Source organism: Melanaphis sacchari, unplaced genomic scaffold (genome assembly GCF_002803265.2).
Source record: "Melanaphis sacchari strain LSU unplaced genomic scaffold, SCAv2.0 Contig0_pilon_pilon, whole genome shotgun sequence".
NCBI lineage: Eukaryota > Metazoa > Arthropoda > Insecta > Hemiptera > Aphididae > Melanaphis > Melanaphis sacchari.
The window spans coordinates 1815870-2019015 of record NW_020270366.1 but is presented as its reverse complement, the minus strand read 5'-3'; the positions used below and the strand labels follow the sequence as shown (position 1 = coordinate 2019015).

The 203146-nt window shown below is 26.6% G+C and overlaps 6 protein-coding genes across 7 annotated transcripts in view; 4 read left to right on the top strand and 2 right to left on the bottom strand.

Annotated features, from left to right (window-relative positions):
• LOC112595319 (biogenesis of lysosome-related organelles complex 1 subunit 4) overlaps positions 1-214 on the bottom strand; it is a 954-nt gene extending 740 nt beyond the window's left edge. The window contains exon 1 of the mRNA XM_025340469.1: positions 1-214. This exon is cut by the window's left edge and continues 21 nt beyond it. Coding sequence (XP_025196254.1) covers positions 1-39 — 39 coding nt within the window. The 5' untranslated portion in view covers positions 40-214.
• An 11565-nt stretch (positions 215-11779) lies between these two features.
• LOC112602814 (heterogeneous nuclear ribonucleoprotein C-like 3) lies at positions 11780-137671 on the bottom strand. 2 transcript variants are annotated; one of them, XM_025351252.1, is made up of 9 exons: positions 83676-83820; positions 61939-62046; positions 41744-41822; positions 33720-33737; positions 25314-25543; positions 24278-24424; positions 22092-22279; positions 15225-15566; positions 11780-12398 (listed from the first exon to the last, which is right to left on the bottom strand). In XM_025351252.1, the coding sequence occupies exons 1-8, from the start codon at positions 83818-83820 to the stop codon at positions 15315-15317; spliced, it is 1167 nt and encodes a 388-aa protein (XP_025207037.1). In that variant the 3' UTR covers positions 11780-12398; positions 15225-15314. The 2 variants fall into 2 exon arrangements, with proteins under 2 accessions (XP_025207037.1, XP_025206957.1); XM_025351172.1 differs by lacking the exon at positions 11780-12398 and adding an exon at positions 137575-137671 and having other exon boundaries at positions 15315-15566; positions 83676-83822.
• Positions 72655-78269, top strand: LOC112602758 (glutaryl-CoA dehydrogenase, mitochondrial). The gene is made up of 4 exons (XM_025351065.1): positions 72655-72837; positions 76213-76556; positions 76962-77401; positions 77543-78269. Exons 1-4 carry the CDS (start codon positions 72829-72831, stop codon positions 77995-77997), a joined length of 1248 nt encoding a protein of 415 aa, XP_025206850.1. The 5' UTR covers positions 72655-72828; the 3' UTR covers positions 77998-78269.
• A 20982-nt stretch (positions 137672-158653) lies between the features above and the next one.
• On the top strand, positions 158654-166080 carry LOC112601407 (cytochrome P450 4C1-like). Its single transcript, XM_025349049.1, has 11 exons — positions 158654-159107; positions 160370-160476; positions 161956-162046; positions 163167-163358; positions 163558-163627; positions 163711-163837; positions 163947-164007; positions 164068-164249; positions 164617-164785; positions 164939-165118; positions 165833-166080. Exons 1-11 carry the CDS (start codon positions 158897-158899, stop codon positions 166018-166020), a joined length of 1578 nt encoding a protein of 525 aa, XP_025204834.1. The 5' UTR covers positions 158654-158896; the 3' UTR covers positions 166021-166080.
• A 15229-nt stretch (positions 166081-181309) lies between these two features.
• LOC112601433 (cytochrome P450 4V2-like) lies at positions 181310-192981 on the top strand. The gene is made up of 11 exons (XM_025349072.1): positions 181310-181662; positions 188030-188136; positions 188993-189083; positions 189169-189357; positions 190370-190439; positions 190510-190636; positions 191625-191688; positions 191798-191979; positions 192058-192226; positions 192415-192594; positions 192754-192981. Exons 1-11 carry the CDS (start codon positions 181467-181469, stop codon positions 192909-192911), a joined length of 1533 nt encoding a protein of 510 aa, XP_025204857.1. The 5' UTR covers positions 181310-181466; the 3' UTR covers positions 192912-192981.
• A 6993-nt stretch (positions 192982-199974) lies between these two features.
• LOC112601416 (cytochrome P450 4C1-like) overlaps positions 199975-203146 on the top strand; it is a 33043-nt gene continuing 29871 nt past the window's right edge. Inside the window, exon 1 of the mRNA XM_025349062.1 lies at positions 199975-200313. Within this exon, the coding sequence (XP_025204847.1) occupies positions 200127-200313 (187 nt within the window). The 5' untranslated portion in view covers positions 199975-200126. The remainder of the gene's footprint in view (positions 200314-203146) is intronic.

The following is a 203146-nucleotide window of genomic DNA, read 5'->3' as shown; positions in this document are numbered from 1 at the left end:
TAAGTACTCGGAATAATCAATGGCCAGTTCGTCTAACATAATTGATTGAGTTATATGAATACGATGCTTATTCTAGCAAGAAGTTGTTTTACTTCTTGAATTATTTTAACTTTAAGCTACAACGTATACGCTACAATAAAAGAAATAAAAAAAGTCACTCCGTAATCTGTATAATGAATAAACAACCTGTCGACAACTAAGATCTTAATATCTTATTATTATTATTTACGTATGTAAATTAAACACTGATAAGCATTATCGTTTTTATCAAATTGTGATAACGAACTAGTAGTAGGTTGGTTACAATATCGTGGTCACGACTCGAGTTGATAAAGAACCTTAAAAACGTGTGATGTGATCTGTACTGTAATTGAGTTATTATAATATACATAGTAATAATTGAGATAATTAGGTACTCGAAATTATCATTTGATAAATTGATATACATAAAATATTAGTTATTACTCAAATAGTAATTGATATTACTTAATAAATTTTCAATATCAAAATAATTACGTATAATTTTCAATTAATATCACTCGGGATAGTTAAATCGTTACTCATAAGTCATAATAGTCAAAATAATCAATTGAAATAAAATTGTCCATAAATCATATTTTCATTTTAATTTTAATTTAATTTTTTTATTCTAACTTCAACCAATTATTATTCACAATAAGAAATATTAAAATTATAACGTACAATTTATTTCACGTTTATATTATAATGCATAAAGTATATTATGCAAACATATTTTCATATTTAAGAGTTAAGACTGTGTTGGGGATTTTGTTTTGTTTAGAAAATCTTAATCTAAACTCTCTAAACACAATAAAGAAAAACATAAACTGTACACAATAATAACAATAATAAAATGTACCGTAACTAAAGTATTATAATTAACAAATAATAACTAATATTATTCATTCAATTGTTTACGTTGTTCGAAGTTTTGGACTTGGTTTTCTAAAAAAGTTTCGAATAAGGTATATCGAGTAGTCGAGTGACAACTAACGAGTAATCAAATTACTATAATTTGAGTAAAAATACATTTGACTGTATGTCCATCATCACTAGACAGCGTACTTACGTAGGTACTAGGTAAAGTCGCCAATCGGCATACTTTGCGTCTGCTTTTCTGCCCCGGGTGTTCTGACTCTCAGCCTGTCTAGTGACTTAAGAGTCGCGATTCACGTTTAAAGCGATCACGAATTCATTAATAAAATTTCAAATTGTCTACGATTGTAAGATTTTATCGATATAAATTAGGAGCCGGTGTAACTCGATCGTGGTAGTTGCAAGGCACTTTGTAGTGGACAAAGTGAAAATTGCTTCACCAGAAATTCGGTCGGGACTCAGGAGTGATTTAAGGATGTTTTATGTTTAGAAATATTGGTAACTTGCAGGAAAAAATCCTTTGTAAAGTTCTTGTATTATAAAATATAAAACTTTAATTGGAAATAAATAATTCTTAAAATATGTGTGAAATGAAACCTTTAATCGCATACTTATTATTATTTAGTGTGTTTCTAATGTATTTGCCTACGATAGCTATTTATATTGGTCATAATATATTAAATATGTTGCATACATTTAACACAATACTCACAGACTTACCAAATTTACATAAAGAAATAAATACAAACGTTCTTACTCGATCATTAAAATTTCATATTATAAACAAAAAACTTAAGGGCATCACCATTGTATTTATATAATATGTAACATGTTTTAATTATAAATACATATATTGTATTTAATTAGGTAGGTACCTATATATTAAATATTATATAAACATAATTAATTAAATTAAATTAATAATTTATATCCTGTATAATTATAATCAGATATTTGATATAATTTATAAATATTCGAGGCTATAAGGTTTGGTCAAGTCATGTTAATGGTAGTTTAAAATTTGCAATTTAGGCTTCTAAATCTAGGCACTTTTTCGATTTTTTTTTTTTTTTTACATATACCAATTTATTATTTAAAAACAATGGTGCAATTAGAATTTGTTAGTCGAATTTAGTTTCGAAGTTATGGTGATATAACTTCATATAACCACTTATTTTTATGCCTAGATTGTTACTTACTCGAATAGGTTACGCATGATACAATCTAAGTTAATATAGTTATAGCCACGAGAGATGAACTTTACTAGAATGCAGCACTAAACGTAACAAGTAATGACATTTTAATTGTGTACATTAATCTAGTTTCCCTAGTATAAATTGTCAACGATAAGTAAGAAACGTGTCGTATTCAGTAGTGTCAAAACTCCAACCGAAATGATTACTTCACAAATAATAAGTTAGGTCACCCGTTAAGTTAACCCCATTTTGATAGCTTAAGTTTGAACTCATACAATTGCTCCCTCCCTAAACTCTGGAGGAGTCTTACCCCTACCATAAAACTTCCAAAGTGGAATATTTCTACCTTCAGAGGGTATGGAGACCGAGCTACCAAATCAGAGGTCTGTAAGACCTCGAGTTTTTACTCCAAAGCCGGTAGTCGAAAAAAGTGATTTCTTCTCATAAGTACTTTAAAAAAACTTTGTTACAATACTTTGTGCATAAAAAAAAGAAGAAAATCACGAACTTAAAAACAGTAAAACAGTAAAATTTCAAAAATAAGTCTAATCGACAAATTTTGATTGGATCATAAATTTTTTCTTAAATAGTTAATATACAAAAACTTAAAAAAAAAAATAAAATTGAAAAATTTGCGTGTAGATAGAAAGCAAATTAATTTTGCAATTTATTGTATGCTTGGTTAAAAAAAATTAAATATTAATTTTTACAGTCATACAAATTTATTGAAGGTAGTAAATAATTATACATATTATAGTTGTTAATTAGGTAACTATTAAACAATAAAAGTGTAATTAATTTATATTATATAAATCTTACCATAGGAAATATGCATAATTTAAATCATTATAGTATGTTTGTCTGCAATAATTATGTATAATATTATTAATTTATATTAATTATTTACTTAAAAACTTACACTGTTTAAATTACCAAATTTATTCATAAATAATCTTAATAATATCATTACTCGTACTTGCAAGTTTTGAATATAAACAAAAGAGATTATACCAATATTACATTGTTTGTAATTTTTGGTGTGAAAACCTTATTATAATATTACCATATATATTTGTATATGTTTAATGTTTATATATATTATACTTATTGAAATAATACCACAATTGTTTAAATGTATAATTTATCAATGATTAAGACGAATAAGTACAGGCATTTATTAAACGATTCAAGAACAATATAATTAAATGATAAAAATAAAATTACATAACACACTATATAATATACATTTTACAAAGCAATGTACAGTAAAGTTGAACATTGATATTTGGTATTAAATATTAAACATAGATTATTTAATATATAGGTACCTACCTGTGTATTCACTCACTAGTATTCACCTATAGGCTATAATGAGTATAACCTATTATATATGCATACGCATGAATATCTAATATTTACCTACCTATTATAATCTACTCTCATGCCAGACATGCCATAGAGCACAACCCGTGGTTGAAGATGTGTCTAAAAGTTAAACTACAGAGAATAAACATTTAAATACAACAATTAATTTATTTAATTAAAAACAGTAGTGCACATGTCACATGAGTAAACGAAATAAATGAATACTGCGCGTCGAAACAGACGTCATCACTTTACGAAGAGTCGAAGACTTAAAAAACGTTCTCAGTACTTTATTTAAGTATAGACAATGAAATATATAAATATATAATGTACAAAGACGTCGATGATCTGAAACAATGCGACAACATACACGATTTTTATTCTACACGAATACGTCTAACACTCGTTAATCGATTTAATTTACGCGCCAGACAACCAGATTTAAGTAAAGTACCTATATAAAATTCATATCTTACACGTTGGTCGGAGTCTCCAATTATAACCTACTTGGGGAGTTTTTTTTTTTTTAGGAGAAAATAGTTTTTAATGGAGAAGGTCTTTGATCCACTTTCGTTTGAGTCTTCATGGAGGATTGTCGGGGATGAGGAGTTAAGTAAGGTATCTTATGTTGGGGTTAGTATGTGTGTTAAATTTTTTTGTATAATTTGAGGTAGGCAGTTATAACTTGGTTTACATATTAAATACTAAATTACAACTAAAACAATAATTTTAAACATCAGTTAGATACAATTAATATTAGCGTTTAATTGTGCTGATTAGTGATGACGGAGATTAACTTACTACGATAATCATTCACATGTACCTATAGTCTATAAATAATCTATATCAGTCGCAACATGAAGGTTGCGAAATTTTATTGGCGACTTGCTAATAATAATCATAATAAAATAAATATTTTGGATTTCCACCAAATCTGAAAATTCAGAATTATCAAAAAAAGTCATATCAATTTTACTTTATTTTGAATCAACATATTTATGCGGAACAGCATTTACAACACTAGCGATAATTAAAAACAAATATTGGTCCAAATTAAATGTTAAAGCAGATTTAAGAGTAGCAGTGTCAAATATCAACCAAACAGAATCATTTATGCCTAAAATGCAAGCTCAAATTTCTCATTAAAATAATTAAACAGTAATTTTATAATTTTAGAAATATTAAAATGTTGTTATCATTATAATAATTTCAGTAATTTTTGGGGGATACTCCGAGTGGGTTCCGTTTTTAGTTTTTACCTCTTTCATAGCCCAAATGCGTCCACAGTCTTATTGAAGAATGTATTGAATAACCCAAGTGCGTCAGCAATCATCGATAAATTATATTGATAGCCCCAGTGCATCCTCGGTCCACAGCTATAGGTCTTAATTAAAATAAAATTATCAAATAAACCTTTCAGGATACAGTTGGTTTGAGTGATTTGACAATAATCGAATATGTTGATTCAAATATACAATTATAACACCTACTACATTTTTAAATCTATGGTTGTGGAATACAGGAAATGATGGGAAAATTGAATTTCAGCTTCTAAAATTATTTATGAGAATAAATAAATAAAATTTGTCTTGAATTAAAAAAAATTTTTTTTTTAATAATTAGTATTTACACTTGCCCTAATTCAAGAATGTAAACTAAAATTAAATATATAATTTTAAATTAGAATCAAAAAATATTTTTGTGGTGTAAGCCAGTTCACCTCTTTGTGGGACGCCTCGGGAAACTCCCAATTTTTTAATTTAGTCACGCCTAGTTTGCCGATAGACAAAATAGCCCAATACGCACTTGTCACTATTTATAAATCATTGGTCAGTGTAAAAGCAAAGAACTTATACACCCGATAAACACATTGATATTGAAAACAAGAAAATATTTAATTTAACTTTAAATTCATTAAACGTTGATTGTAAATGTTTCCTGTTGTATTATTGTAAAGACTAAAGATTAATGGAAAAATAGTATGTGATAATTGACTAGAATGAAAAATAGTTATAAAATCTCACCTTAGTGATTTAGATATCATTACCTAAAAAACAATATAATATTATAAAATATATATTATAATATAATCTGAGGTCATATTGCTTAGCGACATCTATGAGAGACGTATATATGCTTAGTATAGTACTTTGCCGGTAGAAAGCGCTAAAGTAATTAAAAAAATAAACGTTTTCTCATATTATTATGTCTTAAATATTATTGCACTATACGTTAACTAAAGGAATACCGTTTGATGAAAATAAATACATATGAGATAACTGAATAAAGTCTTCTAGCTCGTACCCGCATTTTACTATTGTTTAACAATATTTTTACGTTTACTCGTATAAAAATTAGTAATAATACGTAAGGCTTTTGAAATATTATTTATGTGGTATCTTTAATAATTGTGGTTGTTTTTGACATAAAAGGGTAACAGTTTTTATACGCATTTCTTACGTTTAATTTAATTTTTTTTTTTTTTTTGGGAAACACATCCGTCAGTTTCAAGCTAAATGTCCTATTTTTTGTATAATTATTATTAGCTCTTTTTTGAACTAACTTTAAAATGAAAATTTTCTCCATTATGAATATTGAATTATGATTTCTATATTTACAGAACTATAGAAGTTACATAAACATAAAGTTTGTATTAAAGAAATTTTAATATAAGAATAAATTGCATGGAAATGTATGCTGACACCGATCCGTGTCTGAGTAAATTATGGGAAATTGAGGTAATATAAATGCATTTAAAATGAACTGTTGAAATTTTTTGTAGATTAACCTATTACGATTTAAATTTATATAGGGTATTAACTTAAATTATGTCAATAACCCTTTGACATTACTTGCTAATTTCTCCAAGAGCATGTTTAATATCTAATATATGTTGTTCAGTGACGTGCGGCTAGGCAAACTATAGGTAAGCGGTACATGTCTGGCTAAAAGGAAGAAATAAAAAGTTTGAAATTTGTTATGTTAATGATAATGTGACTAAAACATTAAAATGATTATAATTTATTAATTCTTAAATGAGTATTCAATTTAAAACTATTTATCAGGTTTATTTGAAAAAATTGAATTTATTTTTTTGTATAGGTAATTTTTTTTACAAAATCGCTTGTATTTTAAGATTTTTAGATTGTCTGGTCCGTATCATTATTATATAAATGGCCGATTGTGGTCGAAGGGAATATCCACGTTTTTATATGGCGGTTAAAAGCGTTGTGCTGAGTGCTTATCGGTATTTAAAAAAAAATGAGATTCCAATATTTTACCATTGCATATTGAATAATTATCAGTAGGTAATTACTGAAAATACACTTTAATTTTATAAATAAACTTTAAATTGTAGTTTTCATAAGTAATATATCATATATTTTTTTAAGATTTAACTAAAAGTTTTATTTTAGTTTTTTTATTGAGCATCCAATATTTAATATTTTTTCACATAACTTAATGTTATTAAAAAAACTCATTAAAAAAAATGTATTTATTATTTTAGACTTTTTTTTTAAATTAATTGACTTTTTCCTTGTGTGGAATTTTTTATTCCACGATCTGTGAGTAAGTATCTAATAATCATTGTATTGTTACTTGATCTATTGGAGTATTATTAGAAATTATATATTTCATTACATAAGTAAATGCAAACTACAGTTAATTTTGAATTCAATATTTTATTAATTAATAATAGGTTTACTAACAATAAGATCATACATATTATTATATAAACGAAGAAAATAATTATATAAAACCATTGTAATGATATGCTCACACATCATAATTTATTGTATATTTTATCATTTCGTTAAATAAAGTAATCCCTATTGATTACTGACGAGAGAGACGATCTACATTGTTTGGCTACGTGGGAACCCAAACGCTATTGCGACCATATGGCACAAAGCGTTTGACCTATTTTCGTGTGCCGCCAAAGACAAGGGATGGTCCAATGAGGCTCTCTGTCATCGGGGACCCTGGCTGTCTTGACCACGTCGTCTTCTCTAGTCAATGCTTGAGCACTAGCCAAACCATCGAGTGCATGAGCACCAGCCAAACTATCGAGTGCATGAGCACCGACAAAAACACAGTGCAGGCGCACCAGACAAACGAGCAGGAGCTCTTCCCAAGACCCATCACACACCCCACAACTCAAGACTGCGAGCGACAGCTGGACTTCTTTCTTTTTCTAAGATAAAATCAGTGTTGTTTTTCTTATTTAAATTTAAGTTTTCCTTAAATCAAATCGCAACTTGTATTATCTTACATCTTTCTCTGAGGATCGTACTACAGGTATTCACCGCGGCGAACCAGGTAAGGTGCATGCCCTACATACTTATTGTCAGTACGAAATATTTTACTATTTGATTTACATACGGTGTATTTGATCATATTCTCGAATCACGATCTCGAGAACCCTCCGAAGAACAGGAGGAAGGTAATAACGCAAGAACAAGTACATTCAATATTTATTAGTACCGGACTTACATACAAGGCTTGTGTCCCTTGTGTCAGTCCGGCCACATCATACTCATAACATATACCCATTTTAATTTTAATTTTTTCTTATTTTTGAGTTATTACACCATATTGATTCATAATTTGATTTTTTTTTATTTTCTTCAACATTTGAAGCTGGCCTGTGAAAATAATTGTGATTTTAAACACGTGAATTCTACAGATAATATATATAGCATACATATAGTTAATCCATTTTTGAAATATCATTTAATATACGACTGATAATATGATTGGTCACCGCAACAAATCTTGCGATGTAAAGCAGTTGTTTGCCGCGACTCGCGGGGATTTTGAATTAGGTTACCAAAATTAATAACAACATAATATATTATAATAATACAGAAATCGCATGCGGGCGCTAGACTGTACCCTGGGTATATGTATATAATATGTATAATAATAACAATACAAATAATAATAATCACAATAGTTTTCAAAGAAAGGCCGCAACACCACGGAATGACAATATATATATATATATATATATATATATTTATAATAATTAGTGAATAGTGGCTACTGCACACACAGAAGTATAGAAATAATAATTATGACCTGGTGGCAACAGCAGGATCCACAGGAACAACACGTTCAATGTTTCACACCTCGTGAACCACACGAGGTTTGAATAAAAATGTAATGTGATGAAATTGGTGAGCGAACGCCACGATGCGTTCGACTCGACCGTTGGGAAAAGACAGAAAAAAATTGAATTACTAGGCGGCTGATCGCTTGACCACCGGTCGGCGAGTTGTCGTCGGATGGCGGAGGGGGAGCTTGCCGGGAGCTTGTATATTGGTCGCGTTTGTGGGGTCCCGCGCAAGCTCAATGGCGGCAAAAAGTGTTCCGCGTTCAAACATAATATTATATTACTATTTGCGAGTACGGTATACGCGTATATTAATATTATAGGGATTCAGATTTGTAGGACTTGACTTAATAAATGTAACTTAACAAATATTTACTAAAAAATACTCACACTTTATTAATATGGCGTCTTTAACAAATATTTAACAAAAACTATCATTACATAAATATATTTTTATAATTATTCAACATTATAAGATAATATATATTATGTATATTATTAGATATTCTATTTAATATTTACACTACGTATATAATCTATTTATAGTTTTATAAGTAATTTATCTGTAATTTAGAAATGTATTTTTTTTTCTAAATTTAAAATAAATTAATAAAATATTTATATTATTTGTAAAATAACATTTAAAAAATATTTTGTCTATTTTATAGGCATGAGAAATTTTCAATTATTTTTAGTTTTTTATTTTTTTAAATGTCAATTAAAAATTTCTCGTTCAAAAACAATTGTAGATACTTGAAATTTGCATCAAGTTTTTATATTATTATATGATAAAATTTTTAAATTCTATTTAAGCTATTTTATAAAAACGTGTTGTTGAAAGCAAAAATAAAAATATGGATCCTAATCGCAAAACCGATTGTCATAGATCATAATATTCCATCCCTTCAGTTAGACTAGTGCTCTCAAAATACCTACCTTTATAGGTATATATACTGAATGGATAGCTTTCCATGACATTTTTAGGTGTTAGTACATAGTAATCCAACACTCATCACAATTTTTTTGACTTGACCGATGACTATTTGAGCATACGTTCAGACTATTTGAAGGACATCAGATACTTTTTTATACAGATGTATATAATATTTTACATAGTACCTACTCATATTTTGATTTGTTGAAATATAGAAAAAAAAACATTTAAAGTAGTAAAGAACAATTCAATATTCTTACCTTTAAAAATTTATAATATTCTGGTCTATTCATTCTATTATTTTAATTAATTTATTCAAAATTTGAATAGTTTAACGTAAATTTCTATATATTATTACGTTGTTTAAACGTTTGTAAGACGGAAACAATAAATTCGGGTGTGTCCTATTAACGGGGAATTGTTTTAAAAAAAAAAGATACGAATAAGATTAACAATAAATTAATTTTACAAACCACGTAGGTTTCTTATACAATTTATAGGGCTTACATTTAATTCACGGTAAAGCTGTTTAACATTTAAGTGCTGAATTATACGTACAGCCAGTAATTTATGTAAAAAAACACCATTTCTTTTTCCCGCTTACTAGTTCTTCCGCGTCTTAACAGCCAAGTATTTTGCAGCCGAGTACAGAAAAAAACAATGAAGCAGCTAAACATCAATATAAAATACAATACCTCAGAAAAAATATAACTATAATTAAAAAATATAATTAAACAAGTGTATAGTATATTTATTTCTGATATTATATTTGTACAGGGTGATTCAACTGCAAGCATGTTTATCTCTTATTCTGTATTTTTCTTTAGTGCATTTATTTAAATTCTTATTTTTAAAATTTTTAAATATACTTATAAAAACTATTATTTATTTAAATAATTTGGTTTTTTATATCATTTAAGGAGTATAATTTGATGAACCTCATTTGAAAAAAAACGTGAATCTAACTTATTTCACTGTCATTTGTTGATTTATGATTTTTTTGAAAATTTTGTAGTGTATTAATTTCTTCATAGTATATATAAAAATATATCTTTAAAAAAATTAATACCACTATGTATACACACAACTGTGTATTGTGGTAATATGTATAACCATAGTCGAGGTTAGTGCTGCAACAAGTTACAACATATTTAAGACACAGATCTGATTAAATATTGCCAAACAATTTATTAAACTTATAAGACTAGAGTACAATTATATTAAACCGCACAATTGTTGTGGGCTAAGTGGGTATAATACGATTGTAGTATACCATGAATATAATATTTATGACAAAAATGTAATAATATATAAATTTTGATACATAATGGTCTAACCGTTATGCGTTTAAACGTAATGATATGTATTACTTAACATTATATAAAAAAAAAAATTGTATCTAAAGTATACGCTAGTCGAGCGAACAACAGAAATGTTTTTTATGCACATAATTTATTATAATTTTCATAAGAATATATCATCAATGTTGGGTAAAAAATATATTTCATAGTTAATTAAAATATAGCTAAACAATATTAATCATGGATGATAAATTGAATTTTTATTTTTTAATCATATAGTATAATTAATTTCACTAACTATTTATAAATTCAATATATTTATTAAATTTTAAATATTATAATTGTTAACTCAAAATATCTGTTAATTATTGAGTTTTATTCCGAATACTGATAAGAAGGTATATTATATAAGAGTAGGTATGAAATAATAATTTATTAAATAGTTTTTTGTTAGTTTCAATGTGAAATATAATAAGATTAAATTTCATGCATGGCGTTTCTTTTAATAATCGAGTACTTAGTTTTTTTAAAACTTTTTGAAAATATTTTATTCATAATTTAACCATTTTCGTTATATTATTAGATATTATAAATTTTTATTTATTTATTTTTATAACTATTGTTATACAACTTTTTATTTTTTTGAATGATAACACATAAATTTAAACTTAATATTTCACAGCAAAATAATACGTTAATACACATTGTTATTTAAAAGTAGTAAAAATATAATTTTTCAACAATTTTTATAGAAACGGATTTAAATTATCTATAAAAAAAGTATTTTTAAAATTGCTTAAAACTTTTTGAGAAAATTCCCCAGAAAGCATTTGATTATACTCCCCAAATATTTTACTATATTATTATATACTAACTTAATCTAACCAATCTGTTTTACTTTTTATTATTATACGATTATAATATTTTCAAATAATGTCTGAGAAGTGTTTATCTTTCCAATGAATAACTGTCATGTATACAATACATATAACTATATGAAAAATATGAAAAATTATTCTGATTCAAACCATAATAATATGTATTATTTGTATTCGTAGAATTTCCGACATTGTTATTGTGCATTAATTTATAATTAAAATAAAATAAAAACGACATATTTATTATAGAAATAAATATTATTATAGGCGTCTTGAACGATGAGCGTAACGTAACACTGTAAACAGTTATAAGGCGATCTTAAATAATTAACACACAAATATTATGTAGCGATGACCAGTAAAATTATATAAAAAAAAAAGAAAGTTTTTAACTAATAAGTAAAATAATGATAATTGCTATTTAATAATAATAATATCCGACTGAACTCTTAAATACTTTCGCAAGGAATCGCCAAGGGATTCAAATAATTGTTCTTAAACATATTTAATATAGTACAAACATATTATGTCACGGTTTTTCAATGGACCTCTTTTGGTTACATTACAATATTATATTACAATAATAACAATAACAATAATTACACAATTACAATAATAATGATGATGACAATAATATTGCGCTGTATTGGCCGTATAATAGTGCGGAAGTTATCTAGTGTTCTGGCGGTGATGTTAGTTCAAAAAGCAAATCTGAAATGAAAATTATACAAAACGTCTTAAAAAAAAAAAACAATTAATGATATATATCAGTAGATGAGGTATGTATTTTTTTAATTTAAATTGATATCTTTTTAAATATATACTGATATACTGTGAGAAAATTATACTAACTTACGTATTTTCTAATTTATCGAAAATAATAAAATAAAACTCAATATAGGCTAGCCTAAACATAATATTTCCCTTGTAACAACATTATTGTTTATATGTAGTTAAAAAAAAGTTATTAGAAGATTCTGAGATGACTTAGGCCCTGGCAAATGTTTAAAATCCACTTTAAATTTAACTGCTTTATATTAACATGCTAACTTAAAATTATAAAAAATAAGAAAAAAAGAAATTCGTTTGAACCGATTATATTAGAAAAGTGATTTTTGGGTATTTAATTATTATTTTTAAAATGGATTTATATGCGCCACGCCACTACGCGACAGTCTCGCTCAAATCAAATGTAATTCAAATTTATATTGTAAATAAAACATTGTACTATAAATTTTTGCTTAATGTAGCAGACAAAGTTCGAGGTGAGTTTTTCAGAAGATTTAAATGACATTTAAAACAATTCGAATTTTAAATATGAAAAAGTTTACACTCTTTGTTAATTATGTTGCTTATTGTCGTTCAACATAGTGTGGTTGTTAGCTATTATTGTTATTTAAATATTCATGTCCTGATAAAGAAAAAAATCCTAATGAAAATATGGCACTACATATTTTGAAAAAAATTAGTCCATCGAGAGCTTGCTAATCGATATTTTTTATATTATATGTTAAGATATTTTCAAAGGAACAACAGTTTCGTTCTTTACATCGAGATTTTAGTTGTACTAAACTTTGTTGTATTGTGAGTTGGCTGTATATTATTATATTATAACTCTATTTACCCAAATATGAAATTAATCAAAATGACGTAATATTTAGAAACAACTAGTGCTCAAAAGTATAATTTAAACGATTTTTATTGTTATAATTTATCAACTATACTTTTAAGTATTTTATAATACTTTTAACAAAATATACAATTACTGTTTTTAAAAAGTGTTCATAATTTTCTTGTATTTTCGAATAAAAATTATTATTATTGAATACAAATAAGTTGAATGAAAGCGTGGTTTTGAGAGCCTCATACTAGCTGTATCTATAAAAAAATCTAATTCCAATTTGCTTTATCTATTATACTTACGAGTATATAATATTGTTTTTGCTGATACATTTCTTTTTTAATTTTATTTGTGTTTTATTATTTTTTATAATAAAGAATGAAAAAAAAAACTATGTGTTGAGAAAAATTGATGGATATATTTTGTTATCATAAATGTTTAAAAAATTATATTAATCGATATTTCTGTACTAAAAAAAATTGTAAATCACATATTCAATTAAATATAAATAATGTAATTATTAAACAAGTAATATAAAATGTAACTATGAAAAATTATTTAGTGATGGAACATTAAACATATTGGAAGTAATCAAGTTAAACGAAAAGCTATTGATGATATAATTGAGAAGTAAGTGAAGTTATTCATATCCACCTTTTACAAGTGAAAATATTTTGAAATCATACACATTAAAAAAATCTAGACCGTAATTCATTTGTACCCCCCAAAAAAACTGAGAAAGTTTTTACCGCGAGACGTAACTAGTGTTCATTCATTTTAAGTACCGCGATATGGTCGACCCCCTCCCCTTCTCACGGGAACTTGGACTATTCCTTTATATATTGAAATACTAAAAAGTAATAATTTATGGCTATTAATAACAGCAAATGTCTTAGAATGTTTAAAATATAATAACAATACAACGTTAGTACGCTTTGATAAAAGAAGAAAACCATTTATTTTACATATTTTTGTTTTTGTGCTATGACATTAAATTTGCTACTTCTCCCTTTTAAGTTCTATAAAACCACTATTTTAGAATGATTATATTGATTAAACTAATATTGTTTATGATTATATATTATATTGTACATAAAATATAGATGATCTAATAATTTTAAGTTTTTCTTAAAATGTTTAGAGTCTTTTGATATCTGGTTTTTAAATAGAATATGTACAAAAGTCAAAGCTTAAAAATATAATCAAGAAATATCTCATTTTTTATACATCTTGTGTCATTATTATAGGTTCCTAGGTATTATATTAATAAATAATAATAATATACAGGTTTGTTATATTGTAAAATTATTGTGCATTACTACATAAAACAATGAACAACTTTTTTTTCAAAACATAGAACGAACAATGTGTGTTAAAAGATTTATGCTTTTAAAATTAAAACATTCCTAAAATTTAATCTAAAAGTGCTCGAAGATCAAAGTTGGAATCACGTGTAATAGAATACTTATAATTTGTGAATTAAAAAAATAAAAAATAAATTATTAATTCTCCCTTTTGGGAAAAACATAAGCTTATTATATATTGTATGGTGGATTATAAAAATATTCTGATCTTATGTCTCGACTTTGAGATTTAATTATTTATATCAACAAGTTATAATTAAAGTAATAGTTTATGACAGAAAAAGTTCTAAATATAATTTTATGTTTCTACATCTTCAAATATGTATTTAGGAACACATCACTCCATTAGTTATCACCCGTGAAATAATGCGTTGTTAGGGAAACAAAAAAATGTTGGATTTTTTGGCCTTCAAACTTTCAAACACGAGAAATATTAATGTTAAAAACAGAAAAAAAATTAAAACCACTACTATTAAGTGTAATCGTGGTTAGCGTTGGTCATAGATCGTTAATTATCGCTTACTTATTGATTAAAATTACCTATTTAATTACCTATGTATGATAAATATATTATGACGACAAAATTATGATATATATATATATATATGAATATGGTATATAATATTGTTATTTTTTTGCAGTTCAATGGACGCCCATGAGTGCTTGGATGTTAGGCTGTTGTATAAGACAAGTTTGACAGGAAGATGTCATCGGCGGTGCATCGGTCAGTTCCTTTTCCGTTTCACCAATGAAGCTCATTGCTGCCGATGAGGTGTCATCACGGACGCGAACGCTGTCTATCGGTTCGTAAAGCTCGTTACGGCCTCCGCATAGAGATTCGTCCGCCGATCCGTTAGCGTCTTCGTCGATGTTTACTTGAGCACCCACGGAACACTGAAATTGTAATGAACCAAAAATTAAATTATTATTATTATTATCATTATTGTTTTTTACAATTTTTTTCGTGTATTACTCAACATACTGTATAATATATTTGTAGCATTTCTATCATTGATTTTACCATTTTCGCATGTTTCATCCCCCGATTAGTTTTCTTAGTTAATTTTAAACACAAGATTTCTAATCGTACAGACATTTAGGATACAAATAAAATTAAACTTTAATTTTTTGTAAAATAGAAATTTATTTTTATAATTAATAGTATTGACAATCGACAATATGTCTTACATTTTTCATGATATATATTAGGTATAACCGTATAAGTACAAATCATAATTCCGTGATATACGACTGAGTTTTATCTAAACGAGCATTCAACGCAAATGTTTTTTTTTGTTCCTAAGAATTTATTATCCTTTAGAATATGTTTCAACAACACGATATTATAATCATAATACAGCGTTTTAAATAGGTCATTTAGTTACAGTACCAACTCATAGGTGCATATTCTCATTATCTCACTTTATTGACATCACATTTTTGACTGACTACAATAATAGTGGCCCTTGAAGATGAGCCAGTTATATAATATTATTATATTATAACCAAAACAACTATTAACATTTAATACATATCTTCGTAAACTTATTGTCATTTATCAACGAATTTATACTATTTGAATATTTAAAAAAAAAACTGTAGTGTTGATTAAGATTTAAAAAAATGATTAAATCTTCATTCAAAAAGACTCTGAAGTATCTAAAAAAACTTGTATTTATTTACAAATATTATTATGTATAATATTATAGATCGATTTTCAAAAATATAGAAAATATTAGGGTAACCAGGATCCGAGAAGTGGTGAATGAAAAGATGCTTTAATGCCTCGGAAATTAATCTATAGTACCTACGCAATAATAAAAACACGCTTATAACAAAAGGTTGTTTTATCAAAGCAACTGGTGGTGAAAAAACATCAAATGGCGAAAACAATTTTGGTGGAGTGCAAACGATAGGTCTTGTCAGCAAAATGGGCAAAGGAAAGTGAATTGTGTTGAAAAAATTCCTTGACTAGGTATTAAAAAAAAAAGACAACAGCTAAAGACCACAAGTCACAATCAACAAATACTCCAAAAATATTCTCTGCTAATTGAAAATGTCCAAGTGAAAAAAAAAAATATAGAAATAAAAAGATTCTATCTTCGTAATATTACCAAGTAATTTCTACGAATTTAAAAACGAAAAATAACAACATATCAATACCACGATGAATTTTTCAAATTTTAAATTTTGCAAGTCAATTTTTTTCTAAATATCGTGGATATTGATCGTATAAGCATAATTGTATGATATTTTTAATATAATATATAGTTGATTCTATCACAGTACAATATGATCATAATTATAATGTTTTAACTATAGAGACCAATGATATAACTTTAAGACGCTTATATAATAGCTAAACGTGTACGCCAAAAATATCAGGATAGAAAAACTTTTTAACTAAAACTATTTTTATTTTCAGCAGAAGCTTTCGTTTTACGAGACTGGTGTATTTTTTTTATATTGTTTATTTTATTATTATTATTATTTGTTAGAAGAAGTACTTCAAAAGTTACATCAAACACTCTATATAATATAATGGATTAAAAATTGGACAGCAGACACAGATGGGGGCAAAAAATTGTTGTCGTAAACAACGTGTATTCTTATTTTTAATACTTATCATGAGATAAAATATATTAGCTGTATATCATTAAATCTGAATTCTTCATTATCCAATAGGAAAATATTTTTATTTGTTATTTGTTATCATAATGGTTATATTTATGTATATAATTAATTTTAAGGAAGTAGGTACACATTTTGAAAGTGTATTCATTTTTTGAGTTCATTTTTAAATAACAGCTTAATATTTGGAAAACTCAGATTTTTGTTACTGTGAATGACGGTTGTTGTTTTTATTTATATATATATTTATATCATTTTGATTAATGATAATACATTAAGATAATATATAAATTCAATAGAATGAATGTTAGCCCATAAATAATGACAATGTATACAACATGTATAACATCATATATATTATAGATATATCACGTCCGTATTTCGTTTCGACTTTCATCATATTGAAGCATCGTTATGGGCGACACGATGGCGCCTATTCCCCTAGCTATTTGTATTCACCGTGAAGTATCCATGTCGCGAGTGAATTAAGGAGAGGCGGTGACGTGTCCATGGACTTTAGTTGTCACACAGGGTGAGCCGCTGTTTTTACCCGTCATTCCAGTAATATTAATATACAACATCAATACAACAATAATACAATATGGCTCACATTACATACATCATCACATCTCAATAATAACATAATATTATACACGAATCATATATAAATTAGTTGAATTAAATAAAGGTACCGTAGATAAAATAGTATTTATTTTACTACTACACTTTTTATCTTCACTTTGATTATCATAACATTAATATTGTTTATATCGTTTAATAAATTTTATTATTATGTTTGACTGCGACTTTTATAAAATTTTTGTTTTAACTGTTCGTCAACAATATGTCTATCCACACCATTATTCGAATTTATTGGTATTGACACAATCACAATCACATACACATATGCATAAAAACGCGTATATATTATATACTATAAACGCAGGAAATCGCCGTGTATGGGTTTCGGTTGCTATAGCCTATAAGTCGTGTTTGCAGCACGCTTCATGGGTTATCGCATTGTTGTTTTTTATTTACTTCACAATATAGTAACAGCGGCGGTAGAAGCTTTAATAACTTAATGTCAGACAAAGTCCTAGACACGAAGCCCAGTCGTCACGCACCACGCCCACGATTGATCACTTCCGGTGGTTATCATTCCGTCAGTTTTTAGGGTGTGGCCGCTCCCTCGTTACGCCGGGTGGTGCTACGTTTGCGAGCTTAACCGTATCTACATATTATACGTTTCTTCGACTTGTCTGTGTGTATATTATTGTGTGTACTCGCGCGTTTAACGTGTATATTTTGATTCTGTTCCGTGTTTTAATTACGACCTCAAGCCGGCAAGCCGGCCACTACCTACTCGCCATATGTTTGCGTCAGAGGGTATTTTGTCGTAATGGACAAGTGTAGTGGCAGTATGATAATTCGTCCATCGCGTTTATGTACATAGGTATACTAACGTTGTAAAAAATACACGCGAAGTCAATCGACCTGAAACGTTTGTGTATATGTATAATATTCGTCATTGCCACCGCCATCCGCGTCACGATAGATATACTGAAGTTCTATGCGTATAGCTCGGCCTCCCACCCGTCATGGATACACACAAAACGCGGGATTTGTGTCCTTGTCGAATTTATGACTAAAAATTTAAAAAAAAAAAAATCGAAAATATAGCGTTCTGACACGCAACTTAGAACCAAACGTCGCACACACTACACAACGCACAAGCGAGTAAAGTTTCAACTTCAATATAGAGCGAAAAGCTTATTTATTATATAATAGTATCCTTATTATCTAAATTTTTCTGTCTTAAAATTAATCCATTTATTTTTTGTTTTTTTTTTTTTTTTTGGTTACGCATTTTGTTTCAGTTAAAATATATAGTACAAATACAATTATAGTGATCAATTCTAAGATAATTTTTTTATCTTTAAATTTTTTGTATACTTTATTTCTATTACAAATAATAGTTTGATAATACGTTAACAATGATTACCATTAAAATTGATGATATAATATTAGATTATTCAATTTTTGTAAGCCAAAATAAATTCATCAGGTAAAATACTCAATAACGACCTATAAGGTTTAGAAAAATAAGCTGTAAACATTTTCCAAGTCTCAAGGAATCTATATTGAAAACGGTCCAGTAGTTTTTTTTTATCTATTTAGGAACAATTTTTTTATATCGTTTGTTTCTGATTTTCAAATCGCAATATTGTCTTTAACGTACGCAATGCAAATTGATCTACAGTAAATTATTTTTGTTACAATAGTTTATTTTTGCTCTTGTGACTCAAATTTTATTTTTAAAACAATAGTAAATATTTGCATGAAATAATTTAATTTTAAGTATGTTTTAACTTATAATATTGCACTATATCACAAAATAATAAACATATATAAAGTCAGGAGGGATGAATAGTTGACGTGTCTTTGAAAGATCATTTTGCGGTTGGACAATCAGTGAAATGTGTTTTTGTTGTATTTTCACTATTCCTTTGAGGTTTTATAGCTAGTTGGTGTAATGGTGTTAGACAATCTACGTTATGGTTGCTGGTTGCAAGCTAAAATATAAAATATAATAAAGTAAGTATGATATGTGGCCAATACTTTTCAAAAGTATCTCGAGGGGCTAAAACGAAAATAGTAATATACGAAAAATAGACTAAATTCTATAAGGTCAAATTATGTGTCAGAATAAATATAGATAGGCATGGATTGTAGTTTATCAAATAAACCTTGTCAGTCTACATAGCATATTATCTATATTTAGTTGACATTAATTTAGACAACACATTAATATTTAGATGATCAATTTCTTTGTTAAGGTGTTTTTATTATTTTTAAATAAGGACTTTTTGGAATATTAACAATGTATTCTCAATGATACAACTGTTTACAATTCAATTAATTTCAATATTGTTCTCGTAAAGATTGATTATTAAAACGATGTGAAAAAAAAGTTATTTAATCACATAGTATAATAAAATGGATTAAAATGCTTGGAAACGTGCCTTGAGATAATGATATTGCTGTTTGGTCTGACCTTTTAGAAATACACTCGTTTGTGTAAAAAAACAAAAAAACGAAAACACATATCTATACCGACAATACGTCGGGCAGAATTTGTTCGTGTATATCGCGTTGGCAAAATCTCAAAAAGAATAAAATAAAAGATCAACTTGCCGGACATGCCCCCGGGGATCGCGGTTTAATTGACGCAGCGTACCTCCACCCACCCGGCTTATGCGTAAACCTGCCTACGTTTCACTCGCATCAGAAATGCATTTGTTAAATTAGCCGACCCTCGTACACAGTCAGTCCGACATAATATCATGGTGTTCCGACTCCTTGGGTACGTTTTGTTGTATAAATGTATAAAATTAGATGAAGCGGATGAACGAAAAATGACAGTGGAATTAAATCATATTATTGTAGTTCACGATAATCGATTTATGGTAAACTAGGATTTATTCATATTTGCGTACGAATCAAATTAGAGCGTGTGAAATGTATATAAGTTTATTTTGACTGTTTGACAAGTTCATGATTTGTACGGCAACGATGGTAAACTAAAATGTATTATGTTTAAATTTTAATAGCATACCTAATTTAAAATAATCATCATTCGTATTGTGTGCAGACTGCAGAGTTGAAAAAGTTTTAAAAACGTTTAAATTTTTAAAATAAGGAAATTATATAGACACTATACTGCATCTTAGCTAACACAAACAGTTACTTTTTTGTTTGAATTAACTACATAAAATCGTTCATGTGTTAGACTGAAATCAATTGCAGATTTATAAGCGTATTCGTATAATATAATAATACAGCATGAAAATACGAAATTAGAATATTGGAGAAAATTATTAAAAATACGAAAATAAAATAACTTTAAACAATTTATAAGTTTGGTTCTTTTATTTAGTTAATATAAAATTAAATATAAGTATGATTATATTTTTTTCTTTAAAATGTATAATTATAAATACATTTAGTTTAAAATGTTTAAATAATAAAATTTTGATTTTGTTCATTACATGCAAATGATAAGATTTCAATTGTATATTTATAAAAATAAGCTAAATCGATTAATAAATAAATTATAATTAGGGGTAACGGAGTATAATAATAAAAAAAGATTTAAGTACGCTTTTAATTTTCGTGTTCCGGTAAACAGGTAAACATAGGTGGATTCGATTTGCCATGAATAAACATTAATCTAATAGTTTTTCATTGTACAATGATTGAGAAATAAATAATTCGTTTGTGTAATAAATTAAAGAGCGTTTTACCAATTTTACTATCGTGTAGTGGTAAAAATAATAATTTTCAATAAACCGTATGTCTAAAAATAACTGATTTAAGATTAACAAATAATATTTTGAAAGTTAATATGAACTTAACTATTGATCAATTATTGAAATCTTAAACCCTCCAAAAATTGACTATATTTAAACTATTAAATCGTTATTATTAACAAATTATTAGTTTAATAACATCTTGTTATCTACCAGGTAATATATTTTTGCAAGACATTGTATAACTTTATAACACAAATATCTGCATTATACATTCTAATATTTTAGTAGATGATTCAAGTTAGATAAGCACCTTAAGTGAAGTTAACGTATCAAACTCGTATTTCAAAAACAAAATCGGTATTCACAATAGCGGAAGACCAGAAAATTATGTTAATGATAAAGGAGGGCGATTGATGCAAGTATGAAATGTTGTAAGTATAACAACGTATTTCGTATTAACGCGAATCCGACTTACCGTCGATCCGTTTTCTGATTCTGTACCCAAAGGCGATGCTGTAACCTGGTCCCGGGTAGTCAACTGATAGACGTTCATCATATGTGCCGATTGCGCGTGTACCATGAGATCCCAAGCACTATCGAATGATTCTTTGCACTGGACACACATCAAAGATATGCAGCCTTCGTTCAAGTTTCCGGGCCATTCTGCAGAACAGGAGAAACAAATTGGTTCAAAAAAAATATATAATATGATAAAAAAATTAATAAAATACTATAATACAAATCATTTAATATATTATTATGTATTATTATTAAAGTGTGGTGAATGTAAATTCTAACACAATCATAAAAAAAATAATCGATAACTGATAGGTATAGTTTAGAGTAAGAGTTTAAAATCCAGGTTTTAATTATCACTCAATTACTTAAATATATTTAATTGAAATTATCATTGTTTTGAGAAAATTGGTGACTAGAAATAAAATGAGTGATTATTGTCATATTATGTATATTAACGCGTCATCTTGTTGAATATATTTTACAAATTGATGCACAGACAAGATAAATAATTAGGGAAATTTAATAAAGCAAAAAATTAATTAATTAATTTAATATTTCGGTTATTAAACATATTTACAAAGATTAGAGAGGACATTAAAAAGTTAAAAAGTTGATTAATTTAAACTTTTTAATTTAACAGTTAACTATAGTTAGTTAGGTAAAGAATCCAATATAACAACTTAGCTTTTAAAATATATTTTAAATAGTAATCAAGTTATGATCACGTTTATACATGATAACTATATAAGCTATTGAAAATTAGTCGTATGTTTTGTATTAATCTACATATAAAATCATTTTGAACATAAATAAATTTTAATTTTATTATTTAATAAAATATTTTATTGTAGGATATATATTTTAAATAAAAATATCTCGAAAATAATAAGTTAAATGGTAAATAAAGATTTTCTTTAATTTCATTTTTTCTAAAGGACTATGCATATTTTTGACCTATAAGGCTATTTATATTTATTTTTCTACCATGTATCGAAGATATTATGACATAATATGTTAAACCTATACCTATTATTAGTGAACGCTATAATTTTGGTCACGCTGAGCACCAACAATATTTTAAGACCATACCACGTATTCAAAATTAATAGGCATGGGAGAATTCTATAAATTATATTTTATATTTCATTGATCTAAATGTATATAGATGTAACAAAATCTTGTATTAATTAAATTTTTTCTTAATTGAGGCTGTAAAGGAATGATTCATTAAATGCTATTATTATCGACTATCGTTACTATAACCTATTTGTACGCACACACCATTAGTTAATTAATAGTTAAGTGTGTTATAGGCTAAGGTACTATAGAGTATAAGATTACGGTCGATCGGTTTACCGATCGAATGGAAAGAAATAAAATCGGTTAGGTACCTATACTATATTATGTACAGCGCGAGGTGTACTGTCAGTTGCATTGTTCAGACGATTTAATTGGTTTTCTCTTAAGTTAAAATTATTATAGGTACTCGTATAATGTTTACTACCATTTTGACCATAAGAACACGACCAATTTTTTCAAATAGCGCTTTAAAATAATTGAAAGCACCGATTTTTTTTTTTTTGAATGAATAAATGAATGAATGCTGTTATATAATAATATTTAAAGATAATGCGTTAATCTGTTAGATTTCGATAAATTATTTTTAATTACTTTTGTATAACGATCACTCGGCTCGGCAAACGTTGTAATAACGATGACAATGGAAAATTTGATATTCTTTTTTTAACGACAAGACGTTAGTAGTTAATTTTAATTCGATAAATTTCCATATAAATAGTAATTTGGTTTATAGTTATATATTTTCTAGTTCTTGTAGGTTATAATTAATTTAGGTCAGATCTGGGAATGGCTGAACTTTTTTAGGATGGGTTCCGTGTGGTTCATTGTGGAGTCATGACCCTGTAGCCTGTAGCCTACTTACTGCTATAGTATACCAGAACAAGCAAATTTAAGCATGTATATCGCGTATAAACTGAAATCAATATACATTTAATATAATATTATTGATTCTATGAAGTGATTAAAATTAAGTGTTGGTGTCATGAGAGTGTTATAGCTGGTAACCACTGTTTAAGTTACTTATTTTTCAATAGTACTGTATAAATAATATAAAAAAATTACTGTTATTATTGTTGAAATTGGGCTTGACTGAGTTGTTACATTTGCACGTAAACCTGAGCTTGCAGTATTCCTTCTTGTGATCCAACAGACCTTGCAGTTCAGTGAACATCTCGCGGCAGTTACCACATATCAATATGTCTGGATTGCCTGAGAAATATCAGTAGGTTAGTAGAATTCTGTATAGATATTAATTATCTCGTACGTTTAATTAGTTCAACTAGGTAACGTGATTTAATCGTTTAATTATTTTAAACTAACAATGTCTATAGTTATTAATTTGTATCGATCGCATATTAAAACATATTTATAATTGAGAAAAAAATATTTCAAACACAATAATGCGGGTGATTGGAATGAAACGTGTATTTAAAATATTATTATTTTTATTTAATTTCAAACTTAACTCGTTTTTGTATTTTTAGATAATTTTTTTTTTTTTTTTTTGAGTGAAGTATTTTATATTATTTTAAAATGCTTAATTCTTGTTTAACACAATTTTAATTTATTAAAGAATAGATATAATAAAGTATCAAGATTATAATATGTAATAGGCATTTAGATTTTCGATAAATATTTCTATAAATTCATAGCATGTATTAATATATTTTAAACTAAGTATAAAGTATAAGTACGTAGATAATATACAAAAATAAATTCAAACAAGGAATTATTTTTTCTAGTCTGATTCATCGTCACCAAATGTCTAATTAAGATAATATAATATTATGTATAATGTTTAAACTATATTATGTATATATAAATGTATGAAGCCAATTTTTTATTTATTTCCATAATAATTTTTAACTATACATTTGATTCTTCTTTTAAAATTTATAAGAATTTTATTGCTATTAATGTAAAAATTAGTTTTATTCTAATTATTTTTCTCATATTATTGCCCGATAAATAAATAAATAAATAAATAAATAAATAACTTGATGATTAGAAGGAGGAATAAAAAATTTGTGCGTCATGGAGGAATTCGTGACCTGCAAAACGTAACAAGTATGTATACATATTATAAAAATTAACTCACTGTAAAGCTTGAGTTGGTCCGGCACGATGGCATGATATGACTGCTGCTGTAGCCCTTGTCCGGTTGTTGGTTGGCCACCACCGCAGCCTCCGTTCTGATTACGGCCACCCTTTGCCGAAAACTGATGGCTAACCTTTTGACGTTTCGAAGCCTTTGAGCCACCGTTGTTGCAGTTGTTACCTGTTACAGCAGTCGGTGGTGATATCGTCGACGATGAGGCGGCATAATAGCTATAACACGTGTAGTAACGTGTGAAAAACCGCCAACATACTCATTATTAGCAAGTGTGTTATGTCTACTTATTTTTAATATATTTTATTGGTAGGTAAAGTTCACAAGATGAATACCTAAATTATATAGATATTTTTAATACCCAATTAATTATGCAGACACGATGTATTTTTTCTCATTTATATTTTAGTAGGTTACTTCCATTTCCTCTAAATCGATTACCCCTCCACTGTCGGGCCAATTATTGTGGGGGTTGCGAACGCACAATGGGTTGTAATTCATCGGGTTTTCGATATTGTACTCGGATATCACGTCTGCCCTGTTTTTCCGGATCATAACTCTTTGGCCCATTAAAAACAATCCTCCTCCGCATCACGCTAACGCTTAAAATGCGTTTTAACAGCATATTGATTTAATTTCTCGTTTTATATTTTATACGTTTATCGATCGAGTGAGTCTACGGATATTATACATAAGGGATCCGTAGTTTTCTTGTTGGTTTTTGAATTTTAATTTCTTCACAAAATTGGATACACCTTTCTAGTCATGACGCGTTAAATGCGACAGCATTAAACATACGCGATCGACCGATGACACATACCCTTTTTGAAAGGAAGGCGGGTGGACAAACACTAATCTTGTCTCGTCGAGGTGACATTTAAATTTGCATTTGATGAAATATATATATATATATCATTCTATATCCATACAACTACAGCCCGACATCATAATATAATAGCAAATCCTAACTCGGGGACTGCCATTGCTAGCGTTTTGATGCGACACATTAAGGGTGCATCGTTGAAGGATTTTCGAAAGATTTTTATTGGCATAAAGCATAATGCAAATATATAATAATATATAAACGCGTATTAACATTATACAGTCAATTTCGCGACCGCGTCATAAACACTGTTTTGCTATTAAGCCGTGGCCGCCATAGTATGCGTATTTAATTGCGGCTTCTATTGGAAAGCTGGTGTCCACGACCAGCCACGAAAAATACTTAAGTTATATGTAATTTTTTCTTTTTTAAATTGAGATATAAATAATCTGTTAATTATCTATTTATTATTATTTTTTTTTTTTACAATAAGCGTATGTGCAGATAGTGTGAGTTAGCATAAATTACTTATAAAAAGAAGCTAAAATTTACAACTATGCAACTGTGACATTTTTTTATTGATGATAATAATTATAAAATATGAATAACAATAAATAATATAGTGAAATAATCAATTAATACGAATAATTATAATAATAAATTAGTATAAAATATAAATAATAGTTAATAATAGAATATATTTTAATACTCGTAACCTTTATCGATAAGTACCCTATAACTGGTAGTCGTTATTAATTTTTTCCCTAAATTGTAAAATAAAAATAGTTTAATAAATATAAATTTAATTCATAATAACTGCTTACACCACTTCAACAACGTTAAAACGCCCACCCAGAGGGGCGCGCCCCCTAGGTTGGGATACACTAATATCGATTGTAGATGGATACAGTTTTGGATATGATGTCTAAATGTAAATTGGAGTGCAAAGTGTGATTAGAAAATAAATGCAGTAAAGTGCACATCTGTCATCAGGCGGGATGTAATTGATTGGAATATTTGAATTTTTCGAAAGTTTATGGTTTATCTGCTTTCCACATCTAAATATTGTAAAACTAAAAGGCATTTAACATTTCTTGTATAGAACTTATTTAGTTTTAAGATCAATATCTGATTTTTTTATTTAATAGAAATTATGGCTATTTTTATACCAATGTTTAATTTATATAATATGTTTTCAAAGGGTTTCACAAAGAAAAAAAAACAATTTTATTGTTGTCGTCATAATAAATCGTATATTAAAACCTACCTAAATTTCAATACGAATTTCGAAATTTTTACGACAGACTGATCTCATGAAACGTTTCGTACAAATGTTCACATACAAAATAAAATAATAAGCACAACAATAATATTATATAGGTGAATGTGTGTGCATGTTGTCATTAATGCACAGCTCGTGTCTTTACGAGGGTGTAACGTCATGATTTCAAATGTAAACGCGATAAATTACGTAGATGTACACAGTTTGACGACCCCGTAATAATCGCATAAGTATGTTCGCATAATATTTCAAAAATTTCATACTTGTTCAGTCGTTCGCTATACATTCGACTATTACTTGTCGTTCGGCTTAAACGTATAAAATGTATGTAGTGTACATATAATAATATGGCACGCCCATTACGGTGGATCCCTTTCGGGATTGTACACATACATATATAACCATCTGAAATTTTCAATAAATTCTTATACGGTTCATTTTGACTACAACGAAATTCTTACAGAAATTCCATTCCTATCTCGCGTATCGTTCACATGTGAGTAATAAAATATTATATATATATAATAACTCATGTATGTTAATATAATATTATATTGTCTAAAAATTAAAGTAGAGCAATCGAGCTGTTAAAATATGTTTTATTATGCATATTTTTTTTCTCTCACTAAAATATTTTATAAATATATACGTCATGTATGATGTACGTTTTGTGTGTACGAATGATGCGTACTTATAAATACTTCAATAGATGAACGCATGCCTATTTATTTTAGATACGATCTTGTAAATTGTACATATATAGGTACATGTAGTATAAAGTGATTATTTTAGTAGGAAAATCTCATTTTCTTAAAAATTTATTAAATTACTGTATATTTTTCAAAAATATCCATTTTTTCTTAAGCAAAATTTTTGAAAATAAATTGATATTTTTTAAGTTATCGTTTAATAAAATTTTTATTTTTATAAATGATGGTATTTATTATTAATTTATATTCAAAAGCAACATTTTTTCAAGAATTTTAATATATAAAAATCTTTATCGACTATGCACTAATGTGATTATGTACATAAATGTTTTAATTTTTAATTTATAATAATTAATAAATAAAAGTTAATTTTTGTGATAAAAAAATTATACATTTATTTTAATTTATTTATTTGTATCTCAGCAATTTTATACGTTATTTAATTTTTGACAATGGTAACTGTTATTTTAAACTATATATACTTATAGGGTTTACAACTTTAAGAAGTCTCAATATAAAGATGTATTTTCATAATGTACCCATACATTTTTAGTTAATAGTTTAGAATCAGTGTTTCTCAACCTTTTTAATGTGATAACCGCCTTTTTGAATTTCATTTTTTTAGCAACCCCTTAAATATACATTTTTATATACATGCATTGATTATTATTAATAATTAATATTAAAAGTACTGTACATAAAATACATAAAATATTATAGTTATTTTTAATTAAACAAAAAGTTGATTTGTTGTTATACCATAATAAATATAACCAAATATGATTTAAATCATAGATTAGTGACTCCACTGACTCTAAATAATAAGTTAGCTACCCTCAGGTTAAGAAACACTTGTTTAAATTAAGTGAAAGATGATGGTACATAAATATTTATCATCTATGATATGTTATTTGTCCATAATATACATTTTAAAATATTTGTGAATTATAGGTATTGGTTTTTTTTTTCAAAAAGAAATGCATTTTTATTTTACAGGATAGTATTGCTAAACTACAAGAAATCAAAAAATTCGCAAACTTACCACTTTACGTACACAAGAACAACTATTTAAGTATTATGTACGATGTACCAATGTGTATATTATTATATTTTGTATTATGATCGTTTGTTTTTAAATTTATTTTTTCATTTCATCTATCGATGCATATTAATACATGCCCGCTACTCGGCCCATACAAGCTTTTGAACAAATATATATTATCGTCTTGTACACGCACTGGTGCAGCGTGTAGTCGTTAATAATTACGAAAGTTACACAAGTTTTAGAGAGTAAATTTACTGACGAATTTGAAATGGTCCGCGGCTTCTGCAGTATCAGGGGTGATGGTGCCGGCGGAAGAAGACAAACGCACACACACATGCCTGTACAGTACAAATACCTATATCTATAGTAACATATATTCATGTGTACATACCCCACATAGTGTGTCTGTGGGTGTGAAGCTGCAAGGGGCGCGGTAGGTACGCTAACGAACGTCGTTTATCTGGCTCGACAGTCCGTAACTAATGTAACATAATAGCTAGCCGTGGCGGTGGTTCGGTAAGGGATGTGGAGGGAGTGAAATTTTGCCATAATGTAGTCGCGACCGCTATACCATTGTCGTCGAATCCACCATAACCCCCCCCCCCCCATCTGCTTTCGCATGTTTCTGAGTTAAACTTTTATCGCACAAGTTTTGCTGTCGACGCCGTCGTCGTTGCCGCCGCTGATCGAGCGCAAACTACATTCACAACACACATACAGTACACACGCAGAGCCTATGTGAAAAGTGATTTGTAAATATATTATACATGGTAATTATTATTATGATTCAAATATTGTAAAAAAAAACTTCAGTTGTTAATGAAAATGTGATTAATATGAAAAGATAGGTATTTATTTATTAAATATTAATTGTGTACATTAGTACCTACATCAAATGTTAAAACTAACAAAATTAAAACTTATTTCATAATATTCGGGTATTAAAAGTAACCAGTTAATTAACTATTTTTTTTTTATCATTTTATTTCATAAAATATTTTAATATATCTAAAGAGGTACTTTTAAACTTAATAAAAACTAAAAAAATATTATAAAAATTGTTGTTGTAAATTAATTGTATACTCTATCGGTTTTATATTATATTATTATGTAACATTTGGTTAGGATATCATACAGTAAAGCTTTATATTGCAAATTTGAGAAACACATTTAGTAGCTTAGTGATTTTACATTTAATGAATTAAATATTTTAAGACGGTGAACGAAACTACCAATTAGTTATGGTGGCATCTATTGCAAAAATTTATTCACACCGAGTAAGACACGAAACTTCGTTTAAAGAAACGTCTAGACTAATTAATGGTTTGTAGGATGACTGTTATATATTTAGCACAGAAAAACATGTTTTGGGCTTTAAAACTCACTAACCGATTTTGTTTTAATTTAAATGTCAATAAAAAATCCTTTAATTTTCAAACACTTCAAAATCCCTGTTTGCAAATCTGTATACACTATATTTCCATAATTTTATTATAAAAGACTAATTATTATTTTTCAACATACATTTTATGTGTAAATAACTGTTACTATATTATAGAATGTATTTTAATTTAGCCATTTTTATGTACCTAATTATATAATATTGCACTTAAACTATAAAATTATTTAAGTGTTTACTTAATCGATTATTTAAATATTGCTTATTTTTATATCAAACAAAATATTATATGTTTTTAAATTATTTTAAATTGGTTTTGGTACACTATATTAATTTGATTATTTATTTTGTTAAACTTAAGTTTAATAAACTAAAATTTTTTTTTATTATTATTATTTATTTGTTTAAATAAATTTTAAGAATAAATATTGTTCGATGTAATATTTATATTTTTTAAATATATTTTAAATTAAAAACTTATATTCTCAAACATACTAAAAATTAAATCAGACTATTGTTGAAAATTATAACCGAATACGCTACTGTCCCCTTTTAAATTGTCGATATCAATACTATTTCAATTTTTTAATAATATATTTATCAGTTTTATCTCCTAAATAAGTGCGAAGAATGTTACCAATAATATATAAGTACCTTGAATTCTGTAAATTTAAGAAATAACAACCTCCAAAATCGTTTTTAATAACATATTATTATAATTTATATTGTCGTTAAAAATCTATAAATACACCATATAGGTAGTTAATCTTAACTATTATATTTTTCAATATATTTTATGATACTGTAAAATCTATTGCACATGTATTGTTTTTTTTTTTTTTTAATTTAGTTAATTTATGTGTATTTGTGTTGTTGTAAGCTATTAAATAAAAATTTTAAATTACTCAAAACAAAAAGCTGTTACTTTTAATTAGTGCAAATATATATATGATTTTATTTTATTTTAAATTAGTGAATTTATAACATTAAGTATAAATATTTTATATAATTTGAAATCTTCAGATATAATATACAATGCGCATAACTGATAAGTGTGAATATAATATATTTTCTATATATTCACATTTGGAAAAGCAAATCAATTTTTATAGACGTATATCACTTAACGTTTGACGGATTCACTATGGCATTAAAGTTGTGTGCGTACGGACCAGTATAAAAAATAAAAAATAAAAAAAAAATTAAAATAAAATGAAAAACGACACCTTTTTCCAAAACCACCCTCGTTGATCGAAGCGTATCGGCTTCGATCCATTAGGGTAGTAGTGGTACAAAGGCGAACGTCTTGAATTAAATTAGGTTTAAATAATGTCTCGTCAGCACTCCAAACGGAAAGAGCGTTTTCGGATTGTCTGTTTTGAATAATAGATTTTTATTATTTATTTAGTTATTTTTTATTTCTTCTGTTGCGCCTCGAAATAGCTGTGTTCTCGTGCACCGTATAATTCACTCTTTGCGTTCTCACCAACGCCACCATAACAGTTTTGCACGCGAGAAATGCTGATGAAAATTCAACATATACAATTTCGTTCACCTTTTTGCATATTTACATACTCCTACGTTCATTTCACACTCTTAACGACCACATTGTTCTTAGATAGCTTTCTCTTTCTCTCTGCAGCTTCTCTTTCAAAGGTTGCGCTGTATATTTCTATGGTATACCATTTTCTCACCATCCGTTCATCACTGAAACTGAAAAGTTTCTAATTCTAACGATATTACATCTAAAATGAATTAAAAACATCACATAGCGTACCGGACTGTTGTCTCTTTGTTAACGTCAAAGATACCGCAAAATCGAATTCCTAGTCTAATTGCAGACGAATATCTATTAAAACGACTTCATATCGCTCACCGACCGCGACTTTTGCCGTAACCGTATCATATAATAATACCTCGTGGTTAGAATAATGTCATGGATATGTACCCTCGTTGTCATCCATCATCGAACGAAAGAGATAAATTCATAAATATTCAAAAGTTTTTCTTGGTCGACTTTTATACTGACAGCCGTACCGACCCCATCTTGGCACACAAACATATATACATATACATGTATAATTTATACACGTACATAATATACATTATTAAACATCACGGTACGAGTTGTGGTGATATGTACACACTGCACTTGTCTGACAGCAATCAAACGACTTATTGCCAATTTTTCATCTCAACATTACCTAAAGTACTAAAGTACTTGTTATTATTATTATTATTATTTTTATTTTTTTCCCCTTCTACGTTTCGTCGATAAACAAACTTGCAGAAGCATGCTTTATCATCACAATTGACATTTATATCATTACACCGGTATCACAACGGTATTATTGTAGTAATACAAATATTGCGTTAAGCATGTTGCGGTAAACTAGTAAATAATGAAGAGATAAAAAATGTAATCGAGAACGGTATTGCGACTCTGAAAGGTGTACGCTATTTATTCGATTTTTATGAGATATAATATACATTGAACAGACATCATATTAATTTAAAAATATTTTTGCTTATACTAAAAGCGTAACACGTCACTGAAAAAATCTAAAACAAGGCAAATTGTTTTTTATCCATAAATATTAGAGTTAAAATTCTCGCAAAATATTTTTTATTATTATTCTCAGTGTCCATTTTCAACGTTATTATAATGAAATTATTTTTATTAAATACAATTTTAGATTTCAATTTACGATCTTCATTATGAAACGAAAATCTTTTCATTCTCTTGAATGGCAAACGAGTCTCGTCAAAAATTGATTTTCTTTAGGCGACAAAACGCAATATGAGAAGAAAAAGTTAGTTGTGCAAGAAAAGTACGTAGAGCTATTATTTTCGTCGTGATAAAAAGTTGCCTCCGGAGTATTTTAAACGGGTTTCTGAAAAAACGACCCCTAACAGAGTTATTATTTAAATTCACTGAAACTTATATTCGGTCTCTCGTTTTATTATTTTTATTTTTACTTAAATTTCAATTTTATATCATCTTCTGAACCGTAGTTTTTTGATGCGGGAAAGCCGACACAACGGGGTAATCGATTTCTTTTAAACAGCAATGCACATTGAAGTTATAATTTAGTTTTTTTTTTTTTAAATATAATATAAAAATATATATCCTACCTGTTGTAATAATATTCCCTGAAACAAAAAAAAAAAAACAACATAAAAACAAAATAAATACAATCAGTTTATGAACAATTTATTATATTAGGTTTATGCGCCTATTATATTGTTGTAAATTATAATAATAATATACAATAAATAATGTTCATTACATAAAAAAATTTGAATCAAATTATATAATATAAGAGCTAAACATTATTAAACATGATGGGGGATGATACATTTTAAACAATAGCTCTACACCCGAGAGAATAATCGTAATCGCAGTAAATTAAGCAGTGTGAAAAGATCCATCGGGGATTAGTATCTACTCGGAGTACTTACCATAACTATAACAATACGCACTTAAATTTGATACAATATCTATATAATTTGTTAAATATTGAAAATTTTAATATTGACGTACTAGACATGTATTCATATTAATAAGAAAGAAAAGTATTGTATGTTCGGTCATCGCTGCATTGTACGAAAAACAACACTGTTACTACAATGAAAATAAATAATATTTTTTTATTTTTTTCTGTAATTGAAATTGAAACCTGTTTAGAAAAATGGCAGAATAGATTACCTAATTAGCATCGATTTTAATGGATATTCAATACTTCACTATATAATAATATAAATACAATGTGGTTTGAAAAAATATAATTATAGGAATAATTATTATACGCACATTTAAGTTTTATAGATTTTTAATATATTTATGTAATCACGGATTTGATACACTGATACATATTTTCACGTCACACATACTGGGGATTTTGGGTTTACATTATATAATAAACATATATACTATGTACATTGTACGTATAAATTACACGTATTACTTATTGGATTATATTATAATCAAATAATTTTGCTCTTAAAATTTCTCAACGTCAATTATTGAACGCTTTATGAGACGAAATATTTTGTTTTATCATTAGTTAGATTCACTATTCTTTGTGACAAAATTACCAGTTTTAGAAAGTTAGTCTTAGTTTTGAGATTTTTTATATAAGGATTGAATGGGATGACAGTATTAGAGCGTAAGCTTTGGGGTTTTCCACTAAAAAAATATATTTATTGTCTAGTGAATTTCCGGTTTTTTTACAAGCTACCCGGCACGTCTTACCACAACGTATTGTGCGAAACGTGTACGTGACCGGCTCCCAAAAGTATGGAGACCATGGCCATGAAAAAATTGCATGTTGTACCGACATGTTTTGAGTCTGAAATTGAAAAGTGGGTGCAATGTGATACATTTGTCAAACTATATTTAAGACACTTCTTCCTCCTAAAACTTCTATTATTTCGGTTTTGTGCTAACGTTCGAGACTCTGTTTGCTGTATCACAGTACAAAAAATAAAATCGAATATGTTAAATGGTGTAGAGGGTGACAACTCGGGTCGTCTTATTATTATTATTGTTGTTATAAGCGCTACGCGGTATTTGACGAAACTCTTTGCGTAAGCATGTTTGTATTAATTATCTGAAAGGCGGCAATGGTTGAGTGGTACGACAATAATGCATTATGTTTTGTAAGTATTTAAGGCCAGATGCTGCGGGCACAAAAACATCGTTTCTGGAGACGACTAAGACACGAGTCGAGTGTCGAAGTCGTGAGTATGGGCGCTAGTGATGTTTAAACGGGTAAAACCACCTGTGCGTGACTCCTAAAACCCTTGCCCCTATATTCTTTCCATGCAGTCTTACACCTCTCCCAACCATCGATCTCGTGTACTTTCAAGTTATTATAATATAGGGTCTCGACGGTGTATTTTCTGTATTTACTGTACGTATATAGGTACGCAGTCGTAGCTGTGCAAGGTGCGAGTCGGTTTCGGTGTTGTCGTCATAGCGGCAGTTTTGTCAACAAGAAAGGATAGACCTGCTTAGGGCAGATAAGGCGTCAAAATATTTCTCAACGTTTTAATGAACACAACCCTTCATCTTGAATGGTTGGAGGGCGGTGACTGTGTATGTACACATCTGGTATCTCCGTCACCGCGGAGTCGTGGAGAGAGGAATGTAATAGAAATTAACGAGTGTCGTTTATCGTTTCAAAGGTGTGTATATATTGTATATATATAATATTATCTACCTACGGTATAAGCGGTAATTTTTTTTTTTATAACTGTTATAAATTTCTTTGTTGTATTTTATAAAAATAACTCGAGAGTCGAGACATTTTTTTCATCGATATCCCATTTTTCTCCTTTGGCACGAAAAATTATGTCGTCGGAAACCTTATGCGAAAAACAAAAAAATAATCTATATAGGGACATAATTTTAATAAAGGGAATCTGGCGTTTTAACGCTTATACCTGTACCGCTATATGAAACACATAGTCGCAATAAAAGTAAACGCGTAATTCAAACGATATAATTGATGAAAGCAATCGATTCGACGGTGTACATGGCAAGAATAAATTATGAGCAAAGGGAAATGGTTTTTTAAAATTGTATATGAGTTTGAAATGAAACTAGGATATTATAAAGGCTATATAATAGATGATATAAGAGTATTAAGGAAATATGTGAGTGTGGAATAATATACATAAAGTATTCAAATGCGGAAAAAATATATATTTATGTGAATTGTTGGATAATGAAATTTCTTTGTTACGAAAAAAACAAAAAACAATAGAATATTAAAATAGTCTGAGAATGAGAGAATGTTAGAGGAAACGAGTATTGTCTTAACTATGGTGAAATGATGACTAACAGAATCAGCATAATTGATGATTATATATAATGTCAATAGAAATAGAATACGGTAAGGGTCTAACTCTCTGAACGATATAAGCGTTTGCAAGATTTGTGTTTGATGAATGCATAAACATTTTGCTAAAAACTTTAAAGATGTTACTATCACGCTCAGGCTTATAAGTTATAACATACAATAATTATTGTTCTTATTCCAAAATGTTATAAATTATAATAAGGAGGAATAAATATCCTACATCGTTCGTTATTATAGACCAATGATAATATAATATCGGCTAGAGTGTTACGAATAGTGGTTATATTCTGTACGGATATTAAAATAATAATCTGAGCTCGGCGAATGTGTAACGCTAATAAAGAACTTATACAAAAGTTAAAGCAAAAATTATTTATATTAAATATAGGTATGTGTATTTTCTATGGGACGAAATTACGATAGAAGTAACGGTTCGTTAGTGACCAGCGTTTGTTCTAATATCTGTATTTTAGTGGTATTATGAAAACACAAAATATATAATATAATATCAATCATAGAAAAGTATTATACCTACGCAAAAGACCATCACGCAATCGTCACAATATTTTTACGATTTTATTAATTATTTTATTAATTTTAGTAAATACGTATACTAAGTGATAAGTAATAACTGTACAATTTCTGGTTTTAATAAACGAATAAAATTAAAATATTTATAAAAACATTTAGGTATCTACTTAAAAATTATCGATTAAAATAGTTTTTATGATAAGTGAAAATTTTTAATATTTCAATAGTTTATATAAATAATGTCAAACAAATGATTAAATTAATTATTTATAATATTTAATGATTTTAATAAACGACACAAATATTCAAATATTTACATAATTCGATAAATTATACTATAAAGAGTAAATATTATATATAAATTGTAAATAAATAATTTATCATAATAAATATGATGAGTATATGTTACTTTATAGTACTTAATCGATGATATTGTAATATGTGATCTTAATAAGTAAATATTACAAAATTTATTTTGTCAATATAACACAATTAAAAAAAAAAAAAAATGTTGTAAGCGAGTATTTAATTATAAGTTTAGCAAATCATCAAATGACGGTTAATAATTATAAATACATTAAATATATGAATCTGACGTTAAGTCGAGATTATACTTGCATTACGGGTTTAAAAATTATCATACACTTTAGTATTTATTCAAAAACAATTGATGGACTTTTCGGTTCATTTATTCGCAGTATTTAAAAAATGCGTTTCTTATGTTGTCTGTGTAGATAGTTTACTAATGTGTTTGGCTTACCATTGCACAAATGACCTTTTAACGACAACTATTAATTTTGACCAGCAAGTTTTGAATGAACTTAAAATAGTTCCTAAAATAGATTTTAAAATTATAATAATAAAAAACAACATTTTACACGGTTGCTGCATGCTTTCGACAGTTATCTGTATTGTTTATTAATTTATTATAAATAGTTAGTACGAATTAGTTAATAATATTCACCGACCTTATTCTAGTTATCGTATAATTTAAATTTAAGTCTAACATCGCTGCATACTGGCAATAAAATATAATATACCAGAAAATTTTCACTTGGAATAAAATTTAGTTATCTACCTCAGTTCCCGTGGTCGGAGAGGTGTTTTTTTTTTTTTTTTAGAGTTTCAGTCTTTCAGACTAGAACAAAAAAAGAAGGACGATGAATGAATTAAAAATCCCACGGCACATGGTCTCGTGGGAAATCACAGTTGCCCTCAAAAAACCTGATTTTTTTTTTTTATTTCATTTTGGAGGTTGGTTTTATCTTTACTACATTATTTACCTATGGAATTCTGCTTTGCTAAAAACGCAATATATTCACACAATATCCGCGTAGTAATTACCCCGTGTAACGACACCAAACCCTCTTTATTTTATTTATTTTTTTATTTTTTTTTTTTTTTAATACAATTTGGACTTTATCTGAAATTGAATACACTGTAGGACTATCAACAAATGAACGGGGTTTTTTCACGAAAAGTTATCTGACCGCCAAATTATATAAGTACCTTTGTTGGGTACAAAAAAAGTCATGTTTTATTTATTTTTATTTTTTTGCACTATTGCGACACCACGATGCGATTATTATTTTGTAATATTTTGAGAAAGAGTCTAGAAAAAGTATTCGTAACAATAATATTCAATACTGCAGTTGATAAAGTAATAAAATTGAGCAATGCCGAAAATACAAAACAATAATGATATTATACATCGGAATTATATATTATGAATTTCATTGTAATAGAAACATTGTTTAATACTTAAAATTGAAGTTCAATAAAATATTTTTGATAATTTATATTTAAGTATAAAAGTTATAGTTAAATTATAGTTAATTTATCTATTAAAGTTATAATGTAACTATATTAACACATAATAAATTTACTATTGATATATATACATGTTAAAACAGAGATACTTTTCATTAAAACGTTTCAATATCTATTATAGTATTAAATTGATTAACTATGGCAAAAGTTATTATCACTGGCAATTTCCAAGAGATGAAAGTCTATTATAACTTTTCTCATCGATAGCATTATGTTACTACGATGACCTAAGAAATGAAATTTTCATTAAATATAATATTTCAATAACAAACTAAATAGAATGTTGTACTTTTTAAAGTGTGTATAATATTTGTTAATGAAAATAATTTTTATAATAAATGACTGGAGTATAGATGCTCGAGCTTAAAAAATTGAAACTTATAAAACTTAAAATAACCAAATACTAAATTAGTATGTATAATTATAGTACTTATAAGATAATTAAATATTATGTCTGTATAAAAAAAATTGCTGTCCAGTGTTAAGTTCCTGTTTAATTATTTGGCTGACTTCTCCGTCTCCAATCAAACACAAAAAAAAAAAAATTGAAAATAGGATATATTTCTATTATGTGTATGTACCTAGTTAAATTTTTGAAACATTGACGAAAGCATTAATACTTAATATTACAAAATTGGGTACTACACCATTTCATGTAAACATCATTAGTGATCCAAATATATTCACCCAATGTTTTTTTTAATAATAAAATTTTTTGAAATTTTTAAGTATATTTCAAGACTATATTTTCAAATTATCGGGATTTTTTCAATTAATTTATGCTACTATTTAAAAATGATAGAAATTAACATAAATTTATCGAAAATTATAAATTGTAAAAAATGGTTGAAGTATGTAATAAATACCATACCCAAATATTGCATCTATATTTTTATTTTTTTGAAATGATTTTTAAGGGCTCTTACCCTAAATTAAAAATTTTAATAACTGCAAACTAATCGTTTGAATTTTTAATGCTTATGAAATACTCTTTAAATAACTTACAATATTAAAGGTTGATTTCTATTTGAAAAACAGATGTTTGTATTGCCTTAGTACACTCATTAAGCAATACAAAAAATTTCAAGAATTTAATATAGTTTAATCTTTTATTAAAACATATAAAAATTCTAAAAAATTGAAATTTTTAGAAGTTTATTATTAAATAAAAAAATAGAAATGAGTATGCTTAGTGAATCATCTTGTATATGTGAATATTTAAGGTATAGCTGAAATAATTTGAAGTTAACAGTTGATATTTGTTTTTTTTTTTTTATTTATTTAATTTTACTATTTATATGAAAAATAAAATCTGAGCTATAGTATGAAATGTATTGATTTTACAATAATGCATTTCTATTTTTTATTTAATTTTGTCTGACATTGTATCTCTGAGTAAAAAACTAAAGAAATGCTTATTTCCTAAATACACTTTTTTTTTTTTATTAAAAAATTTATTTATTTCATTATTAGTTTTAATTCATTTAACTCGTTATTTTAATAATTTTAACTAAAAATTCAAAAATTTACAAATTATACTAAGTTAAAAACTCATAAACGTATTATTTAATCATAACTATAATGTGATTTTTAACAATTAAAAGTTATAAATTGACATTTTAGAATACTTGTCTGTAATAAAGTTTTCCTATTTTAAAATTGTAACTCTAAGATTTTTAAAAACTTGAACTAGTGTATATGTTACGAGCAATATGGAATATCGAGCAATATATACAAACAATAAAATTATAATTTGTAATAAGAATAGAAAATGATATAATTCGGTTAAAAAAAAAAAAAAATCGTGGTTTACAATTTTACATTGTTTGAGCAGGACCACATTAACCAAGCAATGTGTACATTGCCAGTAATATAAATAAATAAACTAACGGTGTAGTTTAATATAAATTTATTATTAAGAGTAGACATATTTAAACAATTAATATTATATATGTATATTAAACAGCTTTACAGGTTTCCATTACTAATTGACTATTGCCGTATCAAATTATATATTGTATTATTTATAGACATTTATATTGCGGTAGTGTAATTGCATATAGTTGAATAAAAATTCTACAACAGCTATGACGAACCTATACCATTAGGTTTACGCGAATACGTTATGCAAACGGCGCGCAATTTTGTTCCGAGTCGGTGTAATGACATAATATTATTGTAACGCATGTTTTAACATTATCACTGTATTTAGTATGTAATGTCTATGGTATGATATATATTTACGCATGCGTATATGTCATACACCTTGATGAAGACGTTTGCTCATCGTTAGAAATTAGCGTCCGTACGGTCGCAATAAATGAAAATAATGATAATATTATATTATTATTGTATTGGGCTAGGTATGCAGGCGCGCTCCCGCGAAGATTGCTGTCGGTCTCGGATTTATAATGTGGATCACGGATCGCAGCGGTCCCAGCGGACGGAACCGCTGCGTTTCGATACGTCGGATATCCGGTATAATATTTCGCTAGGTTTATTACGACGTAGCATTTGGCGCGGGTACATAAACATATATATAGTTTGTGTATATGTGTAGGTCGATAAGCTATTATATCTAGGGTATAACTCCACCGAGAACGAGATACTAATAAAATATCGTAGAAAAATTGGCCAACTTTTGTTATTGTTCGGTGGGTACGGGCGAGGGGCGCACGCAAGACATTTATATGGCCCGTGATTGGGTTAGGAAAACACTATTGTCGACGGAAACCGTCTCGTGGTGTATATAATAATAATATTGTGTATGGGTTAGGTATAACGGCTGTAATAATATAAAAATATATATAACATGTCAAGCGGCACCGTGTGGATTGACGAATGATAAGGGCTAAGATATTAGGATGAAACGAAGACGAAAAAGGAATATAATAATAAAAAAATGGACAAAAAACAAATTACTTTACTTACCAATCGTTTCCGGTTTTTGATAAGTTTTGCCTTTTCCTACCGGTCTGATGTGGTTTCGGTTCGGCCACTAGGTTTACGTCTGAAAAAAAATCGTGAAACAGACACAAAAATATACATAAGTCTGTCTCAAAAACACGGTTTCGTGTACAAAAGTCAAAAAGACTGGGGCGCTTAATCAGTATTAAAAAAAGTCGCAAAATAATAACAAAACAAATATGTGCATATTTGAAATGTGAAACAGTGCGAGTAACAAATACAAAATAAAAATTAAATACATTTCGTTGTTGCAACATATTATAATATAATATATGTGTATAAATATCAAAATAATTTCTACTTAATACAAAAAATTGAGTTTGTTCTACACAACTAGATGAATATAAAGAGTGTATTTTAATGTCGATGATAACATTGTTGAAAAAAAAAATTATTTTCGACTTAGTGTGGTAAATCAAATTTTAAATTTTAAAATACCTATTCATACTATGTATCTGATAGACAGAATAAGATTATATTTTCTCATATACTCGTATACTTATCTATTTCGATACTTTGAACTACATTCTTGCTATTAATTATGTTATACCATGTTATTATTATTATTATTATCTATTAAACATGGCTTCGCAATAAATATATATTATATATATGTATAAGCAGTTTAATGGAAATTTTCTGCTGTTGTATAGTTTTTAAACAACAGAATTCAAAGGTCAATAATAATACAATGGATTTGCAATTGGTTGTGATAGATACTCTTAACTCATTTTCTTAAACCAATATCGAATTTTGAATCCAAAAAGCCAATATTGAAAATCTAACATTTTACCTAATATATTTTAATGTATACACCTGGGATCTGCATATTGTTTAAAAGGAGTTTTATGTAAATTGCAGCTATATTATTTTTAAATCCATTTACACGAAACGTTTATTGATAGATTAATGACATTTATAACGATCCTTCGTCATCTCGATACAATATTTTATTGCCAAAAGTGGTTTAATTTTTGCCTATTATCATAGTATTCATCATTGCCTCGCCGGTAGAAGGCTATAATTTTATTTTGCATTATAAAAAATAATATACACGTACAGCGTAAACACTACAATATTATTACATGTAGTACAACAAATTCTCTACCTATCTATATAAAAACTATTACACTCGTAAAAGGCACATTACCACGCGTGACAGACGTTGATGTTCTAGCGGTCGTCGTTCAATAATAAAAGATAATTCAGAGAAAAAAAAATCCCTATTAAATTAGTCTGGTTGTCTGATGATGACTGGTAGATTGTATATACGACTGAAATGGCAAAAGGAAATCATAAAAATTATTTAACGTTGTAATAAATTCTTGTCAGCTATTTATGAAGGTATTTAACGTTGTTATATATATATATATATTATATGAGCCGGTATTTATTGAAACAAAAGAATATTTTACACAGTATAATATAATACGAAAAAAACGAAGTGGGCATTGACAGAAAAAATTCAAAGGTTGCTAGGGATTTTACTATAAGCCTTCAGTAATGCAGGAAAAAAGAAATTAAAATTAGGGAGTCGACATACAATTTTACGTCTCGTTCTGATAACGCTTTGAACCACATGCGGATTCTGAATACTATACATAATTGTAAATTCAAGCGCCTGTTAAACCCATTTAAATACAAGTGCAACAAATCCCTTTTTACAAGGTCCTCCTGCAGGAGACAGGACAACATCAAAGTATATTTTATTTTTAAATACCCCTGGAACCGTAATTAAAATGTACATGTTTTCCCATTAATATTCGTTTTAATTTTAATTAAGTAAACAACAGAATAAAAAAAAAAAAAACGACAGGATTGCGTTATATGTATTGTTGTAACGATGTACGACCGAGTTTGAGAAACAACAGTCAAACACGTGATTTTATTTTTATATACGTATTTTATTTAAGTATATAACCGTTTGACTCGACCCAGCAAAACGTAAAAAGAAACAGTGTTTACTAATTGGCCACTCAATTGAACGTTTATTAAGGGTGGCGTTATTTAAAAATAAAAAAAAATAAAACATACGCCAGTTCAATAGCTAAAATACAACTTTGCAAATTTGCGGAGGATAGAAGATTTTAATAGTCATTGATATACATAAACGATTCCGCATAATCTTAAATGCAACGTTGCCATTCCGAAAACGTGCATAAATAATATATATATATATTATTAAACATAACATAATAAATTACAAATTATTATGTGATTTAAACCTTATACATTTGTAAACAATATATTCTATATTATCTATCAAAATTGTTGATATTAATATTTTGTATCTCCATGTCATGATATATCGTATATCAGTTATTAAAATTTGTGATACTAATATTTCCTATCTCCATGATATGATATCGTCATAATATTGTAATTATATTTCAAGGTAATTAAATTATTTAGAATTGTAATTTGTTTTATTATTGATTATTCAAGTTTAACTTAACTATTTATACCTAACGAGTTTTATTATTAACCAATTAAGTATGGGTTGCAACCAGAATTCAACTAAGAATATTATAATGTTATGTAGTGATGGGTACTGTTATGCCATATGCATTTATAAAAACTACAAAATAATACATTGTAACTCGTAAATCATAAATACGATTATTATTAATAATAAAAATAATATTTAAAAAAATATAAAATATAGTATGATGTATGTGTGATAATATCACAAAAATATTAAAAAAATTAAAATAATAATTTAATAATGTAATAATATGTTTGTTTAGGTACTTTTTTAATATTTTTGAAACAATAATGAAGGTTTTTGATAAAATAATCAAACCGTTTATAAAATAATTATAGTTTCAAAAAAATTAATTATTGGAACATAGAATCTACTTTTAGACCTGTGTAATGTGTATAACTGCAAATAATATTTAGAGAAATACTAAAATTTACTATCGCCGAATATTTCAGAGCAATTTTTTGTTAAAAACTAATTATTGTCGACCGTTGTTACACAAATAAAATTGTCATTTGCTGAATTTCTAATAAACTGCTGGTTTTTATATATAAAGCTACCGTTCAATTGCAAATTTCTTAATTTTTTTAAAGCTTTGTCTAATAATTTGGTAGTATGAATATTTTTTCTTACGTTTATTATACATAACCTTTCTTATTGATGAAATATCTGAACATCTAATAATTATTGCTCCTGGAATTTACGAATTTAGTTATTCAGATCAAATTATTTTTATTGGCCTGCAAGAAATAGATTATCCTGTCTTTCATTTTCAGTTTTCTATTAAGACTTGCATATCAATTTTTGTTTGAGAATCTGCAGCATAATGGCTGATAAATAAGTCACAAACCAGAATTTTTTCAAGTACAGAAAAAATAAGCACCATACAATTTTTGTTTCTTGAACACTTCCATTTCAAAACATGATCTTTTTTACCATATCAAACCTATACTCAATAAATCAACTAATGTAAATTATTTTTCTCTCTTTAAACTAATTAACTGAATATTTGAATCAAAAATTTTTAAAAAAGAACTTACAATTTAATTCTGTATGAAATTTCTTCGTAATATTATATTGTACGTAAAAAGTAAATTTTACTGAAATAAATTCTCTCGTATCATTATTATAGAAAAGTTACGTTTTAACGGTTTTATCGATTTTAGACTTTATATCATAGCAAACTGAATTAAATTATAAGTTATGAATTATAATAGGATAAACACAATATAATTTTTTTTTTTACTGAGTCATAAATAAACTAAAAAAAATTGTCTACAACATGAAAATTTCAAATACGTATGTGGCGTAAGTATTAAGTTTAATAAGTAGTTAAACGTTAAATAGCGAAATTGAGATATTTTACAGTGTGCAATGTCCGTATTCTTAGTAGTCAACAAAAATTCAATTTTACTTTTATTACTATATCAAAGTCGTTGCGTGATTTAAAAACTGCATTATTTTTCCTTGATGGTACTATACAATATTATATATATATATATTGTTATTTCAAAATTTAATAAATTGAAGTATAATTGGAAGTACAGTAAAAACGTATAATGAAATACGATGACTAGAAAACTTGGCAACTAGAAACAACGAAAATTGATGAAAAATGAACAAAAAATGAATTGTACTTTTTTTCTAAACAAAATACTTGGTACTAATTTAATTAATTTAAAATGTTAAACTACTTTACGGTTAATTGATATTTACATTGCTATTATGTGCTCAGACTTAAAATAATCTGTAAAATTCTTAAACTATAAAATATTTCGCTTGGGCATTAACACACATTAAAAATATACCAAATAGCGGTAGCTTTATATTATATTTATCGCATATACGTGATTTATGACTTAAAAGAATATTGCGAATGTCATTTAACACACACGATTTGTTGCAGTGTTCACCCCCTACCTACCTGAAATTTAGGCTTAAATTAAATTCAGTACATTAGTTTTCAATAAACACGTGTATCGGTCATTTGACCTTTTTGTGAACGACGTTCCACTTTTAAACTATCGGTGGAAGCTCTCCGTCTTGTTTAAACAGGCGTCTCAAAGGAAGACGGGAAGTCGGAACAAATATAAAAATAAAAATCTGAGCAAAAAAGGAACAAACAACAAATCCATTTTCTCCTCATTTCTTCTTCTTCTTTTTTTTTGGTTTTCTGTGTTCTTGTTTTGTAGATTGACGTTTTTGTTTCTTAACGATTTTACCTGGAGGCATTAAACGAGATGTCAGTGCCAGAGCTCACTATATACTACTCTGGGAAAACATCCAAGGAATTATATTTTGTTTGTTTTGTCCGTCTGTTCAATTAAAAACATCTATGATGCCTTTTTTTTACACTGTGCATGTCTCTGAAACTGCCGTAATTTACTCTACGAATATTTTTAATAAAATTATTTTTCAGTGATATAGTGGGGTCGGTGGAACAGTTTATTGTAACTTTTTCAGGAGGATATTATCGTGTAAGCGACGCATTGTCAGCTGAAAGCAAGTGGTTTCATTACAACTTAAAACATTTTTTTTTAAATATTATAACCTACTTGAGTTTTGATTTGTGTCTGTGCGTGTCTGATATTTCCTTAAATATTTTGTTTACATTTTTATTTATGAAAATATTATTATAGATAATATATAGAATATATTGTATTACTGTTTCTATTTAATGTGATGAATGTGTTAAATATAAATGTTTAAAAGTTAGAATCTGATTATTTCAATTTTCTTCTCCAGTTATGGTGCATATACGCAGATAGTACAATTGTAATTTTGTCAAGAAAAAAAGGAGTAAAAACACAAAAATGCATTGTTTTTAAAAAGTAAAAAAAAAGAATGAAAATAAAATATTCATTATAATTTTGCTTAAATTAAATTATCCATTATTTTAATAGCCAATGAAATGAAAACGCTTATCGGGAAGAAAAATACATTTGTTTATAATTATAATTGATCGCCAAAAGGGGTCTTATTGAACAGTTAGCCCCAATGGATCGCACTCTCAGGCTGGGTAATAACAAATAAAAAATAATAAAATAAAAACACGCAAATTTATATGTTATATAACGTGCCAATGGCACCGCCGTAATATTGTAAATAAATAAATAAATAAATCTGGACAATATAGTACAATATCATGGGGATAGGTGTTCAATAATAATAATATTACAAATTACGAATAATAACTAAGCAATATCAATAACTGGACACACCGTGTTGGTATAAAAAATACAAAAGACATTAATAATAATGTAATATAACGTAATAATATAAAAATGATAATAATTATGTATAAACAAAGTTGCCTATACATACGCAACGATATCATGGTATCTCTCACGTGTCGATATCTCGATTATTCGTGATAAATCCGACGTAGTGGAACTGCGACAGACGGATTATTTCCCCAGTCTCGGGGAAACTCGTGAATACCCGAACGAGGATCGCGTAATGACGAATTTACCGGTTCGCAAGTGCACAACTTAACACTGGTGACTGGTCAAAGAAATTAGAAAACGAAACGAACGACACCAAGTACAAAAGTAATACAACGCAGTTTACGAGCGTTGATCACAAAAAAAAAACCGTGCATGGTATATAAGTCGCGTTTCGCAGTACATACACCAACCAAAACGGTCACACGCAAAAAATTCCGGACAAAACGGTGGAGCATCGGCTCGACATATGAAGACTTGCCGAGTGGACGGCAGAAAAAAGACTTAACGCACGACAATGGACACGGTACGGCGGCTCGACGGACGTGCGATAACGGCACGGACTTAGTCGGCGATCGCCGATTATCTTCGCTAATGATCTCGATAAGATCTAAATCGTGTTGAATTGCGAACAACAATACAAGTTTATTAATTATAATATTGAGCTAATTGTTCGACTTTCTGCTAATATGTTAAAGACATGTTTTTTCAGTATTATCAAATAATTCCATTATATTTATGGAAACAAAAATCGATGTCAAAATTACTTCTGCAAATAAAGTTAATCATTTTAATAAGATAATATATTTTATTAAATGCATGCATGAAAAGGACAATCATGTAAGTGATAGTTGTCAATAGTTCGAACTCGAAACATTATCGGGTAAAGGATTAATAGTAGTTTATGAGGGTAATTTTTTTTTAGCCTTGCAGGTCAGTTGAGACAATGGAATGACAGTCATAAAAGGGGTGTTCCACACACTTCATCAGTGTCTTGCGAACGGTCGTCGGCACGTTGACTCGCAAATGCAAAGGATAACCTGTGGTATATTCTTATGTTTGCTTGTATATAATATTATGTATACGTATAATGTGTTGTAAAAAAAAATAAAAAAATACTGAGAGAAGCTCTCTAAATCCTTGACGTGTATTATTATCTGGACGTGACTTTATATTTATTCGTATTAATATCAACGTGAAATGATATTATTATTATTATTATTATTGTAAAACCATTGTCATCACCTATTTTCGTTCTGTTGTAATAAAAACCTTTAATTTTCATTTTTAATGCGTAACACGTGACACTTGAAGTGTTAAATAGAATATACGACATTTCATTATTTTTTTCAAATGCTTGACATGGAATATGTCTAAATTAATTATCGTAATATACTTGTTTTACTTAAAAAAAAAAAACAGAATATCAGCTATGGTTTTAAACGATGGTAATTTTTTTCCATTTTCCTTAATTTTGGTTTTTTTGTTAAATTTATTTATTTAAAGTTGTCATAAAATTTAAAATAACGACAATCCTATGAAGTATAACACTCCTAAACATATTTTAGTATACCAACTAGTTTAAACGGACAAATAGTATAATTTGATTTAAATAAACAATACATTAACTATATTATAGTAGTAATAACTATAGATGATAACTGCAGTTAAATCATATTGTCACTAGTTTATATAATATAATAAATTTGTATTTTATACTCTTCACATGCACGTCATATCATAGACAAGGAAAGCAACTTGCAGTATGCACATTGAATTAACATACATAAATTATAATATATGTGTATACGATGTTTATGATGCTTGCAATTTCGCATAAATTAACCCATGACAAACAATATTAATATTTTCAGCTACGGTGTTTCACAAAATATATTTATAAACATATGATATTCATGATCGTTTCGATGACATCAACTTGGATGACGAGTCGGGATGCAGGAGAGGACTATGTACCGAGGGTGGTACGGATGAGTAGGAGTTGTAGGAAAAATGTATATATAATATATATATATTAATATATACAGAGTACTCGATTCAAAAGTTTTTGGTTAGACGTCGATCAACTACAAAAGTTTCCACCGGACCGGCATGCGCGCGATCACGACGTGGAGAACGACGACGGCGATGAAGATCCGCGGAGGTTTTTGGACCGTATTTGCCACGACGATTGCAGTGGTCCACGCTCGTCCACCCCAAACATTCGCACTCACCCGCTTGTCATTCCCTACCAGTTCGTCGACATTATTCAAAGTCGTAAACTGCCGGGTTCCGTGGAAACCATTAATGAATAAAGTGTCATAACTCGAGTTTGGCCCGCCGTTCGTGATAAATAGACCGACCATCCGACCGAAGCGATATTCTTCGAAGTCATCGTCGCGAGGTTGAATACCGTTTTACTTGTCACCGGCAGATATAAACGTCGTCGTCGTCCCCGTCGTGTAATACGTACTGCGAGAAGTCGTCTTTTTATTTTCTCTCTTATTTTTTCCTTTGCCTCTCCCTCCCACCAATACCAAACGTTTTTTCAGCACTCCCTCACCCTGTATCACAAATCATTTTTTGTTACACCACACATTATAGTTATTGCGTTAAGTATATTTTAGTATCTTATATTATTATATAATATACGTTTAGGTAAATTCATCGTAACTAATCAACGTACACAATTATGGAGTGAGATTATTATTTTATGTAAGTCAAGAAATATCTTAGAAAATATACGAGGAATGTTTTGAACTATTCTACCCCATCGTAGCATTTGCATCAAAATTAAATTATACATCCATTGAACATCTATCCATATATTATATATTATTTACAAGCAGGATAAGTGACGCTGTGACGTTGTTATATATTTAGCATAATTATTATTCTTTCGTGACTAGTCCATCTGCCTTTCATGGGTTTATAATATTATATTTTAATATAAAAAGTGATGCTAAAAGTCCAGACCAAACTTTGGCATACAATTTTATATGCGATTTATTGCAAAAAACCTGTTAGCCGTTTTTTGTTTGTTTGATTGTTTTTTTAAAATTTTATTTTAGTTAGAAACTTTCTATTTCGCAGTAATTTTTGCCATGTTATATATATAATTATATATAGGTACGATAAAGTATATACATTTTTTTTCATCTACACACAGTTTTAAATTAATTATATTTTTATATTATACATGATAAAGCTTCTAATTAATAAAAAGAAGAACAATAAGAGGGAATCTTCGATCGTTTTAATTTGTCCTTAAACTTCGTAAAAATTAGTATCTTGAAAACGAAATTAAATTTATCACAAAAAATACAATATTATTACGATTCATTGTTTAATACATTTATTAATAATTATTTCGATTTATATGTAAGTTTCTTAACCAATGACGTGGTTTTTCAACGAAAAATGTCTACTCGTAATCGATATTCACATACAAACGTTAAGATGTGAATTAAAAATGTGTGTTTGTGGAAGCAAAAAACATTTTTTATCATTTCTATAGTAATGCATTTATGATGAGGGAAGTGTAAATATAATTTCGGAAAACTTTTTCATGCCTTTTGAACTTGGGCTTCGCCGTATCACACCTTCGTGGTGTATAATATTATATGATGATATTATTGTAATAAGTTCCGTGTACACATTAAACATAATATAAATAATATTATAAACATACGCGAGACGAACTCACGGTAGCAACAGCACCCTCTAATAGTACACCATTAATAACTACGAACGGTTGTCAGTTACACACCGGTAATTAATGTAGAGTTGTTGTACCACGGTCGTCTGGCTGGCGGGTGGGCAGGCGTACGTTACCTCGGCGGTTGTGCCGACGACGGGCCAAAACAACCTCGCGCGTCAAGTCGTCCTATAGTCGTCGGTTGAAGTGTACACATAGCAATGCAGAAGTACGTATATATTATAGAGTATGTATAATATTACCCGGTAAATGGATTTAATCCTACATATTATAGTGTATAGGTATTGTACTGTAATGACTGTAAATCGACATCGGTACTACGTTGTGCTAGGACTACAATAATCGTATTAATAATTATCGCAGTGTTGAGTTATCTATGGATTCGTTAGGTTTTGCGGAAATCGTGAACGATTATACGTTTTGACGAAAACTAGTGATTTTCAAACTCTAATCCTAAGCGTGGATGTACCGGAATCAGGATTTTTCGAACGTAAGATAGTGATTTTATTTTGTTTTAAACAAAAATGTTATTTAAATATTAGAAGTTAAAATGTTTTTATAAGCGTGGCACGATCCACTACCATAGTTCATACGATTAAATATGACGTTCGGTACTGCACTGCCTTGTTCTTCAGCTGTTGCATAACATAATAATATGCTCGGTGAGCTTCGAGTCCAGACCATATACCAAATAATGTAATTATGTTGTGTTTACTTAATTTCCCACCACACATGAACGGACCGTTTCTATATCGTGGATGTAGTTAAACTTTTAAGCATAAAAACTCTAATACACGTCATATACCGTCATAGTAATAAACTAACCCCCTTGTTCAAAATTCTCTGATCACCAAATTCGGCTGGCGTTTCGTAAACTCATGTCCGAGAAGTCAGTGAACCATAATAATAGTATGTGTATACATATTAATATATAAGTACTAATTACTAATGAATACTAATATCGTTTATTAGTCGAAATTTGACCATAAAAACTATTTTAATTGTAAAGCAAACACGCTTTAAAGTATTGCATTTCTTATCGTACGTTATGATTTTTATTATTGACCCTCTTTCTTCTACTAATTGAAACTTTAATGATATGAAGTCTCATTCTAATACCATGATCTGTATTTTAAAAGCCGTGTGCACGTTCCTAACACAGCTAATAAAATATAATATAACACGATTATAGGTTTGCTGTAGAAACTACTAACGGTCGATTTTTTCAATTCAAAACCACTTGACCATAATTTAAAATATTTTAACCATATTAATGAAATGAAAAAAAAAACATCGATACAAACAATTTAGACTAAACTCTATTGAAAGGATTCAAAAATGCATTAATAATTTTTATAAATTTCAAAGATATTTAGATTAATATGCTGTTCGTTCAGGTTCATAATTACATTGTTCAATATGCAAATATGACATAGGTATCTCATACTATCATCGGACATGGTTATTGCCGACAATTATAAATTTACATTAACCTGATCTAAAGAACAATCTCATTTTAAACGGAATATAATATAGTCTCTTTAATAAATCCCAGTGAATTCCACGTAATTATGATGAATTTAATATTTTATTCAAGAGCTCATATACTTCAAGATAGATTGTTTTTACAATAGTATATATTATTAAATGGGGAAAAAATCATGGAATACTTTGCTTTTATGGTGGTTGATTAAATACCTATTTATTGTTTTTATAATTTCTTTTATATTTAAAAGACAGCAGTGTAGCACTAAAACGTATACATTCAATTAAAAGAACCGACGTTTTTTGAAAGCCGTCTTTGAAAACGAAAGCAAAAATATTTCATGAAAAACGATCTCGTTTCATTTCTGTGTATTATACTGCTGTAGGTACCAGTATACATATTACATATATATATATACTCATATATAGGTTCTAATAATAATCTATGTGAAACCTTTTTTCCACCCACCACTCTTTACATCGCATGCCACAAATGAGTAGCTGATAAAACGCGTTATTTATAATGTATACAAGCGTGTTTTAATTAATTAACTGCCCCCTGTTTTCTAGTATAATGAAAAGCCTCTCGTCCGAAGTTAAGTAATTAACAAAAAGTATCCTGGCTCATTAGTCAAATAAACCTGACAACTGTATATTTCACACGGTTATATGTTTTATATAGTATAATATATAGCGATTTTTTTTTACATTATTTTGTACAGCAGCATCAGTTAATAAAAGAAAACGGATAATTATTTTTAATTGCTATAATGAAGAAAAAAATAACAAATATTTGTATCATACTATTTTAAGGAATTTGATAAATGTATTGGTTGAAAAATAATCACTAGGAGGAGCTGTGGTCTATGGAAATATAACAACAATTTGATTTCGTTGTAATTCAAAAACAAATAATTGTAGGGGACAACATTTTTATCAAACATTTGTACTAGTATAAACATTAAATAATTTTTAAAGTAGTTTATGTTTGTTAAATAATAGATATTTGAAATATTCAACTTATTTTAGTTGTTTTAAATTTATATTTACAAATCATAATCACTTGAAATTAAATACAAAATTTCTGATGAGTTGAAATTAAAAAATATTAAAAATAAGCAGTCATTTTAAAGATATTTTAATTATACGATTCATTAAAACTGATATTTTTGAAAAATAAAAATATTTTTTTAAACTTTTTTAGTTATTTTACGGTAATATAAGTAAACATATCACAGTAACTTGAATGATTTCACCGTTATATAGGTATATAGTAAATTATTTTCTATCATACAATATACATATTCTGTATTCAAAATATTCTACGGTACATTGACTTTTAGTTAAAACAGCAATTAGTAATATTATATGAAATAATAATATAATTATTATTCATGTATAATTTAATATTAATGGTATTTTAGGTAAAAGTTGGTTAATCCTACCATCTTATTAAAAGTAATATTAAAAAATTAGAAAATATTATTACACATAGAAATAGGAATAGATATTGTCTCCATTCAGATTATTTTTTTGATTCAATGACTTGTAATTAAATTCAAACTTAAAACTTTCATTACAGTGAACTACTCAATAAAAATATATGCTCAAAACCTATTAATTAGTCTTGCAATTTTTTTATTTTTTGTTTTTTTTTTTAACTTTTAAGAATATTAGTTAAACGTACTCGCAATTTTAACTAGTAATGTTATTTTGTAATTTTGCTACTTAAGTAGGAAATTAAAAAAAGTTAGGCAAACAAAATAATAATACTTTTAAGTAATATTATTCTTACATCATTTTTGTAAGTTATATTCAACAATGTAGTACTATTTTAAATATTTAAAATTATTTTCAACAAAATTTATTGGTTTATTATTTATATTCTCTTTTTTAGAACATTATAAAAGTAAAATATGTATAATATAGCGTATTAATTTAAAATTTATCTTTTTAATGCATAATTTCAGTCATCTTCATTCATGTTTCTTGATTATTAGCAATATGTTTTAAAACATTTTTGTTTAACTAGATATGTATCAACAATATATTCTACTAAGATAATTGAAAAATTCTATGGTATGTGTTTTCGAGTATACCATGACATGTGTTTAGTACAATTTTTTTAAAACCTCAAACTTTTATAATTTATTTTCACTAAACTAAATTCACTTATTTTCTTAATTAGTATGAGATATGTGGGAAAAAATATTTTTACATACAAATTATTAATGATATTAATTTACTTTTTTTTTAAATTATTTATTTATTTTCTTATTTGTATAGGTTATAGTGTATGTTTAAATAAAACTTGACCAAAATTATATTTTTCAACTGCAGCATCATGAAAATATTCTAAAAACTGCTAGAAAAATGTTAGGTCACCTGAAATATTCTAGGCGTATAGGCGTAAAATACGTAGCGACCAGTTCATTCATCCCTCTCTCCCAACAAGTCACACAGTGACTAAGCGACCACTAGAGTGAAATCCCCGAGGTAATACGGCGGAAAGCACACAACTTTTTACCGATATTATGTAAAACATTTTAAATGAAAAAACACACACACATAGCCTCACATACATAATAATAATAATAAATCTTTTACCACTAAAAAAAAAAAAAATATAGTGTTGGTAAACGATTTATAAACTTTGAAAGCGTTGTGCACGACGCGTGTGTAAATAGATTTTTTCAGGATTGTGTGTGAACAAGATATTCAGTCAAGATAGGAAATTTTCATGCGCATAATATACTCACACACGCGTGGTGCTTATCGCTGGAAACTAATCCTCCTCAATTTAATGTTGGCTGTACCTGGCTATTTATTACATTTTCCGTACACGTGGAATGACTGAAATAATGCATACCATTTGCAAAAGCGCACCTGAATGTTTTTAGAGGTTAACTAAAAAATATTTTACTATTTTAAGGTTTGCAGGTACAATTGAAAAGAAAAAATTACTATGACGATGATTATGATGATGACAATGATTTTATTGCATTAAATTCGAAATGTACATAAACATACATAATACATAATATGGGAAATATATGTTGTTGTCGGAAAAAAATAATGTGTAAATCGACTAGTCGTGCAAAAGATTGAGTGCACATTTCACCTTTGGGCTTGTCTACAGTTAGCAAAAACACGGAATGACCATTAAAATGTATCGCCATCGCGAAAATCACTTTTATCCATAAAACAGCAATCTTGTAAAAAAAAAAAAAATAATCAAGCAATTTTCTTTCTTTTTTTCTCAATCTCTTTAATTTCTCGTATTTATTAAGTTGTCTTGGCTAATTGAAAATTAAAATTATTAAATATAGTAGATTTATTAAATGTAGATATAATAGTAGTTTGTTTTTTTTTTTTCATACCATTATTTCTAACCACTAGAAAACAAAAATAACTTAAAGTCAGAGTTATTTTATGTATAAATAGCTTAGATGTAAAATTTTATAACTTAATTAAATTAATTAATCAAAATAAATATTTTTGTTGAAAATCCAATTACCTATATTTACAGTTTAATTATACAAACTCATGTTATTAGTACCTACCTTTAAAATATGTCCTACATTAGCTCTATTCATTTACTGTTATTATTTAATAATAATTTATAACATACAGAAGCAAATGATTTATACTCATTCATCTAATGAACTATTTTGAATTTTCTCACATTCAAATTTATGTAAAATATAATATACAATTAAAATAAATAGAATCAAGAGATATCAATATACATTTTTTTTTTTTTAAGACAAACTAATATAGTACATTGTATTTCAAGACCGGGGAGTACCTATTTTGCCTATATATTACGCCAACAAAAAATAAAAAACGAAGACAGTAACTGACGTGACCTTCTAATTTCGGCGCGAAGTAGTGATGTACTGTTATTAATGAATACTGGATAAAATTATTATAATAACCATTGCATTTGATAACAATCACTATTTTTATTTTTTTAAATTATTTATAGTTGTACTGATCTTTGTAATATGAGTCGTGATACAATAGTGAAAACCAAAATTATATTCATTTAATACGGTTACCTAAATAATAATAATTTGAGATTTTCAATGTATCTAACTAAATACAATCTTAAGACTTTTTTATAGTTTTTTTTTTTTTAGAAATTTTAATTTCAGTTAAAAGTCACTTTATATAAGAACAGATATACACCATATCCGCACAATTGTCCGCCGATAAAAATCTTAGTGTAGTATAGCTACTTAACTGATAAAGCCGATTATAAGATAATCAATCAATTGTTGATATTATATCAAATGAAATCTTGAAATTTGTTAGAGTATTAGAAAAAGCTAGACCCATATTTGAGTTATACATTTTTATTTAAAACTACCTATAATGAGTTAGTTTGTAATGTACAGTATTGTATAATATTCTTAAACATATTTTACGAATTTTTTTTATTTATATTATACAATTTATTCATATAGTACAAATCTTTTAATATCAATCATACAATTATTAATAAATAAATAATATTATAAGCCTATTTAACGATAGAATTATTATATAAATATCGTATGGTATATAGTTTGCATATTTTTGACACTCGACGACCCGTTTATAAAATATCCATATATGACAGTTTGAAAAGTTCTTTCAAAAAACCACAAGTCAATCTAGATAAAATACACGATTGTTTGGTTCTTACTTTTTGTTATTTAGTGTCATACACATGCAATCCCATGAGAGCAATTGAAAAACGCTCTATTTGTGTGTTGCATTGGTAAGACGGGCCCGCGTCGACGGTAGCAGCGCTGCAAAGTAGTTGGAGAGGGAAGAAAAAAAAGCGCAATATAATTTGCTGCAATGTCAAAACGAACAAAATTATCTTCGGATACTTTCTAGGCACTTTGTTGCCGTACCCGCCCATCTACTCGCCGACTCTCTAGCACACACCGTCCAACTATCCCGTAGAATATTATAATACGCACGTTTGTATGTATGTATATTTATGCAAAGGTCGTAGAGAGGCATGGGCGGGCGAGTCGTAACGACTTTTGAAACTTTGAATCGTTTCTGTCATGCACAACGCCAAACTGTTAAATTCTCACGGGCACCGCACAGCCCGTGCCTGGTGTTCTCTCGTGCGCCATTCACATACGCGTTGATATTTATATATGTAGGTTCGGTACTAAGACGCAGAGAGAAAAAAATTAAATCGTTTTTCTTTCTTTTTAACATTTTCCTGCACACTCACCCCACCCCTTCTTAAGATATAATATTGTGTGCAGTGTACACTGCATACTATTCGACCGTTTTTCCGCGTATGCACAACACAAACTTTAATCCCATCCAATTCATCCAGAAACGGTTTCGTGGGCGCGTGATGTATGCATATATTAATATACATAATACCCCTTCCACGACCAGGTGTAGGATAATGACGAAGAACTAGCAGGATTATATCGTGCCAGTCGTGGCTGAACAATCGTTCAGAAAGGGACCGAATCGAATGGCGGAGAGCGCAGTAAAATAAGAATTACGATTTTATTATACCGTCTCTCACACACACGTATAATATATGTATAAATGTATAATGTATATACTGTGTATACACTGCAATATGCATGAAATTGCGGGTTTACCGGAACGTTCTCGTTGGCCACTAATAGAAAAAAATAAGACGTGCGGGGAGGGATTTTTCTTTTTGGACGCAAAGGGGAGTGCTGGAGTTTGGGTGTGAAAAAGGTGCGAACAAATGAATAATAAAATATTATAGTCGCGCGTTTTAAAAGCAGCTTGAATAATGTACCGATATATCTATCGTGCGCACGCGCACGTGCATATATACCGTAACTGATGCAGACACATCGATGGACTTTCGAAGTATATTTCGGTATAGTAATGATTTTAGATTATATTACATTGAATTCGAAAAAAAATTGAAAATCAGTTGCGAACCTCGGAACCAAGATACTTTCCGACCAAAATTAAATTATTGATTCTTATGTCAAGATGACACCGATGGTTTATGGACACCTGCCCTTTGTACTAATATAATGATAGTATAGACGTCACTAAGAACTATCACGAGGGACGTATCACAAAATGTTAATAATTGTGATATTTCATGAAGGTTATTTATTTATAGACAGAATTTTATAGTAAACGGATTTTTCACAAACCAAATAAATTTGAAACAGAATATGGTACTGGTTTAATCACCGTCATTGTGTCAGTCACATAACTGTACGAGGTTGGCCAATTATGAGACATGGATAATTTTATCCATTATATAATTATATGATCAAGGTTTAATTTATATGACCTTGAAATGATTAATAAACAGTTTTAAAATACTATTAAATATTAATAATATCAAAAAATGAGAACTTTAATGTTATGTTTGTTATTTTAGAGGCCTTGAATTTTATGTTTATTATTCTAGAGAAATTCACAGTTCATACATTTTGTAAGTATGTGTTATTTTATCTTAAGATAAGTGGTTTTGTTTTTGGTCCCTTTCTATAGATTAATAATATAAAATATACATAATAGCGCATAAATATGAAAAATACAAACAAAAAGTGCATATTTGATTTATGTGTTTTCATTATTTTTTCAATCCTTAATTTTTAATAATAAAGAGTTAAAAAATCAAATCGCAAAACTCACTTCTCTTAATTATTATATACTAAGGATTAATCTATTGATTGAGGTAGGTTCACTGTGATAAAAATTCAATAGTTTCAATGTTAGACTAATATGAAAAATATACGAAAATCATCCACTTCTGCTAAACAGAGTTTATAAAAATTTATTCATTTCAATGTTTTATTTTACGTAAGTTGTAAGTATTAACTTAATTTGGTGAATTTTAACTCCAGTAAATACAACTTATGAGGAATCTTTTATAAAAATAATGACACGAAATTAAAACATTGAAAATATTAGGAATTTCCAACTATGAAATAAATAGCGAATTTGTGAATCTTCAAGGTTATAAGAAATAATATTTAAGTTTAAACTTCAAACTATTATATAATAAACAATAATAATAATACAATTGCAACCCTATTTTTAAAATTTAATTTTTTGTTAAAAATATTTATGAGTAACTTAATGTAAAATTTTTTTACCTAAAAAATAAATAAATCATGTTTTAAAAATCCTAATGCTTTTTATGAATATTCTGTTTACTACAACTTTTCATATGTAAATTACAACAAATCAGTTTTCTCAAAAATGATATTGCAAAATATTCCTAGTTTCTCGTAGATTTTCCTATTAATTATTTTTAATTTTTTAAATAAATAAAATAGAAATAAATCTCATAAACATGACGATAGAAAGAACACATTATTATAAAATCAATAAATTCCTCGGTCGGAAACAAAAGCTAAGACATTTCAATTAAACCAATAGTATTTAATGTTTATAATCTCATAATGATGTTATTTATATAAACTTGCTATTATTTATTTATATGTTTGGTTTCCTAATTCATCAATAGTGTTATAATTTGATTATACTTTTGTTATTTCATTTTTAAATAATAGTAATGTGAAGGTTTCAAACCTTGTCCAAATTAAAAAATATATATATGAAGGAAATACCTACTCACTTGAAGCAGGTGCTGTTTATAATTATAAACTACTTATATGATATATCTTATAATTTTTTTAGAGTTATATATGTGTTTTATCCATTACCTTCTCTATTTAATTTCTTTTGACTCAATGTTTAATATGTATTCTCAAATTTAGCTCAAGGTGCAACTGAGAAAAATTCGACTTTCTCGACAAACGGGTAGAATCAGAATCACAAAAATCATCAAAGTCATGAAGTTCCTACAAACATTGAATAATAAATATTTGCTCAAAAATAAATACAAAATTCTGTTTAGGGAACAAGGTATTGCATAGTAAATCTCAAATCTCACCTTATATACAAATTGCTAATATAAAAATAATCATTTTACTACGTATTAATTTATAAAAAGAAAATTGTACTTAATATACAGTTATAACTATTATTAGAGACTACAGTTATTAGGTACATTTTTTGCCTATAGTTATTATATGCATAATAATATATCACATATATATATTATTATACATAAACGTATCGCTAAGGTTTCTTTGAAGAAGAAGCCCTACATATAATATACGATGGTACTTAGAGTTATTTACCAAGCATCATTTTTTTTTCATGCGAATCCCTATAAAGTATATATTATTATTATTATTATTATTATTATATATTATCATCAAGTGAATAATGTGAATATGTATTGTTCGAACTTTTTGTACTCGACAACGTTAATAATACTTCAAATAAAAATAAAATATATCTATGATAATTGTTATAAAATATAGATAAGTTTAAACATTTTTTTAGTTAATAGTTATAATTATAGTTTATTCTTAAAGTAGAATTAATAAATTATTACTTTAATTTACCTACATAGTATACTTAATACACATTTAATAAAAAAAAAATTATTCTCATATTGAATAAATATGATAGAAATACAATTTAGTTTTTTATATTTGTACGTTTCATACACATAACTTAAATTGACTAATGCTATTTGAGACTTAAAATAAATATAATAACATGATATATCATATATTATGATCAATTCTTTAATAAGTTTTTTAGTTTTAGATAAAACAATAATTATGGATTCCTAACTTAAAGATATTTTTACAAGTATATTTATTACTTTTTTTGTACAGTTATACATAGTATCAAAATTATAATAATTTATATTATATTTAGTTTAGCTATTTTAATATCAATCAACTCATCAATTTTTTGTTATAAGGATTCGCTTTAAAAAAAAAGTATATTTTTTATGATCTGATAATCTGAGTTGGCAGTAATTAATAATTATTTCCGTCGCTTAACATATGCATAATTTATTACGTCACTTTGAAAAGTTTATTAATAGATAAAATATTATTTGTGAAGACGTTAATAAATATATTACAAAGAATTTGAAGAATCCTCCACCAAAGTACATTATAAAAATTAACATTAATTGTTAATGCATCAAATCAGAAAATTTTAGAATATTATATTTATTTTTTAGTCTAATATTAATTATTATAGATATAAATAGACATATAACAAAATGTAAATAAACGAAAAAATAAGTGTAACAGAAATGATAATAAAGATAGTAAATTAAAAAACTAGTGAGGATATGCTACTCGAACAACACATTTAGGAGATATTGTAATAGGTATATCGTAATAATTACCCAATGTTTGTCCCAAAACTGTCCGGGAATCTTCTCCAACACAAGCACTACGAGCGTCAAAGGGATTAGTGAACTGAACGAAAGCAAATCCTTTGTGCATCGATATACCTGAAACACGAACGAAATAAATTGTAATAACGACGATGATGATGATAATAATAATAATAATAACGATATAACGTTAATTAAACACAGGTGGTGATGGTTGGGGACTGTAAGTGCACCCGCCTCTTACACCGCTATTACCATTCAACCTTCTCTTCTTAACACAACGGCGGAATCGTAGAAAACCTTTCAGTCGATTACCGACCGTATATATATATATATATATATATATATATATATAGTACGGTATTAAATGGTTTTAATATTATTATAACATTTTATATAAATACCGTAAGCAATAGTTATATTAATATTTACCAGCATTGTTTACTTGCCGGCAATATGTACGCGCGTGTCTTTCAAAGGGAAACTATGCGTACACTTTATAACAATAATGATAATAAATAATAATAATATTAATAATATACTATTATATCTGTTCAAGAAAAGGATCCTGGAAAGAGAGACGGTATATTTCGACTTAGAATAGCTGTTATGCATCGCGCCAAGATTTTTCGTAGAAACGTATCGTTTATTCAAAGAAATATACCGCTTATAAGTTATTTTGACCTAAAATACAATCAGGACGATTCAATTTTCCGTTGTGTGTATTTCATGATTAAATATTTTTAGATAATAATTATATATCTGCAGTGTTTACTATATAGTTACTAATATAATGCAAATATTATGGACATTTTTTTCTAAGCACGCGTACACTTTTTTCAGACATCATTATCAGTTCTACGAATTAACAAAACATTTAAAAAAGTGCTAGACGAAATTCAAGGAAACGCAGTTGAATAAAAATATGATATTCGAAGATATTCGTAACGATATTATATTCATACGAAATTAAACTTTTTAATCTAAAGTTGTTAGCGTTCTTAATAGATATGCTTACATGCTGCCACTCTAACCTAGGGTGATCAAATGTCCCGTCTAAAACGGGATTGTTCCTTTTTAAATCATCATGTCCCGTTATCACGACAAACTTCAAACGGGACATTTTTTATCCGGTTTTTAGAAGATGATCCTGTTTCAACCCTGTTTTATCATATTATATTTTTTAAAAAAATCAATGTATGAAACAAATCTAAAATAGTTTTTTAACCAAAGTTATAAATAAAAGATAACAGTTTTCGTGGAATGAGGATCGAAAGCCGGTGCCGATGAACAATTCAATTAGCGATAAGCGTGAAACAGAAAAATGACGTGATGTATTTAAAACGCTAGAAACAAATGGAATTTCCGTCAACAACCCTTCAACATTAATTATCAAATACTCATAGCTATTCCTGAAATAAACTGCATCTGAAGAAAATGTATTATCAATAATAAAATATGTATTGTGAACAAATAAAAAAAACCGTTTTCATGTTAAACCATTAGATCGTTAATTATTACGAAAAAAACGTTTTAAAAATTTAATTTCACATGTTTATGAATTTATTTTAAAGCACCCTAAATAACATTCAAAAAGTTCTTCATAAAATTATAAAAAAAGAGTGAAATATGTGAAAGAAGAATTATCAAATTCATAAAATAATGAAGGTAGCTGATGATGTAATTTCCCTGATTGTTGTTAAAAAAAAAAATATATTAGTTTTAAAATACAATATTTTGTTGTTTAATGATAATTAAAAAATTAATTGGTTACTCAAAAAGGGTAATGTAATAATAAAAACAATTGTTTATATGACACAAATTTGGACTTCTACACTACAGTTGTGTGCGTATAAATGAATGTACATGTGAGATTTTTTGATGAAGGGGATTTTTGGAAGGGAAATAACAACTGACCTTTTTTTATTTTCTTTAAATGTATGAGTGTCCCCAAACATTTTTCTAGAGGGAGAGGGAATTAGTTTAAAAAATAAATAAAGATTTTTTTATACATTTTTTTTTATAGTACATTATCATGTTTTGTTATTATTACAATTAGGTATTATTATTATACGTTTTATTTATAGAACATTATTATGTTTCGTCAATATAACATTAAATTATTACAATTAGGAAATAAATTTAAAATTCTAGGGGGGCAAGTGCCCCGTCTTGTTCTCTCCCCTAAGGACGCTCACGTTTAAATGGTTTATCGATAATGTATATAAATACACAAAAAAGTTTTCTTTTTTTTTTTTTTGTAAAATACTAGGCTTATAAGTCATTCACATAAAGTTAATATATATATATGTATTATTTTTTTTTGAAACTTATTCAATTTTAAAAACTAAGATACAATATAATATGATATTATTATATGGTATTATAGGTACAATATAGTGCTGTAATACAGCAATAAAATTGATGTCTTACAATTTAAAACATTATAGAATTAACTTAAAATTGGTCCTTTTACCTATCAATATTATTTTATGTAAACTAATAAAAACTGTGTTTATTATTAAATTGTATTTATTTTTTTTTTAATAAATTAGTAAGATTATTTTATTATACCTATTTTAACTATAAAAAAACAGATGTCTACTGTGAGGTTATGCTGCTGAAATATCTTGAAAATGAAAGTGCCGTAAGCGATATTATACAGAGAAAATGAACAAATATCTGACTCAAACAGAAAACACGAGTTCGCGACGGCCGCCGGGGGGGTAGGTATATATACACACGACCAAACAACGTGCGTGCATTTGAAATGGGGAAAACGAGTAAAAAAGTATGATATCAAAAGATTTTCGAGAAATAAAAATAATATGTACAGTTTGACAAAATGAAAAAAATAAAAACTTTTTGATAGTGTTGTGGCTATTGAAAATTGAAATAATATTAAACATTCACACAGCCAGCTTGTAATTTAATGTCATTAACAGCATATTTTTGTACTATATTATATTATTTGAACATTAAACGTGAACATAAAATATAAATTTAATAGGAATCTCAGGTCACATAATATCGTGGATAATATAATATAGTGTTAAAGGTATTAAATATTTTTAATAAAATTCCTTTATATACGATATTTGTAAGTATATTACACCCGTTTACGGTATTTACATTACATTTTAAATACTAATCACTGTTATAAATTATAATAATCAGTATTTATTAGTTATAATTAAAATACTAGAATCAGGAATTAAGGGTAATCCTTTACAGTTAATGATTTTACCAAACATTTTTAAAAAGATTGTTATTATATTTTATGTATGAACTACGCAATAAAGTACATGCTATAACAATAATAATTATAATATTTTTACTATTTATATGACTAATATTTAGGTTCCTATACTATTTAGTGGGACCATGATGGAAATAAACATTATATTTTCGACTATTCATCCGCTAGCATAAATTTTTGATGTTTATTAATGCTTTAATATTAAATATCTATTTTATGCTAAAAATGTGTAAAAAGTGTCTAGCTAAATGCTAATATTTTTAAAACACAAATGTAAGTCATTAATCACCATTTATAAATCTTATCTTGACAGCGATTTCAGCAATACAAATAATTAATAGGTTACAAAAATATAAAATGAGGTTATAAATAACAATGTTAGGATTTTATGAATCATACATTTTAAAAAAGTAATTTTTTTTTTCATTTTTAAAAAAGAAATATTCACAATTTGTATAGGTATATATTATAAATAAGTAAAAATTTTATTACAATAAAATATGGTATAGAATGTGTTTCTTAATGAACTCAACACATTTTGTAATTTATTTGTTTTGGATAACATTTTTTTTTTTTTTTATAAGGTCACTTAGCTAATATTGCTTTAAACGGTACAAGGGGATGATTAAATTGCATAAAGATTTGAGGTTGTAGATTAGGTAATGAATTTGGGTGGTTAATTGTCATCGCGTAGAATTTTTTACTGCGCTAATATGGTAACTATAACTGTAATACTACGTAATAATAATATCGATTAAAAGGATTGTAGAACTTAACTTTTTAGCAGTATTCTAAAGCCTAATTAGCCCATAAGTTAAGCCCGTTCATATAATTTTATTGTATAATAAAATGTTAGTCCTTTGTAAAAGTTTAAAACCTATAATATTATATTTCTCAAAATATTAAGACGTAAGTTTAACGATTTACATTTTGTTTTTAAATGATAGAACTAATTTAAATGTTTTTAAGGTGTTTAGTTCTATATATGGATATTCAATATTGTCTTGTTAAGATATTACGTAGTTGTTGATACATATTATGAAATACTTGTTGATGGAGCAAAGTATGAAGATTATGCGGCTAAATTTGATTTTATTAATTTTAACTATTTAGAGAAGAAACCAACTTTAGAGTATTAAAACATAATTATTGAGAATTGGTTAGTCTAGATTCAAAGAAAAAATATCAGTGTTGTCAAAGAAAGTAATAATGTAAGTATCAGTCTTCTGAGTTATATTCAAAGTAAAAATTGAAAATATTATATTGCATGCAGTGTAAGAGCTTATAATATACTTCCATGGAGATATATTTCCCGAAATAGGATATGTATGTGAATTGTTGTCTTCATATTAAACTATAAATGTGCGATTGGTTATGAAGGATTTATGTGTGAAAAATAAAGTAAAAAGAAAATTAAGAAAATAAAGGCTGTTGTTATCGCACAGATATCTCGTCATTGTAGTTTAGTTTACTAGTTCACCAGGAATTTCCAATGTCAAATGGCATTATTCGCTTAGTGTTTATTAAAAGTCAAGAGTTTAGTATTGTTGTTTAATCAACAATCGTAGTAGAATTACCTAACAATCTAAGCATGTGATTAGTGTAATGTAAATACCGCTGTTAAAATTATTGTTTTTGAATATTAATCTTTAATTATTTACTTTTAATATGAACTTATGGCTAAAAATTAATTAACTAAATTTGAAATAATTATTATACAAATTAATAGTGTAAACAAATATATGGGTAGATTAGGTTACTGTAAATACCTTATTTTTTATATAGATAAATCTCTGGTATCAGATTAAATTTCTCGTAAAATATAAAATTTGTGTACGCTAACTCAACGAGTATAATAATTATAAGTTCCAATGTCATTATTTTAATTATTGATTTATACAAATTTTATTAAAATAATTTGTACACTATACACCGACAGATTGTAAAATATACGATATATTGTATTAATAATTTATAGATGAAAGTATAAAAACAACACTAATATTTAATAATTTCAACTTCAACAGAACAATCTGTAAGTCCAAACCAATGGTAGGTAAAGTTGAAAAATAATAAATGGTTTTTATGAATACCTGCACATCTAGCAAAACGTCATATTATATAAATACCTACAAAACATAATATAAATTAAATTTGGTTTGATATAAATACTCTTTGAAAATTATTATTTAATTTTATTTTACCTGCATAATTTTTTACAACCTTTAAAATTAATTAATTGTTTATTAATTGAATGTATAATAAACGTTTTGATTGACTAATAGTATTATTACTTAAAATTTATCGTTCGTTAATCTATTGGATAATGCACGTACTACCTATTACCTTTCAAAATTAAATTTGTAGTATTTAAAAATATATATTTAATACGTTAATTGGATAAAATGCTCGTTAATTAGATTTTTACAAAATAATTAAAAATATAACATTTTCTTTTCTTAATTAATTTTAAATGCAATTCAATTAAATTGTTAAATTCATAATTTAAACAAGTGACAGTTCGTTTTTGGGCTGTCTTGTATTTTCCGTACTTCAAGTAATTAATCTGGAAAAAAAATACTAAAATGTCATAATAATAATTGTATTATTTTAATTTTAATAAAAAACGGTTTTAATGTAACACTCATTACAGTAATTATTTTTTTAATTTAAGAAAAATAAAAAACTTGTCGATTATGTAAAATAAGACAAAAATTATAGGTATTTTATTTTTTAAATATGTCTATATGACTATTTCATATGATTTTACATATTGTCACGCATTTTTCGATAAATTCTAACCAAAGTTTCCTCAAAACGCAAAAGTATTCAAGATCCAGTTATAGATTGTAGGGACGCAGCTTGTGTAATACTATGCATAATATAAAATATAGCTATACGTCGTTGATTGTTGGTCATTTACCTATCCGATAACCAACGATCATGACCTACGTAAGGTTAGAGGTAACAGAATCATTTTTAAACTTTTTTTACATTCTAAAAATGCGTTGTCTGGACTCTAGATTCTGGAATACAATACAAAGTTTTTTTATGTAATACATTTACACGGTATTGACTACTAACTAGTAATGTTATACTACGACTGCGGAGTATGATGAATTGATGACCATCATTGCATTATGTGCTCAGAATCTATTCAATGCACTTTATAAGCAGGTAACTGATTTTAATTTCGCTTTGTGATTTTAGCGATATAAATAGCTATTACACGGCTCATGCATAATATTATTTCAGAATTGTTTATGAAAATAAAAAAATAATTATAAACAATCCGTTGTCAATAATCTATAATATAAACGTAAAATGATAATTAATATAATCTCAAAATAATTTAATATATCAATAAGTTATATTACAAATTTTAAACGACAATGTCTTATTCTATTGCATTTAAATGTTAGTAGTACCTACCTAACGGCTTATATATAATAATATATACTATTACATACGAGTATAAGTATCGACAGATTACGTACATAAAATATTCTTGAATAATATAACCATTGATAATAGAATATACATAAATAAATAATATATTAATATATTAATAATATATTTATTAATAATAAATATATATTCTATAATCAATGATATAACTAATCACATAAGACAATCAATGCTTTTGTAAAACCGTTTACCGTGTATATAATATATTATTATTTACCTTATAAGTAGGTATATCTATTTAGTTAAATCAGTGGTCGGCAATAGGCGGCCCGAAAAAGAAAAGTAATTGGACCATAAAAATTATTTTTTTAAATAATGCTGGTTTTTCACACATATACTAAGTATATATTTTATCTATTTTATGATGTATTTAGAAATTACGATGGTATTTATCGTTTATTGCTATTTACAATAATATTTGCGATAACACAACAATTATTAACTAATATCTGAGTTTTTACTGGCCCTCGACATTTTTTTTTTTTTTTTTTTTGATTTTCTAGACCTCCATAGAATTTAATTGCCGACCCCTGAATTAAATTATTAATTTGAAATTGAAGACTAGTAGTTCTCATCCAATGTTACTGTTATCTAATAACTAAAAAATATTTAAGTTTATCTATTTTAATTAATTTATTATATTTCTGATTATTCGTTTACCTATTATTTCTAAATACTCAAAATTTACAAATTATTTTAGTTGACCAGCTTCGTTGACCGTCGCAGTTAACGTAAATAATTTTGATTTAATATTAATTTAATATTTATTAGTTTTTTTTTTTTTTTTAGTCTTATTTCTTTATTAACATACAAATTTGTCTTTTATTTTAGCATTTCAATTTCACAATAAATCTAAAATATTTAAAATAACAAATTTTTCTTATTAGTTTTTAAGTTTTTATTATATGCCAATGTCAGAAAACAAGCACGTAAAAAAAATGTTTTCTGATAATGTAAATATAATATTGTGAAAGTGCGCTCTATGAAGTGTTATTTGACCATAGATAATAATTACCTACTTTCAAATTACAAGCATATCGATTTTTATTTTTATTATGACGTTTTAAGAACAAGTAGATAATAATTAAATAACATACTCATACATCTGAAATTAAAATAGGATGATTATCGATATAAAATTGTGGCATGTATATATAACATATTATTATAATAAGATAGGACTAGACAAACTTTAAAAAATTCCGTACTCTTTTAATACAACCATTACAATAATGACTTATTATTTTAATGATATTACTTGTACACCAAGCTCAAAGATAATTAAGTTACTTTTTTTTTTAAATGTTTTATTTTTAACCCTCTCCCCTCAAGTCATTGTTTAAATTTTTTCATACAATTGATACCATTTATATCTGCATCAGTAAAACCTTAAACCTTAGCTCCTCGTACTTGTATTCATAATTCCTCCCTCAGAATAAAAAACAAGAAGAGAATTTAACTAGTAAGTAGCTCTTGGAAAATTCAAATCAATTATACACGCACACACACACATAAATATATATAACTAATACAGTAATTCTCAGAAGGAAACTAAAAACATATAAATACATTGAAGGTATTTAATTTTTATTATTCTGTAATTACAATAAAAATATTTATTTATTATTAAATTTCGTTTTTCCTAATATTTTAATGATTTTAAATTTTATATTGAAAAAAATTAAACTTTTTCTGCGTGTAAACTATATTGAATTTTTCAAAATAATTCATCTAACTTACCTATTGTGATTAAAATTATATCATTTAAAATATTTTCAATATTGTTTTCTTATTGTTTACGATAGATATTAGTGAGATTATTTAAAAATAAAAATAAAAAAAAAGAACTGTTTTAAATTTGTTAATGCTTAGCGTTTCAATACTTAAATAATCTATATACAGTGAAACCCCTGAATAGCGGACACTCTCGGTCGCTGAAATTTTATCCATTATTTAGACTATTTAGAGGAAAACATTTTTTTCAATAAATAAATAAATTCAATAATTTTATTTTATATTATTTTTATATTAATTAAACACACGATAAAACTAACATTTATGAAAAAAAAACTAGTTAACTAAATTTGTATTTTGTTTTTACATTAATTAAATACATCTTAAAAAAATGGCCAGATTGAAATGCCCAAGAATGCCCATATTTGTATTTGATATTTGAAATTCCAGAATGTTTATTTTTTCTTTTAGAGTTAATCGTTTTCTTTTGCTGGCCATAGCGCACTACAATAAACGTTCGTATATTGGCATTACAAACACAACTAAACATACATAGGACAATGCATTAGTTACAATGTTTCGTTGATGTGATAATATTTCAATGACTGAACGGATAAGATAAGACTTTCATATACAGTTTAATAATGTACACATAGGATAATTTAATAATTGAGATTTTTATTCAGGTATTCCAAAATAATTCTTAATTTAAGATAAAAATAATTAATACCAGTGTCATGAAAGTGTCCGTTATTTAGGGTGTCCTGTATTTAGAGGTTTTCCTATACATAAATAATGAAAATGTCCCCGTCCCCGAAAAAACGTCCGCTATTTGGAATTGTCCGCTATTTAGAGGTGTCCATTAAGGGAAGTTTCACTGTATATATATTTATAGGGAGTTCATGATGTCGCATTTCGTTTTTTTATTGACTGAGAACTAAGAATTCGCGGGTTCTGTGTATACTTACCCTTAATTGCATATAGTTGCATTCATGCAACATTATTATTTTTATTTTTTTCTGTTCTTAGAACTACTGGTATGTATAGTTTGATTACACCATTGTATTCGTCAAATAATTCTGATTATTTTGATATCATATTTGTTTACTGTTAAGTGTTTATTTATACTTTAATAATTCCCTGAAACTAATGAGTGATTGTACGTTGACCAAATGGATATATGATAACTTTGGAGAATCATAATATTGAAAATATATGTGATATCAATAATCAAAAAATGTGTATCGCTTATCGTACATCTAAACTATGTTGTACAACTGTCGTTTAGGTTTTTTCGATAAATGGTACAATGATAATCCATGATAAGCTCCGGTTGCACGAATGCAACTATATGCGTACAAACTTCTTATCTGTCTACACACGCTATCCACTTGTTTGTTGATTACAAAATAATTACAAAACATGCTTATAATTACAAAACGTTTTATATTACCTATATTTTTTACTTTCTAGACACATTATTATGTTCTGTGCTAGACACTAGTTTTATAAATAATATTGTACGTGTTTTAGTTTTTATATTTTTATATTACAATGTCGAATCATAAAGGTCTTACTGAACAAGAAATGCTTTATGCGCTGTTTGAAATACCAGTGGATTCTGATGATGAATTTGATGAAAATGACTTTGATGAACTAAATGAGTTTGTAACTGTAGAAGATATGGATGGTTATTTAAATTCTAATGAAGTAGAACTACCTGTCATAGATGAAAATTTGGTATTTGTTGAATCTTTAAATCATAATAATCCTATTGTTATATCTGTACCTCATGATGTAACTGATGATGTATTGCTGCCCTCTACTTATAGTAATAATTTTTCTGAAAATACCACTCAACCCACTGTAGTTAGAATAAGAATAATAAAAGTTGTTAAAATTAAAATTAAAAAAATAATATACATATGGAAATAGAAATAATAATAAATTAAAGTTGGTGCGCATATAGTTGCATTTGTGCAACGGACTTAAAAGCTGTGCTTTTCAAGTTTGGATTTTAAGTTGGAATTTTTAAATTATTTTTAACAAACTCCCCATACTCAAATTAATCAAAAACATTTATTTTCAGCAAGAAAAAAAAAATCATGCAATTAAGGGTTAATAATATTATTATTATTACTTCAAATTATGATACTGCGTTTTACCGGGTACGTTGGTCAAACTGTACTCGACCCACCAACCAACTGATAACCATTCACCTGTTTATCAGTTACACGAATGTTCGCAATGATTGATAACGCGTATCGGTTTTTATTTTTCGTCTAATAGCATAATGTAAGTTGTCTGCGCAGTTATGTTTTTTTTTTATTTGCTACGATTGTCAATCACCATCATCTGACTAGTAATTGTAGATAACTATCCTGAATATTTTATACAATATTTATTAACCACCTGCAAAATTGTTCCGGTATTCCGTCATGATGCAGGTAAAATTTATTTTTACAAATTACAAATTATCTAATTAAAACTTACTTAAGATTATTACTTTTCTGGTATAATTATTTAAAAGATTTTCGCCCTGTTTAAAACATGTCATTTTTTGAATACGAATGTTTCAGCAAATCGATATTATAATATGAAAATAGTTTTTTACATAAGTCATTACTTCCAACTGAATATAAATACGTAATAATATAAACTAATAGGTACTGACAGGTCTTATTACATTTAAGTACTTAACTTACCTATGGTTATCGATTAAAACTATGAATAAGTTAGGTTATAATGCATCAATATAAAATACTATATCCGATTTCTGCTTTAACATATAACATTATAACTATTTGTAAATTTGATATTTCAACAATAATATTTAAATAAATTTTATTAAATATATTTATAATATTATTTACAAAAATATAAACAAAACGGATTTATAAGATTATTGTCGAAGTTTCTTAAAAAAATATTGTTGCTACATTATTATATTATTATGACGATAATTTATAGAATAGAGTAAACATAATAAAACCTACATAACATAATAAGTTATTGATGAAACCTTACCTTATAATAATAGCTATATTAACTTTTTAGATATTATCGTTAGATTTCTTTAAACATAAACGATGAAGCTAAGAGTTTTGACGTTCTTTTACCTCCATCTATTATTTGTTAAAACCTATATATTATTATTATTTATTACGATTTATTCGGGATCGCAGATATAGATTTATAAATATAGATTATGTTTACCTTCCTTGGAATACCGGAGTCTACGTGTGTTATTTTTACATTTAATGATGATATTCTTTCCGTATTTGATGTACTGAAGTATAAATGTATAAATATATTTTCTTACCCGATGGGTGTTGAAAACCGGATGCTTTAATAATTAAGATGTGAATTTAACACGCATTAGATGAATAAAATAAGAATAATAATTTGAATAAGATTTATAACATTAATATAAACTTTACAACAATTGAAAGATCAATTTGGATTGTTGATTTAATGCTCTCTTTCTGTTGAAAATAATGGCAGTGAGCTTCTGTGTGGAAAGGATGGTGACTAGATGTAGACTACTCGGTGGAGACAGAATCCTTGATGGAGACATGACTAACTTTAATGTCAGAATAGGGGTTCTACTTATAGACTTGATCTCTTACTTGTTGTTCCATTTTAATTTGTTACTGTTTATTTTATATAAATACATTTGTATTATAAAAATATATTTTTTTATGATAGAAAGTACTAAACAAATAAAAATTATATTATTACTAATTATTGTTCGGTAATTATTTTAATATATAATATGAGTTTGTAAATACGCATGTACCTATATTGAATGCTATTGGTAATTTGTTAGATATTATATAGTATAATTATAAATATAAATATTACTGATATAATTTTGATTGTTATGATATTGTTTACGAATATGATTATTTACTTAAGCATTAAGATCGATGATGAATAATATGATATTTAATTCTGAAACTTTGTGGCGTAATAATATGAATATCATTATTTATTACAAATATTAGAACTAAAAATGTTATCACAGTAATATTATCTACTTACAATATTAATCTAGTTTGTAGAGAGTTCCTAATTTTAGTCTGTATTTTATTTAATTTTGTATTAATGTGTTATAATTTATAACATGGTAATTAAAAATATAAAAATGAACCAACGTAATATGTATCATCTTTGTATAATACTTCTAATCGGTATTAATTTGTATACATTAGCATAAATAGTTTCAATAAGTCGTGTATTTAACATACTACATACCTATGTCGTATATTATAAACTGTCAGTGATGATGATGTCACAGAACGCGTGTATGTTCTATTATTTATTTATAATATATTATTAACTCGAACAATTATACGTTTTTTGCGTGTTTAAAATATTTGAACGACGTTATCGCGTGCGATTTTGTACTTTTATACTTAATATTTTTCACCCAGCTCTTCATAATTTTGCATTATTATTTATTACATTCCTCTATTCAATAACTTAAACGGAAAATATTTATCTACTGTTATATTGATTTTAAGACATAATGTAAATGACTTGTGTTTAAAGCTTATATTTAAACAAAAGTTACCTTTCCTTTAATAAATGGTTTGTTATACATAATATATAATATGCATGTATTTATATTACAATTTTTATATTATCAAGTATTTATATAGTTTATATTTATACATAATACTATTTATTACTTTTAGCATTAATTCATTGTTCAACGATAATAGCCGATTTATTTGAACCGGAGATAGATATTATTTCGAGTACATTTTCAGATATTTAGTAACCGATGAAGTGTTGTAACTACGATAAAAATCATTAAAAATGTTAACAATTGTCTGTCAACTGACTACTGTATACAAGCCAATTGGTAGGAAAAACAACTCGTGCAGGCTGGTTTTTTGCGTGTTTGAGACACATATTTTAAATATGTAAAACGATGTTGGCAAATAGACACTGTTTTTGACGTTTTCATTTTTCTTTTCCTCGGTTTCGGTTATACACACAAAATTAGTATTTTCTATTTAGTAGAATCAAGACTCTAAAAAATGGTTTAATCATATTGTAATCATATACGAATTAAATATAAAAGTTATAACATTCTCCAGTAGTATGATGTATTTAAACATATAAAGGGGAATTCGACCATCAATTTATATATATTTTTCCTAGACGGTTTAAGCCTATATCACTTGAAACTTAGCTTACACGCTTCCTTAATGAATAACTGGTTATACTTGAACCCTAATAATTAAATTAAATTAAATTTGAAATAACGAGGGCGTAAGGGTCATAATATATTGATGTACTTGTGTAGTGGTTTTTTTTATGATTTCTTATAATTATTTTGTTTTTTCGTCTTAATTTAAATGATTTTAACATCATATTAGAATTTATCCCGAAGTCGGAAACTTGGCTAGAATAAAAACATTATTTAAAAAAAAGAAATGGTTCATTATTCAACACGGTTCTTAGTTGCCTACTGTTGCCATCGTTGCTTTTATCATACGCCAGTGGTTTTGACTGCATAAGCTTATATCCCTGTTTTCACAGTCAGTTGAATGGCAATAGTAAAAATATTAATGTAATTAATTTTTTTTTCTCTAAAATGTATTTAAATTAAATTTAAAAATATTTAAAATTATTAAAAAAATCAAAATACGTTATATTATTGTAAGAATTTTATTTTTGTTTTGTTAATTGAGAGCGATTCATTTTTTAAATAATTTTAAACAAAAAATATGGATTTGATTGTTAATGAACTTTCACTGATGAATTTAAATTAAACATTTCATAATATATTATGCATGCATTTTTTTTAGAAATCAGCATTGATGGTCTTGAGACATTATTTGCGACGTAGTTGTGTGCGTTACGCATCGAATACTCCGTATTTTGATTGGGAAGATGCGCTAAATCTCGATCATAATTTAACGGCTGAAGAACGACAATTGAAGGCCTCGTTCAGAGACTTCTGTCAGAAAGCACTCATGCCTAGAATATTGAAATCAAATCGTGATGGCGTGTACGAAAAAGAAGTTCTCAAAGACATGGCATCAATGGGCGCATTGGGATGTACAATCGGGGCTTACGGTTGTACCAAAGTGTCACAGGTCGGATACGGTCTAATCGCTAGAGAAGTGGAAAGAGTCGACAGTGCTTATAGGTTAGACAGTATTCATTTAATGTAGTTTGGGGGAGGGTCCGTGAAGTAATAACTATATGTAGATGAATATATAGGTACTTTAAAATTTAGTTGTCATTAAAATCAATAGTAATAGAACTTGTTAAGCAATATTATGGTGAAAAATAAAATAATCGAATTATTAAGATATCAATCATGTGAAATATGTATAGATTTCACTTTTATTCAATAATTTAAATTTACTGTTAGACGTGTATCAAAATTCGAGAAAAATGGGATTTTTTATTGTGGTTAATTTTAATGTGTTACACCTACTTGATATTTTCCCCAAGCGAGCAATCCCTCTTTAACAAATTATTAGGTATTATAAAACCACCTCGCCCTACTATCACCATTGACAGGTATGGGTGATTAATTTGGTTTTAGATCTGCTCTGAGCGTCCAGTCATCGCTCGTCATGCATGCGATAAACGCATACGGAACCGAAGATCAGCGGGAACGATACCTGCCACGGCTTGCCACCGCTGATCTGGTAGGTAGCTTTTGCTTAACCGAACCAAATGCTGGCAGTGACATCGGGAGGATGGAGAGCAAGGCAAGATACGATTCGGAGACCAAGTCGTACGTTTTGAACGGAGCTAAAACGTGGATAACTAACTCACCGGTTGCTGACGTGTTCGTTGTGTGGGCTAGGTGCGACGACAGCGTCGTCCGAGGATTTTTAGTAGATAGAGGCACAGCGGGTTTGTCAACCCCTGTCATACCTGGAAAAATGTCACTGAGGGCGTCCTGCACCGGATCTGTATACATGGACAATTGTATAGTGCCTGAGGACAGTCTTTTGCCCGGCGTCTCGGGTATGAGAGGTAAGGATTTTTGATTAAATATATGTTTATTATTTACTTATAGTTATAATAGTTATACATTACATAGCTGATATTTAATGTTATTTGGTCGAAATAATTATCGTAATAATCGTCATAATTTATCATCGTTACTATTGTCAGGTCCCTTTGGCTGTTTAAACCACGCCCGTTACGGAATCGCGTGGGGCGCTTTCGGGGCGGCTGAAGCGTGTTTGTCTGTTTCCCGATCCTACTGTCTGGATCGAAAACAATTCGGCAAACCATTGGCTGCTACTCAACTGATCCAAAAAAAATACGCCGATATGGTCACAGAAATATCTATCGGCTTGTTGGCGTGTTTGCAAGTTGGCAGGTTAAAAGAACAAGGATTAGAAACACCGGAAATGATATCGTTGATTAAAAGAAACTCTACTGGTAAAGCGTTGGACATTGCGAGGTGGGCGAGGGATACGCTCGGTGGAAACGGCATTAGCGACGAGTACCACGTGATCAGACATCTAATAAATTTGGAAACTGTAAACACCTACGAAGGCACCTACGACGTCCACGGTCTGGTATTGGGCAGAGCGATCACTGGTATACAAGCTTTTAAATAACTGCTGAAACTTTAACTTCGGAAATACACACTTATAAAAAAAAAAAAATATGCTGATTCTATGACTAAAACGATACTGAGCAGCTATAAACTTCATAAATCCATTCACCATTGTCGCTATCGGCTTATGATTATTACATAAACTACATGGCGGATGTATACTGACAGTCTTAATGTCTTTTGATTTTGTGCGTCTTATAGTACGTATACGTCGTATACCTTTGTTAATAATATATATGTGCATTATGTGTAATAAAATATTTTTATCTTTAAGATTTGATTTATTGTTTATAGAGGTTAATACCTACCGAATTCATACTATGATGACGTGTTTAGATTCCAATAATCCCCGAGAGAGAGTGTACGCACGCGCGCGGTTATGTGTGTGTATACGTGACTACAGTAATTTCAAAGGAGCGTAATATTTTTTAGGTTGCTGACAACTCACGATACTCAAATTAATAATTCTCTACTCGTCTTCCGCCGTTGTTTCTTATACTACTTAGGGTCGGCCGGTACTACCATGGCGTGTACCGCATGTATACATAGGAAGTGTATATCGCGTGGCAGAGGGGTTGGACTGTAGCGTTCTGCCGCCATATACCTTTTCGGAAACGCAATGGGGATGTTAACAAGTTTTGTCGATCCATACATTTGAAATGAGCTAAAAGCGTTGGCCGATCGTAACCCCTGACGAATACATGAATTTTATTCCGATTATCTTCTACGCGTGAAATTGGTCTTTTGACAGCGGCTCCGAAGTCTTAAAGTGCTTCTTTATATAAATTGGTAAAATAACCTCCCTTTTTTTTTTTTTTGCAATCAATACCTCTACTGAGCGCTTGCTATGTTACTTCTTTGATATTATATTTCTTGATTAACTTTCTACCATCTACCTATACTTTCCGCTATAGAGGTATATTAACATTATTGTTTCTACATTGTCAACGGTTTTTAAATCTCGCTAAAAGTTTGTTCATATAGATATTAAAATCAAAATTATATATATACATATACCATACAATGTATACATTTTTATTATAAAAAAAAACCTAATTATAGAATATTAATTAATGTTTCTGTTTTCAACGACAAGCAATTTATTTGCCAGATTATTATCTATTCAAATTAATATAATACCAAGTTTCGGGAAACTTATAAAATGTCATCGTGTTTGGGTTTAATGATTATTACGATTCCCGTTCATCACTGATTAAAGACTTTTCAATTACGGATCTAGAACTGAAATTCGAATATTTTATTAAATATTAATCACTTCATACTTATCAGAAATGAAAACGAAAACATTATTCGCAGCTTCATGTAATACATTATTCCAATTCCCAGGTGTAAAATAATTCCGTAACTGTTCGAACAAAATAACGTCATGTTTTTTAACAATTGAAAAATATCTGTATCTCGAAATGCCGACGGTTTCATAAAACAATTCGTTTATAAATATTGCAAATGAACATTAGCTTCCATATTTCGACCGTTCGACGATAGTCAAGACTGTTAACTGTCAAATGATGAATGAACAACGCAAAGGAGTTGCACGTCCACTCCCATCACGATTTAAAACCTCCAAAAGCCATGTCAGTCATTGATTATATTATTTTTTATTGTCGCTGTGACATATTCAAATACACGGGTAAAAAAATCGACTTTTGGGGTTTTCTTATGACGAACAATAATTATCAAAAATGAATCAACACATTCGAACTGAATATGTGACAAATTACATTTCAACCGAACACAAGATTTCTATTACAGAAACACACACGCGAACGATTATTGAAATTCGCAACCTCGATTACTATTATTATTATTATTATTATTGTTATTATCGTAATCGTTATAATATTATCGTCGCGACCGTCGTACAGATAGGCTGTTGGCTAAATAGGGACGCCGCACCACGCTCCGTTGTGCTTTTTCAGGGGGAGGCGAAGGTTGCAAGTTCGAGCCCCGGAGGTAGACATTATCTCGTGTGCCGCTATTTAACGTGCAGAGCACAGTGGCGGGGGATTGGAAGGGATGATTTTGGCCGTCGCGTTTATCGGACGCGTGGTTTACGCCATTGTGTTCGCCGCCGCCGGCCGTCAAATCGCTTGACTACTATACACAACATATATATATTTATTTATTATACATAATATACGCTTTAGAGTGGCTGATTTTAATTTAAAGCCACCATATATCTATTGTGTTTGCAACGTGCTCGCGCGACGTATTAACGCGTCACCCCCCCCCCCCCACCCGATCAACACCCAGCCCTTTTTACGTGGACCGTATAATAATACAGCGATATATGTATGTGCACGCGATATCGTATTGTATGCTCCATGTGTATTTGTGTATGTTTGCGCTTGTGTACGTATAAATTATTGTTTCAATAATGACTACGATTTGCGTAATAATAATAAAATTGTGAAAAAAAAAGGTTTTTCATCACTATATGCGACTACATTTATTAATATATATATATATATATATGTGTGTGTGTGTGTGTGTGTGTGTATATACATTTATAAAATACTGTGTATATATAAACGGGGCGTATTTTTTAAAAAATTAAACACAGTCGTTCCATCAAAATTATCTAATGTTTTTTTTTTTTTTTTTTTGGAAATATTTCTATTACCGACATAATTTGAAGTCATTAAAATAATTATTAAACGTTATTAGATATCTATATTACACTAAAGCTAATGACTTTCAAATTAGTTTATTTTATTTTTAAATTATGGATTCCTATAAATCTAGTTATTTGTTTTGATTTGCGTGTTTTTGTTTATGCTCGTTTTTTAAATCTAACTATGTATAACGTACATCATTTATTATTATTGTAAATAGGTTTAACCCGTTTAAAATCAAATAAAAATATTTAAAAATATATATTTTTACTTATTCTTTATCGTTATAATTTCTTGAATTTTTATTTTTTTGAATGACAGTAAATATTTATACATTTTTAATTTTATATTTCAAAATAAAATATTTTTCTGACAATTTGATTTTATAAAAATCAATTCACTAATGACCAGTTAATTTTTTGTGCTTATAAGTTATGAGTATTTAAAGTTTAGACGAGTGAAGTGAAATGGCAAAAAGGTACACCGTACACGTACCTAAACAGTACTGTAAAAAAATGTTAATATACTATTAGATTTAACTTGTCGTTTGTTATTTGATTTTTATGTTTTAAAATGTTCAGAAAATGAAATAAAAATGTATTTTTAATTACATTAAAAATAAAAAAATAATGAACTTATAAAACAATAAATATCAAAAAATCGAGAAAACATTATTTACTTTCAAGCACCCCTTGGTATGATGTAAAAAAAACTACAAAAACGTTAATCATTTTTTTTAGAATAAATAATAAACAATTTAACATTAAAGTGAAGTGTAATGAGCTATCAAATTACCATTAATTCTAAGAACTATTAGGAAATATGTTGATGTATGATATCAACGTTTCCTCAGACTAGTTATTGCTAATTATAATGTATTAAATATTTAAATGTATACAAATTGGAATCACTAATTTAATTATCATAATAAATAAAGTTTGACCTATCTTACACATATAATTATAGAGCATAATAATTGTAATGGTTCACACAATTGTCAATTGCACATACAAAAACAACTTTTAGAGGACGCAAAAAACGAGACCGTGACCAAATAATTGACGATGGAAAAAAGAAACGTGAACGCCACTTATAAGGAAGCTTCCAGCATAGCATAATCAGATATACTTGAGCTGTTGAGTTCACAGCATCTTCACACCTCATGCTTTTACATACACTTTTTATAATTGAGACTTAAATAATCATTTAGAAATCACGACTTGAAGAGACGGAGAGTAAGCACGCTACATAGAAAACTATTCTAAGAGCTAAAAGCACCTTTATTTGATTTTTACAATGTTTACCTTTATAAGGATCATTCTGTATTATTATCGTATTTTGGCAGACTATAGAACTTTTAGAAAACCTTTAACCATTCAAAATGTCTATTGGACCACTGACATGGTTATTTTGTCACACGAATTCCATTATCAAAACTTTAAAACACAAAGAATTTATTATTTGCTAGGTACACTCTTAGAACAATATATGTTTAATATATATATGTATAATGACACTACAAATAATACGATTTTTCGTACCAAACAATTCACAGTTTTTTGAATGTAAAATGGTTCTCAAAAATAATAATGTGGTAACTAAAATGAAATCTTATCACCGGTCGATAACAAAAAATTAAATATATCAAAAACCTAATCGTAGTATATATATAAAGTGAGGTGGCGTAATTACCGTACTTACGCTGTATATTTAACAAGATATTCAATTTAATATTAAGCACATATTATGTTTATTCGACACGGTGTTTCGGAATGTGTTTTAGCGCGGAGACGGCGGCAAATGTGTCTGACAACTATTATACATTGTTGTAAGCAAACTTTGTACTTAAGAAGATTAGAGGACCCTAATAGAAGCGTAGCGTGTTTGTCGGGTTAATATTATATACATTTTAAATGTACTGTAAATTATTTATTACACTGGAACGAGAAAATATTTTTGAAAAACTGACCGATGTGCTATTTTTATACGGCTAGCCAATAATAAATATATGTTTAAATCCCCCTCCCCTCATATAGCTAACACAATATTATATAAACACGGATTACGTACAAATAAACAGTTTTCATTTATTAACTGCGGTTGTCTAACCCTATTTTTGAAATGACCATTTGCGTGAGATTTACAGGTGGTTATTGGGAAAGTTTTGCCCGAACATCGACATCGCCACTTGGTGTTTAAGTTTCGTATATACAAGTTTAATTTCAGTATCATATCACTATAATATTAAATACAACTTAGTTATTGTAATCTGTTGTGGTGCCAAACCTAAAACCAGCATTATAATTTATACGTTGTGATCATTTTATATAATAATATAATAAAATTCTTTCCTAAACATATTATGGCTTTTCAGAACCTCAGAGATATATGTTTATAAGCACCAGTGGTTTCGACTATACATTAGCCGAAAATTGAGTCGTTCTATTTTTTTAGTATAATGTTCGATCAAATTGCTTATTGATTGGAATAATTGTTGACTAAACATATTATTTTTCAGTATGACATAATATTATATATATATATATATATAGTTGGGAAAATTTTCGACTTTTTTTTGGAGGGTAAAATTTTTACAGATAATACATAATATTTATAGCACGCACTATTAAATTAGGTACCCGTACACAAGTATACCATATATTTTGATTTTATCGATATCCTGTTGCAATAATGTGATTATTATACTATAGATTAATTTAATATCTAAATAAATAATTATATTATTATTCTGAAAATTATATTTGCTGAATTTTGTGTTATAATTAATATAATATACTAATATGAAAAAAATATCGGGGTAAGCAGCACTTTATTTAAATAAATGAAAAACTTATAGATACACATTGGTTATCTGAAGTAAATCATAAATAATAAATTGTTAATAGTTTCAAAAATGATCGATAATTTTTCGCTTGTCTTATTTTAAAACGAAACACATTTGTTTCCTAGATTCTGCGTTAAGAAAGATATAAGAAAATGGACGTTATTATATTATATTAAGCTATATATAATATATACTCACCCACTAGACGACCGTATCGTTGAAACATTCTTTCAACGTCGGTTTTGCTACATTGAAATGTGTTGAGATTTCCCACGAAAACCCGAGAGTTAACCGCCTGAGGATCTTGGGAGTTGGTTTGGTTGCCCACTTTGCTCATCTTCATGTCTGTAAATGAAAAAAAAAACGGTGATGAAAAAATTATAAACTTAGATGTATAGTAGAGTTAAGATTTTATTAATCTAATAATTTCTAAAAATAATATAAGCACGTGACTGTTAGCTATTATACAGTTTATATTTGAGTATATGTACATATATATAAATACCTAAATATAAATTATAATATAATTATAAGCATAATATTTTCTTCTTCTTAACAATTAATCTTTTTTTTTTTTTATAAATATGAGCGTTTGCATATAAACATGATAAAATAATAATACACATCCTCGGTCCATTGATAACAATTTGATGTAGCACTCAACATTCACTCGGACGTGTAAAAATACTGAATGTACTTATTCAAGTTTGCACCTATTTACAAATGGAATAATATTTATTTTTTATAGTCCATTTGTTATTTGTACTCTGTAAATATTTAAAGTTAAATCAACGATGCGTATTTATCAACTACTTGAAAGCAACTTGTAAACTCTCAACTACCGGTCAATAAATTTGTAAATATATATATAATATAAAAATTCTTGAAAATGATTAGAATATAATTAATTGAAATGTACAATCAATATCGTATTTTATTCAAAACGTACTTTTACTTAATAGTGAACATTATAATTTCATCCACAAATGTGTACAAACATTATTGATAGAGCACACTTTATACTCTATAGAGACAACAATTATTAAACTTGAGTTCTGTATAAAATAATTATTCAGAAGAAGTCGAAAAAGTACAATTTTTTCAAAAATGTTTATATCATCACGAATAATTACTGCAATATAACCGTTTTATAAAACAAAATCGAGTTCAATATTATTTACAAATTTATAATGATAATTATAGATTTATTACGATAATATGTAAATTATAAGTAATATCTAATCGCTATCCATATTTCTACAAACTGGTATTTCTTTTTATCCAAACATAATGTTTATGGTTAATTTAGTACCATAATAAAATATACTTAATATAAATAACATTTTTATTAATATACATATTAACGTCCATTACTCAAATAATCATGTACACAGGAAAAAAAAGTTCACAAAGTAGGTAACAGCTTACTCTGATTGGCTGACTATATTATACCGTCGGCGATGGGCGTAATATTATTATAGAAAACTCGAAATATCACCGAAATGGTTCGGTTATTTTATTTCCAATATTCTCTAAATAAAAATATGTCATCTCCGGTATTTGGAGTACATTTAAAATATTTATATTTTTTTTATCCCGCTTGTGATTAAAAATAAATCGAATATTAATATTTATTAGTTTATATACGTCCAAATAAATATATAGTAATATCTGTCACAGAAGTAACCATTTGGAACGAACAAAATCGTAAAATAATATTGTGTAAAATATAAAATACTAAAATATTATCATTATAACATGATAAAATTACATTACTTCCTTTTTAATTTCAACATTTTAAAATTATCCAAAAACTATAACACATATTATTTATTCTTATTGACGACATTCTAAACAGATTACCGAATAAAATTAACCGAATTAATAATCTATATAAAAAAAATGTTTCTAGTTTAACTAGATATGTAAATTTATTGTTAAAAAATAACGATGCCTAGTTTAACACCATCCACACTTGTGATACATGTATAGGTAAGACAATTTTTTAATTTCAAGAATATACTTTTTAAACAAAAAACATTTTATTATAATATAATTTTATTTTTTTAGTCAAATAGATATGTATCGACGAAGACATTATAAGATTGTTCATATATACCAAGGTATTAATAAACCCACAAAATAAAAGAAGTTGTTCGGGACATCGAGGGCCAACTCGCATTTTGAGCCGAAACGCAAACACTGCAAAATAACGCGAACACTAATCCGCCACCAGGAGGGTACGTAATTATTAGCAGAGGCTTAGAAACTCATCCCCTTACCACTACCACCACCATCATAGCCATCGCCGGGAGAGGAGAAGATTTTCGGTCTCCTCCGACTTAACGACGGCGACGTTATTGTTGATATAGTCTGCATTGTTATTGCACGAGTCCGTTGGCTAAATAAACTATGTATATTATACATCGTATAACAACGCTTGACCGCGACGTCTGGGAGCCGCGTCACGTCGTCCATCTGGTACATTATTTATTGACAGTTTACTTAGATAAATCTATTTATCACTAAAGATAGTCTTAAACTTCTCCACGATCTTCAAGATTGTTGACAAATTTGTCACGCAGGTAGTCGCCACACTCGTAAATTAAACATATTACATGACCTTAGTGAATTCTGAAACTACTCCATTGCGTCGTGTTGTACGGTCAAAAAAATGAAGAATACATATAATTAGATGATAGATGAGCGCTTTTGATGTTAATATAAAATTTAAATAAATTATTGTCTTTTGGAATGACAGCTGAAGAAACAAGATACCTACAACGTTTCTATAAATTTATCTACTTGGATATACTTTTTATTTTCATTATTGTCATAGTGCAATACAATTTATACATGATTAAATATTAAATATTACGTGTGATAAGAAGTCTAAGAAATACGTAGCTTTTAATAGATGGGGTTTCTATAAAATGGTTTTAATTTATTGACTTTGTTCGTAATATTTATAATTTTACTAACAATTGAACATGCGATTGATTAACTTCAATTTTTTGTTTACATTATAAATAGATAATTATAGTTGTATAAATCAGTTACACTTATATGGATTTGATTTTAACTATATTATAGTTATTGAGAATACAATATTGATACTTGTAACAAAAATAATTGCCTTACTATCAAAACTATACAGAATAAAACTTATAAAATATAATTTTTAGTATAGTATGAAATCTATAGAAAACTAAGGTGAACAGCATTAATTGGGTTCTGTGATAAAATACTATATCACAAAGAAAACAGCAAATTTTAAATTTCGCTAATTAGATAAATGATTAAACTGTTTTTCCATAATTATTAGGTGACAAAAATAGTTTAAGACGTTAAGTAATACTACAATAATTTGTCTTACAACGAATTATTCACTTTTCAATTTCAATAACGATCTTAGTTTTTTTATAACTATTTATGATATTGATTTTCATAGAATTCAAAATATAATAACTACCTAGCTATTTATAATATCGTGAAATATAATTGAACACCCATAAAAACATTAGATAGGTACCCATCTATATTATGACGATATTAAACTATTGTTTTCCAACAATTTTAATTTTTTAATCTATGATATATTTCAGTCAACTTTATGAGATTGAATAAAATAGGTTTTATGAATCATACATATAATAATAATGTATAATTTATTATTACATATTGTTGAAACTATTAAATATGCTTGTTTTTTTTTTTTTTTTTGTGTGTGTCTTTAATATACTTTAAAATTACAAGAGAATAAATAACTATTAGTTACTATATTCAAGAAGGGTTAATGGATTTTTTTATCTAGACTTTATATAGTATCATTATTAGTGTTATGTTATTAAATAGATCAAAAAACGGTTAATGTATCAATAGGGTCGAGTGTAAACTGCAGTAAAGGGTGTCTCATCCAAGCATTTTGTATAGCACAATAATTGATCGATGTGTATAAAACTAGAAGATGATAGACTTATAATTATCATTGTCGTATATAATAAAGTATATAAAAAAGATCTTCAAAGATATTCGAAAGTCATTAATCAATATTATGTCATTTTCAGAAATTAAATTATTTAAGTCCAATACACGAATCTTATTGAGTATCGTTTTACGATAAAATGTCTAAAAAAAGACGTGTAATACGCGTATCGTAAGAAATTTGCGTCTTTTAGCGCGTCATATTATCGTATGTACCTAATGCAATAATTTGGATTGGGTTACTGATCAGATCCATGTACAATGTACATAATATTATAGTAATTATAGTACAATTACTCGTTACAGTATATTGTAATTATTTTTTCGTCCGGCGCGCGCAGGGTAGCATTTGCATCACCATAATAGTAATGACATAAGGGACTAAGACTCGAGAATATTTTCATAGTTCCGATAAGTATAGTATATTGCGGTTAATCATTTACAATTTATCAAAATATGTTTTTTTTCAATGAGACGATAAATTAGCTAAAAAATAGTACATTACAAACTGTCTTTCAAATTTGGCTATTAATATTCTAAAATCTAAATATTGAAATAAATGTTGTAAACTGCAAATGAATGATTATAAATATAAAATATATTATTTTAAAGACAAATAACTTGAAATTAAATTAATTGTAAATAAAAAGGTAGGTAGTCAATTATAGATCTACATCTATATTAATATTATAAATATTATACTTCAACCCCTATAGGTTACTATAAGGTGGCTTTACATACATTTCGTTATGGCTCATGAAAGTAAAATACATTTTTGTTTAAATGCATGTACTTTAAAATACATGTATAGAGTTACAATTGGCTATAAAAAATACGATTAAAAAAATAAATAAATAAATAATGTACAATAATTGAAACATTATACATTGCAATGGGATTATTTGAATAAAATAATATTTGATTAAGACAATGTCCGTTTATATTTTGTACAATATTGTAAACTCAAAAAATATTTTACTGATTTTGACAAAAGTTTCAAAAATTATTTTTAGAGATATCAATAATGTTAGAAAAGAGAGTAGTTTTAACCATGTTTGAAAATATACCAAATGTTGTATCTAATCCTTAGCAGTCTAATTCCGTAGTTTGTAGTAGGTAAACTAAAACCAAGAGTCCAAGATGCATTGATATAGCGCCATATTTTATGTTTTTTTTTATTTTTTCCCAGAGGAAGTCTAGTTATATTACAGCTAGTATTATATTATACAAGCCACTTGCAAATATTATTTATACTTAGTAGATTAATAAAGAATAAATATTAGGGGAAGGTGTAGCGCCACCCCTAAAAATTTAGGTAAACGCGTACACTCGCAGAATGATACAGATTAAAATCTCACGTAATTTACGACGTGCGCGCGAGCAACAATAAATAATATACGATATCGCATTGCATAAGACGACGATATTGTTATATAATGTTGTCGTGGAAATGCAAATGATCGGATTTAGGAGGTGAAAAAAAAATAACCGCTCTGCAGCAGTGGTTATAAGAGGGACTGCGGTGTGGTACTGCCGGTGTGGCAGACGGCACATCGCTACGACTAGACGGTGTGCTCGAGGGGTAAGCCTAAGCTCATAATTTTTTTCCTGCCCACGGCGCGTCCGGAATTTTCCGGTCGACCGCCGGCGGACGTCTTGGAACGCACGCATTCCGTTTAAATTAAAACGGCCCGTCGCACCCCCCGTAGACGGCACCTGAAAACTGTCAGCGTTCGGCGACCCTGCCAGCAATCTTGTCGAGAATGATAATAATACATTAAAAAATATAATGATATAATGCACGCGTGTACGCATTACAATTACGCCGAATACAGTAGTCTTCTCGCGCTAAGCTTAACACAATTACATGTTTTAAACAAACCGTTTCGGCGGGGTTGCACTTGAAAATATACTGTGGTTTGCGAATTACTGACTCGTTTTTTATGCTTAGTAGGTACACTCCAAATATTTTTTAACAGGTTAACAAAGCACAGGAACGTTGAGTAAGAACGTATATTATATACGCAATCAATTATTTTTACACATAAAAAGTATAGTCAATTCTACGTTTAAAAAAAAAAAATTCTCTTGATTTACTCTATAAATGTGAAAAATGGAAATATTATACCAAAAATAAAAGAAACTAATGTAACTCAGTATTCACCTCCTCCGCTAAGTCCTTAAGTTAAAACTTAGTCTCAAAAACAAAACATTCATTGAATACTACTTGTAATATAACTTCCACTTGGTTATACCTACAATATATATATCTAGGATCAAGAACATTTAACATTTTACAATTTATAACTGAAAGCATTTTAAACGATTAATTTTCAAATATAATTATTGGATATCTATATTATGTAAACGGATGTGAGCCTCTAAATCTATATAATAACCAACAAATGTTTTCAGTCAAAAAACTAGTTCATCATTATTATAATAGATTTTACAATAAACTTATTTAATCACAAAATCCTCTTATCTCCCAAATGTTGTTGACAACTATTTCTGCTAGAAACTTTACATATATATTTAAACAAATATAACGCTTAATAACATCTTAAAAGTGTACTTATTGGTTATCTCTCATGTCTTTATGTATAATTTGTTTCTGTTTATTATTCATTTAATTTATCTAATGTGTTGTTTTTATTATAAATTGTGAATATCAAAATAATAATAATAATAATAATATATAAACATCAAAAAAATCATACCTATATTAAATAAAAATAAAAATACAATAAAAATTAACTCATAAAATATCATATTAACTAAGTATTCAGTCTCTGATACAAATAAATACTTAAAGTTACATACTACAGACAAATTATTGTAAAGTCGCATGTTATTATCTATATTAAATACATAAATCTTAAATCAATATTGTCTGCCCCTTAAATTTTAGTGATGTTATCCCATCATATTTTATATCACAAAAATTATATTATTTCACAATTTACATCGTTTAAAAAATCTAGTTTTTATATTTTCACTTTTCATGATTTTAATTATTTAATAATTTTATATTTATTTTAATTTTATAAATTATTTAAAATTGTATTATTTACTTATATATATATTTTTCACCAATATTATTAATTATAAGAAATAGATTTATAATGCTTATAAATATATAATATATACAAATTACAAAACCTATTAAGAAATAATGGTACGAATATATAACACTAGTCATTCATACAGCTTCAATACATGTTTTGAAGTAGGCAGGCAGCACTTTAATCGTGAATACTTTTTCACTTTACAATACACATAGTAGTTTTCCATGAATTACTGTCCTTTAACAAAGTATATTTTATTAAAGTTTTGGTTTTTTGTAAATATAAAATAGATGGAATATTTAATATAATAATGATATAAAATATTTATTAGAATTTAAAAAAGTTATAAAATATTAATATATAAATATAATTCAGTATAATTTTTTAATCAATAAAGCTTCAATAATAATTGCTTTAAACCTACAAATTATTATGAACTATTATAACTTAGAAATTAAATTTTGAATTCTGATTTTTATATTATGTTGACATTTTCAAAAAAATGAACTGCTTAACAATTTTCAGTAAAATCAAAAAATGTGTTTCTCATTATTACCATAACAGATCATTCCTTAAATTGCTCAAAATGTCAGTTTTTAAATTATATTTTTTAATTTGAAAATTTAAAAAATTGAAATTTGAATAAATTCGTTATTATTTAGTAAAAATGGGAGGAGGTAAGAGTGCTTATAGTGAATCACTCTGTGTACGTAATAATATTATATACATAAACATGATACATCCCTTAAAAAAAACTTGGTTACGATACTGCTTTACGTCAACAAAAACAACTGTGATCAATAATAATGCTCACGAAATCACGTTTTGTTGGAATATAATATTATTGTCTTAGCAATATTCATTTCATTGAAATGCATCTACCGACGCGTATTTAATATTCTCGGCGTGTTTAGAAAACTTTTTATTTTTTATCTAAAAAAATTGTAATATACCCTCCTTAATGAAACATATTGATTTTAAACATTCCAAACTCTTCGTGTTCAACCTTGACAGATAACGTGCTTAAAAACGAATAACTTCTGAATATTATTCACGCTGTAATTACAGTAATTTTCTTTATCTTTTGTTTTTATTTTTGTGTGTATTATATTTATTAATATCCATAATTTTAGTTATAATTTCATGGAAATCTTGAAAATTATCATAGATTAAATATCTACATATAATAAAATAATAGTGGATGAACATAGTATGACGAGGGCATTTAAGCAGCGCATATTTACTTGAATATTAACTGAACAAAATATGTTCAATAAGAACATCAATTAAATATATTAGAAAATCAAATAATATTTTGTATATATGTACCTGATTCATATATAAAACAATTTATTACTTCTCTAAGAGCTATTTAAAAAAATTTTTTTTTTTTGTACTATTTGATATAATTTAAATAAATTATATGAACGGGTATTATGGCTTAAAAATACTTATTTTTACCCTCTTGTAGATCCTTAAAAATTATTTTTTATGCATGATAGTGGCTTTTTAACAAAATCTCCCTGGGAGTAATAACAGTTTTAAAATTATACTATGATGATTATTTTATTATTTATTTCGTCTGTATATTTTCTAGTTGACATTTAAAAAAAAATAAAAAAATTACCTCCATTATAATCTGTTCTTTAACTATTTTTATTCTAGAGGAGCGGTTTATTGTCATAATACCGTGGTATAATAATAATACACACCTATTATGCACTATATTATAATACGTGGTGAGTATGTATATAATATAGATTTATTTCCGATGGAAATATAATTTCTTCGTGAAAATACATTTACCATGATGGACTTAATTCAATATTTTGTACGGAAGAAGGTCGATATCGGTAAACTAACTGAATTCAACCACGTCGGTTTACTAAACAATATACAATAATATAATTTGCTTACACTGTACCCATTCAAAGAACTCTACGCTGCAAGCGTATATATATTTAGTTATATATAGTCATATAGGTGTACAGAATACTATACTATACATACGGGGACGTATACACTTCGGAAAATACCTAATTTAGTTTTAAATGTAATAACCAGTAGAGAAGTTTTAATAAATTGATTTAGTGAACAATTAAAATAAAAACACAAACATTGTCCACGTACAATGTGTTTAAATAATAGTTATGATTTTGAACATTCTTTCCTTGAATATAATACGATAGCAAATATTTAAAGAAAGAGTATTGAATAATTGTTACCTACTGTTCCACTAGAACCGGAAGTAAATTGTACGTCATCGATTACAATCCTGCTCACAATAAAATCGAAAATTGTGTATATTCGATAATATTATATATATTTTTATTCTTTAATATTTTCAGTCATAACAATTTTTAAAAATTTAAAAATAAATCTTATTACAAATAAAATACTTTTTAAAATAAAAAAAAAAAAAAACGTTGATATTAAAAAAAAAAAAAAAAAAAAAAAATCAATAGTACTTTAACGAGTCATCTTGTTAATATTATATTGTTCAATCATACATACATGTGTTATGAAGTTATGTTTTTTAACATTTTAATCACAAAACATTAATACTATTATACCATTTTTACCATTGTTACAGTGTCTAACGTACCCGATAGAAAATCGATAATTATTACGTATTCTGGACGTCTGCCATGGGGCTTCAGCCGATGATACACTAACCCCACAGCACTTCCTTCTGCGTACACGTATTATACACATATTTTTTGCCACCCTCTGTACATACGTACGATTACGCAATTTTGACTTATTCATCAAGAGGCCACACTAACATTTATCTGAATTCGCGATTTCCGTTAGCAATTTTTTTTTTTCATATTAATATCTAATATCTGGGCCCCTAGTTTTGTTATAATATAATATTGTAAAGTACAAAAATAATATTATCATCATTATTATTATATTTATCATTTTATTAACATTAATTTTAATGGAATTAATTGTTAGACTACAGTACGCAAATTGGGACTGAGATTAAATAATTTCTATGGTTTCGACTGTGCTTGTACAGACAGTGTATATACAAATGATTTGATGACCGTAACTGCATAACATTAAATGTAACTTAAATTTTCTATGTAAAATTGCCAAATTTTCCAGATATATGTAGATGTAGAATTGGGGGAGGGAGTCAAGTGGGCTATAGCCCCCTCGGAATTTTGTTTATCATCCTTCTATGTAAAAATGTACAATTTTATACCTACATAAAATTAAAAATAATATATTCATAAAATATTTTATTGGATAATTAAATTGTTAAATGATTTAGTTATTTATATTTTATGTATTACAGCATATTTATATCAATAACAATAACAATAGTAAATATATTTATTTTTAACTTAAATATTATAATGTATAATTATTTTTTAACTATAATGTTATCTTCGATTGCCGATATTTCAGTGAATAAACCTAATTCTTATAATTTTGGTAAAATATTAGTAGTAGGTTAAAAATAATCCAATAATAGGACGGAGCAACGACACAACGGTGATGATATGTGAGTAATTATTCAATAATGGTGAATAGGCCAGACTAATAAACACTAAATACCGTATAAAACTATTAAATATACACTATATGTCAACTAAATGGTAAAATAAGTTTTCGTTACATTTTGTTTTAGTGTTAATAGTGCATTAATTTAAACATCAAACTTTATTTTAAAAATACCTATACAACTTTTAAAGATGTTAAATATATTTAATAATGCAAAGAAAAAGTTAAAATGTGCTTTTTTTTGTATTTAGTTCTTTTACATATTTTTATATAAAATGTTTACAATTTAAGTTTGTATCCAAAACATTATAGGCCATAGCCCGTCTCCTTAACATTTAAATTCATCATGTCTATACATATAAGTAAGCCATATTTTACTCGTATACTTTTAGTTGTATAATGTTATTGTGAAATAGTATTTTTAAGGTACTTTCAATATCATATTTAGCATAATATGTTAACAAAGGAACAAAGGTAGCGTCGGGTCATCCAGTGAACCATTTTATAATTCAGTTATGGTCTCATTTGATTTCTCTTTTGAAACCGACGTAATACACTTCTATGAGTTCTATAGTGTAATTATAAATGTCTTTATTTTATTTTGCTCGATTTTCCGATGTGACCACGCACATTATACATAGCTAAATAATAATTATTACAACTTTAATAGGTTCGTTGAAAAGAGCCTTACGTGAAAATGATATACTATACCTATGGCATTAGGACATAATATTATATGACGTTTTACTTTCACGTGGTTTTTTGATTTTAAAGTTTGTTTGTTATATTATAGCCACCTCCATGTAACTATAGTTCATTGATATACAAAGTTACGATACTTGAGCTGTACGGGTTCTTTTTTTTTTGTAAAAATCAAACACATGGATATCTAATAAAGACTACTAATTTATTAATAATTGGTAAGAACTTGTTCAGTGGTTCTGTTTTACATATTAGTACAGTATTTTAACCATACCATTAGGTTGTAGACAACATCACCTTTTATATTCACGTAATTGATTAACTGAGTGATTAGTAATACGATTTTGTACTATTGAGTTCTACCGTGTTCATGTTTTAAGTCTATACAATATACATTCGCGACTGAATACGATCTTTCAGAATATGCAGTACAAGTTTAATTAACAAAGTTTTCAACCACAACGATTTCGTATTACAAAATTATAAAAATTATTATTGTTTTAACAAAAAAATCTTGGCAATAAATACATTTAGTTAATATTTCTATAGAGTGCTGATTTGGATCTATAGAGGACGCTAAAAACCAGTAAACATAGCTCCTTCCACTGCCTAATTGCGAAAATACGTATAGGCTTAATGAAATTTAATACTACTTAATTTCGACACAAGCACGCGGCACACTTAAATAAATTGAATAAAAGACCTATTTTTGATACTTTATAGTCCGTCGACCGTCTTGTATTTCAAAGCTGATTCAATTGTGTGATACAAAGGAGCTATATAATTTAAAATAATTGTTTAGTCTAAAAATGTTGCGATCATTAATTTATTACAAATCGCTAATATATATATATATATATATTATAATGATCGTCAGATCGTCTTTATACTTAATGATCACGTCGAGAAAGTGTATATTCTACACAAACGACGGTGCTTTGATATCAAACGATTATTATGTACGCTATATGCGCTGCGATGGAAAAAGAAAAAAAGCCACTATACCGACGAATTTTCGCTCTTGCTCTACACTTACCTTCTACCCGTTTCCCGCTCATTCTTTCCGCCATGGAATTCCTTTAACTTGTCAAAATTTAATTATACGCTCGTTTAATTAATAGCTGTCGATTCTTCCCTTTGAACCGCGGAAGGCTTCAAAAGAAACGCCCCTCCAGATAATTTGATTACAGAGAAATGATAACAATAATAAAGACCCCGTCCAATACTTGACACCATCGCCGCGTGAAATCGTTAATTGGTAGGAACTGTCGGTGGCACACTCGTCGTCTTGCAGCAGTACAATACGACCCACGTGTCTTGCAGGCCACCACTAATACGTATTTATGGAAAAAATTGTGTTTTTTTTTTTATTCTTATTGCGTAATATTTGGTCAAAAGTTATTTATATGTATTTTACAAGCCTTCAGAGACGCCATAACAAGATAAGATAATGTCAACCCAATATTTATTTTACTTCTTAAGCAATATATATAAAATGTATTTATGTAAAATAGTTTTTTTATGAATTTTAGTGTAAAATCATCAATTGCAAAATATATAGAAGATAATATTTTCGAGAATTATACCTAGGTATTAGTTTTATATTTAACTATTATTTCGTATTTGATTTTATATAATTCAACTTTAAAAATAAAACATTTTCTTTTTTCTCTAAACATTTAAATGGATTTCAAATCGTTTGAGGTAATACTAAGACAAATCCGATTCATCGTAGGCCAAGCATCATATACCCATTATACCCTCAAGAATATTATTCTTTATAATTCTTTTAATGGGTAATTTCACTCTGAAATTATTCAAAAACATAAAAGAAAGATTATTTTGTAATTGATGCGCTTTGTTTATGTTACGCGTAAGTCAGATAGTGAAAGGAAACAGTACGCTGTGCATCCTCATAATAATAATATTATATATGACAAGGGTCCGCTGATGGTGGGGAAATAGGTACTGCTTTAACTGTACACATACGCGAAAAGCAGATCTGGCGATTAAGAGTGGGTTGGTTTAATTAGCGCCGCCGGTGTTAAATATTATTGTAATAATATTATGATATGTTTTCATGTTCACGGCTGTTTAATTCCTATGATGGTTACAAAAAAAAAAAAAGAAACCTTTCCGCCGCCATGTTATTATATTAGGCATTATTACACCGGCTGACATTTTCGCCGCGGCCTTTCGCACACGCTATAAAACAACGGATATAATATAATATCCAACCCCTGCTACCCACTCGCCAAGGCGGTCGTTTCGCAGTACGGCGAGGCTTGGCTATATTGTCAAGAGACTTAACTGAAGGTTATACGGTTTGTAATTTTACTGGGGTGCACGGTAACAACGTGTGTATATAATACGATAGATCTAAACCCTGCGAGCAAACAAAATAAACACCACGCGCTTTAACATATTTCGGTCGAGTTCGGTAAATACTGTCAAGATTATTTTATAGCCTCATAGATACATATTATATCTACGAGTAATACTATGTATAATAATGTATTATGTATGTATATGGAAGGTATATCGTGATGCCCTGCATGTGCTAAACTAAATATAAATTGTATTAGCGTATAGCATTATATTAAAATATTATTATCTATGTACGACGACGATTGAGTACAATTATTTACACGCTTTTACATAAGTATTATTTACATAAGTATAACCTAATATTATATTATAGTATATTATATTGTGTATTACTTTTTAGACGAATCAACGAAATGTCATTCAGTGGTTCGAGTATTGTACATTTTATGGCAAGTTTAATATTTTACTATGTGATCTGCAAATATAATTTAGATACTTTAGTAAAAAAATCCAAAACTTATTCATCCGAACTACTGAATAGTTGATTTAGAATGCAACTCGTCAATCTTCATTGAGTACTTCTCTGATTACAGATAAGACGTCCAATATTGTAGTAGAGTACATTAAATTATTTTAATTCAATGCAGAAAATTATTTACGTACAAAAAAACGATCTTTATCGAAAACGACAATGCAGCTACCGTTTCTATAAAATAATCTCATGGTTTATAGTTTATTTATATTATTAAAAGTAATTTATTTTCTTATTAGTAATATCTGGTAACTAATTTGAATAAGTTTTTGACAAAAATATCGCGTATACAGAAAATATCATATAAAAAACCTTATATTATAAGTTTTTAACTTTGAAAAAATAATAAGTTAAAAATAAACTAAAATAATTAAACATTTCAAATGTTTAGTATATCAAATATCTCAAAAGACCTAAAATATTTTGAAATAATAGTATCATGCCTTGCTTTATTGTTTAAAAAAAATATATTTCAAAACTCAATTATTTTTAATTTTTTAATTGTAATTAAAAATTATTGGGATTTATTAATTGCAATTCATCGTTAAATTTCTGCTAAAAATATTATTCAAAGTTGTCAAAATACAGGTTAAAAATGAATAAATGTTAATTGAAAATAAATACGTAATATTCCATCGGCGGTTGCACTTTACGCAATTATTATTATTTAAACAAACAAGGAAATCCAAATATACATAATATCGTATATAATGATGATTGCAGTCCAAAAACATTTTCCCCGTCACACACAGTCCAATAAATTTAAAATACGGATATTTATTTAAATGAATATAATTGCACACATTGGACTCTATAAATACGAGTATGTCCGATCGTTCACTTTCATTTCGCCAAGTATTCAAGACGTCAAAATTTCAATATTTAACAGCATTCAAAGATTTTATAATGGAAATTTTTGTACTGAATAATTAAGGACTCGATAATTTTATTCAATATCATTACTTTTAAATAATCACATAGTTTATTAATATCTTGATTATTCTATTGTAATTGTATCTTATTTTTATTTTATTTTTATAATCCGATATTGTCATTAGCAAAATAAAATAATACCTTTAAATAAACTTCTTTTATTCTCGGACGTGTGTTATCGTATAAAACATTGGATGTTGATTTTTAGTCAAATTTATAAGGCCGGGAGCATTACAATAAGTGCCTATTGATTCTAAACGATATTTCAGAATACAGAAAAACATCATAAGTATTAGTGAATAATAAAATCATACAACATATACAGTCACAACAAACGTAAATAAGCTTACAACGATTTATTTTTTTATTTTGTATATAATAACAAGCTGTATAACCCTATTTCGTCTGAATAGGTCAGCGTCGGTGTAACTAGTTTTATAAACTAATTTGACCGAGATATTGCCATGTATACATTATCCGGTATATTGCCGAACGTGATTTATGTTAGGTATACTCTTAACTTATTTGATATCTCTAAGATCGAGTAGTTTTTGAGTCTTTATAAACTACAAACATACGGACTATAGTTTATAGAAAAGCTTTCATTGTATGTTTTTAATGATATTCTGAATGCGTTCGGTTTTTCATTTTTACATTTTTTATAACCCGAGCTCCACAATTTTATTCACAAATTATATTGAATAGCCTGAGTGCGTCCTCAGTCCACATGCAAGAAAATTTCATACATCGAAAATACTAAAAATAAATTTTAAAATAATAAGATATCAATATTTGGTTATGTCAAAAGAATGACTTTTAAACACTAGCCTATATAAAACTCTAAATGAACTGGAACATACAAAGGTGTATTACCTTTATTTGGACGCACTAGGAACATATAAAAGGGTCATTTCGGGACGCATTCGGGAACTTCCATTTTTTATTTATTTCTAGTTACAATTGATTACGTAACAATTATTTTATTTTTCGTAATCAATAGCAATCTCAAAATATATAGACAAAAAGTAAATTCCATTTTTTTAAGTAAAAACGAAATTCATGTATGAGCTACCATATGGTAACCTATAGGGGTTGAAAAATTAAACTAAGAAAACTCAAGAATGTGGTGTATCCAGAATTTGATGCCAAATGGTTCATTATTGTTTCCAAGTTTATAAACTTACATCAATTTTTATAACACAATTATATAAATGGATGTCCTATTAATTCATTTAAAAAAATCACTAGATTCGCATAATATTTTAATTTTTCCGGAATCTTGACGCGTTCACGTTATAGCTACTGCAGCTAAAACTGACATTAAAATTACAACATTACTCCTCCGGATAAATACGGCAAGTCGTGGACCGTGGTCGGAACGTGCGTTTATAGAAAATATAATTTAATCTGGCTATGACGAATTTGTCATGGTTATAACGTGATAATATTATTGTATATCAATTCAAACGAGTGCAACGCACTGCATTCATACGTCGGGAGGCTGAGTAAAATTTTCAGCGCATAATTTTATTGCCGTACTGCTCCACGCTCGTGGCGTCGGCGAAATAAACGACCGTCCATCGCTGTGCATTGTCGTAGGGTTTTACGTGTATCTAGATTTGAAATTTTACCACGTTACGTTATTATATCAGAATATTATTTTTCGTCGCGATATTTATATCAATTCAAAATGGCATCGGTGCACTCGACGGATCGTCAATCATCAGAATACCATTCGTATACGGAGTAATATATAATAGTATAATATTTTTACATAATACATTATGTGCATCGTGATATAACGTTTTATAAAATTATATATATACGCCGCCATCGCCATTCGAGCGCGTGACCCCGTTCCCGAAATAAACTCTCTGAGACGACATATTGTACGTATTATTACCGTCGCGAAATAAATCGCGCCCCGAATCCGAATGATTTGTGCCGCGACTTCGTCCTGCCGCTCCTTCAGGGTCGCTCGCACGTACACGATTTAGTTATTATTATTATTATTATTATTATTGAGGTCGTGATTTCACGGAAAACGGCACTTTTTAAACAATATTTCTTATCTGGTGTATCCGGTTTTTTAAGACCACTGCAGTCCTCCCCCATCTCTCGACGATCCTACCAACCACTATCGCCGTCGTTCTGAGACCCGTTCTTAAAAACGTTAGCCGATCAGTTAACAGACGGGCTCAGTCGCGACGTATTATATATATATATATATATATAGTTTCGTATAATTACCCCGGCAATTAACCGGATATCCGATTACGACGACTTATCTCAACAAAAATGTTATATTTTATATTACAACTTCAGAAAACATAATAATACTATAGCTGGGAAGAGAGATACACCGCGAGCAGCTCAAATCGAACGAATCCGTGGCTCCTATGCGTTTTAAATAAAATGATATATTATTACTCTACCGCGAGTCTCGATTATTATCATAATTATCTTTATTACTTTACTATCTATTATTATTATTATTCGACAAAAACGATGTTTAGTGTATAATAATAATATACATTGGCTGAATTATTCAAAGACTGTGGTGTGTGCGTTTATTTTTCGTTCTTACCACTTTAAATGCACATTCGCCGAGAATAATATTTCAGGTGTCAGTAACTACAGCCCTAATGTCAAAATCGGAAGTCAAAATTGCTATGTTGGCTGATTCACTGAGTGAGTTCACCGCCCCGCCATAACTTTTCTTCAGCATTAATTTAAATTTTTTATTTTAACTTAAAAATAATATTTCTAGTTAGATAATTTGATTTTATATCGTATAAGGAATGTTATATTTTCTCTATCAAATATGTTTACTGTTAATTTGTATACATGTGTTCCTCTTGATATATCTAAATCAAAATCTAAATGAGTATATTAGGTTTTAATTGACCTCATTAGGACAATCTATTAATAGCGTAAAAATCTATTTGTTTAAAAATACAGTAATCAAGTGTAATTGAAAAATGTTAAAAATTTGAATTTTATAGATGTATTATTAAAGTAATAATTGGAGCGTAAAAATGCTCGATGAATCACTTTAGTAGCGATTTTACAAGGGATATTGCGAGGGTCATCCAATGATCTATGTAAATGAGTAAATATATAATAACTTAAATATAAAAGTAATTATAGTTATGCTTATAAAAAATTTAATATGAATAAAAATGATTTCATATGTGGATACTTATAAAGGATATAGCATAAAAAATTATTTCTCACGTACCTATCAACAAAGAAAAATTGATATGTGTATGAAGATAAAATATGTTTTAGCCTCTCCCCACTTAGTTCTTGTCAAAAACCACCTCTGAAAGGCTTTATATAATATAAAACGCAAAGAGTAAATCTGTTTCGACATTATATTACATAATATTTAAATATTATTCACACGACATCACGTCAAAGGTTGGTTTTACTGGTTATTCCCTATGTCAAAATATCTTTTGGTGAAAGCGAGGTTTTCTCTACGCTTAATATCGTCGCACTAAAACGTCATATACATTGGAGCGTGATGAAATACCCGTCCGAAACAAATAATTTTATTTTCTCGATACAGTTGCTTTTGTACGATTTGTTTAAAAAAAAAATCTCAAACGCATTTACATATGTACCTACTTGCCAACATTGTGACTGACGTATTTTTGTAAAACCATTTGAAAAACCACGTACTTATATGACATATTTTTTAAACGTATTTATAGTTATGTTTATTCGATCGACTTAAACCACAAGTATCCTTCCCTTTTGAACACGTTCATATCCAATGAAATATGTTAATTTTACACTAAAAAACATTTAATGCATTCGAAATAGATTTACATATTTTATTCGGTAAATTTTTAAATAATATTAGCGTATTTTTTTCGATTATTTTAAGTTCTGAGAAGAGTAATGTATGTATTGGATTTATAATGATGTGTTTTATTTTTTATTTTTATTTTTATCACCTATTGTAACGAAAAAAAAAAAAAACTTCAAATTGAAACCTTGCGAATGATTTTCAGTAGAAAATTGGGTCTAAATCAGTGATAAACAATAGGTGGCTCGCCTACCTTTTTTATTTGGCCTTTGCTATATTTTCAAATTACTTAATAAAATATTAACGTGTATCTGTATTTTATTTTATTGTTTTTTTAACATTAAAAAATGTTATAATTATTAATTTGTTCTAAATTTTAAATTTAATTGACCGTTTTTTTTTTATTTCTATACTCTATGGCTTGCTAGATTTTAAAGTTCTAAAAATTGGTCCACTAGTAACTTTGAATTTTCTATTCCTCATCTAAATAATAATTTATAATAAAATAAACAACCAATAAGGCAATAACTATATATTTCGTTTTTTATTAACTAAACATCATTCAAGAATATTACTATTATTGACTCTTAAATTCGCATTAATTTGAAATAAATACCTTAATTTACCTTGTCGTCTACATAATAATAGGATAAACAATGCAATTTAACTCTATTATTTAAAACTTTTTTACTACAATACTATAATAGTCTAACTCAATATTTTTCAACTTTTTTTCATTCAAGTACCCCTTAAACTCTCAGTACTGCTCTACATACCCCCAAGGTTAAGGGGAATCTGCCACCTTTAATGTTAAAAAATATTTATTAGTATTATATAATTAAATATTATGAAAACCCGGTTTTTTGCCAACAATTATTAAATTGTTAAATAATCCACAAATAATTTAACAAACTATTTAAAATAGCTTAAATTTTATTTTTTTCGGCCATTACAATTTGTTTTTTGTTTACCCCTTTGTACCTTTTTGTATATCTTAAGTTATGAAATATTAGTCTAACTCATTTTTAACTATACCATTCAAATGTGAACCTTGTTTCTTTTTAATAGTTTTTATTTGAAAAATACTGTGTTGGTATTTATCAGAACATTTATTGGCTTTGGACCGATTTTTAAAACCAGCTTTTACAAATTCTGGTTCAATATGCTGGCTTATATTTTTTATTGGTTGGACTTGAAAATGCTCAACAGAAATAACAATAATCTGATTGACTGGATGAAGTATATTTAAACTGAGGATATAAATTGTACCGAATAATAAGGTATTATCGTTTTTTTTAACTTCATATCCTAAAGTTGAAAAAAACCTTTATTTGAAATAGTTGGATAATAGGTATATGCACTTACAAAATTAAATAATAATTACAAAAAACTGCCGATGACGTTAAAGTACACGTTGTATGTATATATTTGAAACCCCCACGAAATAAAACTCGATTTGGATATGATTTTTCAGATTTTAGTTCAGTTTTCAGTAATATTTCTTTACGTGTTTATCTAATAAATCGTAAAATAACGTTAAACAATAACGACATTTTACAGTAGAGAATATATAGATTCACGAATCAATTGGATAATCTTCTAATAAAAAAATGTTAATAAAAAATGAATAATATTCATAAAAAAAATGAACAATTTACTGAGCGTGATTTAAAATATATTTATTTAGATAAAGAAGTGTATTTCTAAGATAACTATTACACGATACTGAAACAATAGTTTTCTAAATAATACGATGTACAAGTAATATTTTATCTAATATAAGTTTAAACACTTTATGGATGCAATTAAACGTATTGAAATTTAATCATAGAATGTGTGATGAACTGTCAACAAGACATTAAATTAAATTAAATTATATCTCTAGTGTTATAGTATGATATAATTAATATAATATAAAAAATAATGAAGTAATGTGATCGTATTTTTGAATTCATAAACATTGAAAAAGAACATAGCAATTACTTCACCGTATAAACTAAAAATAATAAAAACAAAAATATGACTACGTTTGTATAATCGTTTTTTTGTTAATCGTCTGTTTCAACTAAGGTTGAACTTAATGTCCATGAAAATTCGAAACTATTTTTAAATCTAATTATAACCACAACATTTGAATTTTGCGCGCATATTAATCATTGATTGTCGTGGTTTTGCAAATAAAATGTAATCATATCAAATAAAATTATAGCTTAATCTTCCGAGTCGAGAGCAAATTAATTTGGATTGCATTAAATTAACATAAGTAGATGCACTATTTCTGATTTTGAATCTAGGTCAGTTAAAGTATTCAAAATATTTTGTAAACACATCAGCAAAACGTGTTAAACTAAACGTGTAATGTAAAAAAGTAATAAAGACTATAGTATATTTTTAATTTTTGTATTAATCTTGGTACGATTTTGTATAATTATTTTTTATATCTTTATTATTTTATATCAATGAATTTTTTTATATTTTAGTATGTACTACTCAAAATGACTTTTTAAAGACTCGAAAATATTTTTTCATAACATGAACTAAAATAAAAACAAATACAAGATATTCGTTCAATTGCCTAATTTTAAAATGTGTATGTATAAAACTTTCAAATATCATAATGAATTACGATTAACGTTTATACTTGTTTATATTATAATATTTTAGTTTTGTAATAAAATTGTACTAGTATAATAATAATTCAAATTATTGGATTAGAAAAATTAATTCAAACGATTATATCATAACATTAGCTATTTAAATGAAATAACTACAACATAAGTAATTTTTTTTTAATTTCATACATTTACATAGAAAAAATTAACTATAAAAATTTGTTTTCTGGTAGTGGAAACTTTCAAAGGATAAAAATTCAATATAATTATGTCTGTACGTAATAATATTGTAACGGTGATGATCAAATTCCAGACATTGCATAGCATAACCGTTTTGTAATAAAATAAATACATATTATTTTTACCACAGAAAATATCTACTTACGATAATTTGACAATATCGGCTTCGAATTGAAACAGTAAAAAAATAAATCACATAAAATCTCTTTTACCGGCTTGCGATTTCATTGTAAGCATTATTCGATTTGATGTATTTATATATGAGTTATAAAATATATATTATCCATAAACTTAGAAAATATCGTAATCGTATTTTTACACTTTACGGCATAAGAAGTAAACTTGACTAAGAAGAAACGAAGCACCATATTGTTCATTGAGACACGAAAATAATATTGTAATGATTTATGCCATCTATATAGCTTAATCCTTTGTTCCAGCATATATTACGGTTCTTAAATGATAACAATATTCCGATGCGAAGTCCCAAATAAACAAATGTCATTAATTATATTATTTTCTTATGTCTTTTGTACGTAAATATACGTAAAAATATTTAACTAGTGTGCTGATGTATATATAATATATATACATATTATTACAGATTATTAATTAAAACGACTTAAAAAGTATTTTCAGTTTTCAAAGTTGTCGACTTGTGATCCTTTAGGTTATCAACATGGTATAAAAATGCAGATACATTATACATACACAAGAAAAATCATTTGGCAAATGAAAACAAAAAAATTTAACTTAACTTTTAGGTTTCCATAAGTTTGAGCATCACTGTACCACTATAGACACGCGATATTTTTAAAATGTACCAAAATCATCTTATTGCCGATTCTTATTATTATGATTAATGTCGGTATTATTGTGAAAAATATGATCGAAAATATTTTTAATTTTAAATTAAAAGTAGCCAGGGCACTCGTACGCGTAAAAAAATTATCTTATGTGTCTTCTTTTATCGTTTTGTCTGTATATCACAACTACGTTCTTACTACCTAGTTATACGTTAATTTATAATATAATTATTTTAGCTATTTTTAAATTACATTTAACAGTGTAAGTGCATTTTCCAAGGGTTCAAATCATATAGATAACTGTCATAATATCTGGGCCTATAAGGACACACTTCACTTATTAGCAGAATTTAGCATTTAGAAACCTTCACCGGTCTAAACACCAAAACTCCATAAAATGATATCAAATCCTATGGGTACACACAAAAAAGCTTTTAGGTCTGTGGTCACATAAACATAATGGTGAGAAGAAACATGAAGTCGTTACTATATTTTTAGGGTATATTATTGTGTGTAATAAAGCCAGTGCACTTTTTTGACCTTTCCCGGCTGTAGGTGAGAGTGCGGAAAGGTCGTAAAAAAAACACATTTACTTCACGGGATTTAATATCGCGGCTCAATTACGCGCGCCATATCGAATAATTAATGATACAATGTCCGATTGCGCTCTTAACGTTATTCGAATTTCATATTATCATTTACCGTGGAACTTGTTAAATGTACACCCGTAAAATATGACTGCACAAAGGAATATAATCAGTAATGGCGTATTCTAGAAATAACAATAATTAGTGAAACGCAAAAGCAATCAGCAATTGTGTCTGGCTGATCCGCTCGTTACATTCCGGGGACATTTATTTGTTCAAAATTAGAGACTTGGCACTTTAAATACACAGCGCAGTTATAGTTTCATGAAACACAATTACACGAGATTGTATAGAACCGTAAAAAAATCAAATTAAGAAAATATAACTGTTAGGTTTGTCACCTTAACACAGACTTTATAAAATCCACCAGTAATCGGTTAGCATAAACAAAAATTAAGGCTTTTAAAATAGAGGCGGTTTTTTTTTTTCAAAACAAAAATAAGTTTTTTGAGTAAAATTGAAAAATTAATTGTATCGTTTATTTTTATTGAATTTCGAGCAAAGCCTTCATGGATCTTTTACATTTACCGACTTGGGACAAGCTTTACAGAAATATGAACCTAAATCTTGTGTGTTTGATTTTTGTAGTTATTCACTTACTATTTATTATTTTTTCGAGTACTTCATTATTTAAATGATATAACTTCAGTTATAATATTTTATTATTAGTTTCACTCATTTAAAAGTGTTCTATGTGATACCTAATCATTTTATTAATAAGGTATCTATTATAATTTATTATACAAAAAACAACTCAAAGTTGTAGACTAATGGACTTCTCATTCCAACTAATAAGTTATTTATACAGTGTTTAAGATGAATCAAGGGTAATTGTTTTACACCATGGTAATGTGTTAAGACGTATCGCTTATACAGCAATTTATAGATAAAATTAATTTATTAATATTAATATTTTAATATTGATCAGCATTGAAAACATATAATTTTATTTAAAGAAAAAAAAAATAGTATATCTGTTTATTTTAATTTATAAGTAATTTATTATCTAAATTATTAATATAAAATAATTAATTTAACCTTTTCTTAAAATGTTGTGTATTTTGTAAACTATTTATCTTGTTTATTATAAAGTTTTTTTTTTTTTTTTTATAAAGATATACATAAAGACACTTTTATCGAGTTAAATTCTTGAATAGATTTTAGAAATTGAAAGTCGAGAAAATGAGAAACACATTATATTAAACAAAAAACAAAAAACGACGGAATCTCATAAGAAATAAATAAGTAAGAAATGTATTATTTTCATAAGATAATAATTGATGTTGTTAGTTATTTATTAAAACACGTTTCACGTCTCTAAGATTATACAAATTAAATCAAAGTCTTAAAGTACAAAAAATTAAGTAAATAACATTACATAACAATTTTAACAAGGTTAAAAAAAAAATAATTTAAAATCAATTGTCTCTTTTATTTTTCTAAAATGAACGATTTAATTTAAACGACTTCAGAATAAAAAAAAAAAAAAAAATCGTGAAATGAGTTATTAACATTGTTATTAATCAATAATTATTATTTGATTAAGTAAATTAATTTTAGATTAATGTTTACAACCCCTTATTAATAAGATAATGGATGGGTTCAATATGACCCTTAAAATTAGCATAAGTACATTTTATTACGGTCAACTTGCGTGAATTATTAACAATCTGTTTAGACTTAAAGAGCCATGAGTACGTATATGCAGGTTTTATACATGAATAAACATTCAAAATCTAAAAATTATAGTTATAAAAATAAACAAATACCGTTCTAAATATTATTTTTTATTTAATTTATTTAAATTTATTATAAATTATATAATATTATATGAAAATACAACCAATAATAAAAACTTGCTGTAATTTTCTGTATGATACCTACATATTAAGTCATGAATCATTGAGACGACTCATTTGAAGTGTCATCAACTTGTCGTTTTATTAATAAAATATATAATCCAGGCATTCAAAATTATTAAAATATTTGCCATAAAATTGAAGAAAATCATGAATAATGTGTGTGTGTGTGTGTGTATGTGTGTGTATGTGTTGTGTGTGTGTGTGTGTGTGTGTGTGTGTGTGTGTGCGATAACTCTTGATTCTATTGCCTATCACCGTATTTTTATTATTATAAAAACATATAATAAAATGTATTACATTGTCTAAATGATAATATAAAATATAATAATAATTGTCATTAACAGATTTCTATTTAATTCCAATTATTGATACTGCAATCCAATGTTATTATTAATCGACACCGTTTCACTGCTAACTTTGCTAAATACTTTAATTATTAGGATAAGATGAGTTTATTAGGATCACGTGTGTATATTCACTTGGTAAATACGTAAAGAATTTTTTTCTTGACCTTATGGTCGTAGGTAACTAAAGTTGAAGACTATCAACGACGACGTCGCCGCCGTTCGATCGGTCTTGCGCGCGTCTAGTTATATATATACACACACAAATTTATGCCGTGTTCACCGGCAGACTTAAATTTCGGCGACAAGTCATAAAGGCAATTCAGATTACCTTTATCGGGCATTTAACGACTTAACTGATATTGTTTGGCGTACGTCATCCGCCACCGCCTTGTCAGTTATGCCCTGAATCTTATACGACTGTGGTACGCGTATTTGCTGTTCTGCCGTCAATGTCCGTCGCGTTACATTGCGCAACCGAAAAAACGTGCATCGAATTCGCTGAAAATTGTTTGTCCGCTTCGTCGACGATTTCGCGTCTGTGTTTCTGTGTCGCCTTTTTATTACAGTAAAGTCGTTTCCTGTTATTATATTCTGGTGTTTTGATAAATTGTCATTTGTGATCCATTTACATTTGTGTACACGCAGAACGTCGTCGTTTTCACGATTTCACGAGGCCGTCTGTTGCTACCAACAATCATGCAGCTGTCCCCATTGATATCGTCACTGCTGACACACGCACGGTCGTAGTTATTATTCTTATTATTATATTATTCTCCTTTTATTATTATTGTTAATGATATTGTTTTGTTTTAATATTGATACCATTCTGATATTCAATATCACTGGTATCTGATATTAATACTATTGTATTTGATAAATGATAAACTGTTAATATTATATACATATTCATACCTTTTTTGATTTGCATGCGCTACGCTTTCTATCATTTAAATATTTATTTTGTTTTTATTAACTCTCGCAAATCATTTAATTAACCGCCTCACGGTTAGAGTTTGATGGCACAACATTGTGATTATATAATATAATTTATATTATCATTTTTACATTTGTCTTGCAATTACACTTAAAAAATCTTTTGTTTTAGCTGTTTTTAATTAATTGTCAAAAATTATCTTTAACAATATAAAAAATAAAAAACCTAACCCATAAAATGTCTCTGAATATAAAATATTTCCAGATTTCTAACAGTTGTGATTATAAACGTGCTGCATGTGCTCTGGCGGTAGGGGGCAAAAGAGGCGACTACCTTTCCTTTAATATTTGTTATTTCTTTATTGTTTTTCTCGTATTTGGTTACTAAAATTACAAAGACTTTCTAAGAACTTTAAGGTTTTGATAAATATTTTTAATTTCTATATTTTTTAATATCTTAATAGCATTAAAATTATTTTTTCAATACTATAGTAACAATAGTATGCATTATGCTTATGAAAGAAAACTTTAGAAACTTCCGGTCATAAAGGCAAATTTACAAAGAATCAAATGAGAAACGAAAAATTGAACAAATTTTTTAACTGTGTTTTATAAAAAAAAAATAACTTATAGCATTAGCAATTAAATTGTTATTTTAATTAGCCAGACGTCAAAATATCTATGAAACTTTAAATAAAAATTTATTTTAAAAGTGTATTCCTAAACAAAAATAATAACATATAGTTATTATATATATATATGAAATATAAACAAAGAAGTGTTAGAATTATGATAATGTTATTCTAGCACGTAACAATTCTATAACGTTTAATAATTTAAATTTGTGGTTTAATTTAAAACATTTTAATTGTTAAGTCACAATGTTCGTCATGAAAGACATTATATAAAGCAGTGTGTAAAATTTTTGAACATTTCATGAATAATTTGTTTTATTAAATCCATACTAATAATAAAAATTCGAAACTTACACTGTCTGTCTACTACATTTTTGTGTTTAAACCGCTAAACTAATTTTGATGAAAATTGGTATGCAGATATTTTAAAACTAACCTAACATACATGCTACCTTTAAAAAAAAAAAAAAACTTAAGCTTAAGAGAGTGAATTAAAAAAATTACTCAATATAATTGATTTTAACCACTTTTGTAGAATTTAAGTTTATAAATTATGGTTTTTATGTAATATACATCGCTTAATAAGAATATTTTGTATAAAAATACTATTTTTATGGTATAACTACTTAAAATTTGCTTCTTTAATACAATTTTGATGTCGAGTAATACAATTTTAGGACGAACAAATAAATGAAAACTGCAGTATGCTACAAGTAGAAGGAGATTTTTTATTAACATAATTATCATCATAACAAAACTATTAATTTTCAAGCGAAGCCGTGGCTAATCACGCCTTATAATATAATATGATGCAGGTAATAATAAAAATAATTTTATATTAATAATTGATATTGAATTATTGGGGATTTATAGATGCTGCCTAGCATAGAATTTACATTTTTTTATACAATCTTTTTCAAATTACATATTTTACTGTCGTTATCACGACCGTTATTATTGTAATAATCGATATATTGTGTTTATTGTTTTATGTTTATTTTCTACACCAAACGTGATCCTGTCTCGACAATAACTAATTAGTCTGAACGATAAAAATGCACATTTCTACGTAAGTTACTCAGGTTAGCCAGATATGTTTCAGATATGAAACACACCACACATCGAGGGCTCGTCAAATAAGATCGAGGTATATGTAATACAAAAAATTAACTGTTTTTGTTAATTGTAAAAATTGGTTACGGAGTTAATTTCACATTTCTACCTACCACCGTTGTCCCATGCAGGTGAGTGTCACATGACACGCGTTCTATAGGAGTTCTCCTGGGATCTAAGAGTGCAGCGGCTAAACGAACGAAATTTATATACGGCACAGAGCTATTCGTAAGACCGTCAAATAGCAATTTACAGCGGCCGTTCGTGCAGTGGGACCCGACCGGATGATGAGCGAGCTCCCTCCGTTGGCTGTAAATGGATTATCGGAACGACACCGTTGCAGGTTAGTTGTCTGCCAATCGGCTTTACAAATTGAATTGGAGATGATGGAGCGGGGAAAGAGCTGGGCTCGGGTACACGAAATTGTAAATATATATGCCTACCCACCGCATATATGTACTGCGAATTTAATGTAATAAAGTCGCGTCCCGCTAGGGAAATGTACTACTACAAATGCCGCTACTATGTACGACAAACGGTTTTAACTTATTCATAGCGTTTGTTGGTCGGTACGAAGCACCGGTAAAACAGTATGGTCCGGGCTGAGTTGAGGGGTGAGACTAATCGAAAAAAATCACTTCCATTCGCGCGAGAGCTTTCGTTTTCATTTGGCAAATGTGTGGAACTCGCATAAATATTGCATCATACCCCGCTTGCAGGGACAGTTTCCCCCGAGGCCGCGCTTTTCTCTCCACTCCACCCGTACTGCTGCAGCAGCGGTATTATATTATTATATCATATTCGCGAACTCCTACCGCCAACACTAGCGGAATTGGCGTTCCAAAGGTCTTAAAATTTGTACGCTTATTTCTACACGATTAGTCTGTACGATTCAAATTTATTTCAATATTCAATTTAATATGGCTAACCTATTGAGCAATGATTTCAAAGCATCGTGCAAGTACAAGCAAGCGCGCCCGCAGGATAAAATCCCACCCGGAGCAAGATCAAAATTTTAAAACCAAATCAAAAAGATTATATTAAATTTTAATATGTTTCTTATGTCTTAATTCTAAAAACCATAACTTACATAGAAACTTTCTCACATAATTCGAAACTCAAAAGTATAAAAATACGATATATGTATAATGATATGATAATGATAAATACGAGTTCCTATTATTATATAATATAAATATTGTTGTGGTTAGTATCGCGAGCACCTACGTTTCTGGGGGAAAATAACGTGTGTCTAAAAATAGATGAAAACAAAATTAAATACCATAGAAATCGGGACTTGGGAGATTTAATAATTTTAAGCGACATGCAGTAAACATTGTAAACTAATAAATATATTCAAAATTATATTTTTAGATTATCTAAAAATATAATTATTTTTACTAAACTTCACAAATGAATCTCAATAAAATTATGTATATCATGAAATTAACAATATTTTTAAAAAATTTCCAATAAGTGCAATGGTCCTTCTACCCTCCCCTGCGGAAGCCCTTGATTATAATTTATAAGCCTACTTATAGAATTCGTATGATATGAATCATATTATCTCGTTTTACGTTTATTTTTTCATGCCTGCATTGAAAATATAATTTTTGTAGCTAGTTGAAGATTTAAAATATCACCTATTACCTTCAGGAAAATAGTAAGTATTTATTTCTGTTCAGCAGGTGGAAAGTGTGCTGTTTAAATCGGATTAGTATAATAAATAATATATTTATATATCGATAGATAAGAAATTTTAGAGTCAGTTTTTTGTTTCCAGCTTTTGTAGCACACTTCGATCGTAATGAAATAGTTTACCTCTTTCCCTTACCACACAATATACAACAATAACTTCAACAGTTATTTGAAAATACCATTGAATATAAAATTACGAAATATTTAATACATTTCCACAATCATTTTAAAATTATTTTTTTATTTACAAAGCTCAATTTATTTTTACGAACATTAATAGTTATCATTACTCATTAATAATTGTTTTATTTAGTATTATGATTAAAATATTTTAAATATTTTAAATTGACAGTCAAATATTAAATTTGTACACTTCACCATGTACCTATTTAGGTTGTAATATTTGCAGCGAAATTCCAAAATGTTAATACTTTCATCAGTTTACCAAACTTATACAAAAGATCTTATCATGAAGATATTTGACCAGGAAAATTATAAATAGCTACATTTTTTTCGGTTATATCCAAATTATTAAGTGATTATAGTGTAGTGGGTATATTGTATTATTATTTTAATTTCACGGTATTTTGTTCAAGATTTACCTTTAACATAAGCGAATACCAACTAAAAGATACAGCTATTCAACCACATTCGATTATCAGCGCACAATATAGTAACAACTCATTAAAATATATTAAAATCATTTTAGATTGAGTGATTGAGTTTTAAGCAAAACGGATTAAATTTTAGTCCTTTTAAAATAGTGATCGAATCCAGTATGTTACAAAAGGTATTTCCTTTTACACATGAACACAATAATAATTAAGTGTTAATGGTTTCTGTTAAATTATGTCGCACAGAGAAGATTACCAACTTACCTATACGTAATATTTCTGTTATCGCCCGATGCGGTTCATATTATATAATAGATTTAACTTAACTAAGTTATAAAGCTATAAATACATTTCTTAATGTAGAGTTTTCTTAAAAAAATCTACGAAACTAATTTTAATCAAATCTTATTTTTGTGTAGTGTTTATTGTAGTCTTACGAAAGTTATAGCTACTTTTTATCCCGGAGGTCGGAATCTAACCTCTTAAATGTTACCTCAAACAAGAACTTTGTTTCGGCTCTCAAAAATTAAAAAGTGGACATAGGTCATGGAAAATAAAACGGGTAGATATTATAATTATATATATATATATATTTAATATGAAACTTTCTATAAATATTGCCGTGACGGGAATTTATTTAGAAAAGCTTTGTTTTTCTCGCGGTTAATTGTATATTTCCTGTTCTTAGTTAGGTATATTTAAAAGCGTATACACGTACATTCTACTAACAACACAAAATACACGTTTAAGACTTTGAAAAATTGACTCTTTTGTAATTTTTTCCGATTTTATTTTTATTTTTATTTTTATTTTTATTTATCACGCGTATTACAAATTTAGATTATTTAAATTGTATACCCTTTAATTTTAAATGCAATATTGTACGAAATACATAAAATAAGCTTGATTAGCTGTCTATGTCCTATTTGTCTGTTTTCCCGAAAAAAACGATATGGATGAGCTAAACTTAACAGGAATTTCACTAGTAGTTACATTATATTATATGATAGAAAAACGAAAAACAATAGGTATAGGTATAATAGATTAATTTTAACCCAGGAAAAGTTGAGTTATGTAACTAGCAAATATTAACAAAATATTTATTAAATTAATCGCAGACTTATTTTTAAGTGTTGTGTGGTTTATGTGCGACATCGTTTTAGCGACAAAATCTGAGCAATATTATGACAGAAGTATATTCAATTGGTTGGTATCCAAGAAAAGTGAATCTCGAATCGTTTTTTCCTACAAATTATGTTGGCGTTAGTCATAAACTGGACGTCAGTTACTTTACACCGAACGCGTTTCAATTTATTTCACAAAAAAAAAAAAAAAAAAAAAAAAACGCGTACAATGATTTACAATTATGTTTACATGATGTTTACAATAATAAATAACATAGTCTCAATTTTTTAGTAAAAACAACTATAATTACATATTTTGCATTATTGTGTGTGAGTTTTAATTAATTTTTTTTCAAAAATACTACTATCTAACACTTTTCCTACACATCACATTGACATTGAATAAAAAAAATTCTACGATGGTTTTGTGAAATTTTAGTTACTTCTTCCAACTGAGATTGATTTTTATTCGATTTTTTTTTTTTACATACACAACGTATATTATTGTATATTAGATACCTACATATATATATCATATAAAGTAACTACAAGAATTATGTCGACTACCGATTGTATTATTAACTCGTGTCAAATAATATAATCTCATGCACTATTGAAATTGTCTATTTTTATTTATTTAACGCACAATACGACAATTTATGTAAAGTAGAATTCATAATATAAACTAGAAAATTAGCATATAATTGACACAGTAGAACTATAAGAAGATGTTCAAATAATTAGGTAATCTTACGATGGTTATTATAATGATGTCAAAATTACTAAAATAGATAATAAATGTTGGGTGAAAAATTAAGTTGGGTTAGACTTGTTGACATTTATATAACATAGGTATAGGTTTTAACACGACCTTCAATTTTAGATCGTTAAGTCCGTTCTGTCAACTAAAACTAGTGCCATATTATAAACGATTTTTGCTTTATATAAATATATAATATTGCACAGCTGAAAAATATACCCGAGACGAAATGAATAAACTATGATATGTGCGTAAGGAATAAAAAAATATATAAACGTTTTATTTCTACATGACTCGCTACCGCGAACCAGTTCTCAATCGTTTCATTAAAATTTTTTCGTTAGAATGTTAGAAATTAATTTTTTTCTCACCAAGAGAGTATCAGTAAGAAAACCTTTATTATTTTCAGATTTACTGAAGTAAACCACACGTGTTATTTACAAGTATAAACAAACATTTTTTTTTTTTTCAAAAGCAAAAATAATGTCCTTTTTATTTTTATCATAGAACAAATGACAGTAATCCATGTGTCATGCTGTAGTGGATACAATACATAGCATATAATAACATAATAACAAGGTATTATAATTAATTTTCGGCGAATGCTCACTGTTCGAAACCATTGAAACGGCGGCGCTCGAACCGTGATTGTTTTGGGAGTTGCAGGTGAAAGGGAATGGATGGACGTACACAGTGGTCGGTCCGATGAAAAGGTCCGGTATGGGAGGAGTAGTCGTCCTACACACTATCATGTAGGTACGCGTGGTTATCCTTTAGTTGCTGATTAGCAGGTTTTGTTAATTAGCAAATGGGGCTGGACCGATGACGCGTGATTTTACGCGGACGCGGCAAACAATGAACCTTTACATTATTTGCAAATCAAACAATTCCGACACATCGATCCCAAGAGACAGAAACGTACAACAATATATATGATGCATATAATGCAAGTACACATATGCGCAAGCGCACGTGTCATCTCTGAATTAGTCGTCACCGAATATGACATAATATTAATTAGTGAAATACTGAAATAAAACTACTGATTAATTTCGTTCATCACTTTACATGATTAAATTACGAGTATGATACATACACTTATACACAGATTTAGGTAAAACACTATTAAAAATTATTTGTAATATTTATTATTTATATGAATATCTCATAAAAATAATATTACAAATATATTTAAAATATTTTAATTTTTTGTGAAGAATATTTGAAATAACAGTCAATATTTAAGTATATTGTATTTATTTATGTTATGTCACTATAAACGGTGGTTAGATGTAACCAAAATAGACTTATAGGAGTTGAGACTAAATTGGCATGGGGACCTAAATCAAACGTCTGATAGAGAAGTGTGGAAAAAATTAGTATTGGCAACAAAGGATCTATATGGTCTACAATGTTAAAAAAAAAAAAAAAAAAAAAAAAAAATGTCATCGTAATAATTTATAGTTTACAACATAACAATAAATTTTAAGTAATATTAAATATTAAAATAAAAATTGAATTCTGAATAAAATATTTAAAATACTTTAAAATATATTCGGATTATTTATTATAACATTAAATACTTTTGAAAAACATTTTTCTATAATTATTTTGATTACTTTATTTACTACTATTCGAAATACTCAAGTAACTATACTTACAGTGTGAATATGTTCATCTATTAAAGATATCATTTTTTCTCTAATAACGTAGTTGTAAAAATCTGAATTTTTTTATAATTTTTAAATGCAAAGTATAGGTACCTAAAAATAAAATTTTCGAATACTGGACATTTTTTGTCCAATTCAAAAAATGTCGAAACAAAAATTTATTTTTCAATCGAGACCCTCCTTTTTTTACATTCTTAGTTATTTAGTGGAATATTATTTTGAAAATTTTATTGTATCTAAATCGAAATTTAAAATAGTAGTTACTTGAGTTACTGACTCATTTAACTTTATATACATAAGATATTTCTACAAACCCGAGAACCTAGTATTCGTAGTTATCCATATAATTAAAATAGATGTCATTTCAATGTTTGTTTAGCAATGTTCTTACGTAAATATAGTTTATATTAATACATTCTAATTCCATAACTTAGTAAAAATTCTCAAAAAAAATAATTATTTTAAAGTATTATATTTTATTTTATGTATATAAGCATGATATCTATTATGTTTAATAACTCGGATACTACTCGTTCAAGATTTTATTAAATTTAGATATATCAATATTTCAAAAACAAAATCATCTGCTAAATAATTTTAAGTAAAATAGAATGATCCTCACTAGTCTTTTGAAAATTAATTGGTAGATAAAATTTAAAGTATTTTTAAACAATATGATCTTTAAACTAAATTTATTTATAAACTCCAAAGTATTATTAAAGAAAAGAGGAGATGAGCTTGCTTGGTGAATCACCTTATGTATTTCGAATTTAAAAGCTTTCTGATGAACGCATTGGCAAACGAAAAAAAACCGTGTATAAACGCAATTCAATTCGATTAGCGATAAGCACTATACACAGATAAAAGAGAAAATCCATTTTATATATTATAATAATAATATGAATGAAACATACTATTAATTTTATTACATTTTATAAATTATTATTATTGTTTGCAGGACTGGAGCAGTGCAATAACAATAATAATAATAATAATCAATCGACAAACAATTAAAATATCCGAACGGCGATTAATATTCCACAAGTTGTAAAACGATTGCAGCGGTCATCAACAATTATAGTATACAGATATCATAATAACATTATGGTTTTAACTTGTACATAGTGTGTGCATTTTGATTGTAAAATAGAATATGAAGTATAATATCGTGTGACGTGGTGTAATTTATTACAAGTCCGTCGTAGTAATATATTATCACTTTATAGCAATAAATATTTGAAAATGGAAATTAACGGTTTGTATAAATTTTTTGACATTCCAATGTGACATTATGAATAGAACATATGATTTTAATAATATCATATTATTGTTGTAATAGCGTTTTATATTAAATGTAAAGTTATAGTATTTCCATATTCTATATTTAAGCATTCGTGAACGTTTACATTTATTAATGAAAAAAAAAAAACTGTACAATATAAGTACTATAAATTACAAGATTCTGTACCTGTTTTAAACGGATAATACCTATATCAATAAATTGAATCCTATAAAACAGCATGTTGTACTCTATTTAATCTTCAGTCGATCGCAAGTAAATATAATTCCTCACCTTCCATATTTTCGTTCTAACAACTATCAGAAAATCGAGTTTTCTTTTTTCATTTAATATGTTTAGCATACCTGTTGTTATTATACTTATCAAACTTCGTAATAATTGAAGGCTTGTCATAAAAGCTTTAGTTTATTATAATATATTAGATTATATTTTACCCCATGCGTAATACTTATGTTACTTGTACACTTTTATTTGTACATTTAACAAAATTAAGTATTGCATACTTAAATAAAGGCTGCCTCTGCAACATTCATTTAGAACCCTTCACCGTTATGCCCCAGAAATTAATTACAAAACTAAAAAAAATTAATTTTAAATTTTAATTTTTTTGAGGTTTTAGTTTTTCTTACGTGAATATTGGTGGTAAAAAAAAACACATGCTATCGAGAAACCAATACCTTCGAATACGTGTCAACATTTTATTATCGTCAATTTAATGATCCCCATCGACCATCGAGTCGCGAACTATATTAAACAATCACACTATTAAGAAGTCCGTTGTTAAAACTGGGAAAACTTTTTACGTTACATAATTGCATTTCATCGTCAACACAGACAGAAGTAGGTCGCGAGACATTTTTCAAAAACTTTTTTTGGTTCACGTCATAACAAATATCGAACTTCTTTGTAGCGTTGACATTTTAACTAATTTAAATAAAATCACGCGTTTTATATATGGAAATAGAAAACTTATTATTATGTGAACATTGATATAATGTAAAAACAAAATTATAGTATATATATACTATATACATAAGTTGTTTTCTGAATAAATTTACATATGGGGTGTTTAATTTTACATAAATGCTATACTTATTATTTATGTTTCAGTCTAGTTCAGAAATAATATTATATTACTACATATTTCAACAAAAAATTTTTATATTATAATGATTATTGTTGTAATTTACTTTTAAACCATAAGTTATATAATAATTATCGATAGTTAATAGAATATTAAAAACTTTTTTAATATGCTTATGGGCTATATAACTTATTTTTTTTTTTAAATAGCAACATTTTTTTTACATTTCACTATTTCAGATAGAGATTTATTTTTTTTAACTTTTTGTAAAAAATTTCTAGTTTAAACAATCTGCAAATAAATTGTAATATTTACCAATAATCTATTTTTGACAAAATGTGAACAATTCAATTTATACTCGAAAATCAAAACAATATTTCCGGTATTCTTAAATAAGTGATAGATACAACATAAATAAACACTAATTTGTTTTTAAATTTACTCTCATTTTCGCCATTCATATGTTTTTTTTTTTTAATTAGATAGCTAGATATTGAAACTAATGCAAATAAAAAAATAAATACACTTTATGAATAATTTTAAGCTAAGATTTATTTATTGACAGTTATTATTAGTTTTAAATGCTTGATAAATAACTCAAAGTTTCCGCCTTTTTGTTCCAAATTCGATTCAAAACATTTTCAAAATTCTATTGATATGGTAGCGTTTACTTGGTCTTCTCTCAAATTATAAAGAAAAAAAGTTAAATTAAGAGTTTATTTATGTCATGTAGGTATGTCTAAAACAGTTATTCAACAATATCGAGGATATTATCTCGATTTTCGAGTATAAGTTGAATTGTTCAAACTTTGTTGAAAATAAATTATTTGTAAACATTAAATTTCAACGTTCAATTTTATCTACTGATTTTGTTGTTAAAAAAAAAGCGAAATCGTTTAAAAATGCAACCCAATTTATCACTATACTCCATATAATTTTTTTGATTTTTCCTGAGGGTAATTATGTTAAATTTAAACGTCCATTCTGATTTCATTTAATGTTACAGTTATGGTAATTAATTCCATATAATATTTCAATTATATTACAATTAAAAATTAATAATTATTATTGGCCGACCAGATGGTATACAAGCATGCTAATAAATCTCATCATAACATTTATAATATATCAATAATACTATCAATAAATATTCACTTATTCATTACATGGAATCTGCTAACATTTTTAATTTCTTTTAAATCCAATTTTTAACATCATTTAATTCTCTCTCAATAATGAGATATTACTATGCAGCAGCACACTCAGGGAACTCATTCAGACTAAAATATTGCACAACAAAACGACGCGAACAAAAAAAAAAAATGCCATATAAATATCTAATAATAATATGATAATATTATTTTCATATCAGTCGTGTCCAGTTAAAAACAGCGCCGTCGTTTAAAATTTAAACGAAAACAATAGATAATACATTACAGGTATAACCTAAAATTGTTGCAGTTGCAGTATGATATTATAGTATTATAATGACGTGTTTTATGTTGCAACTGTAGTCTGTAGAAAGGTTGACCTCGACCGCTGGATAACTCATACGAAATTAAAATATACTTACATCTGTATTTTGGAAGTTTCAAACGGTGAGCGATATAAATGACCCGACAATATTAATATAATATAGTTAATGGATTGTAAATTATGGTTTAGTGTCCTGCGAGACATCACGTCTCGACCCAAAACACGTAGGTACCTAATACCTATATACAGAAATATACTGTGGCGATTGAGCCACCATAATACCATCGTACGTAATAATATACGTATAATAATATGTTATATCGCTTCAGACGAATATCGGTATTCCGATAAAATATTATTAAGTAAGTACGCTTCTCGACGTGGGGTCGTCGATCACGTAAACAATATTGTATAATATAATATGATAAAGGTATTACACATAATATAAGTATGTGTATTTATTATATTCAATGAACAGACATGGGTCACGTAATAAACGAATGAGCTGCCGAAATGACAATGATGGGTGATGTATCGAAGCATTCATTTTTAAGAAAAAGTCAGGTTAGATTAAATATATAAAGAATATACTTATGTATATTATTTAATGGTTAAAACGTAAGTTCCTACACGAGATCTAATAGGTAAAAAAATATACGATATGTTAGTTACTACGAAATAAAAAAATAATAGGTATGTTAGTTATTACACAGATGTTAGGATACAAACCATAACATTTAAATAAAAATTTAAAAATTCATATTTATTCTTAACAGTGTACCTAGAATATTATTATATTTATAAATGTTAAGTTATTAAACACTATTGTAAAAATTAATACATATTAATGCATTATTATATTTTTTTATCATATAAAATTTTGCTATAATTGTATAATTTCTCAAGAAAATCGTTGTTTTGGAGCTCACACATGATATTAGTTGACCACGTCTTACCGTAAATCTACATAATGAGTGATTACGACATGCACGCAACTTTGCTTTTAGTGTATACACGTATAATAAAAATATGTTGTTGACCGTTTGTTTGTTGAGATATGAGCAGTGCTCATTGAGCATTAATAAATCAAGACGAGCGTAAATATTGATTTTCTACTATCATTATAAGTTTTAGTTTTAAAATATTAATAATAAAACATAAAAATACAAAGTAGCAATGACTAGAAGTATAATGTATAAAATAATATTTTAATGTCAGATTACACAAACAATCACTAAGTATTGATTATTTAATGTATCAATATAGTGGTAAATCTGTTTTATTAGCCCTCGATTGGTTCATTCAATTTTAATGAGCTATTAATTTAACCAATTTTTAATATGATTCTACATTGATTAGATAATCGATGTGGTCCGATACTGCTATAACGACAACGGATCGAGCAAATAATCATTCACGAATTATCGGTCGAATCTGTTGTAGAGAGAGGGAGAGAATTGGGCAGATAATAGAAAAAAAAAAATCCAACGAAAACCATTTCAAATGACAAATCAGTATTGCGCGTTTACAAATAAAACGATAACCACCCGATGGATGATAAATTAAGTGTGGCTAACCGCCGCCCGTTGTCTAATCCACTATCAATCACTCCGCCAATATGGTGCAACGCGGGATGAGTGCAAACTACCCACCGTTGCCGACGCCGCCGGTGCTATACATAAACAAGTATACACGACTACAATACAAACACTACCGCGACTACCATTACCACGGTATACGGCGTGGTAGACACATAATCGACGCTAGTACACGGAGTGCACATGTCGCCAGGAATATGTGCATGATGAGTATAATATGCGTCCCGGCAAACGCGTAGTGCGGTGTAGTAAAGCTCTGACCGGGTACATACGTGTTATTCGTCGTATATTGTACAATACTGTTTATAGGGGCAGTGTGACAAACAACTATATATGCGTAAATTATGTCATTTTCAATTATTATTATTATTATTATTATTATTATTATTATTAATGTACGTCCGTGGCTAAAGTGAGCGGGGTGTAGAACCGTCTAGGGATCGTCCGTCCAGTTAAATAATAATATAATAATATTATGTGATGGACATTTGAATAAACATACATGCACACATCAGTGCAACGATTGACCAATTGCCGGCGCTGATAATATAATATTTTATATGACGTATTTTAATCCCGATAAACATTACTCAAATGATGATATTCGCCCGTCACACACTTCACCACCACCCGCAATCACCAACGACTTTCTTTGCCGTTACACCGTTTTGACGATTATATTATTAATATTACGTAGGGTACCTACCTATCTATATGATCTCATGATTGACGCATTTTTTTCCCCGATAACATTTTATAATGTGCAGCCACGACGGTTTGCTTTTTTCACGCCACGACACTAACATATTAATATAATATTATGACTATTACACAACACATGCCAATATAATATTTATATTATAATGATGATTGGTTGCGATTTTTATTTTGATTTGTTTAACGTCGGATAGGTCGAAGGAACATAGTCATTTAATGTTTTGTTTTTCTACCAAATATATTATATAAATTAAAATAACCTAAAGTTATTGAGCTTATACGTACATAGACAAATCGATACCGCAGCAAAAAAAAAAAAAATAATACCGTTAAATCATCTGAAGTTGGGTTATGGTGTATCAATATTAAAATCGAATCTACTAAGACAGACGTTTCCTCAACAGATATTTACCTACTTAAGACAAAAAAAAAAAAAAAAAAAATTAAAAAATGTTTTATTTTTAAGCTTTTTAACTAAGTGATAATTTAAAATGTAAATAAATATCTCAGCATTAGAAATAAAATAGCAAATTATAATATAATGATATTAAAAAATATTTACTTATTTTTATTACTAAGAAAATTTACAATCTGTACCTAATTAATTATATACAATGAGTTAAAACGATGACTGTACATAAACATAGCATAAAATAACCCAGGAAGCACATGGCGAGGGAAATCATCCAGTAATCGAACCCTCCAGAACAAATATTAAAATAATTATTATAATAATACACCTCATAATTATAATAAGTAACAATAATCAATGATTTTAAATTTATTATCAAATTCTATTAAAAAATATTATTTTTAATAATTACTTACTCCTATTTTCATTTATTATTTTATTTTATTTATTTAAGCTAGTGATTAAATATTATCATAAACAATATGTCAGTACACATGTGGAGACTCAACTATATGTCGCAGTGTTATTGGTTTGACGGTTAAAGATTTTAGAATGCACTAATAATTAAGATTTACATTCATATTATTGTAAGTATATTTTTAGATTATGTTACAAAATCAAAGATTTTAGATTTTTAATTTTTAAATTATATTTTACAATCTGTAATGATGATAAAAATATTGTTATTGAATAGTGACAAATTTAACAATTTGAATAATTCAAACAAAAAATACTACTCATAGGATAGGAGGTTTTTAAGAGAGCAATTCTATAAAATTAATGCAATACACATGGAAATACTTATTTAGTAAAACATTAGGTAAGACAAAACACAATCGTTAATAATAAACGCTAATTTAAAATTTTAAAAATTAAAAAAAAAAACAGAATAAAATATGTTAAACGTCATGGAACACGGATGTTTATTTTTTTGGTACAAATTAATTTCAATGTGGATAATAATAAATTATAATTTTAATTTTAAGATCAAAAACGATACACTTCTTAGTTTTGAATTTATAGTTTTATATTTTTAAAAAATTTAAAAATTTCGAGTTAAGGGTGAGAAATCTCATGATTTATGATCAACAACCATTAATCGGTCGGTCTCCATCAATTTTTGCCAGATATGTATACATTTTTATTGCATGAATTTTTTATCGCTGTTTTAAACGTGTCTCACAAAACCGCAGTGAACAATATCGAAATACTGTAATTTTATATTATGTACGCATTTGATAAACTATAAACACATGACACATATAATTTTCAACGACATTCAATAAATAATAGTTACTTGGATGGTGCAGTGACGTTGTGCTTTAATAATAGAGTTTAATTAAACTGCTGAACAATGATAATATTACAAATAATTGTAGTGAACGAACTTTCCTTAAACCAATTAATCACGATAACATATTATCCGGATAAATAATAGTCTATTCGCAATTTTGTATAGTTTAGTTCTCAAAAAATTGATTTTTTTGAAAATATCCTCGAATCCGACAAATTATTGTAATAAATAACAAAAAAAAAAAAAAACTGAAATCAGCACAAATATTTTGTTTATATTCATCATAGTGACCACGGGTCAACCAAGTATTACCATGGTAATAACAGGTGTACCGTAAAAACTGTACTACATATCTTACAAAAATCATAAAACAATGTAGATACTGACTTGTTACACACCTGATGGAAATGATTGGAACCTCTCGTTTTATATAGCTATATTTAACTTTGAAATTTGTAATGCTGAGTTTATTACTAATGCTATAATTATCTTGAGCCCTTTCAAAAAATATTTGACGGTATACATTTGTTTTCGTTGAAATGTTGTTGTAAGTTTCCAAGTTCCAACATAAATTCAAATAGAAAATATAAGGAGATAAGATATCAAGAATTTCCAACAATTGTTCAAGATTTTCCGTCAATTTTATTTGTTAGATAGTTTTCAAAAAAAATTGCTACACACTGAGTGTAAACTTTGTACATCTAAACTAATAATAATATTATTTAAATATGTTATACTGACATAGAAGTGAAATTAATAATTGTCATAAGACTATCGTTAGCTTGTAAACATTATATATATTACAAGAGCATTAGAGAACTGTTAGAAATTCATAATTTACATTTTTACGCTCGAACGTCATGTTGGTTTCGAGAACTCGTGACTTATTTTATTAAAAATGTTTCCATCCCGCGTCCGGAGAACGGCAAAACTTACCGAAAACCTTTCCGGCAAACTCTGCCGCGTAATTAATGAGCGAGACAAGTCCTGCGCGTGCTGTCCCCACGATATTAATGTATTTTAAATGAACCCTCCTCACAGACACCTGTAAAACTAACGACTTTTTAATACCTTTATTACGTTTATATCTATATATGGAGGACGTAAACGTGGACATCTCACAAACTCGGCACCAGGGTCTTCACATTTAAATTTGAAAATAAAACCAACAATGCCGGTCGACGACTAAATACATCTCGTCAAACGCCTCGTCTAGTGGTAGTTGGGGGGTGATTATGGTACCGTGCTTAGGTCGATGATATTCATATAGTGGGTCATATTTTTTGTATACGAAACCATTTTCGTTAATTTTAAAAATGTGGCTACTAGTCCACTACTGCGTATTGTACAATAACAATTAAAGGTAACGCACTGTTACCTTTAGTTTTTCGAAATATTTTGTTATGTTAAATAGAGCAATATGTATTTTTATTGTTCGATTCCACTTATCATTGTAAAACTGTATCGTCATATTCATGAAATAAGTTGATCTCAAAAAATTAGATAAATTATGCGTGTTGAATATCATACACTATATTGTATTCAATGGCACTAAACATGTCTACATACTTTGAAGTATTGACCTATTTAATCTAAGGTAAGAATGTGTTATTAAAATTTATTATTTTAAAATAAAGTAAAAACTACATAGGTGATGTAATAATATTGACTTAAGATGCCTGTACTCATGTAGTTTTAAATTCAGATATCATTTGGGTCATGGTATGTGCACCAAGCTATTAATATTAACTAGTGTTTAAATTAAGCTTTTTCAGACTCGCGATAAAATTGTACTTCTTAATATTTATAGCTCAAAAGGCGTTTGAAGTCTTAACGTTCGAGATTTATATCATTCATGGTTGACGAAGAAAAAAATGAGTTATTTATGATTGTAGTGTTAATATAATTATTATATGTATTTTACATAATATAGTGTCCAAATAACACGATGTCTAGTAACTTTTGAAATGTGCAACATAAATCTAATTTAATTTTAATTTTAAAAATTCTAACACTACAATAATATTAAATATGATTTCAAAGCTTCTTGTTGAACTAATTAACGCTTGTTTCATATTATACGATTATTAAAACTACAGTTTTGTCGCACAAAACGTTGTTCTGGCTGAATTATTTTTACGAAAACACAGAATTACTTAATAAAACATTATGTCTTACCTATCTACATGTATTATTTTGATAATATAACGAATTTATTATATTTATCATGAACGATGTAGTTATACGGTTATTACAAATTCCAAGATAGTGTTTTTTACTTATGGACTATGATCGCAGTAATTTGCGTTTTTCGTTAATATCCTTATATACGGTAGGTTATTATTATACAACCGTTTTTTTTTTTTTATCCATTTTAATATATTATAAAAAATTAATTTAAACGTAAAAATATATTATACAACGATATTGTTATACATTTTTGCAAAGTTACGTTTTACGCTTTACGTTTAGACGGTCAGTCGTCTCGTGTTGTCTTCAACTTGAATTAACGAAAATAGAAACAACAAAAAAACGTTACATGCGATATTTTATTTAACTATCAATCTGCATAACTTAATACTCGTATATTATTTATATATAAAACAAATGTTTTAAAGGTAAACTTTGTTTTCTAAAAATTTAGTAACGTTTTTGAAAATACATATTATTTTTTTTACATTTTTTACAATTCAAAGTCATTATAAAAATGACATATTTGTAAACAAATGTGATAATTTAAAATGTAAAGTATTACCGTTTGTGAGTTTTTACTTTTGTGAATAAATAGTTATATAAGATTGAAATTTTCGTCAAATGGAGATAGAGTGACATACGAAAGGTACCAAAAGTGTAAATTATCTATTCACTATAATCTGCAGAGAACTTAAATCATTAACTCATAAAGTCGCAACTAATTAACGACCACTCGTTCGAAATTCTGTTATTTGAAAGAACTTTAACAAACGAGCAATAAGAATTATTAAAAATATTTAATCGTTTTTATTTTTTTTATTTAGTTTTAAAATATTGTGTTGGTACATTGCAACTTGTAAAAGAAGATGAGTGTTGACCTTCACAAGAATCGTTCTGTAATTTATATAGTATTGTTATGCGAAATGTGTTTTATGTGTATATTTATTAGATTTACCATATTTGGTTATCATTATTGTATGTATTATCATATAATATAATATATATACACGTATGTGTACCTACAGGGGAGACGGTAAATATATCTTTTATGCGGCAAACGTTTTACACGGAAAATGCGGTTTTACCTGCCTAATATTCTTAGGGTACTGTTTTCATGTATATAATATTATTGTGTATATTCGGGTGGGAATACTTATTTATAATGTATAATATGCGATATCTACCTCTACCTAACCGAATTAATCTGAACGGAAGCGGTGTGTGTAATAAACACGCTTGCGGTGAATATAAACTATGTACATAATATAACAATCGTTATTAGAAATTTAATTCTAAAAAAAAAAAAAAAAAATAGCAGCCAACTATAAGGATTTATATATTTATGGTAATATAACGATATTACTGTTATTGATATAACATGATATTATTATTGTTATTATTATGTAGTAACTGGATATAAGATCGAAACGACGATAGTTTTGGTTTTTTATTTATTATCATTATTTAAAAGTCATGGCACGATTTTAGGTGTTTGGCTTTGATAATATTTTTTTTAAATACTCATTTTGATTTCATTATAATCGCGTTGATAAAACGAATGATTCAAGAAAGTGGTAAAACAGCATTTTTACATAAAAATGTTTATCAGAATCATTCAAAATTAAAAGAAACAAAAATATTCTTGATATTCTAGGATCACAATAAAGTAATTCACAGCAGTTATGTTGCCGTTAAAGAAGTTAAATAATAATTGTATTTGTTTCTATACATTTTCACTGCAATAAAATATTATAAATAATATGCATTATAATTTCAAATTTCAAATAAATACTTCTTCCTGGAGATCTCAAATCAATACATATATATATATAATTATATCATATCAAATGTTATGTACAAAAAATGTTTAATACACTGATATTAAAAATCAAAGCTTTCGCTTAAATTTTATGATGACAACCAAGTTCAGATAAAAATTACAGTATAATTTATACAAATAGATACTTTTTTTTTATTATTCACATCAATAATTATTTATGGTAGATAAAGAATAAAAAAAATCAGGTAATTTTTATAATAAATGTATAATGGTAGGTAGTCAATCATTATAGTAATATAATTATGGTAGTAAGGTTTTAAATTAATGCAAATGACGTATATTATATTTTTCAATAAAAAAAAATAACTGATAACACGGCGTATTGAATAGGCAATTTAGCTACACTACTAACCGCTGTAGGTGGGTAGGTGTGTTCCTCCCGTAACTTAAGATTAATGTATTTATTTTAGATATTTATATTGCATAAAAATCTTTAATTGGTGTGGCTTGTAATAGTTTTTGATTATTGGTTAATCCAATTTGGAAACAAATAAGCATTTAATAGATATAATACTTTGCACTTAATATATATATATATATATATATATATATGTGTGTATAAATCGTTTTTTTTAACTATTAATAATAATAATAATATGAGTTTGAAATATTTAAGTCATAATTTAAAACCACAAACTCAAAAGAAACAAATTGTCAACAGTTTACTAACTGGGCCAATTATTTTATTATTAAAACAATACGTGTTTTGAAGTGTATGGTTCAATAATTTAATACATATATTAATACAGTTTCAATATACGTATATATAATCACTTCTCGATTAAAAGATAAAATAAAATAAATAAAATTTCAAATATTTTAATTCATTCACAATATTACTTTTTAAGCGAGTAATGAACACAAGTATCTATCTTTTATCTCACCCTATGATAAAATTCTATAAACCAGATTCTATAGACGTATTTTTGTTATTATTTGACAATTCGCACCCTGACACTAGTTACTGTGTACAATATTATTTCTCTATTTTAAGTCCATTAATCCATTAATATGAATGTTTGTCCACGGAAACACACACATTATATTGAGGCGTTTAAAACGTGTGGATACATATATTATTTCATTTATAAATTTATAAATAACAGTAATTATATATATTTGTTTTTTTTGTACTAACATCGCAATCAAAGAGAAAATACACATGATCTACCCTATATATTTGTACACTGCAGATGATACCTGTCTAATATTCACACGATTCATGCTCATGTTACTATGATTGGTATAATCTCGTCATGTATTATAATAGTATAATATCTTCCGTTTATGCAGACAAATTATTTGCTGTACTGTTGACACACAACAACCTTTTTTTTTTGTCCCTATGTCGACAGCTCACGTGCTTTTTTCGAAACACCGCCTCGAATTACTTTGCTTGAATGCGACCTAATTGCATTTGATGTATTATTTATTTTTATGATTATTATTGTTCGGCCAGTTCGATGAGGTATAACAAATACGTAATAATATATTGGTTCAATGAACTACCTGCCATGAACATGATTATCTGTCTGATCAGCGATTGACGATCGATATTATGAAACTATCTTTTTATTCGTGATTGGCCAAGCATGATCAACTCTTATTTAATCATTTTTTGATGGTAATTTTATTTAAATTATGATTATTGGAATCTTCTAAAGTATGCTGGTGAAGATCAAATTTTCAAATAAGTGCTTAGATTTTTAACAAAACCATTTATATTCTGTTTCGAGGAATATGTCTAATGTCTATATTTATCACGGAAACGGCATTTTTTAGCTGTAAACTGATAAGCCGATGGTTCAATTGAAAATGTTGACAAATATAAATTTAAATCCAATTGAGTAGTTTCTGAGTTATCATCAGCTAGCTTTAAAATGTAAATATCAATGGTGATAACTTGTGATAATAATAGTATTTTCTAGAGTTTAACTACAAGATAACATTTAATATTACAAGTATTTAATTTATGTAAAACCATAATTAAAGACTATCATATTTATTCCATTAAATTTAATAACTCAAAAACTACGAATTTCAATTTATATACATTCACGGTAAAAAAAAAAATCATTTGCCTAATAATATACAGTAATATTTTTGTTTGGAAAAATAATTTCAAAAAATATACGATATAAAAATAAAATACTCGAACTTCGGACCTTTAATTATTAAGTAACTAAAAATTTCAAAAAATTAAATTTAAGTTAAATGCGTTATAAGAGGTAAGTGAATGAGTACGTTTGCTGAATCACCTTGTATCGGCTTATAACCATGGCGTCTGTAAGGTCGTAAAATGAGAAACTGTCTCCTATATACATGATTCGCTCTTAGCACACTTACTAGTTTCTTTATGTGAGAGGTATAGGGTTAATTTGTTAAAGGTTGGCAATTCATTGTTAATTTAAAAAAAAAAAACGACGTTGGGAATTATTACACAATAAAGATCGATCCCTAGAAATCGAAAAAACAATGTTTGTGGTTATATTGTACTCGTATATTTTTATACACATAAAAAAAATATTTCAAACGCTTAAATATTCCAACATATTTCATATTAACTTGCAGAATCTTTAAAAAAAACGTATTAAAAATATATTAGATCATTCAGAAGTTTTAACACTTTATCATAATTATATACAATATAATGTTATGTCATAGCTATGATTGAATGTTGAATAATATGAAATAAATATTATCATCTACGTTATAACTTATTAGTTATAAATTATAACGATATATTTGTAAATATTGTAAATAAAATTATTAATAGTATTATTATATTTATACGGAAAAAACGTTATATATTTTCAAAAACATATTAATCCTAAATATTAACGTAATATTTTATATTATTTTGCTAGTCCTCTAACCATCTTTTGAAATTAATTTTGAACAACAGAAAAAAATATGATTATTAAAAATGTACTTAAAATCATATTTTTCTACAACGTCCGAACTACTGAATGTCAAGTATTCATATGAAAATATCACTGTACCTACGTTGTTTTATTGACATTGAATCAATAAATTATATTTTCCGTAATAATAATAAATAAATAGTAACAATGGGTACGTCCGTTTATATGTATCAGTATTATTGTATTTACGTTTCAGCTGCGATATGTCAATTCGAACGTATTGAATTCGATTATTAATTATTATTGTTTGTGTTTAATTTTAGACCCATAAATCATACATAATAATATAATATGACGGCAACCATATCGAGAAGTCGATGCGCTCACAGGCTGTGCTTACCGTTGCTTGTTTTTACGTCATCGGCTGTGTTTACATTCTACAAACACACGTCCATAAAAACGTTTTGCAGATCACGTGCATGCTCCACAGAAACATCCGGTTGCGTGTTGTTATAACGTTTAATATAATAATATTGTTAGATAATAATCTGTAAATATTCACATGAACGAGAAGAAAAAAAAATGATCGAAAGCAATATATGCTGTGCATATATTGTTTTTTATCGGAGAATTACGGTACCGCCGAAAAATGAAACTTATCTCATTCCTCGGCTTTATTTCTTTTTACGGGAATATTATATTAATAATTCTTAGCCTTTTTTTTTTTTTATGTAAGGTAACTAAAGCGATCATTTTATTTATAATTTTAGATTCTGAACGGAGCTAGGGAGCCATATTGTTTGTACAATGACGTTTACTTTGTTTGTTTTTTCAGGGACAATAAAATAGCTCAAAACGTTCGTGCTACAGCATCTTTATACATTACCTATGTATACAGATTGAAAAATGAACGCAAAGTTTATACATTAGAGAGGCCGTTTTTTTTTAAATTATATTTATTTAAAAGCAATTCAATTTTGCTATGCAAAAGTATTATTCAAGTTGATTAAAAGCATTATTTGCCATTAATCATATTTTACCATGGTACCACGTAATCGCCATGTACATATTATATGTATATTGTAAATTATAATTTATTATACAATTATTAAATCAAATGCAATTTTGACTAGTGTCCAATTATAGTTTGTATGTACAAGCGTATAAGTCGGTTAATTCGAAATGCGCGCAGAGATAATATGACTTCCGGTGGTCATTTATTAAAGTCATAAGTATGTGTAAAAAATAATATATTATAATATTTTTTCCATCATAAATCTGTGAACTCCCTCTTCACTCTCCATTGTCGCACATTAATCAACTTATCGAATTTTTATTTGAAAAAATAATGCCAACTTCCGAGGATGAAGCGACGAGGATGCGACATCCACTCAAATACTATGCTACCAACGCTACACATGTACACACGCTCACATATCATAAAGAAAGAATGTGAAAATAATTTATTAAATTCATTATATCGTGCTCAAGAATAATAATTATTATTATGAATATTATAATACCGCGGACGTGGTAGCCCTTCATTCATGTAATATTTAAATACCACACAGTGTGATACGGATGCATATTTAAAATAATCGTTTGCCGACAGCAGTTTGCTTCGTCGATCCGTTCCTGTTCCTTTGAATTTTACATTATTATTATAATAACATGTTAATCAGCTATTTATCGACTAAGAAGTTTCATTAACGCCTCAAGTCATGATATTATATCCGTCACACGGCGTAATCATAATTTTACCGACGTTCGGTTCTTAACACTTAGTTGTTTTTATAAACATAAATATATACATATGTATTTATATATTTGTAGGATTCACCGTGCGCGTCAGCCGCATCGTGTACTAATTATTAACTCGTCGAGTGTTTTGTTTCACAAATTTACTGGGTCAAGTACAATTATTCCTATCTTGTTTTCTACCACCACCCTCGCGTCGTGAGTACCAAACTCAACTTAGACATAAACAGTATTATTTTTATACGTTTTAGTCGAATTACAAGAAAATTCTTCACTAAGTCAAACAGTCGCAATTAGTCGTCAAAACGATCGTTTCCGAGACAAACTATTCTTTTAATAATAATTAGTTCCGTCGCCGCCGTCCAATTAGTTTTTACAACAACGCAAGCGACAGCGTTACATTAATAGATATGATGTGCATTTTGAATTTCGATTGTTTTACGTGAAACTTTATTAAGACTTGCACATAAATTTAAGACTCATTCATACAGCAGAACGCGACCAAAACTACGCACGATGTCTGCAGTGCATAAACTTTTCGTGCAATTAGATAACTTTGGGACTTTTATAAATGCACGTGTTTACCCGTGAAATGACATAGACGCAGTGTACTTAAATATATATATGTGTATATGTGTGTGTGTTTGTATATATCGTGGTCTAATGTTTCGGAGGCAATCGTCGATATACCGAAACTTAAACGCCCACACAAGATGGGTAATATATAGTGGCATATATAGCAATTATAATTATAGACACGCACAGTCCTAGTTGAAAGCAAGTCGTTTTAAAACTATGGGTCAAAAACATAGCAAATAAAACATAATAATAATATTATATCAACAAAACGATAAAATAATAATAATCGACTTCAGCATTTTTTGTAATACGATATCGCACAGAATAAGCATACGCTTTAATTATTTTGACTATTATAATCATTTTGTATACTCGATGTACTCGAAAATTTAAAGAATATTTATATTTTTCAGATAAATTCATCGATTGTATATAATAGTCTTATGACAGTAAAAAGCGAAGACTATTCATTCAGCATAGAATATTTTTTCACTCTTAAGAATTTTTTGGATAAAGAGAATATTTTAGTTTTTTTAGAGTGGTATATTGGTATATCTTGTAAATTTTGAAAAAAAAATACAGACATATTTTAATTTCAAATCATTATTAGTAGTTTTGATTGTGAGGTATACTAAGTATACATATATTTTTTATCGATTACTATATTTTTTTAATTTTTATTTTGTTGGAAAATTGTTTTGAGTAATTACATAAATTATTCTCCATCCAATACTTTTAATCATTTTGATTCAACCACAACGACTATTTTAAATACTATCTATTCAAAGTGCCGTTCTTTTATATATGTTTTTTTTAAAAAAATAAATTAATAAAAATAAAAAAAATTTTTTTTTTATTAAAGCCTACTTTTTTAATTTTAATCAATTTCACTTAAAGAATATATTAAGTAGACTATATGTTGTAGGTCTTTCAGAGCGTATTAGCATCATATTTTGATTGTTTTCAGCATAAAAATCTAGTTATATTCTAACCTTGGGTCATAATGGTCATATAATTTAACAATTTTTATGAACCTTGTAAATCATAAATCAGTATTTTTGTTAATATTTCAATAAAAAAAAAAAGTTTGCACAATTTTCACTTCTTTTAAACTGATGATTATTGGTACATTATCAATGGTATTAACTCTATTTACAATTTAATTACTTTTAAACAGTGATATATATAATATATTATATAAGTTTACGAATGACTATCAATTTTTATTTAACGTTAGAGAAATAGTAACTTTATTTACTAACTAATCACTAACATAATATGATGTAGTATGTAAAGATATATTTTATATTATATGCACATATTTGTGTGTAAATACGATTTTAAAATTTAATTTGTACACTCTATTTATTGTTAACCCGTACTTATATAAATATTACAATAAAAATATTTATAAATTGTTTTTTAACGATTTTTAAAGGCCAGTACGCAAACTGAAGATACCATACATCTTAATATAAATATTGAAAATTCCAAATGAAGTCAGAAAATTCCTTCGATATTGGACCACGAGGTCCCGAATAATGAAAAAATAGTCTTAGTATTTAATAACCAAAACCTTCATTCGAAGAATATTTTTTAGTAATTAAAGTTTTAATAAAGTATGAAATTCTAAACTTAGAAAAAATATAAAATACAGAGATAATATATCGGAACAATGTTTTTAATATTATAATGATAATATATATATATATATGATTATATCAATGTTATAAAAATCAAGAAATTTTAGAAAACGGCTTTTAATTCCATATTATGTATCCAGTTTAATAGAATTAATACACAATACTCTTTTATTTCATTAAAAAGTTTTTTGCAATATTTATTAAGTAATTAATAAATTTGAACGAATAAATAAATAATACACTATTAACAACAAATAAAACATTTCATTAAAATAATTATGTTATTAACATTTAAAACTTTTTTCTATTCTATTGTTTGTAGCCACTCAGAAATATTTTATTTTATCGATTATTTGTCAAAATCTTAACTTTTAAATTTTCTATGATTGATTTTCAAGACACTATATATTCTGCATAACCGTTTTTATAAATAACAGATAAAAAAAATTTTGAAATTTTTTTCTTTTTTTTTTTTAAAAATTAACTACTTAATCAATGCCATTACTTTTGACTATAGCGTGAAATTAAAAAAAATTGTCCAATAACGTGATAATATAATATTATGTATTAGCGGGTATACTTGGCTACAAATCAAATTAATTTTAAACGTATTAGTAAGAAAAAAACTTATGAACGGTATTTTTTTTATCGTCAAGAATTATTAATTGCCACAGAATTCGTGGTTTATAAATTTTCTTTTTTTCTTTTCAATAAAAATTTTTAAAATAAAATTATATTTCGTACAGAAAATCTGCTAATTCATTTTTAGCTATACTACGCAATCTAGCAGGATGTTTCTTGTTTTTTCAATAAGAACCAACAGTGAATTAAAAAATAATAAAATTGTTATCAAACACAATTACCAAAAATATAGTGAAGTGAAAAATTGCATCAATTTTTTTTTTTTTAAACATAGTGTTTATTTTTACTTAAATTTCTATATCAAATTTATATGATTTATTACGGTCCAACTAAAAAACTTGGTTAGACACCCTTAAGGTAATATTTTTTAAATGCAAAATCACAAAAACCAAGTGTTTTAATATTTTATTTCTGTTTATTAAAATGTAAAAAATACTTTTTATCACGGTTAGATTAATGATGAAAATGTGAGTTCAATACGTAATAATTCTAGTCGAGAAAATTTCCATTTAAATAATTATTTGTTTTAAAAAAATTAAAATTAAACCAAATTTAAGTGGATAAATATTGATATGTCGCTATAACAATTGGTTTAATTTTAACGATCCGTATTCTTTGACCGATTTTATAATTCAGAAATCATTAAATAATATAATTTTACAGTCGTTATCATGTTTATCCTCTGTCGTAATACGCATATGGGTACATGAACAGATTACATAATATAATACTATTGTAATAATATTTTTTATGTACCTGGTTGCTTATTGCGATCAGCTTCGGAGGCAGCGTGTTAAGGTGGCGGCGGCGGCGGCGACGGTCGGGCGCGTGTGTCAATCGTCGGGCGAACAGCGTTCGTACTGAACCACATGCGAGACACGCCGCCACGACCACCCGACGATTTCCGGGGAGCGCAAGCGCCCGCGTCGCGACACGCCAACGCCTCCGACGCTATACCGGTCAACAAGTCACCACTGTCGAGCGCGCGCATAACGGTGTCGTCCGCACGGTTACTCGCACTCTCCGCCCTCTTGTATCGTTTCGCGGTTGTCGTTATACGCCCCCCATGCCCCCCCCAAAAAAATCAACCTCAAAATAGACCCCCTGCAGGCTGGATGTGCGTTGTTTTTACTTATTTTTTCGGTGGGCCACCATCCGCTTATGACAATTTTCTAATCGCGGCGTTCACGTACGTTTCTTCTCGTCGTCGCCCCGAATTCGTCTTAACACCCGTCCAATACGATTTGTGATAAACGGCTGATATCGTGGTGAAAGTTGCCTATCGCCTGTTCGGGCCATTCGACTGATACGGTTGGATTAATATTTTTCCTCCAATCCGTAACTTCCCCGGTCTGAATTTCGTTTTCTGACAAAAACCGGAAATTATTAATTATAAATCGAAAATAAATTTGAGTGTGAAAACGTACATTTATATTTATATTTTCTAAAACATTCTTTGGTAAACTGCTTGTAATGCGCCGTAGATAGATAATTAAACGTTTAAAGTATAAACAGATTAATTATTTTCGTAAAATAGTCCACTCGCTCGTTATTGTTTGACTTTGCCACTATAGGTATATAGATAAGACCACAAAAAATAGTAAATACTATACAGTCTGTTCGTCCAATAATTATGATCGCACCAATGACCAATAACCAGTGACAGTCTGGCCTACCAGAATATTGCGAAATTCATCGGAAATTCCCTGAGGGCGGTTGGACTTTAGGCGCACAAACTGTTATGACTTGAACATAATTTATAATCAATTATTAATTCGTATAAAATATTCGATTTTGTGGCTTGGTGTGGCGCGTTGACTACTGCCAGTCATGGAATGCGGCTGAGAGTAAGTAACGGCCACAGCTACTAGTTCCCGGATGGGTGACCACCCGGGATTATAGTGGTTAAAAACCTTGCCACACATACACGTGTTTGTTATCTACCGTAACAACCATAACAATCGTAAAAACAACCTACATGTACCAATCTTACCTCTACCCACAGTTCATAACCCCTACAACAGCTAATGGCCCTAGTTGCCGGGCTTAAGTTAGACATCATAATATGGTAATATTTTTACTAATTAATTAGTCACTTCATACGCCCAACTAGATTTAAATTTTAAAATGTTGGCAAAGCTTAAAAAAGGTGCATGAATATGTTGTAAAAAATACATTTTGTACAACAAACAACATTTCTCGACCTAAAATGTAATTTTCCATGTCGTCCTTCACTGTAACTCTCTATTGAGGCACGTATATAATATTATTGTCGTATTTCGTTCCAACAATATTCGATAAATGTGTTTTCCAGTTGTCTTTGGCTGATGTTATGCTTTCAAGACACGTGCAACGAAATTTTAACTATATTATAATAAAGCATAACTCAATTACACGTATAATACAAAGTATAATAATTATTCATCATTCGTCAATAGTTTTTTACGGGCTCTTACGCCTCGTGCAATCTAATTCGTGTTGGAATCACAATAATAATTATTTCGATTCGCGTGTTATACAAATAATGTAATAATGACATAATATTATCATTTTGTCGTTGTTAGTGCACCACAATATTGCGACTGAGGCATTTGATGCTTGAACGAATTTATTATTCTGCCGTAAATGTTTAAAAATGTTTGTTTTCCCAAGTAGTTGATGTATACATATCAAGCTTATATGCATTCCATGTCGCTGGTGAGGTATACGAGTGCGCAACGCAAAATGAGAAAAGGCAAAACGCGAGAAAAGCGTTAATTATAGATAGAAATTGCTTTGTTTTCACCCACGTATTCTCGTGAGACCATCTCGTTGGACTATAAACGTAAAACAAACTTGAATTTGTATAACGCGTTACCAAGAGAAGGGTTACTGTAACCTCTCGGATGGTTTAACCGAATTCAAATAGTAGCGTGTTTTTTTTTTCTTTTAACATGTGCTATTTTAATGTTTTTTTTTTTTTTTTTTTATTGTTATGTGACTCTATGAAATATTTAATATCAACAAAAAAAGTTTAAAAAGAAGTTGGTAGAATGAAAGAGAAGTTCTCATTCTCTCACTTACGCATACTCACTTGCTACATATTTATATATATTGTAACTTCCTTTCGTGTTACATTGTAAACTTATTGTAAATTAATGCACAGTTTAATTAAACATAATATTATTATACAAATACGTACTTAGTATGGAGCAAAATATTATATCTTATTCATCTCTGTATCTTATGTATTTATATCGTTGTTTAATAAATTCCGCATGCTATTGAAGCCCATATTAAATCCACCGTTGAATAAAAACGTAAAATCGTGAACTTGCAGTTGGAAGGTAGCCATGTAAATTGTGAACTTTTTAACTAAACTAGTTAACTTTAAGGTAGTCTCAGTTCTCTACAGTTAAATAGATAATTATTTGTATTTCACTAGAAAGTCGTAGCTTCAGAAATATCAACAGAGTAAAATTGTAATATAATATGTAACAAAAATGAATTTTTCAAGTGACTCTAAAAACTTTATCATTAATTTTATTTATTTGTCTTAGCTAAAATCGATTAGCCAGTTTAGTAGACTAATCTTGTATAATATTTTCATAGTGTTTAGAATGTAGTATATAAAGGGACGGCGTTATGTTTAGGCAAATTCAGTACATCGATATATTGATAATCAAGTGCACTTCTTCAGTAACCGGTATTGCTAGGGTCAATTCTAATTTTAAAGATGAACAAGTCGAATTAAAACTTTGGTAGTAATAATTAATAATAAATACTCATGTTTGACGTTATTAAAAAATTTTTAATTTTTGTATTTTTGCGTTTTACCTATTCTGTCATATTATTATATTAAGTATTTCTAAAACGTAATTTATACTTACATAATTTATAAAAAACCAATGCTATTAACAACAATGTATTATTGATCACATTTATGAACTTTATTAACGAATAAATAATCGATGAAATAATTAATAATTAATAACCCAGCAATAATTTTACTGCCCTCGCACGCATCACCATTCACCACATCTCGGCATCGTGCAGACAATGGATAACGGGTCGACGCCTATATTTGTCACCAACTGACTGGTGCACACACATACACACACAAACATGCACTATTTATTTGGAATATTATAAATTATTTACATTTTATGTGTAAATTTTACTGTGAATTATACTTTATACTTTTAAAAAGAGTTGGTAATAGTTCTGTTGCAATAAGCACGTCGTGAACTCCATCGGATTTCAGTAGACTTTTTTAATGTCATAAAACATTTCTTTACCTATATATTTTTTATTGTAAGCTAATAAATTGTGAGTGTTTTATCAATTTTTTGTTATTATAAGATCGGCGCTAATCATGATTAGCTTTTAATAATTTTATATCGTACGAAAGAAATTTTCACTTGATTATTTTATTTTTATTGTATGCGTAAATCATCACAATTTAACATATTAATTGCTTATTTATTCATTGTAAGCCGTAGAAGCATTGTATTTATTATTTTTTGTATATCTTGAGCTCGAATAGCTATGGTCACTTTATTTTATATCTTTGTGTGTGAATTTTTTTCTGTATAGCTAGGTGGTAGCTGACCAGCCATACACCGAATAATCGTGAGGTTTTACCTTATCGTTATTATTTATACGCATAAATATTTATGTGTTTGTGTGTATTTATGTATATATTATTTGTTTCAAAGAGAAAATTAATATTTTATTATTTATTATTACTCTTTATCTGTTGAGCCAAAATAGCCATATTTTTATATTGTATTGTTTCGTTAAAAATGATTACAAAACTCGAGTAGTGCATCATTATACTCTTAGTTAAGGTATCTCTCTACAGTACGCAAGTAGTAGGTATATATACAAGATACACATTACATATAAGCAATGGTTGGTCCATAGTGTGTGAGTAGTGCATCAAAGTTTGTTAGGCAACCGGGATTAGTATATTATTATTTTATACACCTGACCCGAACATAGATAATTCCTGCTAGTAATGTTATTTTTGCTCAGTAAATATTTTATATTTTCTGTTTTTCAATTAAAATTTTGCTATTTTCCATGATTGTATGTATGTTTTATTTTAACAGTACTCTATAATGAATATCAAATTCAAACCATTATTATTATTTAATTAACAACAAAATATAATACTCATAATTATTTGGTTCATTATTTTAGATTCTGCGTGACATGATATTAATTTTTTTTTTTTTTTTTTGGGGGGGGGGGGGAGGAGAGAGAAAGTAAAATATTTTATATATTTTTTTAATAATTGGAAAAAAGAAAAAAAAGAAAAACGGTAATTTTTATACGAAACTAGTTTTCATTGAAATTTATTATTTTATTTTATTTTAATTCAGAAACAAATAACAAAAGACATTTGAAATATTCATAAAATCTTTATATACGTCTTTTCTATAAAATATGATATAATATCTAAAATGTTTGTGTTATTCTTTTTTTAATTTTTTTTTCTGTAAATATCAATAAATAAAACTAGTCAAAGCATTTCAAGGTTCCTCATTAGTAGTTTTTTAAAAAGTTTTATATAATTTGAATTAATTTATAGTAATTCAAATATATTATTAGTAGCAACTTGAAATTTTTAAATATATCTTTATACTTAATATATACAATTAATATTCAAAACATTTAGGTTAATTTTAAGCAATTTTCAAATTTTAACATTAAACACGTAGAAAACGCAGTATTCACTCATATGTTAAAAAATAAATTACTTAAATATGTACTATTTAAACAGTTTAATATTAATAAATGCAATGTTGTCTGTAAAGATTTAATCAATCTATTCCAGTTTATACTAATATTAAAATAATTTACTATAATGGCCATACAAATATAATATAAAATATCTTTTTGGCAGGCAGTCACCTTTAGAAAATATCGAAAACTTACTAAATGTGTAAAAGTTAAATAATTTTGTACCCATAAAATCAAATAAAAGTAGTGATTTGGACAAATATTGGTACATACATTAAACGAGGAAATAAAGATTTTGTACAGCGTCATAAATTATTTAATTCTCCGATAAAAATTGGAAGCATAATAATGATTAATAAATGTTATGGTTGATCGTAAAATCATAATATACTGTTCATAAAAATATTTAAAATCTTTCATTTTCAGGGTCATATTTTAATTTTGATAAAATTAATATCTTTTTCCAAAACAAAATCGTTCGTTATTTAATAAAATATATAAAATATATTACTATGTTTACATTTATAATTATTTAAAGTACTATTACTATAGATTATTATTATAGGATTGATTCACTATCTATCACAATAATAACGTATATATATTATATTTATGATTATATGAATTTAGGCTTGAATATTTTAGACGTACGTTCACGATTCATTTAAACTTAATCGTTGATAGTAACCTACAATAGTATAACGAAATATAAACTATAATTGAAATATGATGTAAACTCATAACGCAAAAATACAATTATCACAAATATGACGCATGTCATATTTTTTCGTCAGTAAATGTATAAAGGTGTTTATACAACAGTATAATAACAATAACAATAATAATAAGGTTTTTGAGATCAATCAATCAGTCTTCATCGTTTTTATTTATTTTTTATTATTATATTTTTTTCATATTCTTCAGCAATTACCACGCTACAATAATATTGATTTTTCTCACGTCATCAAAAATATTATTACTATTTCTCATCCATATCATGTATTAATATTATAATGGTTCAGACTATTTCGTCAGCGAATATGACGTGTTTAATATGCATGTTATTAATTATAAGTGGAACAGAATATAGAACTCAACTCGTGTGAATTTGACCTCTACAGTTATTATTATATTATCATGGCATACAGATCATTTCATGTTAATTTCGACGTGTTATCTGCAAACCGTTACACACTAATGATAAGAATGACCGAAAAATTCGATATGATAATTCGCGAATTGTAAACAATTAATATTTTCCGGTCGCCTTTCACTATACACTTATACTTTATTTCCAACAATTTTAATTTTAATTTTATTTTTTATTTTTAATCTAGAGAATTTTATGATCTGTAAGGTAAGGTTTACAATAAGCGCAAGTGAAAAGAAAATTAATATAGAAAAGACAAAATAATGGAGTCAATTTTTTTTTTTTTTTATAACTCGGCAAAACGTGTTAATAACTTTTAATAGTTTTGATCCACCCAAGTCCATAGTAAATTTAATGAAAGTCGGTATTGAATTTATTAATTCTAAATATATTTCTACTGATTTTTCGTATATTGCGTTTATGGTTAAAGCTGACTTTATTAAAATTAGTATCATAAACATTTTACTAATTTTCTAATACATGTTCGAAATCGTGAATTGTTTTTTAACTATAAGTGCTAAATAAAGTTGTAGTAAGTTAATCGTAATATTGAATATTTTAAATGATAATTATTACGAACTTATTAGGCAGGTATTCCGAATAAGTATTCCGATTGTACAAGAGCACAATAAATTATTCGTTAAGTATTAAGCAATAAAAATTAATTTGGAACTTTAAATTTAAAAAACATAATACTCCTGAAATTAAATAGTAATAGCATTATGAATATTTCACTTAAAAATTGTATTGATAGTTATTATATCGTAGTACGTATTATTTATAGCAGTTTTTCATATAGTACTATTTTATTTGAAAAATGCATTGCTACTTACAGTTATGTTTAGTGTACCAGGTATATAATATTATAATATACAAAACCTGCTAGCTAAAAACGCGTCGTCCCTCGAATTTTCACGCAGCCGGACTTTTCATAAAATAAACTGAAAATGATAATTTTTGCCCTTTGGGAGCATAATATTATTATATTCAGCGGCGACACAGTGCGAAAAATTTACGAACCGGCGTCGTATACACGCCAAGGGTTTCGTTTTTCGAAAAAGGTCAAATCCAAAGGTGTTAATTAAACCACATGTATGCATAGTACATATATTAAATAATACGATATACTTACGCACAGCCGCCGTCGTATGGTATGATAATAATATAATATAATATAATACCTATCCCCGTAGCTTATCTCCATACCTTCTATTTTAAAAAGCGGGTGCGTACAATAATGATCATAATGATGACAATAATATTTATTGAAATATGAAACAAAATTAGCAAATATGTTACAATATGAGATAGTGAGTTACATTACCTATAAAAACAAGACGGTTCACAAATCAAGCTCATCCTAGTAACCATTTATCATTGAATGCATATTTTGTTAAGACTATAATTTTTGATACTCGTAAGTCTAAAATAACATATTTTCTGTAGATATTTGGATTTAAAATAATCATTAAAGGAAAATACATTTGCAGATACAGACTTTATTTCTTTCCAATTAGAACAAGATGGAAGGATATTTGTTTTACGAGATGGTCTTAAAAGCTGTAACCCCCCCCCCCCCCCCCCCCCGAAAAAAAATCTTGAACAATTTTTATTAATTATATAACATTAAGATGGACACTACAATAAATTCCAAATTAAAATTATATACCAAACAAATGAATATAAACTGTAATTATCCACAATGCACATGGTTTATTAAGTAAAATCTACTCATTAAAGTTTTAATTTATATATATATATATATATATATAATTTAATAGCATAGACTATATAGATTATTTAAAAATATTGGTTTTTTATAATATTTTTAACTATACAATATCCTATAAAGCTACTCTATATAGAATTTTATATTATATGACGTCGCAGTATAGATAGTGAATTACCACTACAAATTATTTGCTATTTTACTTTACCTTTCTTATGTGTGTTTGTGTGTGTGTGTGTGTGTGTGTGTGTGTGTGTGTGTGTGTGTGTGTTTGAAAGCATAAATAATATTATAATTTAACCACAGTCTTGAAATATGGTTTTAATTAACTACTTAGTTTTGCACGGAACAGAAATCGCCGCCAATTATACCTACTGCGAAACGGCAAGAGTGATGCTGCTGTTAAACACAATCGGTATATCGTATAAGGTACGACGTTTTGAAACTAAAGTGAAATTCATCTCGTAAATTTGTTAAGTCCGTATAATATTTTTAAGATAATTTTAAATAAAACCAAGATTTTCCCTTTCAAAAAATAAAAGAACAAACTATATATTTTACAGAATATGATTAGTTTAACTTTTACTTTACTAATTAACTTAACTTAAATGCATACTTTTAATGAGATTTAGTGCAACATATTGATTTTAGTAGTTTATTATTTACAAATTACACCTATGTTCTTAGCTATATTTATAAAATGCTTAAAACTTAAGAAATATAAAGACATAGCAAGGTCGTATTATAATTCGTATTATTTGTCATTTAATATTATTGGCACTTTTTTAACGTTATGGTAATACAATATAATATCACAAGTCATAATTCTTGTTCCGTGTTAACCCTCGATAAAATTACGAGGAAATATATAACATACTATGAACGTCCCACCCCTCCGGAAAACGTCAATTTTATACTATATGTTTTGCCTCGAGGCAGTCTATCAACACCTGCAGACAATGTTTCTGACCCTTTACAATATGCCATAATGTATTATATCTGCTTTTATTTATCTGATAATATTATGTATATTATGTAATATATAATATAAATACGTATAATATTATAAAATATACGAGTATGTCGGGCTTTACAAGGCGATTGTATAACAGTCAAAAATATGTTTTCGAAAATATATACCTTTTTTTAGCTCATTCAAAGCTAACAAAAAATTTAAAAAAAAAAATTATAATAGTTAGTTTAAAAAAAAAATGTTTTTCTCTTTTACAATGTGCAATACATTTTTAATGTAATATTCTGAAGAGGAATATTTTTCTATGATATTTTTATGTGTTAAATGCAATAAGTCAATACGTTCATTCATCATCTATAAATACGTATACTTTATCTACTTATAGCTAATAATTTAATAATTACCTAATCATTCAACAATGTAATTTAAGTATTGAAACTCTTTGAAATATATTCTACTTAAGTTTATAAAATTAAAAATATTTGATGTCGATCAAAAAAAGAAAAAACTTAAAAATAATAGTATAATACAAAATATTTGTTTTCAGAAGTATTATACAATAATTTCAAATTATTTGGAAAAAAAGATATTTTTAAAAACTATATTATAACTATTTGAGAAAATGAGTATTTGCCACAGAAAATTTCCATCTATTTTCTGCAGATAAAAAAATCGTAAATGAGATTCATATAAAATATTATGAAAGTTTACACCAATCTAGAGTTATCAAAGATAGATATATCTTGTAAAATCGCGGCAATAAAAAAGATAATAGAAATTTCGCAATAAATCTTGTCCATCCATCATATATTCGTTGGCGAGAAAATCTATTCTTTGAAATTATTGTTTTATTAGTATTGGCAAGAAACCTAACACAAGCAAGTTTAAACCTGTGATGGAACAGTAGCGAACGACTCGCTTGTCATAGGTAGGCTTAATGTCATCCCAGGTTTACGATCTATATCGATTCAAACGGGAATGGTATTTTTTTAGTTGAAAACGATAAAACTCGATTCTCGGTGGACGATAGTATAAATCAGTACAACATAAAAGCCAACCAACCGAAAAATTGCATTCAAAATTACGAATAGTATGTATTTAGCGTTTGAATTATTTTCGTGCGAATACACAATCTTAATAATATTATGTAGGTAAATTAGAAATTTGTATAACCTTAAATCATATACTTGAATTTTAATAATGATTGTTTAAAATAACACATGTTGATAGATTCGAAAACTATATAAGTCGAACAAAGACTTAATCACTTATGTTATTATATAGAATACTACTTTGTTGGTCGTTCGTGAGTGATTGAATAAAATACAAATTGACTTAACTTATAAGTCTTGCGACACTCAACTGCAGTATATTTTAAAATAAAACAGATCATACTTTGCGCGTCTAATGAAATATCCAACTTGAGAGAGTTAGAAAAACTAGCTTTTTAGCTCGGCCAGAATCTCAAGAAAGTAATGGCGAATGCCGTAATATTGTATGCCATTCGTTTACACAACTTTTCACTTTGTGTAATATTTGTGTTACACCTTAAAGCGTCAGTATATTGGAGTGTAATATTTTCAACGCTCTTAAACCTCAAATGTACTGTAATATTTACAATACTATAATAATGTAAGTATAAGTACATTAAATAAGACAGTTTAAATATAGTTCTTTAAATATATTATATTTATTTCAATAGATTATTACTAACATATGTGTGTAGAGGGATCTACATAAAAATTAGTAAATATAACTGAGACTTCAACAGAAACAAATTATTAAAATCTGGTTTTGTAAATATTAAAAATATAATAAGTAGAATCGATTAATGAACATTTTGATAATGAGAACAATTTTATTAAAATATTTATAGTAAATAAACATATAAATCATGGGTATAATAAGAAATATACGCAATAAAATGACATAAGATGCGTAAATCATTTATTCAAGAAAATTATTTGATTTAAACTTATGGATTATCTTGGTCTCAAATATTTCAACTAAATTTTATTTTTCAATACCTACTAAATGGGACTGCAAGGAGTTTAAAAGAGAATACTATCAATAAAATAGTTATTAATTTAGTATTTAAAGTCCAAAATTAATAAGTATTTATAAAAATACCTTTACTATATACCATTATTATATTTTTATAATAATTATTTAGTTCTATATAAGTTTTATATGACGTTTATATTGATTTTACAGTGGCATAAGTTTAATTTTTTTTTATTTAAAAGAAAATTTTTTTATACCTAAATATCAGATCACTAATTTTTTTGTTTTGAATACTCTCTTCATCAATATTAAACAAGATGTCTGGTTTACACGAAAAACTGGTTTTTTTTCTACTCAATTTCTATAAATATTTTATCATTACTTATTTTCAAAATTAAATAAGGTAACAGGACAACGATATAATATTACATTTTAACATGATTACATCTATAATTAAATATAATGAATGGATACATGTTTTATATGTAGTTAATTGTCACTGCAAATTTAATTTGGATAAATATATAATAACAGGTATTATTCATACATAAACACATATAGTGCCTATCATGTTTTTAATTTGTTTTAACAAACCCTTAATAACATTAAAAATTGAATTTTATACCGACAAAACAAATCCTATACGTAACATTAAATATTAAATACACAACACAAAACTGTAAAAAAATAACAATGTCAATACTTCATAAATTCAATATTATTCATTAATTTTGAACCATTCAAAGTCTAAATTTTTTTTTAACACAATGAAAAATAGAAATTGTCAGAAAACTTTCAAACAAAAATAAAATTTTTATTTTCAAAATTAGCGTCTTTAAGAATCTTTGTCATAGTTTTTTAAACCCAGTAATAAATTTATAAAGATTTATATAACAATAAATATTTAAAATTATACGTTTAATTTTATGTTGATTTATTTTAATATGTAGTATTAACACTTTTCGTGTTGACAAATTACAATGAATTTATAGGTAAAAATAACCAAAGGAATAATTACGAATAAAGAATGTCCAATGCCCATGATTAAATTAACAAAATATTACCCTTTAATAAATTATTATTATATTAAATAATTAAAAAATTATTATTTATTTCATTTCAACAATATTAGCATTTTACTAAATTGAATAAGCATTGTGTTCTTAAATTTCTATCTGTAATATTATATAACACATAATAATATATTAACTAAAAAATTTAAATAACTATTATAAATTGCATGTCTTGTTTATCAGTAATTATTCAATAAATATTTTTTATTGATGATTTTGAATCGAATAAACATTTAACTATTTCACTCCCAGATTCATATCGGTGTAAAAACAACAATAAACAAGCACCTAAAATCGATTAACCTATAGTACGCATATTATAATATCATCGTTCTGAAATATAGTGTTTTCATATATTATTTTGTAGGTATTAGTAATAAAAGTTTAAGTTAAACCGGGTAAATCTCTTTTCTGTATACTTTCGAGTGTATTTTTTTCATTGAATAAGTCACTGTGATAGATATGTTAAATTGTATTTTAATGACAAATAATTAAATTTATCAAACATTATCCTGAATAAAAAACAGACTTATCCTATATATTTCTAAGGATATTTTTTATATATTTATATTGCAATTAATTCATAATTTTAAAAAAAAATTGTTTTATAGATAGTAATATGTCAAGTATAATTTAATAAATAAAAATTATAAATCTTGAAACAAAAATAGTTATAAATTACATATATATATATATAAATGATGTTTATAAAATTTTATAACTATAATACTAGTAAATCAAAAATTAACATGTTAATAAAATAACATTGATTTTATTTTTTGAGAACGATACTATAGAAAGTTATAAGTCACTTAGACAATATCAACAATAGCACATGTATTTATAGAGTTATACGAGGTTTAAATTATTTCAAAACTAAAACTCATTTTCTTGAAAAGTATATCAATATTTTCTGAAATATTCGTAATGGTTTAATTACATGTATTATTTTTTATTCTATAGATAAGATAATATTCTGCTTTTAAATATAAATTTATAGAAACTACTATTCAAAGAAATTAAAACTTACTTCATATTTAATTTTACTTACCTAACCTAATATAATGAAGAGTATTTATATTTTAAATTGTTAAAAAAATTTGTAAAAAATGTATTTTCCAAAACCCACTTATTTATAAAATAAACCAATGTAAGCCTTTAAAAGAACCACATTGTTTACCTGATTGTCAATTATGATAAATACACCATTTGTGAATACTATTCTGGATTCCCAATATCTTTATACTTTTTACAAACTCGAGTTTTTAAATATATATTTTTAAAAACTTAAATATTTTACTAGTATACTATAAATATTCCTAAAAATATTCTATTTATTTTTTTCTTAAAAATAATATAAACATGCAAAAATAATCAACAAACGTCAAAATATGCTTTGGAAATCAAATTTTTATCAAAAAGATACACAAAATTATTTAATGCGAAATATTTTGATCAATATATGTAACAATTTTCAAATAAACCAAAATTAAAAAAAAATCATGATTGATAAATGATTGAAAAATAACGTTTTATAGGTACCTCAAAATTAATAATAATACGTAACTATTGAAAAATAAAATAGTTTAAATACATTTATCACAATTTATAAAATATTTTATAATATGAAATCAAGTGTAAACTACTAACAACCTCTTGAAATATTACTCTTAAATAAAATACAAATTATAAAAATTAATAACAATAAATAAATTTACGTTTTTAACTTGGTGTTTAACAAATAATTTGTATTTTTCACTAACGTACACTTAACGACGAACAACACAAAATTATGCAAAAAGTATAAACCTAGACTCTATGTTATAATCAAGAGATAATTTAACTTTTGTGATATTTCGTCCACATAAAACAATAAATATGTTTTGTTTGCCGAATCGCCAACTATTACACATTTACTACCCGAAATGTACACTTGGAACATATTATGCATACGACATTATATAATAGATGAAATTTGCAGAAGAGAGAAAGGGACGGTTGATTTTCAATCAAATTCTATTCAACTAGCACCACAAATTTACGCATACCAACAGCTATTTGATACAGGTAACAAAATCAAGAAATGCGATACAACACAATAATAATATAATAGTGTCAGTTAACAAATTTTGTTCACGTGAAACTCAAACGAGCTGATTGCACGGTAGAAGACGAATAATATAGAAAATCATCGCATATACCTACCTATTATACACGCATACAATATGTAAAAGCGTGCCCCGCTGTGGGGAGATGGCCGCAGTGGGTGTCCGATCGAGAAATTCTACATCAGGCAATAGTAATAATAATTATTATAATAATATAATGATAATGATGATGATATTGATGAACCGGTAGACTACTTAAAGGAGTGTCCGTGTAGGGGAGGAGCAGGCGGAGGCCAAACAATTTTGTACAACGACAGTCTGTCCAGTGATACATATATACATATATACATACATACATATATATATATATGTGTGTGTGTGTGTGTGTGTGTGTGTGTGTGTGTGTGTGTGTGTACACGCGAACATACTCCAAATAGGCATAGCACTCGCGTTCGACGATATTCAGACATTGATAATATTACCTATAATAGGGACGCATCATCATCGATACGGACTCGGAATAATTGTCCGATTTCCGAGCACGTACTTCCAGAACAATCGCCGCTCGTTATTTCGTATTATAATACTATGAGGCCACTCGGATATAATTATATCCGTTCAAAATATGATTCGTCTCTACATTGCGCACGGTCATTAAGTAATATTATATATTATAAACTAAAATCTATCTACGTTTATACCAAAAAATTAATTTATGTTTGTACGGAGCTTATAGAATTTGAAACTGCTGAATCAATTGACACCAAATTTGGTACACATATTACTCGAGCCTCCAAGAATGTTCTTTACTTCATTTTTTAAACCATTTAGATTAGTATAAAAATGCTCATATATATTTTATTTTGTTTTAACACCACACCAAAATCGAATTTTTTCGCTTATATTATATATTACATAGGGCTTTTTTGCCATTGGTAAAAGAAAAACTTAAATTGGTCATTGATAAACCATCCCTCAATTCGTTGCTCTAAATATTTAAAAAAAATATATTTAATTTATTCTTTATTATTCAAATATAAAAAATAAAAAGTAATGCCATTATGTTAGTAGCTTATCAACTCAAAAACAACACGACCGATTTTGACGAAAATTTCGAGTATTGTTTTAAGAGGTATCAGAAGATAATTTTAAAGACTAGGTTAAGCCACATTCAAAAATATACCAAGTACTATATTTAATCCCCGTCAAATTAGTTCATAAAGTGAGATACGTACATCAATACCAATAATTTTCCCGCAAACTAATAAACTCTAAAACCAAAATACATCTATTTAAGGCCATATTAATGTATTTTTTTATTTTATATATTTGTTCATTTACAGTCCAGATTTTTATCCACTCGCACTCTGCAGTCTACACTCAACCTGATCTTGTCAATTTGACGCATCGTAGAATTTAAATATATCGATGTGCCACGATAATTCAAAAACTTATTTTTTTTCTTTTTGAAGAGCGAACATACTCTCAAGTTTTCGAATAGGTATGTTCTTAGAATTTAGCACTTAAAGAACATTTACTTTTTATATCATTTAGCCACCGTTCATTTTTATCAAAATGTACGTAAATATACATACGCATATTTACCTATTTTTTCACAAATATTAATTTATATTTTTACTAGATTATGAAACGATAAGTTTTTTGATTCGTCATTATGTACCTATCAGTATTATTGCCTATATGAATTATTATGATTCTTAATTATTTTCTATTCAGTTGGTCAATACTTTCTAACATTGAAGCCTCAATTGAACTTGATTGACCCTAACATTGATATCCAATTAATAAAATATACATAAAAATCAATATATTATTACATATTAATATAATAATAATTTTTTACTTACTTAGAATAATTCCCAAAGGAAAAAAGATTTATCAGCCAACTAAATAGTATAAAGTGCAAGATAATACCTACCTACCCAAAACAATTTTGACATTTAGTCCTTAGAGTGTAATGGAGACGACTTTTCATACCTTCTACAAAATAATAATTGTACCCAGTAGAGGTAAATAGAGTTAAATATTATAATAATTATTTATTATAACTTAAATAACTATAATCATTAATAACCATATTTCTTCTAATAATATTTTCATTTTTAAACTCATTCAAAGTTAATTTATATTATTTAAATTGGGTTAATTAACAACTATCTTATGTCTACTTATGGGTAAAATGTTATGTGTATATATATAATTTTTATTTTTATTATTGATTAGAATATTTAAACACAAATCTCCTTTAATTATTAAAATAAAATTGTTATCGAAATTATTATAAAATACAAGATATAATGTATCTATATCAATATAATCAAATTTAGTATCCCTTTTTTTATGTCAACTAAATAAAGCTTAAGTACCCATTTTTTATATTCTACATTTATTTAATTTCAATCTAGGTAATATTAAGTATAATAAAAAATAAATAATTTAAATCAAAATGTATTACCGAAGTATTTTATCAAATATATACTTTATATAATTATGGCCATAATTAAACTTTTAAAAAAAACTATTTAAATAACAAAACAATAATGCAATTATAATTTTTTAATCTTATAAAAATTAGAATAAGTTTTAAATGCTCATAAATCATAATATAATAATGCCTCACTATACAAAATCCATAGCTTTCATAATAATAAAATCAATTTTACTATCTTTTTTTTCTTTTTTTATACTTAACTTTACAACACTATACATTTATAATCTACACTAAATTAATGATTAAACATATAATTTTTTTAATATCTTTTGGACTTAATTATTTGATAAAAAATAATATTATTAAATGTGTTACATTAAATAAAATAATACTCAGTATAGTGATTTCTTAACATCATATTATCATAGTTCTGTTGTTGTTATTAATCCAGTGTATGGGACGTTCACATTCAAATGAACACGTTAATTGTAAAACAAATACATTCGTTTAATTTTTTTTAATTTTTTTTTTTTTTTTAATTATTTACCAGCAGTAAATATAAAAACTTATAAATATATACGACTCAACCTGAAAATAAAATTCAATTTAGACTTTAGACTCTAAAGTTCAAAGCATAAATATATATGTTATCTGAATTATATTTTTATTATATCATTTAATCATATATTATTTAACTTGGAATTTAATGGATTTTCTAATGATAAAATTAAGCAGATCCTATTAGACATGCAGCAGTACATGATAAATAAATAATTCATATTTTAATTTTATACAATTTTAAAACTTTATTGAATAAAAATAAAAACAACTTGCATTCTTTTGTTATTATTACATCAAATAAAATACAACCTTAGATGTATATATATATATATATATATATATATATACCTAACCTATCCGCTGAATATGAACAAATGTTCATAAACGACGTTCTTTACAAACACTTAATAATAATTTATAACGTTAATTGGAATATTGAGCAAAGTGTAATATTGTTGTATACTTTTCCCGTAATTTGTTATCATTGTTGATCTAATTCTGTGCATTAAAAATATTTCGCTTAACTTTTAACAACTAATACATGCTTGCTGATATTCTTCAATCGTATGTATATTTCAGGTTTTATATTAATATGATCAATCTAGTAATGACATGAAGATTTTCAATGTATATATTACAACTAGCAAACATCTGTGTAGAAAAATTTTATTATTCTGATTTTATTCATATCGTTCTAAGTGTTAATTTTTATTTTAGTCGATGTAGACACTAGACGTAGTGACACAGCCTTGGTCATGTATGTGGTTACACATGCTTGTCATTAAAACCAATATCAGAAATATTTTCTATGTATAAAACCCCCTTCTCCCCAAATATAATGAGTATAACTTTTTTTTTTTTTTTTTGCATATTTAGTCACATAAATTATACATTTAAAGATAACAAATACCACATAAATATTTAAGTATAATAAAGAACATATAAATTTATTTTTCGTGCATGCAATCAATTATATTGTCTATATTTTGGCCTAAACATAAAGCGAAAATTATAGCTTAAGTTTTCTATGACTTAAAGTTTTACAATTTTTACATCATGTAACACTAAACTTATGTTTCATATTCAAAAAAATACAATAATGGGAAGTCATAATATAATATTATTATCGTAACAAATTATGTTTTTCTTGTGTCAGTAATTAAAAACTAAAAATCAAATATTTACTGTAGCCCACGCGGGACATTTGTTGTACAATAATTTTTTAATTCATTTTCTGTGTCAAAAATATTATTATATTATTTGTCAATATTTACACTTTAAATTTGTATCAAAACGTTACTACAATGACCTTCTAAATAAATGTAAACTTTTTTACGAATATTTAGGTCCAGAGAAACTAAATAGTAACTAAAAAATAGCTGTTTTTTTTTTATAAAACGCCTGTTTAAAATGATAAATTATTATATGTTTATTGTATATATTGTACCATGTTATACTACGTACTTTAAGTACTAATTATAGATGATAATAGCATAATAGTTTTCAATAATACAGTTATAGCATAAAATTGGCCATATCATTAAAACATCTGTTATCCATCAGCACATACGTATTCAAAATAAAATACAGTAGGTCCGATATCTTTTGAGATTTTAAGAGAACTTTTATACTAAGAAATTTAATATTATCATTGAGTTTATCATGCTTTTCAATAATTATGCAATCGTAATTTTGGTTAAATTAAAATATTTAAATATATCGTTATTTTAAAAAACGTTTATACCATATATTTTAAAATTCTTGAAATTTTTTGTGCTCTTAACATTTATTTTTAGAGTGATAACCTCTCTTTTTATTAAAATTTATTTGAGGGTAATGTTTATAAAAAATTGAATGTACCTGATTTAAAATTTAAACGAATAGTTTTTAAGTTATTAAAACATTTATTTGAACGATAATAGTCCTTAAAAATGATTTTACTAAAATATAAGTTAGACGTAACATCAAATCTACTATTTACTATACTATGACCATTTTTTATAAATTATAAAAATTAATAGATTCATATTAACGATTAACATTTTCAAATTATTATAACCTCCATATTTTTTAAGCCTTTTAATATGGACCTATCATTATTTTTATACTAAGTTAAAAACAACTAGATCGAATTTTTATTTCGATACTCTAAAATTTTCAAAAAATTATCCGCTATAACTAACAATTGAAAAGGGTGTTTGTTATTTAAGAAATAGAAGTTTATATCTCTACAGTATAATCCTTAAATAGAACCAAAATTTCAAGAATTTTAAAACGCCTTTAAATGTATTTAAAAATTCTAAAAATCAGATTTGAATAACTTCATTAATAAAAATGAAAAAGATATAATAGTACTTAGCGAATAATCCTATATATTATTCACAAAACATTCTGATCCATAGATATAACAGATAAATGTTTATTATTTATTTTATATAAAACATGATAAATAAACCGTTTGGCTTATTCAAGACGTGTAAACATGATTCGTTAATACCTACGTCAGTCAGAAATTACAAATCAGTATGCTTAGCATTCATTAACGTCTTCTTAACAGAATGTTTCTATATCACGTAACCTCAAAAACAATCTCAGCAATAATTGCTTTATAACACGCGCCCTTGAACTTCCTATCAAAAGTCAAACACGTATGTATTTCCTATTTAATATGATAATAGTGGACGAAACATTTTGGTAAAATCTATAAATATTTAATTAGTTATTTGTTTATCCATGATTGAAAAATAATTCGTAACAATGCATAAGTACTGGTATTTAATTTTTTAATAACATTTACTATTTTTTCGAAGTGAGAACCCCCCTTATGTGCTACAAATTATTTAGTAGATATATAATTATTTTAATAATGTCGGAAAAATTTAAACAAATTATTTTAGTTATTAAAATTTTAAATCTTTATACTAAGAATAATAGTTCTAAAAAATAATTTTACAAAAATATAAAATCAATATAGTTTTAATTTTAGTATTTATAATACTAGATTATTTTCAAAAATTATTTATGTTGATAGATATTTAATAATTACTAAAATATTTAAATCTACATAACCTCCGCGATGTATTCATATTTTTATAGCTCTTTATAATGGAACATATTACCCTTCATATATAAAGTTAAATTACTTAAGAACTACCCATTAAAATTTTGATTTAGATACATCAACAATTTAAAAAAAATTGATTGTCCGCTAAATAATTTTTAGTAAAAAAAAGGAGGAATTATTATTTTAAAAACATTTAATCTCGATAATTTTAAAATATGGTCTTAGATGTATTTAAAAATTCTAAAATCTTTTTTATGGACTTTATTATTAAAAAAAAATATAGTGAACATGCTCGGTTAATCACCGTGCATACTGTAAATGAAGCATTATTGCACACCGTTGTCTGACACCATTGCGTTTTTGAATCGCGAGGATTTCGTTATATGCGTTGTCGTGTAGCATTTACACAATATTACTGTATATTTTCCAACGAAATTCTTTAAAATAATAACAATAACAAGTGTGTGTTGTCCAATAACACAGCAATTTGTAAAGTTGCAAATATGCAATTTATGGTAAAAATGAAAATCAATTAATAAATAAATACAAACACGTATTCGAAAACCGGTGAATTGGTATACTTCCTTATACGTCTTAAACAATTTCATTATTTATTGACCCTGATAATTATGTATAATAAGAATAATAATCATATTAACAATGATGTATTATATGATATTTCTGGCATAATCTGATTAAATGTATTTCGATATTGAAATATCCATACTACTTCGATAAAAGTCAATAACGATATGTTATATTATAAAGCCAATAACAATATCATCCTACTATCGACTATAATATTATTAAGTTATCCCCTACCTTCAACTCGCAGCTCGTCATCCAGGCTGTGAGGCAAATTATCTACACAGTATATATAGTACTGGTTCAAAATGCATAAAGTCGTAACGCTCGAGCGTGCTTTACTTTTTATCTTTTAAACGATATTTCGTTCGCTATAATATAATATAATAAATTAGCTATATTATATAATAATAATAATAATAATAATAATATATATTGTATATGTTTGTGCGTTCACTAATTATTATTATTATTACCAACGACACCTTGTGAGGTACATCTTCATACCAAGTAATCGGCGTTTGTGAAACCGTTTTTGTTGATAGAAAAGAAAAATTCGAAACAGTTGTCGATTACACAATGTAGAATAAAAAACGATCTCACACCGATCAAGTTTATTTTGTGTTTCACCTCCTTTCCCCCGGCTGTTAAAATGATCATCTACAATTTGATCGGAGCTTTGACGTCAGATTCTAACACGCTGTGGATGGCGCTATTCTTGCTCACGGTCCTCGGTCTGTACTTTTTATACTCCAACTTTTCCAAAAATCGTGGAAAACAGATTTCACTATTACCATCGGTCACAAGAAGCGAATGGGCCTCATTAAATGTGTCGCTAAAACTTGCCAGTTTCGGACCACGAGGTATGTACAGAATATTATTGTATTTTATAATAATTATATATCGTGCATAGTTATGTAATATTATAACTCTTTATTAATTTTTGTCTTACAAAATAAAATATTAAGTATAGTATAACACCATAACGTATACTATGTAAGTATTGTAAGTATTGTTACTCGTGAAATATATCTATACATAACAATTCCCCCGCATCATATTTATCCACCCCAGTTTTTCCTTCAACAGTAAATCAATTCAAATTCTAAATTTAAGAACTCTTTACTAGATTTACTTAAAAGTTTACTAACAATAATTAATAGAATTATAGAAATATTTTTATAAACGAAGAACCACTCTTTTTATCATTAAATATTAAGGAGAAAATTTTGTTAAAAATATTTTTGAAACTGTAAGTTATCTAGTTTAATGAATTTAAATTAATATGTCCATCATCTGTGATAATCTATTTAAAATAAATGAGGGATTTAATATGATTTTAAAATTACAGTTATTACTAATATTAATATTAATCTAATATATTTTTTTTAATCTTCCGAATATAACAAATATTAGTTTCACTATTATATTTATTTTATATTTCTGTAAAACTATTATTTAGGACTATGGCTATAGACTGGATATTGTTATAAATGAGAAACTACTCTTTCAAATATTTACTCAGTTGCATTAACGTATTTAAAAAAATATCATTAACTAAACCGTTAATAGCAAAAAGTATAGTTTATATTTGATAAAAGAAAAATCATGTCACGACAAATAGTTTTTTTAATAGTAAATACATAGAAAATCTAAGTTATTGAAAATAATATGGTCTTTAAATAAAAAATTTTGAGCATGTTTAGTGAATAATCTTGCATATTATTGCATATATTCAATATTCATAGATGGTTTTTATCCCTAAAAACTCGCAATTTCCATGTGTTTGTGTAACATAACCGTCAATTACGACTACGTGAACAACGGACTAGAACCTATTTTATTCTTGTTTAAAAAAAAAAAAGAAATGTAAAACCAAATCTAAAAAAAATCATTAATGTATCTTTACACGTTATATTTTAATAACTAGCATAACATCAAATGCATTCATTTATAATGTTATACTTATTTATAAACACGGAACAGTAAAGCAGCTAAAAAACATGATGATATTAGATATAAAATATACTCTAATATTATTTTGAAACAGGCAAGGCGTTAAGCTTAGATAAAAACGCCACATAATTGTATTTCGAATGTTTGAGCACCGTGATAAATTTTACAGATATTTTGCCGTATTTCGATAACGTTATCAAAAAGTACGGGTCGCTGGTCCATTTAAAAATCATAGCACGTCACTATGTCATCATCAATGATCCGGATGATATAAAGGTATGTAAACGTAGTAATATTTTAATATTAGAACAGAGCTCTCTAATACCACGGGGTTACAACTTACAACTTTAAATTGCAGCATTGCCTATTTGCGCCAAAAAAAAAAAAAATTAATTCACTTTGTGTATGGCCCATCTGTGCCAAAATAAAGAAGGTACAGGGTTTTACATGATAATAATAATCAATTAAATATATATATTTTTTTTTTAATTATAATAGTTATATACCTACAAATTTAACTAAAACCACCAATAAATATGAATATTTTCACACTCCCTTCAATGCTGAATTCATCATCTAAAAAATTCACAAGTTAAAATCAGATGATAAAAATTTAAAAGCAATAGATAATTTAAAAAAAAAAATTAACGCATTGTGAATGGCTGTGAACACTTTGTATATGGTTACACAGAAAAAACGAAAACCACGGACATTTTGTAGTGTTTATACTATTATTGCAATAGTCAATATGACAAACAATTATAATACTATTTCAGATGGTAATAAAATGTATATGATAAACAGTCTATAATATTTCAAGTAGAAACAAATATATTCAATTTACATAATTTATTATTACACATTCAATAGTTAGGTACAATTAATCCTTTAGTTTTATTTTAAATGTTTAACAGAAATAAATAAATAATCATTAATGCCATAATATATATCATACTATAAACACCATAAATTATTGGTTTTTAGAAATTATGAACTTCTGTAAACAATTGTGAGTTATAATATAAACTTAAAAAAATCAATTAATTTTATTATAGTTTTATTTCCGTACTATGTACAAGCTTCATGAAATTTTTGTAAGATAAAATGTTGAACAATTTAATCTCATTTCATCTTGTAAAATATAATATTTCCTTGTTTATTTTTACCGTTTAGTTTCCGCAGTAAGCAAATAAAACAACAGACAATACAATGTGTTCGTTTCCCATTATAAACATGCAAAAGTAGTTGCATTTAACCATCATAAAGGTATGGTTGTTTTTTTAAAAGAATTAAGTGTGATTAATAATTATTTGAAATAAAAATGTGTACTTATTATTGATAATTATTTTTAAAAATATATATTATTAACAATTATTAAGTTATTTGAAGAAATTAACTAATATTATAGTCTATGATTTGAAAGCAATTTGTATAATAACTAATAAAACGTTAAAATAATATATATTTAATTGATTATTATTATATAAAATCACTTTACAACGCAAATAAATTTGACACAGATCATCGGTCGAAAAAAAGATATTTTTTTTATTTTGGTACAGATTGTCAATACAAAAAATGATTTTTTTTTTTTTGACGCAAATGGATGATTCTTCTGGATTGCAATTATCAATTTTTAATAAACCAATTACCTAATTCATAATAGATATAATACACTAATACTGCACTGTTAATTGTAGTGGACGAGTGTGAAATTTATATAATATATTATAATATATATACATTATATTGTAGGTACTACTGTCTAGCGTACAGCACATTACGAAAGGTCCCGATTATGAGATGCTTGAACCATGGTTGAACAAAGGGCTACTAACCAGCACGGGTACATACATCATTATTTTAATAACCATATTATTGTTATACGCACATTTTCATTATCATAACATCGTTATAATACTATAATATGTGAAGAAATCTATAAACCGGATTTTCATGAAGAAAATCAAACTCGTTAAAAAAGATTTTTTAATTATTGTTTCTATCAATTATGCCTAATTATCTGAGAACGTATTGACTAAATTATAATTGATATTTAAGATACTTGGTGAAGTTATAATAAATTACATTAATTTTATAATGATCAGTATTTTTTTATTTTTTTATTTTTTTTATTTTTTTTTTTTATTTTTATTATTCTCGTAATTAGTTCTTTGGGGAGGACAAAAAGTCGAAAATTCTTAGTAATTTACAAAGTAATTAAGAAAAAACAAAAAAAAAAACAAAAATTAAAAACAGTTATTTAAACCAAATCAACTTGTATTATTGGTATAACTCAAATTTAAATAACTGTAGATTTAAAATTTTCAAAAAATGTTTATATTATACATTTTTACTCGTAATATAAAATTTATAAAATTTAAACTATTTAAAAAAATTTAAAATGTTTGATATTTTTATTTAATCAAAAAGCTTAACTATTTAATACTTCATTTTTATAATACCTAATAACATCATTCGTTTATTATTTATGAAATCTTATAAGTAACATAAAATGATTTTGATTATAACATTGTAAATAAAAATAATATAATTCTCAAACTAATATAGCTAATTTTATTAACTTTAAGAAAGAAAGTCGGGGTATAGTTATATCTCTGAATAAGTTAGCTTTTTTCTCCCGAGTATTCAGTAATTTTTAAGTTATTTGATTATGCAGTGACAGTCACAATTTAGTCAACATACAATTAATTTATTCAAATTTAAATCATAATAAATATGACGAATTTTTATCATTAATTAATGAAACTATAAAAATATATTTAATTACTTTAAAGTATACTTGAAGAAGAAATTATACAAGTTCAACAACACATATACGCATATCCATATTTAGATTGTATTATTTTTATAATATCTGTTACTTTATTTGTGTACATTATTAAAAAAACGTGCATTCACATTTGTATGTTATACGATAAATTATTATTAAAATCGTTTTATAGATCAAAAATGGCATTCTAGGAGAAAACTGCTAACAAACACTTTTCATTTTAAAATTTTGGAAACTTACATGCCATCACTTAATAAGCACTCCCGTTCGCTGGTCAAAAATCTAATCAACGCGTCAGACAACGGTAAATCCATAGCAGATATCGACTCCCACGTAACTCTCTGTGCTTTGGACATCGTGTGCGGTAAGTCTTTTTTTTATCATAAACATATTTCGATTATATCTCATATTTTGTAATGCCAACAAGACTAAAAATTAAAAATACAAAATTTTGAATGCTACATACAAAAAAAGTTTAAATTTTATAACCCTAAAGCTTAATATCAGAATGATTTTATAATATTATGATACTTTAATTTTTTTCATGTGCAATATATGTGTAGAAACAATTATGGGTGTAAATTTACGTACTCAGGAGGGTAAATCAACAGATTACGTTAAAGCAATCAAAAGGTAAGTATATCACGCATTACATGTAGGTTATGTCACTTTAAGTGTCATTATACGTTAGTTATTAATAATTGTTATTTTTACAGTGTCAGTCACATACTAATCAAGCGTATTTTTACGTTTTGGTATTGGAACGAAATTGTTTTCTATTTTAGTAGCATCGGTAGAGAATTTCGTAAATCACTAAAGTTATTACACGATTTCACCGAAAATGTAACTACCATACATACTTTTTTAATATTATATATATTTTTATCATAACATTCAAAATCGTTTTTTTTTTTTTTTTTTTTTTTTATTTAAATATAATTTTATAATTTAGGTCATAAGAGAGAGAAGAAAAATATTAGAAAACGCAGAACAAAATAAAACTGATGGAAACGGTAAGATTACAATATTATAGGTACCTATATAAATGAATTAACATAAATCATTACAAGTAGGAAAGAAACAGATATATTCATTTTTGGACCTTCTTGTCGGCATTTCCAAAGAAAACCCGGGTACGATGACCGATAAAGACATACGAGAAGAAGTAGATACGTTTCTTTTCGAAGGACACGACACGTCTTCAATAGCTATTACTATGGCTATAATTCATTTGGGGCTCAATCAAAACATGCAAGTGAGTAAAATTGTAATGAAAAAAATATTATCAACGCATTTTATATTTTCTTCATCAACATGTAATATATATTATACTCGAAGGGTAGTCTTGTTTAATTCAAAACTAAATATTTTTATTCAGTTTAAAAAAAAAAAAAAATACTTCCAAGGATTTATATCGCAGTGAGCGATCAAATAAAATCCGTTTGAAATCTATAGTATAATTATTTTTACGCATTTTTTTTATTCATACGCCAAAGGTCGACACCGAAAGCCATATTAAATGCTTGTAATATTTATACCCATGACAGCAGTAATTTTTTTTTTTTTATTTATACGCGGACAAACGACTTATATTTTTTAATTCAATTTTTAATGACAAACAGAATTTGGTCAGAGATGAGCTATACGAAATATTCGGTGACAGTGACCGGGACGCAACAATGGAAGATCTCAAAGCGATGACAAATTTAGAAAGAGTGATAAAAGAGACAATGCGACTTTATCCGAGCGTGACGGGTATCACGAGAACTCTCAAAGAACCGCTTCACCTCGGTATGTGTACAATATTATGTATAATTTAGCTCAAAGAGTATCTCTAAATATATCTTTTAATTACATTCGTTACGAGCTAAATATAATTTAATTGCGTCGAGTTAAATACTGCTCGCGTATGATAAATAATTTTGTAATAATATTATTTTGCAGACAAGTATACTATACCTTCTAAAACAGTGATGGTGGTTATCCCTCATCTATTACATCGCGACGAAAACATTTATCCCAATCCGGAAGAATTCGATCCCGACCGATTTTTACCCGAACAGTGTAGTGGACGTCATCCTTATGCATACATACCGTTCAGCGCCGGGCCAAGAAATTGCATAGGTACTAATTAATGACATTAACGATGAAATTTGGTATTTTGGAGTGTTTTTTTTTCATGATATCATCTATTACATAATATATAGCATTTAGAGTACAAAACTTTATTCAGACGTCAAATCAAGAATTATAAAATTGTAAATTATATTTTACATTATTCCGAATTTTTAATTTGAAGGCATTCTTTAACAGTTGTATCAATAAGTATACGATGACCTTGGTTTTTATTTACATTGGAATATGTTTTTAAATATTATTCCTTGGTAGATTTCAAGACACATTCACTTTTAAAAGTTGCTCAATTACGATTCATTCTTAACTTAACTTTGTATTTTTAATCAAAAATTTTTTAATTTTTAAGTACTATTTTTTATTTATAATGAAACAAAATTAAAAACTTATCATCGTTGAGATTATTTTTTTGGATTTTAATTCATAAAATAAATATAGCTTTTTTTCTTATTCTCGTGACCAGCTATTAAGATGATTGCTAAATATAGCTTTTAAATGTTGGAAATGCCATAATAAATTAATGTATTTCGACTGATCATATATAATATATAAATAAGGTGCATCGTTGATATATTATAACAATTTTGTATTATAAATTAAATTTAAAAGTGTCATATTATTGCATACACCGTTTATACGCAACGTTTTTCAATTATTATAGAATCCATTTCGAATAAATTATTAACTTACATCACTAAATTACAGGTCAAAAGTTTGCCATGTACCAAATGAAAACAGTATTGTCTACGATCTTGAGGTACACCATCGTGGAGACGTTGGGGACGCAAAAGAGTATAATCATCAGTACACAGTTGATAATGAGAGCAGATTACTTGCCGAACGTGAAAATAACACCAATCTCCAACAAGAGTATCGCACGTCATATATTATGATAACTACTAATTATATAACCATAATAATTTAATTTAAATGTAAATATCATGTAAAATGTATACACTATGTGTATATTATGCATATAACACAACATATTTTTAGTTTTCAACTATAATTTAAACAAACTATAAAGCCCCCCCCCCAAAAAAAAAATATATATATATATTATAATATAGGATAATAATAGTCAAGAAAAATATTTTCTTCAATAAGCCAAATAATTACGAGTAGTTATAAAGAACAAAATTACATACGATGAGACTGTTTTAAAATTTGGCTATCGTTTATATAGAAATATGTATTGTCAATTTATTAAAGAATGTAGATAAATTAAAAATATAGTTATAGTTTAAGATATAAATTTTTTTTTTCAAAATAACATTTTGATTTGTTGTTTAAAATATTTATATTTGTATATATAAATACGAATAATAATAATATGATAATGAATGTGTATTTGTATAGGCCATTTACAAATAAACCAATCTATTAGTGAATGTAAGGTGTAAAAGATATTTTCACACAAATTATGTGCAGGCATAGTATATATTACTGAAGTTAAGGTTAATCGTTGCAAAACTAATGATTTTAAATATAGAGTTTTTTTTGAAAATATAAAAGATATTGTAAAGTCGATTAAAAATATTTATTTTTTCCAAACATATTATTTTCTTAAATAATTATATTCTTTTAAAACTGTTTGCTTCAAACTTCATTTTTTTTTTCAATGTATATTATCAACTTATATATATATATATATATATATATATAATTTATATATTATATTATGTGTATAGACTAACTATATTAGTGTTTTACCTTAGATTATCTAATTTTATTTTACAGTGTAATAAAATATTCATTATAATGTGTTATTTTCATTTTCCATTGCTGATCAAAAAACTATTTTTACTTAATTATAATTATATAAGAGAAAAATGATTTGTTTTTTTTTTTAATAAGTTAATACTTATTATTTTTAGTTATAATCATTCTCACCAAGTCCCTTTGATTTATATTCCTTAATTAATTTTATAATATACGTAGATATTAATATAAATTAATATCATCATTGATATGATTGAAATCAACGACTCAAGTATAAAATTGTATTTCAAATATAAAAATATCATAAACTTAATTAAATCCGTAAAATTAATATTTTCAACTACTCGTATTTATTGTTACATTATATTATTTAAAATGCAATTTAATAATTCTGTGGGATTGTATACCCTTGCCTCTTTGTAATAAATTTTTTCAAAATAATTTTTATAGGTATTGAATATTTTATTTTTTATGTTTTCTTATTAATCATAATATTTCGAACTATTACTTTATTTCTAAAATGTATCAAATATAAAACAAATAATTTAAATGCATAATTTAATTATTAATTCATACCAACAAGCCAATTAATTAAACTTTCTTGTTAAAATTATAGCTGTATAAACGTTCCAAATATTAAACACAAAAACTGGTTATCTCTCTCCAAACAAAAATAAAGATCACTCATTTTACATAAAAAAAATCCACAAATCAAGAAATAATTAACATTGCGTGTTAGCATACTTAACAAAAGAACTATACACAGGCATAGATAATAAAAATAAAATAATTGATATATTTATGGATCTTAGCAAAGCTTTTAATAGAATTTTTCATAAGAAACTACTAATTAGTTTTTCTTCAATAAGAATAGTTGACAAATCATTTTCATTATTTAAATTTCAACTTCATGAGTGAAAACAACAAGTAAGTAAAAATTAATAACTACTATAACGAAAAATAATTATCACCCAAGAAACTCCATAAGGAACAGTTTTATTTTAAATATTATACATTTTTATGTCTCAGCAGTCAGCACTGAGTAAACAATGATTAAACTGACAAATAATATCATACACTGATGATACAGCGTTGATAGTTATGGGTAGAAACTAGGATACAATCTTTATTAACACAGAAAATGATTTAAGGACATTAATTACTGGTTCCTAAAACAAATCATAAAATTTAACTTTGATAAAACTAACTAAATTAAATATTAGATTTACAGACGACAAATGAACATTACCAAACATTAAAAACTAGAAAATCTAAAAGAATAAATGCATAAATAACAATTATTGCTTTTGTGCCACAATAAGCCATAAAACTGACATAAAATATTTAAGTAACGTAGTCAAACAACACTTAAAATAGGAAATCTACATTAATAATTTTATTAGTAAATTAAGAAAATTAACCCATTTTTCATGATATCAAGGAAACTAATCAACTCACATTTTCTCTGAGTAATTTACTTGGCCATGGTACAATCAATTCTACAGTATAACATACTAACTACTTAAAGGGGATTTTGTCAAACCCAAATTAATATAATTCTAGTAGCTCAAAAATATATGATAAAGATAATATTAAACAAGTCTAAAATTTTTCCGAAAACAATATTTAAATAAAAATGTAGTATGCTATTTTCACAAATACGATTTAATTAAAATCAAATCATATAAATACAATATCAGAAACAAAAACATATTTCAACACCAGCTACCAAAACATCAAAATGTAGAAATTATTTCATCCTAATAAGACTAAGCCTAATAAATAATATATTACTAAACATATCATTAAGTATGATTATTTATCACATTATAAAATCTTCAATCACATAACAAATTTAAAAAACATGTCAAACCATAGTTAATAGAAACAGAAATAAACACACTATAAACTAGTTCCATAAATTATTCTTCTTATTCTCAACACACTATTTTATTCTTTATCAATTTATATATACATATATATATATCAAATATCATACACTTCTGTTTAATTATTAGGTGTTATTTTTTTTCTCTCTCTTGAAAAAAATTAATATTTAAAAATCTAAATTTCAAGACCACTATTTTTTTTAATTAAAACATATTACAAAAAAAAAAAAAAAAATGTTTACTTTCTTGAGTTAAATAAATTATTATTATTATTATTAATAATAATAATAACATTAAATAATTAAATACTAACACATCCTAATAAATATTAAATTTATAAAAATCAAAAATATACTAATAATAATTTACAGTTGATTTATTAATATAATAAAATTATATTTATAGATTCATCTGATACAAAATGAATAGCTATGATAACATTATTACAAATATTTTTATTTATGATATTTTAATGGATGCAAATTTATTTACACAACTACAGATTTCTTATATTTTTATATTTTTTCGTGCTCATTAGTCATTAACTCATCGCATATTATATTTGATTTATTTTTACATTTTTAAGGAAGTAAACATAATAATATTGTAGTTAGTATGCATGGCACAAATTACGTTTATTTGAAGAAATAGAATGATAAAAGCTTAAAAGAACTTTGTATCTTTATTAACACAAATAAAGTACAAATAATACACTAATCAAAATTAATCTCATGAACCTGACTTTTTTCAAAAATGTATTTTCATCTAATAAAAATAACTTAAAAAATCGTCATACACATTTTAGAGTTAGTAATTGTTCAGACATACTGTCTTATTACCAACGTTTTTAGGAATGAAATAGTTTTTTTGATTTTAAAAACTTATAAAACTAAGATTGGCCACAAAGATTTTTAAATAACGTTATAATAAGTAATACTGCAGTGTACATGATATATACTATTACCTATTATACAATATAATAATAATAATAATAATATGTTAAAATTATTATAAAAACGTACATAGCTAAGATATTGTTATTATTAATAACTAATTATTACATTACTTAAAATCTAATAATTAAACACGTCTTGTTAATTTTTTATCATTACATAGTACTCAATATAACTCGATGTAATTTTATTTCCTGAACAAAGTGAAATATGTAAATTATATATGTATATATATATATATATATATATATATATACATATAATGATAATTATTATTAAATTCTACCATAAAATATTTTACGTACTGTAGATATGTTAATAATTTTTTTTACTATAAAAATACATACAGGTTTTTCAAAAAGTATTTTTTATTTCTGTTTTTTTCCTTATTACATATCAAGTACAATCAATACAGGTTTTAAAGTACATAAAGTACATTTGCATAACTGCTTTTTTTTCTTTTTTTTTTTTATATATAATGTAGACAATTTTGAGTAAAATGAGTTAAAAATAAAAAAGTAAAACAAAATGGAACTAATAATTTTGAAATATTTTGGTTCATTTTTTAAAATATTAAGTATATAACTCGATAACTTATACTTAAATATTTATTTTTTACAATTTTCAACGTTTTTGAATCGCAAAAATTATCATTAAAAAATGTGTTTCGTGAATTTTATATTGTGACGGTAATATATCTCCAAGTAACATAATTCAATAACTGATAAAAATAAAGATTTTTATTTCTATCCATATGTATATAACGTTTCAGTAAGCTTAAATTTGTATTTATTGATGTATGATATTTGCGACTGAAACTGATAATTTTTTATAACATTGAATATTAATGCACAGTGATTGTAATATTTTCTAATTCCATAGCCCTATGGTATACATATAATACATGTTATGATACACAATATAATTTTCTATACGTACTTATTACTTAAATATATTTTCTAGATATATCTGAATAGATAGTGAATTTAGCCGACGTATCATTGAAATAATTATGTGATACATTTATTTTTTTGTTTCCCACTTCCCCCGATCTTTTTCTTAGAAAGTTCTATATTTTGCTGTGCTCGCACAAAAATGTTAAAACTTTGATTTCTAAGTTCATTTTAAAAATATTTCATAAACAATAGCCTTATGCTTATTTATAACTACAATTATAATTTCTATATTATAAAATAATTTCCCTTTAACGATGAATAACTTTAGATTTGACATTATAATGAAACTTATCATATATCATAATTTTATTCGGATGGCTTTTGATCCCAAAATAATTTCTTTGCCATTCATATAATTTCATTATTAAATATTTTTATCAATTTAATCTTTTTTTTTTTTTGATAACCATGCTATTAATCGTATTTATATTCTTAAAAGTATAATCGTATAAATATGAATATTAAAACTCAATAACAGTTGAATTTTAGAATAATTTTATACTAACTTATATTTTTTTAAATTTAAAAAACTTAATAATTTTTTTATATTAGTCAGTTAATACATAGATACGATAGGTACATATACAAAGGTGATTATGTCAATAAAATAATTTGGATGAGTAATTAGAATTAAGTTATTATTTAATAGTTAACAAAAAAAAGTAAAAAATAACACAGAGAAAAATATTTACTTAATTTAGTCAAAAAGAAGTATGTTTATTGTCATTTAATTATCACCTAAGACCTAAGGTCAAATGTGTTTACGTAACTTTCAAATAGTTTAGTAATAATTAAATATTCATTAAAAATACATTCTAATATTCCTTTAAACGATTTTTTACTCGGTTTACTCACTGTACACAGTGATTTAGACCAATGGTACATAGCCTTATTTTCATCAAAGACTCCCAGATTTATTTATTTTAATGAGACAACCTCCTAAGTATTACATAAGTAATAAGTATATAAAATATTTAAACCCATACAAATTAAATCGTTAATTATAGAAAATTTAATACTTGTTCAATATAATTAATCTAAAATATAAATATAAATAAAAAAATATATAAAATTTAAAAAAATTAATAAATGCTACTTAACATATTAATAATTTTCGATTACAAATCAACTAAATGTACAAAACAATGTAGGTGATAATAAAAATAAAATTTTTTCATTTGTTCATTTATTGACGACCGCTTATTAAAATTTACAACTCTCAGATTGTGCACCATTGGTTTAGGAAATTATTAATCGTTGATGTAAACTTAACGATCATAAAAAAATTATTCGCCAAATTATATATTTTAAAAGATATGTATAAAAGGATTTTAACTCGTCGTATTTTTTTTCAAATTAATTGGAAAAACTAAGTTGTTACAATAAGTCATTTTTAAGACTAAATGTGTTTACGAAATTAAATATAATTAAAAAATTATCCAAGTAGTTAACTTAAAAAGTTTAATTAAAACTAACATTTCAATTGGTAAGTTCTCCGCCCCTTATTTTTAGAATATTACTTAATATGTTGTCACAATACTGTTCGTACGTACTGATTTCTTGCACGTTATAATAATTGTACGTCATACAAATTACTATTATATTATGATGTATTTTTATTGAACAGCTGAATATAAGTATTTTGATAGACATCAGGCTTAAAAATAATATTCAATAAATATACATTATTTAATAAATATGTTATATTGTAATTATATATAACCTATATTAATACATACATTTTCATTGCGATTGAAATAACCTCAAACTTATTATAATAGGTACGTCGGCGATATCGCTTGCATTTGTATATGCAGTAAATAACTCACAATATTATCATGCAGATCTATCATAAATTAAACTTTGATGATATTATTTTATGGCTTAACACACACAAAATAAATGCCATAAAAATAAAACAACGTAGGTCATGGTTACTCGGTGACTTAAAAGTATACGCTATAAAATATTTTTTTACAATTTTATCATATTATAATGTTACATATTTTTTTTTAAATAAAAAATATTAGATACATTTTAAGAATTATAACTTCCTGACTCGTACATAGGCGCAAAGTAAGATCCTAAATATCACAAAAATAACATCATAATATTGCTTATTTGTCTCAATTCGACCATAACATAGTAGGATAATTTTTATAGGTAATTAAATTGTTGGGAAAGACTACATAAATTATGATATTTTTAATTATTATTGTAAAATAGTACACATTTTCAGTGTTTATCATTGCCAGAATAAAATTTGGCATTTCATATCTGAATGTTCAAGAACAGTCATAACTCACAAATCCTGACTCGTGAAAGGTTTTCTACAAGAAATATGAAAACTACAAAATTAAATTTTTTAAGATAGATCTAAAGAAACCGCCATTCAATTTTTTATAGACTCCAAATAATATTTTGAGGAAATAAATAAGTGACGAAATGTATCAGAAAACGAAGTTTTCTTTAATTTATGTGATAGATGCATTTTATTTGGAAAACCACTCCCTAATAATAATATAATACTATCGATCAGTGTGTGGACGTGTTTTGTGTTACGTTACCCCGTCTGCGAAGCAAATATTATAACCAACTTTAGCCTGGTGTCCTCTAAAAATTCGAGATTCATATCATTTTTATTTAAATAAAAATTCTTGAATGCGATAAAGATGTAATTATTACATGTGTTATTATCCTTGCTGCAGAGCTGGTTATCAATTTTCAGTTTATGTCTATCCCAACTCACAATACGTCCCGCCAAAATATGATCATCGTTCCAGCACCATCCTACCAACAATAAAGGTTGTATAATTTATAGAAAACTTCAACGACAAAAAACCAATTTTAAAAAGTAATCATATAACTGATATACTAGATATAATTCTTCAAAAATACAAAGTAACCACTCACTAAATTACACTTCATCTAATAAATATTTAGCTCTATGTGTATATCGATCGAAAATCAATGCATATAATATCATCACATCTATCTATAATAATCACGCACTTCACTCTAATTCTATAGCTCATATTTCTAATATAAATTAAATATCGTTAAGTTTCTCAAAATTCTTTAAATCCTTGATAAATTCATTATTTCTATCATAACTTATTAAATCAATATCAAATCTAAAAATCATTAATTTTCATAATAATTCTAAACCTCCTATAAACTAATCTTTTCTAATTTTAAAACTTAATGCAAATGGTTTAAAAAATCATGATCGTGAATTAAAATTAATACTAAATAATGAACGCATTGATATAGTACTTTTAACAGGAACACCATCACTATAATAAGGTGCAGGGAGGCGTAGCTTTATACCTACATCCTACATAAAATCAACTATTGCGTTTCAACACTTTCCTAGTTTTTTCTCAAGACTTCTAATAATTTTGTGCGATTTCAATTAAGTTAAATAATAGCTATTTCACTAAAGCTACTATATAAAAGTCTCTCGAACATAATATAATGTTTGTCAAGTTTTTAAGGTACTTAAGTATAATTATTAAAAACAACTTCATAATTGACAGTGATTATAACGCCAAACACTAATTATGAGATTTCCGTACAAATAATTTTTGTGTTACTACTCTGCACAATTTCATAAATACATATAAACTCATAATATTTGCTTCTTCTGGACCTCTGTAATGGCACTTTTCACCTCAAAAAAAACCCAGACACTAAATATTTTCATAGCCAAAAAGCCACATAGTTTACTCTGCCATACTACAAATCTTGATCTAAGCTCTGATCACTCAGCAGTTCTATTAACTTCAAACGCTTTTCCTGCGGCACGTCAAACTCTCTCTTACCTTTTCATAACTTCACTAATTCTTACAAATTTCTAGGGATTTTAAATAAAAATATAATACTTAATAACAAATTTAGAACATCTGATGATACTTATTTCGTAATAAATAATCTAATAAAAATCATACTATCAGCTGTCTGGTCTACTGAAAACAAAAATTTATTCCCATCAATATACAATCCTTTCCCAGGCATATAAGGATAAAAATCGTATAAAAGCACAGTAGTAGAGCTCAATATAAGCGCATTTGTTTACCTTCTCATAAACAAAATTACATACGACTAGCAAAACCACTAAAAAAAATCACTAAACATTAAGATACAGTTCTTATTCATGATCTAACTAATTTTACCCCAAAAATTGACAATCTTTGAAAAACTACAAAAAAATTGCAACGCTATAAACCTCTAACCTATCTTTAAAAACTCGATGATAGTTTTATCACCTCAGATTCCAAAAAAACTAAGTTAAGTATTTCAATAGTAAATCTTAATCTTTATTTTTATCTTAAGTTTCTTACCTTTCTTTGCAAAAATACTGGAAATACTTCTACTCAAACGTATATTACCATTCATCACCAGAAAATATATCCTGCCTGAACATTAATTTGGTTTTTGAACATCGCGTTCGAACCACACAACAAGTGCACAGAATAATGGATACAATATTTTCCTCGTTTGAAAAACAATATACCGAATTTGCGCTCTTTTAAATATTTCTTAAACCTTTGATCATATATGACACCAAAGTATTTTATATAAACTGCGTCTTTTCTCCTTCCAACCTACTTTGTACTTATTAAATCATATCTTATAGACCACTCTTTTAAAATCTGCTATTGAATTACTATATCTAAAATAACAAGTATAAATACCGGCATTTTTCAAGGTTATATATTATCTCCATTACTCTACAAAACTTTGGTCTCTGATCAACCCATATCACCAAACATATCATTCGCTGACTATACTGATGACAAAATTATCATCTCAATTATTACAAATTCACCTTAACTTAGTGGAAAATAGGTATACAAAACGGAGATAAAGTAAATCAAAACAAATCAATACACACTACTTTCACATTTAGGTGCACTCCATATCTATATGTGTTTTTTTTTTTTTACATTACTTTATTTCTTTATTTCTCTCAATAAAATTCCTTAGTCTAATACCTTGACTAACGCTCTAAACATGAGCTCAAAAATAAGAGAAAAAGGCTATCTCTAAGCAATTAACTACGTATGCACTATACTTATATATTTAATTTTTAGTTAAATGACTCACATTAATGTCAAACTCTTTATATACAAAATGTTGTAAAAACCTATTTGGACATACGATCTCCAATATGGAGAAATGCTGAAAAGTCTAATCTAAAATAAAACACTATTTTTTTCAAAACATCACCTTAAGAATATTAATGAATGTTCTCCGCGTATATAATATATATATATATATATCAAACCATACACAATGTATAACTTAAAAACAAAAGTTGAAATAAAAATACACAAATATATAAATCAAATTGAAAGTGTCATCACTAGATGGCTTCTTTTTTCAAATTAAATAACTCATGTAGATTTTTCTTTACTTTTTTTCTATTTCTGCCTTCTGAATACTTGCATATATTTATTATATCTTCAATAAAGGTTGTTTATTTTCTTCTAAAAAAAATGTCCATACAAATTTTCAAAGTAGACATCAGGTTTAAAAATGTTCCTAGTAAATTATTGATATAGTTATTGAAAATATAAAAGGTACATTGTCACGATTTTTTTAAAGTTAAATAAAGTTTTTAAATACGATGTTTTTGAAAATAAAGTTTGATCTAATCACAATATTACTTCAGATTAAATAAAATATTTGCAGTATTACTATGATATTAAAATTAATTACTTTAGTAGCAATATAAAAGTATTAAAAAATATACTTATTATTAATTGGTTGACAGACCGATTTCGCTCAAAATCGTTTTATATATTATTCATTGATATTAATAATTGAATTTAAATTTGAAACAAACATTACAGTGACTTACATAATAAGGAAGTATCTACTTTGACACCTATTTTATAATAGAACAATTATCTACTTCTAGGTGAATAATTTATCGTTATTTTTAACTTTTAATTAAGGTAAGATCAAAAACCAGAGTTTCAAATATGCCAAATCTTTCAATTATTAACTCAACGTACTTCATTCAAATCTAAAATGAAAAATAATGTATTGTTCAAAAAACTAAGCATAATTTAATGATTAATCTTTCATTATTATAATATTATAGAACGATATACTTTTTTTACCAAAGTATAGAGCAAAAAAATTATTTATTTTTTTTTTTAATTGAACTTAAGCTCGGCTACTAGGGCCATTAGCTGTTGTAAGGGTTATGAACTGTGATAGAAGTAAGGTTGGTACGGTAGGTTATTTGTTTTTTTTTTTTACGATTGTTACAGTTGATAGCAAACACGTGTTTGTAAGGTTTTTAACCACTACGAGCCCGAGTAGTCATCCATCCGGGAACTAGTAGCTGTGGCCGTTACTTACTCCCAGCCGCATTCCACGACTGGCAATAGTCAACACACCACACCAAGTTACAAAAAAAATATTATTATTTTTCATAAATATTCGTAACAAAATTTCCCACAATGACTATTTTAACTTTCAACTTTGTATTCAAACAAGTGAGTATTATTTAAAATCATTATAAATATATAATAATAAAATTTATTTGATAAAAAAATAAATTAACAAAGTATTTATCAAATACAGATTACTCGATAAAATCTGTGCTAAAAGGAAAATGCAATAACTTTACAATTATTATAACCGTAACATCAGTAAAAATAAAATTTTCAAACTATTTTATTATACAGAGAACATTATTATTATTAATATACTTAAACTTAACTCAAATTTGATTTATTTTGAATGCATTTACTCATATAATAATAATAATAATTATTATTATTATTATTATTATTGAGATATCATTTTTAATTTAGAAAAATCTAATTATAAAATATAAGTTTAACCATTGGACAACATAAAATAAAAGATCATTCGGATGCGATAACAACATACATTATTTTATTGGTGATGAAACTTTATTTATTCCATTACTTTTAATTAAAGTTAAAAATATAGTGCCTATAGTAACAAGTACAAAATATGTTATGAGTTGTTCCGAAAATTAGATTATAATTTAAATTTTAATTAATAACAATGTACACAAAACAAAAATATAAGATTCTGCACTTATAATTACTGTCCTTATGCACAAGGCTTATTTTAAGGATTTTATCAACTATGCATTTTGTTTAAAAAGCCTATAAAAATAGAACTAAAATAATCTAAAAATATAACATCAAATTATAGTTAAAAATTATAACATCTTTAAGGTGGAATAATTTAAAATTTAACCTATTAAGAAGAAATAAAATAAACATTCATGTTTAAAATATTTTGCTTTGATTAATGTCCTTTTTACTTTTTTCTTAGTATTTACAATATACATAACAAATAACACAATATTAGAATATTTTCTTATTTTTCTATTTTTTGTTCAATTTTCTCTTTAGATTTGCTTTTTGTTGCTTCCATAAATATCCCAATAAACCATTCTTATCTAGCTTTAGCCTTTAGGTTAGTCTTTAATGCGGCGCTCATTTTTATTTAACCATATTTGCATTGCTGGTCTTGGGCTCCAATTTTAAAAAGCAGGCATATTAGAATTAATAAAAAGATATTAATTTTCCGTATCAACATGCAAACTTTAACGATTTGTTTATTTGAGAATATTGCTTTTACTTATTAATTGTTCAACGTCAAGGATGTCAGGTTTTGCAGCTATAACACAAGCAAGTATAATAGTAATATTTTTAAACTCATTGAACCCAGATAAATATTGCACTAATTTAGGCAATGGTATTTGTCGTATCTCTTTTAATCAATTATTTTCCATTAAATCTATATTATCCATATTTAGGTCGGCTAAATCCTTACCCAAAACGTCAAATTCAAATACATTTCTAATATTAGAATTACAATGAAGGTTAGCAACAGCTGGCTTAACAGCACTAACAAAATATTCATCAATAACTATGCGATCTAGCAGAAAATTAGACAAAATGTCTATTTTTTATGTCATATAGCAGTTAGAAATCTATTTTCAGTAACATAAAAACTATTCCTATTTTCATTTTTCTTAAAAATCAATTGATTTTATATATTTTTGAGATTTTCTATAAATACTTTTAAGTTCATCTTTAGATACAACTACCCAAACACCAACTAAATTAATTAAACTTAATGATTAATTTTTTTCATAACTTACTCAATATATTCAATAATATTCATTAATAACCGTTATTTTATTACTTTGAATAGTTTGTTGGTAACAAATAAATACAGCCAATACATCTGTAACAAATTCTAATAAATAAATAGGTATAGTGTTTTTATTAGCTAATAATAATAAAAATCCGTTAGACTTCTTTCTTTTTAGAATTTTGCATATATATATATAATGTATATAACCAAATTTTTCTATGAAATTAATATTGCTTTAATTAGACTAAAAGAAAATTCTGTCCATGGCAGTTGAAAAATGTTGGTATGCTTATTAGTTGTCAATTATTTTCCTTAAAAAATTGTTGAAGTTCTCTAGTTCGAAGTTTTCACTTGACACCCAAATGGAAAAATAAGTAACAATAGCTAACAACTTTATAAACGATAACGAGTATGATAAGACGCGAATACTTGAATAAAAATGTATAATTATTATAAAATATATAAACGGACATAAAGCGCTAACCGGTTTATTGATGATTTTTTTTATTGGTATTCGGTATTACTTATTCTTAAAAAAGCTCCAAAGATTTGGTTCTTGCCTACGATTTCTAATAATAAACATCGCTTAATAATTTACATTTTTAAATTATAATTATTAATGTACAAAGTAGATAATAAGGATAAAAAATGATTTTCTCATTGCAAATAAATTCTTATACTTAAAAGAACTACTATTTTCTGTCTTATTTTACTAATATAACAATAAAATATTAAAAATCAAATACGCAAAAATGTATTATCAAATGCGCATCTAGCTTTTTGTAAACACACAAAATAAGTCCAACTGCGTTTTAAAATAAGCCATGCTTATGTGTATATGCAAACTGTAAAGTAACGATAAACTATTATAATTTTGAAACGCAATAATAATTATGAAACACTGTAGGTAGGAGAATTTTTTTTTTTTTTTTATTGATCTTTAAATACAAAACTCGGCAGCAAAGGCCATTAGTTAAACTCTTAAATACTAATTACAGTTTTTATAACTTTTTTTGTGAAGTTTACATTATGTTATATTATATTAGCAGTTACAATTACAATTACAATTATATTTTGCCTATAAGGTTGGTTAGTTTTAGGAAGGTTATAATTTTAATATTTTGATCAGGGATTGGTCCGAAGATTTCATCGAGTGTTTCCGTCAAATTAAGATTTGTACGCTGCTGTTAATAAATATGACTTTCTGTTATGATATGTTTGACTGTGATCTGTTTATTGCAAGTTTCGCAGAGGAGAGGGGTTCTTCGTTTAACATAAAAAGCCCGTAAGTTATCCTCGAGGAGAATTTTTAAACTTATATTTATTATACACATATTTAAAAGGAAATTGCGTAAAATAAAAATATTTTTTTTTTATAACAATTTAATCAGATTATCATTTTTAATCCAAAATTTATTTCTATAACAGACACATATTTTGGTGAAATTCCATGCTTAAATAAACATGGTGATAACTTTAAAATGTATTACTTAGTTAATAAATTTTGAAATATTTACAACATGATGTTATTTCAATGTAACCTACATCATTTTTTACAATTTTTTTTTTTTTATTTCGAATAAATATATATTCTGTCTAAATTTTTTATTAAATTTAAACGATATTGTTTCATTACCAAATCTCATGTAGCCCAATGTAGGAGTATGGTTTATCCGAATATTATTACAATATTGAAATACTTTAATTATTACGTCGTTTAAAATAATATGGAGGAAGTAAAAATTCCGCTTATTTAAGGATTTGAGAGTTGAGATGAACTTCTCTCGTCGTCTTTAAACTTAAGACTTAAAAATAGAAAAATATATAAGAATTCGTTTTTATATATTTTTTTACGTAATTATTGTAAATAAACGATTTAAAAAATATCACCGTTTGAAAACTTAAAACACATACGTAAATATGTAAACTAATCATTTCGCCTAAACATGTCGTGTAAAAACACAATATTACGTTACTATTACATGTTTCATTTTAAAATTTAATTATGAATGACATTTTTTTCGGCTAAAAATAAAATTAAAAATGAATAACAGCAAATAAAATAATAAACAAAAAACAACAACGTAGGATTGCCATACAATAATCGTAATAATAATAATGGCAGCTACATAAAAGGTAAAAATAATAAAGAAAAATATCACAATCGTACTAAGAGATCATTTAAGTTATTTATCTAATACCTTTCAAAATTACCATCCTGCACATAATAAACTGATGGTGCAACTAGCTATTTGTATGATAATGTAATGTAATTTTATTATTCTCATTCTATTAATGTTTATAGGTATAAAGATATTATAGTAAATGACCTTGAAATCAATTGGATCGGTTGAATCGAGAGTAAAACCATTACATTTGCGATGGTAAATCTATCTCTGTTTCTCTTTAGTGCACTTCACAGTTGGCAAAAAGGGTGGGAGAAACGCCATCCGCTTAACTATTACAACATTAATTGTAAACGAGTTTCGCGAACGGATTTTTGAGTTACTTTGCACTCGCGAGCTGTGAACATATTTATTTACGCGCGCTTAAGTCGTCAGGGTTGTCGTCGTCGTCTTCTCCGATTTTCGCAAAAACCGTGGATTGTAAAGCCCGCGAACGTAACACGATTTAAAGTCAGGCCGGAGACAAAAATACGATGTACATCATGTTGGAACCCAATTTTTTTAACGCCGTGTTAATACTTTTTGTGATTTTGATATCGTACGTGACATGGTTGCGACTTCGGAAGCCGCTGGAATATCGGCGGATCTCGTCACATGTGCCGTCCATTACGAAAAATCTTTGGAGCGAGATACTGTTTTCGTGCACCATGGCGATGAAACATCCTAAAGGTATATACCAAAAAATCTCAAAAACGATTCTGTAATATAGACACACAATCATAATAATTATACTATAATGTTGTAATCTGAGACAATCCTTATAATTTTATACGACAAAAGTGCCTGACTGGCATGCATACTCGTACCACATTTGTTTATTGAATTTTGATTTTTAGAAATACATTAACACCTACAAATTGCATACTGAGATAGATTAATTATTTAAATAATGTTTTCTGTTTACATTAAATTAGTTAGGATGGTTATTATTAAAAATGTTGATATAATTATGATTTATTAAGTTAAAAATTCGAACGAATACTTGTTAAAATATTAAACTTTGTATACTTCAACAATATTAATCCTTATCAATTATTTTACATAAAATGGAAAATATTTAGTTTAGTACTTATACTATTTTCATAGATTATAAAATTTAACAAATTTTTCAAATCATCATCAAAACCCAATATCTTTTATAATTATTACCAAGGTCTATTATCTTTAGTACACAAATCAATTTTCATAATATATTTAGTGAGATACTCAGTTACTCAAAAAATACCTGTTATATTCTTGATTTAAATAAAGCAAAATTTAAAAAATTAATAATAATCTACCAATTGTACAGTAAAAATAAAATTTTCTATCGTAAAATCTATGTACAAGGCCAAAAACAACTTCAAGAACATACAACTCTAAATAATTCAAAATATTATATTACAAACTAATAATTTCCAATAATGATGATATTCATGAGTATATAATTAAAAATGAATGCTTGATGAATTACATCATTTAAATAACGATTTATTTAAATACGTGTATCAATAGTTTTAACAATTTATTTTTATGCATTGATTTGAAGTAATTTAACAAATAATTTAATCATAAAATTATATTTTTCAAAAAAACTTTTTATTTTTACTCTTGGAGTGTTTTTTCTAAATGTATTTCTTTTGTTAATCGGCCATATTTTTATAATGAAATTTCTATGTATCTTTATGAATATTAAAAATTATACCCATCGTTAAATTTTACAGGATAAGATGTGTTTCTATTACAGTAAGTCTTCGTTTAACGTCGCCTCATTTAGCATTGTTTCGCTATTGCGTTGTAGAAGTTTAAGTCCTTATGTTTTGTTTAACACTGAAACGGTTTCAGTATAACGTGTTTGTAATACATGTATTCCACAAATTATTGTTATATTTATATAAATTTCATATAAAAATATGTAATTTAAAAAGTGTTTCACTTAACGTTTTTTTCGGTTAACGTTGTGTTTTCCAGGAACCTAACCTCGACGTTAAACGAGGACTTACAGTATTTAAATTTTAAACTTGTTTAAATAATCATCTACAAATTTAAAAAGATTTTCTTTCATTTCATTAAAATTTTAATTTTTTTTAAAATAATGAACGTTTGGTTAACTCTTTAGTTATATTTATATTCATTTTTTCCAATTATTATTTTTATTTTTTTTTTACGTAATATTTATCACGAAACTGTTGATAAAAACGAGTCTATATAATTAATTATGTATATTAATAGGTAGATACAATCTGGGAATAATGACTTATGCATACAGTACTTCCGGTAAATTACGTATATAATTGCTATAGAGTTTACATTATTTAATATACTATTAAGATTAAGTATAATATCTATATTCATATGAGTTTAAGATTTAAATTAAGCAATATAACATATTTTTGGAAAAATAAGAAAATATTACAATGTTCATAAATTGATATTAATTTAGAATAAATTTAACAAATAAAAATTAGTTTTTATTTCAATGTTTTAAACACTTGAGAATTGAGGATAGTTATAACTAAAGCGCGGATTTCTATGCAATTACATATTTTTTTTCCTTTTAATATTTTTGGATTTTTGTCAATTATCTCCACAAATCATCATAATTTGAAGCTAATGGTGAAATTTTTTTTTGCGTATTTCTGTATATTTAAAAGTTATTGCATATTTTTGCATATTTTGGCAAAATTCAAAATGTATTGCATAGGTTATAACTTATAGGGAGTTTGTAATTTGCACCAAATTAAAGATATGTAATTTTCACCTTTACAGGTAGTCGAAAGTAGTGTTTGTAATTTGCACCAAAATAAGGGTATATAATTTGGATCACCCTCAGGTAGTCGAAAATAGAATTTGTAATTTGCACCAAAATGATTATTTATTTGATTGATTATCGAATATTCGATTTTGAAATATTCGATTATTCCTCGGTAGTTCGTTGACATTGAGACAATAGTTGGACACAAATGACAATAATAATTTTTCGGGATTTTTTCGCTTTATCTGGTAGTATTTTGACTTTTACGTCCAATTATCGGTCGTAATCGCGTTATATGTTTATATATTATATATATACAGTGTGATCACGATAAGTGGAAACACTCAATAACTATGAGCAGGCTTCATATATTTCAATTCTGCTTTTTCGGCTAACTAATAAACATTATTATACACATTTTCAAATAATTAGACTATTTTTTTGATAACTAATTTTGCGCATGCGCACAATAACTTTTTTTTTTTAAATGGCATGATCCATTTTTGACCACAAATTATTTTTTTTGGTATTTTTTAATGAATTTTAGTGGTTGAATTTCTTTTCTAAGTCAAAAATTGACCGAGTTATAGCAATTTGCTTTTATGTTATTTGCACGGGTATTAAATACGTAGTTGACAATAATAAATACGTAAATAATAAAAATAAAATTACAAATATTGATTTTTTTATTCATAAAAGTTTTATTTATCTAACAAATTGTTCAAACTGTGCACCATGGTGCTGTAAACAACATTCAACACGAATTAAAAATTCTCTGTTAATAGCAGAAATAATTTGTTCCTTTGTAATTTGATTACATGCAGCAAGTATTTTATTTTTCAACTCAAGAAGACACGTAGGTGGATTGGCATACACTACCGTTTTCAAGTGACCCCATAGGAAGTAATCTAGTGGTGTAAGATCTGGTGACCTTGGTGGCCACTGAACTGCTCCATAAGTCCCTATCCACCGATTTGGAAAATATTCATTGAGCTGATTGCGAACAATATTTGCATTATGAGCTGGAGCTCCGTCTTGTTGGAATATTAAATTTGCTCTTATGTCTAGTGGAAGGTCATCTAACATATTAGGGAGCTCATCTAGTAAGAAATCATGATATCGTCTTCCATTAAGAGTGCCATCGTAGAAGTATGGCCCTAATAGTTTACCATTTATTAAACCACACCATACATTCGTTCCCCACACACTTTGATTGTTGGTCTCAAATGTCCAATGAGGATTTTGGTCATCCCAATAGCGATGATTCTGTTTATTTAAAACTCTATTATTTGTAAACTTTGATTCGTCTGTCCAAAGAATGTAATTTAATATATAAGGATTTTCGTTTAACTGTGTTTCCAACCAAGCAATGAACGTAATTCTACGTTCGGCGTCACCTTCGTGTAAATGTTGAACTAAATTGGCACTATAAGCGTGCATTTTATGTTTTTTCAAAATTTTTTGAACAACTCCAAATGAAATATTTATTTCTCTACTAACATGGCGAATAGAAGTCCTAGGATTTGCTCTCACGTAAGCTAGTATTTGCACCTCAATATCTTCTCCAATAGCATTTCCTCGTCTTGGTTGTTGGTTAATAACTCGTTTGGAAAAAGAACCGGTGTCTCTCAAATTTTTTTCCAGTTTATAAAAAAAAGTATGTGATGGATGCTGCCTATCTGAATTTATAAATAAGAAAGAGCATTTATTTTATGAGAAATTAAGCAGAGAAAATTAAATTTATTGTTAAATCATACGAGTAGTTACTTGGATAACGAAGAGCATAGGTTTCTTTGGCAAGACGTGTATTTTTTTGGCATTCCCAATATGTAAAAAGCATGTCAACTTTTTCTGAATTATTATTCATAATAACTAATAGATAAGTATTAAATTTGGTTTAAAACTACAAAATATCGATTTTTATTTCTTATTAGTTACTGGCACTTACTGCAGAATAATATCGACTGTGAAAAATGTCTTAATTTTACTATGTACCTATGCCCGTGTGACATTATTTATACATTATAATTATAATGCAATTACTGAGATAAAATTAATAAAGATAAACACAATAGGTAGACAGGTATTTCATAAATTAGATAAGTTATTTTTATTTTTATTATTTACGTATTTATTATTATCAACTACGTATTTCATACCCGTGCAAATAACATAAAAGCAAATTGCTATAACTCGGTCAATTTTTGACTTAGAAAAGAAATTCAACCACTAAAATTCATTAAAAAATACCAAAAAAAATAATTTGTGGTCAAAAATGGATCATGCCATTTAAAAAAAAAAAGTTATTGCGCGCATGCGCAAAATTAGTTATCAAAAAAATAGTCTAATTATTTGAAAATGTGTATAATAATGTTTATTAGTTAGCCGAAAAAGCAGAATTGAAATACTCGTATATGAAGCCTGCACATAGTTATTGAGTGTTTCCACTTATTGTGATCACACTGTATATTTCTATAATGTATATCAGTTTATTATTTTGATCAAATACTAAGCTATACGTTTAGTCTTGCCGTTTCGTCGTAATAGTGTAGTTTTTAATTTTTTTCTTAAAATAACTTTTTTTATATTCATAATAATACGATTTAAATTTTATATATATATTTTTTTAATTGACCAACTTTTTTTATATTTTTAATTATACGATTTTATATAAACTTACAACAATATATGTATAAGCTCAGCTATTTTATAAATAAAAACTAAGCTAAATTTTTATTTGGATATAGAAACTTGTAAGTTGCTACTATAGATGGTACTATCGAGATACTATCGGAAAAAATCGGTGCAAATTACAATTCCTATTTTTGACTACCTAAGAATGGTGCAAATTACATATCCTTATTTTGGTGCAAATTACAAACGTATTTTTAAAAAAATGGTGCAAATTACACATGTTATATATATTTTGGGTCAATTTTGGTGCAAATTGACTACAGCCAACTTATAACCTACTAATTATAAAGCTTATAGAAATTTAAATAAAATACAATACAAATAGAATAAATGATTTATTTTATATGATTGACATATTTTTATTTATAGCTCCAAAGATCATACATTTCTTTGCTAAATAATTGACTATATATTTTTAAATGTTTAGTTTATTTTTTTATTTTTTTTTATAAAAATTACTGTAAAGATGAGTTAATTAGTCGAAATCATAATTCATAAATTAAATTAATTGTATACCCACACAGTTGTATATTATATTTCTTGATTATATTTCCAACACAATGATGATTGCAATACAATTAGATACTGTTTTGTTAACTCTTCAATTACAATATTACAACTTTTATAAGAACAGTTGAGGAATTCTGCCGACTCGTGTACTTAATTTTAACTTGTACAATTATACATCTTTTACAGATAAAAAAACCGAGGCATCAATTCCATGAGAAAATAAAATAAAATAATGGTAATTAAACATTTTTGTCTCACATTTTTTTATACATACTCTATAAATATATATTATTCTATATATTTGAACTTTTCTTGTTTCCTCAAATGTTTTGGTTTTTGGTTTATTTTTAATAGATTTTTAAATTATTAATCGTTTCTGTGGCGGCGTCCAACGTCTAACTATTACAATATAAACTTCGAAGTTCGTCGTAATTCACTAAATTTGTCAATTTTGTTACTTTCCTCTTTCAAATTGCGAACAAATTATGAACGTACAATGTTTTTATTTTTATGGATACGCTTTTCTTTTTTTTTTTTGGTTAATATTAAGTCTAATCCATACTTAGGGAGGTAGTTTTTTGATTCTTTCAATAGCTACCTTAATCATAAACAAAACTATAAAAAAAAAAAAAAATGTTTATGAAATGAAAAAAGGTAAGATTATCACCAAATGTCGTTCAAAATGGCTTTTCAAATGTCTCGATTGCTCCTTGTTTTCTAATTCAATATTATAATATCAACGTTTTGTTGTAAATAATTGAATTTTTTATTCGTACAGTATAAACACTTATTTAAAATGAAAAAATTTTACTTTTATAGTATTAAAACAAATATTGGTATTATAAAATGAACTAATTTTTCTGTTACCATAATCGTTCTGATTGAACTTTGACGGAACTAATAAAATTCCACTTGAGTTCAATCATAACATTTTTATAACAATATTGTATACATATTATAGAAATATTGTATTGTAGTTATATCTATATTATAAGTAACCTACACAACATTTAAAATACTTTTCTATATAGTTTTTGGTATCAAATAGTTTTTTGTATTTTGTGATTAACTCATCTAAACTTAATTTAACAATTTTAGATTTATTGCCGTTTTTCAAGGAAATAATTCAAAACAACGGTCCAGTAGTTCATTTTAATATCAGTGGACGGTCATATGTAATAATAAATGACCCAGATGACATAAAGGCAAGTAAATTTGAAAAATTCCATGTGACCATATGTATTGTAAACTGTATTATGGTCGTTAAAAATCATTCAATTTTTATTATGTGTACTGACTCCTTCGCATCTATAATGTATTATTTTGACGTTAATTATTAAATTATTATATAATAAAAAAAAAAAATGGAAATACTATATAATTTTTTAAGTTAGAAAAAAAATTGCAATTTACTTTATTTTTTAACACCTATTAAACTTACTGCTAAAATGGTAACACTCCCTTCAATAATTCCACAATATTAGGTATATAATTATCCTTGGTAAATAATTTAATTATTTAGATGTTATTTCTTCAACTAATTAAATCAATTATATTAAACACACATTAAAAATTTTTTAATATAAATAATTAATGGTCCATTTAAGTATCAATTACAAAGTTTGAAAAAAGACAAATACGAAAATAATAAATAAAAAAAAAATGTTATATTTATAAAGTTGTAATTATAAAACCTAATCTAATCTACGTGTTAATATTTATTATTTATAATCAGATCGTTCATTAGTTAACTAATTATTTTTACTTAAGTAATATTTAAGTATAAATATAATTAACAATTAGAAAATCATGTATATAATAATAGTCGTACAAATAATATAAAAAATTATAATATTCTATTAAAATTTTTAAAATACAAGAAAATTTAATTATTAATACATTCCATTAAAACTTAGTAACCAGATTTTAAAAGATCATGCACGTATTTTTCTCTACAACATCACTATAACTGTTTCTGCAGTTTTTTTAAATGTGTGTTTTAATTTATCTGAAACGTATCCTAAGTAAAATATATAAATAACCGCGTATTGTTTTCAATAGGTTCTGTTATCCAGTACAGCATACATCAAAAAGGGTCCTGAATATGAAATGTTGAAACCATGGCTGAACGATGGACTTTTGTTAAGCTCAGGTATTATTAATTATTTAAATGAATAAGAAAGACAGATATAGCAAAAATCTAACATAATAATATCATGTTAAATATTGTTCTTTAGGTTTAAAATGGCAAAACCGTCGGAAGCTCCTAACCAATACTTTTCACTTTAAGACATTAGATATGTACAATCCTGCCGTCAATAAACATGCAAAAGTATTTGTAAAAAAGCTTTTGGATGCGTGTACGGACAATAAAGAAATTTTCATCACAGAATACGTGACGTTATGTTCTTTAGACATAATCTGTGGTAATTTGTAATTCAATTAAATTTAAATTATATGTACGACATTCCGAGACATCTTACGTTTAATAAGCCTAACAACCTAACCAATTATAAAAATTAAAATATGATGTGTTAGGTTACTTATTTAAAAGTCGTGTACTCATGAGTCTTACTATTCTCATTAAAAAATTCATATCATGTTCAAAAAAAAAATATTTTTTCTAATTATAAATATTTATTTAAAAAACTAAGTAATTAATCACATTTATCATTTTGGAGAACAAATAAAATAAACGTGTATGCAAATTAAAATTGCAAATAAAATATGTTGTAATAAATTGCTTATTACTAATTCAAATATTTACAATACTTTTGGCTATTATAAATTCTTTGTTAAATACATAATTTGGTATTTTTTTATTGCATGTTATTTATCTATCTACTTTTTTACACTTTTATTGATAAGGTCTACCCATCAATTATTTTTAATAGTGAAACTATCGATTATTATTCACACCTTTACAAATTTTTATTTTAGACATTAATTTCTACATATATATATTTATCGCAAATACTTTTCAAAATTACTAATTATTATAATACTATTATGTTCTTGATTATTTTTTTTTTATGTATGAAAAGATAACATTTATAAAAATCTAGATAAATATATTTTGAAACGACATTTATATTAATTAATTTATTAATTATCTATACACTAATATAACTATACTACAATTAATATTGTTAAGCACGTAACCAAACAGGTGATTGACATATATTTGAATACTAAAATGCTATTCATAGTTTATAATTGATAAAAATAATAAGTCTTAAGTTTAAACACAAATTTAAGAAGAAAGGCTCAAACTTTAACTGCCGAATAACATTAAATTACATCTCTCAATAAGACTAAAAATCAATATCTATGCCACACTATTTAATAAATATATTTAAAATCAAATTGTGTTATTATCAAATTTGATGACTTTAATATCTAATTACATCATCTTAATAAATTTATTTATTGTTTTAGAAACCATTATGGGTACTGAAATGAATGCTCAAAAAGGAAAATCGACTCAATACGTATATTCTATTAAAAGGTAAAAGCCGAAAAATATTTGAGTTTGTTGCAATGCTATAAAATATTAATTTATAATTATTTTTTTAAAGTGCTTGCAAATCAGTGATTGATCGAATTTTCAAATTTTGGCTATGGAATGATTTGGTGTATAGAATAAGCGAAAGTGGTCGATCGTTTTTTAAATCAATTAAAGTGCTACATGAATTTACGAATAATGTTTGTATACTAAAAAATCTATATTTTTATACTTAGTGACCTTTTACAATGACAAAAGAAGCCGCGGTTATTAATTAAAAAGTTGAAATTATCCTTTTCTAGATTTGATTTCGTCAAATTACAACCAATTTATCATAAAATGTATAAAACAATTTCCTTAACTCTTACTAAATAAATATTAAGTGTAAATATATATTCGTTTGAAAAGCATTAAGGAAATACTACCTTCTCTACATTGTAAATAACGCAAAATCTATATGGGGTGCTAATGTTTTTGTTAATGGAAATAACATAAAGTTGTGTGTTGTACTACGTTTTATGTTATCAATCGATTTACCAAATGTCATAATATTTTTGGACATACATAAACTGCACCCAAAATGTTATCTGTGTTAAAAAGGTATAATGTAAACTGTTCCCAAATTTTCATCTACATTAAAAAGATGTAATATAAACTGCGCCCGACAACTATAAAGCTGTGCTCCGTTTGTAAAATATACAAAACTTTTGACTTATTAAAGTCTCTATAATTGTGCACTTTTTCAATTATATCACAGACATTTTATTTTCTTCAAGAAATAACAACACGTTTTCAAATAACTATTGCATTCTAAAACAAAAAACAAAAAAACGCGAAAAGTTACAACATTTAATTAATAAATATAATAGTAGTCAAACTCCAATTGATGAATATGTAACAACAATATTATATGTATTATCATTTATAATATTTGTAATTATTTTACTTTTTAAAATCATACATTTTTTTTTAATTCTTAATTTAATTTTAATTTTAATTATTCATATTATATGGTTTTAATGAATTAAGCTGCATACGTTAAACATTTAACATTAAAGATAACTTTGCAAAAATATAGCTATTGATTTTAAAATTTTACCCGGGCGCAGTTTACATGTGTGATTTTGGGTTTATTTATATTTTGAGCGCAATTTACAATCACCAATATTTTTAATTGACTACTTATAGATCATCAAATATAAACAGTCAAAAAACTATGAAAATCAAAAAGTGCAGCCTAAAAGCAAACCTGGTACGTAATTACGAATTATAATAATTATCAATCATCTTATTCGATATTATTCCCAGTTTTATAACAGCGTATATATTATTTTTTTTTTTTTTGATTAATAACTGTTTAGAAAAAAATCAAGCAAAATCATTTTTAGATTTACTTCTTAACGTTTTAAACGAAAATCCCGATCAAATAACTATCAAAGATATACAAGAAGAAGTAGATACATTTCTTTTTGAGGGACACGACACATCTTCCATATCGATGATAATGACCATTTTATTGTTGGGTATGCACCAAGATATCCAAGTAAGACATGTGTTTTTTATTTTAAGCATTGTTCTTAAGTGTACATTACATTTGTAATATAAAAATATTAAATTTAAGGATAATGCTAGGGAAGAGCTATATAATATATTTGGCGACTCTGACAGAGACGCTACAATGGAAGACTTAAACGCCATGAGATATTTAGACGCAGTCATTAAAGAATCACTCCGATTATATCCAAGTGTACCGAGTTTTACCAGAGAATTGAATACAACTTTACAGCTCAGTAAGTATCTCACTTGAAATAAACGTGGTAAAAAAATATTATTTTAGGAACAATTTTGACCGTATGTCTTAAAAATAAATTTTAATGGAAAATAAGCATTTTTTTCAAAAACTAAATAAATTCACAATGATTTGTATTTTATATAATACACTATAAATGTATTTTGTTGATATTATTTTTATTTATAGAAAACTATAGCATCCCTCCAATGACAACAATGGTAATAGTTCCCTACATTTTACACCGAAATGAAGATATTTATCCAAAACCTGACGACTTCATTCCTGAAAGGTTTTTTGATGAAGAAAATAAATCAAAATTTATATTTGGATACATACCGTTTAGCGCAGGCGCAAGAAATTGTATTGGTAACTTAAATTTTCTTATTTTATACAATATTCAAGAAATAATATGATCAAATTTATTCGTATACGTGTACCTATGTGTATAACAGAAATTATTTTACTGAGCTAATCGTGTTTAAAATAATAAATCATGTTAATCAGTATAATTGGGTATTGTTTTAGGACAAAAGTATGCCATGAATCAAATGAAAACAGTAATATCAACAATATTAAGAAATGCGAAAATTGTATCTTCGGGATGCAAAGAAGACATTAAAATTAGTATGCAATTACTTATCAGAATAGAGTCGATCCCAAAAGTAACATTTCACAAACTATAGTTAATTGTAATTTATATAATATTATATAATTAGAAATAATTTGAAATTTTTTTTTTTTTGATAAATAAACAGTCATAGAAATTAATTATGAAATTAAATTATATTCCATAAAGATACATAATAATTATAATAAGACCTTTGTCCAAAGATTACTAAGATTTAAATTAATTGCTTAGTTTTTAAGTATTTGATGTTTAATTTTTTGGTGGTCATTCTAGTTAATGGATAAAATATATTTGTATTTTTGTATTACAACAGACATGTTATTTATTAAGTATTTCCATTTTTTTTAATTGTAAATTATTATTTACTTAGTATTTTGGTAGAATTTTTTTTCTTGTATAGGTTGAAAAACAAATAAAGAACCTTGTATTAAATTTTTAAATCTTAGGTATAAAAACATAAATTCTTAATAATTTTGTCAAAACTCTAACATTAAATTTTATAAAAAATATTGTGATCATAGATTTTCCAAATTTTTTTATAGAAAAATTAACAATTTATGAGAAACTTTGTATTAAATTTTCAACATTTCACCGAGCAAATAAATTTTAATCAACATTCATAAAATATATATAATATATAAAATGTTGAAAATTGTTTGTGTCAAAAAATAGCTCAAAAAATGAAATTTTTTATGTTATATTTTAAATAGAAAAAAAAATAAATATTTAGTTAAAATTTCAAGTTGTTAAGGTTATTCGTTGCCAAGTTACATAAAAAGATAAAATCGATTTTATCAAAAATTTCCGTTTTTCCTTAATTTTTTATCCAGACGATCATCGTTTAAATTAGTGTTGTATAAGTCAATACTAAAACAGTTTTCAACATTTTCTGGATTTAAAAATATCAATCCAAAATAATAATATAGCCATTTACTTATTTCTGATTCGTCGTAGCCATAATCCGTTGTAAGCCCAAGTCTTTGTATTGCGCACCATGCACCATGCCTGACACCTGCAATAAATAAAAACGACAACCATCTAATTTATTTCCGGGCCATTGTAACATGCAAGCATTTCTTAATCCTCTTTCAAAATCAATTACAATTTTATTTGGTTTTAATACACTACCAACTTCATTATATAATTAATTTATTGTTTGAAAACATTGTTAAAATGTTAATTCAACGACCATGTTCACTGATAATAAATTGCATTTCTGACATACCTAATAACTTTAACTCATCGAGTTAAATTTAAGATTTGTTAACTGTTAACTTCTAACTTATTAATACTTTCAATTAACTTGAGCTAATTATTTTTATGAACTTACCAATCTTTGGGAATCAACATAAGTGTAATACAATAGCAAAATGTTTTTAGGGCAACTCACTAATGTTAAGAAAGTTTACTTGTGCCTAAGAATTAGTAAAACATAATATTAATGCCGAGTTAATACCAACAAGTATAGTAAGTGACCAAAGTGCACAAACCCATCGAAAATTCGATTTACTTGGTAGTATAGAAGATAACTTAAACTACATTATGTGATTATAAAATATTTTTACTTTATGACATGCCACAACTTGTAAAAATATACGCAATAATTTACTGAATAGTAATTTTAAAATTAGAGATAAAATTATATATCTTAAAGATATATATAAGGCTTACGAAATTGATAAAAAAAAATGCGCAAAATTACACCACCATACCTAAATCCGAATTCTTTTCAAAAATGTGTTGCAAATTGATTATTTAACTTCTAAAAAAATCAGTATCAGTAGCAATAAAAAAGTGTGTTACTTTAAAAAAATTAAAATCCAATATTGCAATTGATAAAGTCAAATCAATTGAAATGTTAAATATATGTTTGGTTCATATCAATAGTAAGAACCTTTATAATCCTAATTTTAACAGACGGCCAATAGGAAAACAAAATCCTAATATTTTCAAACATTTAACCAAAACCCGTTTGAAATTTAAAAACCCCTTAAAATATGAAAAAAAATCAAGTATTTCAACATACTTTTCTGGAGTAGTCTGAACTATTACAGAGATGATTAAACTTTTTAAGTATGCTCAATTTACGATAAAATAAGGAATTTTTTATATTAACAAAATATAGATTGACACAAAACGCATTGGAGAACTTATTTTCAATTTTATTATTCGCAAGAAAAATGAGTATATTTATTGTTTCTTAAATTTTAAGTGTTAATATAATATCGTTAGTTATTTATTTCTTATTAAATCAACGGGTATAATAGAAACCCAATAGCTCGTACGTTCCGTTTTTGTTTTGGTCATATTTACTCATATAGCCTTAGGAAATTTGCTACTTCGTATAATAATTCTGAACCTGATAATGCAGAACTTATGATAATAAATGTCATTAACGATATTCAAACAGTAAAAGAAATTGAACCTAATACGAGTGAAGAGCAATTTGATAAATTACTTGACATTACAGACTTCGAAGATTCTAAAATAAGTAAATGTAGTTCTTTATCACCAACCCTAGAGACGTGTACTACTACATTCTTTGCTAGGTATTTAGCGAAAAAATTTCTAGATGAATTTAAAATAAATGTGAAAACTGTAGTTAAAAATTAATTTAAAACGTTAGGTTAAAATGTATTTTTCTGAATGAAAGCTAACAGTAATAGGCGCAATTTACAAAATGCTAATAAATTAAGAATTTTTCAAAATAAGTAGGTACTATATTACTATTTTCGTACATTATATTTATATACCAACAATACGTATGTTTATATTTATTTTTAATTGAATAAATTGTTCAGTGCGTAGGTAAATAACTATAAAATATTTATTTTTTTTAAATATTTTAATGTTACTAATTTTTTTTTTTTTTTTGAACCTAAATATGTTAATATTATTGTTATATGTATAAAGTCAAAATATATTATGGAAATATCTGCAAATTTATCATTTAAGGACCATAAATATTTTACTCGCAAATCGCGAGTATATTAGGTACATAATATTATCTTGGAATACTTACATGTTCTCAACATTTCACAATGTCTGTTAAAAAAAATGTATAAAATATTAATCGGTTAAAATTATAGAACAAATAATAAAATATATTAGCTAATATAGATCATCGTCGCTTTTTTAATCAACACTAAATCGACTAAATGGAAAATCATTCCGAAACATTCCGTAGATAACAGACAGACGGATAAACATAGTGACGATAAAAACCAGATATCCTTGCACCGCGCTCGATCATAATTATGATGGTTAGGTCACTATTTTCACGAAGAAGTTTGAATTTACTTTTCTCTAATTATTTTACAATCAAAATCAAATCATTGCTTTTTATGCTATAACCGGTAAAAAAAAACTTATAGAAAATTTCCCGTTTTTAAATAAATTTTTAACTATAATTACGAAGGCGTGTGTTCCAACTATATCAGTACGTTATAATGGTCTCCAATCCTCAATACTTTAACACAATCTAACAATGTATTATAATCAGCAGTCTTCGTTGTAGAAACTTCGTTTAACAAAATAACACATTGTTTCTGTAAATAAACATATCAAATACTTTTAATTGTATATGTTCTAAGTACGCGACAGGAAATTCAGGTTGAAAATGAATTGCGTTTCACCATTGGCGCACAATACTCTCTTCGGGTAAGTTATTTCCATTAATTCTCATACATTTATACGTGGATGATGATTAATAATATAAAAATATAAAATTACCAATATTTTTTTCCTACTTTGTCCATTATAACTTTGTAGCAGATGTATTCAAAATACTTCTAAAATGTGCAAAGAAAATATTAAAATAATAAACAAATATATTTGAAAAATTCTAAATTACATATGATTTGATAACTTTATTATAAAAAATATTTGAGGATTACTTAAATACATAGGCCAAAATAGAAGTCGATAAATATTATACATTTTAATTTCGTCAAAAAAATTGTTATTGAGTAGTTTTTTTAAATAAGCGTTTAAAATTTTAATATAATAAAATAAAATTCTATTAAAATATTAACACACAAAAATATCATTGTAAATTATAATAATATATTTTAAAAGTTTTAAGTGCCTACACATAAATAATGTTTTGAAATAATTCTATAAGTTTATAATGTAGCTTGACTGTTTGAAGTCTGTATTAGAAACATTCCAAGGTCCAAAACTTTGTGAATTTAAAAGGCTTGTTTGAATTTTATTAACAGGGCCATGAATTAAATACATATTTTGTATGTTTTTGGGTTTTTTTTTTTTTTTTGCTACACCGTATGATAAAATGGATTTGGCCAAAGTTTGTTTTTATTTATTTATAATTCAAATATCAAATCTTATTTTGAATATTTTATGGGTTAGGGCATATAAACACATTTTTTAATGATTTTTTTTTTTAAATACTTTTTTTTGTAATATTTAAATTTTTTCGGTTAATCTGTTCTAAAATGGCATTAATTGCATTTGTTTAAACTATAACTTATTGACTTGTATAGTTTCATGGAAATTATTCTATTTTTAGTCGGGTATTAAACGTGTATTATTGAAGTCGAAATTAAATTAATTTACTAATATCAACTTGTACTAAGCGGATGATACAATCGTAAATATAAATACTTAGCTCCAAAAACATCGTCTGATGTAGAACGCTGCTTTTCATTGTATAAAACTATGTTTTCATCAAACAGGAGGTCTTTCAAGTTTAAAAATCTGTACAATGCGTCAACTACTTTAAAGGTGAAATATATAATTTTATGTAGAAACATAATGTATCTAAGCATCATTTTTTTTTTGCGAATCTTATATAACACGACGAAAATCAAGACTAGTCCAATAAGTCATTACTAATTTGTAATATTTTAACTAAAATTTTAATAATTAATAATAAATAATAATAATTAACTATAGAAAGTAAGAATTTTTAGAGCATATTTCTATATATATTTTGTTGGTTTTTAGTGCATATTTAATAGCTTTTAAGTGCATTAAATTCACAGCCTTGGTTATCATTATCTTTTATAAAAATGAAAAATACTAACAATGTTAATTTAATATTAATAAAATAGTAAATTTATAGCAATCCAAAATTTATCTTCAATATCACAGTAATTTTGATCCCGCATTGGCATTAAGCCGTGATTTAGGGTTAACTGGATTACTATTCTGATTTTAGATTTCGTTTAAAATTTTCCGAAAAAATAAACTTATTTTTTAATCAATTTAGACTTAATGACTCTAATTCGATGTTTCCTAAATAAAATTAAAATAAGTACAACATGGATTAATAATTAAATAACTAATAACTATGTACATACAATCTTGGGATATCATGACTTAATATTAACAATAAATATTTATTCGAATAATTATCTAGGTAAAATTTTTCACAACTCATTGTTACATAGTTACTGTTGAGGAGCATACTGCATACGCGTAGACTTACTAGAATAGTCATCATTGTAATCATTCTATAATGCATATTTTGTATTAGTATTATGTTTGAAATTCTCCGAATAAATTTTTATTCAAATACATTTTTTTTCATATAATTATCTTGATAAAATTTTGCACAACTCCATAATACATATTTTATTATAATTATTTTTATTATAATTGTTTATTTTTTTAAATATTAAATAGCATTAGATATTGTACTTCAGTATAATTTTTGTAAACTCCGTATTACCATTTGTCTTTAATTTATCTATTTACCAAAGAACATAATGCAATGACCTAGATAACGGCGGGACCCCGGAACTAACATCAAGTGGCCCCTTTACAGGGGCATTGTCCAGGCTGCTCATGCAGTTTTTGCGACACTGAATTAATCAGTATACACAATAACACTAATATAAGGAAAAATTTAGTAATTACTGTGTATACTGAATACAAGCGGCAATCGTAAAATTAATAATGAACAACACGTGTATGAAAATGTTACGTACAAAAACACACACGGCAGTTATTTTGAGCTGTATTTATTAGTGATTAGCGCCGCCGCCACAATAAAACTGTAGTTGGCAACATAACTGAAACGACAGAGAGAAGGGAATGCTATCTCGCATCGGTTTACTCTCAAGGTTAGGTTATTTTGAGCTGTATTTATTAGTGATAAGCGCCGCCGCCACAAAAAAACTGTAGTTGGCAATTTTACTGAAACGACAGAGAGGGGGTATGCTATCTCGCATCGGTTTACTCTCAAGGTGTACCGATAGATGTTTCATAACTTTCATATCAAAAACTTATCTTTGTAAAATAAATAAAAAATACCAATTATACAGTATGTCTGGGCTTACAGTTTATTATGTTGCAATAGAACACTGGATCATATAAACCTTTGAGTTGCAGTCCGTCACTTTTAAATAATACTATACAGGCATACCTATAATTTATTGCAGATATTGGATTTCATCTATTCTATTTCATATTTAGAATAATTATCATTATTATGATAGGATAGGCAACATTATGCACTGTGAGTTGTGTAAAATTTTATCTAGATAATTATTCAAATAAATATATGTAATTAAATAAAAATATATTCGAATGGGTTTTTCACAATTATTTGATTAAAAATTTATTCAAATAACATTAAAACATTATTTTTTGAATATTTATTTATTCATATAAAATGTTTAGGTAATTAAAATTTCATTTCAGTAACGCCCTACTCGGACTGAGGCCGTGTTCTTTGAGATATTAAACCAGTTGTATTATTTGGGACGATTTCGAACATCAAACTACATAGTCAGTAATAGCTGCCAAAAAAAACTATAATATCATGCTTAGAGAATGCCACGCATGCGCATGTTGTTTCCATCTTAAAAAAATTTACAAAATACCAAATTTACAATTATCCATTTTATTCTGTCATTTATAAAATTAGAATGAAATGACCTGTTTGAAAATTTAAATACAATTAACTACGACATTGCCTAGGCTTTTATTGATACTTCAGTTTTGAAGCAAAATATAATCATTTTAAAACTGTTGCAGGCATCACGTCCTGTAAAAGTAGAATTCTCTTACACTATACAGTAACTGTATTACAGTATAATGTATATACACTTACAGTCTACACATTTCGCGTTACTGCGCACATTGCAGTACGCAATGTAACAGTAAGCTTGCTTGGGTGTGGTATGACACATTATTGTTGAGCGGACAACTGAAATTATATCATTAAAGCTTATAATAAATATTATATTATTATCCTGTGCGACGCGATAAATAAAAGGTTTATTTGGACGAACCGCGAACGGAAATGATCGAACTAAACGTTTATTGTGTGGTTTTGATGCCTTTGGTCGGTTTGATATCGTACGTGGTATGGTCGCGGCTCCGTATGCCATTGGAATACCGACAGATCTCGTCTCACGTACCTTCACTTACGAAAAACTTTTGGAGTGAGATACTGTTTTCGTGGAAGATGGCGATGATGCAACCCAAAGGTATATATGCCATCACATGTTATATTAATATTAGTTGATTTTATCACAACGAATTGTAACTTTAATTTATTTCATACTTTATGTTTGCCCGTACTTAAAAATATACATAACTACAATCTTAGAATTTTAATTTTTAGACAACTTTAAGAACATTTTAATGTTTTAAACTTATTTACACAATTATATTTAATTAATTTCTCCGTAAGTTGTATTTTAAAGTTTCGTTCAATTTTTACATTTTTTCAAAACAACAATTACCGTATCTAATCGTTTGGTTTTTACTGTTTTAAATGACGGAATACATTTCTTATTTCATATTCAAAAATAAAATGTGTTCGCCAAAGGGGGCTCTTATTGCACAGTTAGCCCCAACGGCTCGCTCTTACAAACTGAGTCAGTGGATATTTTAACTAATATACTGGGCGACACTTATGTCGCCCAGAGAAAATTTTTTGTCGCCTAGTAGATGATATATTTAATTACTAGGCGACAACGATTCTTTTTAAAAGTGACTATGTTAGAAATTATTATATAATTAACATGTTATTCTTATACTTAATGTTGATATTTATAAATATAATAATATATATATTTTCGTTTGGTAATTTGAATTTGGAAGTACAAATTTAATAATTATTGAGAATGGAAAACCCGCGTAACCGTTCATCACGGGAATAATAATAATGAAAAAAAAATGTATACTAATGTCTAATAATAATAATGCAAGAAAACAATATTTATTACACGCGACAATGCGACATGTTTTATCTGGTCTTCAGCCTTCCCATCAAATATCTACAAATTAATTGTTTTCGATTTTATTTTAGTCATTGTTCCTACAAGCTTAATTAGATAAATTTTATTTCACTTTGAACCTTCTAACTGTTTAAACGTTCAAAGTTAAACGTATACAAGTATACTACGATTTTCGTCTCTTGGTAAGTATAAAATAATTTAAAATTTTTATATTTAATAATTGCAATATAAATATATTATATTACAAATTACAATAATACTGTTTAAAAAAATACTAACAAATACGTGTAACACTGTAACGTATTACGTATTTACGTATTTTTGTAATTTTAATACTGACTATTTATTTTTGAGGGTAGCAGAAGCTAAAAATATATACCTATTATATTATAGTTACCTCAACACGTTATGATATAAACTATAAATATTTAATTACGAGCGTAATATTACTCCATTACATTAAGTAGACATTTTAAAAACTTAAAATATACAGGTGTTCCAAATTTCATGTGACAGCAGATTTCAGCATGATATATTTAAATTAGGAAAAAATGACCTATGTGAAAACCTTTTTGAATCATATAAGCTAAAATAATTTGATATAAATTTTTTTTTTTATTAATTAAAAAGGGGAAATTTTAGGGGTAACTTTTAAAATTCAAATGGGAACATATATTTTTGAAATACGATTTGTGCACAGCTTAATTTTAAATGAATTTTGACGGGTCATTAACAAAAATATCTTAATAATTGAATGAGTTATCGACATCTGAATATTGGTGTTAAATTATTAAATTTCTACAGTGAATAACACTAAAAGTGCTTCTGTTGTACAACCTTAATAATCTGGGTATGTAATTATCAATTTATTTTAGTAAACAGTAGTCATTACAAAACGTATATCAGTATTATCGTTTGATATTATTACCAATTAGAGATTATTTTTATTTATGGTGTCCTAATTGCATTTCTTAATCTGACAATCGATGACTTTGTAAAATAAAATAATATATTAATATGTAGGTATAACCTATAAGGCTAGGATCACACTATGCGTTTTGTCGGTTCCCGATCAACCGGAGCCAAACCGCAACACTCTAAAATAAAATAGGTTTAAATATAAAACGCGTTATCAGGGCCAGACTAGACCGATTTACGGAACCGATTAAAAACCGTCGGGAAGCGACCGCAACGTGTTGCGGCCCAACCGTCCGGTTGCGTTTCAGGATGTAAAGCACAACACATGCAATGCAATTTGTCCGATCACATTTGTGCGGATTATCGGTAACCGAAATTGAAAATTTTATGAATAATTAATAATCATTTTTAAATTTAAATAATTAAAAAACTTAAAATATATTTGTAATATACATATATATATATATATATTATATTTTATTTATATTATAGATGTATATTATTATTTATTAGCATAATTAGTTGATACACGTTTTAAATAAAAACAAATAATTCTAATTACACAACCTTTTTATTATTTTTTTACTTATAATACTAGATATATTTCGTTTAAATAAAAAATCAGTTTAAAATTTAAATTTAAATTAAAAACGATTTTCGGGCTTTTTAATCTCATTTGTATGTATTCGGTTACCGATAAAACGCACAGTATGATCGATCGTCCCGATTGCGGTTAATCGGGATAGTATTTTTCGGTTGCCGACTAAACGCATAGTGTGATCCTAGCCTAAGAGTCTAAGACTGTGATAATAGCGTTTTGTATTATTCAATTATTTTATCAATGATAATAGTGATATAAGTTTAAAGATATGATTTATAACCTTAAAATTATTTAATATTTCCTATGATACCTACCAAATTATACCGTATTATTATATAATAATAGTGATAAATGATTAGGTACCATGTGGTTGTTTGTTGATAACATGAAATTAATAACACTTCTTAGTTCTTAGCTCTGGGTTTTTACTTATAAGTTTAGACCAGTTATAACTTAAAAGTTAATAAATCTAACACATTTCAATTATTTAATTATTTCAACTGTTGATGTTTTTAAGTCATTGTAATAGCAATACGTAACTGAACGAAGTATAACAGT

Coding starts and splice junctions, on each gene's coding strand:
- LOC112601433 (XM_025349072.1), top strand. CDS start 181,467: ATGTACATCATGTTGGAACCCAATTTTTTTAACGCCGTGTTAATACTT. Junction 181,663..188,029: donor GGCGATGAAACATCCTAAAG/GTATATACCAAA, acceptor TAACAATTTTAG/ATTTATTGCCGTTTTTCAAG. Junction 190,637..191,624: donor TACATGAATTTACGAATAAT/GTTTGTATACTA, acceptor GACTACTTATAG/ATCATCAAATATAAACAGTC.
- LOC112602758 (XM_025351065.1), top strand. Junction 76,557..76,961: donor AGAGTCGACAGTGCTTATAG/GTTAGACAGTAT, acceptor ATTTGGTTTTAG/ATCTGCTCTGAGCGTCCAGT. Junction 77,402..77,542: donor CGGCGTCTCGGGTATGAGAG/GTAAGGATTTTT, acceptor TACTATTGTCAG/GTCCCTTTGGCTGTTTAAAC.
- LOC112602814 (XM_025351172.1), bottom strand. CDS start 83,820: ATGAAGATGAGCAAAGTGGGCAACCAAACCAACTCCCAAGATCCTCAG. Junction 24,425..25,313: donor GGACCAACTCAAGCTTTACA/GTGAGTTAATTT, acceptor GATATTTCTCAG/GCAATCCAGACATATTGATA. Junction 22,280..24,277: donor CAATTTCAACAATAATAACA/GTAATTTTTTTA, acceptor CCTGTTCTGCAG/AATGGCCCGGAAACTTGAAC.
- LOC112601407 (XM_025349049.1), top strand. CDS start 158,897: ATGATCATCTACAATTTGATCGGAGCTTTGACGTCAGATTCTAACACG. Junction 164,786..164,938: donor CAAAGAACCGCTTCACCTCG/GTATGTGTACAA, acceptor ATTATTTTGCAG/ACAAGTATACTATACCTTCT. Junction 165,119..165,832: donor CGGGCCAAGAAATTGCATAG/GTACTAATTAAT, acceptor ACTAAATTACAG/GTCAAAAGTTTGCCATGTAC.